The sequence below is a fragment of the Corapipo altera genome, unplaced genomic scaffold (genome assembly GCF_003945725.1).
Source record: "Corapipo altera isolate COAL_440 unplaced genomic scaffold, ASM394572v1 0, whole genome shotgun sequence".
Lineage (NCBI taxonomy): Eukaryota > Metazoa > Chordata > Aves > Passeriformes > Pipridae > Corapipo > Corapipo altera.
Window position 1 is genome coordinate 87,929,982 of NW_020884872.1, and position 288,358 is coordinate 88,218,339.

The window sequence follows — 288,358 nt, forward strand, 5'->3', positions numbered from 1 at the left end:
ATGCTTGTTTTTCTGAGGTACAGCTTAGTCTGGGGCTTCCAGTATGGAGGAGGAAATCAGGGGAGAGTCTGGAATAGGTACCTATAACCACAGCATCACTTTCTTTCTGGGTTGGTGGGATGAGATTAATGACAAGAGCAGGAGTTTATCATCCTACAGACTAGTTTGCATAAGTGCCTCGTTGTGACAGGGAGCAGGAACATCATGATTTGGGGAGGTCATCTACACCACCACACCCCCCCTTCTGCACTTCATCTGCTTGTAAAACATCTGATCTGGATATTTTACTCTGAAGCCTGAGAGACCCAACCCAATGCTGAGAGGACTTTCTGAGGTTATCTAAGGAATGTGGGGGTGAGGAGCAGCAAGAAGCCCTGCCAAGCTGCGTGCTGAGCCAGGTTTTAGAGAAGGCACTGGGAGAAAAGGGAACACCTTGAACAGGGAACTCAACCAACTAGAATAAGATAATTCATGTTACTTCATTAAAATCTCCTCTGCCCAGAACAGATTCTGGAGCTGAAAACTGCTTTCCAACAGCTCTTTTTTCAGGAAAGCCAGCAGAGAGAACCATCTGGCTGGTTTTTGCAAAGATGAGGGGCCCCATTTCTTGAGCAAGATAGATATTGAAGCCAAACTGTCTGGGATTTTGGGTGATTCTTTGCCATGTAGTAGCATCCCACATTGGATGTCCTTGTCCCATTAGATGAAGGAAATCTAACTGAGCTGTCACCACCTCCCCTTCATAGAAACATGGAATGGTTTGGATTGGAAGGACCAATCTAGTTGGTCCTAGACATCATCTAGTTCCAACTCCCTGCCATGGGCAAGGTACCTTCCACTAGACTAGGTTGCTCAAAGCCTCATCCAATTTGCCTTGAACACTTGCAGGGATTCTCTGGGCAACTTATGCCTGTGCTTTTTGCCTAATATCCAGTCTAAACCTGCTCTCTGTCAAATTGAAGCCATGGCCCCTTGTCCTGTCACTCCATGCCCTTGTCCAATTTCCCTCTCCAGCTCTCTTGTAGCTCCTTTAGGTACTGGAAGGTGCTCTAAGGTCTCCATGGAGTCCTCTCTTCTCCAGGCTGAACAACCCCTCTTCCTCCAAAGCTTCACGAAACAGAGTACAAGGCAAACTTTGCTCCTAGTAATGTACCCCCCAAAGTGCCCCTAAAAATACTACTGCACTGGTGTCTGGTGGCTCTACCTCCTGCCCCATGGAGAGGGCACAGACTGTTTCTAAATAGCTACCATTTTCCATGATTTCTGGGGAGAATTTTCTGTTCTGGAGGCTTCTTCCCTTGAGATGAACTTGGCTGAGCTGCTCAGCAGTTGATGGGGTGGTGTTGGAGAATGAATGATGTCAAGGCTTTAACAAATGGTTGGCACTGATTTTAGTGAAGTATAACTTGTCTGAGGGCTCTTCAGAGCTAAGACAACTTTTCTTGTAGGTGAATTCATAACCAAATTTAAAAATAAATAATTAGTGAAGGCTTATTGGATAGATAAATAGTTTTTAATTTTGGAGTCAGATAAATAAGTCTGAAGATGTACACAAGGTGATGAGGCCCTGTGTTAGACCAGCTGATCTACAGACAGGGGAGCAGGGGAGGAAAGACAGGAAAAAGCTTTGGGGAACACACAGCTTCAGGTCTGAGCCAGACACAGCAAACTGGCAGCTAAATCCTAGTGGGAGCAGTTATTCTGTCTGTAACTGCAGGATATTAGTTTATTTGGGAATGAAGTGGAGGAATTAGCAGTAGAAGCAATACACTTGTAGGTACGACAGAGAAGAGGTGCTCTTTATTACATGCTGCAGGGAAAACTGCAGCTCCTCACACAGAGGAGATTTTGCCTGGGTCCCTCATTTTCAGCAGCACCCGGAAGACATCGGAGTTTTGGTTCTGAAGCTCATTTTGAGGAGGATCTGTCTGTAGCTTGAACACGGTAAGCAGGGAGCTTGCCTGGCCTTGCCTGATCCTTCCCCATTCCCAGGGCTTTGCTGCCCCCTCTCGGCACTGAAGATTCCTTTCCTTTTATGTATCTCATTTTCCATGAGCAACACAAAAAGAAACTTATGTTTCTTTTGGAGGATGAACGCCGGAGGCAGCTGGGGCACATCAGCATGGATGAGGAGATTGTCCTGACATGGAATTTGGTGTGCCAGTATGCCTGTTCCCCTGTGATCACCCCAACTCCAGCTTTGCTCCTCTTGCATTTTGATGTTATTATCTACACTTACAGGTTTCAGCAGCCTCGTAAGGCAAATGTGTCCCCCTGCCAAGGCCATGAGTTACGTGTGAACCATCAGGGACAAGCCCTCTGCTCCCATCCCAGCACAGGTCCCTAATGCTGGGTCCTCTGTGTACATCAACAGGGAGGGTGTCTGCCAACACCCTCATGCTTCCTCAGGTCTGGTGGAACTTTCTGGTGGGCCAGGGCTGCACTGACATACCAGTTAAGCCTGGTAAGGGAGAAGGGGCACATCACCACTGTGCCACGATGGCTGGCAGGGTTGAGAGAGGCTGTGAGGTGCTGCTGAGCAGAGGCTTGTCCCCTCTGAATGCAACTGGGGTGAAGTGAACAGGACTTGTCCCTCATCCCACACCTTGTGCCCTAAAACCACTAACCTGCACAAATCTGGGGCTAACAGATCTTCTGGTAGTCAAGGTCAGGCTCCTTCTGGCCACATGTGCAGCTGTAATGATGTCCAAGGCTCAGTAGTGCCTGGATCATGCCCTTGAGGGCAGTGTGCAGGTAACAGCCCTCTCTTTTCTCACCAGTGGAGAGCGATATGCACGAAGGGGGGAGGGGAGGGAATCTTGTCTGGCACAAGAGGGCAGTGAATAGGGAGGCAAACTGCTTCCCCCAGCCCCACTCCCTCTCATTCCCCAACCTCATGGCTGGATGAATGGTGAGTCCACTACCTTCTTCTACTCTTCACACTTCCTAATCACATTAGGCTTTAACCCCACCTCTCACTCAAAGTCTTTGTGTTTTGTAGTCACTCTCAAGCACTCCAGGCTTTGGGAATAGCCCAGCTCAGGGATCGACACATAAGTTGTCCCATTTCTTTTGCCACCACGAAGAGTCCATTAGGTAGGTCCCAGCCCAGGAAGGACTGGCAAGAGATCAGTGGTAACACTGGGGCAGAGAGAGATGGTGGCGTCCCCACAGCAGGCACCATCCAGCTCAGGTGTCACCTTGTACCGGGCAGGGTGGGCTGGGTGCTCCCAGGCATGTGCAAGAGCTTTGGCAATGTCACCACTGGCACTGGTGTGCTGGGGAAGGGAGGTCTCATTGATAGTTGCTCCCACTGACAAACCTGGCTCTGCTTGCCTGTGCTACCCACCCATGTGAAGGATAAGAAGCACCCCCTGAGGTCTCTGGGCTCATCCTGGTGATGACAAGTGTCACTCAAGAGGCTCCACAGTGACAAAGCCACAGTACAAGCAGCATGGCCTAGGCTAGGAAACATGGAACACAGGAGAGTTTTAAGAGCCTGAGTGGTGGGAAACATTGTTGATTGTCCTAAATGGGACACTGGCTCTGTGTCCCCACAAAACTCATTGGGGCTCAGGGGCTCACAGGCTGCTCAGTTCCCTGAAGGGTGGTTTATAACCCTGGGACAGTGGGGGACTTTGCTGCAACATCCCCACTGAGGAGCAGCAGGTGTTCTCACCACTGGTGAAGAGAACCATCAGGGAAGTGGCTAACATGGGCCTCGAGATTCACCCACAAAAGAGGGGGATGAGGTAGGAGGGGGAAGCACAGAGCAGCTGCCTGTGTGCTCATGAAACAAAACTCTGATGTGTTTCACTCCCAAGATCTGTCACGGTCCTCCAGCACTGTTTGCCACATTATGTTTCTTGAACACAGAAACCTTTTACCAAGGGATGTTTTATCACACCCTCCTCTTCCTCACTGGTCCTTGCATCTGATTTACCCTTCTGGAGAAGTGATGGTGAAGGAGATGTCCCAGAATGCAGGAGCAGGGTCAGGCCCTGTTTTCTGTGGAGGTTTGCCAGCATTTTGCAAAACCTGCTGCTCCCCATTTGCATGGTGCCTCTGCTTTACCCTGAGTCTCCCCACATCAACACTTTGCAGGAGCTGATGGTCTCCCTGTTTTTTGATGTGTCAGAGCTGTATGTCAAAGGGTTCAGGCTGGGAGATGGCAAGAGAGACACCTCCCCCTTCCCCCGCAGCCTTATCCTCTGGGGCTCGGTGTGAAGTTGATTGTCAACATCTTCATACTTGGACATGCTGCTCGTTGCGGATCTGGAGGCGTCTCTGCTCTCTTGTGATGGGGCTTGGAACTGCCCAGGGTCCCTTTCCCCCCCAGCCCATCCTCTGTGCCTCCAGTGACTGACATTTCTACTTTTTGGTGGGATACCACTTGCTGCAAATGGCAGATGCTGCTTGCCCATGGCTGTGGGGGTCTGTGCCAGCACACCTGTGTCTGCTGTCCACTGGGAGAATGAGGCCTGAAGCTTGGATCAGTTCAGGTCACCTCCTTCTCCCTCCACCTCCCTTATCATTCCTGTAAATGCCATAAACAGTGCCATTTCTGTCATTAATCTCATGGGGATGTTGTTATCTGCATGAGTCACCTGCTCTCAAGGCTCAGCAGCTGTTCTTTGTGCACATGTGCAGTGCAGGGGGGGGACGATGGGGACACATGCTAGACTCTTTATGCTGCCAAGGCAGTGTGTTGGGAGAGGTTAATGTCCTGAACTGGGTAGGATTTAGGGTAGGAGGATGTGAATGTATGTATTTCGCAACAAAAGACTCCATGGTGTGGGGCTGGCAGCTGGGCAAGGAGACCATCCTTGCTCCCTGTTTGTGCTATTTTCCCCCTGGTTTTATCTCCTCCTGACACAAACAGAGGCAAAACTCATCGGGTTCAAGGCTGACCTGCCCTGCTGATATCCTTCGAGTGGGTTCATACAGCACCAGTCCCTTGCAGGCATTTCCTTTATGAGTTCATAAACTCCAAGGCTGGGCTTTCTGGGGGCAGGGCTCCAGCTGATCCCTGCTTGTCCTCAGTCCCATCTTCTGATAGGTCTAGGACATTGGCTGGGACACTGGGTGAGGATTTTGTAGTTGAGATAAGCCAGGGAACTCTGAACTGAAGATACTGAACCCAGAGCAACATCTTCCCAGCTGATTTACTGGGTGTTTGCAGAGCAAACCATGGTGCTGAAGGCTTTGCATCTCTAAACCCAGAAGAAAGCAAAACCACAGCAATATTTTAGGGTAGAGAACAGGGATATTTGGAGTTTCTTTGTTTGTAAGGAGGTAAGGCTATGGTTGTGCCTTTAATAACCTTTTTAATTTTTCAGGGCTCTTCCCTCCACTGTAGGGAGCTTTTTTGTGCTGATGATGTTACTCAACCCCATCCTCTTATCCCCACATACCCCTTAGAGTTCATCCACAGCATGAGGATGCAGCAGTTGGAAGAACAGCAGCCTGGGTAGGGATGATGGTGAAGCCCTTTCAAAAGTTTTTTTGGGGAGTGTTGACCCTACTACTGGCTTCAAAGGCAGAGCAAAGTGCTCATGCCCTCTGGGCTGTCCACTCCTCCTCAAATCTTCCAGGCCATCCCCATGCTGTATTGTCCCTGAGCATGGACCTTCAGGACCTTAGTGTGGCCTCGTGATGAGGCTGAGCTCAACATGGCCACAAATACATAAGAAGAAAAATCCAGTGGATCAACTCAGGAGATTAAAACTGCAGGGTACCTGGAAAAGCTGCTGCTTCCTAAATCTCATTAGTGCCACCAGCCTTCTTAATCTCACCCTTTCCTGCCTTATTTATCAGATTTCCAGCAACTAATATTTCTAGAGGCTGTCAAGGCTGACACACAGTCCTATGCATTTTTACTCCAGCCAGCTAAGTGTTAGCTGGAAAACCAGCAGTAAAACCAGCTCCTTTTACCTCTGTGTCTTGTGGGTCCTGCATTTAATTCCAATTCCAATTCCAATACCAATTCTCCCTATTCTAAAGGGGGAGTGATGTTATTTTAGGACCTAGTGCAAAGTAAGGATTAGCAAGACTGTCTTAAAGGAACTCTTATATGCCTTCTGCTCATCATTAGGTTTCAGAGGGAACCAGGCTGTCATCTCTGTAGCTCATCTTCTAATTAAAAGTTTCTCTTTCTCAAAAACTGCTGGGTCATCATTTCTGTTCTGTTCTTGCTCTCTCTGTTTCCAAGAGCAGTCTGCTGATTTTACTTTAGAGGGACCTCCTGGTCTGTCTTTTCATCTAACAAGAAAAAACTCAATGTGAGAAACCACAGGGATGAAAAAACTGCACCAGTGGTGTTTCAGAGAGTGCTCTGAAGCTGGAGGGAATGTTTTTTTAGCCTTTCATGCAGTGAAGAACTTTTATGGAGCAGGAGGAGTTGCATGAGGTTGTACAGTTTCCTATCCCGAGAAACTTTACAGTGAGATTTTGCCTCTCTGAAAGTCCAGGGTGCATTGGAGGTTACAAAACACAACCTGCTTTTGTTGTACTGACCTATCCCCTCTCCCCCTTCAAAGGAAGTTATAACTCTAATAGGATTTAGATATTAAAGGCCAAAACCATGTAAAAAAATAAGTAAAATAAGCAGGTTTTGCACCGCTGCAGTGGATTCCTGCCTGGGGCTTAGAGCTGTGGAAAATATTTTCATGGAAGAGGTTCAGGAGCTTTAATTCTGAGGGTCAACGATGACACATCTTTCCCAAATATCCTTTGGAATACTTCCTCAAATCCCATCCTTTGGACACCTAATTCTGCCAAGGTGGGATGTGAATACCAGTCTCTCCTGTTCTGGGTGGGTGAGGGATAAATCAGCAAATCCCAGGTTCGTCTCCAAGTCCCTGGCGTTTCCTGGAGCAATGCAGCGAGGAACTGCCTGTGTCCCATGATGAGATTTTAATTTTTCTAGCCTTGGGGACTGAATTTATTAAGCCTCTCATGGCCCCTCCTACCGTGGGAGGGACGGCTCCAGCAGCCTCTCTAATACCGGGTGTCACACAGCGGTGCCACCATTCGAGTCCCGGAGTGTCACAAGCAAAGGACACAGCAATCCATGTGCAGCAGAAAACAAAAATAACCCCTCCATGTGCGTCACGGCAAGGTAAGCTACTTCTCCTCTCCTAACTCTCAAAGATGCTCCTGCCTGCTGAACTTCATCTCTGCCTGCTCTTTCCTGCTTGCCTTGAAAGTTAGCACCGAGGTGGAGGGATTTCTATCACTTTTCCTTTGTTATCTTTGGACTTTTGAGTGCGTTTGTTGGGATGTGGCAGCGGGTGATTGATCCGGCTCTCGCCTGGGTTGCAGTGAGAAACAAAGCCCAGGGAGCTGGAGAATAGGGAGAAACGGTAACAAAAAGGGAGGGAAGGGGGTGATTTGTGAGCAGGGAGGTTTCTGGTGTTTTGCTGCAGGGGAGAAGGTGCTCGGCAGTCCTGCTTCACTTGGGGTCCGTGCTGGATAAGTTGGCTGTGACCTGTTAAGAGGAGAAACGGGAGCTGGGATGAGCCGTGAGCGGTGGGTGGCTGGTGGGGTCGCTGTAGCCGGGGCAGTGAGGAGGGAAATGTCGGCTGAGCATTTGCAATTCTTGGGATAAAGGGCTGTTTCCATAGTAAAAGGGAGAAAGGAGCCTCTCTTTCTTCCTCTGAACTCGCCTAGCGTGTGAACGGGGAGGTTGACTCGATAACAAATAACCCGTGAAAGAGTAACATCTGGGAACAGCTGTAAATAATCAGGACCTGGTTAGAAAGGCTGGAAGCAACACTATGGTCCACCATCTGCCCCGCCACTGCACATCACGCTGAGAGTTGTGATGGGCAACTATTTGGAGAGCAGTTCGGTTCGCAGCTGAAAGCAGGATTTGGCCCTGGCTTTAGTATGCTGTTGTTGTCCAAATGCTTCCACATTATCTGTAGGTGTAACCACAGTTAGCAATGAAACAGGCGAATTTGCACTTCTAGGAAAGAGTGAATTTTAATTCAGCATCAGGCACTCAGCTGATGTGAACCTGGGGACCGGCACTGGGTCAACTTTGAGTTGTGAAGTCCAAACTTTGATTAGCTGGAGGTCCACCCGCTAGTGCACATGACCTTCTCTTCACTTCTGCACTTTCTTTGGGAATCTTGACCTCACAATGTAGCATGTCTCAGGACTTATCCCCTGATAAATCCTAAGAGGTGACACCAGGTAGAAGGACAAGAGAGACCAGAAATAATTTCCTACAGCTGCTTAAGGCTTTTAAGCTGCATTTAACAACAAAAAAAGGCATAATGTACCATGAGACTAGCTGGATTTTAATTAAAAAATGTTCTGAATGTGAAGGGAGCCAAAGCTGTCGCTTCTTTTCTAACTTTGCTATTGAAATGTTTAAAAGGTGTGCAAGATTTTCAGGGCAATTTGAAATCCTTGCAGAGAGTACAAACAGAAAGCTTGTTCTCACGACCAGTCTTGTGACTTCTTTATTCCATGACATTGGACCAAAAAGGTGACCAAATGGTGTCTTTTGAGCTTTATATATCACTTGTAATGAAAATATAGTTTTTTAAATTTGGTGGTTGTAGCTTGTTGTGAGACTGCCTACATCTCAAAAGGTACCTCTCTGAAAGTTGTTGCTGTGCAGCTTTGCTTAGTGTGATAAAGTATCAGCCAAAATAAAAGAGAAAGAGAAAGTTGTTTCAGGTTTTTTGCTTTGTTTTGTTTTGGGTTTTTTTGGGTTTTTTTAGATGCCTGTGGCAGTTTGACAGTGTGCTCTTCGTTTCCTTGCAGTGTGGAAGGCCAGAAGCCCTCCTTCAGGCAAACCTTTCTGAGTTACCACCCATCAGCTGAGACACATGTGCTCCACTCTGGAGCAGATCCTGCTCAGTGGCACAGCCCCAGCTCAGTGGCTTTGCATGGGGGACAGGAGGCTGCAGGAAGCTCTGGGGTGGTTATTCCCTGTAGACTGCAACACCGTGCACATGTGCAGCAATAGCCTGGCTTCGGTCCAAACCTGATTCCATGTCTCGGGATATTTTGCAGGAAGAGATCTGTACCTCATCTTGGAATGATCTCCTATGTTTTGGCTTGTAGAACTGCCCCAGAGACCCCTGTGGTGTGCAACAAAAAGGGGTCTTGGGCTATGTTTTTGATGAGCAGATAGGATAAAAAGTTGGGAAGATCCTTTGGGTTCCAGGTCTTACTGAAAGGAAAGAAAGGAGCTGGTTTGGGTAGAGCAGCATGGGGACATGAGTTGTGATGGACTCTGGACCATGCCTTCATGGCAGGATGAGTCCTGAGGGTACACAGTCTTGGCTCCACATTGCAACCTCTGCTCCAGCTATGGACACAGTGTGTGAGGGAGCTTAGCAGCCTACCTGCAGGTGCTCATCTCTTCATCACCTTGTCCTCATCCTGTTCTTCACTTGCTGGACACTGCTTTTCCAGCAGCATTCAAAGGAGGACCCACAGATGGCTGATTTTTGGTGGCTGAGGGCTTGGCATTTTATAAAATCCCAGTAAATAGAGGCTGTCTGTGGGTCATGTTCCCTGTAATTCTCCTCACCAGCAGGACATTGGCATTTGCTGCACTTTTTGCCTGAGGGAAGAAGAAGAAGCAGTGGAATTTAGTGGATTGAACAGGAAGATGTCCCTGCCCATGGCAGAGGGTTGGAATCAGTTGAACTTGAAGGACCATTCTGTGATTCGTTGATTTTATGAACACACCCATGTCCTGGTCTCATATTGGTCCTATTCTCCTGTCATTGTTTGCCTTGCCAGTCTTTGTGGTGTCCCCAGGGAAGATGGGACATGATGAGAACCTGCTCTCAGGGTCAGGCTTGACTCTCCATCCTCCTGGCCCGGGTCCTTTCTGATGGTTGGGCAGTTGTAGTCTATGTGAATGCATGATGCAGTAGCAAGAGAGAGATGAGAAACCCTGTCCTGGGACTCATCCTCTGTAGGTCTGGTGCTAAGGGAAGCCTCTTGGGGCCACCAAAGTGTACCAGCTCTTTTCTTTCATCAACAGTTGCATGTAAAGGTGACAGAGTAAGAAGTTAACTGTGATGGTGGTGCGCTATAATAGTGGCAGGCAGGGAAATAGGGCAGGGTGGGGTGGGGGAGTGTGTACATGTGTGAATGAGGTTGTGGCTGCTGCACATGGGGGCCGTTTTGACGTCAGCTCCAATGTTGGGTGTAAGAAGAAAGAAGCACATATCTGCAAGCAGGGCACGGGATGGGAGCAGCTCGAAGCATCACTTTATGCCCACACACTCAGGCTGGAGTCTCATTGCTTGTGCAGAAATGCTTTAGAGTCAGTCCTTGCCTTACTCTCCTGCTTCATTTCCTCTGTTCTCCAATGCAACTGTGAGCAATTCCTTGTTTCTCCAGCTTCCATCTGCTCCAATTAGGCTGGAAGCCCCTGGATGGTTTTCAATCCCCGAGACATTTGTACAGCACTGAGCCTCAGTGACAATTACAGGTCCAGTCCTCTCTGCTGCCGCAGCCCCGGCTGCCGCCACCATTCCAGTCTGGTCCTTTCGGCAGCTGCTCTTAATCACTGACCTTACTTTGGAAGGTCTCCAGAGCTGGAGAAATGAAAGACACTTTAGAAAATGGGGAGGGGGGAATTGGCAAAAGCTGTTGCTTTTTAAAAGACTACTTATTTCTTAAGATGTACTTGCTACTGATTAACCTTTGCTCCATGATTGCTTTAATTGATTCATGCCTTAAAGCTGTCAGAGAGGTTCTGTGGGGTCATGGTGCCTCTTAAGTGCTCTCTTTGCCTGCAAAGCTTTTAAGAATGTTTTGGTTGAGCAAAACCCAATTCTTGCAAGAAATGCAGGTGAATTATGTTAATCCTTTTACCTTCTCCATTCCCTAGATTTTCCTGCCCTCATCTTAGTGCTTTATTGTTGTGACCTCTTCCTTCCCTCCCTGCTGCCAGTTGGCAACCTGCTACAAAGCTCATGATGTCCCTTATTCCTCTGCAATTCATCATGAATGCTGTTTGGGGGTGGGAGGGTTGATTTTTTGGCTCTTATGTGAGAAAGAGGCACTGTAGGGTTGGGAACTACTGCCTGTTGGTGTCTTATATGTCTTACAGTCCCATGGGACTGCCCATGGTCTCCATGACTGCTTTATGTCACCCCATGTGCAAAATTTCTGTGGCTGTCTCTTTGTATGATAGCAGGGATAGACCCACAGGAAAGGGGGAGATAACCCCCTGGCAGTTGTGCCCTTCTTCTCTCCATGCAAAGGTGCAGAAGTTCCTTGAAGTTGAGCTGGCAGGGCTGAAATGGGCTTGCTGGGTTTGAGTGGTGAATGGCCTTTTGCTGTGGGCTGGGTTCTTGCCCTGGCACTTTGGAGGTGGTGTAAGGCAATTCATCTGTCCTATTTAGACGTCTGCCCTTGGATGAGCTGAGTTGTGCCATATCTCTTTGCTGGCTGTGCTGGACGATCAGTGTGACCACTCAAAAACAAAGGAGGTGGTGCACAAGGCTGAGGGAGCTGTGGATGTTTAGCCTGGAGAAAAGGAGACTGAGGTGGGACCTTAATGCTCTCTACAACTACCTGAAAGGAAACTGTAATCAGGTGAGGGTGGGTCCCTTCTCCTAAGTAACAGAATGAGAGAAAATGGCATTAAGTTGTATAAGGGGAGGTTTAGATTAGATATTAGGAAAAATTCCTCATGGAAAGGATGGTCAAGCATTGGAACAGAATGCCTAGGGAGGTGATGGAGTCACCTGGAAAAACTGTGTAGCTGTGGCACCTGAGGACATGGTTTAGTGGTAGGCTTGACAGTGCTGGATTAATAGTTGGACTTGGTGATGTCAGAGGACCTACCTATTCCAATCCTAGTGATTCCGTGATTCTCTTCCAGGAAGACCAAAGGAGGAATGAAAACACCCACCCCAAGCTCTGCATCTAAATAAATCACTCCTGTCCTCCAGGATGCTGGGATGTGAGGGCTAATGGGTGCTGATCCAGCAGATCTGACTGGGCTGTGTGACCTAGGCCCTGAGACGGTCCATCAAGGGTCTGCCCATGGGTTGTCTACACTGATCTTCTTGCCTTGCTTAAACAAACTCCATGTTCCACATGGATGAAAATCAAATGTACCACACAATCCTCATCTACTGCTCTTGTTGCACTGTTGGCACAAATCTAAATTGGGAAACTGAGGCTCTGGGTGATGGCTCTGCTGAGCCCATAGTTTGAGTTAGGTCAGGAGATTTGTGTGCCAGACTATCCTTTTGCTCTGAAATGAGTTCCAAACTTTTCTGACATGACTTATGCAGAAATATGGTAGTGTTTAATTAGCGGGAAGGGATTTTTCTCTGGGAACAGCAGACCCACATTCTTATGGCGAAAAAATGGACTGGCCCTTATGCATTTGGATACTGTCAACTAAATGGAAAAATTTCTGGCTGGTGACATGGAAAGCACCCTTTCCTCCGTTTTCTTTTCCTTCTTGCAGGGTGTTTTGCTCCAAGGCTTGAACTTTAACACCCACAGCCTGGGGGAGGGCCAGCGCCGGTGTCTTCATTGCAGTGGCCATCCAGGGCCTCTGTCCTTTTTCCGGGCTGAATAGTGCTCTGCAGAGCTGCTGAGCTGAGTTATGCGATCTGCAAACCTCTTTTCTTTCCCCCTCTTGGCTCAGAGGCAAAGTCTTCCCTCAGATATGATGCTTGTGGTGGTGTGCAGCCCTCGGTGGGGCTATGGGGCCAGAGGGGGTCCCCCACGCTGTGTCCCAATCTCCTCGTCTCTGCTTAACAGCAGAGCACAAAGAGCTGCTTAGGCATTCCCAGGAGCAGAGAGGGACCCAAGCCAGGGCATGCTGAAATGCACAAAGTAGGATTTATCTTCAAAGAAATATTTCCCTCCTTTCTGAGCTCTTTTTATTTTTTTTTCCAAGGGATTTATTCCTCCTCCTCCCCTCCCCAGGCAGGCTTTGAGGCGTGGAAGCACTTTTTGCCTCCCCACAGTGGCTTTTCAATGGTGGGAGAGCGACTTCTTAGAAAGCTGCGGGCCACCCAGGGGCAAAGCCCGGGGCTGAGCACGACTGCACGCCTTGCTGCTGGTGACATTGCACAGCCATGAGCATGGTGAGAAAAAAGCTCTCCCCTTATCCTGTTGACCACGCTGAAGTGCGGGGAGCAGCATTGCACCCCAAAGTCGTCACATTGAGTCTCTGTTTTCAGGCTTGACCTGGAGGTATGAGCTCACCGATGTTCCTAATTCCCTCTTTGTGTAGGAAGGTGAGACCTAGGCACGGATATCTCACTGCGGCCATCTGGGATCAACATCTGGCTGGGTGATGGAAGGTCTGTCTCTGGTCACAGATGGAAGGTCTGTCTGTGGTCACAGATGGAAGGTCTGTCTGCGGTCACAGATGGAAGGTCGCCGTTCCTGATCCTTTTTGGGGCTAATTTCTGCCTCTGCCTACCTGTACTGCCCAGGGGAAGGATGCCAGCTTCCCCAAAAGGCTCTCTCCTTACTGGAGGGGTACCCAACACTGAGATAACAGGTCCTATAACCCAAGCTAATGTGTTATATATGAAGTATATGAAGGACCTCAGGGTCAAAACCAGGGAAGACTCTGCTGAGGGGTCTGGCACCAGGAGGGCCAAAGATACCTGTGTGTCATGCTCATTTCTGCAATGCTGGGAAAGTGCTTATGGACCCAAGAACACCTGGATCAGAATATGCCTGAGTCCAGCCAAAGACACGGCATTTGTGAAAAAAAAATCTTTCTCCACCTTTTCTTTTTCTTCCTTATTTTTTTTAAAGTGACTATTCAGCTTTACTCAAAACACTCATTTTGCAGGCTCCTATTGTAGCACCGTGAGACCCTTTTACAAACACAATTATTTCCCTTTGACTGTTTCCACATGAAGCTGAAAGCATTTGTATAAAACGCATTGTAAATGCTCTGAGGCTTGGCCAATAATTTCCTCAGCACACATTTGTTAATGTATTCTGCAAAGTGCTTTGAAGATGAAGAAAACCAGCTGTGATTTATAAGGATGATGAGTATGATTAAACAAGGTTTCTGCAAGTAGTTGTGGATAATGAGCCATCCCTGGGGACTGGACATTGGGTACAAATATGCGCCAAACACAGAATCATAGAATGGTTTAAGTTGGAAGAAACCTTAAGACTGTCGAGTTCCAACCCCCCTGATATGGGCAGGGACACCTTTCACTAGACCAACAGTAGTGGACTGGTTACAAGATGGAGTCTGCTTCGCCATTGTCTCGAGCATGGAGTTAAAAAGCCTGGATGCCTCAGCTAGGCTGCTGCAGGAGCCGAGCTACTTGCAAAAGCTCCAGGAGGCACCTAGCAAGCAGGCAAAGGCAGGCAGACTAGCAAAAAAAAAAAAGATAAAAAGTTGTTACAATAAAAAAACGTGGCAAGGACTTACTCTCCCAAATAAGGTATTCCAGGCAGATCTTACTTGGAGACTGGGGAACCAGCCAATGGACACTCAGGGCCCGTCTTGGTACCAGGCGAGCTTTGCTGGGGTACTGGTGAACTGGGCAGTGGGCACCCAGGGGCTACCATGAGGAGGGTATTTAGGGCCGTGCCTGGGGACTGCTGGGGGGGTTGTGTGAGGATTGTTGCGGGAGCTGTTGCCACTCTGTTACCCTGCTGGTTGGGCTCATTCCTCAGAGGATACAAGGCGACCAGGGAAGAGGCCCAGCAGAGAGAGATCTATCAGCTTGCAAGCCAGCAGCATTTCATGGTGGTGGTAACTCCTGCCCTGTGCTTTTAACAGTTACCCTTAGCTTTCCCCACTTTTCTATATTCCTTCTTTGTCTCTGCTCTTTTGTGTTAAAAAAAGTTGAATTATCATTTTGGGATCCAGCATCTTGGCCTCATTGTGCCTTAATCTCAAATATGGGAATGTTTTAGAACCTAGTTCCCCTCTGCATCTAAGTGGATTGGAACACCAGGTTGCTCAAAGCCTCATCTAACCTGGCCTTGAACCCTTCCAGGAATGGGGCATCCACAGCTTCTCTGGGCAACCTGTGCCAGTGCTTCACCACCCTCACAGGAAATAATTTCTTCCTAATATCTAATCTAAACCTATGACTGATCAGGACACACCACCAATTTCCAGCACAGCTCCTGCTGCGTGTCCTCTGTGATGGGAATAAGCCCCTGTGCAACTTTAATAGATGCAGGATTTTGGCAGTATTTGTTTGAAAAGGGCTTGATCATTTGTGTCTGTTCAAAGTGTGGTGGGATGTTCCAAAACACAGGACATGAACCTTGGTGGAAACCCCTCCATATCTTTAGAAACCACAGCCACTACAAGTTAGAGGTGTAGTGCAAAAGATGGAGCGGTTATTTCTTGTTAACCCCTCCTACACCTACTGCTGTTCATGGTGCTGTGGAAGAGTCCCAAGGGAAAGGACAGGAAATGATGCCCTACAGAGTGGTGGGATGGCACAAGAAATTTCCAGGCTAAAGAGCTGCAGATGCTGGAGAGGCTCAGCTCAGGCTCAAGGAATCTCCCTAGCATGGGATTCACTTTCTCTCCAAATCCCTTGGAAATAGTGGCATGGGCAAAGTGGGCATCACTCCTTTCTCCTGCTTTCCTACACCATCAAGATTCTCAGGACAAGCTGGCCAAGCAGGTGCATGGTGCAGGTGAAATTACCATCTCCATGTCCCTGACATGACTCCCGTCACCTTTGTAAATTTTTTTTCCCCAACTCTCTTCTTGCAGTGGACTGCAAAATGTGTTTGTAATATCTGGAAAGAGCCTGCATCCAGAATCACAGAATCACAGAATGGGTAAGGTTGGATGAGACCACAGTGGGTCATCTGGTCCAACCTCCCCGCTCAAGCAAGGTCATCCTAGAGCACATTGCACGGAATATCATCCAGATGGTTTTTGAGTATCTCCAGTGAGGGAGACTCCACAACGTACCTGGGCAATCTGTTCCAGTGCGTGGTCACCCGCATGGTAAAGAAGTTTTTCCTCATATTCGTGAAACTTCGGTTTCTGCCAGCTGCCTATTGCTCCACCAAGAAGAGCCTGGATCCATCCTCTTTGCACCCTCCCTGCCCACATTTATACATGAGTTCTGAGGCTGAACCAGCTGCCTGCGCTGCAGTGCCTCAGCTCCCTGCCCGCGCAACTCACCCCCCCCCCCCCCCCCCCCCCCCCCCCCACCCCCCCCCCCACCCCCGGAGCAAACTGCAGCCCCCGCGCACTCCCCGCGCATCCCCCGCGCATCCCCCGCTCGCTGCCCCGGGTCCCTCGCGCTCCCGGCAGCGGTTTAAAACCGCCGCGGCGCTCCCGGCCCCGCCCGCTCCTCGCCCGATCGGCTGCCGTGAAATTCCCGGCCCTGCCGAGGCTCTGGGCTGCTGCTGCTCGGGTGCCCCTGAGCTCGGGAACTCCCCCGTACAGCCTGACCTGACCCTCATCCCCGGACGTACCTCGGTCGCCGCTGCTGCCGCCTCGTCGAGCGTGTCTTACAACTTGCTGCGTTGTAAGATGTTGTGTGGGAGAAACCTGGGTAGATGCCGGGGAAAGGAAAGAAATACTTGAAAGACCCAAGGGAAAAAGCTATAGGGCAATGCAAATTTGGCTGCTGTAGCTGTTTATCCCTTGAAAGATGAATGCTCCAGCCCTAGATCACCCAAAAAGACACGAGATTTTAATCCTTGCTCATGCACTGGCCTCTCAAGCAAGCTCTTCTCTGCAGTGCTTTCAGCGTTCAGGCTGTGTGGCTGAATATGTTTCCTGATTTTTCTCTCCTTCTCCTTCCTCTGTCATCCCCCTCAGCTATTCCCCATGTTTTTCATCACTCTCTGTGAAGCAGTGGGAAAGGAGCAGCTCTGTCTGACTGCCTGCGATTATGGGGACTCTTATCTGCAAGCAAAGTCTCTGTTTGCCAGGGGAAAACCTGAGGTTCCTGGGGTTTATGGAGCAGAAAAACATGTGTTAATGCTTTCATGGCTCACTTGTGAAGGAGTCGTAAACTTTGGTGCCCTACTGATGCATGTTTTCCTGCTTGCTCTTTGCTCCCATGGCTTTCCCAGTGAATGGATTCAAGTTTGCTGTTTCCCTTCTCTGTCTAACTTTTCCTGGTAGAGATGGGCAGGAATTGCAGATGATCTCTAAGTTTTAAGAAAACTGTGCTTCAAATCTAGATGCAAACACTGTGAAACCTCTTGCTAAGTCCTGTCAAGGACTGAACTGTTTCAAATCCTAACCTCCTGTGTTTTGGCCTCTGCATCTGTTTCAGTGTTGTTTGACCCTTAGGTGGTTGTTGGGTCCAGTTACTGGGGTTTTATCTTTCTTAGGATCAGATACTTGTGAATTCAAACTGTGCCAATATTTGATGTGGTCTGAGGCACTGCAAAATCAGCCAGATCTTGGGAGAGATGTTGTTATGGCTGCTGAATGCCTTGTCCCAGCTGTAACAGCAGACTGGTATCTGGTGACCAAGGATCAAACTGTGGAACTGTGGGTCATGGAGAACTTGAAGTGTGGCTGAGGAGTAAGGAGGGAGGTTGTGTTAAATGAAGCACAATTACATGAGAACACAGAGATGGACCCAAGGGCAGGAACCAGGGAAAAGATTTGGTGGTGAAAGAGAAGGAGTAATGTTTGTGTGGAAAGACACAGATAAAGTGAAGAACAGAGTACCTGGATATATGAATAGATTTTGAGTTGAGAAGCACCTTTCTGACTGTCTTTGTGTCTGTCTTTGTCTTCCTTATCTTCAAATGGGACTTGCCATATTTCTCCTGGACTTCTCCTGGAGTTGCCACTGGACTGTTTGCTGATACCAGCAACAGCTCAGTGTAAATGCATCACAGACACATGAATCTTGCAGAGCTGCAGAGGAAGATGAGCTCTTCTTAGGAGTCACTGCCTTCAGAGTGAAGCAGCCAAAATATTTTATGAGTTGTCCCTGGTCTTCCCAATCCCTGTCAACTCTTTTCTTTGCATCTCCACATAAGCATCACCTTTTGTCTAGTGCCTCGAGCATGTCTTGTGCTTCGTTCCTCAGAAGAGACCCAGCAGTCTCCAAAGCTGTGGGGCAGAGTGGCTCAAAGGCTCCCATTTGCTAGATGAGCCCTCTGTATGCCCAGAGGGAGCAGGAGAAGTCTCGGATCAAGTCATGATCTGGGGCTTGGAAGGGTGGTTTCTTCTTTGGATTAGAGCTCACTTATCCCAGTAGATGTGGTATAATGTGTTTAGTGGTCTCTCACTGGTTTCTGGTTGTATTTCTGAATGCATTTTGCAGGTGACTGCAAGGTCTTTTATGCATAGCCGTTTCTCTTTTGAACAGGGGACAACTTCATCCACAGTAGCCCTCATTCCCTAGTCAAACAGAATGACAAAATCAACTAGGTTGGAAAAGATGTCTGAGATCATCAAGTCCAACCTTTGACCTAACACCACCTTGTCTACTAGACCACGGCACTAAGTGTCACATACAGTCTCTTCTTAAATACCTCCAGGGACAGTGAATTCACCACCTCTCCGGGCAGCACATTCCAATCTCTGTAAAAAATTTCTTCCTAATGTCTAACCTAAACCTTCTCTGGCACAGCTTAACACTGTGCCCTCTTGTCCTACTGCTGGTTACCTGGGAGAAAAGACCAACCCCCACCTCGCTACACCCTCCTTTCAGGTAGTTGTAGAGAGTAATGAGGTCTCCCCTGAGCCCCCTTTTCTCCAGGCTAAACAGCCTCAGCTCCGTCAGCCTCTCCTCATAGGTCTTGTACTCCAGTTCCTTCACCAGCCTCATTGCCCTTCCTTAGACTTGCTCCAGCACCTCAATATCCTTCCTAAACTGAGGGGCCTAGAACTGGGCACAGTACTTGAGGTGTGGCCTCACCAGAGCTGAGTACAGGGGAAGAATCACTTCCCTGGTCCTGCTGGCCACACTGTTCCTGATACAAGCCAGGATGCCATTGGCCTTCTTGGCCACCTGGGCACACTGCTGGCTCATGTTCAGCTTCCTGTCAATCCAAACTCCCAGGTCCCTTTCTGCCTGGCTGCTCTCCAGCCACTCTCTTCCCAGCCTGCAGCGCTGCATGGGGTTGTTGTGGCCAAAGTGCAGGACCTGGCACTTGGTCTTGTTAAACATCATACCATTGGCTTCAGCACATTTATCTGGCCTGCACAGGTTTATTGCCTTTGTGGGGTGCTTTGGCCCTTTGCAGGCTTCAGAGGAGCAGCTGGGCGAAGTAGCTCTGTCTGTTGGGGACTGGGAGAGCAGGGAAAAGGTCTCTGGCAGAGAAGAAAGGACAGGGCAGGAGAAGAGGGACAGAGGGATGCTGTGCCAGCAGAAGGGAGAGCCCAAAGCAGAGGGTAAGTTACATCCTTTCAGCCTCTTGATACTGAAAAGTCTTACTGTCATAGTGATACTGCTTGGACAACAGAGCCAATGGGGGTTCAGGAGATACCAGACAGAAAGGTGTTTTGCTCTTCTTTGTCCAGCCTGATGTTTTTGGGAGAGCCAAGGGTTGGTGGAGGGGGTTGTGGACAGGAGGTTGTGTTTGTCTCTCCCTCTTTCCCCAGCCTCCTCTGTGATGGAGGGTCCCTTCCCCAACAACCCCTGGAGTTGGAAAGGGGACTTGTTTGGAAAGACTAAGGCAGGAGTCCATTAAATTCTAATTATAGTGATATTATAAGTACTTTGATGCGTAAATGATGTTCTGATGTTGCCCAGTGAAGCTGTGGCTGCTCCATCTCTGGAAGGGTTTGAGCCCAGGTTGGATGGAGCTTTGAGCAACCTGGTCTAGTGGAAGGTGTCCCTGTCCATGGCAGGAAGGTTGGAACTAGATGATCTTTAAGGTCCTTTCCAACCCAAACCATTTTGTGATTCTATGATGAAACTGAAAACACCTTTTCTTTGCTTCTGGGGTAGAATCCAGGGTGAATTATTTAAGCATTCAGAAGATCAAGGCCAGGTGATGTTTGATACATGAGAGAAACTGGATGCTGCATGTATCAAGTAGCCGGTGCTATGGGTAAACAGGTCTGTCCTGCAGAGACTGTGGGTTCACCACATCCTGTTATGGCTACCATGTACCAAAACCCATGGGAAGTGCAAGGGAAATCCCAAATAGCAGGTGACTGTCTGGGGAGGAAGAAATGTGAACTAAAGGAAACACTAGAAAAGCTGGGATTGTTCAGGCTAGAGAAGGTTTAAGGGGAGGCATTGACATGTGAATACATGAAATATGTAACAGAGGAAAAGTTTAAGCCGTTTGCTATATCCAGCATAAACAGGACATGAAATAACATCCTTAGATTGTACCACAAGAGACCAGATATTGGGGAAAAAACCCTCAGCTTTTAATAGAGAAGCTAGTTAGGACTAGTTTAGCCTGTCTTGAGGGATGGTGGGATCTCCATCACTGGCAATTTTATGAGGGATATAGTAATACCTAGATTTAATAACTGACATGCTGCTGCAGCCAGACAGATGATGTGGGCAAGGATCTCCATAATCTCTTTTGCTGTCAAACCCTGTGTGCTCATAGATAAATATTGATGTGTGAGCCTTGTGCCCACACCCAGGAATGCGAGTAACAAACCTCATGGCCCTCTGACAGCAAAACTAATGGTTTAGTCCAGTGTTCTGAGTTCCTATTGCTGAAGAAAAAGAGCTGAGTGAGATTGGATGCTGTGTTTCGATGATAGGGGAACTCATGTTTTTAGGGATCCTTATAGGAGGTTACAAATACTGCAACCCCGTGGCATGTGACAACCTTCTGGTAAGAGCTCTGAAGGTTCAAATATATTCAGAAGATGTGGCTGTTGTAACTTGGTAATTGCTGGGTTTATGCCAGGTGCACTTTAGGCCAGCTGATGAAACCAGCTGGATCAGCTGTCATCTGCATCACTCACAGATGGCATAATGCCCATACCCCCCCAGCTGTGCTCTGGGAATTCAAGAGCAGGATCACCATCTTGCCACACGAGATCAATTTTTTACGAAGTGGTGACCTACTGGTGCCAGGATCTGGTACTGCTGAGTTTCTAGGGATGGCTTGACCCCATCATATCCAAGAGTGTGTGATTCCCCCTGACTGTCCTGGATGGGGAGACACATCTGTCTGAGGAAGGCATTCAGGACATGGCACACTTAACACTGCTTAATTAGTAGTGGTCCAAACTGAAACACCTTTTTGTTTCATTTTCATCCTCTCTCCTTGCACTCCAGCTACCAATAGGCTAGAGCATTTGGAAGGAGTACCAAGGGTGCGTTGTTTCTGTTTTAACTTGTGTTCCATGTCTCTGATTTATTCATGCCTTCTGCAAATGGGTCAGTTTTTTAGATATGTCATTCTGCAAGGATTTGTCCACTGATTTCTGTAGAGACACACTGGGATCTGAGTTATTTGCAAACACTTTATGTGTGCATTTCATTCATGTGTATAGTGCAGCATACTGTTCATTCTTCTTATTATTATTACGTGAGAAAAATCAGAGAAATTTGGAGTAGTAAGCTGGGACTTTGCAGCAGATGTCCCTGGATTTGAACATGGTTGGTACAGACTCAAGGATGTGATGGCACTTATTAATGCAACAGAAAAACCTCTCTGACTGACTTTGTACTCTAAAGAACTGTATAATGGAGCTTCTTTGCGTGTCCACACAAGACTTTTTTTCTAAATCTTTCCTTGCAGATTTGATAGTGCCCTGCTGAGTGAAACACTCTTCCCTGGCACTATGTGCTATTTGCTTCACTGTAACTACATTTGTTGCTATTTACCACCAAGTTCTTTGTTTAAAATTATGATTACGAGTAGATCTCCCACATGTATATCTTTACAGCTAGTCTTTCTATCCTTGAATACCTGTGCCAGGTAAAGTTATTTCAGCTAGGAAATAATTTTTTCTTAAGGGATCAGTCTCTGCAGTGTTGCAGTTTTGCCAGGATAAGAGAGCTGTGTACCCGAGGGGATTTTAGTGCGTTTTCTATATGAGGTAGTTAAATTGATGGCACGTTTCAAACAGGTCACAGTGATGTTGAATAATTCCCATGGCTAAGCCTAGGCTCAGGTTCATCTGACATAATTTTAAAGTCTGCATGGAATGCTTAAATTAATGAATTCATTTCCCAGAGCTCCCTATATAGCCAAAAGGAGGCAGAGGTTTCCTCAGGGGTGATTCAGAGCATGTAAGTTATAACCAGGAGCACCACTGACTACTGAGGGGATTTGCAATGTCTGTCCTTCTCTGTTAGGCATCTCAGTTTGGTATATAAAATTAGGTGGGGTGTCCTCAGCATTGTTTCTTGCTGGTCTCAGCATCCTCTTGGGGAAACTTCCTCCCTGTTTTCTGGTATGGAAAGGTTACCCAACAGGAAAGGGGGGCTACAGTCTCCCCGTAAAACTTGTGGTCTTGTTTCAGGAGGAAGATGAGATAACACCTCAGATGGAGGCCAGTTCCACCAGCTTCAAAAAGCTTAAGTTTGGGAAGCTGAAGGTGGTACGTCGGCGCTTGCTGCAGAGGTATGAGCACCAGCCCTTCATCTCCTGCCTGGCTGGGTTCTACAGCTGCCGGTGGAAGCGGTACCAGCGCCAAAGGACTGAGCCTGGGAAGTGTTGCTGCAAGATGGTAAATTAGCTCATAACCAGTACAGACATGGATTTCTGTAAAGGGCCAAGGCAGTCCAAGCAGACAAGTGTTGATGTCATGCAATCCCAGCCCAACATCATTTGGAGCCCACTGAGATCTGTCGTGCTGTTAAATTTTGTACTGAGTGCTTCATGAATTTCTGTGTTTCCGTGGCAAGCTTGTTTTATATGTGCCACCATGCAGCTACCAAATGTGTGGTGGCAGGGAAGGACTTTGCACCAAACCCTCCTGTCTAGTGAAACATCTCAGAGCCATGGAATCAATTTAAAGAAGTAACATTAGGGGTGAGTGTGCAGTAAGAATTGCAAAGACAACTGCTGCACAGTACAATTAAAATCCTGTTCATTTGGGAAGTTACGAGTTTTCCCTAAAAACAAGTGCCTCTGAGTACACTTTTGAGGACATTCCCCTGGTCACAAGGGACAGGGAGGGAATTCCTCTCTATATTTACTTCAGTTAGAATTCTAACACCAACCCACATATTTTAGGGACAGCCTAAAAGTACCTGCCATTTGCTCTGATTGCTTTGGGGTAGTCAAGGCTCTGACCACTTGTCCTTCCTCTCCCTCTCCAGCGGGAATGCCTGTTTTTCCCATTGCTCATTGGAGCTTTCTGCTTTTCTCTCATCTTTCTATACACGTGGGGTGAAGGGAAAAATGACTACAACAACTTTGACTGGTAAGTACCTCTTTTCCTCCTCTCCCACCCCTTGGGCAGGTCACCAGGATGACTGGGAAGAGATGAGCACCCTCCCCAGTATCTGTGCTGCAACAGGGCACTTTAGCCATGAAGCAAAGATCTGGCATTTTAAACTCTTGGTTACAGCATCCAAATTTAATGTCCAGAGACTTCAGAGGCTCTGCCTTTTGCTTGGCTACAATTTTTAGGTGTAAGTGTGAATTTGGAAGAAAGGGGAGAATCATCATCCCAAAAATTGTGAGTGAAAGAGACTAAATGACTCTTTCCTTTCCTTCTCTGAGTCCCTTTCTCCCCCGCCCCCTCATTCCACCTGAAGAAATGTAATGGCTGGAATTTGAGGCATTGCACCAGCTAGCTTGCTGGAAGAGAATTCCATGTTCCCAGACTCAAAAGTAAGAAATAATCATCAGAGATTTATGCATGTCCTTTCCTTCTGTATTACGTAGGCAACAGTTATGCAAATCTGCCCTCTAAAACTAAATTAAAGCTGCTCAAATATTATGGGAAGGAAAGGTATAATAAGGTATACTAGTCTGGTGGTTAATGCAATCAGGAATTTTGGGAAGGAGGCTCTGAATCACTTTTGCATGTGACGTGGTAGGTTATCCCTCCCTCTTTCTTTGTTTCATTGCTTTGAAAATTTCAGAATTTCAAGGAACAGGGCTGTCAGTCTCCTCCAGTCCATATGCTAACCACAAACATTATTACAATATTTTATTGCTTTCTAGGTATAACTATGGGAATCTGGGCTTCTGGTTTCTCTGGTCTCTTGTTATCCTTATAGTGGCTTCAATCTTGTTCACATACATCTCACTGTTACTGGTAAGTAGTGCTTGTTGTAAGCTGACCTTGACTTGTAGTCCTAAAAAGTAAACAGACCAAAGCTCAGTCTAGCCCACCATATGATCCTGAGACCATGGATGCCTGGGGAAGATTTGGAACACAGTGATTGTTTATGGTGCTTTCTCCCCATATCCACCTGCAGATGACCTATTTTAGCTCAGGGGTCTCTGAGCCAGTTATAGTTTCTGAGACTTCTTTTGATGATTTGCCTTTGATAAATGTGTCCAATCTTTCCTTGAACACAAGGAAAGCTGAGCCAGCAGTGGCTGGATTTAGATTTAGGGGAAGCTAAAAATTGTTGCTTTGGCAGCAGGGAAGTATGGGGCTCTGAGTCATTGAGTGGTGGTGATACGTCATCACAGCTGAGTTATTCTTCTAATCCTGGGGAAAAGGGTTCTTTAGAGGAAAAAGAATGTTATCACTGAATCTACCTTGACTCACTCTGCTTTGCTGGAGGGTTTTCTCCAGGTAGAGACTATAGACATGGTCACAAAATGCTGCTGAAGTTTATGCTGAAAGAGGTTCCTGAAATCTTCACTGTTCCAAATCCTATTAAATTTTCTCTTCAGTTCTAATCTGCTGTCTGCTTTGTTTACTGAAAACATATCAAACCCAAACTTTCCCTAAAATTTCTATCTACTCATCCCTTTCCTTTGTCCTTTCCCTCATAAGGAATCTCCCAAATAAAGACAGATCTGCACCTGTGTTTCTACCTTCTGCATCCAGAACTATAGGGTAAGAAATCAGTTTAACTCCAGATACTGGAGTCCACATTCAGTCTCATGCCTGCTCCAACTTTTATTTTGAAATGCCAGGTGCTGAGAGTGAGGTTATGGCTTTGTCTCACCTCTGTGACCAAGACAACCACCTTTTATCATTCATTCCTGCTGTTCTTACCCATTCTCTGATGTGTCATCATATAGTCAGTCTGTAAATTGCTCATGACAGGGAATGTCTTTTGGCTTTGTCCATGCAGTGCCTAACACGAATGGTTTCTGGGGTTCTTTGTCCCTACTGAAGTACAAGTAAATAGTGGTTTTATTCTAGTGCTAGCAATAACCCCCCCCAAAGTGATAAATAGGACAGCTGCTTGGCCATGCCCACAGCAATCAATAACATCACAAAAGATGTGGACTAACTGAGCTCTGAGTAGGATAAACAAGAACAATTCCTTACAAGGATTTTGTAACACTCTGGTGGCTCTGGAGCTCAGGGATTATTATTTAGGAAAGCCTACCTGCTTTTCCAGTGGTCATGGAATAGTGTGGGTGGTTTGATGGTTACAATGCTACTTTGGGCGACTTGGAGCTTTGACAGAGATGATCATGTGACAGAGATGCATCTGAGATTGTACCTCAGCAGGTTGTGGATCTGGAGTCAACCTCTGGAACATACCAAACCCCATAGCACTGAAACTGGCTTCACATGATTTCCTGGGCTTGAGTAGCCTGAAGACCCCTGGGGCTGGTGTGTCAACCTGGTCATGTTCTGTCTGGATCCAAACAACAGCCAATGTCTGAGCAGTGGACTTTCTTAGAGGAGTTTCATGTCTTTGTCAGGGTCAATGTGATGACCGCAAACTGTCAGGGCAGGTGATTGGCAAAGTAAAGTCAGAAAGGAAGATGGAAGTTATGAAGTGAAACTAGTGTCCTGCATGGCTTAGGTCAGTCCTGGTCTCACTCTTTATTTTGTAGATATATCCTCTTTCTCTCCTCAAGCCTCTCAGTTCTGTCTAATGCGGCTGACAACATTTGCCTTCCTCAGAAGGGTGAGCATGGATAAACCTGAAAGAATACAAATAGTCTGGATGGTATCAGACAACAGGAGAAACACTTGAAGATGTTTCTCTGCTCTGAGGACAACCTCTGCAGTGAAGTTCCATTTTCTCCTAGATTTCATGAAACTGTTAAGTGATCCAGCCAAAGCTGTTTGGTGTTTCTAAGGGCACTTGCCCTGATCGATTGCATCACCATGCCACCGTGTCTTATGTGGCAAGACTGCTGCATACATCAGTGTTGAGTAGTGGTGTTGGGAGGCATGAGGCTGTTCCTTGAATAGGATTAGGTCTTGAAGGAAAGGGAAATGAGGAAAGTCATCGCTGCCATAATTTATGCTCCCACTGTCTCCAAGCGTGAAGGGTATTGTAGCAGCTGTGGCTGGACAATGCTCGTTGCAGCAGGGCTCTTTTAGAGAAGGACTCTACCAGGAATCCACCCCTCCACCACTGTTTGCAGAGCTTTCCCTTCACTGAAGGCTTTGATGGACCACCCAGCAAAACACTGGGAACCTCACAGGCTAGTAAGTGTAACTCAGCCCTTCCATTTCTAAATAAATCTGTCAGCATGGGCACTATATGATAGCTGGATTGATCTAATATGTTTCAAATAACTGATAGCCAAATAGGTTGCTGCCACAATGAATTATATTCCAAGTTCTGGTTGAACAATGTTGGATGGAGACTATCCCCACACTTGTTGCAGGAGGGACTGGAGACCTTCACCTAGGCAATATTTTCTTGTGGTGTTTTGCATGAGCAGCCTGTCACATCTGAAAACTGAGCACCCTGATGCCTTTGTTGGAGCAGAAAGATTTTATAGCAACCAGTGGCTGGTCTGGTTTTGTTTGTAAACACCATACCCTTTTTCTTAATGATGGCACCCAGCCGCAGCCCAGATGCCTGCTTCCATAACCTTATTGTGAACCTCTGAAGCATATATGCTTCTGACCACCAGCCACAAGTGGCTGAAGAAAGTGCTGCACAAACTAGCACTAGCTGTCTGTACAGAGATGGTCTCCATCCACATGCATCATTGTCATTTTTTCAGACAATCGATTTTAATTAATTCAATTGTTCAATCACTCCCCAAGACAATTTTCTCATCCCCATTAGGGCTAAAAGGTTAAGTTGAGGGGTCTAATTACAGAACCATTCATGCTCAGCAGAGAAGAGAAATCTTTTCTTGTTCAGACTTTCGAACACCAACAGATAGCATTTTCCTCTTTGCAGTTCAACCATGTTTGTTCTAAGGGTGGTGGGGAGGTGACTTGTGAATGTACAAAGTATAGGGGCTCAGATGTGTTGTGGCCTCTCCATTCATAGACTGAGAGAACTCAAATTGACACCGAAATCCAAAAAGTGACTTCAGACTTCCATCCCTCAGAGACTAAGGTACCAGACAAGTTCTGAGTTGCTGTATTTTTTGCCAAAAAGTGAATGTAAGGTCCTGAATCCAGCTGTTGTGAATATCTGAGTGAGCAGCTGTTTCAGGTGAGGCGAGTGTTTAAGTGCCTGCCTCCATGTCCTTGTTCGTCAACAAGGTTCTTCACCGAGAGAGTGGTTGGGCGCTGGAACAGGCTCCCCAGGGAAGTGGTCTCAGCACCAAGCCTGACAGAGTGCCCTGAGTTCAAGAAGTGTCTGGACAATGCTCTCAGGCACACGATGTGATCCTATACGGAGGCAGAATATGGACTTCGATGATCCTTGTGGTCCCTTCAATCTCAGAATATTCTAAGTGTTTGGCTTTTTACTGTACGCAAGGACCAGGTCTTTGTGTAACATTGCTTGCAGAAAAGGAACAAAGGGTCTTTTTTCTTTATTTTTTTCCCCCCGAAATAGCTTATTTAAATAGAGATAACTTAAGATCTCTAGCAGTATTTCAGTTCTCTCTGAACTGCTCCCACTGTTACTCATCATATACTGGGTATAGGATTCCATTAAAGGAACTCAGTGTGTTAGGAATCACTTAAAGGCTGATCTGTACTCATTGCTGAGTTTATCATAGAACCATAAAATGGTCTGGGTTGGAAGGGACCTTCAAGATTATCTAGTTTGCACCCCCCTATCATGAGCAGGAACACCTTCCATTAGACCAGGTTGCTCAAAGCCCCATCCAGCCTGGACTTATATCTTCCTTCAAATCAGCATGATCCTGGAAAGAGAGTGTGTTTGTAGATGGGTGGGAAACAACTTACATTCCTTTGCAGTTACATTTCTGGAGAGAAGATCCTCTTCCCCTAAGTCTATACATCCTGTTTTCATACAATCCCACTATCCTAAGGTCTGGAGCGAGTTGCATCATAAATGATCCTCCTCGATGGAGCACTGATGTCTACTAACTGGTAGTTTTCTTTAAGCCCTGATATCTGGTGATACTGGTCCCCAAATTATCCTTTACAGTGGTCAGGAAGCTCGCCCCAGGCATTCAGACTCCTGAACATAGACCTGTGCATTTTCACAGTAGCAAAGTGCTTCTCCTGGTGAAATTCATGTCCAGGTTCATTGGTTGCTTAGGTCTGGAACAATGTGAAGAAACTCCATCAGAGCCATGGACTGACTTACCTCATCCTTGGCTTCTTGGTGTTCAAGGTATCTTGGGTTGTCCCCTGTCTTGGTTGGGGTTTGCACTATGCATTACAGGAACCCCTCCCAAGGGCTCCAACTTCCCATCAGAGGGAAGGAACATGCCAACTACCAAAAACTGGAGTCATTTAATCTCCAAGATAATTTTCTCTGATCTGAGGTGTGCCTGTCTCTTGCATTCCTTCTGGTTACTGGGGGAGCATTGCCTTGTTTGCTGTCTGCTCTGTATTTTTGTGCTGCTTTGGATGCATTTCTTATTCCCTGGCCTCTCTCTCATGGTTGATATACCTCTAATCACAACCAATGCACAGAAAATAATCAGGGTTAGTGCTGTATTGGTTTATACAATAGCTGTTGACCGTGGACATCATTCCTCTTTCATAGTCTGTACTCACAAAGAAAAATCATTGAAAGTGAGTACCCCAAAGTGCCCAATTATCTGTTAACCATGAAAAAGTCTTTGATACTGCAGGTCAGCCTTGACACGTGCTTAGCCATTTCAGAAGTGTTTTTACTGTAGCAATAAACATTTCTCTGCATGCACCTGTCCTGCATACAGCTTTGACATTGTGCAGGAAGGCCTAGTGTAAAGTAACTTCCCAATGCAAAAATAATTCCAGAAGTACCTCACTGAACACACGTCATCCTCTTCCCCCAGGATGCATACAATTTCTTCTTGATTTCCCAGGTCCTCGCGATGTGTTTGCTTGCAGAAGGTCAGCAGCTGTACCTGCACTGGAGTCACAAGGTGGGGAGAGTCAAGGCTTTCTGGTAACTCGAATCTGCGCTTTAAATTAATTGAGTCTGTGGTATTTCTTAGCATGAAAACCCTCTTATACTATGGAAGAGAAGGAAGTGAGGGAAGAGGTTAATCTTATGAGGATTTAGATGTCCAGAAGAATGATATCTCCACCTGAGCTGATCACTCAAATTCCTTTTTCACTCAGTAGAGGGAAATGAATCCTCTGAGGATGCAATTCATCCAGCTGGTCATAGGCACCTAAATTAAGATGGGATGAATCACGCTCAAAGAATCTTTTTTCCCCACTGACTCTAAAAGGTGCCTGCAGTGACTCATTCAGGTGAAGATGTCTATATTTGAAACATCTACATATGGTAACATGAAGTCAAAAGCGAAGTTTCCAGGAGAAGCACAGCATGATTTTCTGTAGCAGGCCCCAGCAACAGTGAAAAAAGTGTCTGCTCTCTATACAGAAGAGAAATACGTCTTTTCTGAAGCATCCTGGTGCCTCATGCCTTTTGGTCTTTGGATGGTTCCCTGGAAGTGTTCAAGGCCAGGCTGGATGGGGCCTAAGCAATCTGATCTAGTGGGTGGCATCCCTACCATGGTTGGAGCTAGATGATCCAACCCAAACGGTAGAATTCTCTAATTCTCTAATTCTATTCTACGGTTTGGGAAATGCCACCTGGAGTTTTGAAGGCACAAAAATAAATCCTCAGAGATTTGTTCCTGCAAAGTTACATCTTAGAATCATCATCCTTAAGCAATTCTTGGGGCTATGTAAGGCATCCATATCAACTGAGAGAGGCATATTCCATCATACTGCAAGCAGGAATGGATCACCTCTGGAAATTCCTCTTTATCCAATGATTATAGAGGGAGTCCTGAGGGCTGGCTTAGTTGGATAACCAACTCTTGAGATCAGTCTTGCCATACAGAAAAAACAATGATAGCATTGTTGGTCTAGTTTTAGTCCCATTGAATCTCTCTGAACTGGGGAAGTCAATCTCATGCATCCTAAACAATTTACCAAGCTGCTTAAATTAGCCTGTGACTCAGATGGATGGCACACCCTGTGCAGAAATGCTGAAGCTGATTTATGACTCCTTTGTGTCCCCAGATTGGTACATTTCTTGTTCTGGGCTTCTCTATCGCATGCCTCTTTGCATTAGCTGTACTCTGGGGAGATCACTGGAAAACTGTCCGCCTGTCATTCCAGGTAAGAGGAGTTGGGAGGTCTGTTTGAAAGAACAATGTGTGAATAGAAATATTTTGTGAAAATTCATAGAAGATATTCTGTAGGAGATATTCTGGTGGGTGTTTTTCACATTGGTTTTCCTGTCAGGGTATGTGGTTCTGAGTAAACTTTTATTATGACTTAACATTTCCTACTGGGAGAAAGGAAACCAAGACCTGAGGCTGAGTTTCAAGCTATGTGTCTCAGTTTGGGAAGTCATAGCCTTTTTTTTTTATTTTATTTTTTTTAAATTGTTGTTTTTTATTATTTTTGTTTGGTTGTTTGGTTTTGGTTGTTTGTTTGTGGGAGGGGTTGGTTGTTTGTTTTTTACTTTGGTTTGGTTTGGTATTTTTCCCCCCTGTTTCAGCTGTTCAGGGCAGGTAAATCAGACCCCTTTGGCTGGTAGAGTTACTGGAGCAAGAACTTTCTCTCTCATCAGATTCTGCCACTACAGCAGATTTAGCATTAGCACAATTTCAGTCTTTTGTGACTCAGAAGAGCTTCATCTCCTGGGGCAGGACAGCACTGAGCTTTTAGGGAGCAGGTGGAGAGTGCTGGTGTCAGGTGGGACAACGTGCTGGATGCAGGAGGTCAGAGTGCTTGGTTGATGCCTCCACAACTCCCACCAGATCTGAAGATGGAGGCAAGAGCTGCCCAGTGCTGTTCAGTATCTGAACATTCAGGTCCCCACTTGTATTCAGAAGGAAGAAGTACGTAGCCTTTGACTATACAGCTGCTTTGCAGAATCCAAACCACTCTACAATTCTATGATTCCATGTTATTTGGGTCTGTTACCTCTCCCTATGGGGCTTAGTGCTTGTGAAGGCTGGAAGAGCAATGCAAATAGACTGGAAGAGGAACCAAAGATGTGATGTTTGTAGGGTGTGGTTAATTGCACATTCCTGCTCTATAGAGTTTGCTAACCATTGGTCTATGCAGTGGCAAAGGTCATGAGAAACCATCAGCTTCTCCTCCCGCTGACAGACACCAGGGGATGTGGATGAGGAAGAGACATAAGAGCCTTTGGGTTCCCCACAAGTGCTGTTTATTTCAGGTGTCCATGCCCTTTGAGATGGCCTCCAACTGCTGTTCCCAAAGGACATGAAACTCTTGTAGATGCTGTGTCATATCCATTAGCCCTGCAAATCTATCTCATGTATTCTGGACATCTCAGATGGCACCTCTGTTTGTGCAATTGAATCCTGCTTCTGGTTGAGAGCTATTGGTATCAAGTGTCTGAGGCAGACAGTATCGCATGCAATAACATGTCTCAATGACTGATGCTTTTTTCCAACCTTTCCAGCTTAGAGAATCAGCATCAGGACTAAGCAAGAGGAAAGACTTGCATCTAGATAGTTTTTTCCCTAGCACATACCTTAATAGCTTTCAGTTCTAGCTGGAACTTTCACTGCAGGGCTCTGATGAGCATGAGAAAATGAGGGACTGGTTTCTTGCTCAGATATGCCTAGTTTTATGAAAAGTGTCATACCAACAACCATTCAGAGTCTGTACAAAAACTATTGCTGCTTGGTTTCCAACTCTATTCATGCATTCATGATAACCACAGAAGTGATCCTTAGCTTATGATCTTCTTGTTTTATCTTTAGAAGTAAAGAAATCAAATCTAATGACTATATAATATATCTGCTTCTCTTATGCTACAATAGTTAGTTTCATACAAATGTAAATACCACAGTTTATCACTCAGGTTTGTTGACATCAGTTTAACAATTTAACTGCAGTGTGGTGTGGAGATAACTATTACCTGGATGAGATTGGATTGGACTAGTTTAGATTGGGTTAAAATGGAAGATGTTCACAGATTATGGCACAACAGTAATGGCAATCATGTCCTCATGGATGGGGATAGTCGTGTCCCCTTCAGCTGACTTAGAAGAAAGGAAAGCAGTAAGAAGCATTCCTCAGCCTAAGGAGCACTCCCCTCTGGCCTGGCCAGGGCCACAGTCTCTCCTCCAAATTCTGAGTATTTGGTGGATCCAACACAGGTGTGAGAGAGTGGTTGAACTGCTGGTATCTGCAGCAGGAGCCCATCCAGGTGTAGGGCTGTAACTATGCTGGGGTTTGTTTCCATGTGTCTCCACGGTTCATCCTTTGACTAAAATGCTTTTCTCTTCTTGCCAGATCACAGCTCCCTATCTCCACATAGGGGCCATCGCCATCATGGTCCTCCTGTCCTGGCCCGTGGCTGTTCATGCCATCAGAGCAGATAAGAAAGGTAGAGCAGTTCTGCTTCCTGCTCCCTGTATGACCACAAATGTATATCAGCATGGGAAAAGAGGTGTTCAGGAGCCCTTTCCTCCCACACCTGCTCTCCATTGGAGGAGACTTTTAAATTCTGCATATTCCAGGGAAATTAGCAGGGCTGGGGCTTGGGCTGTGCACTGTCCTGTTTCTGTCCCAGTGCATTAATGGTTTGCATACCCCCTTGCACAGTTTTGCCCTATACCGAGGCAATAACCTGTCTTTAGACAGAGGAGATTAGCAGAAGCAGCCATGTTCTGAGTGATGTGTGAAAATCTGTTTAGCCCTCTGCAGGAGAAAGCTGCCAGTGGCAGCTCTCTTGGCTGATTTTTGGTTGCTGTACACAGCTTAGCTGTGTCAGAAGAGATCTCCAGTCCAGTCAGTCAAACCAATTCAGATCAGCATATCTCAGGAGAAGCCAGCTGAGATAGGGGAAAGAGCTTTTTGATCAATTCCTAGCGTTATGGGAAGTTCCTGTCCACCTCTAGGAAGTATGACCATATGTTGTAAGGACAAAGCCAGATGCCAGGAACAACTGCAGAAGAGCCTGACTCTGGGACTGGTTGTTTTTCTCTGATCTTGTCTTTCCATATAGCCAAAACTGTCTACATGATACCCATCTGCAGATGTTATTTGCAATAAAAATCACAGACATAATGGACTGGTGAAAGAATTTTTTCCAGTCCAGTATTTTTATTACTGAACTACAGCTGGGGACAATATGCAGGGATCCTAGACATTACGTAGCATCATGCCTGATGTACTCCTAGCTCAATCATCATCTTAGTGCAAGCTCAGATTCCTTCAGAGCCATTGGCACAAGGTGCAGAGAGGTGGTGGTACCCATTCAGGAAAGACGTGTTGGTGCATAGGTGCTTGTTTGTTGGAGAAACTGTTTTGGTTCCTGAAGTGAAGGGTCTCTGGGACTCTTGGGCAATGTGTTAACAGACTCCAGAGAAGACCATAGGTAATGAATTGGCAAGTTTCTGAGGTGCATCCATGATCTTAGAGTCTGTAGGATTCTCCAGGTCACACACAGGAGGTCACTATCAACAATGTGAATAAACCAGGGAAGTATTTACCATAAGGAGATGTAACATAATTGAAGGAGAAATGTTCCTCCTCTTCTTCAGTATGAATGAAACTTCAATATGGTGCTTGTTCTTATCTGAGCAAGAAAAAAATTAGCATCCTTCTGTTGAGGATTGTTTTTCTAGAGATGGAGGATATTTCACTGCACCACCTCTAAAGAAAAAGAAATTAAGGCCATGTCTTGCTGTAAGGCATAGTGAGATGTAATTAAAGCATAAAACCTGCAGTCCTGACTTAGCCTGTGTCCTTGCTTTGACCAGTTTGTTTTCCTGGTTTGCATTGTTTGGAGAGAAAGTGAAAGTTAGGGGAAGAAGGGATGGAAAAAGGGATGGGACAAATAGCCATTTAGCTGCAGGGTTGTATTAAAAGTCAGGTTGCAAGGCAGACTCATACGTTACCTTGTGTATTAACTCTAGCCTTCCTCCTTCAAATTCTTTCAGTTATTCAGGTGATAATTATTGGTCCATACCTGGCTATCCTTCTCTTTCTTTTCTTGATACCTCTGGGGATGTACTCTCCTTGCATCAGAGAGATGGGAACACTTGGACCAAAGCCAGCCCTCATTGGACACCGTGGAGCACCAATGGTAGGTCTGGAGAAGCTGTTTTTTGTAATTTCTTCCTCCTGTGTCCTGATACCTTCATCATCATCTTCTGTTGTTTGGGTTTTTTTTTCCCGCATGAAATCTGTAGAGGGTGGAAGGGGAGACATGTCTGGCTGGGACTACATACCAAAGGCATCACTCACTGCATGGGTTTGTTTACAAGGATAATGCTGTTCCTGAGGGACACGGCGAGGCTTGATGGGGCCCTGAGCAACCTGGTTTAGTGGGAGGTGTCTCTGCCCATGACGGGGGTTGGAATGGGATGATATTCAAGGTCCCTTCCAACCCAAACCATTCTATGATTCTACAACAAGATGGGTTTGGCTAAAGTGAAGAAAACAAACAGTAGATTAACAATATAATGATGCTCCCTTAATAAAAGCCAGAGGTGTTACAAAAAGACAGATAGTACTTACAGAGTCCTCCAGAGTGTGTTTGAAAATGATCCGCTCACGCACTTTTTTTTTTCAGCTAGCACCAGAAAACACTGAGATGTCATTTCAGAAGACAATTGAGCATGGTGGGGATGGTCTTGAGACAGATGTCACCATTAGGTGAGGGGAAAACATTGCATCTCACAGAACATATGCTGCTTCTTCTAAGAGTTTGCTTTGGAGATAGGCAGCTCCAGGCAATTAGGATTTACTGATGGCTGAGACAGGGCCCTTCAGTTGGCATGTGATGGCAGGGCTGTAGGGTATGGTTGTTATCAGACAAGTCAATAAACTGCGGCTATTGATTTAGCAATCATTATTTCTACAGTATATTTTACATGCTTGACAGAGTATAAAAAGTCCCTACTCTAGTCTGACTTCCAGGTCACAATGGAGGTTGTATCAGGTCTACAAACCAACAGAAAATTGTGTTCAGACTTGTGACAGCATTGTCCTAATTATTAGATCTTTGATTGCCTTTGTTTGGTGGACTCATTGCCATGAACTGCTAACACTCTGTGCATGATGAGCAGTTTCCAGACGCTGAATGGGAAAAACACTGACGCTTAGATGCTGTACCTATCTAGACCTTTCTATAAGAGAAAATTTTGCATTTCCATCACTGTCTACTTAGATTTCAGTCCTCTGAAAACCATAGAAACACTTTGATGTCAACAAAAAGAGATTTCAACCATGAGTCACTATCGATTTTTTGTGGGGGTTGGCTGCCACAAAGCCCAAAGGTCACCATCTCCATGTTGCTCCTAAGGAACTGAGGCACAGACAGGTCACCTAGCAGTATTTAAGCTGAAAATAAACTGGTGTTTTGATCCTCAGCCTTCCTCCCCATCGCACCCTCTGCACTGAGGGAGGCCATACTGCTGCATTCATGGTGGCTCACATATTCTTCTGACCTGGAATGAGTCTGCTCATGCTGTGAACGAAGCTGCACCCCAGGTGACCTGAACTCTTGCTCTTCAACAGCTATGATGGGGTTCCTTTCCTCATGCATGACGACACCTTGAAGAGGACAACTAACATCAAAGAGGTCTACCCTAATGACACTGATCAAAATGCTGCTTTATTCTCCTGGGATACCCTGCAGAAGTTGAATGCTGGAACATGGTTCCTTAAGGTAAGTGTCATAAAGGGCTAGAAACATTCAAGGTCAGGTTGGATTGGGCTCTGAGCAGCCTGATCCAGTTGAAAATGTTGGACTGGATGAGCTCTAAAGGTCTTTTCCAATCCAAACGATACTGTGATTCTATGACTATCGCCAGCTGGATGTAAAAGAGACACCAGATGCCTATTACTTAACAGCATCAGTGTTAAAGGAGGGATGTTTGTTCCAAAACTCAGAGAAGTCAGTAGAAATCCTTCAGTTTGGGTCTCTGCTTTTTCCAGTGTGCCTTTAGGCTTAGGAGACCTACAACAATTGGCTGGTTGGTGTTCTTGTGTCACCTTATCATGGTAGCAGCAGAATTCATGGGCTGAGGGGAGAAGAAAAAAGCTACCTGTGTAATGTGCTGTGCATAATATTAAGAGCTAGCAAGGTGGGACAGAGAAGCATGGTAGAGCTATCTGTGAGCCATGCAATTTAGGTCCCAGAAGCAGTGTCATCACAGCCTGGGTTGATTTCCTCCATTTCTTATGTAGAAGAGATAAGCAAAATAAAATATCCCCACCTGTTGAGGATCGATATCAAACCTTTTCCCTCTTAGAAATATGAGGTTTTTACATACAGCTGAATCCCAGAGCAAACTGCCTGATTGATTTCCTTTTTTTCTGGTATCTCTTTATTTCTAGGACAAACCATTTCCATTCATGGGCTCACTGTCAAAGGCAGATCAAAACCAGGCAATTAATCAGTCCATTTACAAGCTAAGTGATTTCTTGCGCCTTGCAGACAGTCACGATAAACTTGTGATATTTGATCTCTACCGCCCTCCAGAGAAACATCCTTACAGGAACTTGTGGATCAGTAGAACCCTGGAAGTCATTCTCAAGGAGTCAGGGATTAGACCCCATCTGGTAGGGTGACCTCACTCCATATCTCTTTTTCTTGCTCTCCAAATTGGGATCTTGGGGTCATACCTTGCATGACTTCACCTGCATAAAGTTGGCCCCTTGCATTTCTCTTGTTTTAAAAGGCATTATTTGGAGTATATTCCTGCTATTAGCTCCTCATCAGGTACAAAATGGTCTAACTCTCCAGACAGTAAAAGGAAATACGGCAGTTTATATACCAGCTGATGCTGGTATATAGCCCCCAAACAGCACCCTTTCATAATTGTAATAATTGTCAGTCTACTCCCTGTTACCCATGCTTGTTTTATATATTGCATAAAAACTTCTGGCTTAAATTAAAATACAGAATTGGAATTGGGAACCTTTATTGCCTTCATCCTTCTGGCAGTGGATGAATGCTAGACTCATGTGAATCAGGTTACATACCCTTTGATGTCCAGGGAGTTATGCTGATCTGTATCTGCTGAAGATTTTTTCTTCCATGCTGGAAGAATGAAAGAACAGAATATTTTCTGTTGCCTTTTCATAAACCAAAGCTGTCCTTTCATTCATTTCCAACACCGCATCTTTTGTTGGGCTGTGTGAAACGTACTCACTGATTACCAATTGATAAGCAAGGAACACTGGATATTTATTTCTTGATGAAAATATCTTGCAAGTTTTAACCCTGCGTACAAATGTTCTTTCTTTGATCGTTTGGAGAAACATGTCATTTGATAGGCTGGGTTAAGCCCCTTAAGATGTTATCTTTACAGTAGGGAATATTAGGGGCATGAATTCTTCTGCTGAGAGTTCACTGGTTCCTCCTGTTGCCTGCAGGTCCTATGGTTGAATAACAACATGAGGTCCTTTGTTCAATCTGTTGCTCCTGGATTTCAGCACACGATGGGCAGTAAGGCACCAGTTGAAGACCTCTTAAAGAACAACATTGTCAAACTCAATCTGGTCTACACTGATATGTCCGCTGAAGATATTCGGTAGGTTTCAGGCCCAACTATTGTCTTTGGACTGCAGCTGGACTATGTTTACCTCATGCGTGGGGAAATGTCTCCCTCCAGTGACTGGTTCCAGAATCTATAGAATTTTGTAAAGCGGTCCTTTAGGTCGAGTGGCCATCTCTGGTGTATTTTAGGGGTGACAAACTTCTACTGTTGGCTAAGAGGTGGCACATGTAATTACTCCTCTTGCCCTCAATTCCATATTGACCAGGATCTGAGGATCAGTCTCCTAATTTCTTGTCTTTCTGTTCATGCCATCCTCAGTCCCACCAACACTGAATTGTGGAGAATGAACAACTATTCAATCTCCCATGGCTCTTCCACAAACATCAGTGTAAATGCATAATGCTGTGGTGAGAGACCATCAACCTCTTGTTGCTGGCGTTTTGGAGATGTCATTTCTTGTCTCCATTAATACCAGTACTCTGTTGTATGTGAGACACTGAAAATGTCATTTCTACAATTGAAGGCTCTACATTCATTACAGGAGTTTTCAAAATGTTTATCTCACATGGGAAAAAAACACCAGAAATCACCAGAAACCCCCCAGCTTTACCTGTCCAGCTCTGCTTTTCTAAATAGGATTTTTTTTCTCTTTCCAATGCACAGACCCATTGAAAAACAAGTTGGAATGAAGAAGAATCTTCATTACTCTAATCCTTTGGATGAGAGTAAAGTTCATGCTTTCTTGGTTATAATTGGCACAGGATCTAAACCCATAGAATCATGTAATGGTTTGGGTTGGAAGGGACCTTAATCATCTAGTTCCAACCCCTTTGCCATGGGCAGGGACACCTTCCACTAGACCAAGTTACTCAGAGCCCCATCCAGGCCTTGAACACCTCCAGGGATGGAGGTTTCCAGAACCTCTCTGGACAACCTGTTCCAGTGCTTCATCACCCTCACAGTCAAGAATTTCTTCCTAAAGTCTGATCTAAACCTCCTCTCCTTCAGCTTAAAGCCATTCTCCCTTGTCTTGTTACTCCATGCCCTTGCCAAAAGTCCCTTTCCAGCTCTCTTGTAGCCCCTTTAGGTACTAGAGGGCTGTTCTGAGGTCTCCTCAGAGCCTTCTCTTTTCCAGGCTGAAAGGCTGAAAAAAATCCTAGGTAGATCCATTTGGGTAAACTCTGGGTAGATCCTAGGTAGATTTATGAATGCTGGTATTGATGATACATTATTTTACCATTATAGTAAGAATGAACTTACTTCATATTAAGTTTCAATAGCTTATAAGAACTTGAGAAATTATGAGTTCATGCAGCAAACATAACAAACTTGAGTGGCAGCTTCAAGGTGGTTTTGAACACCCTATGGGGAGATTATAGAATAACAGAATAATTTAGATTTAAAAGACCTCTAAGGTCATCGAGGCCACCCATTATCCCAGTATTGCCAAACCCTCCCTAAACCATGTCCCTAGCTGCAACATATACACATTTTTTAAGTAATGGTGATGATTTCACCACTTCCCTGGGCAGCCCATTAGAATGCTTGCTAACCCTTTCCTGATATCTAATCTAAACCTTCCCTGGTGAAGCTTGAGGCCATTTCCTCTATTGCTTGTTACTTAGAAGATGAGACCAACACCAACCTGGCTACAGCCTCCTGTAAAAACACATCATTACACTGATTCATATGGCAGAAGGGTTAGAAAGTTTTGACCTTTTGGGCATTTTATCTGCATTTGTTTACATTTGTTTACAGCAATTCAGCTATTTTGTATCAACCAATTGTTAATGATTAATTATTGGCTGGTTGGCTTTCCTTTATGTTCCTTATCTAGGTCCTAAAGTAAGCATTTCCTATAGAAAATTACAACAATTTCCCGTCATCTTCTTGAATGTCCTTGAGTAAGCCCAAAAGAAGTACTAACCTCCTTGCTTAACGAAGGTTGTTGCCTTTTGGTCTTCTAAAGGAAATACGCCGAGGCAAACATCACAACCAACTTCTATGTGGTCAATGAGCCATGGCTTTTCTCCCTGGCATGGTGCTCGGGGGCACACTCTGTGACCACCAACGCTGTCCACTTGCTGAAGAATCTGAGCCAGCCACTCTTCCTCATGGTAAGTGAAACTCTTCTCTGTCCCGGGAGTGGGAAGTAGGGTTGGGATGTTCATAATCCTTCTTTGCTGGGAGGAATTTTCACATAATTTTTATATTTGTTATTTTGCCTTGGGCAACCTGAAGGACTAGGAAGCACCTGGGCCAGTGGTCTCACCAGAGTCCTTACAGCCTAAGGACTTTGAACTGGCTTCGCACTCCTGAAGTAGATTTTACAGTGCTCCCATCCAGAGAACTGCACCGTTTCAGTCCATTCTAAGGTTGGGTGGAGGTCCAGTTCAAGAATGAATCTTCAGATGCTCTTAGACTTAGAGCAGGAGCCACCCCAGACCCTCTGTGGAGTTCAGGAAAGGGCAGTTTTGCCAGAGAAAATGAGATGTCACCAGTTGATGTTACTGTTGGGGGGAAACAGAGAGAAGTACAGGGCCTGCCTGTACAAACAAGAGGTCCCTGTTATATTCACTGTGATATAGTACCATCTTCTTGGCTACACAATAGACCTGCTTTTATGAAGAATGATGATTTGGCACCAACATCCAGTGGTGAGTGGCCACTTCAAAATGGCACAAAATGCTTTGATCACCCAAGAGGTGTTACTGCACATGCAAACCAATCAGCTGAATGACCATATTTGAGCAGCAGAAAAAGCTTGAATAACTTTCTTTTGCATATCTTATGGTCCTTGGTGCTGGAACACAACCTCTGTTGTTTTCTTCCAGACTCCAAAGCAGTACAACATCATGTGGATCCTGACAGATCTGACCTCTCTGCTCCTCATCTCACTCATCTTTGCTCTGCACTGGTAAGTACTGACCATCCTAAACTGATCTTTTGCTCTAGGTGGAGGTAAGGAGGGATGCTTTCAGTTGACCTGAAGAGTTAAAACTACTCTTGAGAACATTAGCTTTCCCTTCTGGAAATAGGAGAAAGCCCTGAAAGTCCCCCCAAACCTCTCTGCTTCTCCTGCTTGCTCTCATTTTCCCTTTCCATTTTGGTATCTCAGGCATTGTTCCCCCTCAGGATTCAGTGGAGAAGTGGTGGATTTGTGGTAGCAACATGAACCAGTTATCAAAGCTGATGGACTGAGAAAGGAACTGATTATTATTACTAGTTAGACAATATTTCATTGGACTAATTTGCAAGGAAAGCTCTCTGTTAATATTTGAGTGCTCCATGTCTCTCGGTCTGCATATGCCAGAGCCTCTGAGGAAATCCATCCTCCCAGATGAAAATATCTGTGTCACACACACATTTTGTTTCCTTCCACTCTGCCAAAAATAATCAGGAAATCTGGGGTTCATGGAACAGGCTCACTCCAGCAGGTCATGTTGTCCTGCTGGATGTTCTGCTCTGCCACAGTTGTATGAGAAATGTGCCTATGCTCTCATCCCAGTAGTGCCCAAGGAAAGCAGGACATGCTGGGCTCAGCTCTTCAGCTAGCTGGCTGTTGGTGGGTGGAAGGATCAGAGCAGCCAGTCCAGGTGAGCCTTTTTTGCAGGGTGCTGGCAGCACAACTGTGCTCCAGGTGACAGCAAGCAAAAGGTTTGGGAAGCTCCTGCGTGAGCAGTCTGGATTGCTGTTAACTGTGACTTGCTTTGGCACAGGAAAATGTTGGAGTGCTAATATTGCTCTGGATGATGAAGAAATGAATTAGTAGCCGTTTTACAAAGTGATGAACTAGCAGCTGTACAAGCATGTTTGTTGGGCATCCAGGCTTTTTCCTTCCCAAGGCAAAGTGGCTCCCTCCCTTCCTTCCTCTCTTACACTACTCTGTTCTCCTCAGGTCTTGCTTTAGCAGCTTTCACCTTGTTTTCAAGGCTGCACATTGGCTTACCATCACCCCTGTAAAACATCAGCACCACCATTAGACCTTCCCATGCCTGTCTCCTCCAGGCTTGTGTTCATGTTATGTGTGCATTTCCCAGACCCCGTGGATGCTTCTGGTCCAACCAACAAGGCTTGCTAGCCTTGCAGCAAGGGCATTCCCAACCCTGCTGGGACAGAAGGGCCATCAGCAGTGCCTCAGTGCCCTGCATGGTCTCCTTTGTCAAGTTTATGAACACACCAAAATCATGATTTTTAAATTTCCCTGGCTGTTTAACACCCATTGGCTGCAAACATTTCTGGGGCTTTTGAGCTCTTAAATCTTTCTGAGAAAACAGAGTTAATCACAAAATTGCCTTCAAAATGTTGTTGCACCCATGAAGTGTGGATGCTTAGACATCAGTCGTGCACTGGAGTCCTTTCTCGGTAAGGACATGAGAAAATCCAAAAATACCTGCACTCACAAAGTAGGAAAATGGTGTCCACCACAGCAGGGATCTGTGAGGAAAACCACAGCGAGCAGTGGCCTGACCCAGGTGCTTTTCCCCATGCAGGTGGCGAGAGCGGAATTTCTTGTGCTGTGCCCAGGAGAGTAACCCGGTGCTAGAGAGCGGCACCTACAACAAGTTCAGGACAGGTGAGCAGGGCAAGGAAAGCAGTTGCATCCTGCACAGGGTGGTCTCTGTGGGGGCACTGGCATCCTGGTGGTTGGGTTGGTGATACTATGATGAAGGATGCATTCTGGGTTATCTCAGCCTCAGATGTAGGTGGCAGGATTCCGTGTTCAAATCCCTGAGCAGCTCAGTCCAACTGGTCCTGCTTCAAGCAGTGGTTGGGTCATACGCCTCCAGATGTCCCCACCAATACTCATTGCTCTATGCAGCTGTGAAAAGAGACCCTGGAGGCACTCAGCATTCCTGGTTCTGCAAGGCAGGGTGGGATTGGCTGAGGACTCTCCAATGCACCATGTTTCTGCACTCATGGAGCTATCATCCAGGCAAAATGACCCAACCTGGGCTGCACGCATTTTCAGCCAGGTTCTATTTGCTCATGATGGCTGTCAAAGCAAATGCAGTTGTATTGGTAGCTCATTGTGTCCCTTTTTCCAGAGCTCAGTGACATGCCTGCCGTCCTGGCCTGACATGGGCAGAGAGGGGACGTGGACCTGACATCCCAATGAGACTGGGTAGACCAGCTATGGGGGGCTCAGATCTACCTGATGAGGAGGAACCATTTGCCTTCGTGCCTCTGCTGGAGATGAGCACCAGCCCACCTCTCCTACAGCTTTTCTCAGATTCCTGTGCCTGGCAGGGATCCCTGGGGTGTAGGAGAGCACGGATGGAGCTGCAGCCATGAAGAAACTGTGCGCCATGGTGAGATGCAGCAACTACACGGGAGCCACTATTTACCCCTGAGACCACTGGCGTCCCATAGGGCAATCATTCCTGCCGTGTGTAAGCCTTCATTTCCACAGCTGTGTTTAACACATGCTGCAAACATCTGAGCATCCTGCAGTTCTCCTCATTCACAGCTGCTCAGGTTTCTCCTACCAGATCAGCCTCTTCTCCACACACTACCTCCCTCCCTCTCTCCCTCCTTGCAGGTCTCCTCCTCCCCCAAGAGCACACTCGCCCCACCACGATGGTCAGGTGCTGCTGCCTGGGTTAATAATATCTGTACCTTTCTGTAATGCAGGCAGAGGCAGCTTTGGTTTTCCTTTTCCTCATTCTGGCCCTGCCATAGACCCTAACAAGACAGTCTCTTCCCCTTGGCTGTGGGTGAGGGCATAACTTTACCATCGGGCTGAAGGACTTCTTGGTGCCTTGGCCAGGTAGCTACTGAGACTATGACACACCACTTTTGTTCAGAAAGATTGAGCTGCATGTGAACTGGTCCCACCAAGTATCCTGTTTGGTTTTCCTTTGGGAAGGCCTGTATACCTGTACAACACCCCAGGATTTATTTGGATTTTCATTTCTCCCAGGGGCTGCTGCCACACAGTGGGGAGGGGGGTCCATGCCCTGCTCTGTAAGGGGGATGTAAGCATCTCTCAGGTTTAAGCCATAACTTTCTACTTGAACAGATAATAAGGATACATTTTTTGTAAATTGCAAGTGCTGTTTTAAATACATTTTAACTCTCCTATCCTGTTCTGTTCTTATTTTGGCAAACTGGGAAAGAAAATAGTAGTCTTTACTGGATTCAGGCTATAGACAATTTCTCACACATGAGCCTTTTGTTAAATAAAGTTATTACAAGTGAATTGTGACAGGGAAACATTAGGTTTCAGAGTTATCTGTGCTGAGAAGCACTCAAACCTTTCCAAGTTGCAATTTTGGAGTATTTTGGAGGCTAGAAAAGCAAAAAAGAAGCATCTGCCCTTGGAAAAGGGATAAAGGGCTGATGGATTATTGTAGAGCAGCTACAGATCTGTGAAGCATGGAGAAAGGATGGTGTTAAATCCCATTCCCCATGCCCCACATGCATAGCTGGTTCATAACTTTTTGTTGATACCACTTATGTGGAGGTATGTCAGCAGCAAAAATAGGATGGGGGGAGTGTGGGTTGATTGTGGTGTGCATCGTGGGTTCCTCAGCCTGTCCCTTGGTGTTCAAGTGAGGGACTTGGCTGTGGTCCCTCAACTGCTGCTTTTAATATGTATTGGGAAAAGCCACCTCAATGCACTTTGATCCAAGTATCCAGATGCTGCTTGGCCATTATGCAGTGGTAATTCCCTGTACTCACCTTCCTCATCCTCACCAGCCTTGCCCAGGCAGAGCCTGGCCTATTAGACCTGATCTCCTTTAATGGCCTTGCACTGTCACATCTCAGCTACTATTTTTGTTGCTTCACAGCTAGCAGGGTCTGGCAACCTTGTTAGGCACATGGCTGGTAGTCTGATTCCCACACACAAACTTTTCACCCAGCACTTCCTACATCCAGTGATTCAGCTCAAAACTAGTTGGAAGATCCACTGTTTTTACAGAAGATGAGCAATGGAGACTCCCCAGGATTCAGTGGTTTTTACCCTAAAATAAAAGATTTCAACTAGTTTCCAGTCCGGGCACACTGATGGTTTGCTCCTCATTGCTTGATATGTTCACCAGGAGTTCCACTTAGCAAAGAGAAGTCTTCTCCACAAGAAGAATCCAGGAGCCTTGAGCCCACCTTTCCCTGTGGAGATGCCACCAAAACCACACAGTGCAGGACAGCCTCCCAAAAGCCACTTGATGCTTTTTAATTAGAGTATTTCACTTGGACATATGTTTTTCATCTTACATTGCTTGGTGTGAATACAAAGATGCCAGCAGATGCTAATACATATGACACACAGGCACACATATACAGAGTCCTGGCATCCCCCAAAATGGTGGAGTGCACAGGAGGCCAACAGAGCTGTAAGTGGAGGGATGAGGGTGGTGTCAGTGGAAAGATGAGCCAGGACAGCTCTGGAAAACACTGCTGTGATGCATCATCTGCTGCGTGCAATGTGGGAGGTAGGGATGGCTGGAGACTCACAAAGAGCAATGATAGTGGTGGTGATGATGGGTGTGTGTCTAAGGAGAGGTGGGATCCCAGGGACAGCTGAAGAAGGGGGAGAAATATCAGAGATGCATGGTAAGAAGGCAGCTTGGCTCCCACTGTAGCCTTGGCTGGTGTAACTATGCTCCCATTACCAGCGTGCCTTGGGTAGGGGATGGTGGAGGAAGGGGATCTCTCAGCAGCCCTGTCTGGCTGGTGAATGTCTCCATATAGCATCTCATTCACTTTGATGGAGCAACCAAGGTCCTAAGTCACTGCTGCATCCCAGGTGGATGTCACAGTCCTTGAGGGCTGGGAGGCAGCACTGCCAGTTCTGCCTAGCACACCATGGTGTTAGAGAGCTGAGCCCAGCTGAGCTTAACAGAACATGTCCCCACAAGATGGACTTCTGTGAAAGCAGTCAAACTCAGCCCAATGGACAGGACCAAGACAGGTCTCCCACATCGACTGAGATCCACTCAGTGATAGTGACACCAGCACCAGATCTTGGTGGACAATTGTCACCTCTCCTGATGCCCCACACCCAGCCACATGCTCCTTTGAAGCCTGTATTTTGGAAAGGCACTCCCAGGCTTCTTCCCCTGCATCCTCGCAGACATAATGTGGGTTCAGCCTCCTCTCTGCCAGCAGGTCCCATCTCTGCTCCAAAGCAGGCTGGTCTGCACTGAGTGGTGTTGGGTGGAAGATGGGACAAAGAGCCAGCAGCTTAATACAGCGAATTAAAGATAGAGAAAAGCCCACAGAAAAGAAGGGTCTGCCCTTCTGGTTCAGGTTCAACTGGGACTCATAAAGAGCTGCTTTATACAGCAATGCACACAAAATCACAATAAAATCATCAGTTGTTACAAACCCAATGACCAAGTTCATGTTTGAATTACAGTTCAACATAGGCTTGGCCTCAGTCTTCCAAATTTGGAGTCTTCAAAACCTCTATATCCATATTGAAGCTTGCAGTAGAAGTCCTCCTAGGGTTAATTTTTCTGGGCACAGGGGGCAAAAGGAGATAATTCATCTTCCAAGCTTCACTTCCAGCTGAGCCCTTAAGCTGGGAAAGATGTGCCTTACTCAGCCACTGGCAGTTATGGCTCTTGGGGAATCCCTGGGCAAGGGACTGTTCTGCAGGTCACTCTCAGCCCCGAGGCAGAATCCAGATACCGGCACAAAATGCAGGATTATTTTTTTTCCTTTTTAATATTTTAAAAAATAAATAGAAGAAGAAACAAAACTTTAAAATTTGTTCTTTAAATATTTCCAGCATTGCACAGACAGCACTTTAATATTCTAGCCTGTTCAATCAGTAGTTTATTTATTCTGATTCCTAGTTAAAATGTGCTCCTCCCAGCCTGCTTTTTCTTTCTGTCCTTCTTAAGAACACAACATATTCTTTTGTAATGACAAAAAAACCAAGCCCTGCAGTGTTCATTTGACATCTTTCCAGCATGGAGCAGGGCTCTGTTATTCCTCTTCAAACCTGAAGTTCCCAGAACCTTACCAAAAATCTGTTGGCATCCTAATAGCTCTCATATTTAAGAAGAAAACCAAACAAAAACAAAGCAAGCCACACACACACACACAAACACACACAAATCCTCTTCCAAGAGCCTTTGTGATGCCAACCATTGGGTTCAGGCAAACCCTGGAGTGTTTTTGCTCAGTCACTCTCTGAGAGTGGTGGTGTCCCCTGGAAATCTTTGAGATGTAAGATGGAGTCGGGATACAGGGAGAAGAAGGAGAATGGGAGGTCAGAGATAGTCATCTTCGCTGGAAGGGGAGGTGGGATCAGAGCCCTCAAGGTCAGAGTCCAGGGAACTTCCTGATGGTGTTCGGCTCATCTTCCACATCTGAGAGGCAAAGGTTCTCCCCCAGCTGCACGGGTATCCCACAGCCCTCAGCTGGTGAATTAGTGCCATGGCCACCTGCCAGTGGCTTCTTGCAGTTCACTTGCTACCCTTTGCACTCCTCTGTTTGCTCATGGCTGTTAGCATCTGGCTGATGTACGAGGTCAAAAGATCATCCATCTTGTACCCCTGAGGAGGAGAGAGAAGCTGTTACCTGCCTTTAGAGCACAGTTTACAGTCACTTGTCCCTCCTGAATACACTGGCTACCAGTTGTTGACTTTCAAGTTTTCAAGTACATTTTGACTTGTTCTACCATTCTCTTTGGGTGAAATGTCACCACCACAAGAACACTGTCCAAACATAATTTGCAGCATCAAGATAGAGGAACTCACTGTCCCAGCATGCTGCTGAGGCTAAGGACATAGGGAACTTTGGATGGGACATGGATTTTCAAATGGCTAACAAATGCCTCAGATTAATAACAATTAATTCAGTAGGAATTTTTATCCTTCATGCTTTTGTTTCAAGATACTCTAAGAGGAGGTTTGTTGCTGTGACTATTACAAGGGACAAGTTGGGCAAAGGAGCTTGGTAAAAGGGCTCAAGAGTACCCCTTGAGCCCACATCAGCTTTAATGTTTTTTTTTCAGTCCAGTGGCAGGGACTGTCCCCTATGCTCCTGGCACATCAAGCTTGCTCATACACTGGAAGATGAACCAAATGAGAGCCCTGATTCATTGAGCAGTCCAGAAGAAAAAAAACCCAATCAGGTGCTCTTCTGAGAGACCATTTTCAGCCCAGAGAATCCCTAAGGCACAATCTGCTGCCAGTCAGGATTTGGTCTAATCTTTAACACTCCTTACCAGGGAGGTCTCACAGAGCAGCTTGCTTCCTCTCACCAAGTTGCCAATGGTTATATGGAAGTACGTGTTGCCACTGCTCCAGTTGGAGATCTTGGTGAAGGGGTGAGTGATGAGAATATCCTAGCAGGAACACAAAACTGACACTCAACATGCGAGAGCCTCAACTTTCATGAAAGGCTGTGGGGACATCTCATGTCCCTGTTCACTTTCCATCAAAGCAGACCAAGGATGTCTACCAAGGATGTGATGAGACTCATGGGGATGGTAGTGAGATGCAATACTCTGGATCCTCCAGTGCTTGTGAAGGATTACCATAGTAGAATGACCATGAAGATGGGGGAAGGATCTCATTTACTCCAGCTCCTGTGCTAATGTCTGTGAAAGGATTAAGGAAGCAGCGTGTGTCTCCTACAGTTACAGCTGATGCTTCCAATACATCTTCTGTTGAAAAAAGCTGGCTGGCTCTGTGTATCAGTGAATTTCTGCCTCCAGAAACTGTTCTGTCTATCCAGCCTTTCTAACTAGGCTTAATGAGAATTCATTAAATTTTGAACAATATGCTCTTTGGGATGACTTCTCTGAGGGTTTGGGGAATGGGCTCAGGAGCATCTAGTGAAGCCCTCAGTTTTGCTTACCTTGGTTTTGGGATCAATGAGGCTGACTCCATGCTTATTGATGGCAATTAGAAGGATTTCTGGATAATTTGGCTCTGTAGTTTGCTGTTGGAAATGAGATGAACTGGTTAGAGGATGTGTCAAGCAAAATCAAACCCCTTCCTATTTCCTCACTCCCTATCTTCTGACAGCACTTGGTGGCCTATTAACTGCTATCCAGTTTATCCTTTAAAGATAAACCTAGAGCTTATCAAGGTATCAGCAATAGTCAGGACTGTCTAGGTAAGTACAGTTTTCCTAAATGCATGATAACCAGTTGCTGAGCTGCTGACAGCATTAAGTTCCTTGTTCCCTTTGGTGGCTTCCCAAAAGTGAAGCCATCTTGCCACTGGCATGGAAGAGCTGGGACAGGCTGAGCAACTCCAGACATCTCCTTTCCTCTTCCAGTCTGTTTGGGGCTCTGCTCCTCCTTGTGCAGGCTGATGTGGACCTCCAGGCTAAGACTACACTGCTCTGTTCCCTTCTGGTCTTTACACTCAGTTTTGCTCAGTTTGGTCATTGAGAAGAGGAAGTTGCAATAAGGTGTCCAGAGTACCTGGACAGACTTCATGACTACTCGCTTCCTTGATGGAAGTCTAGGGCTGGGGTGAGTGGTCTGGATTCCATTTGTGATGGGTGCAGACAGATCCCTTGGAAAACCACACATTCCCCTTTGCCTTGGCAAAACAGAGAATGGCTCTTGGCTCCTCAGCAGCACAGCTACGAGCAGGGACCCAATGACTGAGACACACTGAAGTTCTACAATGGTTCTGTCTGTGTAAAGAGGCAAGGCAGCAAAAAAGAGTGTATTTGTCCTTTACTGATGAAGAGTCTCACACTCTTTCCCTGTTTCAGCAGGGTTGTCCCAGTTTGGTTCAGATCTGGAATCCCCCTGTGGTACAGGGCTTACGAGCTTGGCTAAAAGCTGTCAGAGAATCCCCAGAGCAGGTACCTTCACTTCAAAGAATGCTGATCCAAATGTAGGCCACTTGAAGATAATCTTTAGAAAGGCAAGCTTGGCTTCTTCTCTTGTTTTGCCTGCGTGCTTGTTGTAGTATGCCACGATGGACTGGAACAGAGAACACAACTGAGATGGAGGGTTTGCACTACCTAGTACCAGGGATGTTTGCAGGGAAGGAGCATCAGTCCTACAATGAGAGATTCATAGAATAGTTTGGGTTGGAATAGACCTTTTTAAGGTCACCTAGTCCAACTTGTCTGCAATGAGCAGGGCCACATTCCAGTAGACCAGATTGCTCTGAGTCCTGTCCAACCTGACCTTTAGGTTTGGTTCTAGTCTCTGTTCCAATGAACACTTCAAAAAAGTGCTGGCTGGTCACTGGAGCAGGGCCTGAAACCAAGGTAGGTCCTTCTTAGATGAGCTGAGCTGGAAACTCCATTAAAGGGATCATAAGTTTTAATCCTCCAATTAATGCAGCAGAGGAGACTTGAGAGACCTTCAATAGAGAGATGCTGATAAGCACATAGGAGACAGAAAGGACTTATAAGACTATTTCTTGGCAGTGAGATGCCTCTGATATATTAAGACTAGACCTGTCTGCACATGTGCCACAGCTCTCCTTGTGTAAAGCAGGGAGAATTACTCCTCCACTCAGTAGTCTGCATTAAATGACAGACCTTTACACAAGACCATCTCTCAGCATGTGTCCATATGGCATTGCATCCACCACCACAGCCACAGTCGCAGGACAAAGAAAACCCAGGGCATGCATGTGTATGCAAACATGAATGTACAATTTCTCCTCTTGGTGATGCCAGGGAGGCTGAAGCTCTTCTATGGCTCAAGAGGGACCATGGGCCACTCATTCTGGCAGTCCAACTTCAACGCTGAATGTCAGATGAGTCAGACAAGAGACTGGGCTTCCCCCAGCCAGTCCTGGCATATGAATCAAGCTGCTGGTTTACCCTTTTCCAGTCATCTGGAGAGAGCTGCCGGATGAGGTCCTGAGGCACCAGCTCCTTCAGGAGCTTGGGGATGCTGGGGAAATAGGACTTGTCATCCTCAAACTTCACCCGGTAGATGAGAGCCGCCAGCTGCAGGACCTCTTCCCGTGTGCACTTGTGGTAGCCGCGCAGGTACTTTGGTAACTCCTGCATGGAGGAAAGAACAAATGAGAGATGGAGGGGATGCCCATGGACCTTCATTGTCAGATGTTTAATGGAGTTTGTGGAGGTATGCAGCCCCTGGTTAAGAGGCTGTGCCTTGGGAACATCTGCAGATGGACAATGTCTTTGCAACCCCTCCTAATCTCTCCCAAGTCTTCACTGGTATTGCAGAGTCCTGGAGTACCTGGTAATAGTGGAAGATTGAGTCTGCCATCGAGTCTTTTCCAGGCATTGTGTTGGTCCACAGTTTTTTCATGAAGAACACTTGGTAGGTGAGGGAAGGCACTATACCTGTTCAAGAGAAGCAGGAATATAGGAGCAATGGTGTGAATACCAGCTGACAATCAGTGTCTGCAAGCCAGAGGTGCCCATGCGCCATCAAAACCTGCAGGGACAGGGGCACTCACAAAGCCAAATGGGCTCTGACCTTGCAGACCAAACCACATCACTGCCATGCAAAGCTTTAATAAAATGGAAAGAACTGCCTGGGTTCACTTGCACTATTGTACTTCAGTGATAGTGCTCAAGCCTAACACAGGACAGAGGAATTGTACCCTGGAGGCACCCATGTCTTGCAGCCACTGAAAAATTCAGCAGAGCTGCAGCCAGTTCCATCATGGATGTGGTCAGTAAGGTGAGGTGAATCCCACCATTAAACCTCCCTGCAGGCAGTTCCTGGAGAGCTGCCTGCCAGCAGGCACTCCTTGCAGGGGCAAGGATTAGCCCTGGAGAAGAGGTTTTGCTGCTCTTGGACGGACCACCTCCCAGGTGATGTCCCCCAGGGATGGTGCAGACAGCACACCCACATCAGTGTGGCCCAACAGATCACAAAATAACAAAATCATTAAGGTTGGAAAAGACCCCTAAAACCATTGAGTCCAGGTGCACCACTAAATCATGTCCCTAAGCACCACATCTACATGTTTTATGAACACTTCCAGGGACAGTGATTCCACCACTTCCCTACCAGTCTATTCCAGTGCTTATGGCAGACTGTATGGTCAATGTGGTCTGGAGGGCAGTAGAAGGGCTGTGTGTGACCCATAATGAAAAAAAGTTACCATCTTTTGCTGGTCTTGCTTTCTTTATCCAGTCTGTCAAGTGTCTCACAAAGTCAAAGAAGAAATCTCCCTCGGGCACGCTGATGACCTGGGAGACACAACACAATGGTCACAAAGGTTGAGAAGGAGAATAACAGAATATCCTGAGCTGGAAGGGACCCATATGGATCATCAAAGTCCAAGTCCTGGCACAGCACAAGACACCCGAAGAATCACACCATGTGCCTGAGAGCATTGTCCAAATATTTCTTGAACTCTGTCAGGCTTGGTGCTGTGACCACTTCCCTGGGGAGCCTGTTCCACTGCCCAGTTACCCTCTGGGTGAAGAACCTTTTCTTATATCCAATCCAAACCTCCCCTGACACAGCTTCACACAATTTCCTCTGGCCCTGTCACTGATCACTAGGCAGAAGAGATCAGTGTCTGCCCCTCCACTTCACCTCGTGAGGAAGCTGTAGACTATGATGAGGTCTCCCTTCAGTCTCCTCTCCTCAGCTGAATGAGCCAAGTGACCTCAGCTGCTCCTCTTATGTCTCCCCCTCTAAACCCTTCACTATCTTTGTAGTTCGCCTTTGGATCCTCTCTAACAGTTTTATGTCCTTCTTATATTGTGGTGCCCAAAACAAGTGGCAAGACATCACAGGCAGGGTTGGCTATTGCCCCATCTCCTGTAGTTGTTGCTCACTGTTTTGTGCTGGTTACACTGATGTATTACAAAGTGCTGATGTGAGAAAGCCACTGCCAGCACTTTGCTTCAGGCTCTGTGTCTAATTTCATACATTACTCCTTATTGCAGCTTCTTGTTTCACCAGAACAATTCCTTTCCCTTCCTGATGACTATCTCCATAGATTTCTCCCAGTTGCCAGAGGCAGCTCTAAGCTGCACATTTTTCTTTAGTCCTTTCTTATAAAACCAACTCAGTAGCAGCCTAGGAGAGTTCTGCCTATCACTGTGTTAAGTCCTTCAGGGAGATTGCTGTAAGTCAGGGCTGTGGGACTCCAAACCTCCCCTGTATCAGGTTGGATCTGACTTAGAAATGCCACACAGCTTGTAGAGAAATGCTTCTCACCAGATAGCTCTGGCTCCAACAATGGGTACTGAGTGGCAGGTGGGTCACTGTGAGTATTTCAGGGCTACTTCAGCCTCTGGGTGGGTCACTCACCTTATCAGAGATTTTGACGAAGAGGCTGAAGCCCTCAGAGGATTTTAGGAGCAGCCTATTGGAGATGTTCTGGCAGAAGTCCTTGGCTTTTGTGCTGGACTCCACTTCAAATGCCTACAAAGAAAGGAAGATCCTCACCACTGCTATCTCAAGATTAATTTTCACTTTATGCTCTCTTTGAGGAGCTCTAGGCACACATGCACAGAGGGATTTAGATGCCCACCACTAATGAAATCAGTGACATTGTGAATTGTGGTTTGGGGCATGGGAAGGGATGCCTGCAGAAGTTCTGTCATGCTACTACTGCACCATTGTGCTTTTTAATGCTTTATTTATATCCTGTGCTGGCTTATCAAGGTCTCCCCAGGCAATGTAAGAGATTTTTCTCATCTAACAGGGAAGACTCAGAGCTATTTTCCTGGGGGGAAGAGGGTGTGGGAAAGAGAGAGTGAGATACCTCCAAGCTGATTTGTCCCAACTGTCTCTCCATTGATGATGAGGAGATCAGATGACCGGGTTAGACTAAATGCCTGGCTTCTAGATAGCTGAATAAAGGGAAAATGACTCCACCTTTATGGATATCTATGGATGGTATATCTAAAATATGGGATATCTAAAGGACTGTCCCACCTCCATGCACATCCCAGTCCTGGTTTTGCCTTTTGAGCTGTGCTCAGCATTTACATTGCCTCAATTTTGCTCTGCCCACTTAGAGAGATTCAGTTCATAGGAATTCAAGCTTCTGACCACCACAAGCACGACTGTGTTAGCCTGAATCACCAAACCACCAGGACTCATGTTCTACATCCCACAAGAGTCCAATCTGGAGCTCAGTGTCCAGCAACACTTCAGTGTAGATGCACATTGCACTGGAATGATGCTAATCTGCCAGGCCACCTGGTGGTTTCCATGGCCAAATGGATCACAGCAAATCCATCCAAGTGCAGAAGTCCCCACTGCTTCCTTCTACTTGCTCTCACACCGATGCATGCGTATAAAGCATGCTCATAGCTGCTCGTGTCAGAAAAAAATACTCAAAATGATGAGAAACCCCAACAGTTCTCTCAACTCTCCATTAGAGATAAACAAGGGCACGCACAGCTGCTGGAGAGGAATCATTCTTTTCCTTCCATGGGTGTGGACTGCTTTACACAAAAACTCACTTGGAAATACAGGAATTTAGTTGTACCCAAAGGCATGAGGGAAGAGAGAGAGATCTGAGCCTCACAGGAAGACTAATCAGTAGCACGAGATAGTAGTATCTGCAAGGACATGCCTATCTGCTCTGGCATCAGTATAAGTAGCTGCCTTATTAGCACATAAGATGCTTAATGAGAGGTTCCTGAGTGCAGGTATGATTTCTGTGTCATCTCAGGTCAGAAGGTATAATTTCAGTCACCTACTTGCCAGTGCTGTAATAGTCTGCCCAGTAGCCAGGGAGCCCCGTCATAGTACCCCACTGGGTATAGCAGGGTGGACAATATATGTTGGTTGAGGCTCCAGATAATTGTTATCCAAGGCTTCTGAACCAATGCAATTGAATGGATGTACCCACCCAGTCTCCTTCGTTCTGAGGTCCTAATGTAAAACCTCCAGTGAACACCAGCCCAGCACCCTATCTTGAAAAACATGAATTGCAGCAAATCAAAATGGACAAAGATGGGTTTTCTTTGTAATGCTTTGGCCCAGAGTCTTCTGGAAAGGCTGAGCTTTTCTGAATTAGAACCAATATTAGCCCTTTCTGAGATTTTAATAAGAAAATTGACAGCCATCCAGACAGAAAAGAAGAATTTCCTCCTCCCCCATTTACCTCATCGGTGTCATCAGGGAAATAAACCTTATGGAAAATTTGGGTGGTTTTGTGTTGAATGGCTTCCACTTCTACCAGATGAGGCGGGTATTTCCTGGATCCATTCCTGCAAAACAGGAGGCAGCGTCACATCATCATCAAAGTAAGAATTACTTGTTTAAATTTTCCATTTTAATACGTATTATTTTTGAGTGACTTCAGCTACTTTCTTAATATTAGGGTGTTTTTCCCCTTAAAAGAAGAAAGAAAAATTTTGACGGGGAAGGTCTATTTGCTTAGATTGTAGATTATTTCAGTGGACCTGGACAAAGTTGATTCATCTTTATTTTTCTACATAGTTTATCAGCAACATTCTCCACTCGATGTCCCTTTCAATCAGATTGGTGGAATACAGAGAGAGGCTGTGTGCTTTCACTGTTCCCCCAGTCACCAAAATATCTCCTAGTTGTATTTTCTCACACATATTTGGATGTTGTAGTACAGTCAGGACTAGGTCTTTCGGTGCCATACCTCAGGGCTTTCTGGAGTCTCTGGATGCAGTCTGTTGCCAAGGGATGATGTTTCCGGGATTGCAGGAACCTCTGGACATGCGGCAGGAGGATGTTACTTGGAGGGAAAAGGCCTGTACACAACCACAATAGCTCCCAGCCTTTCTCTTCACTGTATCTACACAAGGAGAGACCCAGGAGGAAGAACATCACTCATGGCATGGATACTTCATGTCTGCTTTGCCCACCATGGGCTAGTGCCTTTGGGACAAGGGGAACAAAGAACCCATACTTGATGTGGTTGTCCGTGAGCTGCTTGAGGGTCTGGCAGTAGATTTCATCCTTCAGGGGTTCCGCTTTCAAGGCACCTTCAAATATTTGGTCTGTCAGCTCATTGACTGAGCGGGTCCTTTTGGATGGGTAGTCACCCATATACTTCAGCACTGGTGGGGGTAGGAGTCAAGGATCAGCTAACTGGGATGTATGGGGAAGCCCCTCTGCCGATGACGTGGTTAAAAACATCCTAACATGACTACAGAAGTGGCTGCAATTTGGTGGAGGGGGCACAGTGTATGGTAAAGACTTAAACTGCTTTAGAAGATGTCCAGCAAGCTAATTTAAAACACTGATTGTTTTGGAGTTGGGATACGTAGACATAAGAAAGTTGTGTGTGATCATGTGTTACCTGATCACAGGTACAGGCACCACTGTAAGACCAGATTTTCAGCTAGTGTCAGATACCAGTGGAGCTGCAGCAACATAAACCAAATGACAGCCTTCACCATCATGCATATTGCAACTATTCTGCATGAGAAGAGACCACAGTTTTAAAAATTAACATGTATGACACAAAAAGAGGAAAAACACAAAAATGCAAATGTCCCCATTTTCTTTCCTTTTCTTTTAACTTCTCCTATTATTATTTGCTAATAAGAGGAAACCAGTGGTAGCAGCAATAATGTGTAACAAGTTTATACCAACAGAACTATTCAAACCACAAAGTTTGAATCCTAGAGCGAAGTCCCATCAAAAAAATAAAGGCTTCAACAGATTGGATCTATGGTTGCACTTAGCTCTTCTCTCCCATGCTGTGTGCCTTCTGCCAAGTAAGAGATATTCAGACATCAAACTCTGTCCCCAAGGCCATGTGGATGGTCTGCATCCACACTGATTAGGGCTATGGCCTTCCACAGCAGATGCATTTTGCAGAAATTCGGCTGAAGCAAGCCAGAACAGAGCGAGTGTGGACCAGCAGGACTCAGTAACTTGTTCCCTATTCCTCATTTATTAAGAACTAGACACACCTCAGATCTCAGCGATACTTGAGTACAGATCTATGGCTCAGACACATCTCCAAGACTATGATATGGTCCCAAAGCTGTTAAGAGGGACCACAAACCTTTCCATGGGCTTTGCTTGGGGCCTTAAAGAGCTTGATTCACCCTTTGCCCATCAGACCTGTTGCCCAAGGGCTCTCCCAAGCAGAGGAAGGATATCAATGAAGGCCATGCAGGCTTCTTGGGACAGCTCCTCGCTGCCCAGGATCTTCTTCAGCAGTGGCTGTTTGATGGGCTCACGGGTGTAGCACCACAGCTTGTCCTTTCCACGGCTCTTGGTGATCATGACTCGGCTGAGGGTGTGCTTGGGAGGTGGCCTGGCAGGAAATGCAAAGCAAGAAGTGGAGAGATTACAGGGATAAAAGGGACAGCTTGTGGCCAATGTTTCACCCAGGAAGGTTGCTTGCAGCACCTGGCTAATGAACTCTTACACCAAATGGGACTTGACAGTTTAGCAAGTATCCAGCTCCAGTTCTACCCAAAGATAAATATTTGTACTTTCCTAGGGCTCAGGAAAGTCCCTTAAGGACCCTACCCAAGTACTGACACCAAAACAACCTACCCTATCCCAAAGAGCTTCTAACCACAATAAGAAGGATGATGGCAAAGAATCGTCAGGGCAGCCACACTGAAAGAGTATCACAAGCCTACCAGGGGAAAATATTCCACAGAATCTGGTCTGCCTGTTTGGATTGCCAGCCCATTCAAACAGGAGTGGGAGTTTTGGTCAGCTGCATTCAGCAGTGGTGCACATTTACATCTTTGGAGCTGAGATGAAAATGCTGGTACCTAATTTAAGTGCTGGCTATATGGTCTGAGTACATCCTCCCACGTAATATTAAATTTCACACTGTTACATCTCTGCTTAGAAGAAATCCTTCATAAAACCTTATCTGTGAAAAACATGGCTCAAATGCCATGACCTAAACTGGAGGTTGCAGTTATAAAAAGTCACACAATGGGGTATTCAGAGTCTTTTCCAGCAGCAAAATTTTCCTGATTCCTAGGCTACCTGCAGATGGATTCCTATAAATTTTGAGGATAGTTTAAAAAAATCACCTAAAATAATCATAGGAAAATTCCTCCAAGGTATATGGCTTTACTTTCTCTTCACTGTCTGAAATTGCCATCTGAGAGGTTCTGATCACATCTTGTCGTTGGTCAGGGGTCATTGTGACCAGTGCCTGTGGGATGAAAAGTTCTCTGTTACTTGGTATATTTGATATAAAATACATCTGATGTATTCAGAGAGAGGAAGCAGATACAAAACAAAAATGTGAGTGAATAAGAATAATCCATCAATTCAGATAACAGTCAGTAAGAACTGTGCAACTGTCATTTCTCTGTGCCATTCTCAGTTACTAATGCAAGGAATAACAAATGTTTCCCTAATGTGGATCATTTCCTAAAGAAGACAATGTGCTTTGGATCCTACAGCTCCATACGTGAATGCAGTGGTTCCCTCCAACTCCAAATATACCTTTAAGTAATTAGGCCAGCTGGAGTGATTTAGGACGATACATGGATATTCCAAGTCACAAGTTTGTGGTGTTCTAAGTGCCAAGACCAGAAGAAAGGATGAGATCGCTTTTGCTTTGGACAACTTGTCACCTCCCTCATCCACTTTGTTTTCCACCTTATGTTCAGGGAGACTTTGGACAGATCTAAGCACTTCAGGAAGGCTTTGACCTCCTCGAGCATTGTACCAAGTTGTGGAATTCTGTAAGACAGCTTACCACGATCTCCAGTGGAGGCATGGTGACTGTAGGCAAGACATAGACCGAATCAGTTGGGAAATCCCCTCTCTGCTTGGTCCGTTCATTGAGCCCATTAGCCCACCCTGAATTCATCACTTGTTCTCCTGTGTCCTGGTCCAGAACTATGAGGTCTCCTTTGAGGAAGCTGAGGAACCCGGATTCTTCTCCTACTGCAAGAAAACCATCCATTGGTTTGAATTTTTTTCCCAACTCTTTAGGAATAATAAATCTATCTATATGTTTACCACTGAGATGGGCTATTTACTTACCAGGGTTTGGGTTGTCTTGGAGAGTGACCACATACTTGGATCGTTTCCTTAGTCCTTCAAGGAAGGTCACCACCAGGTCCCGGATATCCTCTGCATTGTTAGAGGTGAAAGTGTATTCATCGCCTTTAATGGTAGCCAAAGTGAAACTCTGTCCTTGCAGCTTTCCTCCTCTGGGATATATTTTTATGGGAGACATACATGACACTTAATGACATCAAGAGGCAAAGCTTGGAAAAAGGCTGGTTTATGGTGAGATTGCCAGCGAAGTCTATTCCTCCTTACCTGCTGCTTGACACAGCTGTGATCTCTGGGAAAGAGAGCTCTAAGAGAACCTGCTCCTGTTCATCCACAAAGTACACTCCTGTCCAGTTGACAGCTACGATCACATCATTTTTAGGCAGGCTTGGCCCTGTGTTGAAGACAAGGCATACAATCAGCTTATGAAGGGTCTTAGGATACAGAAAATGCATGCCTTTCAAAGAAGGATTCAATGATAAAAAAAAAAGTGGGTTTTTTGTTTGTTTGTATGTTTTAGGAAGAGAAATAGTATCGGACTCATAGCCTGAGCTGTTGCTAATCAGGATGCACCAAAAAATAACATATCCAAAAAAGACCAGCTAGATTATCTCCTTCTCATCTGTGGAATCCCTCTCTCTCTTTCATTTTGCTTTAGAGCATCCTGTGCTCTGGGGATGTGCTTTACCGACTCACCTGAGAATTTGAAGGCTTCGTAAAACCGGGAAAACAGTAAAGGCCACTTGAAACGTGCAAAATCCACTACCTCTTCCTTGACCTTTTTTGGGTCTGTTCTCTTCTGAGTATAAATTCCCTATAGAAAAAGCAAACCACAAACCAACATGAAGCAAACCCCCACTTAGGGGGTTAGAGAGTAAACAAAATTAATCTATGTAACCTGAAGGTCTTGGAACTAATATTAAAGGAGGTCTCAGTGCATCTAAGGGTCAAACAAAATACTACAGGAACAAGTGATAGTTTGGGCCAAGTCCTGGCATTTGGTTCCCACTTCAGGGAACAATTTGACTTTAATAAATCTGGGCAAGCGTATGGCTGAGATTTGTCTCAGTTGACCTTGGATTTCCCTTTTGGGGCACTTTGGGTCAGCCTTTTGGCTTGACAGTTCTTTAGCTGGAAACTGACACTCAACAGTCCTTAAGCACTTTATGTAGGACATCCTCAGATATTGACACTTCTATACAAAACTGACAGGCCAATGGAGGATGTGGAAGATCCAACTGAATTGTCTCCCTAAGTCTCCATTGACAATTAAGGCAAGGTGAAACTCCTGATACACATGGAGATGTTTACATTTTAGGGATCTTAATCTGAAGGTGGCTCCCGCAGTTAAATGAATGCCAATTATCATGCCAGGATGACCAACCCTATGAATGGTTGCAAGTTATGGGTAACGAGTTATGGAAGGGGTTGCCATGTGACAGTGTTACAAATGTTCTAATTGAAGTCAGGGAGGTTTTATATAATGCCTGGCACAATAAGGTCCCAACATTACCGGAGACATGAAAAATCACTGTAATATAACCATAATCCTGTGCAACAAGAATGTCACCCCAGAGATAGCATTTTGCTTCTCCCACTGAATCTCTGCACGTTGCCTCTTTCTGTCAGATCTTGCCTCAAAACCTGCAGTAAAGCTGAACGTAGCTAGAACAGACTCTGTCCTTTCTCACTGATTTAGCTTCGGGCCAGGCTAAGAGCTGAGCTATGATGTCTGACATGTTTAAAAGACACAGGAAACTACTGAAGCATGCCATGGTGCTCCACTGTCCCCACCTTTTTATGTGCAGCTATAATGAGCTGAGCCCATTTTTCTACAGTTTTTGACGCTGTGATCTCTCTGTCCGGGATGTAGGATGGAATTAGATTTAGCAGCCTTTCCAGTACCATCTCTGACCCATAGTCCACATAGTATTGCTGGGAAGCCAGTTCTGCCAGATCTTCCTCCTATGGGAGCCAAACAAGCCAAGTTAATGCTGTTAGTAGGTCTTCAGAACATCCATCCTCCACCACTCAAGGAGCTCTTTGTGGCAGCTGGATGTACTGCTGTTTCAGTACAAGTTGTGGTGATGCTTCCTTTCAACAGAACTTCAGCAGTGCTTTTTGCACATCAAAAGTCCAGGAGACTGACCACTAAAAGCTATGACTAAGCCTTAACATATTCAGTGACTAGCACCACACAACCTCCTCCTCTGTACTGTGTGGGAACATGTTTGCCCAAGTCTTTCTTTGCAGATCAGTCTGTTTCTGATGCCTGCAGTCAGCAGTGGATGATTTTGCTATGGTAGACAGAGCTTAGTGATTGAAAACTGCATGTATCCATCACTTCCCACATTTGGGAAGCCCAGCAACTGAAGCACCTGTACATAGTGCAGAACTGTAAAATTCCTTTGGTGCAGCTACATTTCAAGCATTGTGGGGTGAAATAATAGAGCTACTGCAATGATAATAGCACAAGAAGACCGGGGCGGGGTGGGGGGGGAGAAAGGACAGGACTTCTGATAAGATAAAAGAACTGCAGTTAATGCAAAAGAGATGTGAAAAGACAATGTAGTTCTCAAGGTGACTGAACTCTACCAGACCACAGAAGAATAATCACATATTTGGGAAGAGAGATGTCTTCAATTTGACACCTGGGTGATCTTAAATACAAGCAAAAAAACCCCCAAACTCCCCTCAAAAATGTGATGGACATTTTCAGAGAATTTTATGTTTCCTTAGATGCTAATTTCAGTGACACTGGAATAATTCTGTAAGCTTGCAGAGCTTATGCCATTATGTTTATGCTGCCAATGTCCCTTCACTGTACGGCAGAATTACTGGGTTTGTATTGCATGGCAGAGGTCTGGGTATCCTGAAAAGCATCTCTTATGTCTAAGACTTGGCAGAATTCACCAAACAGGGTTTTGCTGTGTACTTCTGATGTGGTGATCTGGTTACAGACTACCTATGGCCCTCCAAGCAGAGGCTGATGGATGAAGTGGCTGTTCACTTTTCCATCCAAAAGTCACCAGGCGAGAGTGCTCATGCAGCACCCAAGCCCAGTCAAGAGGATCTGACTGTTGTAGCTATTGTTTTCTAAATGAATACCATAAACCCGCAAGCTAATAGGCATCCAGGGAGGACTATTTGTCATCCCCTTTGTTGGAACATACTTCACCATCTCAAAGATACTTGTTGGACCAGATCAGTAGCTGCTGAGATCACATACCTTGTCACACCGGTACTCCCCAAATTTCACCCCTCGCACGATCTGTTGGTAAATGAGATTGGTAGCCACGTTGTCCTCACTCGGGTTGTGCCAAGGAGTGAAGATCTCCTTCCTGAAGAAGAGCCGCCACGGTGCGTTGCGCTCCTGTGCTCCCTGTTCTTTGGCGTACTGCTCACACTGAGACACAGCATCCATCACATGGTCATTGCCACTCCCCAGCGAGGATACCTAGTCAGGGCAGAGGGAAATGTGCCATTCACCTCTCTAAAAGCTACTCTTTCTAGGTAGAGATATCTGGTTTTGAGTCACTCATTCAGATCTCCTTTATAATAAAAATAAATCAATATATCTATGTCTACTAGCCAGAATGTATCACATCTGTCTTTTCTCTGGCATCTGGCATGAAGCCCTAAAGCACTATATCCCCTCAGACTTAACATCCCTGGATAAATGTCTCCTCAAAAAAGATAAAGAAGACGGAGTATAAACCACTTTCTTCTCCACCTGCAGGCAGAGGTGGCCACATCTGGAGGTGAGAATATACTTCATCCTCTTAGACAGCAACTGTAGGAGTACTTCAGTTTCATTGACTTGGAGCTGTTGTTTCAGCTGAAGTTTTACCCTAGGTCTGTTTTCCTTCTCATTTACACTCACCTTTATTTTAACAGAATTTCTGAAAAATATATGGTTTTAGGCTAAATAAATCAGGTTAAATGCCAATGCAGGTATGACAGTTTGTGTTCTAGCTCATTTTCGAAGCTTAATTTCAACCATTAGCTTTCCAACTAAATGTAGTAGTTCCCCCGCATAAAAATCCACGTTGTTTGTTTTATTGCAAATTCACCTCAAATAAGCATGTCTGAGAGTAAGAATATAGCATCATGTAATTATGTAGGTAGAAAGAAATTTCTGGATGTTTCTGGTCCAGCCCAGTGGTTAGAGCAGGTCCATCTGTGCATTTTCCTGCTAAATTCTGAATATCTCCAAGGAGGGAGATTTTCCGACAACGCTGCTCCAGAGTTTGACTACTCTTATTGTGAAAATCATGCTGACACTTGCACTGTAGAAATGTTCCTTCTGCCTTCTGGAAGTTATGTGACAGCAACTAGAACCTCCCTCTTCTTTCACACAGTTATTCAGGAACAGACCTCAAGATATACCTTGTCAAAAAGTGCAATGTAAAGTGAGAAGCCAAATCGATCCTTCAGGCTGATTTTGTCGGCCAAAGAATTACAGAGCTCTTTAGCAGTTGTTGCAGAGTCAGTCAGCAGTGTTTTGGTTGTCCCATCCATAAATGTGACAGGCAGCATGATAGGTTTCTTGGACTTGGTTGCCTAATGGATGAAAGTCAAACTTTATAAGGTTATGTGTATTTCAATGCTATTTACCTACATACTCTTCTATCCCACTCTGATAACCATTTACTAATTCCTGATCCCACTGACTGGCTGCTTTTGAATACTACCATACCATATTTATCAACAGGAAAATGTATGGTCAGCCACTGGCAGCACTTGGAAGTCACAGATATTTTATTTAACACATTCAGTCCTCAAGGCACCTAATTCAATAAATAGAAGAATGCCTGGAAATGCTCATGGACACTGGAGCACAGATGTATATGCTAGTAAATCAGCAGAGAAAAAGAACAATTTTTGCACAAACTGCCTTTTCCAGCTACGATTATCCCCAGACAAATCCCAGGGACCATTTGCAGGAGGCAGCTTGCCTGCAGCCACCTTCATCTTTAAGACGGTTTTCTAGAATATATGGGGCTTGCTCCATGCCAGCTGGCTTCAAGGTCCAACAGCATTCTTAAGCACACTTAATTTAAAAGTTTTGAGATAGCCAAAGGCATCGATCTGAGAATACCTATCCTGGAGCAAAACCAGGAGGGACAGGGAATGCAATATCTTGGAATTACCTGAAAATTCTTGACAGAAATAGGCATTTTGTCGCCCCACATTCTGCCCTGCCAGAGATGTGGTTCCTGCGACAGTGAAAGGCTTAAACCCTGAGCCTCAGCTGCCTGGGGAGGAGATGGAGGGACTCATACCTGCAGCTCCAACCAGCTAGGTGGCTGTGTCCTTGTCCCATTGGCAAATGTTCGCCTCAGCCTCTCTTCACAATAGGGAGCATAGCCTGGGGGGCCTCCGTTGATAAAGTTCCTTAAATACTGTTGGCAACAGGGAACACATTGGTTAGAACTTTGGCTCTTTAGATCAGGCACTTGCAAAGGTTAAGAAGCAATGTTTTATTGGAGAAAAACCCTCTGGGACTAACGACAGTGATACTACTCAGGCTCAAATGTTCATACATCGCATCACTAGAAGCTGAGAGAGAATACAACGGTCTGCACCCCTGCCTTGTTCTTCTACTGTGCTTTTCTGGCCTTGGAGGAGATAAGATACCAGACTAGACAGAACTTTGATTGAAGCCAGTGCAGCAGCTTTTCGGTTTCTGCTATTGCTGCCACTGACTTCTATCTCTGTATTTTAAAGATGTATTATAAAATGTTATTGAGTGTTGGGCAAAAAGATAGGAGTGAATGAAAAAGATGTGTAAGTAATGATCCAAGGGAATTGTAAGTGCATGCCACTCAGAAAACATAGCTGCCAGCACAAGAGATCTTTCACAGTGACACTAAACAGGCATTTCTTTAGTCAGATTTTAAACTGCATTTTGGAAGATCCTAAACCAGAATTTGAGGTACTTCATTGTATGTTAAAAATACAATCACACTATTGTAGAGAAAATGAAATCCAGTGACTTCTACAGTATTAATGATAATACACTTAAAAATATTACATAAACATCTTGGCCAAAATGTTAGCTAAGACAAATAGTTTTGTAAATCAGATTCTTCTGAGAGACTTTATAGATAGATAAAGACTTCTCTGAATGATAACACACAGCTATTCCTTCAGAAACACAGATAGCTTTATAACACTGTCAACCACAAATAACATGGCTAGAGAGACAGGTATCTCTGTCAACAGTAACTTATAGAGAAAGTATGAAATATCTAGGTAATACAGTCACGTTACATGGATTACAGCTGCTGCAAATGATTGTAAGCAGTTGATGCAAGTAAAAGTGTAGTTTTAATTATGCTATTGTTAATAATGAACTATGTAATTACATGTTTTTCATATTTCTACTTTTTTTGTGGCTGAGCCTTCCCACTAAGCCCATTGTTACTTGAAAGAAAGGTGCAAAGAACAGGAGTGCTAATGTGTCTTGACCTGTGCTTAACATATGATGGAAAAGTGTATAATGGGATCCAAAGCACAACTTGCATATCTGGGAGCTGGAACACATATTGAAAACTGCCTCATTATCAGTACCCTTCTCAAAATGTTCCGTTCTAACTGAGACTTTTGAATGTCACCCAGAGGGATCTGGACAGGCTTGAGAGGTGGGTCTGTGTGAACCTTCTGAAGTTCAACAATGCCAGATGCAAGGTCCTCCACATGGACTGGGGTAATCCCAGAGACAAATACAGGCTGGATGGAGAATGGAGAGCAATCCTGAGGAGAAGAACTTGTTGTTGAGGGACATTGTCTTGGCAATGTGTGCTCACAGCCCAGAAAGTCAACTGTGTCCTGAGCTGCATCAAAAGCAGTGTGACCAGCAGGTCAAGGGAACAGATTCTGCTCTTCTGCTCTGCCCTCACAAGACCTAACCTGGAATACTGTGTCCAGCTCTGTGGCTCCCAACACAAGAAAGACATATACCTGCTGCAGCAAGTCCAGAGGAGGCCACAAAGATGATGAGAGGGCTGGAGCACCTCTGTTATGAAGACAAGCTGAGAGAGTTGGGATTGTTCAGCCTGGGGAAAATAAGGCTCCAAGGAGACCTTAGAGCACGTTCTAGTACCTAAATGGCTGGAGATAAAGGTGCTGGAGATGAGAGAGTTGGAGAAGGACTTTTGACAAGGGCACGGAGTGCTAGCACGCAGAGGAGTTGCTTTAAACTGATAGACAGTAAGTTTAGACTGGATATAAGAAAGAAATTCTTTCCTATGAGGATGGTAAGGCACTGGAACAGGTTGCCCAGAAAAGTTGTGGCTGCCTCAACTCAGGAAATCTTCAAGGCTAGGCTGATGGGGATTTGAGCCATCTGCTCTAGTAGAAAGTGTCCCTGCCCATGGCAGGGCAGTTGAACTAGATGACCTATAACAATCCTTTCCAACCCAAATCATTCTACGACTCTGTAATCCTATGATTCTATGAGTCTATGTCTGAGTCTCCAGAACTGCTCATAAATTATTTCTTATAAGTGCTTCACTACTCTAAACTAATCTTTCGCTATTAAAGATTTAAATCCACATAACTTCCTGTGCCATACTTTCTCAGGTCTCATTTCCACACATAATTTAATTTTCTGCCACTTTCCCAGTGATTTATCTGCTTTATTAGATTTCATTGGCAAGGCTCAGGGATGAAGGAGGGATTTCTGTTCTGGCTTCAGCTCTTTCACTGCCGAAAACCCAGTATCTAATCTGATCATATATGGAAATTAATGGAATACTTTTATTTCCAGTCAGGCACTAGAACAAGCTGCACAGGGAAGTGGTGAAATCACCATCCCTGGAAGTGATCAAAAACCACGTAGATGTGGCACTTGTGGACATGCTTTAGTGGCAGGCTTGGTTATGGTTGGACTTGTTGATCTTAGAGGTCTTTTCCAACCTTAATAATTCAGTGACTCATTTGGAATGCAGACCATTCAAATCTGGGCAACATAATTTTGCCCAGAAAAAAGTTCCAAGAAATTCCTTAAGAACAACCTGATTTTCAAAAGTGTCAGCTGCTTAGCATCCCCCACTGACTTCAGTCGTGCTGATCCACAGTGCTGCTGAAGACAGATTAAATGTCACCTCATGGGGCTGTTTAGAACTGGATATTTTCAATATGACACGTGGTGGGGCATGTACATCACACAGAGAGCACCTATGCAAACATACTTCCAGGTGAATTAAATCCTTCCCTTTCTAAGTGCAAATTTTAAAATATCAATTTATATTTATAATTAGCTGTGTAGTTCTATTCCTTGACAATTGTGCTAGAGTACATGCCTGAGGTCATACTGTCAAAGCCAGTAGATTCTTGAATGAATGCACAGACCTTTGTATATGAGAAATAGGGGAGAAATGTGGGCTCTTCTGGTTGTGCAAATTCCACTTGAAGCTTCCCACAGGGAACTTTCCTGCCAGAAGTCAATAACATCTTCACACATCTACAGTGCAGGAGGTACCATCTAAACTGGTTGCCTGTATTCCCTTTAGAATACAGGAAAGAGAGGGTCAGTTCTCAGGAGTGACTTGTCTGACTCCCATAAGATATGGAACTTGGGATCATGCACACTTTTCTCAGGAACTTTGTCATCTTCATTTCTGGCAAAGACTGAGATTCCTTCTACTGTGAAACCCAAGAGAAAAGCTGGTCCCATGGGTGGAAGAGAAAATGTATTGGCAGATAATTCATGAGACAAATAGCTACATTTTACCTTCACAAACTTCTCAGAAGGAGCAAAGCATCCCACGCAGAGGGACATCAGGATCCAACCCCTGGCATGGCTGCTTTTTGATGGGTTCTGGGTCAGCTGTTTGCAGATTTGACAGTAGATTTCATCCCTGCAACAAGAATTTAAAAAAAAAATTAATTAAAAGTTAAAATTAAACATTAAAAAACATTAGGTGAATTATTTAATTATTCCTATTAATTAACAGGAATTAAAAAAAAACTTTTTAAAAAAACCCAAACACATTAAAAGGTGTTTTTTGACACAATCAGAGAGACAGACTGTCTGCATGTGACTGACAGTCAAAAGTTCATTTAGCATATTAATTTAACTGCCTTAACTGCCTTGATCTCTGCAACATCTCTAAAATGCCATCCATCACCAGTTCTGTAACATCCTCTGAGTTTTGCCCATGTTTCAACTAACATTCCCACAGCTTAGTGACATTGCTTTGAGAAGGAGAGAAATAAAAGGAGTCTCAAGGTTCAGGGAAGCTCAAAGTCACCTCTGGATGATGGAGTTTATTCCACCTCCTTAGAAAGATTTCCCAGAGAGAATATCCTAAAATAACTTGCAGAGACCCATCAGTGGGGAGTCTTTGTTTGCTGGCTATTCCTTGAGATACCTGAATTTGCTTTTTTCAGCAACTATCAGGGTCCAGTGAAGATCAAGGTTTGTCCTGCTCTTGTGTCCAAACAGAAACATACATTGACAGTTGTCTCATTTGGGATTGAATGTCCACTTTGACTTTATCTTTGTTATCTACATGCAAAATGAGGGATAACAGTACTTCCTCATCTACACTGGAGGCCAAAAAAAATGTTAAGCAAGCTGTTACACTGACAAAACCCACGAGAAAGCCCATGGGACACTACCAGGACTGCCTGCAAAGAAGACTTTGTGCAGAAAAATAATGCAAGGATTTCATGGTGAATTGGGAGCATAAAATGAAAGTGAGAGAAGGTGATCATCAGAGGAAGATGCTCACACTGTTCCTGAAGTAAACAGATAAGTGTGAGTGAAAAGAGTGACACTGCACAAGCAAGGACTGTATTATAACACACACACACACACGTGGGCTAAAAAAAAGATGTGCAGTTGGCCTTAATTTGGCACTTTCCAATTTTTAAATAATTATTTTAGCAACTGAAATGAGTTTTTTATTAGCATGCCATCAAAAATTTTCACACAAACAAAAGTGATCTAAATAGTCAAGTGGATAACAAAGAGTAGTAAGGAACAAGAGTGAGTGTTAAAAATCAATCCAGTAGCCAGCAGGACTTTCAGAAGTGTTTGAATCCCTCTGTGTGGTCTTTCCATTGGGCCTGATATGGACATTAAGGAACATGATCCAGTCCAGCCTGCATTATACAACACAACCATAAAAATAATAAAATGAGAGCTTTTCAAAGTTGCACACAATATCAAAATTGTTTAAGTATTGCAAGACAAGCTCAAGGAAGAAGGAATGAAAAGAATGGCATGTTCATGCCTTTGTCTTCATTTCTAACCTTAAGGCTGGCCTGAGGATGCCATTACCAATAATGAAATGGAGCTTCTCTAGGTTGGAGGTGGGTCGGTCTTCGAGCATGCTATTACCCTGGAGCGTAGACTCACCATCGTGAAGTCTCTTTGTCACCTGCCAACCAGACACATTGCTCTTTTTCAGTACAGCCAGTTACTATGTCTCCCCCCACTCCCATCCCAAGTGTGTGGTGCTCCCCCAGGGGGACTTCTCCACCAGCCAGGAGGGGTCTCAGAAGTTCTCCAGTCTAGGACTTTGGCAGCAATGGGAGGGTTTGACTGTGTTGGCTTTAATCATGTATGGGTGAAGTTAAAAATGGTCCTGCCTAGTCACACTTCCACCTGCTTGCTCTTTTCCCAGGATTTCTACAATGGCACCATTGCATCCCAGCTCTGAGCTGGTCTTGCAGATGGGAGAGGGCCACCAAGGATCTTTGGAATAAACCCATCTTATTGCCAAGGAAGATGTGCCCCTTTAATTTATTCCTATTAAAATAACCAGTAAACCACTGACAAAATGGACTCACTCCCCATGCTAGTGATGCAGCCAAAAATGCATAAGCATGGTGCTGTTTGTGAAAGCAGGGATGGAATTAATCTGCCTACCAGTTCTCTGTCTCAGCCAAGCAACTCAGTCTCCATTTAAAGTCACTAGAGAAAGACCAACATTTCTAGAGTATGTGACTCTAGAGGGCGACTATCTTAGGGAGCAATCTTCATGCTCTCAAATAGCTAAAGCCAGGTGAGATGGTGCCTGCTCTGGAAAAGGATGGTCTTTGCATTGTTTTCATCCCCCCCACCCAAAAGATTTATTGCTCCTCACTCTTTTGAGATGGGATTTTTCAAAAGCTCTCAGCTTGGGGCAACTGCTCCCATGAGGAGCTTTGTCCCTGGCACTGGAGCAGAGCAGAGGATGGGTGAATGTAGTTGGAGACTCCAACTCTTCTACCTATGCCACGGTGGAGGGCAGGAAGCTAAAAGCAGGGATAACATTCAGACCATCACAGAGTGGTGAGAGGTATCAGTAGCTGGATGGAGGGCTGTGAAAGAGGGGAGGGAAGGTGCTGGATGGATGGAGAACGGGAGCCGAGGGGAGGCCGGTGCGAGGTGCAGAATGACTCAAGGAGACGGGAAGCCAACCTTTCCCCTTAAACACTCCTTAAATCTTTCAGGCAGAGAGACAGGTAGCGCCAAACCCAGAGGAGGGCTGGTTCTATGTTGTCTAGGGAAAAGCAGAAGAGAGTCAGAGAGGGCTGCAGACAATCCAACGGCACTTGTGCTGCCAGGCGGCCAAGCATCTCCTCTCACCTCCTCTGTCAGTTTGGATTTCTTCTTGAGTGTTAAGGAGACCAGTTTGTGCCGCACACTGTTCTTCTTGTGCCCATCAATGTGAGTACTCTGCAAAGCAAGAAGGGTGGATGCAATGGGTGAGACACAGAACCCTGCCAAGTGCTCTCCCTGTCTCCCATGGACTCCTGCAAAAGACCATTAATCCTGCACAAAGTGTGAGATATTTCAGAGGCTGGTGGGAACCAGAAGTGTGCATCTATATCCTGTACCCCTTGAAACCCCAAATGTGGCTCTGAATTTTGCAGATACTCTCTAAACCATGAGCATCCCTCAAATAAAAATTATATATTGGGGACACCTGAAAAAAGTTATGTTGAATACATGGCTGTCCTAGTCAACCCAGGTCCACCCACTTCTGCTTATGACAGTGCAAACGAGATGAGCCACTTGGAGATCACTCTCTGGGACAAGCCATTTGCACAGGGGGTTTGTAGCTGGAAGCCATCTAGCCAGGAATTCATGGACAGGTGGTTTCATAACTTTTAACCAGTCCTGTGCTCTATCAGATTTCCCAGAAGAATAAATTTGATGTGGAACAGCCCCAGGCACTGACTATATATCATCAAGTTACTGTTGGATTTCTGCTTTTATATCAAACTTTTTGACCCAGTTAAACCCTCCCCATTTTAAACAGCTTTGAAAGGACTATGGTGTCACATACAATCAACACTTTTAGTCCTGCAGATGTGATGGTTTATATCCCTTATAAAGACAAGTTGGTACTGTAAGCCTGGAGTTGCATATCATTTTGCTCAGGGTCAGCTCAGGCATCTTTTGCACTCTGAAGAGATGATGTAACCAAAGAGAAAAAGGACAGCTTAAATTTTCCTTCTCTTCTGTACTATCTGATGTCTCAATTGGCCAAAATATGCCTTTTTGTAAATAAATAAGCAAGAAATGATGGGTAGAAGGAATGAAAGGTGATTCTTGGCGTGTATTTTTACAGAATTACAGTCTGGATGAGGCTACTCTCCTCAGATAATTCACTGAAAGTGTTGAATGGTATAATAATTTCTAAAAACTAGGAGATTTGTTAATTTACTTCTGCAAATGCTGCAGAGGTTTGTCAAGAAAACTTCTTGAAAATTAAACAGTGACATCCAGAAGATGTCAACAGTCGATAATACCTTGTCCTACTGAACGAAGCAATTGCCAAAGATGAAAGTATATCAGTGCTATGGATGTTGATTTACCCAGCACAATGTCCTATCCGGGAAGGATACTAAGATGAAGTCCCCAGTGACATCCCAAAATACACTTAGGATGAAATAGGGATTTTTTTTTTTTAATTTCCACAGTGTAATCTCCTGGTAACTTATTACTTCCTGCTCCAAGATTAAGGGCACATTTTTAATTTAATCTCTTCTGACTCACTGCAGATCAAAAAGAAATCCCCAAATGAGAAACTGATGACATGGGACATTGCATTCCCTCCATGTATTTTAGCCCTGTGGGGTGGGGAGGAGAGAACAAAGCCCATGAGAGGTATCAGGGCACTTCCTTCACTTTATTGCTGGGGGACATTCAGTTATCCCTGTGAAGAAAGGACAGGATTAACAGTTGACACATGGGCAATTCACCCTTTGTAGCATAAGTGCAAATAAAATCAACAAACTGATTGCCTGCAGCAAACCCCACAAGTTGTTTCTTTCCAACATGTCAATATCCAACACCTAATAATAGCATCTCTTCTACAGCCACAGCAGTTACCTCTCCTTCTCCCTGCAGAGCCTGTAGTTCTTTCTTATAAGTCTTCTTGCCAAGAGTCTCATAGATTTTCGTCATAACTGGTATCTTTTCACCACCATCACTCATGGCTGTGTGATATTTCGGCTCAGGGAGATCTCCCATGAAACGGAGGATAGTGATCCATACAGCAAGTGCTGCCTATTTGAAAGGAAAGTTATGTTCCATTAGTTCACACCAGTGCAGTGGAGGGGGTGGTCAAGCCATGCTGAATCTGTCAGAATAACCACTGTGGTCTCTCTGTACGTCTGCAGGAGATCGAACATTTCCCTGTATCACACACAACGGTTTTGCCTGTAGCATACATTCCCCCTGTGCATGCTGGGCAGGCTGGTGGCTGGGTCCACACATTCAGGCTTTTTGCATTTGTGCCATCATGAGTGTATTTGTGCACCCTACAAGGGGTTTGCTATTGGTAGGAGATGCCAACCTTATTGAGGGGCAGTGACTGGCAGCTCCTAACCCCCACTGCAGAGGGGGACGGAGAACACAGTGAGGGCAAGTTCATGGTCAACGTAATGTGCATTATGGCCATGCAGGTTCAATGCATTTCTGCTCTTGTAGTGCTGGCTACAGAACAAGCAGTTCTTCTAGATCTGCACTGGTGTGTTTAACCAGGTAAGAAGTAACTTTTCCATCTCCTCAGAAGCTTTAGAAGTGATATACAAAAATTTTCATTGCCCATGCCCTGAGCCAAGAGCACTTCATTAATTGTCTTAATACAAATATCAAGGAGAAGAACTCACCTCTCTAATGCTACATCCCTCTATTATTTGGTATTGTCTTACCAGCACTAAAAACATGCTGGCAAGACAGTGTCTACTGATACCTGTGCAGCAGATAAGTGTATCCCAAAGGGAAACTGCTGGTACCTTTGGGCTGAATGGTTTCCCAAACTTGCTGCAACCCACCCGGCCCTGCTCAAGATTTTTCATCCCCTGCCTCACCAATTGGTCTCCTTCATCTTCATGGTACAAGAGAGGCTGCTTGAGAGGCCGGCGGATGTATGTGTGTGTCGTTGTGCCCTGGAAATATGTAGCAGCAAACTTGGCAAATTTGTACTCTGAGAGATCTTCTTCCTCTTCCTCAGGGAGAGGCAATGCTGCATCCAGGTCCTCTTCCTCTAGCTCCTTCTGGGCTTGCTCAAGATCCTGTTGTGGAAGGACATGCCAGACACTCAGCATGGCTTTGGATATTGAACTACCCCTTCCCTTTAGGCCTGACTTTTCTCTATGTCTGATTTTCATCCCAAAGGAAAAGTCAGCCAGAGGGAAAACATGGAATATAGCTCTGGAGCCCATGCAAAGCCCAAACTCTGAAGGACATGCTTGTGCCCAGGAATGTCCCCAGAGCAGCACCAGAAGAAACAAGCATGGCCCCACTCACAGCATGGGGAAAGGGTGCCCAAGAGCTAAATGCTGCAAGCTGTGATGAGCCGCAAAGGAAAAGATCTCAAAGGCCACAGGTCCTCAATGATATTGCTCTCCTCCATTCAGTAGCCCCAGAGAAAGCCAACAGGCTGCCTGTGCATCCCCAGCCACAGCATGATAACCCTCTGGGGCCACAGAGAATAGTCTGGCCTTGAAGGAAGCTTTAAGAGACACATTTTTGTAATACTGTACTCTTTGTTGTCTCATTAATATTTTGTTAAAGCCTTCCATGTAATAGTCAGGCACATGTACATCCCCAGTACCTCAAAACCATTGGGTGCCTGTCCTTCCTGGCCAGGCAGGGAGGAGGTTGTCCCCAGGAATCCAAACATTTTGTCCACCATTTCTGAGTCATTCACTGGCTCGTTGCGAGCCTTCTCCATTTTTTCTAAGAGCTCTTTCTTACGACGTGCTTCCTCCTTCTCCTTTACTTCTCTCTCTGCATCTTCCCGTGCCAGCTGGGCCAGGCGTACCTGCAAAAGGACAAGTGCAATGACTGAACTGGCTCCTTTCAAAGAGCTGGAACTAAATTCTGCAGGGCCTGGTTTTAGAAAGGCAGAGACTGCCCAGTGCTTAGTGCACTATACCAGCATCATGACTTGGAGCAAATGAGTGACATGCCTACGTCTCAATTCCTTAACTGCGGAAGGACAAAGCAATAGCATTTTCTGCTTCCTTAGTGCCTGTTTAGGAGTCAGTCCATGTACAGAAACTCCCATTGATCTTATTTTTTTATTTTATACAAAACCCCTGCATGTGCCCACATACAGGGTGTCCCAGTTCCCCCTTCAGCCTTTATACAATAGCAAAAGCAAGTGAATAATAACTATAATCTCTGGCATTCCTGTGCAGCAGATCAGAAATTCTGGAGCAGCTTCAAACTAGTTAGAGCACAGAGTACTCTAGAGAATTAAATACAAACTGCTCAAGCAGGGCAGAAAACTCTTAGATATTTTTGTCATTGCCCCTCAAAGGAGCAAAATGAGTCCCTGGAAAACAGACAGAACCCCAGAAAGAGATCAGTCCTGATGTACTTGGTGCTTCTTTTCTGCTTCCTCTTTGGCTTTCTTGGCACTCATCTCCTTTCGGAGTCGTTCCTCTTCTGCGAGTCGAAGTTTCTCCGCTTCCAGGCGTCGATGATACTGTGGGAATAAACAGAAGAGCCCTCCTGAACAGGCATCTACTTATTTTTGGAAATTTTTTTCGTTTAAAAACAGATCCCAAGAGCACGTGATGTGGAAGCAGGTTTTTCTCCCCTTTCCCCACCTCTGTTGCCCACGACTGACCTCTCCTCTGCAGTACTTACTTCCCCCCGGAGGCGCTTATACAGCCTTCGGGCGATCATGCCCCGGGCGTACGCCTGGACGGTGAGGACAGCCCAGAGGCGATGGCGGAAAGCCCTACGGACCAAGTAGCCCCGGCATCGTGCCTGAAACTCGATGATCCGCCGGCGAGCCATATGGTACTGCTTATGAAGCTTGCGGGATCGGTAGAGGGCCTGCAGCCTCAGGAAGCCAATCCGCATCTGCAAGAGGGAGCAGGATGAAACCACCCCACCACCCAGGGGCTCAGTCATCATAAGCAGACTTCCATTGCTAATCTCCTTCTTGCACGGTTGTAAATAAGAGCCACTGAAATCAGTCCCCACAAGGACAAACCTTCGGGAGGTTCCCCAAGAGGCTGGAGAAACGAAGCCCGTCGGCTGCTGCGTTGATTCAAAGCCCAGAAAGGACAAAGATAGTTTCTTCCTCACTGAGTCCTACAGAGGCCTCAAGACATCTGGTTGGTCATCTCAAGACAGCCACGAGCCATAAGGGTTGCTCCCATAGAGGTCTGGCATCTGCAAACCTCCTGCCTGACAGTCAAGGCGCTGTTTCATGGCAGGAGGCAGCATCCTGACCAGCCTGGAAGAGGCTATTCCTATCAAGTTGCATGCTTGGAGGATGATTTTGAGTTCTTTTAGATCCCAACTCACTTTGCAAATGACTTGCTGTTGGGTCAGAGCCAGCTGAGACAGGAAGAGAAGAGGACTATTGGGTTAGGGACAAACTCAATATGTTCCCACTTGGAGATGGAGTTTGGTTTTTAGAACAAGCTGCTCTTGAGTTTTCAGTCATCTGGAAACTAGGGGAAGACTTATAAAACCTCAAGCGACCAGTTGGTGCAATGGGCATCTAACTCATGGGGAAAAGGACAGCTAGAAGGTTGTCAGGTGCTCTCTCCAATGAGAAGACAAAGCATAAAGAGCAAACTTCCATTCATCGCTCCAGCTGATAAAGGCCAACCTCCCCACTTCCTACATTCAATGGGACATTTTGAACCAGGAAACTCTTACATATGTCCGAGCTGAAAGAGGTAGGAAGGCAGAGGTGTGAGGAAGCACCCCTGTACTTACAGCACCGTAGTTCTTCCTGCAGTTATGTCCACGCCAGTATCTCTGAATCATCAGGACTGAATTTCTCACTTTCAGGAAATTGGACCTGCAAAGGCATTTTAATCACTTGCCTCTGTAGTTTGGCCACAAGTTATCATCATCATCTCCTGGGCCTCATTTCTTGCAGATTTGAACCTGAGCGTCCAGGTGGAGTAAATGCTGCATTTTGGCCTGAAAATGTCTCCTTCCCCAGTTCATCTTGCTTTCATACAAACATCTGTAGGAGCTTCCTCTGATAGGTCTCTGCAGGCAGATTCTGCCAGGTTATGGGAATGGGAAGCAGGAGATGCTGAGAATGGTCCCCTTCTTCCCCCAGCCCTGCACCCTCTTCTCACATCTGAAATCTCTTCGCTATGTGTCCTTCTGACTTCAATCTAGCATCTGAGAATGAATTCAATCTCACCCAAATGATCAAGAGCAAACTTCAACACCATCCTGCTACCCCTATCTGCTCTTCCAATCCTTCTTAGGCTGATCTGACTCTACCTGCAGACACACCTTGGAGATCATTGTGTTGGAAGGGCTTGGGGGTCACGCTAAGATTAGTGTGCGAAAGATTGATGAGTTATTTAGTATGCGCTCTTTCTGCAAAGCACAACCTGAGTCACAGCCATGGTTTGGCAGTCCAAGAGCACAAAGTTCCAAGAACTCTCCCTCCTCCGTGGGTGAAGCTTATCCTTGCCTGTGGTTCCCCATCTTCATCCACAATGGTGCTGTGAGTTCCCCATGGGCTACCTGTCCTCCTCCCATATCTTGCAACTGGGTTGCAAAGAGAAGAGCTCTAAACCCCCTAGGCTTTGGGGAGAGCAATTTCAGTCACAGTGGATGACCCTGTGGTCCCACTGCAGTTTTGTGGGCATCTCCATAGACTGCTTTAGCAGGCTCAGAGTCCTACTGCTGCACTGTCATAGCAAACACCAGATCCTCTGAAGACAGCACTGAACAGGGGCAGAAAATCCTATTCCATCCAGGTTTGAGGCAGATGACACAGTTTTCCTCTTCTATCTCTACTGATTTCCTTCAATACTTGCTGCACCTGAGTGTCAACACATCAGGAGTTCCCTCTGGCCATCGGGCACCAAAGGAGGGATGCAGCCACCAGGAGTCACTTGCTGGAAGAAGCATCCCACACAACCCATCTTCCATTTGGCAGTGAGGCTCATACCTACCTGTCTTTATACCCACGGACGACCTTCTGGATTAGAATGACTTTGTCTGTGATGGCCTTGTCTCTCTCAATCTCCAGCAGCATGTCGTGGTGGTCCTGTGGGAGGAAGCAACACAGCACCAATGTCTCAAGCTCTCCATCTGCCTGACATGTAGCAGGAGGGGGTGGTACAAAGCCCTTCTCCGGGGCACATGTTCAAAATAAACTCCTGGGTCATTTTAAATCCCAAGTATCACCCCATCTACTCACTAGAGAAATCCTAGCATAACCCTAGTGATCTATCATCTTCATTCCCAAATGATCCAGGGCATCTAGAAGCTGCAAATGCAATACTTCATAGTGTGAAAACAACCAAATTACATTGCCCTTCCCATGCAGAGCTCCCTCTCAGTGCTCTCAGTCATGGGAGTAGTTCCTAGCAGCACTGGAGAGGTTTGGAAACAAACTCCAGGTTGCCTGTGTCCCATCGCTTCTTCTCCTTATCCAAAGGAAAAACCAGTTCCTTGAAACACTGAATTTCCTTTGCCCTGAGACTTTCAGTTGCATCAGTCCAAGTTTCATTCTGATTCCTCCCATGCCATGTATGATTCAGCTTTCTGTCCTGGCCATGGTACACTGAGCACTGGGTGCAGTACAGGCAGCTCCACATGTTTCCTGCTTTGCTCAACCTCATGTAGCCCCCTGGGGCCTCCCAGTTTCTCTGTTTCCTGCCCTGACAGCTGCGAGATCTTGATAACAGGCTCTGGAAAGATCAACTAGTAGGAACAAATTCTAGGGAAGAGATGGGGGTGTCTGTGCTGACAATGTGGTTAGGGGTGAATTTAGGTTTACGCAGCTGGGGTTTATTTCTGAGAGTTTTGCTCGAGAGAAGGGTTATCTTCTCTACAGTATAGGAATTGGTTTGTAAGGAAAGATGCATGTGAATGGGGCTGCAGGGGACCTGCAACACTGGACTGCTCTATGTTGCTGGACTGATGCAGGAAAGGAGACTGTGGGCACACACTGAGTTGCACAAGGACGTGCATAAAGCAAAGCAAGCCTATTGTGCTCATGTCCCTCTCTCTGCAGGATTCTGCATGGGCATCCCCCCTGCTGCTATCCTTTTTGGGTGAAGGCAGGAAATGAGGTTGAGCTGTTCAGTCCAGAAGGAAAAACGCTATACACTGTATGTGACTACTTTCATGTCTGTATGGATTTGTGAATGCATCAGTGCTGGCACAGTGTCAAGATCTCCTCCTGCCTTCGGCTCCTAAACTGGCCCCAAATATTCTGCCGTAACCCAGATTCTACCCACTGACCTGCCAGCCCAGAGAACATGGGAAAGGGTCACATCATGTGATGGAAAGGAAATGGTAGGAGACTCCTTCAGAGGCAGGCTCCTCCAAAACAGCAGGGGGAATTGTGGAGAACCACCCACCTTCAGGAATATCTTTGTCTTGCCAATCTGCCAGTCATCATCCTTCCCCAGCACTGCTTCAGCAATACGCTGGCATGTCCCACGCAGGTCGCCCTGGTAGAAAGGGTATTGGTATTCCCCAGGACCAGACTCATCCATTGCTCCTCCCAAACCCAGTGTGGACCCTTCCTGGTCCCAAATCTTGCAGTTTTCTGCTAAGGAGGTTCCTAGGGCTTTAACTGTCACCACATTTAAGACAAGTGAGAGGAACAGAGTGGATATGGCTAGCTGCCCCTGCCAGCCCTGTAACCATTTTTCCTTCACTTGGAAAGCCCAGAGCACCCCTGTGACATCTGGGGATCAAATACTGCATAATTGCTTTTGGAGAGGATGCACATCCCATAAATATCTCTGGAGAGTCCAGCAGAGAGCATTTGTTACCTGCAGAAGAAGGTAACATACCTGCTTGTATGCTGGCTTCACCCCAGGCATGAGCACCCGGTACCGGTCCACAAACTCCACAAACGTGTAGCGGATGGGGTATCCGGCTCGGCGGATGCGGATGGTCTCCATCATCCCTGAGTATCTCAGCTGACGGACACACAGCTCCCGATCAAACAGCTGGGGAGGTTACAGTACACTGAGGTTTGACTGCAAATCTTGGCCTGGATTGGCCATAAGAAATTGGGGACTCTGAAGATGTATGGGGCAAACAAGTCAAGCATCCACCCAAATCCTTCTCTTGGTAGACCCAAGGCTGTAGGAGTGTTGGTTGTCTTGGGCCTGATCCTGTAGACTGCTGACTGTGACTCACCCCATTTTTCTCATTCCCACTTGCAAAACTGGATGTGTCCTACACAATGGACTGAGTGGTGAAATGGAGAGCACAATACAATGGTGAACATCACCTCGGGAAAATGGGCAGTGATGTAAACTAAAAGCAGACATGGTGTGGTGTTGGCAACCACAAAAAGTCGGGACAGTAAATCCCAGCTGGGGCCAAAGAGTTACTGCCAGGGCATTATTCATCTGCCCTCCCTTCAGCTAAGATGTGAGTGTCTGTGCAGGTACAGATACCAGCATCTGAAATGTGAGCCACCTGGGCTCTCCCTGAAGCGAGCAAGGAAAGTAAGTATGTGCCTATCTCGCAGATATCCATCCCTGTATCTCAGCTGTATATCCTGGGACAGGAGGATCTGCACTATGTGAGGATATGTGAGCAGTTGTGGTCTTGCAAATAACCCTCTGGAGTTTGTAGGGCTAGTTCATTTTATGTGTGGGCAACTATGTACTCCTGGCATAAGGGTCTGATGAGGCACAGACTGCTGAAGACAGTTTTGACTTTATTTGCATGGTTTGCTATCTAATTCATCCCACACATTTCTCTTGGACTAACACGAGCAATACTCAGAAGCAATGGCTTGGGGTGATGTACAGACCCAGAGAATTCCAGCCAGCATCCGATACAAACAATTTTTTTTCCCTCCTAAAGCACATTTTGGAAGGAAGTAAAAGTTTTAAAATAACATAAAGTAACCAACAGTCAGGACTTTCCACTGACCTTTCACTTCTGGTATCCCATTTCCTATCACTATCAGTATGTTTTGCTTCAAAGGCAGGGACAGAAAATGACCTCCCAGAAAATGTTCTCTTTGCAGTCACTCTGCAGTTCTCTGTGTACTTTTATCTAGGATTTCTTTTCCGTTGGATTATTAAACCAAGGCCAAAAATAAATTTAGCAATAAATCACATTTCATATCGCACTACCGTCTCTGTTAGCTCTGTTAGCTCAACCACTCAGTTCTTTAATGGGGAAATTAATTTCTCTTTGTCTGAATTTTTCAAACTTGGAGCTGTTTTAATGTCCACTGAAAGTTTTGTAGACAAATAGGTTGAACAGAGACTTCTGCCTTAGCACTTGCAAGAACTGATGAAATACAGACTTCTTATGCAGGATACAAAATACCAGACTGAATTCCAGACATCCATGTGTAAAAACAGCTCAAAGTCAGGGTACTGGCAATAATTTATTAACATCAGTTCAGGATGTACATCTATTTCTCAACATCACCCATGTTCATAAAGAAGGTCTTGTTCTGATCTGTGCTCAGACGATAATCTCAGATCAGACATATTGTTAAATATTAACCCAGCGTATTCCATTAACATGCTATTAGGTGCCTTTTTACTCTCACCAAAAGCAGGTTAAGAGCACAATAAACTGATCTGAAAGAGTCACCAAACCTTTTACCCTGCATCATATTAGGTTCAGTGAACAGCAAAAATAAGTTTCAAATAAACACTGCTTGTGCATAACAGCTCTGAAATTCAGTATTTTATGCTTCTTTGCACTTGGCTGAGCTTTGGTAATGGACACTGACTTTAGATAAAGCTCCAGCTCTGGCTAGATTAGCTTTATTTATTAAATAAAGTTCTTCCTCCCCAAGCAATATCACTATAAAGAGTGGTGAGCAGGTAACAGTGATTGCTCATAGAATCAAGGTCCGATCCTGCAAGGCGCTGAGAGTGGGATTGTGGTATGCGGTACCCGCCTTACTGCCTTTCTTCTGCTGAAAAATTTGGAGTGCTCTACATGAACAGTTTGTGGGCAGGGGGATTTACAGTCCTCTCCTTCCTTTTCATTTGCTCCTAGAATTTTGTCCCCATAGTGTTCATTGCTTTTGAAGCAAATCACTGGGAATTGGAGTAAAATAACTTCTCACATTTCCTCTGTGCTATTTTGCCTCTTTTTTCTTCTGCTTTTAGAATTGTGCTTTTGCAAGTGGTGAAATAAAAAAAAAAGATCAAACAGGATTTAAAATGAGCAAGATACACTGGGAGCAAAGATTTTGAGGAGAACACCCATGGGGAAATTTTTTTTAGAAGACATTGAACCCTGCCATAGAAATTAATCTATGGCTCAACCAAAGTCTCTGGCAGAGAGGTGCCTACCCCCTATGGAAGTTGAAAGGCATTTCCTATAGGATAAAGGGCTGCAGGGTGAATTCCTTGAGATTGTACTAGGGAAGAAAGGCAGGGTCAGAAGCTCCCCTCTGCAAAAAGTTTTGGGGTGCTGTTGGATTGCAAAGCAAGTGCCTGATTTTGCCAACCATTTGGTGACTCCCTTGCTTGCAGAACAGGTTGTGGGTTGGTTTTCTAAGCACTCCACTGATGCCCAAAGGAATTTTGCTGGCAGCTTTAAGGCAGAACAGCCCCATGAGCAGTCTTGTATGAAAAGTAACAAGAAGAGAAAAGCAGGACTTACCATGGGCTTCTTGTACTCATTAGGCTTGATGCAGCGGACAAAAAAGGGCTGGCACACGCTGAGAGTCCTCATCAACAGCTCCAGGGACCGCTTGAACTGGCTGCTGAGCGTTGGTGAGCGCTTCCTCGTCTCTGCTCCCTGCAAAACCACAGCGGAGTGGACTCAGGAAATTAAAGGATAACAGTGCCTTTCCCCTCTGGCTGCGTCCTCAGGAACCTCCCGTGGCAGCCAGGGCTGGAGCGCAGAGTGGGGCCAGAGGTGATTGAAAGTTGTGGCAGGAGAGGGGAAGGGCACAGTCAGCGAACTTGCAACAGCCAGGCTCTGGCAACCTACTCCATATGTGTCTATGCAGGGAGGAAAAGTGCTATAATTTAATTTCTCCTGCTCGAACCTCCCAGTGTGACTGGAAAACCTGTCCTTCCTATGCAGAGCCATGAGGAAGATCTCCCTGGGAGAGCAAACAGCCTCTTCTGGGCCATCAAAATTCTCTGTATTGCAGCTTGGGGCAATGCAGCTGCCCAAGGGTGCTCCTCAGCAATGGCTTGGGTTTCCCTGTCCCCATGTCCTGTAGCATGGTCATGCCAACCCCTCTGCCACAGTTCCCCATGTCAGGCTGAGACCCTCCTGCTCCCTGGGGTGAGGACCAGATGCCCATGTACAGTAAACAACAATCCAGGGGCATGCTTGCTGCAGGGTGATTCTGCAACAGTCCAGAAACTTCTGCTAAGGTCTATATTCCTCAGCCTGTACTACCACAGATTCTAGTTGTGTTTGGAAAAGACTATTAACTAGACCAAATAGTCTAGTTTGGTCTAGGATGATTTTGAGTATTTTGCTTGATTTATCTCCCTTGGTTAAATTAATAACCCTATCTCTATTTTGGGGCAAGTGTTTCTAAATGAGAAACATCAGTCCCTTCTCCCTGCTCTGGAAGAACCTTGTTAAACCACCTCCAAACTAAATGAAGTGCCTAACTCATTTTATGTGTCAGTCACTATTACCTGAGCTCATTACACATCAGTCACAGTGGTGCTGTGTGTCTCGTAGGGTCTGGCGTTCAGGGAGCTATTGTGGGGCAGCAGTTAATGCTGGTGGGTTGAAGGAAGAGCTGGGTACCAGGATGCAACTCCCTCTGAACAAAAAATAGGGTGAACTGTGACATGACCTGTGACGTGACCTGGTGACCAGGAATTCCCAAAGGGAGGATTCTAGCAAGATTTTAACACATTTTTCCTCCAAACATCCTCTTATTTGCAGGTGGTCAAGCCACATGTGGAGTCACAAAATCCCCATCTGCATTGGCTTTGCTGCCATGTTTCGCAACATAGTGAGTTTTGTTTCTATTTTTACTAAAATCTTTACATATGCTTTATCCTATAGTACTAGTAACCTGTCAGATAGCATTCCCATCCCCCAAAACGGAGGAATTTCAGAGAATCACATAATTGTTTGAGTTGGAAGGGACTACAAATACCATCTAGTCCAACACCTTTGCCATAAGCTGGGAGTTTACATAGCTCAGGTTTTATATGATGTTGAGACAAACCCAATCAACACAAACACAAAGTCATCATAGAATTCCAACAAGAGAAAACTCATCTCATGCAAACAACCACAAAACTCTAGCCTGCTTGTCAAGAAGAGCATGGGGGCTACCAGTGATCTTTCCCAGCAAAATCCTCCCCTGAAGGACAAACTGTTAACAAATCTAGGGTAATTAATGATGCAGCTGCTACCTGCAGAGCACTGTAGAGTCTGATGCTCACATTCTGTCACAGATTTTCTAAGGAAAATGCTGTTTCAGCAAGAGTGTTGATTTAGAAGGCTTTGATGGATGTTTTCTTATCGCTTTGTTAATTATGCTCAAGGGGTCACCTCTGTGAGATGTGGAAGGACAGCCATAGGGGTCAGAAGCAGCAACAGATGCAGGAGCAGGGCTGGAAGTTGGAAGCAACTGCATGTTAGCCAGATTTTAGTCAATTTGGGCTTGGCTGGGAGAGATCATTTTTCAGCCATGGTGGTAGGAAGGGAGCAAGGCTTTGTACAGGGATCTACAAGGGAATGCATGAGTGGTTTGCTCCCAGACAGCAAGACATGCCTCTCTAGGTTGCTGATGCCTTGCATTTCTTCCCTGCATGCATCCAGCTCTGGTAAAAAGCAGTGGTGCTGTCTCCATCCTTACATCTGAGAGCTTTTGCTGGGATGGGTTGAAGAGAAGGGACAGTGACCAGAGAGCAGCTTGTCTTCCTATCCAAATAGAGTAGTCTGGGCTCCTCCTGTCAAGATTGCATCATCCCATTCACTCACTTTCAGGGCCTGACATTTGTGCACAGACCTGTCCCACTGGTGGGCACCAGCCCTAATGGCACTATGTGGGCTCTCAGACACACAACGAATAGTCTGGTAAGTGCTTTGCATCAGCTTCGGCCTTCAGGGATGGGTGACACCACTCAAGTCACTGTGGTACCTTCCACCTCATCTCAATACCAGTGTGGCGAGGATCACATCTCTTCCTTTTTTCCAACAAAATGACCCCAAAAAAAGAATTGGAGCACCCTGTCAACACAGCCCAGAAAGGCACTGAAAATGCAGGATTTACTGCAGAGGAGGAGCATTTTTTTAGCTAAAACCAGACCCAGTCTCCACAGCCTGAAGGAGAAAGGACTGATACATTCTGCTTTTCTTCTTAGAAAAGGTACATCTTAGCTTTCAAACTTTGAGACTGTGATGTCTTTGGGACTCAGACCATCTCTCCACTGGTGTCCACACAGAGCCTATCACAAGAGAGGATGAGAGCTATGCGTCGTGGGGAAGGATGAGCAGGATTCACAAGTGCTGCAGCCCAGACTGGAGCACTGAGGTATCACTCAGTCTGTGCTCAACAACAAAGGACGAAAAAAAAAAAGCAGAAGAGAAAAAGAAGAAAAAGAAGAGAATTAGATGATTTACAGAGAAGCATCATCAAGAAGAGAGTTCAGAAAGATCTACAGACCAGCATGACATTTGGACATGCTTCAGTGCCACTTCTTTCTGCCACCTCAAGCTAGCCTGAATTTTGGAGGTGCAAACATGTATGTGGCTGTTTGTAGTAACATCAAGGCAAAAGTCAAGGCAGAATACATCACCAGGACACAATAGGATGCTCCCCAGCATGGGCGTCTTAGATCCTCAGTGGTATAGCTGGAGCATCAGGACATTCCCCGGCATCTCTGTGAAGCTGTAAAATCTCCAGGGATCTATTCAAACTCCTTTCTTTGGTGTCTTGGACATATTTAGGTAGTTATCTGTCCAATGCTGAGAAAACAATTCATCCTATCTGTACTTTATAGGTTTAGTGAATTAAAGTGGACACCAAGTTATGTTAGGTATGATGGCCTTAATACAGACCCAGAGTGCCAGCCAGGGTAATCACCAGTTCTTTTCCTTTGTAATATTCAAACCAAGTAAACAGAAGAATGGCAGGTACAAGGAAAAATGTCACTGAGCCAGAAATGGTAGAAGTTATTCCTTGATGCCCCTCTGCACGTTCTCCTCCTTGAAGGAGAAGGCTGCATGGCGCACCAGAAACACTGTGCTCGGCAGAGGGTCTGCCAGGGAGATGGCAACCTGCTTCAGTGGAAATGTAGAAAGTTGAAATACTTGAGGTGAGTTAGGGAAAGAGAGCAAAGCATGTACCACCAGCAATACTTTGGGGAAAGGTTCTGGACAAAGGATCATCCTCCCATCTCTTTAGGATTATAAGGTCACTAAATTGGGCTATGTCAATGGGACATGCTGTTTCTCAGCCTGTTTTTCTGAAGTCCGAGAAAAATAATGCTTTTTGTTTGTTATGTCTTCATATGCAATGTCACTGGTTTGGCCTCCAGGTGAAAACTGTAAGCTGAGGCCACCTCAGAGCAGATTCTGCAGTGACATTATAGTGAAGAGACAGTCTCTCTCCTAAAGGCTGTGCAGTCTGGGAAGTGCCTTCAGGTGCAAAGTTGATGTGGGCTATATAACAGTGCCAAGTATCACTATTTTGAACTACACCCCCATTTTTATAAAGCTTACTGATGTGCACATATACATATATATGAAAAATATTTTTTATCTTGACTGTGCCACTCTTACCTCAGTGCCTATCACATATGAACATATTCACTAGAAAACCTAGAAAACATGAGGTTTTGTTATAAGAACAACTGTGACAACAACAAAACTCATAGAAATCATCAGTATAATGTCTCCCATTTCTCTGTATTTCCTGTTGGTGTTTTCAAAGAAAAAACTGGCCTAAATATTTCTGAGAGATTTTTCACAATTCTCTCCTGGATTTAATCTCATACAATCACAGAATCATAGAATGGTTTGGGTTGGAAGGGACTTAAGGATCATGTAGTTCCAAACCTCTGCCATAAGCAGGGACCCTTTCCACTAGACCAGGTTGCTCAGAGCCCCATTCACCTTGGCCTTGAACACTTCCAGGGATGAGGTAGCCACAGCTTCTCTGGGAAACCTGTGCCAGTGATTCACCACCCTCACAGTAAAGAATTTCTTTCTAATATCTAGTCTAAACCTACCCTCTTTCAGTTCAAAGTCACTCCCCATTGTCCTATCACTTCATGCTCTTGTCCAAAGTCCATCTCCAACTCTCTTGTATCCTGACTCAGGAAGGACTTTTTTTGGGGGGGGGGGGGGGGGCATTGCTACAACTCTAGAGTAAGGTCAAATGATATGTTCCAATCCAAACAGTTTTAATCATGATACAGAGGGGAAGGAGTCCACCTCTGGAAAGGATGGCTTTGTGTCATTTTGGGTCATATCCTCCTCACTGGAATTCCAAGTCCAAACATCCGAGATACTGCAGAGGTAAGAAGGGATGAAATTCAGCCCCATGCAAGGATCTGAATTTTGAAAGTCAGGTCTATCTCCAACATAATCCTCTGGCTATCAAAGGGTTGTTGTGGAAATGTGAGCAGGGTCACAAAGCTTATATCACAAAAGCTTTAGCACACAACATGCTACTTATGGCCAAATACCTAGCAAGCAAGGTTTGGGAAGCTATCAGAACCAGTCAGCAGAGGAGATGCAACAGGAAAGACCTAACAAAGGTGCCAAAAGCCTGTTTTGATGATCATGGCAAAATTCCATATTATCTGTGTCTTTGAAGACTTGGATGTGAGATCTCACCTGAACAAGAACTAACCCTCCTCAAGAATGACTGCATTTCCAAGCAACCAGAAATGCAATCCAGGAGTCTCTCTTCACACATGAACTGTCATCTTCTTGCCCCCAAAAGTGCAAAACAAGGACTGATTTGCAGTTGCATGGAAGAATAAAGCCCCACTGAAGCCAATGGTGGCACCATGCTAAAAAACAGCCAAATCCCACAGATGATTCATTTGAAGTTAATTAAAATTATTCAAATATCAGAAAAAAAAAATCCTCAAAACTTTGGCTCAGCCTGGTTCTGATTTTATCCAAACCAAATTCCCATCATTAAAAAGCTCTTCTGAGTTAAATCCTAGAAATAAATGACATATCATACACCTGTATCTATTCAACAAGGTGTAAAAATGCTCTCCAACACATTGGTCACTTGAAATGGATCCTCTATAGATAGTGCAGGAAGAGGAATAAACCAACAGCAGCAAAGCACAATCCTTGCCAAAGAGAAGTGAATATACAACAGAAGAACTCATGTATTCAGTTTACCTTTGGTGTGGGTGTGGGCGACTGGCCAAATGTGCTGGATGCATAGCCACAGAGAAACTACATGAAGCACAGGTAAAAAAAACAAAACACAAAACAGAGACAGAGAAGAGCAAATAGTGAAAAGAAGGAATAACTGAAATGGGAGCCTCACATTTTTAGTCTTGGAGGTCCATCTGTAATATATCTTATGATCATAATGCATTAATTCTTAGATTTTTGTCTAACCCCCTCCTAGCTTTTCCTCTTTGTCTCCATATTTGCATTCCTGAAGCTGAGGGAACTGCCACTGTCCAGCTCTTGCTTCTTGGAAACAATTCTTGTATGACTTTTAACCTCACTCGTTATCCATCCAAATTCAGCCATGCCCACTCTTCTCCCTCACACATCTCTGCTGTCAATACACAATGATTGGGAAGGTATCAGGGACAAAACAATTTTCCACAAAAATTTTAAAGAAATCCCTTCCTTCCCCCCTAATTTTAATCCAACAAATCAGGTATTTTCAATAGAATTTAAATTTTTGCCAAGGGGAAAGCTCCAGATTTCCTTTTTTCCCCCCCCTTTATGGGGTTCCATCCTCCACTGCTTATTCTACCTATTCCTTGAACAAGCAGTGCTGCCACACCATACCAACTAGTTTCTCAGAGGAATGGTATTTAGGGAATTAGTGCTCTCCAGGTTCACACTAACACATGCATGACATGGGGAGCTGGTACACAATATTTTCTCCTCTTCCAGTTCCATGACAGTGAGGTTAAAAATCTCTCATTCAGAAAAGGAAAACAGAGACCATTAAAGTATCAAAACACAGAGACCACCACTTGGGACAGATTCTGAAGATATCTAATGGAATTATATAAAAAAAAAAGTGCTCTGATGCTTCAAAAGGTCTCAGTTCTCGGGTCCTAGACAACATCCAGGTGAACATCTCAACTTGGTTATTATATACTTCCAGTATCTTTTAAAGATGCTTGGGTAGGTGTTGTCGTGAAGAAGTCTGCATGACTGTGTAAACCCTCTCATTGATTCCCCAGAGTACATCTCTGCTCTGCCCAAAAAAGCAAGAAATCATTTCCAAGGTGAACTGCAAAGCTCGCACCAAAAATTAAAAGCAGAGAGGAATAAGCAATAAAAAGCAAAGTAAGCAGCAGCACTGATGCTAAGGGAGTTAGTGTCTACTTCCACAGGCGTATCCACATTTGAGGATAGCTCTGAACCCACCAGGAGTGTCATGCCAATTGGTAGTTTAATCGGGGCTGATAAATGCTATCTTATTCCTAATGAAGTCAAAAAGATAAAGATCATTCATTTCAATAGGAACAAAACTGAATGGCTAAAGATTGCAAACAAGGCTTGCAAAAGAGCATGTAGCATATTTAAAGAAATGTCTTGGGAATGTAAACATTTCTTTCCCTTAACAGGTAAAGGAATTCAGCACTTAAAACTGTTTGGCACTCCTGAAAGTCCCTAAGTCCCTTGGTCCATCAGTGGCATTGGTTGGCATTTGGAAATGGGACTCTGACTTCTAAAAAATGTTGTTGCTTTGAAAAATGTCATGCCCACACCCTCTGTAGTCCCATGGCTTTAACTAGGGAAAGACTGGGGGATTTCGCCATAGTGACTTATCTGTGTAGACATTCAGATTCTGCAAGGCTGATATTTTAAACAGTTTATACTTTAATTTTGGGAGCAGCAATGATGATGTTTCTGTGGGGAGATGTAGACGTTCAACTTACTCAAGAAAACATCATATATTTATGTTATTAATGGTGAAATAGCCACTAATCTCAACATTTAAGCTGGTACCCCAGTAATAAATGCTGAAATGGGGTGGGAAGGGTTAAAACAATAACTGTACCTTTCTCTAAAGCTTCAGCCCACACAGTCTTTTCTCATACTGAGCATGGAGTAAGAACCAACCCTCCTGGAGATCTGGGATGGGGAAAGGGGTGCTTTAAAGTTCGCCTTTCATAAACGGTGTTCCACCTCTCTGCTGTTGTAACAGTAAAACACAACTTTTGACTGGTCTCTCCCAGTCCTATTGCGGTACTTAATGGTCAGCAAGATTATCCCTTTGTTCTGCTCTGCTTTACAAGTATTTGGTTTTTACTTAGAATCACAGAATTATTTGGGTTGGAAGGGATCTGAAAGACCATCTAGTTCCAAGGCCCCATTCCACTAGACCAGGTTTCTAAGAACCCCATCCAACCTGGCCTTGAATTCTTCCAAGGGTGGAGCAGCCACAGCTTCTCTGGGCAACCTGTGTCAGTATATAATAACCATCCCAGGAAAGAATGTCTTCCTAATACCTAATCTAAACCTGACCTCTTTCAGTTTACTTCTCACTCTATTGTATACAGATCTGGATGACTCAGCTTGAAGGGACATCTCTTTTTCTCTAAGATTTCTACAATCACAAACCTAATTGTTCCAATCCCTACACAATTAAGAGAGGAGCAATCACAGCAAAATAGTAATATCTGACGAACTGAATGCAGTGAACTGGGGGTGTGAGCATGGATGTACCCATGGCACTGCATTTACACTTTCTGATGGTTGGCTCACACTAACAGGTTTGAAAGACCTCAGGCAGCATCAGAGCTATATGACTCTGCAAATGTTCCACCCCTTCCAGGAATACCCCTCCTTGTGAATAAAGATCTTCTCCTGCCTGCATTACCATTGCCACATCTGCTTGGAAGATCTGCTTGATGAATTTGTTTTTTGAGGAATGCACCAGCTGAATGATGTCTCCATGCAGCGTGTCCCTGTTTTTCTCCAAGAAACCTAGGGAAATAATGGGACAACATATAGATGACACAGTGCAACATGGGTAGTATGTGAGCTGCAAGCAGCTTCTGCATTGTTGGACTACTGGATGTTCTCGGTGAGTTAATGGGAGCAATGTGTGGGCAGAGAGAGAGGGACCATGACAAGGAAGACAGAGGCGCATCTTGAGACTGGATCAAAGATGCATGTGGTGCAAAGCACTGCCATTCTGTCACAAACAAACATGAATGAAACAGGACCAAACTCTGCAGCTCATGGACACAGCTGGAGGGTCAAGTCATTGCAGCCAGAAAAGGAATACACTGACTATGGACTACAACCCCTGCTCCAACACAGCAGCAGCTCATCTGCCCCTGAGCATCCCCTTGTAACCTGCAGCGCACCAGGAACTGCCTCGTACCTTTTGTTTCGTAGTAAACAATTCCAGCAAAGTGGTTAATGCCAAACTGGGTTTCATAGTTATTCTTCGGAGGAATATAGTTGGTGTTAAGTTTGTGCTGGGAGTTCAGCTTGTGTAACATGGTGGCATCTGTACCCTGTGCATGCAGGAAAAGATGTGACATTAACCAAGGTTATTCCCATTAAAATAATTTTCCAATCAATAGCCCTTTTCTTTTTTGTCTCTGGTTACAATGTGTATTTATTTTGAGAAAAGATGTATTGGAGAGGGTATCTCAGGTGCAGAAATTACAGAAATTGATGAAATACCACTCGTAAGTTGTGCTATTTTCAAGATAGTGCTCGAAAAGGAGTATATTTAACATTATTTTCTCTTAAGCATTGTTAACAGACATTCTTGAGCCTCTTGCAGGTACTTTTTTCCATCAGAAACACTTCTTTTAGCATGGTTGTGATACTCATGGAAGAAATTTTAAGAGTGCAATAAAAACTATAAATAGGCAACCCACTGGTGAATGTGTGTTTGGGGATGAGCAGATCTCTTGTAGGGTGCCAGCATGCATGTACAAAGGGGATAAAAAACAGAGAGTCATTGGCAGCAAGGTTGAGACCAAAACACACCTTGGGGAACTTGCTCTCCTCATCAATGAGGGAGATGATGTTCATGGGCTTGATGGCAATCATGTCCAAGGCATCCTGGTTATCAGTGAACTCGATGTGTTGCCAGTTGATGTTCTCAAGGTTGTACTCCTCCTGCTCTAGTTTGAAGACGTGGCGCACAAAGAACTGCTGCAGGTTTTCATTTGCAAAGTTAATGCACAGCTGCTCAAAACTGTGAAGGAAAGGTCAAGAAAAGGACACTTTAGATCCACCATGATTTATTTTTCTGCATTTCTCCCCATGCTTGAAGCAACCCTCACACCTTGTCGACCACTCAGTAAGTGCTTTTGGCTTAGAATTCCCTTATTGGTTCAGACAATCAGTTTTTCTCCCCCAAAACAATGTTATAGCCATTATATGTGTGTAGTCTAAACCAGTTTAGGAAATACACTATCTGCTGCAATGGCTCTGATAATTTCTCATATAGGAAAAGGCTTGGTCCAGCTCAGTCCAGTTCACTTCAGGAGAGGTGAAAGGACTGCAAGACCTTGAGCTTGGGGTGGCGAAGGAGGGTTAAGACCTGGTTCTCCTTTTGCAGGCTTCATACCTGTTCACAGTGAAGTTCTCAAAACCAAAGATGTCAAGAAGGCCAATGGATCTCCTGATACTTTTGAGTTCCTGGGAAGGAGGTCTGTAAATTGCAGCGTTGATCTTCTCCACAATCCACACAAAAAGTCGCCCATAAATTCCCTGCAACATCCCAAGGATGGAGTTCACTGAGACAATTCAGCAGTTTGCCCTGCTAATCTGTGGCACCACTTCACCCATGACGGCACAGGTTCCCCTAAAGCATGGCCAACAACTGGACAGTCCCTGAGGACATGCTCACCAGATTTGTGCCAGACTGTTGGCATGGTTTAAAGCTTCAAAAACCATTATGTAGATCAAGGAAAACAGACTTGAAAGCCTAGATAAAAGACAGTTGTCTTACAGTTTTAAGCAAAAGCACAAATTTGGATAGTTGAAAATTTTGGATCTATGGGGTCTCTGTGAGGTCAGACAGTACTTTCCTCGGTTTCTACACATATCTCTCTACAGATCAGCAGAGCCATGTGACACTGCCAGCCAAGCCAAGGATGTCTTGCCTGGACAAGGTGCTCACTGAAACACTGAGCACTGGCTGAACAGTCTGATGATTTAACTAAACAGCTATTGCTGCTTCAGTAATTCCAGAACTCCATGTTTAAACTTGTACTAATTACTACTGTATAAGCTATAGCAGTGCTACCATGAGGCGAGCCTGATTCAAAGGCCCATCACCACTAGAGAAGTCAATGCCAGGATTTGCAGACTAATTAGCTATCAAACCAGCTAGCTTGATCTACCAATTCCCCACAGATAGAGTGGGTACCCAAGCTGGTCAAAGCATGCCACCAATGCTTGTCTTGCAGTTTTACATGAGGCTGTAAACAGCACAGCAGTGATGCACACCCACCCCATCAAAGTTCATCACTCCAAAGCCTCAGGTGATGCTCTAAGTGCTCTGATGGCTGCTGAACTGCTCTATCCCTGTTCCCGTGACATTCAGCTTTTTTGCTGCTGCTGACAAGCCAAAATCCTGAAATTCAGGTGTGGGAGCTGCTCTGATTTATAGCAGCTGGACCCTGTGGGTCCAGCTCTGAAGTTTTCCTGAAGCTGAGTGAAGTCATTTCAGAATGCTGGCTCCTTCTGCAGGTCACCGTTGAGTATAGACAATCTCAAGTCCAGATTGCAAATTTGTTGAAGACCAGGCTACCTAGTCTCCTACCATTTCAACTCTTTGTGCATCCCAATTAGAACATGGTTTCAAGGCAATCTGCTGATCTGAGCTCACACCAGCACCAAGTGAGACACTTCTCCTATGCAGTGGGTGTTCCAGTCTCAAAAGTGGCAGATTTCTTCAGCTTATCAACAGAGGCATAAGGGAATTCCCTAAGATTTACCTTTACAAAAGCGTCCCTCACATCCAGTGCTTGTTCCATGCTGAGAGGGGTGGAGACGGTCTCCCCCCTGGTGATTATAGTCCGGCTGGTAAGGCAGTTCATCACATCCTGAGGTTCAACCTGACAGTGACAACATCAGACAGAGCTGCTGACTTTATGACACAAGGCATCCTTACAATGGCCTGGACTACTGTCCTGATTATGCATGTCCAGAGAGGAACAGTGCAGTCCCCCACAGCTGGAGGTATGAGTGTTCTTAGCTGTACAGAGGAAGTATCTCAAATGATTACACGGACATTTTCAGAGAGAATAATTAACATTTTTATACTGTATTTTAATATGAAAAGTGTTCTCATGATTTGTTTTGAGATATTAATGAGGTGTGGGAAGAGAAGATGAGAAAGCAAAGCCTGGAAAGCTGTATGCTATCAGTATGGTTGCAGCTTTGCATCCCCTTGACCCTTTTCATACTGCTCAGATGAAGTTAGGGAAATGTCCACTCTGTAAGGTACATGAAAACAGCCTGCAGAGAGCTGTGGATCATACTCTGGGACCAGCAGTGCATACGGAGATGAGATGATGTCCCTGAGGCAGCCCTGTTACCTCTTGGGGAGGTTGCTGAAGAAGGCTCCAACCACTGCATGGGTGGTTTGACTGAAGGTCATCTCACCTCACTTCAGATACACAGAGTATAAATGATATCTCTGTCTCAGCTACTGTTATGAGCTTTCTTTACGTCAGTGAGGTAAACACTCTATTTTATGGACTGAGGTATTTCGGATGTCCTTTTAAGAATGATGTGCCACCAGGGGGTCTTTTTCTTTCCATTGTCATGAAGGGGAGCTCAGATCATAGAATAATGGAAGCATAGGATAGTTTGGGTTGTAAGGACCTTTAAAGATCATCTAGTTCCAAACACCCCGCCATGAGCAGGAACACATTCCACTAGACCAGGTTGATCAAAGCACCACCCAGTGTGATCCTGAACATTTCCAGGGACTGGGCACCCACAAATTCTCTGGGCAATCTCTTCCAGTGCCTCATCGCCCTCACAGTCAAAAATTTCTTCTCAATATCTAATTTAAACCTGCCCTTCTTCAGCTTAAAGCCATTCTCCCTTGTCCTGTCACTCCATGCCCTTGTCAAAAGTCCCTCTCCAGCTCTCTTGTAGCTCCTTTAGGTACTGGAAGGGGCTCTAAGGTCTCCCAGGAACCTTCTCTCGTCCAGACTGAATAGCTCCAATTCTCTCAGCCTGTCTCCATAGAAGAGGTGCTCCAGCCCTCTGAGCATCTTTGTGGCCTCCTCTGGATGCTCAGCTCAGATGGAGACATCCATCTTCACTGCTGCCAGTGCAAGGCACTGTATGGCTTACCCAGGCCTCTTCAGCCTCGTGGTGCAAGGAGAGGTTGGCTCAGATGAAGCTTTGCCACAATATTAGAAACATGGGATCAAGTCAGAAAGGGGATAGCAGCACTGCAAGCCACTGACCTCCAGCAACGATGCCGCAGTGATTAGCGATGCTGACTGAACAACCTCGCAGGCATCCAGGTTGTCATAGGTCCGAGCTGGTGAAAGAAAGGCACAGGGAAGGCCATCAGCAAGGGACATGTCTCTGCAGAAGGCGGATGGGGTGAGGGAAAGGGTCTTTCTCCACTGTGGCATGTCCAGGCAAAATCTGGCCTTCAGAAGGGAGAGGAAAGTTCACACAGCTGCTGTAGTCCTGCTGCTGGCAGGACCTGTACTCTGTTCTGCCAGACACCCTAAATGACTGATTGGGTAGAAATGTTTCTAGCATCTTGATGCTTTAGGCTTCTGTCTTTCAAAGAGGCTTTTTAAATGACTATGTCATTTCTGACAGCAGAGCTGTTTGGTACCTTTACAAAGGCATATCCAATCACACAGGAACATGTCAAACACTTCATTAGTCTCTCCTTGTAAAACCTGAGTCTAGTGAAAGGCCTGTGGCCATATTCAATCTCAATACATTCAAAAAAGGTGGATGTCACTGAGCATACTGCAGCCTGGCAGCCCGGCTGTGGGCAGGTGGAACTATTCCTCCTTTCTTTTCCTTACACACCACAATAAGCACCTGAGTCACTGGCATGGCACCATGGCAGGTGTTCTGGATACAGCCCTCATCTCTAAGCTTGGCTCCCTCTCAGCATGCAGAATATAAACAGCAGCGGTGCGCTGGACCATGTCCCTGTATTTTGTCCTTTTACCTTCATACTGCAGGTTGCCCATGTGCAGGATGGCAGCCAGCAGCTTGGAGATCTCCCAGTTCTCTGTGTCCGTGAACATGAGGACTTTCATAGCGGAGCGAATGTTGGCATACTCCTTGCTATCATCTCTGCCATCACATGTTGTGCAGTTACCCTTGGGAGGCAAAGAGGGCACGCAGTGTATGAGCCAAAGCAAGAGAACATCAGGGTGTAACTCTAAGCTATTCAGGTCTCCCCCATAAACCAGCAGATATTTTGTTTAGGGCGTGATGTTGAACTTGTGGGTCTGACTCAGCCCTTTGGTCTTCTCTATGATTCAGTGCTCAGTCTCATGACCTACACTTACCCTGTTGTCCCCAGCTACCCTCAGCAATCAGCAGAGGAGAAAAAGCTTGCTTAGATGGGGATAAAGAGCTGGAGGCTCCCACCAACCCAACTAGAAAGCTGTGTTCCAGCCTTGCTGCTGATGTGCCTTAATTACACCTGCTTCTATCAGCTTCTCTGGACATCAACACTGGTATATAGGGAATGGGGCTGGAGATCACTGGCTCAGTTGGACACTTGGAGCACATACAGCTCAGCCCCATATGCTGCTGAGAATGTGTCATCCAGCCAGGCACTCCTCCCTGTCCATCACTGCTGTAGGAGCATCAGGTCATATCTAACACCCTGGTTATTTCCAAACAAGTGGCCTGGGCACCATACACCAAAACCATCCAAGTTTGTGTCCTGCTCCACAGGAAATGCAGAAATAGCCAGGTCTAGACACAGAGGTTAAGAGTTTGCACTAAGACTGCAAGGACTGTGGTGGCAGGACAAAGAAGTCCCTCAAACCCTGTGGCTAAGTCTCAGGAAGGTCATAACCAGCAAAGCAGCTCTTGGTTTCAGAAGCACCTCTCTTCTTTCTCCCTTGCTAACAACCTTTTACCACATCACGCCACTGAACCTCTGTTTCGCTGTGCTCTCACCATTGCAAGGTAGTTGTAGTCTGTGGCTTTCCCAAGACCCAGCTTCTTCTTCTGCTCCATCGACATTCCCCTCAGCATGCAGTAGAACACGTGGTAATTCCTCTCATCCTGGGCCTGCAGTGGAAGAGCAAGAGTCAGCTCGATGAGGAGAACAGCATCACAAAGGTTGGCTGAAAGAGTGACAGCCCTGCACCTTGGAGGTGTATCACCTTACCTGTCTGCAGACCCGGGACTTCTCCAGCAGGTACTGCTCAATCTTTGCCCCCTCAATGGCTCCTCTCTTGTTGAAGTGGATGTCGATGTACTTCCCAAATCGGCTGGAATTGTCATTACGGATGGTCTTTGCATTCCCAAAAGCTGCAAGGAAGAATTATGGTGGGTTAGAGAGGATCTGACGCAGGAAGGATCATGGATGTGGTCTAATGGGAAAAAAAAAATCAAAAGAGTGAGTCTGAGAAGGTAAAAAACAGTCCCAAAGCTTTCCCTTAAGTTTCGCTGGATCGATTTCATCTTGGTGTGGGGAAACAAGGAATATCTCAGATGACTGTCCTCAGAAATACAGAGAGGGGCACAGAGAAGGATGCTTTGGAATGGGGTGACTTTATCCAGGAAGAAGGGCTAGGCAGCAGGATTTTGGCAGTAGCTGATGAAATACAAGAGAGTTGAGCAAAACCGGCTTCAGCGCGCAAGGTGATGCTGTGCAGGAAATGACAGAGCTGCTAGTGAGTGATTTGGTGACTGAGAGAGAAAGAAAACAGTTCATCCAAAAGGGAAACACAGAGGACTAAGCTGACCTCCAGCTGGGGACCTCTCCCTGTAAACAGACTGTACACTGAAAGGGTCCATCCTCTGTTGGATTTGGATGAGTGCCCTGGCCAGCACATCCCAGAGTTTATGCTCCAGGACTTCTGGCAGGTGATGGAGGTGCATTTGAAATACAGAGCTTCTCTTCCCTGAATCCTAGCAGTGACTAAGTGCATATTCGAAAATGCTGTGTGCATGTCGTGCACCACGACGCTTTCCCACACTAGTGGTCAGACAGCCCTGTAGTGCCCTTGAGAGCATTGTTGCATCTTGATTCCATGACTGACGGAAGCTCCAATAGACTATATAGGAGGGAAACTCAATCTGCTTGTCTGCTGTGCTAACATTATGCATGGAAAGCTGCTTGAATATTCACATTTCTGTTAATTCCTAGAGGGTTATTTACCAAGCAGTGGAGGTAAAAATGGTTTGGGGTTGGAAGGGACCTTCAAGATCATCTAGTTCCGATCCCTCTGCCATGGGCAGGAATGCCTTCCACTAGACAAGGTTGATCAAACTCCTATCCTTAAAGAACAACACCAATGTTATTCTTTAAGGAAAATGTGATTTTTCTGTATAAGTGCAAAAGGTCCATCTGGCATCATGCTGGGGCAAGAGGGTCAGATCACCTATTTAATTTACAGACATCCAATTAAAATAGTGGGGTTGATCACAGTAACAGCTTGCCAGTGATCCTATTAAGGCCACAAGCTGATTCTCATTATCTGGTTCTTTCTTGAACTGCCTCTATTTCTTTTTCTGCCTTATGCTGCCATTCACTGATCTTGGACGAGAAAGGTGGAGTTTGCTATTGTGTATAGCCAACACAAGGTGTTGTGCAGCTCTGGTCCTATAAAACTGATGTTTTATGGAACCATCAAAGAATAGGAATAGGATTTTTGCAACTACAGCCAAAGAAAGCAAGTCATTAGTTAGTTGAATGCAGCAGTGACACAATATTGGTGCTCTGCATGCAGTAATTCCAGAAACAGAAGAGGTGATAAGATTTTTCAAAAGAGCTTTGACTGAACATCAGATACTCAGAAAAGTATTGATCAGCATTTTTGAAATCTAGACTACACAGAGATTTGGGTAGAATTCAGGTTTTTGTTTTGAATTCTTTTAAGGAAAAGGTACTGTTTTAAGTGGGAAAAACACTCCTTTATTCAATTTTAAGTAATAAAACAATTGAAAAAACCAATTCTGGTCAGCTGAAATGCTTCGCTTTCAACAACAGTTGTCAAAAATATTAATGGAAAATTTGACAGCCCAAATCAGAGAATATTAATCTTGTGAAAAATAAATTCAGATGGAAAGAAACTGAATATATTGTTTATCAAAAGCATACAGTATTGATTTTGACTTTTAAAATTTTTAGTTTTATCACTTTTTGAACTCCAAGTATGACATAAGTGACTTACATTTGGTCACATTTTGTGTTTCCTGAATCTGTTTTGTTTTGTTTTCTTTTCTTTTTTCCAGCAAAAGAATACCTCCATTATCTGAGGCCTCACCTTCCAATATGGGATTTGCCTCCAGGACCTGCTGCTCAATCCAGGAGTGTTGACCACTGATTGCCGCCAGGAACTGCAGAATCAGTTTTGTGCTTTCTGTCTTCCCTGCTCCGGATTCACCACTGCAAAGACAACAGGAGTGGAGGTCAGTGAAAGCCATGCTGCATCCCTGCCAGTGTCTCTCTCTGTCTCCAAAGGGACTGCTGTCTCTGTGTCTCTTCTGTTAGCAGAGGCAGGATGAGACCACTAAGGATGTGTTTCCAGCACCCCAAGGACCGGTTGTATGACAAAGGTTACGACATGGTACTGGACAGCTTCCAGCCAAGATCCATATTTGCTTTCTGTTCCATTTGGCCCAAGCTGTTGCTTGGGTTTGGGTCTCCCCAGCAAATGAAATCATTCAATCAGCACTAAGAAGGTCATAAAGCAACTTTCAGGCAGTGCTTTTCCAGGTATGATCACCAGACCCTGACCCTGTCTGTGATCCGTGGTCTAGCTGTTCCCATGAGACATCGTCAAAATAAGATGTCAAAATAAGGCAGACTGTGAAATAAAGCCTTTTAACAGCAGGAGCTTCCACAGGTCCCTGAGGCTTGTTCCAACAAGGAGAAGGTAGGAGAGAAGAAGCTTATGAGACAGGAAGCAGGAGTTATTCCTCAAAGCTTTCTCTTTGCTGAAAGATAACTTCAGTTATCTTGTGATAATACAAGAAGAAGGAACTGGTCAGAAATCTTTTGGTGTGAGTCTCTGACCTGTATGATATATGGAGTAGCCAAAATAAGTGACTGAAATAGACCTTCCTGATGTTGTGTATCCAGCCCTGGCCCCATGGGTGAATTGCCTCACTTCTCAGGCCACTGGCACATTGCATTGACTCTCCTCTGGGCCCCACATGATGCTTTTTTAGACCTGCAAAATAATCCTTATGTAATGGCCTTTTCAGACTTATGTACGTGAAATACTGCTGTGGGATGTTCCAGAGTCATGTTTTCTTATGCAATGAAACTTAGGGTAGGCATGCCTTAGAAAGATGGGGTGCCAAAAAGCATAAAGACTGCCTGTGGGTTCAGAATTTGATAGTATATTGTTGAAGGGCTGAGAACATCAAATCTGGTTTATACCATCATTTGGGGCAGATACTGGAGAGAACTGTATCTGTAACTGTGACTACACATTTGTTGGTGCCCAAGGTTGATTAGTCCAGAATGGAGCCGAGCATGGAGACACCAGCTCATCAGCACCTTGAATAACCACAGGTCCAGTGATCAACCTTGTCCCTGTCCCTTCCTTGTGCAAAAGGTATAAATCTCTGCATCTTTGAAGCCTGCAGGAGTATTGAATTTAAATTTAAAAGGGGAGGTTAAAGATGAATATGAGATCTATTGGATTGTAACAGTAAATATAAGGATTGATAAAGTACCTTTACTAGGAACAGAATGACTGCAAACAGAGACCACCTCAGCACTGGAAATACGTGGACAGACGATCTAATTCAGTTTCTGATTCTATCTGATAAGCTGTTCCGAATCACCCACACTGCATCTGCTCAGCATCTGTTTTCAGGATATGGCCCATTTGGAAAGTCACCAACTCACCTTATGATACAACACTGGTCCTTGTTGTTGCGCTGCATGTTGAAATAGCAGTTGTCAGCAATTGCGAAGATGTGTGGTGGCATCTCACCGATCTTTTTGTTGGTGTACAGGCGTATCTGCTCAGGTGAGTAGATGGGTAGAAGCTGGTAGGGGTTTACTGCCACCAGTATAGAACCAGTGTATGTCTGGAGGAGAAGCACATGAAGGTTTATGCGGACAGTGAGGTGTAGCTGAGAGACTTTGGTAGCTTGGATGGAGCGTGGATGGTGGCCAGAAAAATAAAGGCTTTTCAAAAGCTGGATGAAAGATGATGTTCAAGTCAGAGCTGACTGCGGGGTGGAGCCTGGAGCAAAACAGGAGCAAAAGTCCCAAACTATCTGAATCAGTTCATACTCAGCTCTGCTCATGCACAGCATGGACTCAAACCTTAATTCATGTTTTGGATGATCCTCAGCTAAGATTCAGAGTTTCAAGTCAAGCTCATATTTACAGAAATATTGCTAGAGCCAGCACATATCCATGCACATCTACTGCAGTGCACAAATAATGAGAAACTAGAGATGAAAGAAACCTGAGGACCCTTCCCATATCTCAAAGCAGGACCAGCTGGATCCAAACCATTCTGACAGATGTCTGTCTAACCTTCTTTTATCAATCCACAACAGCTGCTAGACTTCCCCCTGCAATACATTCTTCTCTACCATCATTGCCTAATCAAACCTCTCCATGCTTCAGGTTAAACCCTGTTCTGTGCACATAGGTAGAGCTTACAAATTCCTAACATATCCCTTCTCAGCTATTTCTGAAATTTTGGAAATGGCTTTTGGTCCATCCCATGCTCTCTGTGGCACTCGAATGAGCAAAGCTGTCCTGAGCCTTGGGCAGTAAAATCCTTTGTAGTACCTTAATCTTTAATTTTTGCCTTTCCAGAAGCCATTTCTCTCAAGCCTCTCACCAAAGGACTTGTGACTTCTGTTATCCTGCTCAGAAGGTTAGGAGGTTTGGCCACATCCCAAGCTCAAGGCAGAGAATAAGGATCTCCTTCCCCTATTTCATCTATCTAAAAAGTTAATGTCTAGAGCAGGTGAGTCAACAGGCCTCCACCTTGGGCTAACCAAGGGCCATGAAATGAAGGCTACTTTCACTCTGTGACTTCAGAGGAGCCAAGTCATCTTCTCTAGGTTAATTTTTCGCAACTAAAGCTACAAGACTAATCCTACCTTCCTTTCCTGGTGGAAACAGCTGTGAAAGTGCTCTCAGTGCTGCATACATTTTTTCAGGAAAAAAAAAAGTAATTTCAACACTAAAATAATCCTTATGGGTTTTTATCTGCATGGCCTAAAACCAGTTAGACTCTGGCACAAGGCAGCAAAGTGGCACAGGCAAGGATGTGTGTGAAAGAGAAAAAATTATTTGTTTGCCAACATCTACTGAACCAGCTCGCCACCAGCTCAGGCTTCCTGAAGGTAGCCAGTAGATGGCAATTGTGTCCCATAGTAGGGATGTCGAAAGCCATTAGGGACTCCTCACCTTCTAGTCTCACGCCAAAACAAGAGAGCAACTTCCTGTTAAGTCCCGGGTGAGGTTTGACTGTACAGTGGTGACTGAGAAAGGCACGTTACTCTTCTCTGTAGTAGGGGTTACACGCCAGTAAGGGAAAAGAGCACTTGGAGCTCAAGAACAATATTGGCACAGATCCAATGGGTAGAAATTGGCTGTGAAATCATGCAGACTGGACTTTAGAAGAAGACATCACCGAAAAAAGGGAGCAGAGAAGTCCCAGAGAAGCCTTCAAAGGGGACAGAGCAGGTAACCTTAGTGCTCAGAGAAGGTGTGAGCTCAATTTCTGAGTGGGATTATGATTCCAAGATCCCTGATGAAGATTCCCTTGAGTCCTGGCTGAGATACATGGAAGACTGGTTTTTTCTTCATAATTAATTACCAGGTTAATTTCAGGGACATTTCTCATCTTCCTTGAGCCTCTTTTCATAAAAGAATAACTCCTTGCAGAGGTCTCTGAAATCCCTGCATTTCAGTCACACTGGTCTGCCCTGCTCCGAATGCAGTCAGGGAGACTTTTAAAGGTGTTAACCATTAGTGACAGGAATGTTTTCTGGATGCTCTCACTGACCTTTCCCTTGTGATCCACAAAACACTTTGTCAGCATGAACTCTTGTACTATTGCTTGTTTTTGTAGGTCATTCCTAGTTGATAAATACTTGCAATTTGCCCAGTTCTCACAACTAACAGAATGCAAAACTTTGCCCACTCTGCTGATGTGGGGCTAAAGGGCACTTCCAAGGAAATATTATCTCCCTCGTTTCTATTGCTGGGGGATGGCAAAGCCCCTCTCTATTGGGAAAATAAAGCTTTACTGATAGCAGGGACTCTGCCATAACTGACCAGAGGAACCACATCCCAGAGCAAATTCATTACTGCCTGCATGACCTACATTTTAATTAGCCCCAAACAAATCCTTTCTGAGCCTGCTTCCCTCACTACCCAGAACACCATGGCTGTCTTCATCTGGATTGTTATGGGGTTAAAGCTCTACCAAACATTGCTGCATTAGAGAGAAGCAGCAGGCATTGGTTTCATCTCCAGATAAAGAGATTTAACCTTACTCATGAGTCCAAACTCCCCACCAGACTCTCTTGCTATTCAGCATAGTTCTCTTAGTGTATACAAGCCAAATTGAAGGCAACAAGCCCTTTTTGAAGTTTTTCTTATTTTGCTGCAGAAGTTTCTTTCCTTCAAGTTAAGGTCATTACTGAGAAGCTCTTAAAGCTTTAACCACATTCACGTGCTGGGGACCTTCCAGCTCTGAGAAGGTGTCACAACTTCGCCATGAGGGTCAAGCTCTGCACCAAAGTGGATGATGCTATCAGTGCATTTGTGAAGCAGCAGCAATGGTGGTGCAAAGTAAATGAGAAGGCCACGGTGGTGAATAGAAAAAAGTGGAAGGCATGACAGTGATTGCAAATGACAGTGCCAAGAGTCATACTTACCCTCCCGCCGCAGTTTGTCTTATGAGTAAAATGTGAGGGAGGAGAAAAAGGGAAATTATATTTTATTAAACAAAAACTACATCCTCCACAAAGCTAAGGACATGAGGAAACTAGAGGAACTGGAGTCCTACTGGAAAAGTCACCCTTTACTCAGTAGGCTCAGAAATCCTCTCAAGCAGTGAAACTTCACCATATTTAAGACAGAGAAAACTATACCACAGATTCAAACACCTCAGAAGACTGAGTATTCCTTACCCACTGGCATCTATATGGTACTTTGCAAAACTGCCATCAATATTTACCACATCCAACACATACCTACTCCTCCTAGTGCCATCACTCTTAACAGGTGAGAGCTAAAGTTGGGTTCCTGAGCCTCCAACTACACACACATAGACAGAGGAGATTTACGTGCCTTTCTATCAGAATAGATACAGAACTCTGTAATTTTGAGAGTGTTATTCTGATTTTGAGATTTGCACTAATTGCTGTGCTGTGCCCAGGTTCTTGTGCTGGCACTCTAAAGCCATTAGTGGTGTGGAGCAATCATAGTACAGTAACCCGGAACCTCTGTGATGCAAATGTGGGATGTGGTCATCCCTTAGGCAGTAGCTCTGCAGGACACAGGACACTGTCACTACGAGACCAGAAGAACTTGTAAAGAAACCGACATGCTTACTGAGTCACTTCAGCCCAAATCACCACCCACGCTTGCCTCCAGATTAGAAGCTGCCCTTTGCATCAGCCCTTATTAGTACGATGTTACCAAACAACGCTTTGCCTGGGGCATATTTGTGCTCATAATCTCCCTGTATGCCGGTGAATAGCTTGGTGAGGAAGCTCAGAGACAGAGTTTTTATGAAGGAGTTCAATGTATTCACAGGCAATATGATATAGCACACATGAGATTATATCTGAGTATCTCTGGTCACTTGCACTTGCCAGATGGCATGGGGACACCAGGAGAGACACATGGACACCACTGAATAAATAGCCAACATGATCCAAACTTCCTCAGAGAGAGTGGTAGGAATCCACTTTGTGCCACTGCAGGGTGCCCACAAGCAGCAGAAAAAAGTGCAATGCTCAATGGATAAATACATGTTTCCTGAATGAGCCAATCAGCTATAAATTATTGGCCATCTGTACTTCTTGGGTGAAATTCAGGTTGCTTGAATTCAGTTATCCACAAAAGTACTACACTTAACTTTGAAGATGGATGTGCTTGGAGCTGGAGGAAGTTGGACTGTAGATCTCCAACCTAAACTTTCCTTCCAACATAAACTTTCCTATGATATCCAAGCTCCAGACATCTGTAAAGCAACCACTTAATCTGACAGGCACTTCTGTTCACGTAGCTGAAAGGCAGACTTGTCTCTGTTTGCTCCATTGATATCTCTGGTGACTGCCATGGATGCTCAGTGCACACAGAGACAATACCTCAAGTATGAATTTGGGCTGCTAACTTGCTATTTTATCATTATAAATGGCTCTATCTCCCTAAAAACAGCTCCAGGGAGAAACTTAGTAAATCTAATGTGTGAATAATTTTCTGGTCATGCTTCTTTTTTTCTAAACTGACAATATAGGAGACTTAGATGTCATGCACAACAAATAAGGTGCCTGAGTGAGAGACAAATTTGGGGATCTCTGTTCTCCTCCAAGCTTTGGGGACTTAGGGGTGCTTTTTCAGCAGCTATGTCCTCTTCCTCTAGGATTTGACTCCATCTCTGAGGAGAGAGGAGTGTTTTCCAGAGTTGGGACAAGAAGCTCCTGATCATATGAACAGCCTGTGTAACCGTGGTGTCTTCTCCATTACTGCCCAGCTTAATCCAAAACCATCCTATCAAAAGGCACTGGGAATCAAGCAGAATAAGCAGACTCAATAAATAAAATCCTGGCCATGCTGTGTTAGCTTCTGCTACCTGGGAAGTCTGACTGTCTTGCATTTCCCTCTGGCCTGAAAATCTAGTAGTCTCTAGAGCCTTTTAAAAATTAGATACCCAGATGGTTTTGAAAAAACCTTCAAAGTAACAGCAGGCACTTACCTGAATATCTGAAAACTGTAGGATTTAAAAGCAATACCAAATTTTCCATATTTGCATAGGCTGTTTGAGTACATTAGCTAGCAGCAAACACAGCACACACTCCGAATTTCTGTCCAAAAAATGTGCGCAAGACAACACAGCATACAGCACACTGGTAAAACCAGCACAGAGACTTGAATGTTGATTCCTGTCCTGTTGGGGAGGTGGTCTTTGCAATGCTATCACAGAAAAGAGATGCAGTTCTGACTGGCTTCCTGTAAAACCCTCAATTTATGAATGTCTGGCTGGGTTGGCAAGGCTGCACTGGGTTCACCAGGCATGACATGACTGAGCTGACCTAAGGAAGGACACTGCTGTCCCCAGAGATCAGCTGTCCGGATCCCAGGCAACCCAGAGCAACAAGTCATAAACACGGATTGGAAAGATTTTTTAGAGCTGTTTTGGGAGTTTGCTTACTCGCTTGTTCCCAGTTATTTCAGGCATGCACCTCCTCAACCTTCTTCCACCTCTTCCACCTCCAGAAATAGTTGTCTTCACCCACTTAGGCTGAATGAGTTAATGGTTCCAGGGGAAAAGGCCTCAGTTGAACTGGCTATTCTATGTGCAGAAAGTTAATACACATCCCCAAAACTTCTACAGGGGCTGTACAGCCAGGTAACAGGGACTTTGCCCATTACCTAACCCATGCGGTCTTTCACTGGGGCATCCACAAGCTCTGCAATGTGTCCTCTAAAGTCAGAATCCCTCCACCACTTGCAACAAAGAGAATATAGAAACCCAGATGCTCAGTTCAATCAGAGTTTCTCCCTCATGGGTTCCCCAGTGCTAAGGAGAGCAGGGGGTGGAGTGCAGAACAAAAGGTGGACACTCACATAGATGAGGTGCTCCCGATAGCGGATCAGCAGGTTCCTGAGAATTCCTGCTTCATTCAGGTCCCCCAGGCGGATCATGTCCTCCACTCCATGGATGGAGGTGGGATGCATGGGTTTGATGTGGCTGGCATTCTGTGGGGAAATCCAGTGCTCCTGGGAAGAGAGCAAGGACAGAGAGAGATAAGTCAAATGAGAGACCACTGGGAAACAGCCCACCCCAAACAGAAGGACCAGATGGAAGAACATACATGGGAGAGCATCAGCACACATGCCACAGGTTCTATTCCTGGGGCAAGGCAGTCATTAGTTTGAAAGATTCATAACAGAAGAAGGAAAACATCTTTATATTGGAGTTTTATTGGAGCAGCAAGAGACATGAGACATGAGCCATCCTGGCAGGAGCCTCCTCCAGGGCAGTACGGTCATCCAGCACATTAGGGGAGTTTATAACAAATAGCAGATTTGTTTTTCCCTTCACAACTACATTTTCACATCACTTTGCCACAAAATACTGTCGAGAAGAGAGAAGATGATTTAGAAAAGGAGAGGGGGATGGTCAGGGGTGGTAAAATCACACTTTTATTGACAGAGTGTTGTTTAGACTAACCACTTCTAAAGGGCTTCAAAAGCCACTCCAAATTGTACACAAGGACCCTGCTAAACCAAATCTCTTTCTATTATCCTTGAAGGCAATGACAGCAGTTAAAATTATCTCAGTCAGAAAAAAACTAAAATTATGAAGGACAGAGAGCCACCTTCTGCTTGTGATATAGACCTTGCTCTAAAACAGCTACCATTGCAGAAAAATAGAGGTGAGAAATTGAAAGAAAACCAGTGTTTGGGCACATGTGGTATTGGTAGGAGGTTAGGAAGGACTGGATAACAGCACAAGAACAGCAGGTTGAGGTGGGTTTGTTCAAAGCACTATCTAAATGTATTTTGGGGGTTTCTGTTACCACTGTACTCTAGAAGCTTCTCAACATTGCACTCCCAGTACAGCCATAAAAGTAGGGACACAACACTACCTTGTTTTTACAAATAGAAAACTATGGCACAGGTGGCTTGGTAGGACACGTGATAAATCCATAACAAAGCCAATCAACACGGCCCTATGACCCCTGGCCTAGCCAGGCCATAGAGCTGTAGAAGAGTCATCATAACCCCTTGTACGTACATTGCCTTCGTCATCCACAACCTGGATCTGTCCAGAGTCACACAGTTTAACCACCGCTCCAATGGGAACATCGAATTCCCGTCCAGTTTTGAGGTCCATCCACACATAATCCCCCTGGAATCAAAGAGAAGATAGTTACACTCAGGGCTGGAGAAAGTTCAGCATCCCTTGGGATAGAAGTTGCTGACATTTGGTACTCAAATCATTAGTACAAGTCAAATTACTTGCTTTGCAAACCACAAACCACCCCTTTTCACATGTGCTCAGGAAAGCAGATGCTTTGGATGTGCCACTTGGGGCTATGGCTTAGTGGTGAACCCTGTGGTGCTGGGTTAATGGTTGGACTGATGATCTCAGAGGTCTTCTCCAACTTTTATGATTCTATGAAACGCACTACAAGGTATCAGCAGCAGGCCATGTCCACACAGCATACACCCCCTGCACTCTTTCTCTGTTTCTCAAGCTTCTGAGTGGTTATTGGTCATAGAATGCATCCAGCAGAAACAGGTTACAGGGCAGCGATACAGGCAGAAAAACGCACCCAGACAGAGGTTTTCCTCTGCGTAACATACAAACCTAAAAGTTCACATTTAGGAGATGGTTCTGAGCTCTGCTAAGCCCTATCTAGAGGCTTGTAGCACAATTCTTCCTTGCAGATAACCACTGTCAAATATACCTTGGAGACTGCTGAAAAGGGAATTACTAAAGATGAGTGAAGAACATAACCAGAGAGGCAGATATATGTACTCCTTCAGGAGTTCTCCCAGCTACAGTGATGTGTAGGTGGGATGTTTGCATTTAACACTTTTCAGTGGATTTTATCTACTGTGAGCATGTCCACTTGAGTCCTGAAGCTCTGCAAAGTTTCAGCATCCATAATCCCAAAGGAAGAATTTAGCTACAAAAAGTTGTGTCCTTTTACATGTTTCAAATGTTTCACCTCTTTCAGTTGAGACCTCTGTGTTTTCATTTTGGAAGACATAGCAAGCAGTTAACCCCTATCCACTTACCATGTCACTGGTGATCCTACAGACCTCTGTCAGTCCTGCTGGGCAGGGACTATCTGCTTATCAGCTCTGTGGAGATTAAATTACTCAAATGCAAAAAAAGCTTTTAAAGAAGCTGTTTTCCTCAATACAATAGCAAATTCTAAAATAACTCCAAACTAAAGCCCCAAGAAGGACCCACACTGAAACAAAGCAGAATTATTTTCCACCCCTATTCTCAATGTGAAGATGTACTAAAATTGGGAGCAATCTAGTTGCCAGGTGTGTTTGCATTCATGCAGCTGATCTTAATGTGTGAAGTTGTAGCCCCACTTAACACCACATTCCTGGGGACCAGCTCCACTTGTACCTATTAAGCACAATGCAAAATTTACCTTTTGAAGTCCTGAAAAACTGCTGGGAGAAGGAGAAGGGAAAACCAGGAGGTATCACTTTGCATGTGCTCTGATATAACCCCTTCCTGAGCATCCACTATCAATCATTTCTGTGGACAGACTATATTTATAGATTTGGTTTGACCCAAGGCTGCTGAACAACCTTCATCTTCACGCTGGGCAGTGGGAACTGGAGACATCACCATCCAAGTCATCATTCACTAAGACTTCTGAGAGATACTAACCTGTGAGTGCCACCAGGATGTAAGGTTACACTCAGGGACTCACACATGGAGAAACACTACACACTGGGCATCCCTAACCATTTTGTGGTAGACTCCACCCTGGTTTCCAGTAGGATATCAATACAGTCATCCTGCTTACATGGAGCTCAGGATCCAGTCCTTAGTTTGAGTTTTCATTTCGTTGGAGGGTTGTGCTACAGCTCTGTTATAAGTATCTTTATCCAGCTCATAAAAATATCATATTCATATCTTTTTCTCATTAGCTGTCTTATCTTCACTTCTCATAACTCAGTTAAAATGGGGAAAAGAAACAACTAATGAATGCACTGTCAGGAGTAGATACATTATAAATCCATTTATATTAATATTTATTTCTTAGCTTCTTTGATCCAACACTCTCAAACATTTCAGAGTGTTCAGCACTGTCATCCTCTCTGCATCACCGGGCAAATTCATGCACAGGGCGGGTAACTTGATCAAGGTGTCAGCAAGAGAAGAGCCGGGCTGCTCAGTCCCTGCTCATTAGAAAACCTTTCTGACACCTCAGCAGGTCTGTAAAAATTGCTCTTAATCAAGAAAACGTTAATTGTAATGCTGTTTTTTTAGAAAAAAAAATCTCTAATATTGAATATCTGTAAAAGCAGTCTACTTCGTATGTTCTGTTACCACACAGCTGAGATAAAAGGCACTCTGCTCTACCCAAGGTAAATTGATACTCTACCACTAAGACAACTTCTGTGCTTTGTCTACCTAATACACAGAACACCCGTCCCCACAAACTGCTTCGTTCTAAATCCATTAAAGTGCAGTTCTTAATACTGGTGAAAAAAGTCTTATGGGATGGGCTAAGCTGGTAAGGTCAGGAAGGTTGGGGGGGGTTAAAAAATAACATCACTTACTGAGAGTGCCGACCTATTTCCTTTTCTGACTTTAATCAATTTGACATAAACCCCATGGATGTCAGTTATATTCCTTCTCCTGATGCAATCACCTTCAGATCAGCTCCCTAAACAGCAGATATATAGGGGATTTCAGGGTAAATCAGGGTGATTCATGCATTTACCAGCTGGGGCAGACTGGCTTGTCAGTTGCATAACTTGTCTCATGCCTCAGTTATTTTTCAATACACATGACAGATTACTGGAGAAGTGAGAATACCAGCAGACCCTTTACAGTATCAACATGGTCCAACTCTTCCTCCTCAACTCGGCCACTGGATGCAAGTGCCCTTCCAAATGCTCTGGGGCAGACCCTCACGACCTCACAAGCTATGGGCAGTGACAACCAAATAGCAGCACAAGAGGAGGATACACCACCATGATGGGTGCACACACAGACCCACACAATTCACAAAGAGGATCTTTAGGAGGAACTTCCAAATGTGAAGAGGAAGAAGGTTCACTGCTGGGGAGCTACAATGCTTGATGGGGAGAAAGGAGACAGGTGAGAGAAGCTGGTGTAAGAAGTATAAGGATCCCATCAATAGCAAGACAGGTTTCAAAGTAGCCTGAAAGCTCCCAGCCATGCTCAGGGCTCAGGACCCCCTATCTTACCGCTAAAATGGTCGTGGGCTTCAGGACCTGGTTGACATTGCGGAGTAGTGTCCATTTGCCCTGGTCTTTCTCCTGATCTTCCACCACCTCAGGGCATGGCTGCATGAAAACGACTTTCTTCTTCTTCAACATCTCCAAAACTTAGCAGTGGTGTTTGTCCCTCTCTCTGCTTTCTACGTGTATTCCACCATGAATGCCAGAATCCTGTGGCTGGTTTGCTTTAGACCTGCAACATGACTATGCCTGCTGCTTGTGTGAATCACACCCTCTGATCTGATTCACAATATGGCTCTTGGTAAAGATCTTCTCCTAGGAGAAAAATTTCCACACGCCAGCCATGGTCCTCCACTGGCCAGCTGACATGCTCACTGTATATGAACAGCACTGCAGGAGTCTCAAAGCAAACTGAACAACTTTGCTTCTCTTCACTTAAATTCTTCCAGTCTCTCCAGTAAGGACTGATATTTGGTCAAGGACCTGAAGGACACTGCAACAACCCATTCTGGAAAAATGACTGCAGGATTAACAGGAAACTTCTTCCTTTCCTCGTGACTTGTCTCTGTTACCTTCCTTTCCTAGTGAAATAACCGTCTGCCAGCTTGAGGACTTTCAGCACAGAACACACTGGGATACTTATTAATCCACAAATGCAGTCAGTCCCCATGCAACACATGGCATTTAATTAACCTAATACCTTTACATACCAAATTAACCAAAGCACAGCGGGAACTCAAAACCAGAGGCCATCTGCATTTTCTCTAAACTGATCGCCTTGAGTAGATCCATAGCAACTGAATTTTAAATAATTCAGTGGAAGGTGTTCAGCACAGCACAGCCTCTGTGCCTATAGGTGAGAGATGTGGATGAGAACGGGCTGAACACAATGATCGTAAATATAATGAGTTCACACTGACTCTACACCAGGCTGCTCCACAGACCCACTTCTGCAATCTCTCCTTCTTTACAGGGTGACTGTTCTACTTGGGGCTAATCAGGACTGCTGGCCCAACCAGAACAGCACAAAGCATTTTACAGTCACCCCAGATTTTCTTTTTTCTTGTCCTATGTTAGATACAATTGAGATTTCTCATTTTTATCTAGGAAAGGCTTTTCTGCTCATTTAGAGAATTTCAGACCACTATAGCTGGGCCCTGATTTCTTCCATAAAACTTTTGAATCTAAATTGTTGTCATTTATACAGACCAGAGCAATGTAAGACTAGATAACGGTTCAGCTGCTAAGACATTCTCATTTATCAGTGTTTTAATGCAAAATTCTACTGATGACTTGATGACATGGGGTTTTGAATCCATTTGTCCAGGAAGAAGAGGACATAGGGACAGGGTTTATTGGTGGACCTGGCAGTGTTAGGTTAATGGTTGGGCTCAATGGTCTTAGATGTCTTTTCTAACCTTAATGATTGGATGTGGACTCCATATAGAATTCTGTGATTCCATATAATTGTAGGAAAGCTTTCTAGATGAAGGAAGGCTTCATAGGTCCCCTTGATGGGACACAATCACCAAGGACAACAGTAGATGATGGGTACATCGAACTCATACTGAGCTACTTCTGCTCATTCATGAACAGCAGTGACAACAGTGAGGAAATCCTTGCCCAAAGGGCAGGTGACGTTGTAGGTTTAAGCTGTATGACAAAGCCCTGAAAGAAAAAAGGTTATCATTCTTGTAGCTGTGCAGGTGAAGTAAGGAAGAGATCCAGTCTCATGGATAAGAAGCCAGGCAAAAGATTATCAAGATGGGTGCCTACCAAAGGAGCAAGAAAAATGTACATGAGATGTGATAGTAATGCAGGGAGAAGGAGACATAGAGTGAATGTAGCATGGGAGATGTCTACCTCCAGCATGCTGTAAATGACTGCAATTTTGCTCCCCTAGAAAGTAGAAGATAGTTGTCAAATCAAAGTTAAAAAACAATGGGAGGATGCATGTGGAAGGAAGGACTGAACAAATACATATAAAGGGACCCGTAGGATGGGGTCTTTATATTTGAGTGGGGTCCTATGGATGCTCTTTGCTCACCAGCACACACCTTCTCACTGCTGTGCCATGGAAATTGGAACACTGTGGGAGCAGCAGATCTGAGAGAGAGTAGCTGGAGTATTTATCTCACCTTGCACTGGAGCAGACAATACAATCATTGCTCAGCTACACCTTATGCCACATTTCTGAGGCTGTGTATCCCTGTATGCTGCCAAAGAGTAAGCTAAGGAACAGAGTCCTGGAATGTTTTACTCTAGGTTATCCTTGGAATAGGACCCAAAGAAGTGAGATGGGAGCCTGGAGGGCTGAATCTAGCCTCTGCAGTCCTATTACACAGGTGTGCTTATTTTTTACCTGACACTGGTAATTTGAAGATTTGAAGATCTGTAATTTCACACATTTCCACTACGTATTTTGTGCATTGCTCCTCTGCTAGCAGGAGATTTTCTGGGGACTCTTAGACAGAATCACACGTGTCAGCCAGAGACAGATAGCATTTGCAGTGAGGTCTGTCTGAATAGTCTGAGTGTGCTGCCTTCTGGAAACGGGAAACCTCATTCCTTGGAACCGATGATCCAGCTTGGAAAACAGTCTCTCTTCTCTATACATCAAGGGGCAGAGCAACAGCATTAAGCGTCCTATCAGCCTGCTTTTTCTGAGGGAACGTGCTATGCCTTATGCGGGAAACAAATAAACACACTTAGTACAATAAGGGGAGGGAGATGGTGGAGGAAAATAAACCTTTAGCTGGCTGTCAGCCCATCAGCAATACCATCCGGTTTAGATTACAGCTCCCTGGGGTAACATTAGACTCTTCACTGCAGAGATAGAAGTATGAGCCAGAAGAGCCATGCTGGACCCTGCTTTGATGATTTACTCACCTCTGCAGCAGCAGCCACAGCTGAGATCAAGGTCCTGCTGTGACACATCTTGTGCATATGCATAGTACCAGGGGTAAATGTTTATCCTAAGGAACTGAGGTGACGCAGGCAATAGGTTTATGCTGCTACTGAGACCCGAGCTCCCATTAAATGCTATCACAGTGGCATGGACCTCACTGCTGGAGAAAGAAGGGAGATTCCACCTGCAGGAAGTACCCTCACAGCAGGTGAACCACCTAATTTCATGAAAGCTTACTTTTCTTTACCCCAGTCTGTTTTTCAGTCCCAAAGAAAATACATCAGATACTGCCAGGGCTGAAGGAGTGTTCTTGAACCAGTTATTTTGCAGCTAGCACCGGAGAGCTAGGTTATTCAGTGAAACAAGTCAGGTGGGACTCAACTTGACCAGTGCCTGTGTTCACCTCTGAGCTAGACATGCAGACCTTTGCTAGATGATCATCCCTTTTAAATGAAATATCCTATCCTATCCTATATTCAAGGGAAAAAAAAGAGACACCTCTGCATAAAGAAGGTAATCAAACTAGGTCAGATGATGCTAACCTAAAAGAGTGTGTGAAGAGGACAGTTTGGAGGTACAAAACCGCAGCACATATGTCCAAAGCTAGCTAAGGTGGCTCCTACCCTTTGCATGGATACTGAAAGACTCTAAGGGTTGATACTCAGGTAAATTGCTGAAGGATATGTAAAAATTGGTGGTTAGCAGAGGCTGCCTGTGGACTCAGGCCAGCAGTGCTCCACTGATTACTCCCTGCAGTGCTAAACTTACTTTTCTAAAATAAGAAGGATGGTACCCCGCAGAATTGATGCAGTGCATTGATGCACAGTGTGTGCTAAATATTATCTGTGGGCCATATCTCTGATAAGTGACGTAAAATAATCTAACCCGTTCAGGCATTTTTGGTTTTTTTTTTTTTTTTTTTCTTATAGAAACAGGTACAATCACATGTCCAGGTCTCCAGAGCTTAGTCCTTTACTCCCTTACTGCTCGTTTTTGAAGCAGAAGATCCTTAGTGCACACAGACACCAGTGCAAACATTGGCATTCCCCCAGCTCCAAGATTCAACGTGATTTGGAGAGCAGACTGCAGCTTATTATGCCAGTTCAGACTTTCAACGGCTACCTGAATCCTTCAGGCAGTAGAATGTCTGTGCTCTACTAAAAACACATATCATCACCTCTAGGTATCACCTTTCTGATTCAGTTCAGCTCTCAATTACATGGATGTACCCTACTCAGTTTAATGGAGCTTCTCCTGGATTCACATCTGCACAACTCAAGGGAGAATCAGGACTGCTCATCTCTATTCTTTGCACACATCTTTGGTTGTGCATTTGACACCATCATCATGAAAAGGTGAAAAAGGAAGAAAAAGCTTGAATCTCTACTTAATAACAAATAATAACATAGAGGAGAAGCACACATGCTGGTAGATGGTAATCCTAATAATTTTTCTGTTCTATAAATAAATAAGATTCTTTTCATAATTTCTTATAGCACATCAGGCAGCAGCTGTCAGCCATGGTAACATGCTACACACAAAAGCTTCCTGAAGCAAAGGAAGAGATGCAAGAGGAGTTGTTAAATAATTCAATAATCAATGCACCACTCACTCACCCTGTAACTTTGATACTGATAGTAGGGAAAAAAATCTCCCACAAACGTGGCACATGTCCCAACATTTTCTCATTTAGTGCTGAGAGATAGTCAAAGACTCTGTGAGAAAAAATGATGGATTTAATCAGATTTACAGGGGCACAATCCAGTGGTGTAACAAGGCTCAGCTCGCACTGAAGCCTGACCTCTTCCCTGGCCTTTGGCAAGGAGCCTGTTGTTGACTGTTTGGGACCTCTTGGCTCAGGAGTGGATTTTAAGCATGCAGACAAACATGGAAATAGAAGATTTAATCTGTGACTCCTATGGCATTACTGTCATGGGTGAAGTGGAGAATCCAGTAATCTGTTGATGCTACAAGCAGATTAGGCTGTCTCTGGGTGTCACCCACCCAAATGCCGTGCCAGAGCCCTGCATATCAGGTCTCACACAAAAAGCTGATGGACACTGCGGGAGATGTGATTGAAAAATCTTCTAAAATGCAGAAGTGGAACAGGAAATGAAGACTGAGCCTTTTAGCCCTGTGGCTCGGTCCTGTCCTAAATGCAGAGGGAAGAAATCCAAAGGAGGATAATAGAGCAATCATAAGAAGTACAAATCTGGAAAACCAGATTGAGGGAAAATAAAGCCAGGAGGAATCGGGGGGGAGCGCTTTAGGATGGGAGCATGTAATTCCATACTATTAGATCAAGATATATTCCTTCAGGCCCTAGGAGTAGAGAGGTTGCCCTGGTATCACACTGGGAGCTTGCAGATCTGCTCTAAATCTGCCAGCAACAGTCACCCCTTCTCCCCAGACAAACAAGGATTCAGCTAAAGGCTCCGAAGTTTGCAATGGCAGGTACGATGGAAACCCCTTGCCCTTACACACCCAGAATTAAAGATTTTGGACATTTTCCTATAAATGAACGTTGCTCTGTATTGCAAGCTTTAGGAAGAGAGGACTAAGGGAACGCCATCTCCTTCTCTAAGCATTGTTTGGGAGGGATGCTGGCTCCAACAGGTCTCTGTGGTTGGACAATACAGCTCAGCTGTCTGTTCCCATCCCTTTGATGATACCAAACTCTGTTGTGTGCCTTAAGGACAGCATGTTATCCAGAGGGACCTGGACAAGCTCAAGGAGTGGGCCCAAGAGAACTTCATGAGGTTCAACAAGGCCGAGTGCAAGGTCCTGCACCTGGGTCAGGGTAAGCCCCAGTGCCCATATATGCTGGGGGATAAAAGGATTGAAAGCAACCCTGAGGATAAAGACATGGTGGATGAAAATCTGGACATGAGTGGGTGATGTGTGCTGGCAGCCCAGAAAGTCAACTGTACCCCAGGCTGCATCACCAGCAGTGTGGTCAGCAGGCTGAGGGAGAGGATTCTGTCCCCCCATGTCCTCTCTGGTGAGACCCCATCTGCTCTGGGGCTCCCAGTATAAGAAAGACCTGTAGGAGCGAACCCCGAGGAGGCCATGAAGATGCTCAGAGCACTTGAGCACCTCTACTGTGAAGACAGGCTGAGAGAGTTGGGGTTGTTCAGCCTGGAGAAGAAAAGGTTCTGGGAAGACCTTAGAGTCCCTTCCAGCACCTAAAGAGGATCCAAGGGAAAGCTGGAAAGGGACTTTTGACAATGGCATGTAGTGACAGGACAAGGGGAACACCTTCAAGCTGAAGTAGGGTTGATTTAGGTTACAAGACAGCTGGGGACAAACTTTTTTGCAGGAAAAAGGGATAATGGTTATAAACTAAATGAGTTTTAGATTAGATATTAGGAAGAAGTTTTTTTATGATGAGAGTGATGAAACACTGGCACAGGTTGCCCAGAGAGATAGTAGGTGCTTCATCCCTGGAAACACTCAAGATCAGGTTCTGAGCAACCTGATCCAGTTGAAGATGTCCCTGCTCATTGCAGGGGGATTGGACCTGGTGGTCTTTAAAGGATCTGTGATTCTTTCTTTGATTTGATCCTCTGGTGAACTAGCTCAGGGAATTAACACAGCAGCAACATTTTCACGTGTTTCTGCAAAGTGTTTTACTGGCTTAGTCCCTCAACTGGCTTACAATGTAAACAGCAAAGCCCCAGTGCTGGAGCAGGGAGAGCAGCAAGAACACTAAGACAGGTTGTCCTCAGGACAACTGGCCTCCAGAGCTGGTAGACAGAGAGAGGAACACAGCAGTGTTGGATCAAGGGTTGGACTTGATGATCTCAGAGGTCTTTTCTGACTCAGCTTATTCTATGATTCTATGATTCTGTGATTCTATGAACACAGAGCTGGCAACATGCCCAGGGGAGTGGAGTTGCTGCCTGCACAGGTATCTGCTGTGGCATCACTGAGTGGAGCTGATGGAGGCTCTGCCTCACTTACGGATGAGCTTTATTCCCTGGGTGAAGGCAAAGAACTGTTTGATTTCATTCATGAAAGCAGAATCCCAGCTGATGAGCACGAGAGCTACAGAACTAGGTAACGGAGGCAAATAGGTACATCTACCCAATATTTTTCTGCCTCTGAAGCAAACAGTGTTTTCAAGATCACAATGGTTCACAGAAAGGACACAGTTTGAATTATACTGTACAGTACTGATGAAGGGGAAAAATGGAAAAAAAAAAAAGACGATACACAGAAATGTAAATTGGAAGGGATGTTTGTCATCCTGGCTCATGCAGGCTGTTGAAAGAAGACTAAAAACCACCACAAGAATTCAACTGTTTTAGCTAATTTTATTCCTTGGGAAACAAAGAGTCTTTTTCCACTATCTGCGATAAAAGCATCTTTTATTTTTTGCATGCAACCTGTCAGATTCTCTTTCAGAGTTCAGCTTCATCTTCCATGCTCTGGAAAGATGCTTGCTACTTAATTTCTTTATTTTTGGTTCTTCTTCCCTCCTCCCTGACTTTTTACATACTCACTGAGACCTAATCTGCAATTAGTTCCTGTGTACTAAATAGAGGTGGGACTATTGCAATCTACACAGCTATTCCTGCATAAACAGAGATGTAGACTTAGTGCAAAGAAGTGCTTAATCCTAGTACAAATATATTATTTTCCCATGTAGTAGTAGTCTTACTCATGTAAATGCAATTTTCCCAGCAGAAGTATGTCTGTGCTAAGAGTCTGCATTAGCCAAAGTCACACTGACATGTCTAGACAAGTCCCACTACTTAAAAAGCATGTCTCATCTTTGAAAATATTGAATGAAAGGGGAGTAATGCTGTTTTTCCTACTGCCACATCAGATTGGAGCAGATCTGCCCTTTTTACATACTACCTTTGTGTATACACTGAGAGTTATGTGGGTTACTGAGGAGAGTGAGGGAGTCTGGAGGAAGGTCAGTTTGCAGCTCAGTCAACAGCATCTTGAGGGCGTTTGTGATATGACTGCTGAAGGGAGAAGTGGACTTCTTCAGAGATGTGTTTGAAAAGCCATCCCCAAGAGGAATGGATGGCAGGAGAAAGCATAATTGAAAATAAACAAATCATACTGGCTATTCGTGACGCAATTCAAAACATGTCAGTATTGGTTTCTGTTCCTTAGGTACTAGCCACAAGGGTGCAGAGATGCTGCAATGCAAGTAGCATCCTTCTGAAAGGAGAAAAGATACTCCAAGATGTAAAAAACCTTGGATTTGGGATTGTTCAGTCTTTCAGTATCTAAAGGGGCTACAAGAGAGCTGGAAAGGGACTTTTGACAAGGGAATGTAGGGATAGAACAAAGGGGAATGGCTTTAAACCAACAGAGGGCAGGTTTAGATTAGGTATTAGGCAGAAATTCTTGACTGTGAGGATGATGAGGAACTAGAACAGGTTGCCCAGAGAAGTTGTGGCTCCCCCATCACCAGAATTGCTCACAGCCAGGTTGGATGGGGCTTTGGGCAACCTGAGCTAGTGGAAATTGTCCCTGCCCATGACAGGGGGGCTGGAATGAGGTAATCTTTATGGTCCCCTTCCAACACAAACCATTCTATGATATTATGATTCTGTGAAAAAAATTGAAGAAAACTAAACACATGGATGTTTTTCATCATGAAATGAATAACAAAAAGAATCATATTAGTTTTATTAAAACCCAGAAAAATAATCTATATTTCATTGCTTGCTTCATGGTTTTGAAGATTCCAAAGCTGGATCCATACAAGACCACCTCGAAATGGAAACTCATATCAGGTTGCTAATTGCAACCATTTGCCTGGATTCTTCAAGCCCTTCTGCCTTGGGAAAACTTTGGAAAACTTCCCAAATTGCTGGTGGTGGGTCCCTCTGAGGGAGAAGGTAGACCAGCTGCAGAGCTGCGCAGCACAATACCAGCCCCATCTGCTGTAACTCTCTGGAATTACCAAATGCACCGAGAGATTTGTTTCCAATGATTTCGCCATGGGTTTTAAGTAAACTTTGATGCTAACAGTATGTGAAATTCCAGAAGGCTTTGGAATAACATAGGGACAACAGACGACAACCACGTTAATTAAGGACCTGAAGGAACCAGGCGGCAAGTCCAGTTAGACAAACCCTAACCTAGAGGTTGCAGATGGAGGTAGAGTTTTTAGGTTGGCATAAGATGACAGCGATTGGGACAACCATCACTGTTCAAATCACAGCTGCACTTGACAGATGTAGCCAAGACAGCTGACTTGTTGAATCAGGACACATACAGATGTGCACTGTGGATTCCTTCAAACTTGGGACAGCTTTACAGTTAATGGTTTCCAGCTTGCTGGGCATACAATGAAGAGACCCAGCTTTTAGAAAGGGATCATGAACCAGATCCTGAACATCAGTCCTTTTTAGACACACAAACCCAGAAACCTGTTTCAAAATCCAAGTCCCACCAAGTAATCAACAGCCATTGCAAACAAAGCAAAAGTCACAGATCGGAAAATGAAGTTGGACCTATTTCTTACATGAAATGATCAAGGAATTGTGGCTGGTAAGATTGCCAGTGGGATAAGGCTTTCATGTGGATGTCCTGAACTCTAGTAGCCAGAAGAATAAAACCATAAGACAAATACTCTCTGCATGATTATGGCACAGCAAATAATTCCTGTATTTTTGGTACTTTTTATATTCTTCATGGATATTTTATTACATGGACAGTCCATTCTGCATACACTGCACAACAGGAATATGGCCTCCAAAGGGGTTTGGTCACACATTTTACCCAGTTTGAGAAGGGTTGCATTACAAATACAACCACAATTTTGGAGCCAAAATTTTGGTTTGTTGGAGGGTTTTCAGGGTGCCTAACATGGCAGAGATGCTTGTTCAGCAGCAGCCAGCTAATTGGTGCTCATGTGCAAACCCAAATCATGTTAAAGGGAAATAAATTCATGTGAAGAATACTCATCAATTTTATATAGTTGTTTTGAGAAACTCAATAATTGCCCTATAGCCTTAATTTTGAGACTGTAAGAGTATTATATAGATATATTAATTAAGCCTATGTTTCTGTAAGGAATGGGCTGATAGTATCAACATGGAAATACAGTTAATGCCTCCATTGCATTTTGCTGGATGCAGATGTTGCTTAATTCCAAGCATCTACCTAATGGGAAAGGCTGCCTGTCTGTCTCGCACTGAATCTAGCAATTTTATGGGGTTAGGGGGCAGTAAAACGCCCTCACAAAGTGATTTGCAGATCATGAAAATGCAGTATGTGACCTTAAGAGTCATTTGCCAGCAATGGTGCTGGCAATAAAACGCCTGGCTGGGTGGTAGGAGATGCACATAAACTGCTCACATTGCATTTGCACTATCTGCACAAAAGGCTTCTGAGTCATGGCAGATAAATCACTGTCCCAGATAGGTGTTTTTCCTAATCTCAAAAACAAGCAGCACTTGGTTCTTTCTTCTTTAGCATGCAAAATAAGCCAACATCTTTTTCTCCTGGGTTCCACTAAAGTGGCTCTGGGCTAAGGATGGAGGACACCTGCTTCTTACTTGAAGAGTTGGAAGGGAGCAATACTATCAGGATGCAAGTGGAATTGCCTCAGGCAGTACATGAAAATGGGTCTGCAAGGTTAAGACACACCACAGAACCATCTATGGTAGCATCCTGTTGTCACTAGCGGCCCACATGGATGGCTAGGGCAGTACGGGACGAGGCTGTAGAGATACTTCTTTAAAATACTCTTCCAGTCCAAAAATAAGGGCATATCAACCTAAGTCAGTGGAGACTAGGTCCAGTAAAAAGCCATGGAGGTAGATAGGACATCTAGAGAAGTAAGGAAGCAGGACAGGTGCTTGGGAGATTCATTAGGGACTACTAACTAAATAAATCACTTCAGGCTTGGGAAATGACCAGGCTGAAAGTTCCTAAGTGGAGGCCAGGAAATTAGCTGAAGGATAGGAACATATTTTGAAGAAATAACACTGTATGCTTACTCATCCCTTGGTGTTCACCAACAGTCATTTTGGATACAGAATGCCAGGTGGGACAGACCTGCATCTGAACAAATCTGGACATTCAATATATATTCCCAACCTCAGCCCACTGTAACTCCATTCAGAATTTTATAATAGTTTCTGTTCAGGAACAGAAGTCCTCATAACTTACAGCTGGTGAAGTTTTCTCTATTCACAAAATTGCCTAAAGGAGGATGAAATCCTTGTAAACTTCTAAGATTGACCTTTGCCAAGTGCAAGAAAGCAGATGACTTTCCTCTGCCAATGCCACCTCCTTTGTGAAGAGAGAAGCCAGAGCTGAATTGTGAAGGAGAGGAGGACTGATCCACCATATCACCTTCCCATGTTTGTAAAACTCAGATCCATGTGGATGAGGCCAACCAGGAAAAGGCAATTCCCTTACATTGCAACACTGATACACAACCCTTGCATGAGCTGGTCAGTGCTGCTGACCACTAGAGTAATATCTGCAAATATACCCAGCAGTGGTAAAATGGAAATGCTAAAGTGGCACCATACAAATTTCCAAGTCCCAGTCCACAGTTACTCATCTCATTTCCCCATTGTTGAAAGCCCCAGTAGAAGTATCTAAAGTGGCAGCTGGCTCACTGGTATATCTCAGGTTAATTCACTCCCAGTATTGAATTTTCTTTACTCTTTAAGACATTTTTAGTTGTTTTTTTTTTTTTTTTCAGAACAGTCTCCTTATGTGTATTCAAGCAAACATCTAAATCCTCCTCCTGTTTTGGTTACATTTATAAACCAATTAATAATGGATTTACTCTTCTAAAGTTCTTACTGTAAATTTTTCTTAGAGAATGCCATTTCACCAAGACCTGAAATGCAACAGGAAAAACATATTAACAAACCTTTTAATGAAAACACTTTAGTTTGGCTAAAGGCTGACATGGAAAGTATCGTTTTGATGTCCTTATTGGAAATCTCCAATATTCAGCTTTTAATTCCAATGAAATGATTTTATTTATTGACCAGGCAATGACATCTCGATAGATATTCTCTATACTCCCAGCTCAACTTTCTCCTGAGAAAGAAATGCCATTTTTCAATTTGTGCTACTGAAAAGGTCTGTTATTGCTTTTCTTCCCCTGGGCTCCAGGAGCTGTGCTCAGCTTCTTAAACCTGACTGCAGAAAGCCAGAGCTAAGTGTGTTTCTTTAGGAAAATTGCTGTCAGATCTATACTGTGCTAGCAAATGATGCTGTACCTTGAAAAGGGAATGAATTTTATGCCATAAAAGCCAAATCTTTCACTAGTATACATCAGGGTCATTCTACAGAAGTGCCTGTAACCCAAAAATCCATGAAATGTTGAGGGTTCTCTTTTTAATGCCTTGCTGTTGAATATTTTCCAGTTTTGCAAGAGGAATTTGATGAAGACAAAGGTCACCTCGTACAGGGAGAGCTGTCTGCCTGCAGAATAGCCATTTGTACAAGGAGCAAATGACAAGCTTGGTCCCACGCTCCATTGAGGATGTCATATCACAAACGTTCCTTACAGCTGCCATGTTGGCTTAAATGTCTACCTTTTACCTAAATCCCTCCAACTGTCAGTCCCTATATCCCATCTGAGAACTGACCCGAGTAAAAATAACAGGAAAAAAAAAATAATAAACTATGTTCAAGTTTTTTTAACGTACATGTGAGCCATATGATTTTGATAAAATTATTGACAAGGTGGTCCAGCTAATAGCTGTATCACTCAGCTGGGATGAGTGGAGGGCAGTTAGAAGCAGGTGGGTATGTGGGCATGGGTATGGGATGGAACAGGAACTCCTTTGCTCTGCTCTTTTTGCACAGCTGGGATGAAGATGCTTCCTCCCATTAAGAACAGTAATCAGAGGCTCAATGGCTGGAATGACAGCCAAGGGAAATCAACCTTTGTGTTGATCCCTAGCAGCAGGATAAGTTATGAGGTGGGTGGAAACGAAAAATTTCTAATTTCCCTCCCCAAACATCTCTCCTGCAAAAGGGATTTCTAGATGGGCCATCAGTCCCCAGCTCTACCAGCTGTAAGATTCATTACAAGCTTTCTTTTTACAGAAAGTGAGACTTCTTCAGAGTCAGCTTACAGAATCACAGAACAACAGAGTCATCATTTAGGTTGGAAAGGTCCCCTAGGATCATCAAGTCCAACAATTAACCTAATACTCTAAACTATGTCCCCAAGTGCCACATCTACATGTCTTTTAAATGCCTCCACCACTGCCCTGGACAGCCTATTCCAATGCCTGACCATCCTTTTGGTGAAGAAATTTTTCCTAATATCCAATCCAAATTCCATGATGAGTTGGAGGGTTTAGGAGAGAGAGACAGTTTGAGAAGCTGAATTTCTCTCTTCTTGCTCCAGACGTCAGGTCTCAAGCAAGCTAAGTGCATCTTTAAGGGCTCTGACAGACGGAGAAGTTACCATCAAGCAGGACAAGATAGATAACATGTGAGCTGCTCTGCAAGAGCTGTCCCTGGAGACGTAGATTTTCCCTGGGGAAACATATGGTCCCAAGAGTAAGTCGAGGTAAATTTTGTTATTGAGTCCTTTGAAGTTTCCTATATCTTCAAATAAACGTCCAATTGGCTGGGTATTTTGTTACTGCCTCCTTAAAAAGCAAAACTAAACTCAGCCACACATATAACAACTCTCACGTAAAGCCTTTTCTGTCTTGAATTCAAAAAGATTAAGGTTTCAGTGCATACACTTCAGAGAAGATGGATCCTGGAGGCTTGTCTGAGGTATCAAGAAGCAGGAACAAATGCATTTTAGACAGGCTCTCCAAGATGGTATTTCCACACCCCAGCTGAGATTGCTCACTCTACCTTTATTTGACATCACATAATTTATATTCCACAGCCCTAGCACTGCAAGAAAATCTCCCTAGCCTGCAGCTTCATTTTCTGCACACAGCAACTCCAGCACTTTAATTGTCCCATAAACGTGATGGAAAGGATTTGATGCAAAGAGCTGTTAAAATGCCAAATGTCTTGAGCACTGCAACTACTGAATGGCTCCCAACGATTCATGTTTCAATCTATATGCAAATGTGCCCTTTGGTTGGCTTGTGCTGGACTTTTCATTGCTGCATTACAGCTATCCAGGGAAGCTTCAGACTCATAGATCAGAGAGATATAAGGCATAAATGGGAGAAGACTTAAATTATTCAGTGTTTATGAGAAAGAGAATTCAAACAGTGGAGTTACATTTTGCTTTTTATAATAACATGATTACAGATCAGCCCTGAGAAGACCTACAATAACGTTGTTTTTCTCCCTCCCCTTCCTCCTTGCTAACAAAATATGTAGCACAATGAAACACTTGGCAAAGCCAAATGTGTATGACCAATAACACTCAAAATGGTATATGTCAGATCCAGGTAAAGCCAGTGCTCACAGAGCTCAGCTGGGAGATGTCTGTGAGTGGACTGAAAGATTTCAAAAGCTGGTCTCTGCTGTTCTTAATCTCAGCACAGGAAAACATCTCCTCGGAGCATCAAACCGAGACTCTGAAAACACCAGCAGTCACAAAATCTATTCCCGCTCATTAACAAATTGCACAAATCTCCTTCACCTGAGTGCAATGTGTAATTCTGGTCTTAAGAAGAAGAAATTACCTAGACTAGTGAAAAAAGGGCTGCCATCATCACAAGAGGGCTGTAGAACTTGTTTCACAAGAGGGACAATAAGGTTTTATAGGATTTTGGTTAGTTCCAAGAGTAGGAAAATGATATCAAACACTTGAGAAATGGCAAGAAGGGGAAAGGACATGGTTAGCTAAAGGCCAGTCTGGCACAAGAGCAAGAAGCCACAAATACATTCAGAAAACAGAGACATGAACATATCAAGGACAGTCTTATTCATGTAGGACTTGTTTTGTGGGGTTTTAAAGCTGAAGCTGTACTGGGGACTTTATGTTCAAAGAAATGCCAGAGGTGGCATGGACTTTGCAGAATGGATGGCTGCAAGGAAACTGTGAAGTTTTGGCATTGCACCCAAGAATCACCTCCCTAGGAGCTCTGCTGAGTCAGGAAAGCAGAGCTGAAGTCTCTGATCAAGTCTTGGCTCTTGCAAAGTTTCAGAATAGCTGGAACACCTTCCTTTCTTTGGAAGAGCTTTATAGAGTGAGGTATCCACAATGCTTGATCCCTCAGGACCTTAATTTCTGGTTGGGCTTTGCTTTCCTTTATCTGTTTGGATTAGGTCTCCACTGTCTCTTTTTTAACTCCTACTTCTCTCTCTATAACCCCAGGAGCAGGCTGGGGGGCCAGTAAGGAATGGGAGAAACCTTCAAAAGCAGTAATGCTCCTCACGTGATCTGGACATGGTCAGGAGACCACAGTAATACAGATAAAATCTTCTGCAAAGTCTAGTATAGTGGATGAGATTTGTGGGCTCATAGAATATCCTGAGTTGGAAGAGGCCCAGAAGGATCAAGTCCAACTCCTGATGCTGAACTTGGTCCTATATGAAATACTTATATTTTGCAAGTATGTTTTATTCCCCAGTTGATAAGAAGGTTTTATTTTTGTTGGGCTGGCCCAACAACAGCAAATTTGCAGCACTGTGATACCGTAGATTTAAGACTGGTTTATATAATGGTTGTCTACATGAGCAAGAAGATGGAGTTGGCAAAAAGAGCCATGTGGCAAGCAGCAGTCATTTGCCATTTGCCACCAGGAAAGCCCTCTCCCTGGCCAGGCTGGATGGCCAGGACCACCACACCCTCCTGGTCTCCACTCCAGCTCCAAAACCATTTCTGCTTTAAATAACAGACAGAACATGCACAAACAAGCTGCTGCTGTGTTGGAAAGCCAAACAAACTTGTCAGGCTGCCAAGTCAGGAATTCAGGAAGGCCCTCCTTTTCCATCTTCCCTTTCTTTGTGCACTGAAATGGACTTGCCATGAGTAATTTGCTAGTTACTAAAGCTGATAAGTTTGGCTCCCTTCAGGCGCCTGCTGGGGAACAATATTGGCTTTTCTTTCAGATTACTGGGTGGAAGACACAGGGCAGGAGCTCTGTGTGTTTTCCCCTCCTTGCTGGAGCCATGTGCTGCCATTGGGACTCAGTTCTCCCTAAGGGAGATCCTGATATGCACTGTTTTGATGGAAGAATGGAAGAAGAGCAATGCCATGGGCTCATCTTCAAAATTCCTGAATTTATAGCTAGGTAACGACAGGGAAAACAAGCTGTAAGGGCCAAAAGCTCTGGGTCCATCTATTGCAGGTGATGATTTGGTGTTTCGTTTGATCTTGTTGGAGAAAGTTTTCAGGGGAAAAGGGGTGGGAGGGCAGAACCATAACCATGTTGTGCACATTCAAGAATGAGCAAAAAAAAAAAAGACAGAGAAAGCTCCTTGGAAAGTAATAAAGATCAGGAACATCATAGATGGATTTCCAAAGTCTTACAGCAAAACTTAAGGAAGCAAAATACATATACTGCTGCTACTGGCAATTAAACATCACATAAACAGCAGACTTTTGGGCCACAGAGAGCAAAGTGGTTCAAATGTGACTCAGACCGGACCTTTAGATGGGGCAAACTGGTATAAAGTGACCTCAGAAAGGGCCTGTATCTGGTAACAACTGGGTGACTTTATTTCATTACAGAGGGGTACTTGTTAACCTTATCCACACTGCAGAAAGATGTCTGCAGTAAGCAAAAAGTTCAATACAAACCTATTTCCCTGATACTTGTCAACAACTGCTTGGCATCTGAACCCACAGGGAGAGTGCCCAGAATTACTTCAGAAGCATGCTGCCTCCTTGCCCAGACAAGACACCTGGTTTTTAGATAACAAGGAAGAGGCTCTATTTGATCGAAGCTCTGTAAAGGGTGAATTCAGACCAACACAGAAGACTTATGAACCACAGAGGGGTACCCACTGACAGAGATATGACAGGCAGCCTGGAGCGATACCATCCTAGACAGAGTTGTTACAGGGTATTTTTCAATGGCTATTCACACCTTTTAACCTACCTTGCTTTAATTTCCACACTCATTTTCCTTGGCATTCCAAACTGCATCAGTTTGTGCACGAGGCAAATGCCTTGGAGCCTTTGGAAGGGGGACCAAGCTCCTATCCATCCCTACCAAAGTGTGGCCTGTTTTTGTCGGGCTCGGGTCCTGGCAGGTTGGGGTAACACTATAAAGAGAAGTTCAGTTGCTTCATGAGATCCCTGGCATTCCTTCCACCAAAAGCTATCCTCAGTTGTTTATGTCACTGGTATAAACTGAAATTGTTAGAGTTCCTTCAAAGGTCCAAAAAAACCTGGGCAAAAGCAGGCAAAAGCATATTTACCAAGGGGGAGACAGAGTTGAATCAAAATTGTTGGGTAGATTTGCCATTTCCCCTTGTCTTATTGCTGCATGCCCATGTAAAAGTTGCTGTCCTTCTTCTTTACAAGCCCTATGTGGGTACTGGAAGGTGCTATAACGTTTCCCTGGAGACTTCTCCAGGCTGAACAAACCCAGCTCTCTCAGACTTCCTCCACATCAGAGTTGCTCCATCCCTCAATCAAAAAGATTCCATTTTTACACAACCAAAGCAACAGTGTTCCTGGAAATTGAAAGTCAATTTTTGACCAGATCCTTTTTCAAGTCACACAATAAGTTGATTTATTTTTCTGCATATCCAGGACTCATGTGCAGCTTCTGAACCATCCCAGATAAGAAAATAGAAGTGGAACATTGCATGAGGTTAATCTGGACTACACACACAGAGCAATGATTTCCTCTAAGCCAATCAAGGATTAAGGCTAATGAGTATCTCTGCATCTTGTAACAGTCCTTTTAGGGAAATAAGATAGAACAAAAATAACCTGGCTTGACCCTTCCCCTCCAAAAAAAATATTTTTATTAGTGCCTGTGGTGATGGAATAAAACCAGAGAAGCTGAAGACAGGAATGTTTTACTTACCTGTCGTAGAATGACCATGGTTCCTGTATAAACACATCAGCAATCACCAGGAATGGACCTAAATCAAAAGAAATCAGCAATTAATGAATTGCCCCCCTGACTCAGAGTCCCCAGTTTAGGGACTCTTTCGACCCTGAATGGTTTCCACAGCCCTAAGTGTGACAAGGGCTAGAAACACTGAAACTCCCAAGGCTTTCATAATATTAATTCCAGACAGTGAGAGACAATCCTCTAATACATCCAGATTAATGCTGGCACCATGGTGAATGAGAGTGGGACTGGAGGTTGCTTATGCAAGTAATATTTTGTAAACTGAGTCCTGGAAAGTTATCAGAGGATTAACCTAGCAAACACACTGATACATGTGTCTTTGGATTCCATAGTATGAATTAAAGCACATCAAAAAGGGGAGTCTTGTCCTTAATGGCCAACAAGCCTGGATGGATTTTCATCTTTCCAGCAAAACTGATTTCAGGAGAGGAAAAGAAAATGGTATTTTCCAATAACATACCAAGTCCTCTGACACAGCCTGCAACTAAGACCTGGATTGGATGGAGCATCTCCACTCTCTGCTCCTGCTGTCGGGTAAATTGTATCTTTGTGGGATTTACATGGGAAAGTCCCATGCTGCTCCTGAGTTTATGCTTGCTGCTGTGTAATGTCACCTCATGACACTCCCATAGTTAAATGGGTTCAGTGTGTATGAGTGAAAAACACTTTCAAAGAATTGAATTTCTGCAGCTTTTAATCTCTGAGCCATCCTTGGTACATGGTAATCAATAATCGTTGTATTTATGATGTGAAAGTTTTCCAGTATAGTAAAAATACTCATGCCTTAAAAAGCAGAGAAAAAGGCACTCAGTCTCAGACACACAACTCTTACAGGACACTGAGGGCGTGAAGGTTGATGAAGAATGATCTTGCAGGACACAAGACATTTCCCTTCACAGTGACAAAGTGGTCCAGACTCATCATAAAATCCTAGATATTTTGTTTCAGGTTTTAACTATAATTTTCCTTTTTAATGCTTTCCCCACCAAAAGGCAAACATTTCTTGGGGAGATGGGAGGGAACAGTCTTTCCCCTCTCCCCTCAATCATCTCCAGGTGCTGTGTCCCAAAAAGACAGCCTCAATCTTGAAAAAAAAAAAGGAGTGATAATTCACTGTGCCAATGTCCCTACACGCATTCCTCATGGCAAGGACAGTGATCTCTCTTCCCCACTAGCAGCAACTGCTCGCATCCCATTCAGCAATGTAGGACTTAGTCTTTGGTGCTGATTCTGCCAACTGAATTTTTTGTAGCTTCTCACCTGCAGTGGGAAACACAGATGTTCCCAACCTAGACAGAAAGGCAGGATTTATCTCTATTAGTTCCTGCAGAGACTGTAAAGGCTTAACAGAATTTCCAGTTATTCCCCTTTTCCTGACCAGGCGTCCTGCACCGCCTCTACATTTTTACCGACCACATATTTGAAGGCAGATAACTATCCTCACATTTGTCATCTGAATGCCTTCACCACCTTAATGAAAATATCTACCCGCTAAAACCATCTACATGATCCCTCTGCATTGCTCAGAAAAGGAACTGGTGTCCTAAGAGCAGCCAAGGTATCACTGTTCATTAGTAAATACTCAGTAGACAAATTCTGGCCACAGGCCATATTCAATGAATTAATTTTACTTTTTCTAGAAAGTAGATGACTGGTGGAAAATCACATGTCCACTTTAATAACTGAAAGGCTGTGAGGCAATTTTCCTAATTCTAAGTTTGAACCTTCTCTGTAGCACATTAAATTATTCCTATTCTCTTTAATTCATATGGCTTGAAAATAGCTTTCTAACCCTGCCAAGTAGTGAGTCCTGAGGCAGACTGCCTAGGGATGCTGAAGAGTCTACTCCACTGGGAATAGTCGGTGAAATATTGGTTTGGCTCAGAACAGGCACTGGGGAAGGTTCTCCAGAGGTCTGTAACATGATGATCATAGGGGGAGTGTTGGACACTGGGTTGGGTACTAGTTTATCTTCCCTGGCCTAAGGAGATCTGCTACGGACAAGTCATCTTATAGTTCCTTTCCTCAGTTTCCTTCTCTGAAAAACAAAGATCTCGCCCAATAGGGGAGCTCCTAAGTATCTTAGTCGTTTTTATGCTAACCAGCCAAATGACCTAGGTAAGACTTGCCTTGTTGGGTGTCCATGTTGCAAAAGCCATGCATAGGACATCTATTCCCACAAGTTGGTCTAACACCACATGTTCAGTCTCAGAACTGCTCCTTCAGTTTTTTGTCCCTCTGCTGCTGAAGCAAAGCACCGTCCTATGGTTACCCTGGTTTCCAGCACTAAAACTATCTGGTATGCAAGCACCCTGCTTAACATGGCCTGTGGTGATGCTGAATAGGTGTTGTGCCAGGTTTGGAAGGGTATTTGTGTACCCAGTCCACTCTGGTTTTAAACAGGACTTTGGTGCCCTGAGTCTTTTGGGGTTTTTTATTTTTACTTTTGTGGGGTTTTTATTTTTGCTTTCTGAAAGTCTAGCCTTCAGCCTAAGCCAGCAGGCTTGCTCTTGTTCTATGCTTTGTCAGTCCCCTCATGAAGCCTTTGCAAGGGAGTTTGCAAGTGCACAGTGTTTCTGTACACAACAGAAAGTCAGCTTTCCCCATGGATTGCTCAGCTGGGAACACCCCAAAAGGGAAGAGCAGGTGAAGGAGCAGACTCGCCTCCCTGTTCTTCCCACAGGGATCAGTAAGAAGGATTGGGCTTGTCTGAGCACCAGGGAGATCAGCTGCCTACTAATTCATGGGGGTCCTAGTGGAACAAAACAGCCATCTGGACCCCGTGACCCTTGCTGGCAGGTGTGTAGGGCACTGGAATTCCACCTTCATCTCCTGTGTGAAGCTCTACAGATGGCATGGGAAACGAGCTGGGCTAAACAAAATGTACCTAGCATCTCTCCCAAATCACACACATAACACAAAGGCACAAAGACAACCCTCTGGAAAGTTTTGTAAATTTGGTTCATTTTGCAGTTTTCTGGCCATCACTAGTTAAACATTATCTGAACAGAACATCTGAAGGAGGCAGTGGGGTGAGGCTGAAGGGGCTTTAATCTACTTCTGGATGCAGAGTGATATATGACATGGAACTATACACATCACTTGCTTGCAAGCTGTGGTCACCAGTCAAGTCGAGGAGTGCTTCAGTATGGGGTCTCCATCACGATGACCTCTACCATGGCTTTCCTGGTTCTGAAAAGATCCTAAATACAAGAGGAATCTGACAGAGCTTGACTTTGGAGGAGAAGGTCTGAGGAACAAAGCCATTGTCCTGCAATTGCAAAGAAGGGTGTTGCTACTCTAATCTCTTTAACTGGCATTTCTGTGCTCCTTGTTGGCACTTCAGGACGGGAGTCCAACCACATGACTGGCCATACTTCCGGGGGGATCACTCCACAGTGCTAATCCTCCAGAGCACATGCTCATTAAGCATTTGTTAGAATAAATTCAGGTATTTCTTTCTAAATGTAAAATCTATTCCTTTCTCCTGAAGTTCCACATACCATACGATTTTCCTGAATGCAAATGCAATGAAGAAAATGAATAATTAATTTATGGGGTGCACGCATTCACATTCCATGCCTGTCCCAATCTGCACCCAGCTTGGTGGAGAGCCTGCCTTTTGGAGAACACCCTGTGAACTTAACAGTGTGAAAAAAACTGGGAGAACTTCATTCGCCTTCTGTCTGTGTCACTTGACTGGCAGAAATGTGTCAACCTAGCTGACCAAAGAGATTTAATACACCAACGCTCTCTGCACACTACTGCTTTCACCTTCTGCCCTCCAGCAAGGGAGCTGAGAAGGATTAAGGATTTTTCAGTGTATTTCACTGTTTGTCTGAGAAATGGTGAATAAAAAGGTCAGACCTACACCCTCAGAGACAAGCGCCTTTGTCTTTACCAAAAGCAGGATTCAGATCAGGAAGAAAAACAGTGGCTTTTGAATAAGGTTAAACCAACAAAACTCCCAGTCTTTTGGATCTCTAACCATTGACTGTGTATGATAGTGAGCAGAGATGAAGAAGACAATGTCACTACATACCACTCCTAGTCTTTGTCCATCTATAAGTTTTCATGTTTGGGAAGATATGACAGTCTGTATTTTTGCATTCTTCCTAGAGCCCCAAATGAGAACCAGAGCTTTCAGGTCAGAAGACATTAGTCAGAATATGGCAGCCATCCATCTTCTTCTTGCCTAATAAGTTATCGTCCCTTGATCAACAAGCAAGCTCTCGACAGAGACAACCTTCTCTAGGTAATTAGCTCCAAAGCTCAAATCATTCTTAGTATTTAAAACGATGCAAGTATCTTCTCCTCCTCTGTATTTATCCTCAGTTTCCCAACTGAGGTCAGTCGTACCTTGCCAACCACAACTGACTACACAGATGGACCCACAAGGCAGTGTTTTACACCACTGCTGCACCTGCACTTCCCTCATGCCACTGTCTCATCCACCACTTGACTTGGAGTGACAACCAGGGTATGGAGTGGAGGGAAGCCAGGATGATCCATCATGTCTGGAAGACTCTTTACTAGAGGCATGTACCCTCACTTTAGTAACAGACTGAGCCCTTTCCATGGTATGACCTGTGTCAACTGGTTTGTCAGATATTCAGTGCCTGGTATCTGCTGACTGTGAAGGGCCTCACAGTCTACTCCCATGATTTCTCACTTTGCTTTTCAATGAACCAGATACTCAGGCTCTCACAGTAAGAACTTCACACCACCTGTCATGGTTTCTGGGCCCATCTTGGGTAAATCTCAGATAAGTCTGATCCTCTGCCATTCATTGCTGCCTGGGATATCCCTGTCTCCTTGGGCTGTAGCATCCCATTTTGCTTTCTTTTTGCATAAAAAAGAAAGTTCTCCCCTTTGGTCAGGTTTTCCTTCAAAGCATATGTGAAGGTTGGGCATTCAGGACTTGCTGAGAGGTGGGTAATGAGCTAAACCACCACCTTGGTGGAGGAGAGCCCTGACTTTGAGTCTTGCTTAAAGATGGGTGCTTCAGCTACCAGGATGCTGCTTAAAATGAGGGATGGAGAGGGACTTTCGGCACAGGCATGCAAAGGCAGAACAAGGGGGAATGGCTTTAAACTGAAAGAAGGCAGGTTTAGATTAGATATTATGAGGAAATAATTCCCTGTGAGGGTGCTGAGGTACTGGATGGGGCTTGGAGTAACCAGGTCTAGTGAAAGGTGTCCTTACCCATAACAGAGGGATTGGAACTAGATAATCTTGAAGGTCCCTTTCAACCCAAATCATTCCATGATTCTATGATGTCCTTCATTTCCCCTATCTGAGCTTTGGACTGAAATGTTCATGGTAATGACCATTCACTTAACACCTTCCCTTCCCATGGTATCTTCATCCTTGCAAGAAGAAATGATCATTTCCAACTCCTCCAGAAAAGTAAAATCCATTTTCCTGGTTCTGTTTCCTGTTCTCTCTTTTAATGTAGAGAAAAGATGCATTCCCATGAAACGCAACAGTATTGCCCTGAATTCAATGGCAACAGGAATTTACCCAGAGTATTTGTTGTTTTTTTTTTCTACACAGGGGAGCACACCCTGAGTTTTTACTAGTGAGCAAACAGTATGATACTCTCATGGCAGGGATGTGGGGACACAGCAAGAACCACCTGGCCACATGCTGCCTGCCACCGTGCTGAGAAAGTTCCCTTGTTTATGTCTTAATTGCCGCCTCCGCACAGAAGGATCATCTTGAGGTCATGCTGACAAATGATGTGAGGAATGTGAGGAAGCTCTAACCTCAGCAAGGCAGGTCACAATTGCAGTAAGCTTCAGGAAACATTGGAATTACCATTTCTCATGTGACCAGTGCATCCATGACACAGCTTGTCTGTGGGCTCTGCATACACTGTGAAGCGATCAGCACAGAGCATGTTTTCCTGGAAAAACTCTGACCCAAGCTAACTGAAGGTCATGAAAAGCCTTTCCTACAGCCTTTGGATCAGACCTTTTGTGGCCACCAGATTTGCAGAGACTGCTGGTAGCAGGAGAACAAGAGGTGTATTTTGTTTTAAAGAATGGCCTCCCCACCAGCAGCAGGTGGGGACAACTTCCTGGACAACTGAGGGAAAAAGAGAGACTCAAGTATAGCTGAAAGCTGAGATGTAGAGGTATATGTGATAGCAGGGGGATAAAGATCCATTGGGAAGCCCTGGATTTTCAGAAGGACTCCTTGGTGTGCAACACTGTGCAACTAAACAATAGCCTGCAAGTTTGCAGATTTTTCTCTAGCTATTCCTGTAACACTCAGCCTTACAGTGATGAAAGACACAGCATTAGGTACTAATTAGATTACAGGGTACTCCCGCCAGGCTTTTCCTTCTGGTGGGCGGATGCTGTTCCCAGGGAAGACCTGCTAGTCTGTTACTGTGGGGTTTTTTGGTTTGTTTGTTTGTGTTGGGGTTTTTTTGTTGCTACAAAAAGGGATGCAGATCTGCAAACTCCAAACCCAGAAAATTCAAGCTGCTTGAAGTACAGAGAACCTTTCCTACACAAAAGAACACAGACAACCTGCTAATTGATTAGCCAAATAACTACAGGGTGAAAAGACTGCAGGCACCACCGTGGCTTTTTGTAATAAAACAGCCCAATGTAAGACACAGATGCATTACATATGCATTACATACACAGATACTTTGTACTTCTGTACATTGCGGGTTTTTTTTCCTTGCAGGTAGCTCAGGAAAGAAAGTGCAGTGCTAATGCACACTGCAGTCTGTCATTCTGCAAGTGCAACTGAAACCGAGGGAAATGAGGCTCGTAACTGAAACCACCAACAAATAGGGTGTAATCTACTCAACATGAGTGACAGAGCAGTGTCAGGGGCTGTGCAGTACACAGAGTTTCCAGCCAAAGACTTCAGTGGCCAAAATCAGAGACTAATTTTCAAAAGACATCAGGCAGAGCTGAAAAATATGAAAAATCTGGTTCCTCCCTGAAAATTAAACACTTAAACCACATGCTGAGCTCTTCTCATTGGTCAGGTTGACTGTGGATCAGCTAAAAGTGCAAACATTTTTGACCCAGCTAAAAATCTCAATGACCAGACCCCCAGCAGTATGAAACAATTGAGATAAACTGACTTTGGTAAAAATGTGCTGATTTCCACCAGCTGTACCCCATGAAATGCTGAGGTGGTCTCTCCTGAGACTGGGTGTAAAGAGTTTTAAAAGACAGTGAGGGAAAGGAATGTGATACTCTGTGTCTTCCTCTGCCATGAGCTGCATCAATTAATCACAGCCCCCTATGACAGCTGCAGGCTGTGCCATCCTGTTTGCCTTTGCAAAGCATTGCAATGGTCAGTGAAAGGACCATGAAGACTCAACTCCAGATGCAGAATCTCACAGCTTGTTTAGAATAATAGAATAGTTTGAGTTGGAAGGGCCCTTTTAAAGGTCATCTGGTCCAACTCTCCCTCCCGTGGGCAGGGACACTTTCCATTAGATCAGGTTGCTCAAAGCCCCATCCAACCTGACTTGGAATGTTTCCAGGGATGGGGCATCCACAGCTTCTTGGGGCAACCTCTTCCAGTGCCTCACCACTCTCACAGTGAAGAATTTATTCCTATCTAATCTAACTCCACGCTCTTTCAGTTTGAAACCACTCCCCCTTGTCCTATCACTCCCTTGTTAAAAGTCCCTCTCCAACTCTCTTGCAGTCCCTTTAGGTACTGGAAGGTGCTCTAAGGTGTCCTCAGAACCTTTTCCTCTCCAGGATGAACAATCCCAACTCTCTCAGCCTGTCTTCATAGGAGAAGTGCTCCAGCCCTATGAGCACTTTCATTGCTCTCTGTGGTTCATTTATTCCTCTGCTTTGTCAGTACCAGTCTCCTAACAAAGTTACCCAAACTCTTTTATATTTCAGATTAGGACAAGACAGACAGTTCCCCAGAGGGGCTGACACCACATATGTGTTTAGCTATACTGATGGGAGCATGCAACACTGAGTTCACACCATGTCTTCATAGGTGAAAAACTAATTAACATAAAAGCTAACCCTAAAACACTGCGGACCTCAGGATGTGACTTTAAACAGAGATCAAGACAGAAGCAAAAGCTTCCACAAAGGCAAGAACCCATTTGGTGATGCACTTACTACCTAGGAATGGTGCAAAGCAATGCCTGAACATTTCCTTTCCTCCTGGCCATGTCACAGATCACAGCAGTATTGGGTTAAGGGTTGGACTCAATGATCGTAGAGGTCTTTTCCAACCCAAATCATTCTATGATTCTCTAAGATCACCTCCAGGGCTATGGGGACAAACTAATGCTTCCAAGGCATGATTCATTCCATCTGTTGTAAAAGTCAGCATTATTTCTGTCCATAGGTTATAGAAGAAGCCTGAGGTGACTGGTTTCAGTTCCCTGTCCCCTCCTTATTCTCATCCCTGAGCAGCTGTGAATATGTCAAAAGACTGCTCGGCTGACTCTGAGGGTTTGGTCCCCAAACCTCTCTTTGGAGGGTTTTGGTAGGAGTGCCATGGAAAGAGACATCTCAACTGAATGAGCCAAAAAGGTTACATTAAAGCAAGAAACCACAGAAAACTCCCTCCTCTGGAAAGTTAGAGAATCGATGTGTAGCCTCTGTTCACCTGAGAGTGGTCAGGAAATGGGCATCAATTTTTTAAGCCTTCAGTAGGAAGTTCAATAGATTTGCCCTTCATTTGATCTCCCTGAAAAGCCCAGTAGGTAGAGAAGCTGAACAAAAGACCTGACCTTTTCTCCCTTACTGTGCTTTCAAGTAGTTAAAGCAGAACAATGGACCACGGTGGCATCCGATCCCAACTCTCTGCAGAGTGCTCAACACAGCCTCCCGATGAGGGCAATTTCCTTTTGTGCACCAGCCTCTACCAGTGATGGAGTATTTTTCAACAGTCACAATAATTAATCAAATAAAGTATCCTTTTGCAAGGAGGTCAGGTGTAATTTCATCATAATCCAGATCCAGCAGGCTGAGCTGATCTAGAAAAAATGCTGCACTTACAGGTTGGCCAAACAGTCTTTGCAACTGTTTTAATCTCTTCTTTACCTGTAGATGAACTTCCAAGACTTACTAGAGTCTACATAGAGGGCCTGGCACATGACACAAACAAATTATGAGTAAAGCCTATGTTTGAAATTGGGGGTGATATGAGAGATGAACATGCTTTCAAGACTATTCTCCTTGGAGTAGCACAGTGATGGGTTGTACTGGAAGTCCTCTTGCTGGTCCTGAGCAAACTGGGACGTCCACACAGCACTGTGCCAAGATCAGAACTCAGATCCCGCCTACTTATGCCCACAGAGCCTCAACAAGCCTGGGCTGAACAGACTAGCCACAGTTGGTAGGGTCACCATGGACCTGCTCCTTCATGAGCTGGTTGATCCCTGGCATTTACAGAGCAAGGGATACACACAGCCTTCAGCCTGATGTGTTTTACATTGAATACATGGATTTGGGAGGAGACTCATGTGTGGAACATCCTGTTTTGGGCCAGGTTCAAAAATCCTTTGAGGTATCCACAGGTAGCAGCCTTCTGAGCCACATAGGCTCTGCCAGCCCTGCAGTGGAACCACAGACATTAGCCCTTAGCTTAGTTGCAGGTGTAGTCCTTCGGCACCTTTGTAGGTGCCTTTGCTTAGGCACCTACAAAGACTGTCTGTTATCTGAGATAAACTCCATAAATATCATAGAATCGTAGTATGACTTGAGTTGTAAGGGACCTTAAAGATAATCTTGTTTCAACGCCTCTACCATGGGCATGGAACCTTACCACTAGACCAGGTTGCTCAAAGCCCCATCCAAGAAGGGTGGGGCAAGCACAGTTTCTCTGGGCAACCTGTTCCAAAGGTTTGGGAGCCAGAAATCTAAAGGAAGATTTCTACATACATCTATCTAATCTATCTATCTATCTAAATATTTTTAAATATATTTTTATTTATACACACACTCTCTATATAGAAGGATATATATATCCCCTAGATGTACACTGTGGCCAATCCTACATTCCTGCCTCCATTTAGGAATAACTGGACCATGCAGTGAAGGAGCTTGAACTGGATCATCTCCTTGGCTGTCCAAGTTTTCTGTCTCATGACCCTACAAGACCACAGGCCTTACTACAAGACAGAGGGCAAGAGAAGGAGCACTGATTCTATTGCAGACTGGGATCAGGGTCCCAAAACAAAATTTATGGGGCATCAGGTGATTTGTCTTGTGGCACACTGGAACTTGCTGTTCAAGTGGTTTTGGAGGGATTTATGTATTTGGATTCTTTCTAAGTCCCATGAAGTGCTCCCTTTTAAAACAGTCTGTAGATAACCTTCCACCATCCAGATAACGTATAGCAGAGGTAAGATCTGAACTAATCTCAAACCAATAAATTAATCACTAACCTACTGTTGCTTTTTTGCTATAGAAATGTTTGTTAAAGGGAGTCTTTACTCCAGCCACTGTTTTAGCAACCACCCCAGTGAGATATTATGCTGCGTTATTCCTTCATGAATCCCAGCCTATTTATGTAGGAGGGGACAATGCTATCCTCATTTCACACAGAGGGAAACTGAGACATGAAGGGAGGATGTCACTTTCCCCAAGGTCATGCAGGAGAACCAGGACACCCAAGTCTGTGCCTATGACTCCAGATCAAAATGTCTTTAATAAAAGCAGCTCCTCTGCTCTTCTCTATCCTTAAATTGTCCTAATAAGCAGCTGCCTCACCCTATACTCTTGCTGGTCCCTACTGGTCTGGCCTTGGTTGTGTGGTCTCTCTCCTTTTGGTACTATTAATGCTGGCTGGAGTGGGACTTCTGCAAGCTGTTATAATCCTGTGATGGTTTTTTTCTCACCAGGAACCCCTTGGGGGGGATTTTTAGTGAAATCCTTCTTCCACCTGCCCTGACACTATCCTCTTATCTCTCATGATCCTGGAGAAATTCAAGGTGGCCCTTCAAAAGGCTGGGGTCAGCCTCCAAATCCAAGGACTGTTAGGATTAAGTGAGTTCAAATCAGAAGATACCAGCCCTGTTTTATCTGATGAGACTTCTGTTGACTCCAGAGGTTGTTTTGCTTGAATGGTAACTGTAAAATTAAGTAGAGACTCTGCTCTGCCCTTCCAGGGTGCCTTTGGTGCAATCACCATTAGATGCCTCAGGGCAGCATCAGGAAGTGCTGGGAGACATTAGCCCTGTAATAGCCCGGATGAGAGGGGGACAGACACTCCCTGACTCATTGGCTGCACATGCAAAATGTTATATTAATTTTTTCAGCTGGGGAAGCTGAGTCACAGGGGCTGTTTGCTGCTCCATCTACTGCTCTTCTCTTTTTAGTGGCATATGGAGTTCCTGTGTGTTATTCAATGCATGGGATGCTCTGTGCTCTAAAGGGCATCATCTGTCTAAACTGGTCATGCCTACAGGTCTTTGCCAAAGCAGAGTTAGACTAAAGGGCACATAAAAGGGTAGATTTACATTAGATATAGGAGGAAACACTTTATTGTGAGGGTAGTAAAACACTGGCACAGGTTGCCCAGAGAAGCTATGGATATCCCATCCCTGGAAGTGTTCAAGGTCAGGTTGGATGAGGCTTTGAGCAACCTGGCCTGGTGGAGGATGTCTCAGCTCATGGCAGGGGGGTTGGAATGAGATAGCCTCTAAGGTCCCTTCCAGCACAAACCATTCTATGATTCTGTGATATGCTAGGTGTTGCACAGACATAAAGTAAAAGTCATTGCATCCCAAAACAGCCTGGATGGACAAAAGAACTGGAGTCTCCAGGAGGTGAAGAGACTTCACTCCATGCCAAGTTCCCACCTGGTAAATAGCAGAGCTAGAAACAGACAGAATTTCCTCTGCAAGGAGCAGCACTAACAAAAGCCTAATTTACAATGACAAAATTCCAAATAATAAGATTTCTAGATGGTCAGTAAGACATAGCCCCCCTAAGAAGCCTTTCCTGCAGGTGGGACATCCTGAACAGCTTTCTCACCACACCTGGGATTTCTGGTGTCCAACAGGAGATCATTGTGCCTCAGGGCACTAGATTTCTTGCATGCTTACACATGTCTTTTCAGGAAGTGTCTAGGAACTTTGTTACCTTGCTACAGCTCTGTCAAATTTAAAGTGAACTTGGTCATCAAACTACTGCGATTAGGTGACACATCTAAAGAGATGGGCAGAGTGGCCACACAAGCCTTGTTTCCTGTGGAAATCAGACTAGATGAGCAAGCCAGCTTTAATCAGGTCCTTATTGCAGTTTTAACAAGCTTCTCTGTTCCTACCTTCTTTGCAGTACTTTGAGATACCCCCACGAAGAAAGGGGTGACTTGATGTTTGCGATTTACTCTTAGCTACACATAAAAAATTGGTATTTTCTGGAGACCTCCCTTGGCTGAGGGACATCACAGCTGCACCCGAAAAGCTTGACTTTTGTTAACAGCCCTTTTTACTTAATATCTTCCCTGACTGCTGAGCTCAGAGCTGGGAGGACAGGACCTGCTTTGCTACTCCAGAGAGTAGTCTGTTCTGAGACAAAAAACCAGATATAACAGGGCACTGGGGGAGAACCAGAGGGTTATTTCTAAGAGCAATAAGGTTGCCCTAACAGCTTTTACCCTCTGTTACCCATCAACCTAATCTGTACTGGTATAATTAACCTGAATTAACCGCAGTCCTGATTTACTCCATCATTTGGCCAAGATCACTGCATGCTCTCTTGTCTCCTCTCTGATGTTCTAAGTGCAGCCATGACATTTAGCAATGGAGAAAGCAACATCCCAGTGCCTTTCTGAAGTACCAAAATTGCGCTTTCAGAAACTCTCATTCCCATAAAGAAAACATGTAGATTTGGTGCTTAGGGATGTGGTTTAGCAGTGGTCTTGGTAGTGCTGGGTTAATAGTCGGACCTGATGATCTTAGAGGTCTTTTTCCAGCCTTAATGATTCTATGATTCTATGATAAGGACCTGCTTCATCACCCACAAGCACTGGTGGCATCACCAGGCAAAGCTTCCCTTGTCTTGTGCTGGAGAAGAGAAATACTTCCCGTGGGAGGGATGGTGTCCTTGCGGAATACCTGCTCTGACAGACCTCTCTGGCATGACAACATATTGGGCTGACCTGTTCATTAATTGTTTACAAGTCTCTGTGTACTGCTTTACTGAATTACACAAAAGATCTAAGAGTTCCTGCTGGGGCTCCTGATCCCTGTGTCTTGGCACCTCAAGTACTCTGAAAGAGCTGGTAGCTCTCAGAGCCTGCAGAAATGAAAGGAAATCCTAAAGGACTGGTGGAGACTGTTGTCCCTGCTTTTTTTTTGGATCAGGGATGCAGTTGTACCAGCAGCCCAGCCTGGGGGTGTGTTTGGGATGTGTATTGGTAACACCACTGAGAGCTCATGGGGGCTTTCAGTAACTCCACCAATACAATGTCTTCTCATGTCTACGGCAAAGGCTACACCAGGCTCTTGCAGTTCTCTAACATACAAAGAAAAAAACCCCAAAAATACATAAAGACAGTTATGTTTATCTTTTCCTGGACATTACTTCCAAAAAAACAGACTACAGAAATTCGGGTTCTCCTGGCTCTAATGTTCCATCTGAACTAAAGACAGCCAAGAAGCTGAGCAGAGGAGCTGAAGAGCAAATGACAATCATCTTCCCTGCTCTGTCAGCCTTGTGCATGCAGATTCTTCATGGGCTTGAGGAAGGTCCTTACACAGAAGTTATGGATGAAATAACTACCCTTTTGTTTCTCCAGACCGAAACTCTGTGGACTGTAGGAGAGAGAAAGCCAGCGTGTGTGTGTGGTTTCTGGAGTTCATCTCAGCCCAGGGTAAATCTGCTGGCCTTGATGGCGCTGATCCAGCAAAGCTGAGGGATGAGAGGAAGCAGGACAGAAATAGCTGGGGTAGCACGATGTAATGGCAACCTCCACTGATGCTGGAAAACACCCAAAGGTTCAGACGTGGGAGGCAGCAGTTTGATGTGCTGTAGATGGGCTTGAAGGGCTCCTTCCAACTCACTACAACATGCACATGCTGTACCTCTGTCCCCCCAGCCTCAGGCAGGGAAGAGGACCCTACCTGTGGTTTGTGGATGCTCCCTTCCCTTTCAGACCCACTGTCATTGTGAAGCTCTTAGAACCCACTGAGCTCAGTGGGAACTTTGCCCAGACTGGGAACTCAGTACCACCAAGAGGCAAAGCATTTTCTTCTCCTGTCATCAACTCCTGTACACCAACACACTGGGCACATGAAAAATGACTTGCAGAGCAAGCCTCACACCAACAAGAGCATGGGTCAGCTCTGGAAATCACAGGAATCCACATGCAAACCCCAGCCTTTCTAGCAGAGATCTAGCTGATCGCTATCTTTGTGGCATTTCTCTACTAGCATAAAGGAAATCTGATACAGAACCTTCAAGAAATCCCATTAAGATCCTCTCTGTATTTGCTGGCACCAAGATATTTTCAGTGAAAAAACAAGGGAATAAGTTTTGTTTTATTTTCCTCAACCCACATAATACATCGCACTGTTACTAATGTGATGAGCTGACATCTTATCTTCTCCAAGAAAACTAAGAAGTGCAGTGAGGCTACCTCAGAAGAATTGTTTCAAGGAGGACTCAGGGAATGAGTAACTTTTTGGTGAGTTGAACTCCACACAAAATAGCCCACACTGGATCCAGCCTGTGGGTTCCCCATCCATTGTACTTCTCTGCCAGAGGATGCCTAAGGAGCAATACAAAAGCAGGGTGAAGATGTAGTGGCATTACTCTGTAATATTCCCACAGACGCTAATAATTTGCAGCTCAAGAAATCCTAGAGCCAAAAAAGGGTAGGGTTTTTTTCCCTTTAATATATATTTATTTTATAGTTTTTGAGAGGCTTTCTATAAATGAACTTGTGCTTTTTTAACCCATCAACACCTTTAGGATCACCAGGATCCTGACATAAGGAGTACCACAGATGCCAGGTTGTGTGAACTCTTTTTTTTCTTTGAGCCTGCTCCCTATAATCTTTATTAGATGCTCCCTAGTTTTTGTATTTCCAAGGAAAATTATGGAAAGTCCTCCTTTTGAATTCACCATGCAAACATAATCTTCCAGGATCTCTAACTTGCATTCTTTCCATCTCTTTTAAGCTGAAGTCTTTGTCTGCCTCCTGTGGAAAGTGTTCCAAACCTCTGACCATCTCTCCTTTCTCAGAATTCTACCCAGATGAACTTTTTTTAATTAGATTTACTAGATTTATCTTGATTGAAATAAGTCAGCAGAAAAATGGAATTTGCTCTCTGGACAATTACAGATATGAGCAGGAACAAAGAAGGGCTTGGTCCTTATAGATGGGTCCTGGTCCCAATCTAGCACATCCAAGGTCACCTCAGAGCACCCTCAAAGCACCTTTTCCCTGTATCTCAGTGTGTTGGGCAGGTGAATCCTGCTCAGCCTTTCCAAAGCCCTCTTAGGTGGAAGGTGTTTCACAGCTGCAACCTGCAAGCCCAATGAGACTAAATCATACAGATGGTAAGGCACTGGAACAGGTTGCCTGGAGAAGCTGTGGATGCCCCATCTCTGGAAATGTTCAAAGTCACCCTGGATGGGGCTTTAAGCAACCTGGTCTAGTGGAAGGTATCCCTGCCCAAGGCAAGGTGGGTGGGAACGAGTTGATCTTTAAGGTCACTTCCAACCCAAACCAAAAATGATTCTATAATATTCCTAAAGTCTTTACATTACATGAAGACATCCAGGCACTGTAGATACCTGCCATTTTCTATTTATCCTCCCTTGCCAACCTTCATGTTGTCCCCATCCTCTCTCCAGCTCCGCCATGATCCCAGATTTATCTTCCCATTTCCAAAGTCAGGAACAGCTGCAGAGAGTGGCTTTGTCTGTTGGGGTGAAGCCCTCCTCCAGGCATAACTCTCACCATACAAGCCAGTGTCAGATGGGAAAAGAGGTCAAAACCAGGATTCACAGTCTCAATTCTCCCAAGACTCAGCATAACTTTGGGCATGTCCTCTTGCAAGTCTTCCTTCCTCCACACATCATAAACGTGCTGACTGTGCAGCAACAACTGCAATGAAATCTCTACCCAACCTCAGGCACCTGTCAGTCTACAATATAAGTCTGAACTCCTTTCATGCATGTGAAACTGCTTTCAGGTCACCCGCGCCCCAGGCAAGCACTGGGTTATTACAACAGGTTAAATGCAGGAAAAGGGATGGCAGCAGCTGAACCAACATGTCATGAAAGGTACTTTCTGGGACTGAGGTCCAAGAAGAGCTCAGTGATTTTCTGTGACTGCTCTGAGGCTGACAATGGGACCAAGCATGCAGTTTTCAAATCCCAGCTGGGCTGAGGTTGAAGTTGCTCCATAGCTGCTCAGGCTGGGCAGGTCTGGGGAGAACTCACCCAATGGTGCCCAGAAATGAAGGGGTTCACAGGGATTTTTTGCTTTGGATTTTGAACTTTTATATTTTTATTTGGTACTCAGTCTACTTCAAATGCCTATTTTTCACTGGATTTCTATATTTTGCACTCCCCTTGTGAAGTAGGCACAGCTGCACTCTGCTCTCTCCTAGTTTCCTGACTGCAAGAACTTTATACTGGATATTAGGAAAAATTCTTCACAGAAAGGCTGGTCAAGCACTTGAGGTATTTAAAAAGACATGTAGATGTGTCACTTGGGGACATGGTTTAGTGGTGGGCTTGGCAGTGCTGGGTTAACAGTTGGACTTCATGATCTCAGAGGGCTTTTCCAACCGTAATGATTCTGTGATTCTACGACTCAGAGCAGGGGCTCAGTGCACAGCTCCAGGTGCAGTGGGGTTTGGTGGGGTCTACCTGGGGTTGGATGGACAGCATAAACATGGACACTGATGGGGCAGTTCTGTCCTGATAAGCTTTCTGGTTCTACCTAGCACTTTGCTGGGGAGCCAGAAAGTCACAAACACATCAGCTCATCCCATATCAGGTTCTCCTTGCATGTTGCCTAGCAGAGAGGAGGGTTTCACAGTGCAAAGCTCCCTTACACACTGTCTCCACATCCTGCCAGACTCCTGGTACAGTGACACTTGTCCTAGTCTGCTTTGGGAGCCACAAAAATCTAGCTCTGCCCCAAGAGAACAATAAAAGCCCCTGTTCCTCCTGTCATCCTCAAAAGGGACTGGTAGAGCTGATGTGGCACTGAGTGGAGGCAGCAACTGCTACCTGACAGCACTGTCTTGGTGCAGACAACCAAAAATGTGCCCAGGACTGAGTGCCTGAAGCTGCCTCTCCTGTCAGCCTCTTTCCACCAGGCTTGGAAGCTGTTCTCTGCAGCTCCAGGATAGGCTTTGAAAAAAACTATGAGCTGACAATGCCTTCATTAATCACAGCATAATCCTTTCCATGGCAACCCAAGGATTGCGAAGTCACAAGTTAGCAAGCGTAAGACAGAAATACTGTACAGCAGCCCTTGGTCCATGAAAACTTAATAGTGAGCAAGATGAATTGGCTGCTCTGAGAAGGGGAAATGAGTTAGAAATAATATTACTTTGTGAAAGAGGTTCATCCCTGGGCAGGATTCAGATCTCACAGATATTGGTATCAGTGGGGAGATACTGTAACTTAATGAAGTTACTCCAGTTCCGCCCCAAAAAGCCCAAGAAGAGACTTTGGTCCTACATCTTAGTTTTACAGAAGCTCAAAGCTTGCTGTCACCAGGTCATCACAAAAACTTAAATGTTAAACACAATTTAGACACATGTATTTGGAAACTGTCAGGGCTCAGAGATTGCAAAACCACAGGTCAAAACCATTTTGGCAATCAACAAACAGAAGGGAAGTGCTGTCCTGGTTTTTGCTCTGTTTGCCCTTTAGTTATCTCTGGGACAGTTTAGGCATAGGGTAGGGGGGAGACTTCACAGGGTCTCACAGGGATGCAGGTTTTGACTGAAGCATTGGCAAAGAGTCCAAAGCTGCAAAACCATCCCACACCTTCACACTACCAGTGCTGGGACCTTGTGATCCCTCATCTCATGGGAAGAGAGATAGGACCCACAGAATCCTATAGTGGAGGAGGTGTGAGTAGTCAGCTTGGAACACAAGCTATGTCCTTGACATCTTGATGTAATGCACAGGTTAACCCCATAGGGTTGGTTGTTGGACATCCTTTTGTCCAGACTATGGAGAGAAGCACTCTCACACCAACTGCCTGGGGCTGTAAGAAGATCCTCTAGCTCCTGCCAGTTCCTTTTACAGGGGAAATTTAGCATCCCGGGGGGCAAACAGACCATGTTAGACTCACTGGCCTGTTGCATTTCAAACTCTCCCTCCATGTTGCCTACATGATAGGTCTTCCACCATACATCCCAGTCTTCCCAGAGATGCTAAGAGATGCCAGTTCCACTTTCCTTAGGATAATGTAAATGTAACTATCCTAGGAAAGTCTGTACCTTTCTTTGGTACAGAGCTCAGCTGGTCCAGCACAACCCATGTACAAAACACCATACTCCAAAAGCAGGCAGCAAAATGCAAATTGGTTTGTGGGAATTGCCTATCCCATTTCAGTCCCTGTCCAAGGATGGTCCTAATAATTTAAACAGCCTGGGAAAGTCCTGGGATCTGCTTACCAACACCAGTGTGACCTAGGGGACAGGCCACCGAAACCAGCACGGACACATGCTGTGCTACACTGAAGCCAGAGAAAACTCCTGCCTGAGAAAGGCTGTTATCCATTTAAATGATGTGTTTGGCGCCGGGTGAGAGCAGGGAGAAGGTGAGGTAGATTGGGAGGACACCGGGAGTCCTGTGCCATCGCTAGTACAGCAACAGCCTCTCCCCATCCTCAAGCACTTCCAGAGGTATCCCTGAATATGGAAGGGCTGTGGAGCAAAGTGTGGGGGGGTAGGGGGCTGCACAGCGCAGTACAGGAGGACAATGCCCTCCGCCCTTCACTCCAGCTCACTGCTCGGTGATCCCAGCCAAATTAAGCAGCAGCTAGAAATTACCGAGCCGGTAATCCGTGCTGCAGGAGCCGAGCTGGCTCGGGGCTGCTGGTCAATGCTGGCAAGTCTCTGGTCGAGTCGTCTCCCCCCTCCCATCGAGCCCAGCCTCTTCCCCGGGTTTGATCCGACCCGCTGCTCGCAGCCCCGGCGGGGGCACTCCCCGTCCATCCCACCCACCGCGCCTCACCGCTCCCCACCGCATCGCACCGCACCCCATCACACCCCCGCTGCACCCATTGCACCCCACCCAGAGCATTCCAAGCCCCCAGCCTGGCTCCCCCGGGTGCCGCCTGCCCCTTTTTCGCCTTACCTTAGCAGGGCATGGCCAGGGACGGCGTGGGGGACGGAGCGCTTGTGCCCGACGCGGAGCCGCGCTACCTCCGGCACCGAGCGAGGGCAGCGCCTGCCCTGGCTGAGCCTCTTAGCGGGGGAGGAGCCGGGATACAGCCAGCCCCCGGTGTGGGTGTGGGTGTGCGAGTGTGTGTGAGTGTGTGTGTGGTACCTCCAGCCCGGTGACACCGCAAGTGCCGCGCTCCCCCAACGTCCCCACGCCACAAAGATGCGTCCTCCTGCACCCCTGGGGTCTGCCCCAGACCATGACACTGTAGAATCATAGAATGGCCTGGGTTATAAGGGACCTTAAAGATCATCTGTTTGCAAACCCCCTGCCATGAGCAGGGACATCTTCCACTAGACCAGGTTTCTCCAAACCCCATCCAACCTGTCCTTGAACACTTCCAGGGATGGGCATCCATAGCTTCTCTGGGCAACATATTCCAGTGCTTCATCGCCCTCACGGTAAAGAATTTCCTCCTAATAGCTAATATAAATCTGCCTTCTTTAAGTTTAAAACCATACCCTCTTGTTCTATCAGTATTTGCCCATGTAAAATGTTTTCATGGTACTCATGAAGATCTCTGCTACAAGTTAAGCTGCAGTTTCAAGTCCTCGTTGTGCAGAGCCCTGATGACTTCTTGGGCAAAGGGGTGGCTGGAAGGATCCTCCTGCTCTGTGCAAAGTGTTCCCTGGGATGTGCAAGGAACTGTATTGAGGTCCTGTGGGGTGAGGCCAGGAGCTGAAAGGTGTTCTGGTTTGAATGCACCAGCGTGCATTTGTAAATGCGAAAACTCAGGCAAGAACACACTCAAGGACCAGGAAACTCAGAGCTGAGGTTTTGCCTAGAAGCTTAACTCTGACCTGGTAACTCCCTGCCTGAATCTGGGCTACTGTCTTTTTTCCTTCCTGCTAAGAAAGGTGGGGTTGGATTTTAATGCTATGAAACATTACCAAGGCTCTTACTTAGGTATAAATCATGTCATTTTAGCTCTTGAATGCTGCAAAACACACCTTTTTATTTGCACTGTTATCACACAAGATGGTTCTAAGCTCCAGTCTAGAATGAAGGGGCCTGAAACCCTCTGTGGACCTGGGTGACTGAAATTTTTTGGTGATACTGCAGAAGTAAAGAGCAATAAAAGGGAGCCTCCTTCCTTCAAAGTCAACCAGGAACTCTGCTCAAAATACAGGAGAAGTCATGGTACAGTCACCTTCTAAGTGGTGTCTGTCCTTCTTGTCCTGACTTTAAGCTCAAGACAGGTGATTTGTGATCACCTGGGGCCATGCCCAGCTTCACTCAAGCCCTACTCCCTGTGTCAATATACTTGGTGTGGATGCAAGGGCAGATAATGGCTGTGCCCAGGCTTTACTCTGGACTGCATCTGTTGTGCCTGGAAAGGGTCTAGGCTTGGGCAGCCTTTCCTTGTGCCAAACATGACCCACGGGTTTGTGGAAAGGCAGTGAGGGAGGCTCTTCCAGGAACATAGAGCTAGACGTGCTCCTCTGCCTGCACCACTGGGTTTGGAGGTGGGATTTGAAGAGTGCAAGGAGCATTTGGACAACTGCTCAGAACAGACTCTAATGGCTGCGGGTCATGGAATAATCCCTGGTATTTAACACCTGGGGTATTGGCCAAGGATGTGGTAGCACCTGAACAGCTCTAAGGGACAGAAAATGAACCCATCCCCTTGTTGAAGCCCTACTACCTCTGTAGCCCTTCTTGCTGGAAATCGCTCACCCTTTTGAGCAGCAGGAGGTTCATAGCCATATGGGGGGAATGTACAGGGGCATTAGGGTGGGAAGCTGCAGGCTATAGAGGATCCAGCTGCAAGAAGAAATATTCCAGCAACATCTTTCAACCTTGTCTGTTTCTTCATGAAGATGCTCTTTCAGGTGAAAAGGAGTCTCTGAATTGCAAATTTATCACAGAATCACACGATCACAGAATGGTTTGGGTTGGAAGGGACCTTCAAGATAATCTAATTCCAAACCCTCTGACATGGGCAAGGACACCTTCCATTAGACTTGGTTGCTCAAAGCCTCATCCAACCTAGTCATGGACAGTCTCAGGAGTGGGGCATCCACAGCTGCTCTGGGCAACTTGTGCCAGTGCTTCACCACCTTCACAGTGAAGAAAATCTTCCTAATACCTAACCTAACTCTGCTCTCTTTCATTTTAGTGCCATGCCCCCTAGTTCTATCACTACACGTCCTTAGAAAAATCCTTATTAAAAATCCCTTATAAAAACTATACATAATTTAACATTTGTGAGCAGAAATCCCTGGCAAATGGCAATACTGGAGAGTATAGAGATGCTTCAGGACCATTGATGAGCCTGGGCTGGATCCTGCCTGGAGCTGTGCACTACTCTAATGCTTGCTGCTGGTCTCCATACATGCACAATCTCCCCACATCTCCACACTGATGTCCTGGGGTCCTACATCAATTCCAACATCCCTGCTTGCCATGTTGGTGTGCCCTACCAGCACAGGGACAGGCAGGGCTGCAATGCAACCTCCATTTTTAAGCCCACTGCCACAGTACCAACAAAACTGAGACGGATGCTGCTGGGGAAGCATGACCTCTATGCCTACAGGATGATCTGTGGCTTTTCCAGGCTTGCATGCACCTTTTTTTTTATAATGTACACAAAGGAAGGCTCAGTAAAGCCACTTGGTCTGTCCAGCAACAAGTATCACAGCCCCATAGGTGCCTAGACAAGTCTACTGCTCAGAACACCCACCAGGAGAGTATCAGGATGTTTTGGGGGTATAGATGTTTGTGAGGCTTTCCCCTGAGGAAAGATCCTTGAAAGCAGTTTCAGTGGTGGAGGCAAAGGAGTAAGATGCTCCTTTCTCCATCTTGCATTTGGTGACATACTTTGTCCCAGAGGATGATCCCAGGAGCTGGAGAATCTGGGAAGGTGCCCCCACCCCACAATAAAAGTGCTTTTTTCATACGTCTGCTCCAGGCTCTTGAGGGTGGGCTGCAGAAGTGCACAGCTCCTCCACACTGCAAAGACCCTGAGCACAGTCAGCTGGTGGTGCTGGAAGCTGAGATGGAAGCAAGAGCCCGCTTTGGGTCTGTGTGTTATAACAGCAAGACTGGAGACTCCCATGGGCAGGGCCACACTTTTCAAATGCTCCCCATGTGCCAGGTGCAGGTTTGTTCTCTGAGGGAAAGCCATCCAAACCCCACTTCTTCCTTCTGCTTTGCCCATAAACTCTCCCCCCTCCTTTTATTTTTTTAGCAATCTGCAGAGCTTTTTCCACATCAGATGAGGCTCAAAAAAACCAAGTTCCTTGCACGGTGGTGACTCCAGGGCAGAGATGCAAAGGTTTACAGTCAGAGGAAGTTACTGGTTACCTATCCTCTCTGTGGATTTTCTCAGTGAATGAGAATGTAACCTTGTGTGAAAACCTCATGCAGATTACCTTGCCTCAGTCTCAAAGTCCACAGAGAAAATAATTTGAATGGAGTTTAGTGAATCAAGCAAATACAAAAGGCTCTTCAGGGCCACCTTGTGCCCATCAAAAGCGTTCTGGAAGAATACAGCAGTTTAAAGGCAGGAAGTCTGAATAAAATATACACAATTTATTTATTTATAGAGGTTTACAGCTGTACAATGTTGGCTTTCTGTTTGGACCACTCTCTGTTCTTGTGCAGCGTGACACATCAGTGCCTTTGGAGATGAAGACAAGTCACAGCCTGTTCTAATATGCAGATGTGATGTCAAAAAGAAATGGATTTCATGGAGTGTAATGGCAGGCTGCTTGCAACCATTGAAATGATTAAAAAAAGAAATATAAAATAAATCAGAGACATGTCCTACACCACCTGGGAGGGACTGGAAAGTGCTTATCAGACTCCTCTCAGACAAAAAATTCCTGAATACTTTTGTCTACTTCATTTGAAAAGGCATCAACAGTTGGAATGGCATTTCAATATCTGCTCCACAAACATGACAAAAAAAAGAGTAACAAAGGTAACTTTTGTTATTCCATTGGAAATGTAGGGGAAGAAGGCTTCTGCTCCAACTTTTCCAAAGCTTTGGAAAAAAAAAGGACAAATATTATTGATATTAAGACATTTTGGTCCTGATATAGTGTGATGATTTTTTTTTTTAAGAAGCTGTTTAAAAGCTGCCTTTCCTCTCATTATGGCTTGATTCTTTGTAGGAAGGAAGGAGTCTGCCCATGGGTACCAGGGCACCATTACTCCTTGTTAAGCTTCGGCACTGCTCCTTGGGGATCATGGTGAGATTTGGCACATGGCAGGGCACTCCTGACCAAATGGCTCTCCTTTGCTGAAGCTATCCATAGCCTGATTTCCTGAGAAAACAAGGCTAATGCCGGCAGGCTGGATACCTCCATCTACTTATGATGGTGCAAAGCTCCTCTCGTGTTCCTGTGATGCCAAACAGCTCATCTCTCTGCCAGGTGAGGTATCATTGGGCATCACAGTCCATCTCATATGTCACTCTGAACATAAGCCTGTAGACCCAAATGATACCTTCTTGCCCTACAATGCCGCTTCCATTTATTTTCAGTGATGAGTCCCATAAACAAAACCAGAATAAAGCCAAAATACCTTTGTATCAGTCTGCCCAAATTCAAGGATTTGCTTTGACGTTGGGATCAAAATGTCACTTGACCTACCTAGAAGCATTTAAGTAAATTCTGCAAGATGCTGAACTTAACTTGGTCCCTGTGATGGCACTTGGAGTTGGAGGGTTCTCAGTGCAAACCTGAAATGATTTTGTCCATAACCGCAGGAGGTAAACTCTGAAGATGTGGAAAGGAGAAAAACAGCCTGCAAAAATTGATGCAGTTGTACTGTCTGCTTCTGGATGCACCAAGAACTGAGCTGATAGGTGATGTGAATTTGGAAACAGTTTAATACATTATAGACTTAAAAGATCTTTAGGGACTTAAAAAAAATACAGCCTTGCAGCACAAACATGGGTGTTGACTAGGACAAGCAGAAACCCTACTTGCTATGGCAAAAGAAGGCTTTCCTGTTCACTTGTTCTTGCAGGTAAAGGACTCTGCCCAGGCCAAAATTTGCCAAGATTAGAAGATTTTATCATATGTATTAATTTCCACTTGCACGCAGCAGGTGAGTGAAAAAGATTTGCTTGTTAGAAAATCTGACAGAAAAATCCCTTAATTTGCACCATTTTAAAGGCACATGAATAAAAACCTCCAAACAACAGGAGAAAAAAAATGGTTTGAAACCCGCCCTGATCAGCTGCTCAAAGGCCAGACAACGGGTTGTTGTTTGGCTTATCTGGGATGGTTTATAAGAAGCCAGATTCTGCCACCCAGTGGAATAAGGAAGATTAACCCAGTTTTCATGGAAATCAGGAGCAAACCGTGGCCCCAGACATGTCCCCAAGGATGCATTTGGGTTGTGCTCATGAGACCGGCTCTAGCACTGTGCAACTCCTCCTCCAAGACAGGAGACTGGAAATGAAAGGTGAGAGATGGACACTGGTATGAATTAAATATTCCCAGCATTTTCAGGCTGCACTGGGAGCAGCGCTCCTCTAGCACAAGCTAAAATCCCACTATTTTTTAAAAGAATTTGGGAAAGCGAGGCACTGAGAAATGATGCACTGTATGCAGAAGTAAAGATGTATTCCATGGAGCAAAGCTCCCCATCCCTTGCACCTGACAATTTGGCCTTCAGAGGAATCGATCTCCTCTTAAACACTGAATGGCTCCAGCAGACAAGCCACCCCCGCTCCTGAGATGAGCTCTTGGGATGGGGATGGCATGAAGACATGGAGACAGCAGGCACCACGGCAGTTGAAGAGGCACATGCAGGAGCCGAGTCCAGACCAATTCAAAAGCCTGACCCTAGAGAACAGCTGTCCCACATAGTTGTTGACATTTTTGTATACTTCAGAGTTGCATGGGGTTGAACAAGACTTGGGTGGACACAGCTTGTCCCTAAAATGACAGAGCCTTTGGTCTTGATGCCCCTGTGAATTTGGGATTTGGGCTGCCTTGGTGCATTTTCTTTCCAGTTGCAGTATGCAAACTCATACCCAAAAAACGCACAGAAGGCTCCAATCCGTTTTTCCACTTTTTTGCTGTGGTGCCTCCATAGATAAGCGATTAAATGGCAATTTCAAGGGAGACAACTCCATGCACACTACTCTTAACACCAGCAGACACATCAAAGATGCGTTGAAGCAGCTGGTGGGATCGCAGTGGCCACACGTGTGCATGGCAGCACGTGGGTGTGCCAGCCTGTGTAAACAAACAGCATCAGGGCATCGTGCTCTGGCTGTCAGGACACACAGTGTGCTCACAGCGATCCCACAGGACACATGGCAATGAGGGGGGCTGCAGAGGATGCCAGCAGAAGGATCATTGTGGTTCCCCAAAAAAAAGGCACCATTTTTGAACATTGAAAACACAAGATTGGCTCCTTTGAGTGGAATGCGTGCATGGTTCATATACACTTTGCAGATGGTAGGTAGGCTCTGTGTGTGTCTCTATATATCTGTATGTATGTGTGCAGGTTTATATTCACATATGTGGCACCAGAAGAGTCATCTTTGAGTACTCAGACGTTAGTGAGGATGTTACTGCTGAGCAGCATCACAGCAATGGTTCCAGGGAGATCGTTTGACCTCCTGTTCCCCTTGTCCTGGAGGTGCAGTGTGTGCACTGACTGCCGGTCATTGGGATCCCCCGTCAGTACCACTTGGCCCAAGAACTCGTCACTTATTAAGTTGTGGTTCCAGATCTGTGGAAATAAAACAGGGATAAGGGCAGCTCCTTCAGGAATGCAGCCAACCTTCATGCACTGAAGAGAAGAAGTGATTACTGGGGATTTGCTCTGAGCTGGAGCCTGGGAGGTGATGAGGTGTGGGGGTGTCACTCTGCAAGTGAGAGAGATGAAGGACATGCTTTTAACAGATGTCACCATGGTGATGAGAGGTTGAGCTGCACAAGTTAGTTATGCTCAGCCTTGGGTACAGATCTGCTGTGAACAGTGTGAGGAGAGGGCTGGGGTGGTCCAAGTGAGAGAGGGTTTCCATCCCTCAACTCACTGCTCGCCTCCCAGGTACCTGAATAATGATGGGTTGTCCTGGCTTCTTCCGGTAGAAGAGCCCTTTCACATCAAATTCTGGGGATACTGTGTTCTTCTTCACTGGAGAGCGAACTTTTTGTCCTTCGCACTTTATGATCACATAAGGATCGGCTCCTGGGGAGAGAAAAGGGAATTTTTTTGTTGTGAAGTTGAAAATTGGCTCTTAAAAGAAACCTCTAAGATTCAACTTGTGAGTTTGAGCAGATAGCATTCTTTTACTTATGACATTGGATGCACACGAGATTAGATTCTCCAAAAGGCGTGCATCCATGAGTTACAGAAACCTCATGCCTTTATTTAGTTACCTAATTAACAATTCAAGTATTACCTAATCCTATTTCACCCCTTTCCCAGAATTATTCCTCCCCTTGACATGCCTCCTGTTTTGAGTCAGTGGTCCCTTTGGGTCATTCGTCGTCCTTTTTATGCTGTCTTTTTCTTGAACTCTCACTTTTGGCACACTGTCACGTCTTTTGGAACAGTGTCCATGCCCTTTGTACAACCATGAGGACAGTTTTGTCTAGTTAGTTAGCTTTATGTTCTTTTATCAGTTCTGTTTCAGAACCTCCTGTCTCCCAAGAAATTCCTTTCTGCTGAGACTGCCAACTTTCAATGATAAGCTACATGGTTTTACTACATAGTTTTAAGCTACATTCATTATTTTATATGGCTATAGATTCCCCCTTTAGAGACTTTAGCTTCTGTAATTCCTTAGAGTCCTTTTCCAGGGGTGTCATGCAGCACTTTGCCTCCATATTCCACCAGAGGACGTGGGTATCTGCTAAAGAACTCATCACAGCCCAGATGACATTTATGAAGCTCAGCTGTTGGGCTCACGCTTAATTCTATTAGGTGACATTGTCTCTGGGCAGCAGGCGGTGATGGACTGCTATGAAGTTGGTGAAGGGCTTGGAACACAAGTCTGATGAGGAGCAGCTGAGGGAGCTGAGGGTGTTCAGCTCAGAGAAAAGGAGGCTCAGGGGAGACCTTATCACTCTCAACAGCTACATGACAGGAGGTTGTAGCCAGGTGGGTTGGTCTCTTTTCCCAGGTAACAAGTGACAGAACAAGAAGAAATGGCCTCAAGTTGTGCCAGGGGAGGTTTAGACTGGATATCAGGAAAAATTTATTCCCCAAAAGGGTTGTCAAACACTGGAAGAGCCTGCCCAAGGCAGCAGTGGAGTCACCATCCCTAGAGGGATTTAAAAGATGTGGCACTTGGGGACATGGTTTAGTGGTAGGCTTGGCAGGCTGGGTTAAGGGCTGGACTTGATGACCTTAAAAGGCTTTTCCAAGATAAACAATTCTATGATTCTGTGATTCTATGAAATGGTCCCCTCTCTTTTGGCCCTATATTCTACATAAACACTCCTCCATCACTCTAAATCCTCCTGACCATTGTAATAAATCTTCCACGGTAGACACCATCCTTTCAGGATTTGCTGTCCTGAAGGTAGGCAGAAATAAAACAATGGAGAAGAGAAAGAGGGTCACACAAGGAAACAGCAGATGGAGAATAAAGTTACCGAGTTCACAGACTACAGCCCACAGCTAGATGGCACCTGAGCTTCCAGGAGAAGGAAACAGTCCCTCATTAGTGAATACTTTCCTCTTATGAAACAAGTGCTCGCTTTGGGAATTTCATTAGAGAATCAACTATTGCTATGGAAATTTAATTGCCAGAATGCATTTTCTTACCATGAGCTTCAGTGACTATGATGGAAACACACACCAGCTGGATGAGTTTTTGTGCCCCAAGGAAATGTGGAAACGAAGAGGAACAAACCAGCCCCTTCTGAGGGTCAGAGATTTAAGAACTACATCTTTGACTGCCAGACTACGTCCTTGCTAGCTTTCTGTTTGCAAGGACCTGGCTCCCCTGGTGAGACACAGCTGCTGGATTTCACAGCTGCTTTTCTAAACCAGTCTTGTCTTTTGGGATGTCCCATTAAATCCTCATATTCCATCAGCCAGAGCCAAATTCCTATCTGTAAATCACTATTTCCAATATGAGAACACCTGGACTGGGATGTACAAGAGATGCCGTTGCACTGGGAAGAACAAAAAATGCTGTTGTTGGTGGGAGCTGAACAGCTGGGAAACAGCTGGAAGAAAGCAATTCCCAAGGGCCTCTTGTGGAAAAAAATGTGGAAAGATAAACCTCCTTGTTTCTGTGAATATTCAGAGACCTTTGGCTACAGACTTCCCTGCATTGCTACAGATACTCTGAGCTATTGCGAATCACCCAAGAAAAAACAACCTGTCAAAGGTAAAATTCCCTCCCCAAATCCCAGACAGGGTAAAAGGACTCCCTTTGTGGCATGTGATAAATAAGCAGACTTGGCTAGTCCTTGCTTAGAAAAGATTCTGCTCCTTACTCTTGACACTCTATTGATAGACATTTATCCAGCCTCCAGTGATGAACACTACGCATCAGCCTGTTCCATTGTTTATCTGTCCTTCCTACTAAAAGCCCTTAAACAGAATTCCTGACTTTTACAGCTGCTCATACTCAGGAGGAAAGCCTGCATTGTTAAAGGACCACTGTTAAGAGCTTTGGGGAAGTTTTGGGAGGATCTCAGACAACAGCCTAAATATAACACCTCCCAGATCATGTCCACAGCAAGAAGTGAGTTTGATTCTCCATGGACTTTCTCTTCCTGTAGTGTCCCAATCAGGCATGTTCACTGAAAAAAATATCTGAGGACATAAATCCCAGCAACGTCCCACTTCATAAAACCACCTCCCCCTTTCTCCACTGAAGAAACCACCTCCCAAGTCCTCCAGGGTTAGAAAACAGGTAGGGTGAGACCAATACCTCCTTGGGAGTCCTGATTCTTGAGCCCAGCTGCAGCAAGGACATGAATCTGAGATACTACTTGCGGGTAACCACACATCCCACTCCAGCAGGTGTGTGGTGGCTCATCCAGTGTCAGCTCTCTGAAAGGAAAAACACGTGGCCTTTGAGAGGTGCCCAGCCTTAACCCAGAGAGTTTGCTCTGGTACAGTGGAAAGACTATGCACTGTCCACTGTCAGACTCTGCTCCCCAGTCCAATCTCCTCAACCTGCGTTTGGGATGCTTAGAAACAGAGTGGGAGCTTCTCTGCATGTTTTGTGGCGAGACCTGTAAAGATGCCATCTCTTGACCACACGTGAAAGGAAGCCAAACGCCAGCTCCCTGTAAGGCTATGACTGCTCAGGAAAACCATTAGTCAAACGCAAAGGGCTGTCTCCAAATAGCCAGTTCCTCCCCATCACTGCTCGTGCTCCTTACCGGCAATCTGAAGGCACATCTGTGAAAACCCTGAGAAGGAACTCGCCTTCATGACCAGGGTCAAAAGTGGTGGGGATGATGACGTAGCGGCCTTCCTTCAGATCTGTCCTCAGGAAGACGCTGCGGGAGTTGATGTAGATGGAGCTGGCCACCTTCTGCTGCAGGGTGTGCATCCGGTAGTTCCTATTCAACTCCACCTGGGCAGAGAGCACAGCAGGACTGTCAGCAGACTGTGACTGTCTGACAGTGTACTGGTATCCACCATGGGGGCCCAGACTGCAAGGACTGAGCCCACAGTGCTGGGAGACCTGGAGCTAAGAGATACAGCAAAATGGTCCCACCTGTGCTGCATGGAATACAAGTGTGGATGGGGCTTTCCCAACTCTGTTGGCTCAGAGACTTGTCTCTTGCATCCCAGCTTAACACTGGGGGCCCAGCAAGCAACACATAAGGATTAATCTAGAAGATTTCAACATTTGGAGAGAACAGACTAATCATTGCTTTTAGCAAGGAGAACTACACAGAATCAAATGGTTTGGATTGGATGGGACCTTAAAGATTACCTAGCTCAAACTCCCCTGCCATAGGCAGGGACACCTTCAACTAGACCAGATTACTCACAGTCCCATCCACCCTGGCCTTGAACATTTCCAGGGATGGAACATCCATAGCTTCTCTGGGCCACCTGTTGTCCATGCTGTCACTGTACACCTCTGAAATCCCTCTTCATCTCTAGAGTGAGGCAAGCTGTGCTGAAGGCACTCCAGAAGCACCCAGATAATGCTTAAACGAACAATATGGCCATTCAGGACTGATGTACTACTCCACCACTAATAAATTTAGGGTAGCATTCAGGCCAACATGCAGGAAACTCCAGTGTACCTTATGGATATCAAAGCCTATGGCCAAGTTCTCTCCTTTGCCCTCTTTGCGACTGGTTCTTTTTGGCTTCTGCTGGATAGAGATCAGCACTTCATCTTCTGCCTTCTTCACATCGAACACATACTAGAAGCAAAGGGAGTTATTACGACAGGATCACTGGACATGAGTAGGGTGCACACACAGTACATTTAACCTCAGTTTCGCCTCACCCGCCTTCCTGCAGGGACAGTACCCATACTGAGAACCCACACCCCCTACTCTTGGGAACTGTCATCATCTTGCCAAGCCAGAGACCTTTTTGGCTCATCTTAGAGAAAGACTGTGAAATCCAGTCTTTGAATTGCTTGGCAGAATCCAAAGAGTCTAGATGCAGTCTCATACCAGAGACTTCTACCACTTGAAGTCTGCCACAAGTCCTACTATAAGGCATGGAAGGAGGAACTATGTTCACAGACACCTAAGATGAAGGCTAATACAGAGCTAGAAGATGGAAACAACTCTCCCATGTCTTTGATGACAACTCTTGCAATGGACCAGACCATCCTTCATCTGCTTGTTAGATGGAAGGATTCATAAGGACCTGGCTCATGATACTGTGAACAACAGTTCAGAGCAGGACAAGATAATCATAGAATAATTTAGGTTGGAAAAGACCTCTAAGATCATTGAGATTAGCCCTTAACCCAGCACTGCCAAATCCAGCGCTAAACCATCTCGCCAAATGTCACATCTACATGCCTTTTGAACACTTCCAGAAATGCCGATTTCACCACTGCTCTGGGCAGCCTCTTCTAATGCTTCATTCTTCCAGTGAAGAAATTTTCCCTATTATCCAATCTGAACCTCTCCTGTCACAACCTGAAGCTTTTTCCTCTTCTCCTATCACTTGTCACCTGGGAGAAGAGACCGACTCCCACCTGGCTACAACCTCCTTTCAAGTAGTTGTAAAGAGCAATAAGGTCCCCCTCAGCCTCCTTTTCTCCAGAAGAGTTTGTTCCAGGAGATTAACTTCAAGCTAGAAGGAAATGGCCCTATAGACTACACCTGTCCTGGTAAATTTAACAGTGCCAAAATTTGGGGAACAGAACTGGAATTTCATCATTCAGATATCCAAATTGTTGGAAATGAGTCCTGGCCTTGTTTGACTGGAACCAGCCAACACTGCTACCCTGTGGCACAGTTTGCTATTTGCTTGTGTCAAGATGGTCTACACCAGGCACTTGGATGCAGTCTCCCTGATAAGAGGGACAAGGTTAATAGAGTTGGCCTGGATGGTGGTCATGCTGTACCAGGAGGCTTAGCCAGAGAATGGTAATAAACACAATTAACCTATTAGAGGTCTGCAAGCCATTTTGGTCTTCTAGGTCCCTGTAGGAGATTTACACATCTGGAAGCACATGTGAAGGGCCCAGAAGGCCCTCTGCTCCATATTCACCTGGGGGTTCTGCAAAAAGGTGTCCTTGTGGTTGATGCAGCCTCCAGAGCGGTTTTTCAAGGGGTCATTGCTTCTGGTCCACACCCCATGTAGCACTGCCTCTTCCCAGGTCTTGTGGATGCTCAGGTAGGATGTATTGATCAGACGGCACTTGATGATGTCCGTGAAGTATTTGCAGAAATCTTCAAAGGTCATCCTAAGTCAGAAAAGGGCAGAGCTGGATTATACTGCTTCATTCCCTGGAAAACTACACTGAAGGAGTTTTCTTGATCCCCTGTTAGAGACTGAGGGTTGTCTCTGATGGCTGATAAATAAGAAAAGTTATTCATCAAATATCCCCAAAAGAGATGGTGATACCTTTATCTATACATGCAGTACGTACTTCATTTTAAAAAACAGAGCTATGTGTTTTGGAGTAGGAGAAGCAGCATAGTGCCCCTTTCTCCACACAAGGGCACATGTACTGAAACGTACCCAGTGAGGCTGTTAAGTTCAGCCCTCTTATACCAGGTTCTCACTATCCTGGTGAAATGGTTTGGCCCCAGTATGCTTGCAATCCTAGGATCATGGCCATCCAAAGATAACCCCTCATGGACTCAAAGAGGGGGCTTGGAAGTCTGTTTTCCCTGGACTGCTGTATACATGGAAATGACGCACATGCTCCATGGGGTTAGAGGATGCTGTGGACATGGCCCGTGGTGACAGGAGGGACTCACCAGAACTCTCCATCATCTTCCACTGTCATACCCATCTTCTCTCTCTCACTTTTACTCACTTTCTGCCACTCCTCAGAGCTGTGGGAACAGAACAGGATCATTACTCAGAGGCAAGGGGACACACAAGAATTCAAGAGGCAAAAGGAGTGTATAAAGCTCCAGCTCAGTCCCCATGCTGTTCTGATCAGATCATCTTCCAAACACGGAGGAAGTCCAGCATGGTTTGGAACTTCAACTTCTGTCCTGACCAGTGGAGTTGAATGTAGCCTGGCAAGATTTTATTTGGCCACTAAAATCAAAGCCCTATCAGTGAAGATAACAAAATTTACTTTGGCCAAAGGCTCTGGTTACACTGGCCCTTGGTCTATCATCTCATCTCATCCACAGACATCACAGCAATCAGTGGTGGCAGAGATTGATTCTGTTGGGGTGCTCATTTTGCTGGAACAAGACTGGGAGTGGAAAAGTGAGCTATACACAAGCTTCATTAGTGTGAACATAGAATCATAGAATCACAGAATGGTTTTGGTTGGAAAGGACTTTAAATATCAGCTCATTCCAACCCCTCTGCCATGTGTGGGGACACCTCCCACTAGACCAGGTTGCTCAAAGCCCCATCCAACTTCACCCTGAATGCTTCCAGGACTGGGACATCCACAGCTTCTCTGGGCAACCTGTACCAGTGCCTCACCACCTCACAGTAAAAAATTTCTTCCTAATACCTAATCTAAACATGCTGGCAACTTCACCACAACATCCACCAGAGCCTTAATGGGAAGGTCTGCCAAGCTCAGACACCTCTATCCCAAATGAAACAGCAGATTTAGGACACAGGTTGAAGCAGCATCCCAGAGCTACCCACACAGTGTTAACTTATGGGTATGGATGTAGTCAGATTGTCTCATGTCTCAAGGCTTGAGACACCCAGCCTTTCCCATCAAAACAAGCTGTCCATCCCAACTCACGTGTCACTCCAAGGGCCATTCCACTCCCGCTCGCCCCACGGGTTGCGCATGCGGATCATGTCCAGCTTCTCTGACTTGAAGAAGGACAGAAGGCCATGGCCCAGGCGGACCTTCCGCACGTCTGTCACCGCGTACGCGTGGCCCTTCACCAGGCCGCAGGCCAGGCGAGCCTCCATGTCAGCTGCTGACGTGGCCTGGGCAGGGGACACAGATAGTGCTCAGATCAGAGTGATGTGACTGCTTTTGCATGGACTGGGAAAGAAAGGCGCTTAGATTTCCCCACAGGTTTCTTTACGCCAAAAAGAAGAGCATCAATGGTCAGGGAGAGAGCCAGCTGGCAGATGTCTCAGATGCCATTTTATGTGGTAGATCCCTTCTGTTCTTCATCTGTTCCATGAGGGCTCTGAGCTCCCATAATGACAACAAATAAAGCTCATTCTACTGCATATACTAGGAGGTCTGACACACAGCATTTGTAGAGATTTCTGCATGCAGACACCAAAACACCTTTCTCTGGAGTGAATTCCCTCCTAATGTTTAAAAGGTGGTGGGATGAATCTGGGCTCTTGGACACAGAAATGAGGAATAAAGAAGGCTGGCATCCAGGATTCACCGCTTTTGCTGTCCACTAGAAGTCAAAACCCTTGGCCACAATTTATCTCATCCAATTTTGAAGTTTACAATCATGTAAGATAACTGCATCCTAAAATACCTATTCCCATGGGACTGTGACCATGCTGGTAACATTGCTTACTTTAATGGAGCAGCTGATGAGGCCTCCCCGGTTGTGCACCTTCAACACGCGCTCAAAGAGGAGGTTTCGCTTAGCTTCATCAGTGATGTAGTCCCCTTCAGTCAGGTCGATAGGTTCAGAGACACCACCAGTAAAATCTACCAGGGCATCAGCTGTGTTGCCTCCATCCAGGGCCTCATAACAGCCTGACAACCTGAAAGAGGGTGACAGGGATGGCACAACAACTTTGGTTTGACATTTTAAGGGGTCTGGGACAATTCTTGGGGAAGCCTGGCGAATGGAGATTTGTAATAAAACTTAAAGTGGGTGAGGACAGCCAGCAGGGTGAAAAAACAGGACCTGTGTTCCTTGCAGCACTCTTGCTGTCATAGGACTAAAGTAAAAGAAACCTGAAATCTCTAGGACAGGTGTTGCTTAAAGAAACATTAAAGGATATTTTGCTTTGAGGATACATTAAGGCTAGAGAAGGTGGTTTTTTTCTTGGTTTTTGTCTGTTTGAGATATGTACTACTACTCCCCAGGAAAGCTGTTGTTTCCACTGCTGCAAACCAACTGATGAATGAATAGAGAGGAAAAACAGAGTGCTCATGTCCCAGTTTGTCCTGCAACTGCCTCAGTACCTACTTGGCATAAGCTTTCTCCACCAAGGCACACCAGAATTCGTTCCTGGAGTTGGAGTGGCAGTAGATGAGCTGATTGTGGAGTGTGGGCAGGCGGTCATCAATCACCACATCCAGCCACTGACCAAAACGCCAGAACTGGAAGTGGAAGATCCCCGCATAGCTCTCAGGTTTCTCGGGGTTCCACTCCTGCTCCTTCCAGTCTGGGATGACCTATGAGAGATGAGGCACATGCACCTAAATTATTCACTTTTTTCTGGGAATAACTCTCATCCTTGAACTAATGTAGATAATATTAAAGACAAGGAAAAATATTAGAGGAATGGATTTGCTTTCAGCCTGCTAGGGCCAGATTTTGGACCTGGTTCCTCCAACACAGACCAGATGAATGAATGTGTACTGGCATAGCTTAGACTCCCTGGAATTTGGAGTCCCTTGGAAGATGGAGTTAAAGATCCTCATCCTCTTTCTTGAATAACACTACCCTGGGCATCGGCTGCCATCTACTTCTGTAGACAGGCTATTGGAGCAGAAGCATCCTTAGTCTGAGCAGGGATGATTACTTTTGTTCCTATTAGTGTCAGTAGGGTACCACTATGAGAGCACACCTTCCTTGTTTCTCCTACTTGATTCTGGTGTGACTTGACTGGCACAAGAGCAAGTGTTGTATTCATCTATCTGATGCCAATGAACAGGCAGCAGACACTGAATGCATCTACTCTGTTAAATAAAACTGGGAAAAGCAAGATCCCCACTCCCTTATGGTCTCCATTCTTCCCTGTCAACACCTACCATGCTCATCCAAGCAAGCATGGCAAGGTGACTTGTTGAAAGAAGGAAAAGAAGGCCTGGGTTGAAAGAAACCCTGTAGCAGCTGAGGGGCTGAGGGTGCACAGGTTTGGTGTCACTGCCATCGGGACAGGCACATGAGAAGGTAAAGTCCATTCACGGCTGCAGGCACCACCAGCTTTTCTTTGAATGGAAAATTTGCCCAATAGCTGGGACAGAAATGAGTACAGCTAGGTACAGATGCTACATGTGGGAGGATCTGCATTTTACTTAGAACCAGGATCCAGAGGCCCACAGCAAGAAACTACGCCACTGCAGCTTAGCTTTTGTTGAGGGTGAAGGCAATGTGGTTTTACTCCATGGCTAGGGCAGGCTGTGAGGCCACACATAGTAATGTAGTTGATAGTTGACAAGTACTGACTGATTCAGCTGCAGTAATGTGACTGACTGTCCGTCCACACCTTTGCTTCTTTACTTACTTGCTCCCAAAGCATCATGACCTCAGCGAGGAGAAGCCCCAAGGTGCTCATGGGAGCATGTATTATGTTCCAGTACACGAAATAATCACTGCTCTGTGGAGACAGCTGTGAGCGTCAGGGTGGGATAGGAGATGACACAGCTACATTGCATGGAAAGAGGCACTTCAGGAAGTCTAGGGACATGGTGAGACCACCTGTACTGTGCTTTGGCCCTTGTCCAGCTGCCAGAGCCTCCTGCCTTTTGTTCTGTCTGCTGTCACAAAGCAGTAATTGTGCAGAGAGCATTCTCTCTGAAGAGCACCCTGACATCTTAGTTACCAGCAACGACCCAAACCAGACCTCTTATTGCTCCTACACTGAAATATTAATCATGCCATCAGCCCTGCAAGCTCACTGGCACTGTGAGTTGTCTGGATCAATAGAAGCATAGAAGACAAAGCCATGAAAAAAAGCCACTTTTGGAGGGTTTGGTGTTTTCCAGGAATGCTAACAGCAATGTCCCAGGGTCCTTCTTGGACAGTGCCAGGAAAGATCAGACAGTCCTCCATCAATGCCCATCAATTCCCTCCTGACTGGAGCTGATCCTAATGAATAGTCATAGAGGACCATCATGCTAATCAACTTGCTATTAATGTGGGCTTAGAAATGATCACAGCATTGATTAGAGGCAGCTTGTCAGCCAGAGTGGGTAGCAATAGCTTCCAGCTGGCTGGTTCTGAGACTTGCTGCTGCTGTCAGTGGTGGCAGGAGATACTGGTCCCCACCATCTTCCTCCATCCCTTCACCTGGAGACAGTGCTGAGAACACCCTCCACCACTGAAGGTAGCAAAAGATGTCAGCTTTCATCCAGAGCAGGATGCAGGAGTAAGGACTGGTCATGTTTCTGCGCTGACCCAAGAGGAAATGAGAAGAGTATGATCTCCAGAGATGCTCCATGCTTGGAGAGCGTGCTGTGGACCGCTCATCTCAGGATCACATTGAGTCCTGGATTCAACTTGGTTGTGTGACACTGGGGCAGTGGAGGAGACCATGTCTCCTCATTCACCCAACTGTGCTGCTTTTTGCTCAGGTGCTCCCAAAATCTGGAGTTTCAACACGCTTTAGTGGGACAAATTTGCAGTGAAAGGGCTCAGAGACGGGTAAATTGGGAGCTCAGAAACACCAGGCTCATTTCCCAAAGCTGATTTAGGGCTTTACTCAATTTTCTTAAGAGTGGCTAATTAAAAGAAAAGGTACTTGTGACCCTGAAAAAATGTTCTGATTAGAAGGAGGAATCAGTAGATGGCAAATGCTCCAAGCCTTCTGCTGGGAACTTGCCAGCTCAGGATGAGGAGGGAGGCACTCAGCTGTACCAATCTGTTGAACCATGGTACAAACTGGGATGAAATTCGCCTGGGAGATGGGACAAGGCAGTGTTTCTGAAAGCCTTTATGGGATGCTGATACTGTACAGGGAAAATTTCAACGACTAGTAAAAAGAGGCTCATCTTCCCTGCAGCAGAGATCACATTGCCTCCCTCACCTCCCACCCCAGCTCTAAAAGAAAGCAGGATCCACCTATGAATCATTTCCTCTTCTCTGCTCAGCTTCAAACTCCTCCGCTAACCACACAAAACTGTTCAACACTCCATGAAGCCTTTCATGCAAAGAGAGAAGAATGTAAATACTCATTTTACATTTAACAGGAGATAAAAAAGAGGCTCAAAAATACCAACAGGGAGTAAAATTTGGTGGGTGCTGCTTTATTGCATGTAGGATTAGGGCAGCTTCCAAAAAGAGCATGAAGAAGACCCACAAGGCCTCAATCCTTAAGAGGAAACTCATTGGCTAGGCTTTTATTTACCGTGGTACATCAATACCCAGCGAGGAATCTGCAGCAAGAACTCTACTCCAGCAACATAACAATGGCATATTGTCAGACCTGGCATGCAAAAATCCCTTTAGATGTTGCCAGTGGCTCCTGTTATTTGGTCAAAAGTGGTTTGTAGCCAGGAGCTCTGCTCTGGGATGCACAAGGAGAGGTCCTCCTATGGGAAAGTCTGCCAGGACCCTAGAAGTGGGGTTGGCCAACAGTAGGTTCATGCTGTGGCCAAGCAGAGATGCATCTACTTTTCTCTCTACTCATTGAGTCCATCATTTCTTGGGGTCTAAACAAAGATATCAGCTTCTACAGCAATGTCCATGGCATGGCTGTATGATCTGAGTAGTTGCTGAGCTTTGGTTGTTTTCAAAACTCCAAGCTCCCACCATCTCTCCAGCCAGTATCTGATCCTCCTGCTTTCCTTCTCCTGTCTGCTTGGCATAGCTTGTGCATATCATGTTGTACACTATTGTTGGGCTGGGGAGGGCATGGAGTTGCATCTCTGGAGGCTTTGAAGAAGAGGTTGGACTCTTTTGGGGCTGGTCTGCACAAGTCAGCAAGCCACAAGTACAAAGTCCCCTTGTTCTGGCCTTCCCATCACTGCTCCCTCCTTAGTTATCTTGGGAAAATCTCAGGCCAAATCTCGAGGAGCACTCACCTCCAGTTGAGTGCAATCTGAGCAAAGGACCAATTGTAATAATATTTAACTCTTTCAAGAGACTTTTCTATCTGTGTGTCTCAAGAAGCATCATTCCACTTTTTGATGGAAGAAATGTCCAAAGTCAGTAGTTTATTCACAGTCGTGGGACAAGCCAGGTACAAAATGCCCTCCTGCCCCAATACTTATAAAGGCACCACTACCCTCTGCTCTCATACATGGCCACCCACAGACCACCCTGTGTTGTAGAGGGTAGGAGACACTGCTTCTCAGGGACAGCAAAAGCAGGTTCCTGCTCTGTGGTTTGCAAAGTGCTCTGCAACCTCATGGCTCTCTATTGACACTTCAGAGTAAATATATTCATAGGTGCTTTAAGGACAGTACAATGTGCAAATTGGTTTTGCTCACTGCTGGCTCAGACCTGAGACTCTGCACACACACACACACACACCTGCTCCAATCCATCTTGGGAGCAACAAACTCCAGGCAGTACAAGGCGTGCTGGAGAATCCCTCCCCGCAGTGACCCCCAGCAAGAAATGGTGGTGACGGTCAGAAAAGGGCTGGTCCAACCTCCCAGTTTGTCCAGTAGGTTTGCAATTTGCAGAATACAGCGTGTCTGAATGTATTTCAGCTTCACAGCAAGGTGGATTCTCCACAGGACCGGTCTTTGGAGACACCAGGCAGCCGCAGCCGCAGCAGGAGTCACTGCAGCCTGAAAGCACTCAGAATCCTTACTAGGAGTAGAAATCTATTGCAAATAAGTCTTCCATTTTTAATGGCTAGGATGGAAACTGGAAGGTAGGGCTCTCTCCAGAGGTCTCTCCTGTTTCTAGTATGGCAAATATTTATTTTTCCACCAGGTTTTTGGTTACACAGCTGCCACATTTTGAGGGCTTAGGGCAGCGTCATATTTCCAAGCCAGCAAAACCCTCCACCAGTCAGACCTGGTGAATCCCTGATGAATTCAGAAGCACACAGTCTTATACTCCAGGCAATGTTGCAGCAAGCTCATGGCCCCCTCCTCCCCATCATTCAGACAGAGGACAGCATGTTTGGGAACGTTTCTGGGCTGAAGTGCTCCAGAAGCACCGAGCTGTTCTCCACTTTATCACAAAGCCATTCCTCATTAAAAAAAAACCCACAACAAACCCATGTGAAAACTGAAGCAAGAACTGAGCTTAGAGAAGAAAAATTAAGACCGAAGCACAGCTGGAGCGAGGCTGATCAAGAGAGTGTCAGGCTTTAAAAACAATGGAGCCCTTCAGCTGAGCTGGTTCGAGATCATCAGTGAAAGCGAGGAGGAAATACATCACTTTGCGGATCTGGGCTAATTCTGCTATTCGTTCCCCAAATTCCTGGGCATCTGCCTCATTGCACTCTACCTCCTTGGCCCCTGGCTTCTTCCAGAAGATTCCTACCGGCTCCAGCAGCTGCCGGTTCATAAGGTGGGTGAGATCAGGAGTCCAGTGCTGGGAGGTGCCAGTCACTGTGACCTTTCCAGGTCTCTCCAGCTGGATGTCCCAGTGGAGGAAGCGCAGTTTGTGCTGCCGGATGAAATCCACTCGGTAGATGTGTTCATTGGGACGCAGCAGCTTCTCACCATCCTGGGGCCTCATGTTTTTTTGTTGCAGGCTCTGGAATCGTAGCCGCATGCGCTGGGTGAGCTGTTCATCGCAGATGAAGGGCAGCTCAATCATCTTTGCTTCAGCTGCCATCACCTTGGCTACTCCTCTGCTACGTTCTCAGCAATGTGTGGTTCTCAAACAGGACACACAGGTGGAAAAATCTGACAAGCTCCTGGAGCTGGTGCCTCCTCTCCACGGTCTCAGCAGTGCTAGGCAACCCGGGCCAGTGACGCAAAATACCCTCCGGTTCTTCCTCTGGGTGCCCTTCCGACTTGTTTGCAGATTCTAACTGATGGTACTGCTGTGCTGTGCTGCATAATCTATAGGGAACGGATGTCTGATGTCAGCCTCCCTGGCAACCTCCCTGACAACCATGGCTCCTTATCCCAAAACAAAGGCGTGCAGCCAGGGATGCCACCTTGACAGGTCTGGGTGGCAGTAGCTTTCTCTGAGCGTAGGTTCATGGTATAATTCAGGTTGGAAGAGACTGTGGAGGGGTCTAGTCCAACCTGCAGCTCAAAACAGGACTTTCTTCAGGTAAGTCGCTTTGGGGCTTTGTCCAGTCCCTCTTCAAGTATCTCCATGGACAGAGTTCCCACAGCCTCTCAGGGCCCCTCTTCCAGAATCTGACCGTGCTCATGCTGAAGATAAGCTGCAGCTTGTGCTGTTGTCTTTTGTCCCCTGATCCCTGACCATGCATCCCCAGCCAGAGTTTGGCTCCATCTTGTCCACACTCTCCTATCCAGGCTGGATGGGGCTCTGAGCAGCCTGGTCTAGTGGAAGGTGTCACTGCCCATGGCAGGTGGGTTGGAACTAGATGATATTGAAGGTCCCTTCCAAGCCAAGCCTTTCTATGATCCTATGATTAAGTAGCTACACTCGGCAATAAGGCCCCCCTTCATCTTCCCTCCTCCTGGATGCACAAATCCACTTCCCTCCAGACCATTTTGGTGGCTTGCATGAGGCTGTGCCATCCAGAAAAGGACATAGGGGTCCTGAGGGACGAATTGACTATCAAATGAGTACCAAACTAACATGACCCTTGTGTCCTTTTCTGGATGGTACAGCTGGCAGGAGTCAGGCTCCGCGCTGCTCCTGCAGCAGCAGGTAGGCAGCAGCACCCCAGTGTTGTTCTGCCTGCCTGGCCTGGCACAAAGTTGGAGAGGGTGCTCAAAAGTGGGTTTCCCCTTTGTGTGCCCAGTAAAGGGGAAATCAGGCATAGTCTGTGCCTTAATGCTTGTCTCTGTGGTCCAGGTAGAGAAGTGGGTCCAAGACACAAGCAACCCAAACAACCTCTTTCCAAGCTCTGATGCTCTGAACCCACCTGAGTACCAGCAAGACCATCATGCTCAACCTGGAACCACCCATTCCTCAGCAATTGCTGGGCATGCCTGGACACCATCCTGTGGAACCTGCTCTGGGTGAACCTGCTTTAGCAGGATGGTTGGACTTACCACAGATAACCTTCCTGGGATTCTGGGAAATCCAGAACACAGTACTGTGCTAGTGGATGGGATACAGGGGGATAGTGGTGAATGCATTTCTCTTTGCAGGGTGCTGGGTAGCTCCAGGAGGCTGTGCATCCTGAAGAGAGATGTCACGCCAAGCCAAGTTCCCCTCTGCTAAGTGTCTCCATTAATGAATAAACCACAGACAGGTTTTGGGTGTGCCACAGAAAAGACATGACTCCTGCAAGCATGCTGTGGTATCTTTGGGGTATAGTGGCTGCTTTGGACTTGGAGAGCACAGGGTTTCAGCACAAAGCTTTAGACATGTTGTAGAGTCAAAGTCATTTGGGTTCTCTCTGTCCTATCTGTGATTCAGGTTGGCTTCTGCAACATGACTTATTTGCAGGGCAATTTGGGAGCTCAAACAGGGTTAAGTGAACTCCATGAAACAGTTTTTTCTATGATATTTTTACAAAAGGCTGTGCCAGTATTTGAACTGTCACACTTGACTCATGAACACCCACTATCACTCCAGGGGCAATCACTGTGACTTCAAGAAGAAGTCCCAAAAAAGACTACCAGAAGCTGGCCTTGGCCAGACAAGCCACAGACAACAGGGACCCAAGGTGGGTCATTTTTCTAGGAATTGTCCTTCGATCACCATTCTGCTGTTACTCCTGAAGACCTTGAGGATAGAGTCCAGAAAGCTAAGAGCTACACAGCCCCATCTGAAAGGACAAATGACCCTTCTGGTTGTTCTCTGAGCTCTTGCCTCACTTGTTTACTGGCTTTAAAAGCTTTACTTAGCAAAAGCTGTTGATCCTTGGGTTTTAAAAGTTAAAAACGCCTTCAGTTATCTCTGGAGACCTTTTTGAGCTGAGCTAAATGTAACAATGTCATATGGATCTTGCTTGGACGGTCTTGTGTCTTTTACCCCCATATGTGGTAGCAGCAGAGGAAGCAATAACCTTGTACATGGTGATGAACACACTGCAGTGGGGGTTCAGCTTCCAGGCACCATGTGACGTTCCTTCTCGGTCTTGATGAGGTGCAAGATCAGCCTTCAGGGAGAAACAATAACTAACCACAGGTTGTAAAAGACCTACACAAAATGGACTTTGGGAGGTCAGTGTCCTCAGAGCCATCTGCTTGTCGTGCCCCAGCCAAGACTGCCCGGCACTCTGGAAGCCACTAAGGGGGAAGAAGACCAGATCGGGTGATGGAAATGCAGGGGTGTCTGAACTACTTGGCTTCAAAGCCTGGTCCCTGTCCTTTGTTGAGCAATCCCTGTCCTTTGTTTGTCCTATTTGTTGAGCAATACCAATGCAACCTATGGGAACACACGTAAAGATCCAGACAAACCTTTAGGACAAAGTGCTGCTGGAAACTATTTAAATCCCCTCATTTTAAGGTCTTCATTTCTTTTCATAAGAGCTAGACACCTCTGAAGGTTCAAAGAAAGGGTGTCATGGAGCCAGATCACACCTAAAGACATGTAGGGTCAGCTAGGACGCAGGAATTTAGAAAATAGCTCTAAATTAAATTCCAGTACCCCGTTCCTACTCAGTGACTCACACCACACAGACATAATAGGAAACAGGGACATGGAGAGAGCAAGGTGGAAGAAAGTGCGTGAATAAAATCATCTGGAATACATACAGATGTGCTGGTCTGTCCTATTTCCTTGAATGTATTCCCTCTCCCCACACTCGAGAGAGACAGTTTCAGTGCACGAAGTGGAGCAAGGGACACTCAGAGCCTACGTTACATCCTGGTGTAGATCAGGAATACATTTCCTAGTAGCAGTGGGATACCTGGACCAAGATCCCTGGACTGACATTTCAGAGATTCTAAAGCCTGCATCAGCATCTTTCAGCTCTTCCCAGACCATTCAGCTCTTCCCAGAACATTTTGATGTTCAGGAACAGTATCACAATTGCATGTGCAACCATACCAAGGACCAAGGGGCCCATTATTTCTGTCTCCAAGATCTCCATTAAGTAAGAAATTCTTTACTGTGAGGGTGGTGAGACCCAGGTTTCCCAGAGAAATTGTGGATGCCCCATCCCTGGGAAGTGTTCAAGGCCAGGTTGGAGAAGACTTTGAGCAACCTGATCTAATGGAAGGTGTCCCTGCCTACAGAAGGGAGGTTGGAACTAAATGGTTATTAAGGTCTCTTCCAACCCATATAATTCTATGATTCTATAAAACAAACTTTTCTGAAAGAAAAGAGGAGACAGGTAAAAAAGAGCCTCTGAGAGTTAAGGACATGGAAAATGAGAAGTCACAAACACCCACAGCAAAACTGTCCTGGGAGGAAAAGCAATGCCATTGGCAAACTGAAATAATGAGGTGTCCAAAGGGACCCCGCAACTGTATGCCTGGCATTTCCCAGGGCAGAGCTGGAAGTGAATGGTGAGGAGGGAGGACAACTTGCCTGCTCACCCTTGGGAGACGTCGATGCCGAAGAACAAGCTAAACAACCCTGTGCACCACCCCTCTAATGACAGCCCCAACAGCCACTACAGCCACCATGTGAGGAAGCCTTATGGGTTATCCAGAAGCTAAAACAGCTATCCTGTTCCTGTATAAAGAAAAACCTAGACTCTAACAGAAAGTGGGGATGCTACAAGAAATTCCTGAGTCTGGAATCCATGATCATCACAGGAAGTAGAGACTGGAAGTACCACAGCACACAGAGCAGATGCAAAGGTGTAGGGTGGAAGGAACTCTCTCAGGTCTGTGGCAGTAGGAGGCTGTGGGTGAAGCAGGTGGTGCTGTCTGCACTCACTGGCTGCCTTTTGCAGTAAAATCTAGGAAAAGGTGCTTGGGACTTCCTGGTTTCTTGCCCTACAATGAAGCACGCCTGTACCAGAGTGTGAAGTCCCCTTGCCTTGGCTTTAACAGGGCTGACATCTTCTGTAGGTGAGGACATAGTGGAGATGAGCACAGACCTTCCAAGGATGTGGTACTGAGCACCTCTTTCCTCCAATATCTCCCTGGTTGCTCCCCAGGTCTGCAGCCCCTCACTCTGGTGCAGCTCCTTGGTGGTTTTCTGGCCCACAATACATTCCCGTTGGATCCCATACGTGAAAGAACACTTACCTTCTGCCACAGAGACTCCCGGGATGCCAGGGAGGAGCAGGCAGCCACGAACCAGCAGTTCCCAACCTGGCCCTGGTGTAAGTCATGGGAGCTGATCCCGTCCACAAAGAGATGTGGATCATTGCAGATTTCCTGTAGGACAGAAGAAAAACAGACACACTAGCTAAGTGAGCAGACAGGGGAATCAGGAGCAGGGTTTCTTGTCAAAGGAAAATCACCCTCTCTCTTCCTCAGACTCTAGGTAAACATGACCTGCAGATTTCTACTGCCTTCGTTCATCATGCTGGTAGCAGAAGGACACTAACCTGCCTTCTGCTGTCACCAGGACATGGGCAGCATCACTGCTCAAGGGACATCAGACCTGCTTCCAATTCTGTATCAGCATCAGCACAGCTTTAATTATCCCTGGTGATAATGGGACACTTTCACACCATTTCAGCCCTATGCCCCATCCCCTCTTCTAAGTCACCTCTTTCAGATCTCTCTACTCCGTGACTGCTTTACAAGCTTCTTCCTCTCTTATTTTGCTGAGGAGAGCATGAGAACATGACCCAAAAACACTGCCTCCAATACTGAAACCTGTGGATCCATCCAAAAATAAAACCCTGCAGGAACAGGGCAGAGACAGGCATTTAATGATGAATTACAGTGCCTAAATCAGACAGTTCCCCTAGGAAAGCTCAACTCAGATTGAGGTCTCAGCCATGGCTGCAAAAAGACTAGTGTCCTTACCCAGGAGGTCTGTCCTTCCAGATCCTAGCATAGTAGATGAAAAAAATTTGATGCCAAAAGCTTTGCAGCTGGGCCAGGAGGATAAAATGCTCATTCTGCCACCAAAACCAGGATGGTGGATTGTGCACATGCACCATGAATGGAAAAACGTGGGTAGGAGGCAGCTAGGAGGTGAGCTCATGCCTCCAAGCACTCAGGCACTAAGCACATCAGCTTTCCTCTGCCCAACTCCTGCCAGGCTGCCCTCCCTGCTTCGCACTGCCTCTTAGAGCCTGGCCAAGAAAGCACTTAAATAACAGAGGGTGTTAAGCAAGCTTCAGGTGACACACTACTCTTTTTTTAAAATATATTTTCTCCTGATCAATCCTGCTTGGAAGGTCATGTCCAGCTGGAGGCTGAGAGCAGATGGGACAGACAAAGAGCTGAAAGAATCTTTTCCCCTCTGTTACTATGTTTAATTTGAAGAGGAAAAAGGAAAAGCAGATTATCTTTCTTCCCCCATATCTCCCAGTTTTTTTCAGGTTGGTTGCACCCAGAAAAGTATGTTCCCCCACAGACTTTGTATGTGAGGTCTTTTATTGCCTCTGCCCATAGAATCATAGAATGGTTTGGGTTGGAATGAATCTTAAAGATCATCTAGTTCCAGTCCCTCTACTGTGGGCAGAGACACCTTCCAGTAGATCAGGTTGCCCAGGGCCTCATCACAGAGAGGAAGAGGAATCAAAAGCACCTCTGGCTATTCTCACCTAGCTCAGCCAGCACTGTACACCTCAAAAATAAGCCAAGGTCCATCCATAAACAAACTGAGTAGGGTCAAACCCAAGGGAGAGGTCTAATCCCCTAATGTTGTCGTTGCAGGAGGTTGGGATAAGCGCTAGGGGGAGACAAGCTGCCACCATCAAAGGCAGGAACCACCTGAGCTTCTCAGCATCACTGAGCGCAGATAGGGGTGGAACAGGAGCAGTGGGGTTTAGCTTCTGTTTCATACCACCAGGGAAGCACCCAGCAGCTGGGAATGTGTCTGTCCCGCCTGTTAGTGATGGGGATGTGTGCAAGGTCAGTTCTTTGTGATCCTGCTCTGGGGTGCAGAAACACCATGTTTGCCTCGTTTGAGGAATGCACCTGCCTCTTCTGCCCCTGGGTGAATCTGCAGATTACAATAAAGGAGTCACTTGGTATTACACAGACAGGTAAGAACATAAAGCATAAGAAACACTGAACAGTTTGGGTTGGAAGGGACCTTTAAAAGGCCATCTAGTCCAACCCCCTGCAATGAGTGGGAACATCAACTGGATCAGGTTGCTCAGAGCCCTGTCCAACTTGACCTTGAATGTTTGTTTGGGATGGGCTATTGACCACGTCTCTGGACAACTAGTACCACTGTTTCGTTACTCTCACTGTGAAAACCTTCTTCCTTATATCTAGTCTAAATCAACCCTCCTTCAGTTTAAAACCATTGCTCCTTGTCCTGTCGCAACAGACCCTGATAAAAAGTTTGTCCTCATCTTTCTTATAAGCCCCCTTTAAGTGCTGAAAGGTTGCAGTAAGGTCTACCCTGAAAGGCAGAGAGGGGCTGCCACGCTTACCTGCAGAAGGACCACACAGCACACTCAAGACCTAGGACCGAGCTTGGTCCCAGTGGACTCCCAGCAATCCTAAGCATAGAATCACCAAATCAATGCAGTTATAAGGAACATCTGGATATCATCCAGTCCACCTCCCCCTATTCAAAGCAGAGTTGCCCAGAACCGCAGGTTGTACAGCAGGTTGCCCAGGACTGTGTTCAGTCAGGTTTTGAATATCTCCAGGAATGGCGACTTCACAACTTCTCCAGAGTGAAGATTCATAGAGCCATTAAGCTTGGGAAAGACCTCTAAGATCATGGAATCCAGACGTTAACCCAGCACTGCCAAATCTACCACTAAACCATGTTTCTGAGCACCATATCTATACTTTTTTTGAACACTTCTAGGTATGTGATTCCACAGCTTCCATGAGCAGCCTATTTCAATGCTTGACCATCCTTTCAGAGAAGAAACTTTTCTTAATGTCCCGTCCTTGCACAGGGGAAGGCAGCATTGCCTTCTTGTTCTAAGGCTGCAGAGCTGATTCCATCAGGGTAAGTCTCATCTGTGGGTCAGTCTCCCCAGCAAAACCTCCTGAGAAGGTTTGCCATAGTCCTTAGACTGGAGTGTCCCAATATTAAATTACTTGGATTCTTCAGACCCCACTCAAGCTCCTAGGCTTCCACTCACACATTTTGGCCCTGGTCTAGACTGAGTGGCCCTCAATCCCCAGGGATGACATTCCCTGTGTGCTCTGTCTGTACTGAGGTGGGAGCAAAGGACCAAGGCACTGCTTCAGCAAGGCTGCAATTCTTCCTGGATTCCATGGAGCACAGTGGGGTGCTGGTGTGTGATGTAAAGCCCACTCAGAGCCATGGAGCACCATGCCCACATGCAGAGGTGGGTGATGAAGATGAGATCAGTGAGAACTAGGTCAAAAAGCCAAGAAAAGCTTTGGAACATTTAGTGTTTCTTTCCAAGGAGCTTGTTCTGCAGCTCGATGCAATTGCAGGGCCTGGGGTTTTTACGTGCAGAGGGAGGACAGAAGCAGAGATGCTCTGATCAGAGAAGGTCATGACCATGGCTTCCTCCCCTCCCTCCCACGCAACAGACAGAAACCAGGTGAGCAATAACATTTACCCAGGTGGGCACTTGTCCAAAAAACAAACATCACGTCATCCTCCCAGCACCACGACCCTGAGAGAAGAGGGCAGCACACCCACATGCGCACCCACACACACCCTGGGGGCCTTTTGGGTTCGAGCATCAGCCACCACAGACCCAGCTCAAACTGCCTCGTGGCACTTGAGGCTTCACCAAACAGTGGGTCCATCCCATTCCTTCATCTCATTACAGCCAGATTCTGTGTCCTGGCTGCTCCCAGTCTGGACACAGATGGAGAACAGCAAGGAACAGTGCAGGGAAAGCCAAAAAGCTATGGCTGCAGGGAGGCTATGGCTTTGATGTGTTGCTCTTAACTCTTCCTTGGCCAAGAGAGTCATTTATGTCTCTTTGCCCTCCGGGAGAACCTGTCTTAGAGAATCCCAAGAATAATAGAATAATTTACGTTGAAGTGACCTCTAAGATCGTCAAGTTCAACCATTAACCCAGCACTTCCATGTTCACCACTAGACCACGTCCCCAAGTGCCATATCCACATGTTTTTTGAATGTTTCCAGGGATGGTTACTCCTAAGCACCATCAGAGATGATCTGCCCTCCCTAAAAGTGCCTGCTGAAATGGCTGCTGTGCTCCAGGCAGCAAAATACAACTTAGAGAAAGCCTGTGCGGATGGTTCTACGGAAACATACAGCCTGATAACACAGGGAGGGCCAAAATAGTGATTCAAAGATCTGATGATTCATATCCTTCCTTCTGCAAGGGATGTGGGACAGAGGTGGAAATCAGGGCTGGGAGAGGACTTTGAGGTCCCTGTCGATGAGAGGCTGATTGCAGAGGTCTGGCTTATGGGAGCTCAGATCAGGCCAGTCTGTTCCCTGCAGGTTCAGGGACTTACACCAGCACTTGCTGGTGTAATTTTGCTTCCCACCAAAAAGCACATGGGATTTCCCTTTGCTCTCCCCAATGCACACAATTTTCTTGCAAATGCATTTAAATCAGAAAATATCTTTCTTATCTTCTCCAGCTAGACCAATTCCACACAGACTAGTAAGAAGAAAATCACCCTCTAATTGGCATTATAATTGGTGACTGTCTTATCATAAATGTTTCCCAGTTCAGGTTTCTGAGATTTAGATTCATTGGGGATCTGGATCGCGTCAAGCCAGCTGTGGGGAGAGAAAAAACTATGAAGGAGGAATAACCATGGGAGATACAACATCTGCTGCATGCCAGGACCATTTTTTGCTAACAAGATTTTGCAAGGAGCAGACTAGTCTAATTGCATTGCAGAGCCTGGCTGTTTCAGAACAATGCCTTCACTTAGACTTGCAAAATCAGCAAAATAATCTATTAGCATGGCTGTGCTTCCTCCCTCCCAGGCAACAGGGAACTGAGAGGATCCTGTCTTAAATGCACTCACACAGACAAGACAGCAAGAAGCACCCAAGCATGGCGAGTAACGATGACACAGTTGACACAAAGGTCCCCATGCTGCCCTGCTGCAGGTACCTGAACTGGGAGGTTATTTTGTAAAAAGAGGAATTAAAAAAATTTGCACCAGAGTGACAGAGGGAAGGGAAATGGGGTGAGTCTCAAATACCAGGAGGTCTGTGTTTTCAGAGGGATTATTACAGAATCACAGAATCATGGAAGGGCTTGGGTTGAAAGGGACCTTGAAGATCATCTAGTTCCGACCCCCTCTGCCATGGGCAGGAACCTTCTACTAGACCAAATTGCTCAGAGCCCCATCCAGCCTGGCCCTGAAAACTTACAAGGATGCAGTAGCCACAACATCTCTGGGAAACCTGTGACAGTGTCTCACCACCCTCACTGTAAAAAATTGTGTCCTTATATCTATTATGAATCCATCCTTTTTCAGCTTAAAACCATTTCGCTTGTCCTGTTGCTACAGACTCTACTAAAAATTATATCTTTGGTAGCTCAGCTTCACACATGTGAAAGGGTAGGTTTGGTTGGGAATATCTACACCCTACAGAACTCTTTGTGGGGGTTTGTACTGCCTCAGTCAGGCATCCCTAATGTTAATCCACCCACAGTATCTCAGTGTACACACATTTGTATTGTTATCAGTTTCCATGCCGTGCACAGGGGGACACTCCACCCACAGCAAACAGGACTTGCTTGTAAAGGAAGGCATCAAAAAACCACACTCCCACAAACAACTTGATTCATCTTGTATACCACAGCATCATGCCGTGCCATTTGTTTTGGCACCAGGAAGAGCAGGAATGGTGGCAAACGAGATCTAAAGGTCAATCTGCAGGATGTTGACAAGTCTCTCTGCAGTTTTATCTTCCGGGTATCCAAAGTACAAAGGTTACTGAAGAGGTCTCAGATAAAGCAGTGAGAGGTGGAAAGACACAAGGTGCTGTGAGAGTACTGCACCTCCCCATGAGCAGATGGAGAGGGATAGGAAGGAAACTGACACAAGTGCAGAGATCCCAGACCCACCATTCCTGTTCCTCCCACACACACGCTCAAGTAATGCACTCACCATTGCTCAGCCAGGACTTCTTCAGTCCCTGTCCAGCCAAGACTGATGCAGAGGCTAACAGAGCCTGGCTTTTAGCATCACCACACATCCAGACACAGCTCTCCCCCGACCACCTCTCCCACAGTGAGTAGTTTTTATGTGTCGGGTTGCAGAGCCACTAAGAAAAAAATTACTCCCTGAATCCCAAAAGCTCTGAGACCTGCAGATCTCAGCGCCAAAGCAGGAAAGTCTTCAAATGCCTCACTAACAAACCAGAGTGTGGGATGCTCACAGCATTGAGATGATGTGCCAAAGGTTACCCCATCCAGAAGCAGAAGTAGTCCCTCTTGGCCTCAAGTCCCAGCAGCCTGGTCACCACATGAGCCATCCTTCCTTTAGAAATGATGTCACCTGGCTCCTTTTCATGCTGCATCCCCTGAGCCAGCCTGACCCTTACGAGTCACACAACTACAGACTTGAGAAGTGGAGAGGACACTGAGCAAATGCAGCTTTCAGAGATGGCTCCATGTGGATCTCCTTCCCTTAAATGCCATGTAGGCATGGACTTTAGTGAGCTACACCAGAGAGGTGGAGGAGGAGAAAAAAAATAAGCTTCCATGGCTGTTTTAACTTTAACACCCTATGACAAACCTCTTTGATTCACCACAGTGTGGCTGGCCACCTTCTCCCAAGTCCCGCCACTCTCCATCATATCCCAGTCTTGAGCTCTCCTACAGGTCTCCTTTGAACAGCCTCCCTTGGGACAGTGCTAACGACTTGCAGGGGGAAGAACAACCCTGGTTTGGCAGCATCGTGGGCTAAAAATACACCCATGCTCCAAAGCCTGTCCTCTCACCGTGGCCTACTGTGCTCTCAGTTGCTGCAATGCTTCTAGTTGTGGGGTTTAACATCAACCAGAGGAACTGCTTTGGCTTGAAACTATATGCACCGGGCCCCAAACTTGGAGGTTCAGTCATGTCGGTACAAGTGAGCAACCATGACCCACAGGCATGAGCCATGAGGATGTTCCCCATGTTGTACCAGTTTTGAGCCATCAGTCCTCACCCTGAATGACATGCTGGTGGGTATGTACTGGTGGAAAGGGAGGAACCTATTCAAGTAAGCCCTGCTGTGAGAAACCCCGGTATTTTGGAAGGAATGGTCCAAACCCACCCGTTCACCATAGAACTAATATGAAATCCTGGAGCAAGCTTATGTGGCCATGAGCTCAGCTGCACCATATCTGCCTCCAAGTAATATAATTTAGCAGCTGAATACTGCCCTGCCTGAATCCCAAATCCTGTGATTCACTGAAAGATAATCTTCTAAAACAGGATTTAGGAATCTTAATTGTACAGGAGTATTTTGTTGGTTTTGTTTGTTTGTTTTTAATTATCATAAGAGTCAAGTTATTGATGGGAAAAGAAAGAAAATGAAGCTGCAAAGGAAAACTACCTCCACACTCCACTGTGCCACTCAGATCAAAACCTCCTAACCACTTTTTCACGGGGACACCTCCCACACCCCTTTGAGCCATACTGTCCCAGGATGAGGAACTACCCTTTGGTTTGTGATTGTGTCACATTCAGAGCAGAGCAGCACCTCCCTCTAAGAACAGGACTTGACCCCACCACAATCTAAATTAATCCCTGACTATGCAATGATGATGAAGAATGAGGTTATCATGAGTTTAAGCCATTTAAAGAAGTGCCTTCCAACCCACGCCTATTCTGGTTATTCGTACACTGGGTGTAGCCTTACAAACAGAGAAACCTCTTTATGAGAAAACCACCCTCTAAAAATGTGGAGTCATGATCTTCTGTTAACTGGGAGAAGGGACATTAATTCCTATGTAACTCTGTCAGTAGCATTTGCAGCAGATCACAGTCAATATTGAAACATCCATGATCATTCTCCATTAAGGTTTTTTGTTCACCCTTTTCCTTGTTGGTGGGGAACTGCGAGGAATGCATCACCGAGCAGTGGTTTCTTCCCTAAGACCCAGAAATATTAAAGATGTGGGATGCCTTGTTTTGTCTCTCTGTGAACACACAGACCACCTTCCGAGCTGCAGTTTCTTGCCTTGTTGGTCAACACAGCTCCTGCTGGCCCCAGCTATCCAGGCCCTTCACTAGGACACAGACACTGAGGTGCTGGAGTGTGCCCAGAGAAAGGCAACAGAGCTGGCGAATGGTCTGGAGCACAGGCCAGATGAGGAGCAGCTGAGGAAGCTCAGGGTGTTCAGCCTGGAGAAAAGCAAGCTCAGGGGGACCTTACCACTCTCTGCAACTACCTGCAAGGAGGTTGTAGCCAGGTGGGGGTTGGTCTCTTCTCCCAAGTAACAAGTGATAGGAAAAGAGGAAATTGCTTCAGGATGCACTGGGGGAGGTGTAGATTGACTATTATGAAAATTTTTTCCCCCCAAAGGGTGCCCAGGGAAGTGGTGGAGTCCCCATCCCTGGAAGAATTCAAAAGACATGTAGATGGGGCACTTGGAGACATGGCTTAGGGGTAGACCTGGCAGTGTTAGGTTAATCGTTGGACTTGATGATCCTAGAGGACTTTTCCAACCTAAACGATTCTATGATTCTATCACCCAAATGGGACAGATGCTTCAGCTCACCCTTGCTGACCTGATTTCCTTTTGTGAGAATCTGAGCAAGCCACCACCAGCCTCAAGGAGTCATGCTGGCTTCTCCCTGTCCCCCAGGGCCTGGTAACAGTGGCTGAAGCACCAATGTCCTCTGGGGCACCTAGGAATCCAGACCCAAAAGGAGGGTGAAGCCAGAGCTCTTGGCAAACTCCTGTGAGAGCACCACCCTGGGGTGCTTGTTTTGCCTGTACTTTCTATGACAAAGGACAGTCTGAAAGGAACATGTTGGTGGGTTTTCATAGGACATAAACATCCAGATGAGGATGTAAAGGGGTCAACAGATCACACAGCTTGGCCCTGTGCTGTGCAGGTTTGGTCCTAGCGAGCTCAACTACCAAGCACCTGTGCTGGGTGCCAGGGCAGTGCCAACAACTCGAAGTTCTGTCCTTTCTCAAGGATGCTTTGCACTTCCCTCCACTTCTTCCAGTGCCCCAGTTCAAGACTGTCTTGTCCATAGGGGTGCTTGGGGCAGAGCAGGGAGCTCAGCCCTGTGTCCCTACAACTGCACACGGCAGCGGGACAGGATGCACGCTGGGGACAGACGGCCATGAGCATGGGTAGTACAGTTGAGCAGGGCAGCACCATCCCGAGGAATTAATTCCCCCATCACACAGTGTTTGAGCAAACACAGGTCTAAATGATTGCATTGGGTTAAGTACCTTCACTTAGGACAGAAATCCCACCTTACCGTGCTCCCCTGCTCGGCACATTTCAGTCTGCCTCTAAACAGGTTTGTAATCTTTGCAGGGCTTTTGGGGCAGTATTTGCACAGTCTCTGTGTATATATCATATATATCAGAGGAGAAACAATGCCATTCTGCTCACTGCCAAATTGCATTGGGGGTTTTATTTAAAAAAGGGACGACTTAGAGAATTTTAATGTTCTGTACAAATAATTCAGATGGTGTCAAGTTGTTTGGCAGCAAGAGAAGGACAAGCCCTGGGGTGTTTGCAAAGACAGACGCTCACTGCATTTATTCATCCACAGTCAACCCATTGATACTCCTGGACTGGACAGGAGTCCAGGCTGTGCTGAGCAAGGCAAGAAGGAAAGGTGATGGAGAGAGAAGTGGCACCTGTTTCTCTACAGGTGTAGGTATCCCTCTGCCCCAACCACATGTGCATTGCAGGGTTACTATAGAGAATAATAGAATCACAGAAAAAAATTGAGTTGGAAAGGACTTTTAAAGATCATCTAGTCCAATCACCCTGAAATGAGCAGGGACATCTCCAACTAGATACATTTAAAGAGATTGGAAATACAGAGGCAAGAGAGTATGCCCAAAGTTTCAAGGGGTGTATGTTGAAGCTAAGTAATTCAATCCCCCCCAAAAAATTGCAAATCCTAAGGTGGGGACTGGACTTTAGAGCAAGTGATCCATAGCCACAGTGGATTTTCCTCTCCTGGAAAAACAAAACTAGATCATGCTTAGAGGAAGCAAGTCAAGTTTAGTTCAATGGGGAGTTAATTCAAGGAAGTGCTGTGAACTCGTTACACAGAAATCAGACAATGCATGGTGAAGTGTTCCTTCTGGTTTCAGATTTGACAGACCAAGGAAATGGCTCCATTTCTGCTCCACAGGCAGGGTCAGTCCGGCTGTCATTCTCCCACCAGCACTTCCTCCTATTTGCTTTTTTCTTTAACCCCTTCTTGCAGCAGCTGGACTCGGCCCTCAGTTTTACATGCACTTCATGTTTTATTTTCCTTCTGCAAGAGGCAGCACCATGCCTGATGGAGTCTCTGCAAGGGCATGGGCAAAAGACACTTCCTCCAGCAGGACTGAGCTTGCCCTTAACACAGGCAAATCACCCCAAAATCCCATCCTCTCTCAGAGCCCAAAAATTAGAGTTCATAGGTAGTGCAGAAACTCCCAGCTCACACCAAGATTAAAAGCTTTGGCTGATCCAGGGTGTCAGTTGAGCTCTGGGGCCACTAACGTAAGAAGGACATGGACTTGATGGAGCAAGTCCAGAACATAAAGATGATCAGAGGGCTGGAGCACCTTTGCTATGGAGATAGACTGAGAGAGCTGGGGTTGTTCAGCCTGGAGAAGAGAAGGTTCTGGGGAGACCTTAGAGCTCCTTCCAGTGCCTAAAGAAGATCCAAGAGAGATGGAGACAGACTTTTACAAGGGTGTGGAGTGACAGGACAAGGGGGAATGGCTTTAAACTTAAAGAGATCAGGTTTAGGTTTGATACTAGAAAGAAGCTCTTTCCTGCAAAGGTGGTGATGCACTGGCACAGGTTACGGGGGATGCCTCATCCCCAGGCCAGGTTTGATAGGGCTTTGAGTCTTGAGGAATACAGTCAGTGCAGTAGCTCAGGGTGCAGCTGCAGTGCAAGGTACAGGTTGAGCTCTAGGCGGTTATCAGAGGTGAACAGCTGACTTTGTGCATAACAAAGGGCCCGGGGACCTGCAGCCCAGACAGATGAAAGGGCAGGAGCCAAGGACTCCAGACTTTCAACCCCTTAGACTGTGAGGGTATAAAAACACAGGGTTTCCTTTGTTCAGGGTACCTCCTTGGAGGCACCCACCTTGAGGCATTATTCTATTACTGCACCATGATTAAATTATTTTAAGGATCCAGATGTCTGAGATAGTCTCTGCTACGGGAAACCTGCAGTGGAGGCAGTAAGGAAACCTGGTCTGACTGTGTGAGTGTGGTGAATGCAGGGAGTCAAGCAGGGCACCCGTTGGCTCATTATAGCCACCCGCTAAGAAAGGATTTCAGTCCCAGCTCAGGTGTTTCAAGTGTGACTGACAGAGTGGCTGCTGGATAGTCAGACAGGAAAGTTTCCTTAACATTGAGCAACCAGGTCTAGTGGAAGGTGTCTCTGCCCACAGCAGAGAAGTTGGACTGAGGGGATCTTGAAAGCAAACGATTCTGTGATTCCATGATAACTAGCTCTGCCTGTAGAATGTGCCCCTCCAGCACCCCAGAGCCCATTCTGGGAGGATTTGCACCATTCCCTCCCAAGGAGCTCAGAAGGCAGTGGATGGATCCTATGGGCTCCTTTCTGTAACACCCTCTGCTATTGTTCTGCTCTTCCCCATTACCAATACAGTAATTTCTTGACAATGACACGCAGTTGCACTTAGAAGCACACAATGAATCTAATCTATGTTAGATTCTGTTTACTGTTGCTTTTGCTTTTAAGGCCATGCCCTTCTGATGCCAAGGACAGAGCAGACTGGCTGGCAATTTCTTATCAAAGGCTGCAATGAGCCACACTCAATGTCGGGCAGCTTATCAACCCCTGTCTTCACTGGGACTAAGGGGAGAGTGTGTTTGCCTGGCATTATGGGGCCGTGGCCCTGGGAGGATCCACCAAGTCCTGCTGGAATGCAGCCAGGGGTCAGCAGCACATCTAATGAGAGTAGAGACCCTTTAAAATAAGAAAAATAATAACAATAAATTTCTTGTTCATCTTGAGGGATGGGGAGGAGTCTACAAATGGCTTAAAAATGTAAAAACAAGGTCAATTCCGAGATTGCATTAAATGATGACCAAATCCCTTCCTGGCAAGGAGCAACCAGACTGGCAATCAGCTCCAGTTTTACTGAAAACAGCAGATAAATTAACAGGCAAGTGGCTTATAAATTCTTAAGCTGAGAAATGCAAAAATCTGGAAGGATTTCAACTCCTGTGATGGACCACAGACAGATGAAAGATTATTCAGAGGAGATGATCCCTCAGTCAATCCAGCAGCACAGAGGAGCCCCAGCATCAATGCTAACCCCAAGCATTTTTTGGGCAGGACCAAAACTGAGACAGGCCAAGGCACTGCAAAAAGCTGAGCAAAGACATCCCTGGAGTGCAGAGGTTAGTATTTTAGTCTTTCTGCTGGAAAACCTCCAAATGGGACACCAGAAGGTTTTTGCACCCAATGACCATTGCCAGTTTAATTGCCTCCACGGTGAGCTTCAAGTGAGCTCTCAGAGCAAAGAAGTGCAAGAACTTATCCTCTGTCTTCCCCATTATCTTTACTATTGTGTTTTTGCCAGCTTCCCAGCCTGTACTATCCTCTGGGGAAAAGACCTTTTAATGCAGAAACTTGAGGGCAGGGAAGTGCTGGTCCTGCTTTTAGTGAATTAGTTCATTGACTCCTTTCCCCTTCCAGGAAATCCTCATGGGGATTGATTGTATAATCCTCATTCAGCAAGCAAAAAGAGCTAAGTGCTTAATAAAGTAAAGAAAAGTAGAGCTAAGAGATACGCTCCCTTCCTGCAGCACCTCCTCCAAACACAACAGCATCTAATTCAGGATACAATGGACATAATGCATCCTGCATGATAGGATAAGGGGGAATGGCTTTAAGCTGAATGAGGACAGATTTAGATTGGATATTAGGAAGAAATTCTTTATTGTGATGGTGGTGAGGCACTGGAACAGGCTGCACTGAGAAGCTGTGGCTGCCCCATCCCTGGAAGTGTTCAAGGCCAGATTAGATGGGGCTCTGAGCAAACTGGTCTAGTGGAAGATGTCCATGCCCATGACAGTGTGGGTTGGGACTAGAGGATATTTAAGATCCCTTCCAACCCAAACCATTCTGTGATTCTATGAATTAACAAAGGCCCTATACACAAGTCAGGACAGATACATGCCAGGACAGCAGGGAAACGGCTATTAAAAAGTCCTATTTTCTTGGTTTCTAAAGATTCTTCTTGTCTGTCTGTAAAAAAGCCCCAGGGCTGTGACTGAGAACATCTCTCCCCAGTGTCACAGTAGGGCTGAAAATGACATGGCCCTACTGCCCTAAGTCCTCCTGCTTCCCACAACCATCCCCAAAATACCTGGGCTGTCTGTCTCCCCCAAAACTCTGCTGACTCTAAGGTTTTCCCCTCCAAATGACACTGCCTTCATCCAGATAAAATAATATTACCCTTTAGCAAGAATGCACCTTTATGCTCTTTAATCAGTGACAACTTCCCTTGACAATTAATTCCTGCAGAGATAATCTGGTGCTTACAAGCAAATATTGGAGACAGATAAAAATACTGAGAAACAGGTATGGAGGGCAAAACGCTTCCCCTGAAGAGGGGAGGGTGTAGACTTCATCCAAGAGTTTCTCTGGTGGTTACAGTCAGCCAGGTTTGAACTCACAGTGCAGAGATTCAGGTCAGGTTCAACCATCACCACACCTCACCTTGAGCCACCCAGTCACTGTGACAACAGCCTGCCTGGAAACCCTCGTGCTTTGTCACAGCTTCTCTTTACAGCATCTTTGGCACAGCTTGATGCTGAGTTCCCACCTGGTCCCCTCCAAGTGTTTTTGGGATCTCATGTCACAACCACTCAGCATCTTAGGGATGACCATAAGGTGCTTCTGCAAGGTCCTGCAGCACACTGCTGTGGACAGGAATACACTCAGCACACAGCAGCCCACCCGCCTCCCAGAACACAGAGGAAACAAATTTCTCCAGATTCAACCTTGCTCCCTGGCATGCAGAAGTGTGGTTCAACATCACACTTGTGCCTGGGGTAAGCCTCCCACCAGGCTTCAGTTGCTTCCCACAGGTGCACAGTGATGCCCAAATTTGTCCTGGCTGGTGACCAGTCCCAGCAGTAGGTCATAGCTTGATGGGCTGAACCTGAACCAAGTGTCCCTCCTTGATGCAGAGAGAAAACAAGCCCTGGATAAGGCCCAGGGGTACTAAAGACCCTAAATGAACTCTGTACCAATCTCATGGCAACACTGGAAGCATCCTGTATCCAAGGAGAGAGTTTGGGACAGTGATGATTAGAAGAGATTAACTCTTTTCCCACTGGGTGGATGAGTCTCTTCCACACCTTAGACCATCACTGATTTTTCCACAGGGGATCAGCAGACACAGCAGGTGCTCCAGATCTCCCTTATTTCAGCCACCATTGTGCATCTCATCCAGCCCCATCTCCTCGTATCCATGCCACCCCTCTCTATTTACCCACCTTCCAAACACCCAGACCAGCTGACTCAATGTACAGACCAAACCTCCTGCTCCCAACGGTGCACTGCCAGCATTCCTGTCCCAAACAGGGAAGGTAAAACTCTGAGTTTGAGGATCAGGTTGAGATTTCCACTGGGAGTGGTACTACTTGCCTGAATACAGATCTCCCTCTCCTTCCCATAGCAGCAGGTAGAGCACGAGGGAAAGGAGTTTCAAGCAAGGTGTTGGGATTTGGGCTTAGTCCAAAAAGCTCTTTTTCATTTCTAATGCAATAGCTGAGTGCTGCTGCCAAAAGGAGCCGCTGATGCTGACTTAGTGAGCTCCAAAATCTGTTTTGGCTCAGCAACCAGCAGCCACTCTTGTTTTTAAGTGGATTCACTAAAACAAGGCTCTTCGGGACCCCCTTCCCAGCTCAGGCTGATACTGTGGCTTCCTTCCCTCCAAAACACCCCAGTAATTAGCTTTCTGGCTTCACTGTGTTGCATCACGGAGACGTCCAGCAAACAACCACCAAAGCCAAAACCTGATTAGAGGGCTCAAACAGCTGCTCCCTCTGCAAAGATCTGGCATCCAGAGCAGGGCTGGAGGCCAGAGAAAGCAGGGAGGGAGGGAGGACACCCCACTGGAAAGAATAAGGCTGAGCCCATTCCAGGAAAGGCTGCAGTGCCGGACGCAGGAAGAAGTTGAAGCAAAACAGCCTGATCAGGGAAGGGATCAGAGCTGTTCCTCAGCCTCCTCTTTTCCCCTCTACCCAGGAAAACCTCAAACAAAAGGAAGAGCACTGAAGAGATAGGGAGTTTTTTTGGTTTATTGGGTTTTTTTCACCAAAGCAGCCTCAGGCTTTGGGAGTACATGGAGGAGCAGAAAGGATGAGGGAAGGATGGTTTGGAAGAAAGGGATGCACACACAAGGGATGGACTGTTTAGATCCATACTAGTTCCATGTAAGTATATGGAAATGACATCCTGCCTATGCCAAAGCACATTCCCAGCAGCCCAGTGAGTTCACTACAATTACTTTTCACATGGAAGCCTGAAAAATCATAGAATGGTTTGGGTTGGAAAGGATCTTAAAGATCATCTAGTTCCAATGTCCCTGTTGTAGGCAGGGACGCCTTCCAGTAGACCAGGTTGCTCAAAGCCCCATCCAGCCCGACCTTGAACACTTCCAGGGATGGGGCAGCCACAACTTCTCTGGGCAAAACTTATCTCCTATGTCTCACTTCTTTCTACAGATCACAAGTGACAACTTTTCCAAGAAAGCAAGTGGTTGTTTTTAATAGCTGACAGCTTTTATTTCCACTCTCCACCCACTCTGTTCTCACAGCAAAGCCAGAGACACGATGAGCTCTTATGTTTTAGCAGACAGTTTGTGCTGAAACTCTCCAAAACAAGCTATGACCATGGCCTTGAGAGATAAAAGTGTGTACACACCATCCTCTCCCTGCAGACAGTCTCCCTGGGACTGGAGACTCCATTTCTGGGTCAGAAAATCCCCAAAACAGTGTGTGCCAAATGCAGGGAGTATCACTGCTTGTTTTTTTCTGAACAAGAATTTACCATGATTGCCTAAAGGAAGATTTGCTGGTTGTAATAGAAAGCAGATGCTGTAGGGACTTAGTGAAGTTTAATAACTGCATTGTGCCCTTAGCACACAAGCAGAACAGTTGATTTGAACTTCATGGACATTTTGGACCCTACTGAATCCTGCATTAAATTGGAAAAGCTGATGGTGCTTCCTAGCTTTCTTGCAGACAGAAAATTGGTGAGATATCAAGATTCCTGATACCCAGAGGTACTATTTTGCTTTCCTGCAGAAGATGCTGGGACTTTTTTCTGGGCTCTCTCCCTTAGAGAACCAGTATGAATTCAGGTACGATTGGGTTCAGCAACTAAAAATGTCACTTTGCATTGTCTGGCTGGCAGAAAGCAGTTCTCCTGTGAAATTCAGTTACTTTTGCTGAGATGAAAAGCTGAGAGAAAAAACCTGGAGAAATGCTTTAGAGAAAGAGGCTTCTGGGAAACTTCAGCAGTATGAGCTTAATTTCTTTTTTTTTTAATGGTGATTTTGTGGTCAAGACAGCTGGGCAGGTCTGATCAAACAATCCTACCAAAGAGCATCATCAATGAGTCTGCTACTGCTCAGCATGTATGCCTTCTGGTGCCAAAATCACTGGCAAAGTTCCCTTTGTCTGGTGCAGAGGCAGCAAAATGGGGATCACCTACATGTCTAGTTATGCACACAGGACCTTGCTGGCATGTGGGATCCACTACCAGCCTCTGTTCCCACTGCCAGCCCATGCCAGAAAGAGCCCCTGCTCAACCATCCTCTGCTGATTGCTTTAACTTTAAGGGTCCTTTCCTACCCAAACTGTTCTATGATCCTATGAAACTGTAGAGCTGAGTGGTTGCAAAAAGCTCGAATTCATTCCGTGCTTCAGCAGGGATGGGTTTGGACTAGGTGAGCACGACACCTTACAGGTGAAGACCATAAGGTCCATAAAGCTTTCTTGGAAAGACCTCATGCTCTACGGAGCAAGGCAGCAAAGGACGATACCTGACTGAAGACCAAGAGCTACAAGTGAGATGAAAGCCAGAAAAGCAGATAAAGAAAAGCTCTGAGATGCTCAGCAGAAGACAAGCGAAGTTTGACCCTCTACAACTGGATCCAACCATCTGTCATTACACATAGGAGTGAACTAATGTATGTGTCCCTGAATGTAAACCAATTCATGTCACAAATACATCCCTACCTTTTAGTCCCAGAGAAAATTATTTAGAAATTCTGAGGCATCACCTGTCTGCTGTGTAAATGGGATGTGCAAGGCATGTTCATGTTCCTCGCAGCGAGACCAAACCATGGTGAGCCCTGACTTCAGAAGCCAGCTGTGCACAGAGCATCTTTCTCCTCCAGCAGACAAGGGGAATAAACTAAAACACACACAGGGCTTCCCACAAACTCTGTGACCAGGCAGAGCTGGTGTGGAAGAGCCAAAGGCAGAGCAGAGGGAAGTGAGATCTCCTTCCACAAGGAGTCCAGTGGGATGCTGGGGGGCTCAGCCCCTCTGGCCACATAGAAAGAGTCAGTTCAGCTCCATTCCTCCCTTCACACAAAGCCTTTCTGTTCACACCCCCCCAAGACTGCCCTGGCCCAGACAGACACAGCTCTGTCTTGCTGAAGGCCAGCTGATTTTCCAGGCTGTCAGCGGGGGCGAAGATGATGACGGCAGCTCAGGCAACCCTACAATGCTGAAATGCCACCAAGCTGTGTGTGGAACAGCATGGGCTGGGCAGAGAGGGCTGCTTCTCCCCACAGGCAAGGAAGGAAACCCAGATGTGTTAGATGCTGGGCTACTGCCACTCCCCAACCAGTTATTGTTGCTCCCTGTGATTCCTTGTACTTCATGGCAGTCAGAGCACTGGTCTCATTGTCAACCCCAAGGAGAATACCATACAAGGACATAAAAATTCCCCACAGTGTCCTTAAGTCCTGATCTGCATCCTTTGGGCAGGCACTGAGGATAACAGAAAAGGGACTGGCAATCTTAGTCCCAGCCTCCCACAACCTGCCTCCATGATAGATACAGTAGCATGGAGGAGATGCAGAGTGCTTTTTCCAGAGGATGTGGGTTTTGAACATGAGTGGAAGGATGGGTATGACCACCCACTTCCCCAAAGACCCCCAAACCACCTCACCTACCCAAAGCTTATCTTCTTTTGTCTTTCCAAATGGACCACCAAGAGTATTCTAATGGAAGGTATCCCTGCCCATGGCAGGAGGGTTTGAACTAGATGATTTTTAAGATACCTTTCAACGCAAATCATTCTGTGATTCAGAGATAACACTTTGTCTTGCTGGACCCACCAGCCTTCACAGGAGTACCCAATACCAACCTGGCTGCAAACCATCTCTCTGGTTTATGCATGTGGCAACTGAGTCACCGAGAAGCCTCCTTTGCTCTTAGACCTCAATGTGGGCAGAAAAGCCTGGACCTGAGTTTGGCAGGTCTCTCTGGCACCCCAGAGGCTCACCATATCAGGTCTGGGCAAACAAACCCAGCTGTGGAGAAATGTTGACTGGGGCTTGATGCATTGGCAAAGGATGCACGGTGCATTTTTAGGAATGCCTGAGAGCAGAGGTGGTAGAAAGCAGTGTTGAGGGGCAAGGGGATGGATGCACTTACTTTTGGTCGCTTCCACTGGATGCCCTGAATCCTTGACTTGTAGAAGAGTGAGTCGTCATTGGCAGGGAAAAGTGGGTCCTCAAAGAGCTGCTTCCGCCGCTGACACTCCTTCTTCAGGGAGGCGTAGCGCTGGTTCTCGTATGGCTTCACCGAGGAAAACATTCTTCCCCACCAGCTCTGGAGGACAGGCAGAGCAGGAATGAGATGGGGTAGGGTCTGACCAGGAACACTCTGTCCTTTTCTGAAGAATCTGAGTGGCAGGACCAAGACACTGTGGGTGAAGACAACCACCTCTAAGCCCAAGTGTACCTTGCTGACACCCTGGACATGGGACTACCATTTCTCACAGAATCACAGAATATTCTGAGTTGGAAGGGACCCACATGGATCATCAAGTCCACCTCTTAACAGAATGGCCCATACGGGGATCAAAGCCATGACCTTGACATTTAATCACCACCATGTTCTAACGAACTGAGTTAATGTCCCCCAAGTTGGCCAAATACCACCAACACAGGCATAGCAGTAGATCTTAACTGGTGTCCTTCTTCTTGTTGAATTTATAACTCTTCTGGGAAAAACACAGCTCTCAGAGGCCAAGGAGGAAAAGACACCCCCTGTAAGATGGGTGTGCACAGGTTTATGGGGGCTGAGCCCTAGCCGGAGCTCCCCCACCACGCAGCCTTGAATCACAGACGTGTGTTTCATAATTTTGTCAGAGACACAAATTTCTCAGTAGACTTTATCAGATCTGATTTTAATTAAAAAAAGGCCTCCTAGCAGAGCACCACGTGTTTCTGGATTAATTATTCTTTCTTGACAAGAGCCTTGCTTCCAGGGCAGAGACACGAATTTAGCAATCCACACGACAGCAGGAAACCACTGCCCAAACGTCCCCCAGTGACAGAGCAGCACCTCTCCATCACTGCTCCACCACCTCTGCTCTTTGGGCACTAGGTATCAGCCCCCAGCTTCTCATCTCTCCACCCCATAGTGCGAGTCACCTTGTCCCCATGGCAGCAGGCACAAGGAAAAGGGGAGTTCTTCATTGTCCCTCTACTCGATTACAGACTTTTTCCAAAGCTCCTTCCTTAAACTTTATCTGTATTTATAACAGCCATGTACAATCCTTACCTATCCCCAAAATGGGATGTTCTCTTTCAAATGTTGACCACTAGTGACCTTAGTCTGGAAACATCTAGTATGGTTTCCAAAAGAAATGGGAATTTATGTGCCACATAACCATAGAATTACAGAATTGTTTAGGTTGGAAGAGACCTTTAAGGTACCTAGTCCACTTGTTAATCCAGCCCTGCCAAGTCCACCACTAAACCATGTCCCTAAATGACATAAACCCAACTGTAGTCTCCAACATGGTAAAACTCAGGGTGCCCCATCCAGTGGGTGGATGCATCCAGCAAGCTGATCTCTCATTATTCCTAGTGAGACATACAGAAACCATATGTTTATTGTGGTATTATCACTTGTGGTGGGATAATGAAGTTGTGATAACGGCTAATTGGAAGCAGCTAATTTGTAAAGAGTCAAAATCCCAGGAATTATATAATCACGTACTGTTGGGCATCAATTTAGGATGCCAGCATCCCTAAATTGATCCCTTGCTAATGAATCACTAGGATTAGCTGAAGAAAAGTAGGTATTTGAGAGCTAAACTAATGCTTATTCTGATCATAGCAGTGCTCCAAGAGCATCACCCACCCAGCCAGGCTTCTCTCCTCTGGGAGAGACAAAACCACATCACTTCTGCAAAGCTGAAGAGTAAAACACAGGTTTTAATTGACAGCATTTATCAGCCTGATTACCAGCACAAGTGCTTATCACTCAGAGCTTAAGTGAACCCAAAATAATCCCCTTGTTTGCTGCTCCACAGGTCTCTGCTACTGAGGATCAGTTGCTAAAGCAGCTTGGGGGGTGCTTTGTGCCAGTCAACCACCTTTCTCCAAATCACCCAGCACGTCCCAGCCTCAGGCCATGAGATGCAGCCACTGCAAATAACTGTAAAAAGGGGTAATTAAGCCTTTAATTAAAAATAATCTGAACTGCAAGAGAAGCACCACTGCACAGGATGGGCTGGGGCAACAGGTAGAGGCACCTCCCAGGAGGAGATCATAGACACTGGATGGCCAACAAACCACCTACCCCAAGAACATAGTGAACATTTAGTGATGATCCTCCAAGATTGTTGATTTGAGATTAATAGTTTATAATATCTTAGCTTGCAGGCCAGAGACAGGGAGAGCAGCTCTGTCTCCAGCACAAGTGCTCTCTTTGGAAACCAAGGCTAGGACCTGGCCTGCATAGGGTCAGTTACACAGGTATTAATTCACACAGGAGCCTCTGAAGGTAGCTCAGTGATGCACTGAGGTGCTGTGGTATAAAGGGTTTATAGTGATGCTCCTGGTATTTTCTCCTTGGCATCAGCACCAGATGCTTTTTAGCATCTCAGATGCTACAAAGAGACCCACATGCATCATCTGCCCTCAGAAAAGGCTTTAAAACAAATGGCCTCATATCAAAACCTGAATAATAAACTAGATTTACTCCTTGTAGAAAAGCTGACAGCCTCATTGAGCAGTCAGGGAAGGCACCCAGTAGTCCAATCCACCTTGCTAAGAGAGCCAGGGAAGGAGTTGGCCTTCAGATCTTCAGCAGAGGAAAGGGTGAAGGACAAGGGACATATACCCCCAGGGAGGTCATGGGGACATCTTGGCACTGACCAAGCTATTTTTGAGTAACAATCAGGCAGGACTTTCACAGTGACAGTGGTTCACTGCTACAGAGAGACACAGAGAAAGCAGCAGTGCTGGGAAAGGATGGTTGGCAACTGCCTTCTGCAGGAATACAACAGGCTGAGAGAGTAGAAGGATGCTGTTAGCTGACATGCAAGATGAATTGCTTGGATGGGTGCATGAGCTGGGCTGACATATGGGAAAGGATATTTCCATTGGAAGTTGTGCAGAAAGAACCAGTGAGTTTTAGGAAGTGAGCCTGGAAAGGAGGGGAGGAGGGAGGTTTGGTGCCTTTGTGAAAGCCATGCTCAAGTTAAGGCAGGAGTTTTGGGTTTGATGTAGGAGATGCTGGATGCTGCTCTGCAGCCTGTACCATGGCCAAGGGCTGACACTTGGCTACTCATTCATAAAATTACTGCTACACCCTGCAGCTTGGAGCTGTGCTTTCCAGTGATCCGTGCAACACTGACTTTCACAAGACACCCTCAGCAGCGTCCGTCCCTATGAGAACAAGACTGTGGTCATCTCAGCCAAGGAGTTCAGTTCTTCTGGTGCCCAGATTTGCCTGAATTCTGCCCTGCTATCCCACTCCACAGCAACTTTCGCCTCACCAGCCATCTGTCCTCACTGCAGGGCTGCTCTCACATGATGGTGTGTAGATGGATTTAAGTTGCAAAGGAAACGCCGAGCAGAAGGCAAAGGGATACTGTTCAAGATAATTAAAAAAAAACCCAAACAACAATAAAACCACCTTGCAAAATAATTAAAAGGAAGGTGTGAGGAGAATGTTCTTAGGGCAGTGTTAAAATTCATTACTCTCCCTAATTTGCAGCATTACATGCTTACTAGAATGTCAGCTCTGCCACATTAAAATGCCCAAGGGCTGACTAATTACTCTTTGCTTTCTTGCCTTCTTGCAGCAAGATCAGATGCTCCAGGGGCACAAGAACTGGGCATTTTTACACTTGGTTTGAATTAACAACCCTACACTTGGACATGCACATGTTTGTATGTCAGCACGGAGGGGAATCTGCACTCACCACTCTTAGCAGAGCTGAATTTTTGGAAACAGTGGTCTGATCCAAACCTCAGTCCTGGCATGAAGGAGTTAAAGAGGAAATTATTTTGTTGGAAGACTGAGCCAGACATGACTCAGGGGTGTTGTGGACTTCCCTTTTCACCTCCAGTATCATCCAGGTGTTCCCGCTTCTGCCAGCTGGTAACAACCAAGGCTCTAAGCGCTGCAACAGGGAGAAGGATTGAAAGTGCTTGCATTGGCCAGGTCCACATACTTGCTGAAAGGCTCTTCCTTCCTCTGCCACAAAACTCTTCCTCTCCTTCTCTTCCAGCTCAGAGGCTCCTTTACCACTGGTAGCTGGCATGGGCTCACCACACTTGTGTTACTGCAAGGCTGCACCCCAGCCAGGAGCAAATGGCTCCTTGCTTGTAGATCCTACAGCTGTCTGCCTCTAGGTCAGACAAAACACTTTATTCTTAGAGGACAGAATCTGCTGCCCTTGTTCTCCAGCTTGGTTGTCACTAAACAGGAGATAGCTTTGATATCACATTGCAAAGGCATCGAGTCAGCCAAGGAGAAGATGAAGCAGACACCAGGCACGTGGTTGCCCAATCCTCAACAAGGTGCAGTATTATGGGGGCAACCTACAACCCTGCAGCTCAATAGTGGGGTGTTCAGAGCAGCCAGGCATTTTCTAAAAATGTTACCTAAATAATTTTTTCCAGCCTCTTTGGGTGTTTCTATTGACAGGCATGGGGTAACACCAAGGTTATCCTTCTACCAACCAACACAGAAGTCCAGCTCAGGAGAGGAAATGCTGTTAACGCAAGAAGAGCTTTATACACCTTTTCTCCAGGACCCAGGAAAGAAGCAGCTGAACCGTCACTCACTGTCTAAACTGAAGACAAGCACTCCACACCCCTTAGCCAACAACTCTATGCCAACAATGAACAAAAAAAGCCTTAAGTCATCTTAGAATCATAGAATGGTTTGGGTTGGAAGGGACCATCAAGATCATCTAGTTCCAATCCCCCTGCCACAGCTTCTCTGGGCAACCTGTGCCAGTGCCTCATCATCCTCAAAGTGACATCAGGACCAGCAGCACATCATCCACAGCAGGTCTGAGCTGTGTTCCCAAAGCCCTTTCCCACTCCCAGCTGTACATGTACTATAGCTTCGCTTTGGACTCCAAGTGCTGTGGCCCAGAGCCAGCAGCACAGTGCAGCATCCTGCATTAGCAGTGTCCACAAGGAGTGGAAGCTGAAGCCACGCTGATGGAAATTAGAAAACAAGATATCATTTCTTATCAAATTGACTAAGGTTAACCAGGGAAGCCAATTCCTATGGGAAATTATAGGTAGCTCATCTCCAGACGTTTCTGAGCTCAGTCGGACATCTTTCCAGAGGAGATTCTTTATCCAAATATTTGCACTGAAACAAAACTGTTGAAGAACAGAAGACTAAATGTCCCCTTCTGGCCTTTATCTCTTCCCTTCATTGGGTCATACCTCTGTTCTCATTTAAGAGCTAAAAACTCCACTAAGCTAAAAGTGAAATTATCATTTTTACTCTCAATTATATTTATTCAAGTTCTGATTTTGATCAGTGATTTGCTGCAGCATAGATGGCATCCAAATCAGGATACCTGAACACGGCACCTTTCAGCCAGAGGGTTAATCTTGCATGAGCACACATGGGGACAAGCTGTCTCCCCTTGGAAACTGGAAACTCAGGGTAGTGGAATTAGCCTCAAAAATATCCTGATGGGGTTAGGAGCTGTTTGTTCTGAGCAAGTAAACCCTCTGCATCGACATGGCTTTTTGAAAGCACATAAATACAACAAATGTCCCCTGATGAATCCTGCTCCTCTATGGAGCAGGAAAAAACACTTACCCTCTGCAGTGATCCTGGTCCCTTCTGCAAAGCACTGCAGGACCTACAAAGGAAGGTATCACTAAACAGGTGGCTATTACTAAAAAAAAAAACCTAAAAAAAATGTCCTTTTGACAAGGGCTTGTAGTGATAGGACAATGGGGAATGGCTTTAAACTGAGAGTAGATTTAGATTAGGTATTAGAAAGAAATTCTTCCTTGTGAGGGTGGTGAGGCACTGGCACAGGTTACCCAGAGAAGTTGTGGCTGCCGCATCCCTGGAAGTGTTCAAGGCCAGGCTGGAAGGGGCTTTGAGCAAGCTAGCCCACTCAAAGGTGTCCCTTCCCGTGGTAAAGTGGCTGGAACTAGATGGTCTTAAAGTTACTTCCAACCCAAACCATTCTATGGTTCTATGAAACAAAAAAGTAATCTTTCATTAAAAAGTGCATTAGCAGCACGGCCAGGGAAAGGACAGGGTCATGCCTCCTAAGAGAAAGCTACTGCGAGTGACTCCGCATCACCAAAATGAGCCTGGCTGGCAACATCTGCACAAAATCAACTGATGATAAGATCTTCTCACATTTGGAGGCTGTTTCCAGCAGTGCACAGTAATTTTTATCATGCTTGCTTTATTTCCTCTGGTTTTTTTTTTTTTCCTCCAGAACATTGCTCCTTTGTTGCTTTACAGCAAGCTGACAGAATGGTGAGAGGCATAGCCAGCCAGCAGGTTTGCATGCAGTGCAGCATTCAGATATGTTTTTTCCTGGGAAGACCAGGGTTAACAGGAGGGTCTGGGCATCCTTGAATACCCATTTCCTGCAGGAGCCAGCTGGGTGTGATGACCAGGAGCTACCTTTCTGCTTGGATAACTCACACTGGAACAGTGGCCTTTGGCTCTGGAGTTCCTCATTCCATGCAGATATGAGTCACCCTTTGCAAACACAGTCAGATGTTGGAGCTGCCAGAAGAAAAGGCAGCCCCACATGGTGAACAGTCTCATAACCTTTCCTTGGTGGTGAGCTCTGCCTGGCAAGAGCTTTGGACACAAACTGGGCTTAGGGTACTAGCCTGACTGGCCCTTCTGTTCAGATGTTAAGGTCAGACGGGACCAGGACAGATGCCTGAAGGCATCCTGGCAGAGGCAGGAGTAATAAGCTCAAAGCAAAGCTAGCAGCACTATCTCCCACTGGACTGGCAAATGAAAGAGGCTGGAGGGACACAGCAATCACAGGAAGAGGGATAGAACAACAGCAAAACATGGTGGCAGAAAGACGTACCCAGAAACAGTGGAAAGAGGAAGGCAGTAACAAGTTATCAGGAAGTCAGCACTGGCTGAGAAAAAGTAGAGAGATGCTGAAAATATTCACCACTCTGGGTAAAACTCATCCCAATCCACTCATGGTTTGGGGAGAACAGAGAACCTCAGTTTTGGATACCCCCACATGCTGTTTGATCTCTGAGCTGCCCTTGCTGGTTGTGTTATGTTAGGCTTGTCCCCCAAGTCACAGCAGGGTTAAAAACCCTTGGAGATCAGCAGGAGTTGCAGGGTAAGCAACAAAAGGTGAATTAAAGGGCTTTGCCAATGCCCAGTCCCTGGAGACAAACACCATTTCAGTAACCCCTCATGCCCCAGCACACTGTGACCCTGGTTAATAATTATAAGGAGCAGCAGAGAGCACCAGCAACAACAAAGCACTCCCAAGCTCACTTAGGAGCCATGGAGCCTCCAAAAAAACCCCTTTGTGTTGGAGAAGGCAAGAACCTTCTCCAGCACATGATATTGCTCACACAGAGCAGGTTTTCAGGCATCAGAAAAATACAACCTAGGAAGAGCAGACTCACACATGCAGAATTAAGCCACTTCCATCTGTGGTCATCCAGCCACATGGCTCTTGCTTACCCTGAGGGCTGTTATCCGACACGAGGATCACACTGAACACAGACCACCCACACCATGATGTTACAGAGGTGCTGTGCCCTTCTCAGCGTCCATTTTGATCACCATTGTGGAAAAGAAAAGGGGGGAAAGGAGGGAAAGGAGTGAAGGGGGGAGAAGGAGAAGAAAGGATGCTATCTTTGCAGGAGTGGACTGAGCATGTATTTTTATTATTTATTCAGTGTTTCTAATTGAACATCTAGACCAGCTACTTTTAAATCTGGTCACACTGACTCCACTGGAAGCCTTGCATCACACAAATAAACTCAGACTGGTTTTCTTGCCAAGTGGGAAAAAAAATTATGGTCTAAAGGCAGACTTGTATTTTCTTGAGGTGGACAGAGGGAAGGACAGAACAGTCACAGGGCATTGCTTGAGGTAGCAGGAGAGCATTTTTCTTGGACCTTATGGGTCAAAGAGGTGCTTATTTAAGAGGTTGGGTAAGTGGAAAATTCATTCAGAAAACTCATCAGTAGTGTAGATAAAATGCAGCATGTTTCCATGCAAATGCTCTGCCTTCAATATCTTCCGCAGCCTCTGGGATGATTAAAGCAATTGAACTTCAAAAGATGCACAGAGACCAGTGCAGGAGGAACAGCAGAGATAACAGGGCTGCAGCCACTCTGTAGCAGAGCCAGTGGAGGCAGCTGGATCCTGCAAGATCATCCCTCCCAGACTAGCTGTGATGTTTGTCCCTCTGGCTGATCCAGAGCATCCCTCCTGCAGTTTCAGGCCTGTTCACATCATAACATGCCCCGTCCCTGGAAGTGTTCAAAGCAAGCAAGCTAGTCTAATGGATGGTGTCCCTGCCCATGGCAGGGGGGTTGGAATCACAAGGTCTTCAAGGACCCTTCCAACCCAAACCATTCTGTGATTCTATAACACTGTTCCCAAGGCTATGGGTTTCTTCTCTCTCCCTGAACTTCACCCCTTCCTGCAGGTAGAGTCCAAAACTCTGTCCCCTCGGAGGTCTGGAGGTACAACCAAGTCCTTCAGGTCTCCTCTTGAGAGGCTCCTGGCCATATCAGAAATGTATTCCTTGACCTGTTCCACTTAAAACCAAGTGGGATCCAAACACCTCCTGCAATTTCAGCTGATGAGGGCACCCCATTGCCTCTGACGATGGGCTTTGCCCCAACCCTACGGCTCCTAGCCCCAAGTCAGGATTCAAACCTTTGCCAAGACTCCCAGCTTTGGCTAATAAACCATTTTAGTATTTTCTCTTTGCCTGACCCAAACCTGAATAGAAGCACCAAGGCACCTGCTCCTTGTCCTTTTCCAGCTTGGGTCCTCCATGTTCAGTTTGCTCTTTGATAGGCCCTTAAGCCCCTTGCAAGCCTCTTTCCTATAAATTCCATAGCCACAACAGCAAATAACCAGACCAGACGTGGGTGCTGACTGATAAGAGCATTCTCTTATCTGCAAAACCTTTGGGATGGCCCAGCAATATCTGGTTTTTTTTTTAATTTTACCTCCTTTTCTCTCACTGTCTTTAATAAGTTTTCTTTCTGTAACTATCTAAAGCATCAGGAGTACAAAAGTTATAGCTAAAGGCTTGTAGCAACTGATGGTGGTAGCACTTCTGAAGAGGGAAGCCTCTCTTAGTTATATTGGACTACCTCAAATTTGTGAGATTTCTTAGAAATCCTTGTTACTGGATTCACCTGGCTCTTGCCAAGTTGAAAGGTCTGAACCTAAGTTCCCACAGCCTTAATCTGAGCTCTCTTAGGTGGCTTTTACCTCTTCATGCATAGCAGAAATACTCTAGGAGGGATTTAGGTTTAGATCAGAAATTAGGAAGAAATTCGCCCTGTGAGGGCAGTGAGGCACTGGAACAAGTTGCCCAGAGAAGTTATGGATGCCCCACCCTGGAAGTGTTCAAGGCCAGGTTGGATGGGGCTTTGAGCAACCTGGTCTAGTGGAAGGTGTCCCTGTCCATGGCAGGGGGGTTGGAATGAGATGATCTTTAAGGTCACTTCCAAACCATTCTGTGATTCTATGATTTATCTGTTTTACAAGGGACAGTTACCTCCAGAAAGCATACAAAGTCTCCATGTACCAACAAAACATCACCTTAGGTGGGGGGGCGTCACATTCTGGTGGAGCACCCACCTTTGCTTTTGCTTCCCAGAACTTCTGTAACAGGACAAGCCATCAGGATGCATCTGTTCCATGCAGTCCAGAGGGAAAGGTTGGACCTCTGCACCCACAGGCTCCACATGGTCTTCTGAAGCCCTTCCTTTGGTAACCCAGAAGACAACCCTGATCTTTGCTAGCCCTTCATTAACATCCCAATCTGTGCCCTCAGGCAGGTTCCCCAGGTGAAACTAACTCACTACCAAGTCACAACCATGAACAGTGAGCCCAAAACCCCGCCCCTCATGCTGCAACTCCAAGCTCATGTTTGGGGGCAAAATCCAAAAATCCCTGCTCCTCTGAGAGCATTTACTGCCCTCTGGCACTCACCCTCCTGAGGCTGCCCAGGGACATCCCCCTAAGGGACATTCCCCTGAGGCTGGGATCACAGAAACCACCATCAGAGATAAAAAGCAGCCATCCACCCAGCTCAAATTTCTTTCAGATCATGGAATGGTTTGGGTTGGAAGGGACCTTAAAGATCATCTAGTCCAACCCCTCTCTTCCACGGCCTTCCAACCTTTCAGATGAGGATTCCTCCTCTTTTGAAGATGTATTGCTTTGTTGCAGCCCAGGATGGCTGGTGCTTGCTCCTGCAACCATGGCTAGCAGCTGGATCTTCCATCCCTGCTCTCACTTGAACAAAAATGCCCATCACTGCTCTGATGCATGCCTGGATTCTCTGCACAAAGCTGGAGTGGGGACTGTCTTCTTGGCAGGAGGTGGCTCTGGTCATGTTACTACTGCATGGTGAACAGCAAGCAGGAGACGGTGGGCTGAGCACAGCGCTCTGGGATGGGGGATTAAGCTCCTGCCTCCTCTCCAAGACTTTATCCTGCTGGAAGTCCTCGTTCTGTATCTCTTTAGACACCCTCTGAGCTGAAGCAGCAAGCCTCAGGGCACATATGAGATGTACCCTGTGACACAGGGAAGAGTTTCACTTCCCTGCATGGGACAGGAACCTGACGCAGCCCCGTGTTAGATGTAATAAATCACTGCTCTCCTGCTCCTGCATGAAGACCTGCCAGGAAGCCAAAGGGAATACTTGCTGGGCAAGGAGCCAGTGGCCACCATCCCTATACCCATCCTCATCCCCATCCTGTGTTCATGTAGCAGCAGTCACCCGGCTCTGAGAAAGCAGAGTTTGTAGCTGCAGCTTTTACAATTTCAAGGCTTCCCTTTTGCTCAGCAGAGAAATCACCCCTCCTTAATCACCCCTAGGCAATCCTCACAGTATTTACACATGTTCAGACAACTGGTAGGACCAGCTCTTCAAGGCTTTGGGAGCAGCAAGTCTGCAAACACTTCATAGGAAGCTCTTGATTACCAGGGTGTACCTTGAAAAAATAAAACAAACCAACCCCAAACCCTGAGCAGCAAGCAGACATGCATCCTTCTTCTTTATTTGGGACTGGAGGCAATGGTAGAACAGCTCAGGATGGGCTGTGAAGGGATGGAGTCAACAAGAGCCACCTGAGTCCTGCACCATGGAGTCAGGGAAGCTCAGATAAGTCAAAATATGATGCAAGCTGGGACAGAGGGTGCTTGCTGCAAGGGAGGGATATGTTTTGTCACTTACGGAAATCACTGTATGGATTATCTGGAGATGTAACAAAAAAAACCAACAACAACCACAAAAACACAGTGGGGGAAAAGCATCACGGTTTAATGGAAGGCCAGGCAGGAGTAGAACTGGAGCCATGCCCTTTTCACCTGGACATCAGAGAGACCTGCTGCTTGTCATGCTGTAGCTACACAGAAAGCAATATTCCATGTCCCTTTCCCTGATGGTAAAAGCATAACGCTGGCCTGGGCTGCTGCAACCTTGTTTGCGCACTAAGGGCCAGATTACAGGATAAACCTTGGTGGAATGAACCAGGGCTACAGCCTTCCTCACCTGAGGATGAGCTGCAGCCAGCCAAGGAGACAATTTCATAGAATCATAGAATGGTTTGGGTTGGAAGAGACTTAAAGATTATCTAATTCCAATCCCTCTTCCATGAGATACCTTCCACTAGACCAGGCTGCTCAAAGCCCCATCCAACATGACCTAACAATTGCAAGGATTGGGCAGCTATAGCTTCTTGGGGCAATCTGTTCCAGTGCCTCACCACCCTCACAGGGAAGAATTTCTTCCAAACATCTAATTTAAACTGGCCCTCTGTCAGTTTGAAGGCATTACCCCTTGTCCTACCTCTCTTTGCCTTTGTAAAAAGTTTCAGCTCTCTCGTAGCCCCTTTATGTACTGGAAGGGGCTCTAAGGTCTTCTTGGAGCCTTCTCTTCTCCAAGCTGAACAATCTCAACTCTCTCAGCCTGTCCCCATAGCAGAGGTTCTCCAGCCCTCTAAGCATCTTCATCCCTCTTTTGGTGTCATTCCAACATGTTCATGTCTCTCTTCTGTTGGGGGCCCCAATAAGCTGAGAAAGTCCCTGCATCATGAGGAGAAGGAGCCCTCTCCCATGTATCATTTCAGAGCTCCCCATTAAGGTTTTCAGCCTCCCAGCATGGGGCAGGGTTAAAGTGGTTGGTATGCTTTATAGTTCCCTTTGCCTTTAACCTTCATTCTCAACAGATTGAAGTCACAGGACAGGAGGAAACAGTGATGATGCTCAGATGGATGGTGGAAGGACTAAAACTGGTCATTTTTGCACAAGGGCAAATCAAGGGGCAGGGAGAGCTTTTCTCTGCCAGAAGAGTATTTTAAGATAAAAATGCATCAAAGTGTTATTGAACTGGGACAAAAAAGCTGCAGGCAGGGGCTGAGGAGCTCAGTCCAGCCCCTCTGAAGGGCTGGATCAGGCCCAAAGGAGCCAGCCTCTGACCTAGATGCTGCAAACCCCACGGGTTCCCAGCACGGCTTTGCAGGGGTATCATCTGTCACATCTCCAGTCCAGGAAGATCCCCAAAGCATGAGGATCTGCAATATTGGCTGAAAACTAATGCATCATGCAGAAAATCAAAAGCTATAAAGTCTCCGTGGCCACAGAGTGTAGAGTAGAAAGGACTTTTTCCCAGAGACAGTGAAAAACTCAATGGCAACGATTCCTATTTCCCCATGACCTCAAGAAGTTACCCCCCTATTGAGTCACCAGAATTAGGGTGCCTTCTGCAGTGCAAGACAATTTAGTAGGAATAAGCTAGAGATGAAAAGACTCCACGATGTGAAGGGGAGAGCTCAGGGCAGGTTAAGGGTTAATGCCGCAGCCAGACAGATGCTCGACTGGTGAAAAATGTAGCTTCCATGAAGCCACTGGGTCTCTGTCCATTTTCTGCAGTGCCCAGAGCCTGGCCCTTTCTCCCTGGGTAATCAGCTGGAAGTGAGCAGAGTTGGAGTAATCACTGCACCTCATTCCCCATCCGCGACACTGCCCGCAGGGCCAGGAGATGGAGGAGCACCGTCTGGCCCAAAGCAGGTCAGTGCAAGCCTGTTGTTGAGTCTTTGTGTTCCACAGCTGTTCAAAAGAACAGGTGAAGGCAAAGGCATGAAGACATAAGTAAATATATGCTACCCGAGTGTTCCCCCTATCACCACAGCATGAACAAAGGATGACAGACACCTCTCTATGGGCTGAAGAGGCTTTCAACTCTGGACATCTGCAGACAAAGGAGTTGACACCTCTAGACACTAGCGAGGAGGAGGAGAGAGTGCCTGATCCCAACCCTCAAGGCACAGCTGCATCCTTGTCCTTCCCTGTATTAACCTGCTGCTGCCCTGCTTGGAGAAAGAATTAGGAGAGGAATCTTGGCATTTCTGGACCAGCCAAAAATATCCAATAATTAATGCACAAGCATGAGCAGATTTAGAGGATGTACCCATTCTTCGTATCATCATACCCCAGAACGAACACTGTTTAAATCTCCTCTTGGGATCAGAGCCAAACCTTTCTTTAAAGCATGGATGCTTTGTTATTAATCCGTGCAGCAACCAGGGAAGGGGGAGATGAATTTTTTTTTTATTTTTGAGGCATAATCAAAGATGAAAAATTATCTCTGTGACATTGCTGGGCTTCATCTGTTTCATGTCTGGTCTCATCCCACATCAAGATGGTGAGACCTGCTTGGCTAACACAGCCCTTCCCAAAGGAGACACCTGGACAGGGTGTCTTGACCAGAGAGTCCTGGCCTCCTACACCAACAAACCCTAAATCCTCCTTATATCATGGTCAAGTACCTTGTAAGAGGGGTGATATGCCCTAATTCACACTCTCCTACCATCCTCTGATGTGATACAGTTGTGGAGCCTCTAGATAAGCCTTCCAATATAAACTGAATAAATTCACAACCCAACACCAACACTGTCCCTCAGTTCAAATAGCTCTTCTGCCTCCCTAAAGGTTCACCCCTTGGATGCATTTACTGACAGCAAGTACAGCCCCTCTCTGCCTTTATAAAAGCCCGGTGTATAATAGCTCTCCATCCCTCTGAGCAGCCTCAGAGCCCTTTTCCCTGCACCTGCTTCAGGCTGAGTTAATCCCTCTCAAGCACCAGATCTCAGAGCCTGGTCCTTCCACGTTAACTCTTCCATACCCTCATCCCACAAATACCCTTTCCCTGTTTCCCATTGCCTTTCTGCAGTGCTCCCAGGGGTATCCAGGACCAAAACAGCCCCAAACCTCCAGTCTCGACTATCCCCATATGATTCAATCTCCAAACATAGCACAAAGCCCAGGCATACAGTGCCCCACTGTATCAGCTGATATACGTCCTAGGGGACACACCCACACCCTGCAACTCATTCTTGAGGTCAGCCGTTTCCCTCTGGCTGAGCATCTTGTCCACCTCCTAGGAATGGTGCCTCTCAGTTTGGCTTCGCAGGCGAATCTCAGTATGAATAATGAGAATGAACTCAGATCCTCCCTTAAAGGCTTTAAGAAGATTTAAGCTCTGCTGCGTGGGCTTAATCTGTCCAGCAGCGCCCTTTGTCACCTCCCCCAGCAAAAGTCTTCTCCACTGACATACTCCCACATGCACTGTGTAAAGCCCTGGCATGTTCAGATAAAGAAGGCCTGGAGCATCTCCTTTCCCTAAAAATGAGAGCAAAGCTACAGGTCAGTCCCCTTCAGTAACAGCCCTGGGTTTCCATCTTCCTCCACCCCAGGGGCTTGAGGATGCCCACAGCAGTTGTTCATCACGAGCTAAAAGAACTCCCTTGAACAAACTATGCTGTGGAGAACACACCAGCCAAGCAGGGATTTTCCTGGGTTTGTGGCCATGTCAAAGCCTCACATAAAGTCATTTCATGCAAGGATGGGGGTGCTGGTGGCAGAAAGCAGGGTGGACTTGACTCCATCACAAACCTCCTGAGTGCCTTGGTCACGACACTTTGCCCCTGTTTTATATGTCATGGCTTTGCAGATGGGATTATTCCTTCTGTGTGTCACCCACCATGTCCTTAGGACATGACAAAGGGCCTTGATTTCTATTCTGAGCAAGGACTGCTACAGCAAGTCCTGCTGCCTTCCTCAAAACCTGCTTTTCCTTTCACTCGTGCCTTGATCCTTAACTCTGCTGCACACGAGAAAGTTTTTCCCAACCAATTCTGCTGCATGGCTGCTGGCAAGCACCAGCCACTGAGTGAGCCAGCCTCCTTGCACACAGCAGCATCTGTACAAACACACCCATTGCAGGGGGAGTTTGGATCTCACATCCTGCTCCCAGGGGTGGTAGGTCTCAAAGAGCATCCATCAGTCTGCCTTGGGTTTTACAACTCTGCTGCCTGGCTCATGCTCTGGAGCTGAGCCCCAGGTGATTCACATTAAAGAATTACCTAAATAAGTAGGAGGCAGCTGAGGTTCCGGTAAGGGCAGAGGGAAATAGATCACACCAGGACACATGTGCCTGTAGCAAGATGTTGCACCGAGCAGGAGCTAAGTTGTGAGCACCTGGATCAGGCTCTGTGCCTCCATCCATGCCTGACTCTGCTGCTTTTCCCCCTCTCTGGTCCTTGCTACCCCAAGGATGCTCCCAACAGGTGATACCTGTTCTCGCCTGTGTCCATAAGTTTGTCCCTCCTCAATTCACTGTTACCTTGAGCAGCACACCCAGCCAGGCTCTCTGCACCTGTCTTGAGCTACCCACCACCTGCATGCAGAGTGTGGGGTCAGAGATGCAGCTGCAAGGACCCTATGTTGCCTTCACTCCAGTATAACACCAGTTCAGCACACTTGGAATCCAGGCTGACCCTGGCCAGAGAATCGAGGCCCTTTAAGATGTGAGATGGGATGGAGAGGAAAGGCATCCTGGGGAAAGCCTGCAGCATGGTCCTTGCTGGATGCAGCAAGAAAAGCAGCTCAGGATTTAAGATCATCCTCCACGACTCTTGCTGCTCTGCTTCCAGCTCCATTTGCCATGGCTGCGCTCCTCACCAAGCTCAGAGCTAATGCAGCATCCAGGCAGAAAGGTAATGGTAATTGGTAACAAATAACTGGTAATAAACCCAAGCATCACACAAGGGTGGATCTCCAGAGCCGAGCGAGCAGCCCATGCTCACCTGGCAGTGACTAGACTGGAATGTGAGTGATAAAAGACCAGAGACATTTCCGATGGGACACCCTCCACTAGAAAGCATCAGGCTGGTGTCTCAGGTCAAAAATAAGTTTTTCAGGGCAGGAAGAAAGAGGTGATGCCTCCCCCCCCCCGAGATATGGGAAATCAGGGTTTATATCTCTGCTTGGAAAGCCCAAAAGCCATCAGTCTCCTGGACCCCAGCAGCGATCTGGCAGGGGCAGGAGCTCTCTCTCGCCTTAACTTTCCATAAGACTTTGGATTTGTCCCAAAAAAATGGAACAAAGAACAATATGAAACCCCAGGATTTTTTCCCAGTGCAGAAATCCTGCTCTCTAGCCAGTGCTGAGGCCTCGCTGCTCAAAGTTTCAGTCCAGCTTGGTTTCACCAGCAGAAACAAGCATGACTGGGAGCTGCTGCGAGGTTTTGAACCATCCGGGGTGCAACTTTCAAACGCACCAGCCCCAAGCACCCCGACTTCCACGACCCCCAAACACCAGCGCTTGCTGAAAGCAAGGGGAGCAGCGTGCTCCGCACGGGGCGGGGGAGAGGATGCTTGCTATAGGCTTCCCCCTCCCCCCCGAAATCTTATACACATACATACACACATACACACACGCACACACCCCCCCCCCCCTCCTCTCCCCTCCCCGGAACGCAGCCGAACCCCTGTTCCCAAAGCCACAGGTGCTCCGAGCATCCCCCGAGGACGAGGTGGGACCTCCGGGCGGGACGCGGAGCCGCCCCCGCGGACGGAGCAGCGGTGGGGGCGCAGGGACGAGCCACCCCCTCCCGGGGCCGGGGGTCGCCTTACCTGCCCAGGGCTGGTGCCGGTGCCCGCTGCCCGTGCCGGTGCCGCCGCTCCGGGCGCGCCGCTCCCGCAGCGCTTCGCTTCTCGCAAGCACCGCCCCGACGGGGCGGGCAGGGACCGCCGCCGCGCCTGCGCCCGGGACCGCGCCGGCAGGGAACGGGAGTGGGAATGGAGCCGGCGCTGGGGACTTGGAATAGGGAACAGGACTGGGAACTGAGGCTGGGAACGGGACCTGAAAGGAGAACTGGGAACGGGGATGGGAACCGGGAGCGGGATCGGGAACCGGCACCAGGAATGGGAACCAGCACTGGGAACCGGGAATGGGACCGGGAACTGGCACCAGGAACCGACTCCGGGAATGCGAACCGGGACCGGAAACCGACGCTCCCCACTGCTGAAAGCTGGAGTCACTACTGGGAATGGGGAATGGCACCACCCGGTAGTGTGAAATGGGAATGGCACTGCCTGGCGCCGGTCCAGGAGCTGTGACCCAGTCTGGTGTACTGGGACCCCTGCTGGAAACCGGGATCTGGGTCCAACATTGTCCAGGCTCTAAGACCTGGGATCACCTAGGAAATGGGCCCATCAGTGGGAACAGTGGCTGGCACCACCTGGATAGAGAAGGGGAATGGGGAACAGGGGCTGACCTGGCACCAGCACCACCAGCTGGGAACTGGAACTGGGACCAGCATCTGCACACCTGGATACTGACACTAGCCACTAGGACCTCCCAGGCAATGGCATGTGGACCAGCGTTGCCTTGGCACTCATTAAGAGGACAAGGCTCCGCTGGCTCTGCCTGGGACCTTGCACTGGGAGTTGGAACTGGGCAAACTGGAGCACCATGCGCCGCCATCAGCTGGGCCATGAAGACACCAGGCAGCTGGGGGGCATTGGGACATAACCCATGGAGGATGCAGGGGAGAGTCATCAAGGGTTGCAGGATTTGGGTGCAAAGGGACATTCCCCAGTAAGGAATGGTGTGGGGCATGATCACAGGGGTTGAAGGAGATGTGTTTTCCTGCCCAAGACCAAAGTTAATCCCCTTTTCTCTTTTGTAATAGGGAGAGTGAGGCACTGGGAAGGGGAAAAGGGGGGGTCCAAAGGCTGGGCATGTCCTTGGCCCAGCTCCACATCCACAGAGGTTGATGCGCAATGGGCATCATGGCGCAGGCAGTGGGGCCAAGGTGGCCAGACTGGTGGAAAACGTGCTTTCCCAGCTCACAAATACACATTCAAGAGAGGAAAACCAATCATGACCCTCAGAAAAGTGCATACCCCTTGGCAGGAAGGAGCCAGTGAGGTTTTACAGACCCTCTGTCAGGGGCAGCTCTGATCTGATGTGCTGACTTGACACACAAGCTTTATTGGTACTATTCATAGCTTATCATAAATCAAGCCAAAAGTAGATGGCAAGGGAAGAACAATTAAAGAAAACATTCAGAAATGACAGGAATAAACTGTTCAAAATCATAGTGCCCAGACTCTTTCAGACAACAAAAGAAAGAGGGCTAAGGTTTAGCTGCTGCCTGCCAGCAACAGAGTGAACGCTTAAGGACATCTGCTTGTCGTATTTGTGGTAATGCAGTGAAATTTTGGTGATAAAATTAGAAAGGAGGCTGTGCCCGGAGCAGCGTTGGCCTGGCACGGGCTCTTGTTCCCATCAAGGTGTCACCTGCAACTGTACGTGGTCACCACAAATCATGTCCTCTAGGACCAGGCTTTTCCTCCAGTTTCTCATTATCTGAAACCCTCCTGGACTTTCCATATTAAGGTTCTTAGTATTTTCCTGTTAATTTTATAATTTCATTACTTATTCAATTCATGCAATATTTGTGTTACAATTATTTTAATTCATTTATTAGTTACAGGAATAGGAAAGCCAAAAATCTGTAGTTCCACGAAGGCTTCCTTTGGCAGCAAAAGCTGTTTTCTAATGTCTTCCTTCTCCTTGTTTGTTTTCCCCTCTCCCCCATGGATCTCGATGCTACTCAAAACCAGGTGTTTCATACACTTCTTTTCTCTCCACTCACAAAAAAAAATAAAAGACAAACCCTCAGTCTCTGAAGATTTGGAAGGGGGAAGAGTAAACCCTAAACAGATCTTCAACTCCAAAATCTTATTAATAGCCCTAAATCCAGCTGCCATGCAGACTAGGGCGGGGATGGATGGTACTGCTTCTGCTCCCTGTGAGGAGATGGAAAGTGTAGAGTCTGTTTTGATTTGCAATGCGTTTAAATTGAGAGATGCTCCATCAGTGTTAATTAATTACTATGATCATCCATCATTCCTCTCACCAGTACAGATACCTCCTGCCCAGTTAGGCACTGTGGGCTTGCTTTAACAGCGATGGAGGAAAATAGGTAATTTCCTACTGAACTGTTTCACCTATTTTACCCTAAAGCTGCTAAGGGGGAACATCTCACTGCTGGAGACATGGGGACAGATGGGCACAGGGGGGAGTTTGTCACCCACAGGGGTGATGGGTGATGCTGTGCAGTGCCAGATGAAGGGATTAAAAAGAGGAAAAAAAGAAAAAAAAGAGAAAATGGACTCACCCTTGAGACAAATCAGCAGCAGAAGCCTGGCTTTTATTTTCTTAATAGGCTGGAAAGCATTAGGGGAAAACGTTAGGGAAAAGCTCCTCACTGCTGAATTAAGGCAGTGAGTGGGTCCCCAGACATTCCTACGGCCCCAAAGGGACGTGAAGCCCCAGCCTGTGCTCGTGGCAGGCCCAGATCTTGCTGATTAACTTAGTTGCATTTTCGATTTCAGCCTCAGCAGGGGAAGAAAAATTATGTAAATACCATTTATAACAACGCTTCCTTGCTCCTCAGCATGATGCAAATGAGGCCATGGTGGTGACAGGGCTGGCACAAGGGCTGTGCAGGGGGAAAGAAGAAATAGTGATGCTTTAAAACCAGAACCCAAAAATAAGTAGGAATAAGGTAAAAGGCAAAGTGGAGGAGAAAAATTGCAGCTGGTGCTTCCTCCAACATAGAATTTCATTATTCATTCTGGGATTTCAAAGCAGATCACTTGGTGAGTGTTTCCTCCCTCCCCAGAATATTTGTTGTTCTTACTCATGAAGGGGACCCCCAAGGTGAGGTTTGGTCCTGGGGTGGTTCAAGGTGATTACCTGCCTGCCCAAAGCACTGGGAGTTGAAGAAGTGCCCACTCCTGACATCCCTACTCCTATGAGGGCAGCTCTCCCCTCCTGAGGGCATATGTGGGGGATAAAAATGAAACAATGACTGTAGGTGGGGAGCTGGTGCCCATACCCTCACTTTCATGGCATGGAGATACAGGGAGCAACCTCCAACAGCCCCCTCCCCAAGGCAGGAGCTGCTTGATGAGAGTTCTAAGCACTGGTGATCCCATCGAGTTGCGGTCTTCTGCTCCTCTTTGAAGATACCACAAAATGAGCCTCTGGTCATCCATCTGCACTTGAATTAAACTTCATTGTTCTGAATTCTCCAAAGTTGTTCACCCCCGAGTTGCAGCCTCTGGAATACCAGTAATGTATTCTCTCCTTTCCCTCTCCACATGATTGCAGCATAATCTCCTACTCGCTTGATTTATTTAAGCAGGCCTTCAGATGCTCCAGTAATGGGAGTCATTTAGGTCCCTCTGCAGATATGTATTTATTTATTGCTGTTCATTTAAACTGCAGAGCCAGTTGGCAGGAGAGATGCAAGACTGGGGTCACAAGGATGTTAAATTATTCCCTGTCAAAAATAGCTGGTTGAGAAAGTTAAATTAAGCAAGGTCATTCGAGGTCATAGACAATCACTGGTGGGAGGAGAAGGGCGTTAATTAGCTCTTTTATTTATGGGGGTCATCGTGACCGAAGGACCAGCAGTTGTAACAAAAAGGCAAACTATAGCAACTCCTCTTGTTTTTTGGCAGAAGCCAAATTGCTGTCCTTGACTATGATGGAGAAGTTGAGGCTATTGAAAGGCAACATTGTGATGTTCAGCAAGATCCTGTGGAGCCCCACAAAGCATGGGCCAGAGAGTTCCCACTTCCTTGTCTCAGGGGTGAACTCAGCAACAAAAAGCCTTGGGCAGACACTGGGGAGGTGCTTAGCAGCGAGGTAGGTCTCAGAGGGCACCTGAGATACTTTGGTCACTCATGCAGACAGCCTTGAGATTTTGCCACCTCTCTTGGCAGACAGTTCAGGAGCTGCATATCCCTTCTGTTAACACTTGTATTTCATTTCCACTTTGAACTTCATCAGCATCCTCTTGCAGCTGTTAGGCCTTGGTAGTAAAGTATCCTTTTCCTCCTAGTACAAGAGCTCCCTAAAATCAGGCCTTTCCTCCCTTCTCATTCTCCTCTACTGTGCACTACTAGGGGCAGGGTTTAGTGGTGGGTTGGCAGTGCTGGGTTAATGGTTGGGCTCAATGACCTTAGAGAACTTTGCCAACTTAAGTAATACTATGACCAGGGTATAACCTGGGGTCACTGGGAGCCAAGAGATCCACACCTTGTAGCTTACTGCATAACCATCACAGTAGAACAGCGTAATCAGGGCAGCCAGGTATTTAACGACAGCAATGCCTGGCCAGAAGAGACATCTCTACTGAAAGATCCATTTTTTCCCTGTTTCTGCATAAAATGCAAGGTGGAAACCATAAGCCCTGATGAAAGCCACCCTTTGCCTTGCTGAATGCATCAGCCACCATTCAGGATGCACCCGCTGTGATCTGCACCGCGACCGGCTGACAAACAGCTCGCACTAATTGATAACTCTGCTGGGAAATCCATACCATTAAATTCTCCCCTTAATTGTCTGTACAAGCGCTTACTTCTGCACAGCCACAAATCAAGCAGCTCTTTAATGGGCTGTCTGCTATTAAGCAATATGAAAGTCAAACAGCAAGAAGCTTGCTTGAAGAGGAATGAAGTCGTGGCATTGGGGTTTGTACTGGAGGAGTGAATTGGTGGTGTAGCTGAGATCACGGTGGGCGCTATGGCCCAGAGAGATGCTGAGATTGGCCTTTCTCTGAAAATCTAGCAAGCTAAATCAGCAGAGGAAATCACAGGAATCTGTGATTATATCTATAGAAGGTAACTCAGGTATCACAAATGAAGCTCTGGCAGAATGTGGCTTCTTAGGCGTTTTCTCTATCCTGAATCCTCCTTGAATCATTCACCTTAGGAGTGACACCAGGTGATACAAGTGTGGGAAAAGGGGCTGAGGTCCCTAGTCCCACAGCAATGAGAGCATCATTTTTTTCAGTAAGGTATAACTAGAGAAGAGCTGGACTTACTCTAACATCTTTCCTATACCACATTGATCCGATCTCCTATGTGAGTACTTCATAGAATCACACAATGGTTTGGGTTGGAAGGAACCTTCAAGATCATCTAATTACAACCCCTCTGCCATGGGCAGGAACACCTTCCACTAGACCAGGTTGCTCCAAGCCCCATCCAACCTAACCTTGAACACTTCCAGGGATGGGTAGCACGTCTGTTATGGAGGCCGCTGAGAGAGTTGGGGTTGTTCAGGAGAAGAGAAGGCTCTGGGGAGACCTTAAAGCACATCCCGGTACCTAAAGAGGGCTACAAGAGAGCTGGAGAGGGACTTTTGGAAAGGCATGGAGTGATAGGCTTCAGACTGACAGAGGGAAGGTTTAGATTAGATATTAACAAGAAATTCTTCCCAGTGAGGCTGGTGAGGCACTGGCACGAGTTGCCCAGAGAAACTGGGGCTGCCCCATCCCTGCAAGTGTTCAAGGCCAGGTTGGACAGGGCTTTTAGCAATCTGGTCGAGTGAAAGGTGTGCCTGCCCATGGCAGGGGCGTTGGAATGAGATGATTTTTGAGGTCCCTTCAAACACAAACAATTCTATGATTTCTGGCCACAAATCCTTCAGGACTTTGGTCATTGTTCAGCCATGACCACCCAGCTGGAGGGGACCAGGGCTCAGCTACTTTGGCAGGAGTGCACCTCTGCTTAGAAGCAGACAGTGTTGTAGAAGTTCAGCCAATGACCTTGATTTTTCCATAGGATTTTCCACAGTGAGAAGCAAGACTGTGTGGAAAACATGCAGGTTGCCACCAATCTCCCATTTCCTGTAGTGGAGAGGAATGAAAGAAGCAATTGGCACCACTGTCTTCTCAGCTGCTCTTTATTTATGACAGGTCAGAAGCCACCCTAAGAAATGCTGACTCCAAACAGTCCTGACAAGCACTTTTTAGAAAATTGTCCTGCTGATCCTCTTCTTCCCAAAAAGAAAGAAAAACAGGGGGGGTTTCCCCCTTCTGTCACCATCTCTGCCTTCAGCTCCCAGCAGAGAGACATCTGAAGCTCCCATTTCTAGCACCTCCCAAGACCTGGGCAAGGCAGAACTGCACATCAAGGCTCTTCCACACAACTCTTCTTGCAGATAAGTAGCTTGTTGTAATATTACAACAAATCCCGATCTCAGCTTCACAAGCCTAAATCAACACTGGGATCAGTGGAATTACTTTGGATTTACACTGGTGTAACGGAGACAGAGTTTTGCTTGATAAAATCTTCCCTCTCCTTCCAGTCATGCTTGCTATGGAAAAGCAGTGGCTTGTTTCTGAAGGACTCACAAAAAGGCAGGATTTGCTTTTCCTAATCAAATTTTGGAATACTCTGCTGAGTTTTGAGTTTTTCCTTGTTTCCCAGTTGCCTAACAGTATCGCGCATTTATAACGTGTAGATACATCAAAGCACCGCCTGGTTCCTGTGGCAGAAGAGACTTTGACCTTCCAGGCAGTGATCCTCAGATGTTACTTTTGGATTGCCCTCCTTGGCTTTTGGAGTGGCCATATCTGGGGAGGAGGAGCAAGCACACATCAAACCTCACGGGACCACCTTGACCAAATCCTTGCTACCACTTATGTAGAGCAAAGCTCCCAGAAGACAAAGGTGACTCAGATAGTTCACTATAAGATGAGAAAGATGAGTAGATAATGAACCTGAAAGGACAAATCTCCCCTAGGATTTATTAATTTTGTGCAATATATTTCTTATTGAGCTACCTCCAACATTCACCAGGACCCATGGGTTGGCCACTCACATCCATTCAAGGAAATGGAGTTTTTGGAGTGGCTAAGGATAAGTGGCTAAGTGCCATGATGTCCATGTGTCCCAACAGTCCCTTCTTCCCCCTGCACCAGGGACCATGCACCCATGTTTTCATCACTATCACCCCATGAGAACTTGACATTTGTAATTTCCCCACCATTTCCGAGGCAGATATTTTCACTCTACACCCTTCTCTCCTTCAGCAAGGAACATCTCTAGGACATGTCCCACAGGCTTCTAGGGTACTTCCTTCTATGTATCGCTTATCAGCCTAACCTTGACCTAACATCAGCATGCAGCAACTCCAGAACTTCTGCTGAGTCCTGCATTTGATGAGGAAACCAACTCCAAACTCTGCTCCCAGATGTCTCCAATTACAGAGTTCGGGAGAAGTTGCTTGGGTAATGATTAGAGAGGTCACCTCTACATCTCAGCTTCATCCAGGCTTAGCTTCAAACACTAGGCAAGCATAAAACCATCAGTGCAATCAAGATTTATTTGTTGCAGTATGGACTGGCTGGAAAGGTGGAGCCAAGGGTGTGGGAAAAAAAACAATGCAATGTAATTCTCTGTATAAACCCCAGGATCAAGGCACTTCTCAACATCCTTGTCTAACCCCTGAACCGTAACTCAGATGCTGTGTTTGGAGAGCCTTGACTTGGGTACAGCCCCTCAATACAGCCTCAGAAATGATCCTTGTTTCTTGCAGTGTCTAGTGATTGGCTTCTACCCCTTCTTCCTCTGTAAGTTTTATATTAAAGGGGAAAAACACTGTACTGTAGCCAAAAAAAAGAGTGTAGGAGAAGGAGATGTCCCCAAATGTACTTTTTCAAAGAGATCTTTGACACCAGTAATTTTTCATTGCGTAGTTTGTGAAACAAACTCAAGCATCATTTTAAAAGCTCTGGATACACTTCTTTAACATGTACCGGGAAAAGCAGCAACTGTCCAGCACTGCTGATGAGAGTGGTAGCTACCAGCAGATATTTCCCTCACACATCAGTAAGCTAGATGATAATGAAACCAATGGCATTTCATATGCCTTGATTCTCCTCTTTTTCAAAGTTTTAGAGAACGGGAATGTTTCAGAGGAGAACATGACACTAACATTTGCTCAGAGAAGCTGTAGCTGCCCCCTCCCTGAAAGTATTCAAGGCCAGGTTGGACAGGGCTTCAAGCAACCTGGTCTAGAGTGGAAGGTGTCCCTGCCCATGGCAGGGGGGTTGGAACTAGATGATCCTGAAGGTCCCTTCCACCCAAACCATTCTGAGATTCCAATTTTAAATGCTCCGTATTGCCAGTGCAGGATAAGGCAGTGCAGAAATGGTGATAAGGCCCCCTAAATCTTCAGAGCGTTCCTGGAAATGCTTCTCCACAAACCCCAAAACTACGATATGTCCAAGGTCCACCTAAGCTTCAGCAAACTCTGCTGAATTAGCTAGTTTTTTTATTTCAAACCTCCTTTACTTGGCCCTCCAAATAGCTTTCTTCCATTTTTTTTGCACAACTGCATCACTCAAGTAAACAAATAATGATACCATTTCTGAGCAGGCCTGTGGTAATGCCAAGAAGCTGTTGCCTCATTTAATCTGTGTCATATCTACTTTCACTCATGCAAGGATGCATGTCTTGGCTGCTGGACAGTGCTCACGGGTTGAGAATTTGGGCTTTTTTTTGTGTGTGTGTTTCAGATTCGCAGTGGTTTTTTTAAAGGAGTCAGTGTTGCACCGCCTGTGGAAAGAGCAACAGCAAAGGAGCCAGGAACTCTCTGATCTTGTAAAAAAGTAAACATAAATCCGTCTTCTAGAGAAAATTATACCCAGCTCACAGTTAGTATTTTCTGCTTTGCAATGTGTAAGGAAGCAGAGTTACTCCAATTCCCTCCCAACTCTGCAACCGTACCTGCTTGTGGTGCAGTTACTGATCTCATTAACAAAGCACTGCCAGACCTGGCTGGGATTTGGAGAGGAGATCTAGGGAAAAGATAGGTTGCAAGAAGAGGCAAGGCTGATTCACAGCTTGGCTATCTTCCCTCTGAATCAGCAGGAAAATAATTAATATCCAGGCTAGCAATCAGGGACAGCAGCCAACAGTCCTCCTTACAACCTGAGGTCCTCCTTATTTTATAGTAACTCAAGTCACCTCCCTTATTTGTCAGTTGCAAAGAAAAGGCTGTATTAATTAGAAAACAAGTGCATTGTGTGAAGCATTTGTAAAGGAAAAGCAAACTCAAAATGATTAGTTTTTCCTTAAACCCTCAGTGGAGCTTCTTGTTTCACCTGGGTGAGTGATTGTAGCCTAAATCCAGCCCTCAGACTTGCTGTGGTGCTTTCAGAGGACCTCAGGTAGTCTGGGCTGTGGAATGAGATTCTTGCTGCTGTATGGGGCCAGTGGGATGGGTTTGGGATGCCTTACCCAGGTGTTGCATCTTTTGAGAGCCTCTGATCTTGCTCAAGGGGTTCCTAGGGGGATGGCATTGTCTCATATGTGTATCCCTGCATTTTAAAGGGGAAAAAGAGAGAGAAAACCAGACCCAGCAGTAGTCATATAGCACAAAAAGACCAATCATCATGTATGAGGCTGGGAAGTCTTACTGCCCAAAGATATAAGTCCATCCCAAAGCATCCAGATTGCTTCACCTTTGCATATGGTATTTTAATGGCTGATGATACACACAGCCAGTGAAAATATCTTTTCATTGCTACGTGTCTTTGCCAAAAAGAAGGCATTGAAGCCAAAAAGGGATAGAGGAAATACAGTTTCAAAAGTTTCTATTTGAACTCTGAAGACTGAAAAATCTTTTCTAAAAAGTCCAGTTTAGTGATATCAATAATTTAAAGAAAAAAAGGAAGATGAACATTCCCTTCACACTCAGCTTCTTACAAGATGAAAAGCCCAAAGGAGGGCTTCTATCTAATCAAGAGATTAGGGAAAACTTTCCAAGTCTGGCTTTGGAGTGGGCAGGCAGGGGAGGCTGAAGTATCCCTGTCGCCAGAGATTTCGAACAGGCTGTGCTGTGCTAGAGCGTGGCAGCTGTAGGGGTGGAGCATCGTGCTGGCCCTAATGGGCTCACCCCACTTCCCCCATTAGCAAGGGGAAGCAGGATAACCCCCAGGCACAAACACCCCTGTGCTTTTGGGTACAGCTCCCACTGCCACAGCATGGCTATGTGCCAGTTTTTATCTGGGGGTGAGTAAATCAGTGAAACAGTTCAGCCAAAGACATGGGGCATTGTACCTTCTTCCAGGCACCTTAATTGAGGAGGTGTTGCTCCAGTCGTACCCACAGAATAATGTTGTCACCCTGAGGTCTCTGTTAGGAGAAACCCCACAGCCTCGTATCTGGGTCAGTGCAAGCGACTGCAGAAATCACATCAGTCACTTGTATAAAACCAAATGGGCTACTTCTCATTAGCCAGGCTGAGAAAAAAAAGGAACGAGGCCTTTAATGCAAGTGCAATAGTTTTAGTTTTCACATAGACATGGACCGTACCTTCACAGCTCATATGCAGCTTTCCAAGACCAATGTCTGAGACTTAAAACTACTGTCACATCTTAAAGGGTAAGACTGGAGACTCTCTGCCCTCCTTAATTTGCTGACTTATAACTTCAAGCTGCAGGAGCCATGTCTGATATTATCAGATTATATATATACACACTTGAACTATAGCTCTCTAAGCAGAGGCAGCCAAGCATGGATTTCATAGACCTCACCAGGGTTTCATTTGGAATCTCTCTACCTCCAGCCTTCTCACCTGAGGCTATTCCCACTCCAGATACTCATCACCACCTGTATTAGAGGTAAGTGCTTCCAGAACCCTGTTTAGCACTGTTAAAACTACTTAAGGCAAGAATGGCCAGTTTTTATTTTGATTTGGGGTTCTGTCCTTAAAACACATATGTTTAAACACTTGTAGCTGTATAGAGAAATGAATATAGCTTAAAACTTAAAGCTATACAGTAAAACCATGTAGGTTAACCCATATAGCTTATCATTACAGGTCAGGCAGTCTCATCAGAACAGAATTTCTTAAGAGACAAAGTTTCTTTATTGTGAAGCAAAGCTGATAAAGCTGATGAACTAGACGAAACTGTCCTTGTGGTTGTACAAAGTGCACAGACACTGATTGCAAGAGCATGAAGATGTCCCAGAAATAAGAGCTCAAAAAAAAGACAATGCAAGGAAGACTATGGAACAAACAAGAATGACCACTCTGAAGGACGACCGACTCCAAATGGGAGGCGTGTCTAGGAGAGGAACAATTCTGGGAAAGCGGTGGAACAGTATTAGCTAATGCTTTGAATTGTTAATGAGGTAACTAAATAAAAGCAAGAGACTTTTGTAACTCATGCATTCATGTTTTTTGGAGAATCTAACATGTTGTGCATCTGAGGTTGTAAATAAAGGAATGCTGCCTGCTAAAACTCATAACTTGAGTCTTAGGGGTTTTCTTTTAAGAGCTGATTTTAGGCATCACACTGGTTTCCCCTGAAGCCTGATCATCATGAGTTTGGTCTGGAGTTGTTGCTGTCATGGTTGTACAAACCTGACACGGGGCTGGTGATGTGCCCTGTGATGCTTACTGGAGAAGAAGGGGTCTCTATAGGCTATAACATGGATTATGGTATGGGAAAAAGGCCTTTTACTCCATCCCGGACATGAGCACCACGTGATGCAAGCATATGGACAAAACCACTTAGTATCAGATGTCCTGGGCGTTCCTGAAGAGCCACAACTACTCCGGAGGGATGTGCATGAGTGCATCAGATGCAAAGCAAATTGATAGCCAACTGTCAAATCCAGAGGGAAGTGGCAGAGAGATTTTCAGCAGAAACAAGTCCACAACATTAATCAGCCCTCCTGCTTCAATTAATGTCAGCAGCAAGAAAACAGCTGTAGTTTGTTTACTTTTCAGATAACCTGTATAAAAATATCCCTTCTGTAACAGCTCTGTTTTCACGCTGTGCCTTTCAGGTTCACTGCTGGTTTTCATCTTGCATCTAGCACTTAATCTTGTTCTCATTCCAGCTGAGGTAGGATGTTAAAAATGAGATGATTAAAGAAAAAACCCCAAACAAAGAGAAGAAAAAAAAAAAAACAACCCACAACAAACCAACCCTCAGAGGACTCCAAATGAACAAAACCCTGTTAAGCAATAAAACCCTTTTAAGCAATGACTCACAAGTGCCTGGACAGGTTTGCCTGGCTGCAGAGTGGATTTAGCTGTTCTGTTCATCAATTCTCTTACCTGAGAAGTTGGATTTGTCCCCAGGCTTCTACAATACTGCAATATTTTAACAAATGTACTCAGTTCTGCTGTTGAGCTCTGAGTCAACACACCAGCTATGAGCAAAAAGCAGTGCTAAGGTTAGACATCCACATAAATCACGGCAGCTCTGATGCTGAGCCAGCCTATAAATATTAGGGGTTTGACATCAGTTTACATCAGCAGAATAACTTATTTAATTCAATTTCTGTGGGATCATGTAAGCTGCTGTTCATTAGCATTCACCTACCTGATGTCAATGCTGAGGAATCAGAGCCAGAACCCTCAGTGTCTCAAGGTGCCACTGGGTGCTGTGCCGTGGGCACGTGGTCCATGGGAGCTGCACATCTCAAGCTCCAGCTGGTCCCCGTGCTGGCTCTACATGTGTGTCAGTGCCATTAATTACTGCTAATTTCATTAAGTTGGCTTGTGCCTCTTGCATGCTAATTACAAAGTCAGTCTCAGAAAAGGTGATTAATGAGGTTGAATGTTTTTCAGTGGGTATTTGTATTGCTGTAGCAGCTGGAAAGTGTCATTCACTGAGACCTTTGGGTATTGCATGTGAGCAAGGTGAGATATCCAGCTTGTGGGTGTCTCACCTTGGTAAGGAATTTAGGAGCCAGGATGCTGAATTAACCATAGTGATTGCAAAATAGGTCTAAAAGAAGTCTGGAAAGTGTCTGCTTGTAGGTTGGGATGTCTTATCCATTACACACAGTGCTCCACACATTAGATCTATCTTGGCAAATACAAGGTCCCCTCACATGTAGAAGGTGATTGAGGACATCATCCCAGCTCTGTTCCTGCTCAGGGTCCAGGGGACCTCTCCTTCAGCTCACCACATTATCCCGTCTTGCGTGTCTGAGCCTGAATCCAGATATTTGTCCTTGTTCCGCCTCTGTTGATCCTTCCTCCCATGCCAGCACAACCATGGTGGAGTTGACTATCTGTCTTGTCCCCATGGGGACCCATCAGAGGAGCCCGGCTGAGCCCCAAACTGGTGTTGGTCCTACCCCTTCAGGCAACCCAAGTTTGTCCTCAGCTGTTGGAAAAGGGGCAGTTTGGGGAGGCAGCAACAGGGCAGATAGCACTGAAGATACTCTCTGAGGACAGAGAGATATCCCGGTTAGTGCCAAATCACCAACATCACCTTCGCCCAGTTCAAGTCTTGTTTTCCACAAAGCCAGGAAATAACATAAGCATGTTCAACAGAAGCATGTTGAGTGCTTGGGTAAGAGCCAAGCCAAAGTCATTTGGGCTCCTCGAGGTACATTCACAGCAAAAATGAATCACCCATTGACCCACAGAGTAGACAGACCCACCACAGCTCCATTAATGACTCCATTATCTCCTCCATCTCTATGCACTTAGCAACAAAGATCCAGGCTGGATAGCCAGCTCCTATCCCAATTGGCAGCAACTGTCTCTGTACAGCACCATGAACAGCCAGATCTCTGATTAGAGCCACTGGGATTTAAGTGTTGCAAATCTAGAGCTTCACTTTCAGCCCTTTAGCAGACTGAATAAAGGAAAAACAAGGGGGAAGTTGGGAGGTGGGGGGAAGAGAGAAATTAATAAAGCTGCAAATAAATTAGCAGTCTTGAAAGGGAATTGTCAAGCTCAAAATTGAATTTTCTGGTTGGGAGGAGGGCTTTGACGGAACCACAATGTTTTTATCTCTAGGGAAATTCCAAAGTATTACTCAGTTCTAGGCCAGCCGCAAGCTTGGTATGCAAAGCTGGATTTCACCCAGCCCAGAATTCTGGCAATGCTTGTCTGAGGAGTTAGGATGTGCCTTTGCGTGCAGCACCACGGAGGGGAGGTGGCACTGCTTCCCCCAGCCATTTACACCACTGGCTCTGAGGTTTCCTGCCCTGTGGCTTGGCCCCCAAATAGTTAATTCAAGGTTGTCCCTGCAGAGACACAGCTTTGAGAGAGATGAGCAGGAGAAAACAGGGTCTCTGAGGACCTGGGAAAGCAGCCAGAAGTGAAGAAAATACCTGATGGTCACTACCAAGCCCTGGTGAGACTTGCTGGGTTAATGCCTAGTGGTCCATGATTTCTGCCTGGATAGGTTCTGCCCTGCAGTGATTATCCTCCTCTTTCACTGAAAGAAACAGGAAAAGGGTGAAGCTGAGGCAGGGCAAACTGCACACTCCAAGCTAAATGCACACTCACCTGACTCCTAACTTTTCTTCTCCCACCTGTGTCACACACCTGAATTCCCTTCTAACTGGTATGTGCTGTGGAAGACCTTGGAGGCGAGATGTTCCTGCACTATTTGCAGTCAACACCACACCTCTGAGCAAGGTCCAGTGCTCAAAGGGCTCCAGCACAAGGCAGAAAGATTGGGGAACCCTACTGACATGTAGGCTTAGCTGGTCGTAGTTGCAGGCAGGCAGCTTCCCCATCAGTGAAGGATACAAAAATCCTGCTGTTCTACTTGCACATCACTGGCCAAGACATAAAATCACCCTTCTACTGAATAGCATCAAGATAAACCACCCATCCCCGTGCAACACAAAAGCCAAGAAACACCTGGGAAAAGTTGTATTTAAAACAAAATTCTTTAATAATTTGTACTATAAAGACACAAATTAGTGCTTGACTGCAGCATGAATAACCAACAAAATACATTAAATATTTCAAAGCTATTGTGCTTTGCAAAACAAGATATGCTGATACATATAAGCCTAATGTTAGTTACCAGCTGGTTTGGTACGAAGAGTCAGTTCAGTGTATCAAAATTGTCAATAAGCATTGCTCAACACAGCTGTGTTTTACAAGTCAACTGCTACTCATCTGTCACAGTGTTGTTATCTATCTGCAACAATATACTGAATTTCAGAAAGAAAAATCACACGTTAGAACTAATAGTGTCAACGTTAGAAAGTTTGGTCACATAATGCATGGGGGATTTCGTATCCACTGCAGGTGGACAGATGTTATTTGATCAGACAATGACATCACTGGTGCATTAAGCTGAGATCAACAGTCAGCATGAAACAGTCAACATCAATTTGGAAAATCAAGAAAAAAAATGAGTTCTTGTTCAGTCTAAGGAGTAACTACAGCTTACGCTGATCGAAACTCTCTTCCAAAATCCAGGGAGCAATATTATACACAACTAAAGTTCTTCCACAGCGACTGACCAAGGCTCTAATGTAGAAAACATTTTGGCACATAATTTGCTATGAGCACGTGTGAAAGTCCATTCTACTCAACATGATCTTTGGAGAAACATATATATGTTCCAGAGCTTTGGGGAAAGAATGATGAATCTGAGATTGTGCTTACAGCTATTCCTGTGGACAAATAAGCAAAAGACCCTTTACCTTTGCATTTTTAAAAATCCTGACAATCTGCTCTTAAACATCAGGCAGATTCAATTTGTGTGAAATATGTGCAAAAAAAAATTGCAGGCACTGGTTTAGGGTCTTGCATTAACTGTACTCTGAACTTGATTCTTCTTAAATCTACAATTACACACGTAATCAAACCTAAACACTTTCAACAAGTAATATAGGAGAGTTCTAATGTAAAATAAGAGGTTCAAGCATCAAACCTGTCCCCATTATACATATGAATCCCCATATCCCCAACCCTGTTTGAAGCATCTGCCTGGGAGCTCCAGTAGTGGGGTTCTGCATAAAGTGCTTGCTCAACTGCTGCATCCTCACACTGCCTGTCATTGAACTACACAACCCAAAATAAACACCAGCTGTAAGGCTAAATCCCTCAAACAGCTCTCAAAGCCCGGAAAGATGCAACAGCATCAGGGATGTGGGGTAGTCAGGCTCACATTTGAGCCAGAGGCAGCCATATACTGGATAACTAACTGGAAAACCACTAAAAATAGCACTGTGATTCCCGTAGAAGGAGAATTTTTAACAAAAACTGACCCCACCTACCAAAGACTTTGTGTTACAGACCCCAGTGGAAAACAGAGCCCCAGCTCTCAGAAAAGCCTTGAGACAGAGAGATCAGGCACTTGGCAGCTGTAGGCAGTTGTGCGTGAGAAACTGAACAAAGAAACCTAAAACCAATCTTAACAGTTATACAGGACGTTCTCTATAGATTACAGACTCTGAAACAAAGCTGGCAGAGGACATTCCAGATGGATAAGAAATGTATTCATTCATGTATGAAACAATCCGTGTCACGTTCCATCCTCATAAAACAGCCGCTAAGTAATCTACAATGAACTGGATGTAACAGAGATCACATCACTCCTATGGTGAAGAGTGTAGAGTCAACACAGAAAGCTAAATGTATAAATAGCAAAACATTCAAATAGTTAAAGTGCAGCTACCAGGAGGGCTGATGTAGTACTATGGGATTCTGTGCTTAATCTTTGTTATTCTCTTTTTATGTAAGATTTCTTAATCTCCTTCTGGCTTTGCTCTGCTCATGGGTAATAAAGACTCCATCATTTATCCCTCTTCATGATAAAGTCTCACAGTCAAACAGCACTTCACAGTTAAAGTGCAAATGGGGTTTAAAGTAAACCAAAAGTTTTACCTGAATATGTTAAATTATGAGGAGCACAATTCCACCAAAATGGAAGTGTGTTCCTGAATTCTGATGTCTACTAAAGAAAATAGCAGTGCTGCTTCGTTACAGCTCATCTTTGTCTGAGAAGTGTTGTATTGAATTTTTTCACCACCTGCTATTGAATGTCATAATATATCCACAAAAAGAAACAGGTTTAAAAAAAAAAAGGTATTACTGAAATTTTTGAATGCAGATTAAACAAGGTGGGAGCAATTGTGAGATACACCAATGGTATTGGGAGGATTTTCTGTTGCCAAGAGTTCCACATGGAAGAGTTTGCTGAAAAAGACGTTCAGGTGCTCAAAACCAAATGCTGGGAGCAAATCAACTACAGTCAAAAGAATCAACTGCATTTCAAACCATACAATTTAGCTTCAGCCAAACAAGACAGCCCCAGGGATAAACATAGTACAAAACTGGATTAGAAGAGAATTAAAACTAATTATAAAGCACTGTTTTCCATCGCATTCCTCTTAAAACACTTCACTACACCTGTCTGAAGTCCTCCTACTTGAATCTCTTTCCAAAGCAGACAGACTTACACACAGATGAACAGCAGACTGAGCACAAGCTGTAAGTGACAGACACCAAACAAATCAGGATGTTTACAGGGAGTGAATAGAGTCAGTCACAAATCAATATAATACTGTTGCCACTCTCAGGGACTGCATGGTGTAAGTCAGGCTGCTCTAATATCCAAGCATGCAGACAAATGTAATTAAGGGCACAGGTATTGTACAATACATGACAGAGGTAGATTGGCCAGTGATAGACTGCATATTCCAACTCTGACTATGGGGTAGGCTTCTAAACACTCATGAGCAGCACATCATCCCTGTGCTAACACAAAAAGCATTACGATGAAGTCTGGAGATGACTAATACTGCTAGCCAACAACACTGCCCTCAGAATATGGGTGAGATTCCTCCTCACATCTTCTCTGCAGTTCTGGATAACGCATGTCTTGAGCTGTATCCAAAAAATCTAGATTCCCAGAATAAAGTATAGTTTTGATCTGTACTGTGAGAATAATTTTGAGGTTTTCCTCTTATTTCCAAGAAAGAATTTTTCAGCTCATGTTCTGCAGAACTACTTGCTGCTCATCTGTGTCAAACTGTAGTTTGTAAAGTATGGCAGATTTCCTGGTTCTTCGTAGATGTTAAAGAATAGAAGAGTTCATTGCTATCAAGTCCGTCCAACACATTCTGAAAGATTCATATTAAATTACATGTTACTTCTCTTTAACGCAGCTGCTGTTTGAATCCTACTCAAAAAATAGTATCAAATGTGACCTTATAAGATGTAGTGCAAGAAAAGTTTGGGATATGCTGCTCTAAGGTCTGTAGAAAAAAAAAAAAGATCAGCATTGTCATACAAGTGATATAAATAGAAAGCAATTTAACAGACATTTAACACATTACAGGAGTAAGGATGTATGTCTTTCCAGGCACTAGAAAAGGCAGTCTGGATTTCAGTAACATGTAGTTAAAACTGGCTTGTCATTTTCAATATCACTCACAAGATCAGTAAGGCAGTCAAACCAAAGCACCCATGATTTTAGATTATTTATGCTTAGAAGGATACAAAGGAAAATTACATTCTTCAAGGTCTAATATAACCTGTTGAAAGAAAGGTTGCTGGCAGGGTGGTAAGAGGTGTGTGTGTTTTTGGTCATTTGGAATGAAGGAAAAAGCCAATTTGCATAATTTTTTTAAAGATAAAAACATCAATGACAAATGATACGTGAATGAAAAACTATCAGCAGCATAAAATTAAAATAAGAGCTTTTCCAACTTTTTTTTTTTTGCTAAATCCTGACAATTCAATTCAACACAGTCTGAAAAAAACCTCCATCATACACTCCCTAGTTGCAAATGTGCTGGAGAATCAACAAATTCTTTAAAATATACCATTGTAGAGATGTCTGATCAATAAGAAAGTAGCTTTTCAGGATGCTCTGGTTCTTGCAATTACAGGGAAACTAAACAGAGCCCTAAGATCCTTCAGTATCAAAACTAAGGCCACTAAAATAAAGGTTTTGTTCATTTTCATAAAAATAATACCAGTGCCTAGCAGATGTCACAAGTGACTGTTGATATGTCTTTTTGCTGCATTGCTCCTCTTATGGGATTCTTTTCCTAACTAACAAAAACATGCAAACATACTAAATAAGAAAACTGGATACAGTGTGCAGAAGAATGCTTGAGAGAGCCTGGAGGTGAACAGGCAGGCACTTATATTCAAGCTACATTTTTAAAACAGTTCTCAAATCTCTTTACAAAAAATATGCCATCTGGATAATTAAAGACACTTGATCCACAACAGCATTTTCCTACCTCTATGCTAATTATTCTATTTTTTTTCAAACTGAAAAGCGCTCAAATTTATCAACACAGATGCTGACCTTGACTATGGAACTGGAGCCTACTGACACCAAATCTGCTCTAAAATTAACCCTCAGGTGCCTTTATAGTGGTTTACAAGTTGAAATGCGCTGCTATCAGCATGTCAGAGTGCTCACTGAACTCACTCAAGGTTAAGTATCTTTTCCCAGCCCCAAGTCTGGGACTATTTGATCCCAAGAGTCCAGGGTCAGTCACATAACAAAAGCCATAGTTTTATCTGGAGAGTCACATCAGTAGGAGTGTTACTGATGGATATGAAAGATGCAGATAAACTGCAAACAGAGAAAAAGACACTAAAGGAAGGAGACCATTTTAGCCACGCTGATTGTACAACAGTCAGGACTTTGAGATCTGGGAGACAGCTTTACAGCTACATTACCGTGCCTTGCTGCTGTGGGCACATTTCAAATCAATATAGAATGGGATTTCCCATCAGTCCGAGCATTTCCCTTTTTTAAATCCCTCAGAGCATCAAAAGCAGACAAAAATTGCATAGCAGGGCAGCAAGTAGGCACAGACTATGTTAGTTGCCCCAAAACCAAGACAATCAAAATCACAGCCTTCATATGAGGTATATTTTGAAAAACTGTGTTAGTTTAATGTTTTCTTTACATTTACTTCTTAACTTTCACCAGCTAGGTAAATAAAAATTGCAGAAAACAGAGGGTTTGTCCCCCCCATTAATCCCTAAAGTTTGGTTTTAGAAAGGTGGTCAACTTTCCACAGAGTAATCATGTGACAGACAGAATAAAAGCAAGCCAAGTGCTGCCACTTATATTTGGGGTATCCTCAACCTCAACCTTGTTCTTTACTCCTTCTTCAACTTTTCTGAATAAGAAGATGCTTCTGAAAGTCAGACCAATATTTAAGACTTGTAAAATACAGGGAAGGTGAATTCAGAGCTGAACTAGCACTCCTCTAAGGTGTTTGTCAATCTGTATGAATGGAAAATGGGAAGTAAAAAGCAGGGATAGAAAAAGAGGTATGTAAGTAATAATTATAAAAAAAATAAAAAAGAGTGTTTCTTATGTTTCTACGGTCACTCTACAGTTTCCTGATGAATCACTGGTCAAACAAATTAGGAATTCAGTTTCCAGACACAAAAAAGAACCCCTATAAGGCTTCACCATTTCAGTGTCTTCAGCTGGTCACACCCTGGAACATCCTCCATGATGAACCTCTCAGTCAGACTAAAGAGAAAATAGAAGCTTGGTACAAAATGAACTAAATGGCACAGGTATCACAACCATTTTGCTTAAAATATAAATTGTAAAGAGGCTGTGGAAAAGCAAGATAGAATAAAGCCCTAAATCAACCATTACATACTTCATTAATTGTATAAAAGTGCAAGAGTAAAGTAGTTCAGATTAAGCATTCAGTTCACTATAGGCCACACAAATGCTTAGCTTGGTCATCAATGGCCTAGTTTTGTCATTCAGTTATTAATATTAGTTTAAACCACAGAAAGAACAAAAACTGAATGAAAAAACGTATGCGATCCACTTCGAAAATGGTTAGATTTCTGTGACCAGCACGAAATATCATCAGCTATACAATATATACATAAAAATATTGTGTCTTAATCTTTGTTTTAACAACTTAGAATAAAGCTGTACTAAGCTCTATTTCCCTAGTGTGCCAACTCTTTGCTCTGTTCTGGCCGACTGGCCCAGTAATACAGAGAAGTCCTTTTATAGCAATGGTACTTGGATTGATCCACAATTTTGACACTTCAGCCATAGTAACTGTTGAAATGCTTTATTCAGCCAGGCTAGGTGATCTCATGCGACTGCCCAGGGCTCAGTCAAAGCTTCTTGGGTGGCTCCACAAGAAGAACAGGCCATATTCCAAAAACAAACTGTTAAAAGAAAAATAGGAAGAGGGGAAAGATTCCTTTGAATATTATGTTTCTCGGATCAAAAAGCAAACACTATTAAACTTAATGTAATGAAAAGGACAAAGGGGTAATGGCTCCAAAATGAAAAACTGTAGATACAGATTTGATATTAGGAAGAAATTCTTCCCTGTGAGGGTAGTGTGGCGATGAAACAGGTTGCCCAAAGAAGCTATGGATGCTCCATCCCTGGAAGTGTTCATGGCCAGGATGGAGCTCTGAGTAACCTGGTGTAGTGGAAGATGTCCCAGCCCATGGCAGAGAGGATGAAATTAGATGATCATTAAGGTGCCTTTCAATACAAACCATTCTGCGATTCTCTGAAAATTTCAACCGCATTTTCTGGGATGTAAGTAGAAGTCAAAACCACTACCCTAACAGCATAATTATTGATCCCCAACACAAGTTCAAAGCACAAGATATCCAAATGCACATTAATGAACACAAAATAATTCTTGCTTACCTTCACCTTTGGTCTGTGTTTCAGGAAAAGTGTCCTTGTGTATAAACTGAGGAGAAGGAAAAAAGCATGCTTAAAATTTCATGTATAAGACAGCATATAAAATAATGATGTACTAATCCCAGTTTTATTTTCCAGCTAGAAAGGAATGGTTTCTGTAATTGCAGGGCTACCCACTCTGCCTAGATTTATTCATAACAGGAGACATTAACTTACAGTAAATCCCTCTGTACTAGATTCTGATCAGCAAATTAATTTACCCTATCACCTATGTGGGGAGAAAGAAAGAAACCCAGAGGGGTGAAAAACAATTAAACTGGAACTAGAGTTGGTCATTTTAGAAGGATGAAATATAGCAGATGTATCAGAAGGGAAAAGAGCATAACTTGATTCTTTCTCTCATTTTTGTTCTTAGACACTTTCTCCTCTTAGTAAATCTTCTCCTGTGTATGATCTCACTTTTTTAAAGGGGACATAGATGATGCCACCGTGTGGCTAAGAAAATACTCAGGAAACTACTTCAGGGAAAGCTTACAGTCCACTGAGGTAAGACAGACAAATCAGGCATCTGCACATTCCCCAAGGGATAGAGGATGCAAACCCAAATTATTTATGTGCTGCATGTTGGAAAAAACCTTGCCTATGCTTGATTCCTGTATAGAATTTTCTTAAAAATATTATCTTTAGGGTAGCAGACAACCTGTCAGCCAAAATGGAGTAACTGTTTTCAATATACCTTGACGTATTTTTTAATACATATATAAAAAGGTACATATATATATATATACACACATCTACACATGTATAGATACATAAATACTTGTACATATGTGTGCATATATATATATATATACATGCATAAATATAAAACAAAAGCTAACAGATCAGCTGTTGGAACTGTACTTATTTTCCTTGCATTTTCCTTTTACTAGGTATTTTAGCATCTGACCAAAAAGAAGAATACCATGCTAGATGTAGGAAAATTGATATGTAATCAGGTTTCCTGAACTACATAGACTGTATCTGTAAAGGAGACATTCTCTTAAGTTATGGTTAAGTGGTAAAATATTATTTCATTATAAGATGAACAAACTGCAGAAATTTTTCACAGACTTCAGCTTAAATTCTATTCCAGTCCCTGATTCCACTAGATGGTGGCATACAGTAAAAACGAGACAAACATCTTCTGGCTCCAGATTTGCTAACTTACATTCTGGTTTAAATCTTCTCCTAAAACTACTATCCTGCCCTTCTGGGAATAGCTTTACTACAACTACTTCAGCCATCACCCTTCTGCACTACTGTATGATGCCTGCTAGTTTTTAGGAGTGACAGTGCCTATCAAAAAGATTAGTTGTGCTCTGAAATTTAAACATGTTAAAGTACTTTAGGACTGCTGGTCAAGAACAGACAGGTATTAATGGCTTACATTCTGAAATTAATATACTGTCAAATAGTTTTCCAGTTTAACTGCCAAAGGGTTCTCGTTTCTGAATTACATTTTCTTGAAGAACCATGACTATTTAAAGATTAGTGATTACATTTTGAAGAATACAAAATAATTGTAGAGAGTTTTTAGATCAGTGCAAAGAGGAAAGGAAACCTTGCACCGGTGTAATAAGCCATTTTCCTGCACTTCTGGATGATACAACATTCTGAAGTACATCTGAACCTGGGAAAACTCCTAAGATCTCTTTATGGACATCCAGTTTAGAAAACATTTCCTACCTTAGCAGGATATGAAGGTAAGAACCCAGGCCTGTGAGAATATGCCACCATGCATGAAACTGTGTCACAGCTCCCACCACAGGAGGCATCTTCTCTCGTAGTGCTCTGAAAGAAAGAAGCTCCACACAATGGGATATTTTTTTCCAAGCTAGGCAATCTCAAATCACAATGTTTGGCTGTCGGATCACACATTATTGTTTCCATATCTCAGATATGTGCTTAATGGTTAAGGTTTCACATGATCAGGCTTTCAGCAGATGAGGAGCAGCAGTTATACTGCCAGTACAGAAAGATATCGGCATGCTGACTTTCTTACACACTTAAAGAAAGCACACACTTCCTCATAAAATGAGTGATCAGATATGTCTGGACTCAAATTCCAGGGGGATATATTTACAGCATCTCACAGGCCCAAATGAATTCTACCATCCTCCTCATCAAAACTCTGTGAACTCTGTCCACAGGATGAAACACTGAGTTTAGGGTCTGAGAGAGGAAATGGGATCTATCAGATATCAGCACTTTACATGTGGTAATCACACCGCCTATTCTCCCAGTCCATGGGACCTTAACTTGCCTTTCTCTGTTGGACTCTAAATCAGGGACAAAATGGGTGTTTAGTGAGGAAACAATGAAAGTACTCTGCCAAGATGCTTTGTATTTTGCAGTTATGGGATGTGAGCTACAGTTAAGGGATGGAGGTAGAGAAATGAAGGAAAGGAGTTACATTGCTCTGATTTCTCCTGCTCACTAAGCTTCTGCAGATATTGCCTATTTTGGTTGATGGTGGAGCAAATGTTTGCACCTGCTTGTCTTTTTTCACTTTCATTTCAGTCAAAACAAAAAAGGGAAAACAATTGCATATGTTAAGGAAGAAAAATCTGTAGCTTCTTACTTACTGCTTGAAGTTATAGTACTTAGTCCCCCCGACTAAATCCTGAGCTATTGCTTAGTTTTCAGAGCTTCTCAGTCACAAATATTAGCACAGAGCTTCAATTCAACCAGCCCAGCAATGACACAGTGGAACACACTGGATGTGCTGTCAGCCTGGCACAACCTCTGAGCCTTTGGATGGCAGGAAATTTCAAAGCCCGTATGCAAAAGTGCATGGTTCCAGCCAGGGAAACTGAGTGCTATAGATTTTGTTATTTTGATTTTTTACAAAAATTTTAAAAATAAACTGCAGATTTAATGAAATATGGAAAAATAAAACACGAACCAAAACCCAATTTTGAACTTGAAAACCAGAGCAGGTAGGTGGATGATTCACAAGTTAGAGCTTTAGAGACCAAAAGATTTCAAGGCATTGAAATGGATTTTCTCCAAAGGTTCAAATTATAATGCCCTTGATAGAAATCCAAGGCTCTGCAGATGTCTGATTAAAGCTAGTAAACAAGCATTTTTTTTTTTTTTTCAGCACCATAACCAAACAAGTATCACAGGAAGTATACTAGCATTTTTCCCTTTACAAAATGAGGATGGAAAAAAGTGCCTCAGCAGCTGGGGTAATTTTTGGGCCTAGGAACCAGCTCAAAAGACCCATGGACCCACAGCAGCTCAGCAAGCTTGGTGAATCGGGGGTTACAATCTCACCAGTGAGGTGAGGCAGCTGCAAAAATCAACCCTGATGCCAATATTTGCAAAGTAACTGCATACCCTACCACTTGTGTTGGCAAATAACTTTTCTATCCCATCTGTATCAAGTGCTTCTAGGGATGAGGCACCATCTATTATATTAATTATTTTTTAAAAAAAGCTTCAAGAATACTCTCTTGGAGTTAACTTTCAGTTGGCCTAACCTAGTCCAGGAACTACAGAGCCAAAAGGGACAGATGGAAAACTCAGACTTCTTAACAGCACACTATTATTTGGCCCTGACAAAGCAACCTACTGGGACAATTCTGTACACCACAGATTCAGTGGCATAACAGTGTTTCAAATTGCCAAGACTGTATTTTTCAGGATGCTGGAATCAACCTTTCCATCTCCTCCAGCTTCTGGCAGAACACATGCATCACAACTGGGTGTTGTCTATTGGTAACATATATATTGTAATAGGTATTTCTTTTATGTTTATTGGTAACATATATTGAAATTGGTATTTCTGTAATGTGCAGAACTACTGGTTTTGATATTTTGCTGGAAAATGGCAAGAGCAGAAATAAAAAAAACCCAAAAAAACAAACCAACAAACCAGCACGATAAAAACACATTCAGATGAAATTAAGTGTAAATAGCAGGCTTTAATAAGCTAGAGATCCTCCAAATTACTTCAGTGAAATAACTTTTATCAATTTAATTTCAAGTTAGAGATATATGTAAAAAAATAAATTTATTAATGGATAAAAAACATTAAAGTAAAAAAAAATCTGTTAGGTGCTTAATCTAGTTATGAGCAAACTGGATAAAACCCTCATGGATGTTTTGTAGGCAGCATACCACATGTAACATGAGATGGACTTGAATATACACCACAGAAACAATCAAATCTTTATACTAAAAGACTATTTAGAGTTATCCAGACTAAGAGAAAAAAACTCACCTCAATTTATCACAGAAAATGTTGTCCACATTCCAGAGAAAAAATCCCATTAAAAATACAGTTAAAGACGTATAGCCTAGACCTCTAAGCCATGGGTATACCCTAGAGAGAGAGAAATAATGCAAAGTTTAGTTCAGAATGCTTTAAAGGCAGTGTGTGACATACACAAATACTATTACATATTAAAAAATGCTTTATCAATTTGGTTTTTTCCCCAAAAGAAAAAAATATTAACTTTAAATTTCATCTATTTAAATATCTTATTTTACTTCTCCTCTCTCCTGACTTCACATTCTCTGAGACAGTTCTTTTAAATGTTTCACTTCTATATATCTAATTGTTTCCCTAAATACTGTACTCTCCTAATGAAACAAGGAAGTGAGAAAACTGATATTGGCTAAAAGGCACTAATTCTTTAGTTCCACATATAATCTTTCATTAAAAAAAAACAAAACAAGAAACCATGTTACAAATTAGGACTCTCTCAAAAGAAGAAGCTCTTTTTGAATAGATATCCCTATACTAGGGAACTTGTTTAAATACAGTGTTTCAAAATTACTTTTGTGAACACAGACCACCATGACCAACAACTAACCAAATCAATGGTATTAGAAAACAGTAACCTCATGTGTATTTTAGACTTAAGTGCTGCTGGAGATAGAAAAAAATCAATTTAATTCTGGGAGAAAAAAAATCCTGTTTAAGGTATGGGAAACACACTGAAGAATCAGATGCAAAGAAGTGCATCATCAATAAACTTAGTTTCCCTATCTACATTCAGGTTGCACCATGGAATTGTAAACTTGCTACATGGAAGGCTCCTTTCCCACTAATAAGTCAAGTCCAAAAGCAAAACCAAATCCAACCCTAAAAGGCTGCCACGAAATACTGTTCAAGTTATTTTTAAGTGTTATGAGTGCACCGTTGAAATTCTGGGTTAAATTGCATTCCTGAGCTGCTTTTCCCTCCACTGTGTGTGCTACACACAGCACATGTTTCAGAGCTGTGAGCACTGGGAACAAAAACATGCAAAACATAACAGGTAGAGCTTCTTCCACAGGGCAAGCTAACCAGATACAAGCTGTATATGTTAACAAATGCACTGCTAATATAAACTATCAAAACTATTACTTGTTTATCTAATAAATGTGTGGAGCATCATGCAGCACACAGTAGAAACTACACTGTAATACTCCCAACTCAGTGCTCCAGGGACATAAGCAAGACCAAGACATTAAGGAGCACTAAATGGTACGTTAGACATGCTGGTAAGTAGATAATTATAGATAGAATTGTTCAGGGAATAAAAGGTGGTGTTTTGTGAAGGAATGAGAAAGAGACTGGCATCATTTATTAATAGGGAACATGCTTTGTGAACAGAGAATAACATTTGCCCAGTTGTCATGTTGTCAAGGAAGCAGACTAAGAAAGAGATTAAAAGTGTGGGGGAAACAGGCAGGACAAGGAACAAATAACGAGGACAGGATGCAATAGTAGCCTGTAAGGAATAACATGCTGTTATTTGGGATTTTCACTCCAAAGTCAGAGTGACTTTAAGCCCCACACCAAGAAATATGATAGGAAGTGAAGTAAAAAACAAAATAAACAGAAATCAGGGTCAATATTTAAACTGAAACAGGCTTGGACAAGTGCTAGCACTACTGATGGAAATACAGGAATACGTTCTAGCAGTGCAGAGAAAGTAAATCCAAAAGTGTGCTTGGAGATGAATTTTAGAGAAAAGAAAGGGTACCTTCAGGCTGGCACAGCTTCTCTAGCAGAACTAATTCAAAATTAGCAGTAGTTTAGTTAAAAAGTAGTTTAAACCTACTTCTCTCCCCATCCCAACTTTTTAACCAGTTTGCATAATATAACCAAAGGGGGGAAGCAAGTCATTGTAGGGCCCTGTTGCAATGAAGTGATCAAGCTAATTAAGAATATACACTCCAAACCCCTAAAACTGAAGCAAAAAGTAGGTGGAACTTCAGAGACAGACTTTGCTGGAGGAAAACAATGAATTATACTCTGCAAGAGAGAATGGTGATGTTATTGATAAAGACAGAAGACTAAGATATGCGTCAGAAACAATGGGAATGCACAGCTGTGTGTAATTTGCAGAACTAAACAAATAGCAGGCCCAAGAGTTTGTCTATACAGACAGAAAGAAATTTAATTTAAGCGACTAGAACTGTGCTAAATCCTTGAATAAGAACAAAATTAAAATGACTTGAACTTGATTCAATTTAGTTACCCTGAAAGCGAATTAATGTAATATCACTTCAGACCTTTAGGTTAGGATTAAAACTTCTAGTTCATGGGTTTGAAAAGTGCCTTTAAACTGATGGTTGTTTCTAAAGCTGCAACACACTATTAGCTTGTTATTTTTGCTTAATAAAACTCTGTGAACATTTTCACTTGGTCTGTCAGAATTTCTTGAGGAAAGCCAAACCACATGAACTGAAATTGCAATTGGAAGGTGATTCAATGCATGTACTTGATCCTTGTGGGTCCCTTCCAATTCAGGATATTTAATGATTCTATGAAACTTCAAATTCACACCTTCTGTTAAATTTTTCCTTGTGCTCCTGAACAGATATGTGTGTAACTCAAAACAAAGTTTAACAGAAAGCACACTTAGAATGATGACAGTAGAAAGAAATAAGCCATTTTCAGGAGCAGTTCCCAAATACACAAGAACACCAACAATTCACATGGCATAGACAGAAATGGACACCCAACTGAGTTCCTGAGAGCTAAAAGTATGTGTTTACTACAACACTCATTCAATTCTACTTTCTTCCCTTTTACCTACCAAATCTGTGCTCTGATGATTCTAATGCTTCTCATGTCTCCTAACACTTCTAATACCTTTTGTTTGTTACAGTTTTTATTTCAATTTCCATAACATATACCTAACTTTACCCAGCCAAAACTATAAGAAAAAATATCATTTTACATCTTTTACATTTGAATTTTAAATACTAGAGCAGGGAAGAAGAAGAATGGAAATTACTAAGTGATGGTTCTGCTCTGCAGTCTTACTCTTACCACTCTCCAGGTATCATCATTATTTTGAACACTAGAAATAGATTTTGCATTACCCAGCAATATGAAGACAAAAACTCCATTCCCCTTGAAGTCCCAGACTAACAGCTGAAGCCACCAGCAGGACACTTGGCAGTGAACATTGATCGTAAATGAAGAAATCTCAGTTTAGTTTATTGTTATCCCAGTGGCTTCAAAAAGTGTAAGGTGATGAGCCATTCCCTATGAACCAAGCAGAGCCCATGAGCTAGCATTACGTACCTAGTCAAAGAAATTCTGCCACTGCCAATTTCTTACGTTAAGCCCACCAAAAAAAAGATGCAAATGTCATGTTATAATATTGAATTAAATGGTTACTTACCATAATACTATATAAACAGATCGTAGAACTATAATAGAAACTAGCGTTCCATACATGACCTGGGGAAAAAAAAAAAAGGAGATAAAATTCAGCATTTGGATTCGAGAGACCTTATAAAACACTACAGGAGTAAAAAAATTTTGAAGCCTCTATTGTTTTTTTGATTTCTTAGTCTCAAGAAAACAGCATTCCTTCTAACTTCCTCTCAAGAAAGCCTTCCATTAAAGTTTCAAATAAAAGTATGATTCCAAACCATGGCCTTTATGCAATAACAGGAAAAGTCAGTTGTGTAAAACCAGTTTCACTGTTTTGAATCAGAAAGCAAACACTAGATGGCACTCGTAAACCACCCTGAAATCAAAAATGGTAACTAACTCCTATCATCTCTTCTTTGTCTCTGCATTTTAGCTCAGGATTCTGTAAGAATCAGCTAAAACCACTTTTGAAAGCTGTACTTCTTTCACTGATATCTAATAATATTTTTTCCTGAAAGCAAACACCTGAATAGACTTTGCAGTATGCCCACACTGAACATCAATATGGAAGAAACTTTCCAGGAAGCATTTCAAACAACTATTACAGATTGTTGGGATTCAATTTAATTATACAGTGGGAAGGCTGTATGCTCTGAAGATCCATGAGGAAAATCTGGCTCACTGCAGGCTTGATGAACTTGCATGCAATTGCCTGACATATATAAAAAGTCAAAGTAATTGTTTATTTTCTGCCTCGTGATCTTTAAATCACTGGTTTTTATTCACAAACTTAGGATCCATGTAACACCATCTCCAGGATGTAAAGACTAAAGGAAAGGAAAAATGTGGTCAGTCATGCCTAGGAATTGATGCAGAAGCCAGTGCAGCAGGCAGGATTTTTAGACACTAATGACATTCAATTACTCTCTATACTTTTTATTCTGAACACTGGTTTCCTCCTGCCAAAAGGCAGTTTGTTCCAAGCAGCTGTGCCTTGCTCTTTGCCTCTCTCCAGTGGCCCACAAGCCCCTTGCTATTTTTTTTCTTACTTGTTCCCTGACTTAACCTTTCCCGTTTTGCTCCTAGTTAACTCCTATCTAATGCTGCATGAAAGACAAAAATGACAAAGCTTTGCTGTCTATTTTGAAAAGCCACTAAACCTCACAGATATGTGTCTACAAACCAGTGTCCTTACCATGTTCTACTGACCTCCTGACACCCTTTCTTCTTTTAAACTATGTTGCCTTTGAGACAAGGACTGGCTCTTACTTTGCTGTAACTGGGGCAGTCAGATACTACTCTCCTGTAAGCATATGCACGCATCTAGTCATCTGACATAAAATAGTTAGCTGTAATACTGCAAAGTGAAACCTGCCTTTCAAAAGTCTATAAAGGCAAATTTGCCAACTCCTTTTAGCTTTAAGGATGAGGTTAGTAGGACACACCATATGTGCATATGTATCAAACAAAACAAACAACAAAGCCCTTCCATTTGACAACAGGTAAAAGTAAGCTCCAATATTGACTATTCAAAGTTATTCAGTACAGCAGCTCTTCATATGCATTCAGAGGGAGATTGAATTACTTCAGTAAATAAATTACTATTACTGTGTGTTCTGCTCTGTGGGCTAATTGGTTCTGGCTCGTACTTTATACAAAACTGTTAATTCCATTCCCCTTGCTGGGGTACGGCACATAAATCAGGAAATAAAGAAAACCAACAAAACCTGCTAGACACAGCCCAAGTATCAAGTTCCTATCAGTCCCAAGCTAAAGGTAGAAAGGAGAGTGCTCAGGTGAGCTAGGTACTGCATGATGGTACAATTCTTTATTGCTGATATTTGGCCTAAAAAGACCCCACCATATAACAAATACAGACTAAATGTAAAACGTTAACCACATTTACTTTACCAGCCTCATGTAAAACAGCCTGTTTCTTTTTTTTCTAATCAAATCCAGTAATTTATTCTAAGAGAGGGATGGCACATAGGAAGATGGTAGTCGTAGAAAGGCTCCTCTAGAATTCAGATTACAGTTTGATGCCCTTTCTTTGCTGATCTCCTCCTTCTTACAATTTTCATTGCTAACACACCCTGGGAAAAATCTATCCATGAAGAGAAATTTCTGTCATACACATTAGGGGTGTGACCCCCTTTATGCTTGTACCCAAATTGTTCTTGGATTCTTTGTACAAGGAGTTAAACAGTGTCAGATTGTGCCCAGAGAAACAGATCTTACAAGCAGCCCAAAGTCCAGGTAAAATGCTATTTTTTTAGCAGTTGTTAAAAGTGGGAAAGAGGAAAAGCTAAGAAAAGCTTTCTTTGTAGAGCTTCTGGCTTGGTATTTCCTACTGAACTGCTTAATGGCTTGCAGAAGAGGACAGTCTTAATGGAGAGAGGAAGGAAAAAAAATAAAAAGAACTTTGCAGTGACTGATGAAAAATATGCCCACAGCTGACAGTTCAATTTCTTGTCTTTTCCGCTCCCCCACCCAACCAGGTTGTTAGCAGTAAAACACATTTGTGTTTAAAAGCCTGTGAAAGACTGGAACAACAAACTGTTCTGCTCTGCACGCTCCAATCCTCCATGCTGAAGGTGAGCACTGAGAGGGTGTTGCTGTGATATGCAGAGGCTGTAGCTGCACTTTTTGCTACAGCTCTTTCTTACTAGACGGCTATACACCAAGCTGCATAATTCAGTTTGTACTCCAGGGAGCAGTGCTTACTTTATCTCCTTTACCAACTCTGGATTTACTATTTTTATCATGGTAAAAATTTGTTAGGTATAATCCATCCACCCAAAGAAGGATAAAGTACAATATTAAAAAAAAATAAATCTACCTTAATCAAGTTAACTCAAATTTTTCCATTCCATTACCTCCCTTTGTTCTTCTTCTTTAACACATCACTTAAGTGACAGATGAAAACCCAAGCAAGTTTTCTGCTCTTTTATCTCACAGTGTCTTTAAACCGTAAGCCAAAGAACATTCTTGCACTGCAATTGAAACAAAAGGAAACAGCAGAATCTTATCACCTTTTGTTATCACTAGACAGTTCCTTCTTTGCTGTTTCAGATGCAAATAAACCTGCATATATTTCAGCTTTGAAGCCCTTATCTTTGCAGCTGGGGAAAAACCCAAAGTTTGGATTACCTGAAAAGAAGGCCAAACATGAAGAACATCCTTCTAATTCACAAATGGGAAGTAGGCACTTCAGGGCTCTATGTCTGGCAGCACTTTTGATGTGGAGGCAGTTAAGCAAATCATATAGATTCACTTATGGAAGTCAGAAGCAAAGTTGGTACTCCACACTGAGAGGGGGGAGCACACAAAACTGGTTCTTCATCTACCCTTCTAGTACAGAAAGCAGAAATAGCCTGCTATTTCCACTTCTCTGTTTCCTCTGCTCCTGGCCTTCTGCCCATCCTTGGTTAATAAATTCAATTTATCAGCCTCAAATATTAGTATACACATTGGGAACAGCACTGATAGATTCTAGGTTCTTGGCAACCACTAATTATCTATTAATACACCAACCAGCTATCAAAAGATAGTTAGCCTAAGTACTTGAACTCGGAAACTGTATTTGCAATTTGCAACAAAGAAAACTGACTTCTACATGGTTTTGGATTTCTGGAAAAGAAATTTGAGCCAAGAGAAACAGAAGGACCATCCCCAAGATGATGCTGAAACATTGAGTAACTCAGCACAGTTACATGCTGCCTTGACAGGTCCTAAATGAACTAATTCAGATTCACTTGGTTGGGCCCTGTTCAGATGCATGATCATCATCATGGTTGGGCTTCACAAACGAAGATTTGGGAAGGGCTCTACCCAAGCGCGTTGGTGGCTAAAAAGGCCAATACGAGATAGACAAGACCAGTTGCAAAAGGCACAGCAGAAACACTGCTTAGGTGGTGTGTTCTGCAAGACACAATTCCTTCTGCGTTGTCTTTTCTCCTCAAGATTGATCCTGCGTGCTTTCTCAAAAGCATCAGCAGCGTTATAGATGGTGTGTCTCCAGACCTTCCGATTGGAGGCCAGAGTAGACCAGTTATGATGATCAATATGGCCGAGGCTGAGATGTTGTTTCAGGGAGTCCTTGTATCTTCTCTTCGGGGCTCCTCTCATGCGGCAGCCGGTGGTAAGTTCACCATAAAGCAAGATCTTAGGGAGGTGGTGGTCCTTCATCCTTGAGACGTGCCCTGCCCAGCGCAGCTGCGTTCTCAGCAACATGGCCTCAATACTTGTGACTGCTGCTTGTTCTAGAACAGATGTATTGGTCACATAATCTGACCAGTGGCTGTTTAGGATTGTATGGAGACAGTGTTGATGGAAGCGTTCTAGGAATCACAGGTTCTAGGAATCACAGTGTTGATGGAAGCGTTCTAGGAATCACAGGTTCTAGGAATCACAGTGTTGATGGAAGCGTTCTAGGAATCACACCCATGATTCGGATCCATATGAAAGAGTCTCTCTCTCCTCTACTCTACTACTCAGATGCATGAACATGATGGCCAAATGACACACAAGTCAGAAGACACTGCTGTAGAGCTTCTGGGACACTGCCTGTCACAGTGAACCAAGCTTCCCCTTCAATGACTTGCAGAACTGAACCTTTGGAGAGTTAGAATATCCTTCCTCATTCCCTAAGCTACTGTGCAGGTAAAAGCACTAGCCAGAATGAAAGATGTACTCACTTTCTGGAAGACATCTGCAAATGGTCTGTGTAACAGTGAAATATCACTCAAGTCAGTTTTATAAGTGGTCTTCAACAGGACAACAACAAAACAGAAAAAGCTCTGTGGTGAAGACATGCCTGAAAAGGTCATTTTTATCAGATGCTTGGCAACCTGAACATACAGAAAGTAAGAACACATTCCCTTAAAAGGCACAATACATTTAGTCACAAGCCTACAACTAACTGTTGCCTTTGCAGCCAGAAGGACTCTGGAGAGCTGGAAGACATTGGGTGTGTACACACAGATTCCCCAGAATGGGGAGTCCTGTAAGTCTGAACAAGTTGTGTCCTGACATAACATACTCTTCGCGCAGTTTCAATCTCCCCTATGTACTTCTACAGACATATTTCATTGTGATTTCACTTTTTTCTTTGAACTTGTGTATTTAAAACACTCATAGAGAAAAATGTTATTAATTTTTTTACCAAGGCAAATGAAGTACCTTTTCCTGCTTTAGTCTCTCTCTCTCTTACTCAGTCACCTTAATTGGTAAATCTAATACTTGTATTTTACTTCTATCAAAAGTAAAAAAATTCACTGTTCATGTTATTGTGCTGTGATCAGTAAACATCCAGGCACTCCCTCTCCTCCTTTGGTAATCTGTCGAGCAGTTTAGAAGAAGTATGGTTGGTATTTGTCAAACAGCACATCTCTTCAATTTTGAACCAGCTGTCATCCTAGTCCTCAAGTCTGCCGGCTATCTCTTCATCTCCTCCCCTGTACTCAGTGATGCCTCTGTATCATCACAAATACCATCAATACACTACTCTTTTTCCTGCTATGGGTTGTTAAAAAAAACTCCCAAAACAGTCCCACTACTTATCCTAAGAAAATCCAGGCTTTTCATCATCTCCTTTAATTATTTTTCACTAGTCACTCCCTTACCCTATTCGCAATTCTCATAATAATCTACTCCTCCAGTTTTCTTAGTTTCTCATGGGACACCACAACTACATTCTGAAATGTCTATTTTTTCATCACATTTCCTAACGTAGAAGAAACAGCTATTTAATCTGATTTTCCATTTACCTTTTAATTATTTGTTTGCAAAAATTTGCTTCAAACTCTTGCAGCAGACGACTATGCAAATAAAATAGGTTTTTAGATCTATTTTATTATTCATGTGACTTGGCTCACTAGCTGAATGAGGTTTTTCACTGCTACAAGTGCAAACGCATAGTCAGCATATGATATGCGGCAAGCAAACAAATTAGGATGGAAGACAATGCTTTGTAGGTGACAGCTTTCTAGACCTCATCATATTAGAAAGAAGGCTACTTACTGTAAGATTTGACTTGAAAAGTTTAACTGTCAAGGTAATTTTGTCTGCTTCCAGGGCTGTCTTATATTTGTGTGTCTATGGATCACTCTATACTAGCAGCTGGTCTTCCCCAACCCCTCTTCTTGTATAAGCACTAATCTACACGTGGTAAACAGGCATGAACAACTAATCTGATTTAAAACTAATTCCGAGGAGAATTAGTTGTTGATTTGAACCTGAACCTCCAGTCAAATTGCCATCAGAGAGTAAATTTGTGTGCCAGATGGAAAAGAGGGGATAGGCACAGCTGTTTCCTGTGACAATGATGCTGGCTTAAAAACAACTAGGCAACTGCGATGTAGGGTTGTTTAGCACCTTGAAAATTAGGTAATAATAGTGCTCTAGCCTGAGCAATTTGAACATAAACAAGACAATATACACTGGTAAAGGCCATGGGTATCTTTCATTTAATTGATGAGGTGGCAAAAAAAGCTAGTTCAGTTGTCAGGCAGGAAGATGTTTACTTCCTTCTAATAATGTGCTGCCTCCAACTGCCCAAAACATGCATCTCATCACTCCCATGGTTAAAGCACTAAGACCCTTAAAGATCTCCAATATGTGGATGGAGAAAAAGAAATTGGTCTATGTTGCCATGTGCCATGGATAACAAACTGAAATCACCATTGTGCCTTGCTGGCAGTCAGCAACTTATGAGCCTAAGTTGAGAAGACAAGTAGAAAGTAATATGCGGAAAATTGAGGCTTGGATCCTGGTTGCTAAATATAATACGATCCTTTTCCATTCTTACTGCTTTTCTTTCAGGGAAAAAAGCACCCAAACTGAAACAATGAACAACATTAGGTTGTCCATGCAGTTATTCCCCTTTTTGCAAGCCTGACAAATTATGATAATCACAGACAAACACTTAGAGGAATCAAATGTTGCTTTATCTCCTGATGCTGCTTTCTAACACAGTTAGGGACCAAGACTGTGATTTAAACAATGATTGCATGAGCATATTTAACTGTACTTCAAGTCCATGTGACCCATTCAGTTGGAAAATGCTTACTGAATTGACTTTACTTTTTTTTAATGCACTCTAAAGTAATGGACAAGTATTAAGAAAATAACTTTGCTTTGTTGTGCAGTCAGAGAAACATTTCCTCAGGATTTACAACATATTTGGCAAAAACTGTGAAAAAATGAGTACAGTACTTGAACATTTGGAATTTGGCCATAACTGTATGTTCTCCATAAAAATCAATTTGCAAAAAATTGTTGTAAAATGTCCAGCACTTTTATTGGCCCAAATATTTTCTACATGGATTCCTTGTGTATAAATTATAACAAAGAATTCATACTTTGAACCTAAGAAAAATCAGATGCAAAAAAATTAATGGTCTGGGGCAACAGTTTAAAGTTTCCATATTTCCTTCTTTCCCAACAAGTCACAATATCTATTGTCTTAGTATTTGTGACATGGGACAATATCTATGCCAAAAGCATCAAACTGGAATACAGTGAGGCTGTGACATATTTATTGCAATAAATGTAGGTTGGGAAAATAAATGATTAAAGAGATAGAAGTTCATAATAAATAAATAAGTGAATATTAAACAAAATTAGTCTAAGTCACTTCCTTCAAAACCAGTTATGATTAGCTGAGTAAAAACACCAGAAATTGCTACTTTCATCCCAGTCAGTACCTTCCTGCTGGAAATGTAAGTAGGGGGAAAAATGACAAAGATTTAATTAACATTATAAAAAAAACCCACCCTGCAAGTTTCTCTTTTATTTTCAGGTAGAGCAACAATTCATGTTTCTAGGAGAGATTATCTGGAGCAGCTGAGAATGTATTCTGTTGATCAGCGCCTCACTAATCCAGCAACAGGAGCCACGTATCATTTTTACAACTGCTGATGCAGCAGGCACATTTTGACAAGCAATGGCACTACCAATTTTAAAAATTAAGGCTTTAAAGCTCTGTCCTGCAAAGAGCTCAGTGCTTTTTGCTTGGCAATTTTTCAACTGTTACTCCTAATCAAAAAATCACAAATGAGGGAAAACTACCCGTGGCATACAGAAACGAGCATCTTTTCTAACCTCCTGTGAAGAGGAAAGCGATACAGTCCAATCCCCACAAAGGAGCCTGTACCAAACATGCCATTAAGCCTGTACAAACCAGTCTGCTAAATAACCCTAGAAGGCATTCTGTATTTAAATTCACCTTGAATTTACATTAAGTAAAGTCAAGTAGTTAAAAAACCCAATCAACTAATATGTTAAAGCAGTGAGAAGAACATAGTTCTAAGTCACACAGGCCATGTTATGATGTAAGGTCATAGATTCAAAGCAGCTACTAAAGAAAAAAGCAGAAAAGGATTTCTTAAGCTCTGCCTCTCACACACACCTTAGGGACACCTTGTTATGTTTGCCTCTGATGAAAACCAACAGAAATATTAGATCAAATGCTAAAACAGAACACGCATTAAACCATTCAACTTTTTCAGCTCATTATGTGAGAGGATGGCAACATGACAGACAGCAACATATTCAAAGAAAAAGCAAAAGGCAAACCGTTCTTCCCTTTCATCTTCCTTCCAGTTATAAAATACTATAAAACATTCCACTAAAACATCATAGTTAAAAAACAAGATTAGCTACTCCAACAAAGCAAGATTTACCTGATGGAATACAGGCTCTTTCAAATTTAAGTAAACCTGGAAAGATTAAAAAAAGAGAAATAATTTGCAACGCAGAACGACTGTAACATTATTTATCTAAATATTGCCAAGACTTGTTCTGTTAGAATCAAGCCATAAGTGTCTATCCATGCACCATTAAAGTTGATTAAACATTCAAAGTTTCCTCTGGCAACACCTGAGGTTTTAATTGTGGAATTATTTTAAATTAAGAAGCATAAATAGAAACATTAACACCTAACATTAGGCTTCTCATTTAACAGAGTTGCAGCACATACAAAACCAATTAAGAATCTGAAATTACCAGAAATGTTCTCAACATGCATTGCAAGAAGAAAAAGTACTCTATTTTGATTTGCTATTACTAATGTTTTAGATAATAATTTAACATTTCAATTCATTTTACAAAAAGCTAGTAGTTCTTTCTTTTGTTAATTAAGGTAATTTAATTTATGCTCTTAAATAGAGAAGGGCACTGGACCTTAGGCATAACATGCCACAGGTGTAAAAAATTGTAGGAGAAACAGAAGAGAACAGGGTAGAATTTGACAGCTGAAGATGACTTACAATATTATTTATTTTCTTTAAGAAATGGCTATCAACAAAAATTACGAAGGAAATTTCATCTGTGGTTGACAGTCAGCACAAAACTAAGTTTATTCATGCTGTGTTTTGAGGTGTGACACAGAAAATATCAGAATTTTAACTAACAGCTAAATTCTTTTCTTATTCTGTCTGTTTTAAAACACCAGTCAATATCCTGGACTGAGTATCACAGTTCACTTTTTGAAGCCTGTCGAACAGGATGATTCTTATTTCTATAGATGAATTCCAGTGAGAGAAGGTGAGGAATGCAGCTTGTCCAAGGCCTCATAACAAATCAACAGTGACTATTTTTCTCACATTCCTATTCTAGCAACTGGATTATTGCTTTTCCCCTTCATTTATTCTATAAAGTGGTTTAGATAGAAAGGTGGCCAGCACATCATTTTCCCAACAAAAGAATAATTTGTCTTTCTTGACTGGAAGTGACAGAGATTCAGTATTGCCTCTATAAATGTTCCTTTGCTAGCAGGAAAATTGTCAACCTACAGGTGAAAATGCCATATTAGAAAAAGTTACTTACTATGCTGACTACAAAGCTGTATGTTATTAAAAAGAAAAGCAGCGGATAATTGACTGTGTTCTTGTACTTGAAACATTCATACCTGGAAGAGAACATAAAGGAGAGTAATAACATTAATCACTTACCATATAAAGGATGCATTTTTCAAGGTATATTATCACAAAACTTGGGAGCAAATTGATCCTAATGGGTCTTAGACCCTTCAAGAAATTGTAACTCTTCCAATAAAGATGTATTAATAGAAAAATTCATACTTCTACCAATAAATGTTTTTTTTAAAAAACATTTATAGTGCAAAAAACCCCCAACACCAATAAGCATATACAAAAAAAAGTAACGCCCTCTAAGAAAAGAGATTGTAAAACAAAAGTGTTTTCAGAAGGTGCTTAAAGGGTGATAATGGATGTCAAATTAGAAGTCAGTTTGAAATGCAATACAGCCATCAAAAAACATTACATCTGTGAGCTAAAGGCAGTGGAAAAAGGACTGCCTTGCAAAACAGTGAACTCCAGAGATATGTTAAAATGCAGATTGTTTATGCCTTCACTACAGTCACAGTACAGTAAATTTGCTAGATTGAGTACTGGTAGAAGTGGAAGGTAACTAGCTAACTGCTCCCAGTATGTAAAACAATCAATTAAAATCAGCTTCACAATCTCTGAACTGTGCCTCAGTCTCCCTTGTGATGGAAATACACACACATTGCAGACCACACATCCATCAGAAATAAAGGTCCAAAATATCTGAACAAAGATGAACTTTGAGAAGCCCATCATCATTAGGGCTGGAGGAAGTTGTCTATAGAACTCCAAGTCACATCTGTCTAGTTTATTTGTTTATAAACTTTGAGAAACAGACACATTCATGAATGAACAAAAGGAAACAAATTAAAAACATATCTGGGGAAAAAATCTAAAGGCAGCACAACATGCTACATTGCAAAATGGCTTGCTGAAGTAATTACACAGCTTAAGAGTCAGCGGGACTGAATGACGTATAAGGAAATGTCCTGTGCAGAACCACCTGCAATCTGCCTTCAAGAAAACCAAAATGATTATTAAAAGCCTCCTAAACTACACATTAGCTCATTCTTTTGAACATTTTAATTGCTACCAAGCTTATATATACAGAATCTTATTAGAGCTATAAATGCAGTGACAGGCTTCAGCGCTTTTGAAGATAATATAGTAACCACTGCACACACAAAAAAAATATATTTTTTCAGACAGATTTTTATAGCCACTTCTCATGCTTTTTCCCAATCACATTCAAATCAGGCAAAATAAATGCAAAGGCAGTTTCAAGGAGATAGGGAACTACAATGGAAATATTTCCGCTAAGAGAGGCATTAGGATTCTGGTCCTGAGTTTGTACAAATCATACTAATGTATGAATCACAAATTGAGGGTTATTTCCACAGACAGAGGTTTAGTCCTTGAGCACCCCAACTCCATTGCAAACTGCTGGTAATCTTTACCAAAGACATTACAATTTTAACAGCTGAATATTTGATATTTTCAAAAGCAAAAAGATTTTTTTCCTCTCTTTTTGTCTGCAACAAGTTGATTTATCATTTACATTATCCAAGTGACAGAATAAATCATGTTAAATCCAGGCCTTGCAGCAACAGGCAAGTAAAAGCCAACTTAGGGTATCTTCACAGTTGTCAAATGTTATGTTGCTCCCAAAATTAAATGGCTGAAAACATCCTGGCATTGCATTAAGCTGTCACACATGTTCCAAAACACTCTCCACAAAATATGCATTTAACTCTTCATAAAAGCTTTTCTTTAATTTTCCAGCTGAGTGGAAAGCAGGTTTAGCCAGAAACCTGAAGTGTTTTGAGTCAGACTACATCATAGAAGTCCATCTCCAATAAATTATAATGTTGCTAATTTTGTAGGTGTTACTGAACTTGATTTTATTATGTCTGCTGTTTTTATACCAAGTAGCACTGAGCTCTGATTGTACACTATACTAAATCTTTAATAAAAGTGGGTTTTTTTCCTGCTAAAAAACACCAGTAAAATATATCTAAGTTAGCAAAAACCAGGACTAATGGCAGCCTACTGCTCCAATGTCATAGTGTTGTGCAAAACCAGACCTCACCAAAAGCAGTAGAAGCTTCATCTCACTATACACTAAATTTGGCTTCAGAGACTGCACATTTCAAAAGTTAACATTTCATAAATATTCGGGGGAAAAGAAATTAGCAAATACTTACAGGCAGTAGACAAACACACAACAACTGTATATCATTGGCAGTTCATCCAACAGCTATAAAAAGCAAAGACATTAAAATATGAAAACTACTTTTAAATCACAAGCTTGTGTAAGTTAATTAAGGAGAGGTAAGTCTTCAGTAAACATGAGTTTTTAAGTCACTTGGATATCCACCTTCTTGACTGTACTTTAAGATGTAGCAGTGTCAAACCCTATTCAACTACCAAAAGCTGCTGTGCTAACCAGTTATTACTCTGAATCTTTTGAATATTACTTTTCATAAAAGCCCACATCTTCAAAGAATCTTGCTATATGCTGTTCATAAATTTTAAAAATTTTGTAAGAATTAGTTTTGAAAAGTCAGATTGAATATGACCATCCCATCTACAGCCTTACAGTCAGTAGCATCTTCTTCACAGAGAAACTGAATTTTTTTCACAGCATAAAATACAACTTTAGCTCATTAGGATAGGCAATGTGCTTGCATGTTTACTTCCTAATTTTAGAAATTTCTTACATTGTTTTAATTCAGAGACAGAAATTTTTGTTTGTTTGATGTGGGGTTCTTGTTCTTTTTGTTGTGAGGTTCTTGTGGTGTGTTTTGTTGGGTTTCCTTCCCCCTCCCAGATTACAACTGCATATAAAGTTTTATTGCCTTAATTTTTATACTTTGGGAGAAGACTCTCATGTTACAGCTAAATCAGTTATTTTTCTGAGAACTTGCCACATTAATAGAATGGAATTAAAATAGTAATCACAAGATACTTGATTTCTCAAGAACCAGTACACTCAAAATTGTCATTTATCATTAGAAGGAAAAAAAATCATAGTACCATTTTCTTCTAAAACTTTTCTCATCAAAGAACTTTAATGAATTTTTGCTTGTAAATATATAGCTAAACTTACCTCCTCTTATGAAGGACTGAAAATCACGAAAATGAAAAAGCACACAAATGGATCAATGAAGATCCACAGCCTCTGATTTATAATATGTTAAGCAAACATTAATAGTTATGTCTTTTAGAACTTGATTCATTCCCAAGAAAAACAAGAACTAGATGCAAAAAAGATTTTGATCTTTCTCCATCATCACTCTGAAAATTCTTGATGGTTATGCCTGTACAGAAATTGCTTTCCTACTACTGGTAAAGGGTCCCTGACAAGCTTAAAACCATGTTTTTCTGAATAATGAGACACATTAAGAGCAATAGCAGCTTATGCAAACCCTGTTATAAAGCCAGCCTGATTCTGCTTGGTTTGGGATAATTTTTCTAACTGTGCAGTCAAAAATGATATTTTAGTTTTGAAATTTCATACTGGGTTAAATCTAATTCTTTACAGAAGGAGAGAGATGTATTATCCTAAGTGCTTGCTGTGGTTTCGGTCACAGAAAGTTCAGGAAATGTTTCACAATGCTGCTAAACATTTCTGCTGACCAGGTGCTACTGAAAGGGCAAGCCTTGCTTCTTCACCCACACTCCTGCTGCTTCTCTCCAGTGAGCCAGGTCCAACATCTGAGCCAGCACGCAACTAACCTTGTAGAAGAAGGTTTAAATCCCTGCACCTGTGCATTATAGGGTCAGGGACCACAACAGGTAGCACAAAGACAATATCAGGAACACTGACAGCAGCTGAAGCTAACAGGTGCGTTAGGCGGCACTTTACCATCACATTAGTCTATCTGTGCTGTGATGCCTTGGAGGGGAAAAAATAGAAGAAATAGCTGAATTCAGCTTTATAGTAATAGTATTTTATAAAATTGGTGATGTGCTTTTTCAAGCCTGGCAGGAATTAGCTGCACGATTAATTCACGTGGCTGTTAAAGACTGTGAGTCATTTAACACCTCATAAAAGATAAAAGTGGGGGAAGAACAAGAAATACAACATGGAAAATTTTTCAAATTTGGATGGCTGATTACACTTTTAAGTTCATATGCTGGCAACATCTCAGAGAAATTACAGTAAGAACAAAGAGCTTCTCAAAAGATCTTAGTTAGAATTTGCATGCAGAAGACAATGGCTTCTGTATCCAAAGGAATTAATGCTTCTAGAATGTCAAAGGCATGTCTGGACAATGAAGAACCACAGAAAGAAGGAAACTCGGTGAGTTGATTTCACTGCCTGAATACGCATTTCGGATTCCTGAGGAATGCACAATCATGCAGCTCCCATAAAAACAAGAGAAAAAGGGGTGATTGCTTTAGAACTATTCTGAACAATTGCTTTCAAGAACAGAGGCTTTCACATTTCTCTTACTTAAGCAAACTGATGTACTGTATTAAGACTGCAAAACAAATGTAAAAAAAAAAACATCTTTGAACAGCTATCAATGCTGTTAAGAGATAAAGTGAACGAGAAAAGGTTATTTATTGGTTGAACTGTTTCCTCTGTGGTGATCCACGAGCTAGCAACTGGAGTAATTATGGGCCACTTGCGGATTTCACTTGGCTGCCAAAAAAAGTGTACTTTCTCTGCCTCACACGAAGCCTTTTACATCAGTTGGAAAGATGATGCAAGACATTGCTGCTTCCCTCTTATCTGCTTCTGCCCACACTTTACTTACCACAGTTCATAGGCCCTTTAGTTGATCTGATGCAACATGGCAAGTAGCACACACAGAAAAATAAAATAAAATAAAATCCAAAAACTCCATGTAAGAATGTTTTAAGTCTGTATCATTCTAATGATTGAGTTTCATGGTGCCTTTGCTCACCTCTGCATCAGTGTAAGAAAGAGGATTTGAAATACTGGCCATGTTAGGAATAAGTAGCTTGGGGAAGACATATGAAAAAGGTTGAAATTCAAGGCAATTTCACCACAGAAGTGAATATAGGTAAATCATACTTTAATTTGGGAGGAAGTGGTGAAATGGCTCTACAAACTGCCTTTTTCATGCAAGAAAAGGACCAAATATTCTTACATGGTGGCAACTATATGCTTTGTGGAAGCTGGCAGTCTCCAGCACATGCCAGAGATATCAAACAGAGCATTATGGAGACAAACTTCAAACAATTGGCAATATGTAGGTCCCACTGAGACCAGTAGAAATCCAGGACTCAATCTGGCTGCCGCAATATAGTTGCCTAATGCCATCTGAGATGCTCTGTCACATCCAATACACCCACCCAAGACTAGCAGATGTGACAGGGGAGTCTAAGAAACCTGTACCTCTGTGGCATGGCAGCTGGATGCCTGCCAGCATACTCACAGGGTTTAAAATAACACTAAACACCTATATGCAGACAAATGAATCTTTTCTGAGTGAGGGCTGCCAATGGAGTCTGGAGAATGATTCAGCCCAGCTGACTGCCTCCCTAAATTCCACTGACTTAACTGTATTTCCACTGACTATGGCGAGAGCACAGACCTCCAGCACAGACTTTTAAATGTAGATGTCTTTATTTTGAACTGAATCCCACTTCATCTTGCCTTTGATTCAAAGATGAATTTCCTTAATCTTCGAAGACCTAAAAGAGGACAACAGGACAAGACTTCCTGCATCCCTGTAAAAAAACAGGAAATACCAGGACTAAATCCCTATGCCCTGTGATTTGTTCTAGAATGCCTTCTACTTGAAAATAAGAGAGAAGACAACTCAACTACTGCTACTCAAAAGATGCTGACTTCACTATTAATGCTAGAGGTACCTCTAGATAAATAGAAATCATAATAGAAAACAAAGATGTAAAAGATAAAATAAACAACAGTAACTCCTGTCTATACTGCTTGTTATTAAGCCAAAACTGTAGTAAATTTAAAACAACAACTTGTATAAAAAGATAGCATGATTTTTCAAAGGATAAAGTGTCCTCCACCAACATAAGCAATTGATTACTTCTCTTATTGTAGATGCAAGTATATATTCCTGTATGTCTATCAGTGGAAAATACCTAATGAAACAAGACCTAAATTACTCTCTTGTTGAGAGTAGGAGTCATGTACAATGATACTTAAGGCAGATTAATTAATTTTATATGAGTTTCATCTAGTCAAGAAATGGCAACATGACTGTATAAGTGAGATACACACATAAAATAATTCACAGTTACTTATCAGTACTCACCTGCATTTCATACTTCAGGGTCATGTGGAAGCACCAAGATCCCAATCCCACAGCTGAAAACAAATCAAAACTATGGTCAACATAAGAGTCTAAATGTAAAATTTTCAAGTATATTAACTTAAATGCATGAATTTTACAGTGAAAAGAATTCAGCAGAACATCAGCATATTCCACTGTAGGGACAAATCTCCAATTTTCTACAGCCTTCTACTTTATACATTAGTCACCAGTGATGTCCCTGAATTTCTGGGTTTTTGGGTTGAGTGTCTTCTTTCCCTCCTCTCAATACTGTCTCCTATGAACTGGTGTAATCTCAAAGAGGACAGGAACAGAGAAAATCCAGAATGAATGGAGTATTATAATTCAATATATCTTTTTTTCTTTTAATTTTAAGTACATTAAGAGTTATCTGTTTCAACCCTTCTATAATGAAAAGCAACATTTATCAACATTTCTGCTTATTGTCCAGTTTTAAAACTTACATTTTACAAAGAGCTTTTTATTGTCTCTATAAGCAGAAATGAATTGCTACTAGAACTCAGAACTTGAACTTCAAGGTAAACAAACCAATCCCACACAGTATGTATTCCTTTTGCGAAATGAGATCACCATTTCCTGGCCTTCTACAGAGAAAGACAAGCTTCCAAGAAATTAATTATATTTATCTGAAGTACCCTATTTTCAAACTCTGAATTTACTTCTGAAATTACTTTATGAGATATACACTTTGCCTATGCACAGCTTTTTCACTTAGACATGGATAATGTTTCTTAGATTCCATTGTTTAGAGCAAAGTTGGTACAGTATTTAATGCATCATTCATTACTTTGAAATGTTATCAGTAAAACACTCTCATCAAGCACCAGATCATTTTTATTTTGCAAGAACAATAATGTGATGTCTTGTCTTCCTGAAGAGAAGAAATTATGTTTTACCTCAGACTAGCTTCAGGGACAGCCAAGTAATTTGCACTTGAGCCTTGATCACCGGGCGGTGCTGCTATGTTTTGCTGCAAGAGCATCACCTTGTCTACACATGACAGTCAGGTTTCACTGATGCTTAAACAAGACCTGTATCTCTGCCTTCTGTAAAGGATTCCCAAGAGAGTCGACAGACATGTCTGGAGATGCTTCTTCAGATGTTATTAAACTAGAATTGTGATTATTACACGTACTCAATGAAACTAAATACCTAAGCATGTAACTTTACTGAAACCTGAAACTGTAATACAGCAACATTAAAAAATGTATAGCCAAAACTTCAACGTCATTAATTCTCTGGGAAAACTGAGCACAGCTCTCTACGACACTATAAACAACCATATGCACTTCTGTAAGCTCTGATTACATTGGTTTGCTTCTGAAAGATCTTTCCAAACAAAAAACAACAGCTGCTTTCACCTTCATTGAGATTCTAATGAGAAATTCTCATAGTCATTTTTCTATGTATACAGAATATATGACAACTACTATTCATTCTGTAGAAAAAAACCATTAAGATCATAATTAAAACAATACTATCCATTATCCTGGTTGTCACAGGATACAAACTCCTACAATTTGTAACAAATGTAATTTTCAAATATGGGCAAAATGATTGCATAAGAAATTTCAACTGATTTTAAATTAACAAAACACGTCATTGTGTTGTGGGGTTTTCTGTTTGTTTTTCTTAATGTTATTTGGGTTAATAAATCTTAACAGTCAGCTACTGAACTCTTCTTCCTCCTACATGATTAGAAGCACTTACTTTTATCTTAATTTTTCCTTTCTAGTCTTTCAAAAAATCAAGAATGCAGCAGATATTACTGTTTCAGCTCATGAAATCCTAGACCACAATTAATTTCTAAAATTAATTAAACCCTTCTTGTTACTGCATAATGATCACATTTAGAGTTTCCCTGATTATCAAATTTTAATATGCATTGCAGAATGATATTTTAGCTATATTATGTAGCAATAAAGCAGATATTTGAAACAAGAAAAGTTTACAGGGACTTGATCACATGATCCTTCCTAAAATAAAAACCTCTAATGGAAATGGCTGCAATACTGCTTGCTGCAATCATAACAGAGCTCATGAGCATGGTCAAGTCTGTCTGGTATACATGCATTCAGCAGATAACCCAGAATGTTACGTGACTAAAAATTATATGACCTTTTTGTCACACTTTATGTCTAACTTATAAACTTAGACTTGTCTCCAGTAAGCAGTGGTTTAATACTTAGGCTAAAATGCTTTCACATGTGGCTTCTATCTGAAGATCTACAGGAATGCAGCTATCTTGAGGTATACTTCTCATCATCTAACTTCAGGCCCAAAGTATTTCTAAGAAATATCTACTTCACAAAAGCCATCACTGTAATGAGGCAATCTGCCAGCTTTGTAGTTTTCAAAATAGGATTGATCACGACCACTGTGATTACACCAGTTTTTAAGAGAAGCAACTTTCCTGTACAGCCACGGACACTCTGAGCAATAATTTGCTCCTTATCTTGTAAGCAGGGGTTGCAGTTTTTAATTTAGGTGTTTCCTTTTGCAAAGGAGCTTAAGTCACTAAAAGCTCCCTATTGGTAGGGAAGTTTTTACGCCATCTGAAGCAATACCATTTCCTCCTTAACTATGGTAGCTCACTTTTCATAGATACTGCAAGTCACTTGACATTTTTACATCAAGGAACCTCTCAAGTTACATGGGTTATATAAAATTATGTCTTAAACATAGAACAGACATTAAGTTACAATATTATGAGATCAGAATAGCACTTTAAAAGGCTGGACATGCAAAGTCAGGTTAGCTGCTATATGTAGACTAATACAGTCTTTTTTTGTCCTGCAACAAACACAAAGTGTAGTTACTGCCAGTTTATAAAACAATTGTGTTAGTGATGACGTAAAAGCAATGCATCTGCAAACTTTACTTCATATACAGTTATTCCACTGTCAAAAAACTTGAGGGCAGTAACTATACTGGAAATAATCTAACATTATTCAGAAGATCCAGCTCTACATACAAACCATATAAGCTCTCAGAATTTGAACCCTAGAGGGATTTTTTCCAAGTTTTAGGAAGCATCAGAAGTAATATGTAATCAGTGATAATTCAGTTTGACATAACTATCTATCAGCATTCAAAATTCTCACCGTAAGCTTAAATCCTTTAGAGAAATAGGAGTTTATTAGGATTTCGGAAAGGCATTGAATTTAAACTCAATTTTAATTTAAATTTAGGGTTTCAGAAAGGGTTTAAATTTGAACTTTGTACAGGTGCTGTATGAAAATATCCTGAATGAAGGATGCTCCAGATGCAAACACCTTTATTTAGGTATCTACACATGAACTAGGTGTCACAGCTTCCACTAAGAAAATGGCATTACTGAGAGTAATTCAGCTGGTCAAACAGGCATTTTAGAATGAGTCAAATGATCCTCGTGGCTTTACTGACTGCAATGGTAGACAGAACCCTCTGCACAGGTAGACTTGTATGTTTAGGTGTTTTAATTCGGAGGTGAATTCCATCTTATTTTTTTGTTTACAGTGACAGAACTGAATTAAAGATAAACAACAACATACTGCATTATAAACAGTCAAAGAACGAAACAATGAAAAAGTAGAATCCAATTAAACTATTTTTAATTAATTATTTTGTTTTGCAAAGGTTTCCCTCCACAGTGTAAGAGACAGGAGAGACCTTGGATACTCCAAGGTTACAGCTCTACAAGTAATAAAGACACTATAATACAACTGTCTGCATTAGTGAGTTGTCAGAACAGTCTGCACTGTGAATCTGGGCTACTCCAACTAGCACTTTCCCCAGGCAGCTTTCAGGCACTGCCCAGCAGCCAGAAGAGTCCGGGGCCTGTGCTCAGCAGGGAATTTGTGTGCAGTCACCTTGTTTTGGAGGCTAAGATGAACAGACATGGGCTGTTCCATCCTACTTGGCTTCAGCACTCAGGAATGTTCCCAGCCACATTTGATGTACTAACACCGACACAGCCCTAGGAGCTTCTCTATGGGTGTTAGGTAAGAATAGGGGAATTAATTTTGACTGAAGAGTTTCAAAGTATTTTCACAGAGTTTCACTGGAAATAAAGTTTAGTTAAAGTTGCTTACAAGTTCCTATGGCTATGCCTAATACAGAAAACTTTTTGTATCCTTTTTTTTCCTCCACTTTGGCACAGCTTGAATGACTGGGTCCTATTAAACAGGACAAAGAAATACAAACCAGAGCAATCCTTCCAATTTTCAAGTAAAGTATCTAATAAAGTACATTACTTCATTTTTCTTATCTTCCTATGTCCAGAACAGTTACACTCTCTTTTTTCTTAATACATACCTATAGTTTTTTTTAAATTGAGACTCTTCTAGAATATGAATCATTTCAGAATCAGTTTCCCAGGATGCATGAGGAGAGGACATATGGTACAACCTGATACAATATCCCAGTATCATAAGGAACCACTCAAAACAAACTGCTTATTCTTTGAGGTAGTGACAGTCTGATGATTTGTTCCACGTAATTCAGGAGGTGCAACATGCTAACGTAATTGTTTAAGATTATTCTTCATAATTTATAGGTTGATCAAATGGTTCTCTAAAACTTAAAATCCACATCCAGTTCCTACTGAGTTAATTGACAACATGCTTTTTGTGCTGAAAGGCAGCAGAAGAAAGGTCTAAGAACAGTGTGCTGTATCTCAAAGAACTTGCTGAAAAGTGCAACTCAGTCTGGGCACCAGCATGAACAAGAAATTTATTTGAACAATTATTTAGGAATACACCTTATTGTCCTGCCAAGATCTTAGCATGTATGTGAAACAAACAGTGCTTCCATAATTCAAAATGCATTTGGTTCTAAAAGGAAATAAATGTCAACCAAAGAAATTGTGTGTATAAAAGTGAAGCACTCAACAGGGTGTGGTAAAACACAAAGGAACTGACAATCAGCTAAATGTCTGGAAGCATCTAAAAAAAGCAGCTGATTTGGATCAAAATAATGTCTAGAAACAACACTTCTTACATTCTCAAATGCTAACAGAATTTTAACGTCCTCTTTGACAGCTGTCTTTTCATGTGTTGTAAAATCCCAGTAATTATTCCAAGTTTTTAAAACCTAACTGAAGTGCCCTCCCTTCCACCTCCATCTTCACAGAAGAATTGTTAAAGCATTTCTACTTTGACAAAACAACCCTCAGACACTACTAGCTAGGTAGAAGCACTGCTATATGATCTTTAATGAAGCATGGTGCCTGAAGGAAATCAGAAGTTTGCATTAAATTCACTATCCCTTCAGAGAGTAAGTCTCTACTGTTTTGTTACAGCTTAAATAAGTAGAATGAAATCTGTTAATAAATAAAATTCCTGTGAGGGAAAGAACTCACTGGTACTTTCTTACAAAAAGGAATTTCTGTACACTTACTATCTCCAGTATGCAGCTCATTCAGTCACATGCACAGAAAGAATGCCAGTGTTCCTGGTACATTTCAACTATATTTAAAATTCTGTTTATGTTTTCATTTGCTGCTTTTATTCTGTAGTAGAGCAAATGTTAAGAGGATTGTCATTCCAAATCAGCCTGTTCCTGTTTTTCACTGAGAAACTATAAAGTCTTCTACATTCCTTTACATCTTTCAACTGCTGGAAAACAGTCCAGCCTTATGAATACTGAAGCAGAGACAAAACAGAAGGGAAATGCTTTTGGGAGTGACCTTTAATGTTAGGTTCCAACATATGAGATAAAAATCAAGTTGTGCAAGCATTTATCACTTTAGACAGGAGTCAAAGCCATCCCAGTCACAGATGAGCAGGGCCCAGCTGGAACTCAGGACTGCCCTCCAGCACTGCTGTTGAATATGCAGGATGAGCTTCCCTTCATCACAAAGAGTACAAAACTGAAGTCCATGGTATTTATTAAGATCAAAGACAGATGACTTTTTTAAGCATTTTAAAAATTAAATGGGATATGAGAAATGCCTAGCTAGTGTGGCAGCCTGACATTCTGTTCCGAGAGTGGCACACTTTGTCCATCATAAAGTGTCACTGACAGAGCCACAAATTACAGTGAAGACAGTCTCAAACAGAGTTTTAATTTAATTCAATTTTTTTAGTTTAAATTTTTTTAGTTTAAAAAGAATGGTAGTATAGGATACTTTGATTCAAGAACACGCAAAGTCAACTTAAGCAAATGCTTACACACCATTTCTTTCCTTGTCTTTTTAGAAGTAAACCCTGACCTTCAAGAATTCTGTTTCATACTGAGACAAAAATAATTAATTACTCAAAACCATAAAAAGTCTACAAATGGCTATTTGGAAAGTGTTCAGACAACATGCAAAGCTGTGCATTGTTGCTGCCCACCTTCCACATAGATCAGCAAAGCTGATGTTACTGAATACTCACCAAGTTGCACCTAGTATATGTTACAGTTTAACCGGCATCAAGGATACATCATTTAGCATATGGATATGTGTTTTTCAACAATGTTTGCCTAAATACAGAATATGCCAATACTAAAAGTAACATATATCAATCCCTTACCACTGTGAAGACTGAGAAAGATCTCCACAGAATTGGGAGCTATAGCAAACACAGATACCTGTGAAACACAGAAATTCTGTGAAATCTGGTTTGAGACCCAACAGCCAAATGTGAACCATCTTCAAGCATCTTTTTTCATAAGGAGTATGACTTCTATTTGCATGATTAATGTTTCAAAGGAAGTTGGTTCTTTTCTGGATTTTGTTATCACAGAGAAAACAGACTGCCCTTAAGTAGATCTAAATATGAACATCATGTTGTTCTTCCATCCTTACAAAACCTCCCACTTACTATGGCATTTAGATTGTTGGGTGATATATGCCAAAGACGAATTGAAAACAAATTCAAACTCACGAAAGAACACCTTTCCAGTTCCCTCAAGATCTTAGTCATTTCTTGTATTACTGTTCCATACAAATGTAACAAAAATATTAATATAATGTGAAAGCGTCTTTTAAGTAGAACACACAAGACATCTTCTGTAAATCATCATAAAAGTAAAGAGATGCACCAAGCAGAACCTAAAGCCAGAAACAGATCAATCTCACTTAGTTATTTACTGAATTCTAACTTCATGTCCTTCCAACAAATACCAATTTTCTGTACACATTAACAACTATAACAAATTGACGTTTACTTTTCACACACACAGTATTTAGATTTAACTACTTGGTTTATTAATATTTAGATATATTGTTCATTGCACATCTGAGCTCTCTTTATAACCACAGAGCAAATGAAGTTTTACACATACCTGTAAGACACAAATACGCAGCTAAATACCGTTTTTCAAGGCCATCTTTATAGGTCTGAATCGCACCATAGATTGGAGGTAGAATGAAAATCAGGTTACTCACTGTGTTCCCTGTAGGACAGAAACCAAAAGCAGAGATTTAGAATTGGGTACTAAGCACTTTTAACTAAATATAACCACATTTAACTAAACAAAACTGCATTAACTCATTAAAGACAGATTCCAACAGTTTTCATCCAGAAAGCTACACCTTTTTGAAAGTTGTCTTCTGCTTTTGCACATAATACAAAGTTAAATTTTTATAACACACAGTTAACTACACAAAGGCAAAGAACATTTTAACTCTTTTGTCTTTTTTCACATGTAGATAGTAATAAAATACTAATTTAACTAACAGTTTGACTTAGATGGTGCTTACTTTCTTATCAGAAGGGAGAAAGATAGGATTACCTTAACGACACAGATTATGAATCAAAACCTGATTCCTTGAAGAGATATAAGCCCCAAATAGTTCAAACCTGGTATTTTAAGACTGTTTGTTTGTTTTTTCTTTTCTAAAGCCGATTCTTGAAACTCATCAAGTGACTCATTCCCAAATGAAACCAGTTCAATTTTTACTCTGAGTGTGCTAGTCACTTTGGGCACACAGAACAAGCCAGATGGGATGCTACATCACAGATTATAATCTAAGACAGTACAATAAGGAATAATAAAATGTCGGAAGCTGCTACTGATCAGCATGATGGACAAACGTCAAAGCTTATTGAGAGCCTGAACTTCAGCAACACACCACTGCTCTCCATCCCTCCTGTTGATTCTAGCATGCTATAAGGTCTCCAGGAAGACCTTATACCAGTCTTCCAGTACCTAAGTGGGACCTACAAGAAGGCTGTAGAGGGACTTTTCACAAGGGCCTGTAGTGATAGGATTGAGGGAATGGCCTTAAGCAGAAGGAGGGCAAGTTTAGATTAGATACTGGGAAGAAGTTATTTACTGTGAGGCTGGTGAGGCACTGGCACAGGTTGCCCAGAAAAGTTGTGGATGCCCCATCCCTGTAAGTGTTCAAGGCCAGGTTGGATGGGGCTTTGAGCAACCTGGTCTTGTGGAAGGTGTCCCTGCCTATGACAGGAGAGTTTGGAATGAGATGATCTTTATGGTCCCTTCCAACCCAAACCATTCTGTCATTCTGTGATACATGCTATGCAACACAAAGAGATGACACGTTGCAAAAACCAGAGAAAGCAAGAACAAGCAAAGAGCTCAGCTCTTGTACCAGGGGGCAATCTGATTTAGATGCGGGGGTTTTTTTCAAACTGTGCTGGCCTATGGAAAATTACAATGAAATACTGCAACTTTAGGTGATGCATAAAGAAATGTTACATCTCTCAGCAGAAGGGATGCAGATTCAGCTTTTTAGCTTAACCACAAATCATAATTTTGAGAATAAAGGTTATGTTACGGGAATTAAATGCTATGCAATTTGGGAAAATGAGCAAATCTGTTAAAAAAGGCAGAATGTTGCTTATATAAAACTGCACACTTTCACACATCATCAGTTAAATATATATAAAACTGAAACTCTAATTTCCTTATATCCCAATGAAAAATACAATGTATGAGGCTATGGAGACACCAAAAACACTCCCTATTTTGCTCTTTTTTATTCAGCAGAAAATATCAGAAGCATTTCACATTCTAAAACAAAGAACAAGAGTGAGTGGGTCCTGTCTGAATTACACCCCTAATTTAAGCACTTATTTTTCAAGAGTCCTACTTGCCAGGATTCCTTCCAAAGAAAACCAAAACCTACCAAACTATGTTCATATAACCTAAAGTATTACAGCCCCCCTGAAAAAAAATTCATACTTTACAGTTTTAAAGAAAATTCAGACCCAAATGGAAAAAAAAAGTTCATTTCAGAACACATGAAGCAGAAGTATCTGACTACTTTTAACAAGGTAGTTCTTCTAAATTCTCACCAAGTAGATACAAATCTCATTTTGAGACAGTCTTCTCAACCAAACAAAAATCTCATCTGATTTTAATCACATTTTCTTTAAATCACTTCCTTAATGATTTAACACCATCTCGTGCACAACCACGAATTTCACCAATTTATACCAGGCTAAACAGAGATGTGCCAGAGATCTTACTCTTCTAGTCAGTTCTGTGGTAAGTTCCTCCACATAAAAGAAAGCCCAAGTGAAATCAAAACAGCTTCTGAAAGACATACAAGTTTATACCAATTTAAAAGGCCTTTTTCATGTTTAAATTCTTTAGGGAATCACTAACCTTTCACCACACTCCCTTAGTGTTGCAATGGGTAGCGATTCACTTTCAGTGGAGACTAGGTTTAGAAGAAATTCCCTAAAACTCCGCTGTGAGGCACGCTGACCATTCCCACGTTCTCCCATAAATCATGCAAAGATGTCATTCAGCCTCGAAAAGTAGTCTGGATTAGTGAATCTTCTGCTTTCTAAAGCAGTCCTCAACTATGCCCATTTTCAAGAGAAGTTATTAGATGTTATATAAATGTCACTGTTTAAGGTCGCTTAGTTATGAAACTGTCATAAACCTGGCAGAAATTCAAATATGAATATGGCAAACAAAAGAAATATCATGATGTTCATCCGCAACTGGGAAGGCACGTGACTGCAGAAGGGAGTTGCAGTAGGATAACAAACTGCAGATGGATGTAAGAACGCAGAAAACAGAATCTTCTGTAGGAAAGGGAAGGTTTCAACACTTCCTGTAAAGCTATAATTATGTTAAATTATCAAAAATTTATGAGCATTTAATCTAGGACCATCTTGCTGAGAAAGGAAATACCGTAGACCTAATCTAGCTGCAAATTCCTGCCACTCCTTCTCTGCACTATTTGGCCCATATTATTCAGAACACTTGCAGCATGGATTAGGCAAGCCTATCTGCAAATATACTTATCGAAAGTTGCACAATTTTTTTTAATAGGGGAAGTAGGGGCAGGGGAACAATACAGTCTTCTGGCATGGTGCTAGGAAAATTACTTCTTTCAAGAACAAAAACTGCAAGGTCTCTTGCAAACCCAAGGTCCCTAGGACTGTATATTTCATAAAAGTCTAGTTAGTCTTTACAAGATTATCCTCACACAGAATAGCTTATAAATTCATTAAAAGGGATATGTACAGATATTAGCAAAGAATACAAGAAAGAAGAAAAAGGTGATGCAAGTACAGACCCACAACTATAAAGTTAATTAACAAGCAAGGGAGTGAAACAAGCATTGAAGGGAATAGACAAGGAAGTTAAAAATGGGAAAATAGTCCAAACTGTCAAAAAAAAAAAAAAATCTTTTTCACTAAATTTCCTCTCTAAAAAAAGGGGGAAAAATAATGCAGTAGACCTCCATGGGGAAACCAGAGATCGGAGAAATTGCAACTAAGGCAAGAGGTAGAAGATATGCAAAATAATTAAAGAAGAGATTATTGGTTATGCCTATAGGAAATACAATATATCAAAAATTTGATGAATGTGCATGGATGGACCTGGGCTTAACTTTGTACAGTGCTGTTATATTTCAGTATATGGATTCCTTGGACACTGGTCCAGAGAGTGACCTGATTTTTCTTTAGTGACCAAAGACTGCTTCTCAGCATTTTACTTTCAGCTTTTCTGTCAACAGAAAGGAAGATCATATTATCTGAGGAAGAAATGAATGAACTTGCAGACTGAAATGACAGGAATAGGATTAAATACAATGGCCAAGAACACATCTTTTAATGTGAATATGAATCCTTATTCCAAATGTAGAATTAATCTATTTGAAGAGGCAGAAAAGTGAATTTAGATTGCATGGTAAGTGACCATAAGCCATCACTGTAGGCACCAAACTCCCTAAATTTATTTCCAGTATAGGAAGGGAAAATAGTAGTCTTCATGCAAGTCAGTAGCAGAATACACTGTTCTCTAGCTATTGATAAAAGAAGAGAGAAAGTACATCATGTACAGAGAAGCACCACTCATATGGGAGTGATGAATGGGAGCCTACAATTTCAGAAAGGACAAAAATTGCTCAGCTCAGTTCCTGAACAAAACAGCTGGATGGATTAAAACTGCACTCTGTAAATACATCATGGGTCAGTGCCAAAGACAAGAGGGAGCTATCTGAATGAGAGGATAACACTGACAAAGACTAAATAGATATAAACTAACCCTAAATAGATGTGGGCTAGAATAAAGAGGAAAACTTCCCACTAAAGTGGAAATATTTACAACTGGTTCCCAACAGAAATTGGCAGCATGATGAACCTGCTTTCAGGGTGAAGCTCAGTAAGCTCCACAATCAGATGGCATGATGTGGTGGTCTGTCACAGTACTAAAACAGACCATGTCCACAAAGATTATACGTAGTACTAGGTACAGGGCTAAATTAATGTCTAATCATGATAAATGCAGACTGTGTGACTGATTGCACAAAGTTTTACAGAAGTCTTCAAGACTGTTTTAATGCAAACCATTGTTTCAAAGTACTGTTTTATTCATTGAGCAAATGCCATATGGTACCAGAACAAAATCAAATTTATGCAAAACATCGTTTCAACAAGCCTCTGTCTGTAGGAAGGAGAACAGTATAAGTGTTAAACCACATCTGCACCCTGTTCTATAAATACAGCAGCAAAACCTGACAAGTCTTTTTTATGATGGATATACATTCAGAGTCATCTTCAGGCCCTAGAAAGTGTCATCTTCAGGCCCTAGAAAGTGTGTATATATATATATATATATATATATATATATATATATAATAAATGCACAAATATCTGTACAAAGACTGACCTCAAATACAAAGAATATTAACTTAAAAGGGGAAATAGTATCTACAGGCAAACACAGGCACAATATACAGCTTACTGTCATTACAGACATTATACAGACAAATAAGGTACACAAATTTGAAGTACCTTACTTTCATAAAGTTTCCATTTTTAAATTCCACACTATAAAGTAACTTCTACAAAAAATTTGGATGAGGAGTCAAAAGGAAAAAAAACATGTAAAGTTGTAAATAAGTTGAAACAGAACATGGTCATAAAAAAATAATAAACAGGATGTAAAAACATCAGGAACAATACTGGGAGTTATAATACAGATGTTGGTTTTGGTGAGGGAGGAAAAGTGCTATTATAAAAAAGAAGCAAAAATTATCATTTTCAGTTTTTGACATGGTGTTCAACATGATTTATCCTGTGTTAAGAGATGCTTTCTTTTATGTTTGTGCACAGAATGACTGCAAGATTTACCAACCAACAACAAGGATCTTTTGAGATTTTAAAAAGTTCTTTCTCTCTCTGTCAAACAAATGAAGACTTTTCATTCTCTTATGGTTTCTACAAGACAAAACCAACAGAATTAAATGTTACCCTCAGAGAGGAAAGAAGAAAATGTTTGCAGTTTAAAACATTGACTACACATAAAAAGCTCATTTAAAATCAGGACTAACAAACACAGCATTCACTACAGGAAGATTTTTCAGCCTCTCCTTAAGGACAACGGCATCTCACTGAAACAGGGAAGTAGCTGTTGCTTTCTAAAATAGATACCTAAGTTGCAATAAAGTCAAAGTATCCTTTTAAGTAAAAAACACAAGCAAACAAACAAACAAGACTTTAAGGTTGAAAACATCCATTTCATTGTCTGGATATCACTGGGCTCTGCACAGTCAATTTTAGTGCACTTCCTGGATCATGTAGCTTTATCTTTTTCCATCACTGCAGGAAGACATTAAAAATATTGTAAAAAACCAACGCCTGTCAGAAGCCATCATGCAGAAATTGATTCATCCTGCTAGCTGCTTTCAGTTATAAGGAATTCTACTTCATGGCTTTTGTTTCTGGAATCACCTCACGCAGTTCTGGTATGAAGTCATTTGGTAATGTCTGGTATTTCAGCTCATTATAAGAGAGTTTACCATGTTTAAAGAAATTGCAAAGCAATGCAATTTAAGGCACATTTGAGAGCTAAACCATTACCATTAGGTATCCCCTCTTGTAAAGAAAACTCTTTTCCTTTCCTTGGAAGGAACTCCATAGATATGAAACCAAAGACAAACACAAAAAGAGAATGACAGTGAAAGAAAAGTGAGTCCTGTGGCCCAGCAGCACCAGATAAGGTGAAACAGTGAAAGATAAAAAAGGTATTTGGAAATTAGATATGAACTGGAGGAGTAGATAGTCTAACAGCCTAAAGACTGAGGAGGAATCTAGAGTATCTCCTTATAAGAAACTTATTCAAATCTAATATGGGAGTTTTTGCTAAGATATAAGCACTTCATAGCTTGCCTACCACAACATTCAAAGTGTCAGACCAATTAATGTGAATAAAACACAACAAGTTGCCATACAGTAGATGCTATATACTATCAGTCAATAATAAGTAACCCAGAGCCCAGAGGAGGTTTGTATCACTGATTTTTGAAAATAAGAGCATTTCACGATTGTTCAGAAGAACCAACTACACAGAATTGGCTGGTTTAGCCCCTAACTCCAATCTCGCACTGTTTTCGTTTACGGCTTATCACCAGGAGGGCAGTGCAGCAATTAGATTTTCACTTCCACCAGCCAGTTTTAATATCTTCCACTTCAAAGTCTACAATAACTGCACTTCGGAGTGTCAGGAAATGAAAACTCCTGTTTCCATTTGATATTTCAGAAGGACCTCAAGGGGAGAAAACCGAGTCATCCTGACAGGAATTTTGCCAATATGTAATTACTGAACTCCCTACTTGCTAATGTCCATGAAGGAGCAATATAAACTTCCTGTTACTCAGTGAAATACAACACAGCATTACTCCAGGCTGAAGCACAAGACCAGTGCTGGCTTAGAAAATAGAATTACACAATAAAAATAAAAAAATGTGAGCAGGGAGGTGTTTAGAGTGTTTATTTTTAAGTGACAAGATCAATTTTTCACCTTGTGTAATTCTCGTTTCCAAATAGTAAGCAAGTTTTGATTTTGTTTACCAGGGAATTAACTGAAGTTACAACTTCAGCAATTCAGCTGCAACTTGTATTGGTCACCACATATCTAGTAACAAAATAGGAAAAACACCAAAGGAAACAAATACTGAAGGAATTACTGAACTGTACAAGCTATGTATGCAAGCTTCCTTAAGAACAATAAAAGCAGGTAAAGATAATCAACAATTAAAATGTATTATTAGAGAGGCTATTAGATCTCCCTATGTCTTTACAATAAAATCAGAAATCTAGAGGGCAAGTTCATACAGATCATGGGAATCATAAAATTAAAAGACATAAAACAGCATAGAAAGATGTGATGAACTGAGTACATTACAAAGCAATATGCATTCATCTAGCTCTGTATAGATGTTGTCATCCTATTATGAGAGAAACTGTAAGGAACAAATGGGAGGGAGGGAGCAGATACAGCAACTAGGAGTACTACAAAGGAAAATAATGATTTACAAAGGAAAAGAACAGCTTCCTAAATCTTAGCCAGGCAGTAGCTACAAGAAAGCAACATGGAATCCAACAGATTTAGATGGGGGAAGGACTGAAAAAAAATATTATTTGCATTACTAATGAAGAGCATTCTGATCAGCACTAACACACTGACACAAAGAAAAGGGAAGTTCCGGTAGAACATCTAGAAACCAAGCTTATTTGGCAGCAGAAACGTCTCCCAGAAGAAGCCATGAATCCTGGAAGAGTTTCAAACAAAATGGACAACCCATGGCAAGATATACAAAGAAAACAAGGCACTGTGGGCAAAGAAAGGCAGCAAGTGAGGCAGGAACGCAGGCTCCTCAATGTCAGCACAGACGCATACCACTCGTGTGAGCACGCTGCGTTCCAGTCTCACGCGTCTCAGCCCCAGCAGAGCACTGCTCCCAGTAAGTCCAAGTGCTGGGACAAGGCCAAGAAAACTGAAGGCAGCATTGCTGCTGCAGAGCTGGTGGCCAACTGGAAGGTTTTAGTGTCTAAATTCAGCATGCAGGGCAGCTCTTCTACATCTTCTAGGCTGCCTCTCCCTTGCTGGGCCTCGATTTCTCCAGGATATGTAAATGTACACTGATATCCTTCTGAAGAGGTAAACCATTTCAGTGATTTACTGGGTTGGGGAGGGGTAATGAGGTAATTTTAGAAAAAAAAAAATTATTCATAACACAATTTGATTTTTATTCCCAGTGTGCATAGTGGTTCTGACATACTATATCAACTGATATGTTCTCATTATGGCCTTACACACTTTATATTCCAGCTGCAGAATTAATTCCCTTGACATTCATCATACCAGTTCAGCTAATATTTTTGTAGATTGTTTGACTCTGATTACAGTATTTCATATTACATTTGTGTTCTTCAAAACAATCAAAAGGTAATTAGAAGGAAAAAGCTCTTGACATTGCTGACTAACAAAGCACACGCAAGTAAGCTCAGTTCAAACCCGTAGAGTGTGGGTGTTTTCTTATGCACAAGCCTCTTTGGTATGTATGTCTTACAAAAGCACTTATAATAAACTGCTTCTGAATTGCTCTAGGTTACAATTAAGCTATCCTTTCCCTTACCCTCCTCTCTGCAAAGTGCTTTGCTACTGTGTAGTAAAGACACTTGAAAATTAGAATCTAACAGGAGACTTTACTAATATTGACCTTGCTTCTTGTGTATATTATACTGATAAATGAGTGAAAGCTAATACTACACAAATTCACATTTTAAAGCTCTACTTGTTTCTTCATAAGAAAGGGATACCTTTGAAGACACCCTTGCAATCCCAGAAACGCAATATTCGTGTTTATCATGCAGATTAAAATTTAGATGGTGAAACATTTATTGCTGAGCTAAAGAAGTTTTTGCTCTTTCCCTTCAAACCCAAAACACATTGGTTACCTATTCAGTCTCCTTTACTGAAGGATCTAAGCAACCACAGCCTTCTGTGTACTACCTCTCAATATCCTTGCAAGGAGAGGACAGGCTAGATGAGGGTGCCCAAGTCACAAAGAAACCTGCATAAAACTGAAACCAGGACTTGCAAACACTAAAGTGTTCCTCTAGCTACTAGACTTTCCTTACCTGCCACAATAAAAATGAATGAGTTCACCACACCACCTCATAAATAAAGCTTCAAAGTAGAAAGGACATGAGATTAAGAGCTGAGTACTTTCCAGAAGAAATGTTTTTGTTACCAGTTCTCATTTTTAGCATAATGAGTCCTCCTTCGCCTCCTCCTGGAATTCTTAAAGGCTATTGCAAATGAAGAAAAAGCATCTAAAGACCCAGAACTTGTATTGATGGGTTTTTTTGAGAAAGAATAACTGCTAATTTTTTTTTCAAAGGGATCTGTCTTAAAGCCTTTCATGAGTGAAGTCTGAGATCAGCATGAGCTGCCGTTCCCCAGAAGAGCATTAAAAGGGCAGATTAAAAATGGAGGACCAACTGTGAAATTTAACAGGCAATTATGAAAGCAATTGCAAGGAAAATATTCCGAGGTGACAGGCCAGAATAAAGATAGCTACAACACGTAAGTTAAAAAGCCGTGTTCCTCCCTTTTGAAGCCAATTATCTTACTGTAGCCCTAACTATGTTTATCACACCTATGCCTGGCACGAGTGCAGGGCATTCTGAGGTATTAATAACTGGGTTATGCATTTTGAAGGGAGCATTACATGAAAAATAACAGTATTTAGGGATGTAACAAAAATGCTAACAGTGGCCATTTTTTTGAGACTGCAGGAAGCAGCCTGGGAAAATGTGATAGTACACAGCTTCTTTCCAGGACATTTTATTCTCAATTCAAGATATCCACAATTACAAGAAATAAACTTGCATTACAACTAGCTGATATGTCATCCTGTAATATTTTAATATTTCTTTCCTAGAGTATGGGAAGCCATGTGGAAAAGAGAGCATCATTTCCCTAATAAACATGCATCTAAGATGATAGTAAACAGACCAATTACTTTCAAGTATACCTGGAAGGATTTTGAAAGTAAATTTAAAGTAAAAACAGTTGACATAGGCAGATCATTTGAAATACCAATCTAGAAAGCTTGCTAAAAGCAAGTGCTTACAGCTGGAAAATGCAATCAAAGTCTAAAGAGATTAGGTTGAGATGATGTAAAGTTAGAATATTACAAGCAATAAGCTTGTTGCTGAAGGGCAGATTTTCTTCCATTATAGCCTTTACTGGAAAACAAAATAAAACATATTTTATATGTTATTTTAAGGCAGATTGATGATGTCAGACTGGAAGGAAACAACTGAGATGACAAAACTTACTCTTCAGCCCCTGCTAAAACTAAGCAGTGACCAATATGATGTTACAGTGATCATCTATTTGATTTTCATCATTCTTAATTCCTTCCAACCTTTCTTCTTCTGTGCTGGTGCCAGTGTCCTGGCTTCATGTTAGTGTCTGCACCAAGTCCTTTAAGTCTAAAGGCCTGTCCAGAGCAGAAAGCACAGCTTTTGGTAGCAGGCAGCTTTGAGCTACCAAGTACATCTGCCCAGAACCTGTCGGTCCTCCCTACAGAGACTCCGATTTGAGGCACAGAAGCTGTGGATATCAGCTCAGAGGCTTTGCTGGGGCTCCTACAAGTACTATGCAGTGACATATGAGCTGAGCCTGAGGGGAGCCCATTATGCTCACTGGATGGTGAACAGCAGAGAATAATGCATGCCAGTGCTCTTGTCCAGGTATCTGTAGCTTTAACTTGAGTACCCTTTCTTCAAAATCCAAAACCTCTAGCTTTCCTCCTTTTCTTGCTATCACTGTGGATTTCCCCTCGGTGTCCAGAACAATTAAAGCCTCTCCTGCTAATGACTCATGTCATTCTTTTGCATTTTGCCCTACTTGGATGGTAGGAAATCAAAGGCGAGATGCTACGTGACAAATGTAGAAAAACACATGGGGATAACGAAACCAGTCAGCAACCACAGCATGATTCAGATATACAGCAACCACTCAAATACTGATTGGTGACATTCCCCCTTCTATCAGCAGTATTAATAAAAAAATCCCTTCTGTAACTAACTATCTTTTTTTTGCAGGGCTGCCTTAAATGAAAAGTCCCAAGGCTACATGGAACACGTGATAAAACAAAGGCAACTGATCTCAGAAATGCCTTGGAGTCATCTTCTTTGCTCCTAAATACCTAACTTTATCTCTTTTACTAGGTATTTCTTTTCTCTAAAGTCTTCATAACCTTTTCCAGTTAATATAACAACCTCTGGCAAGAACTTTCAACAGTACCCAATTAATTCACTAACCCAAGACCCAAAGGTTTTCACTCCTAATTCATAACTTCTAAATCCAACTGTACTCTTTAGTCACTGTCCAATCGTAATTTCAAGATAAGTTTCTTGTTCTTGTTTGAAAAATGAAAAGAAAAAAAAAATTGGCAGTTGTCTATCCGCCCACAAACCTTGGCAAAAGCCATCTATCTGGAGGGGAAAATGAAGCTTCTTCTCCACAAAGACAGTAAGATCAAAGTCCATACCTTAAGTATCTCACAACCCAAAACAAACAGAGGAAGAGATATAAAAACACGTGGAAGGTTCAAGTTTTAAACACTGTCTTTTTGTGGTAACTTAATACAGTATCTATACAGTAACAGTTCATAAGGTGGGTGGTGAGCATTTGGGCAGAAGTCAGTTTTACCGAATAATGATACAACATAGTTGAACACCATATACAAATTAACCAAGTTCTCAGCACAAATAGTGGCCCAAAGACTGGCAGAGGAAAACTTTCAGAGGAAACATTTGAGACAAACGTAAAAAAAAAAATAATGATGCAAAAAACAAGCGGAAATCAGCACGGAAGAGTTAAAAAGCAGGAAAAAAACCAGAGGAGCTTGGAAGGAAATGCGTTTAAGAAACGGAAATAGCTTTAAGATATTTCTCCACAGCCCAGAGTAGATTCAAAAAAAAAAAAGGGGACACAAAAAATTAAACTGTGATGGATTCAAGAGTTTTAGCATTTGAGTACTGTGCTGATATTAGATATTGTGTTGAAGAAAATATTCTGAGGAGTCTTGCAGAAATATAAAACTTGGGCCTTGAAAGATTTAACAGCCACCAAACCTCTGAGTGAAAAGCAACTGTGATATCACAGATCACAAAGCCATAGCAGTTTGTTTAAGTGAACGAAAACAACATCTGCTGTATGATTTCACTACCACAGTGCACTTCTATGCTGCTTTCCACAGCATTGACACAATTCAATTGAACTGATTCTTATTAGGGACACTGCATTCACCAGCTCGAAAGAGGTACAAATGACACGAACCAGCGACGATCCTCTGGTTTTCACTCTGCTACTTCTAAAGCCACAAATTTCCACAATTGCTGCTAGTGCAGCTTTATAGAGATGGCACTAAATTGTGCCCATCTGCAGGTACAGGGTGCTATGAAAAGAACTGCATTGCCAACCTTATTTCTAAATTTCTGGTGCTAAATTGAAAAAAAATAAAGCAAAAAGTTTTGCTTCTCCAATTGACCAGGCAGCTTACTCACACACTGGTCAGCACACTGTGTACGTTAGTTCTCTCTGCTTATTTGGGTCATTTCCAAAAGTGTGAAAAAGACTTGGGAAGGGGAAAAAAAAAAAAAAAGAAAACATAAAAGAAAACATCAATTTTCATTCATGAACAAAATATTACCTGGAACAACTCTGAGTTTATATATTTGTGGGTTTTTTTCTTAAGTCTGTTAGATTTAAAACCTAAAAAAATAAATAAATCTATACCCTGTAGGAGGAATGCAGGAATATTTGTAGAAATACACCCTGCAGCTCTCCTCCTGAGTGCAATAACCCCCAGAGCAGCTTGTCTGCTGTGGTCTGGGGCCAGCACCAGACTAGAAAGTCTTTGGCAGGAGAACAGCACTGGAAATGCCCTCCAAGAACAATCAAGTCTGTAATGAGAATCACACAACATAAGAAGGTTTGCTGTGTAAGAAAGGGCACGTACTCGTAGAGGAAAAATACACCAATTTTACCTAGGAGAAATGTGAATTCCACTCTGTGGTTAAAAAAAAAAAAAAATCAGTTCTGTTGGTCATTTTAGCTCCCTGTTGTAGATGACCCATTTGATATCAGAGAAAGCCAGATCTGCAGATCCTTTCTCAAAGACATGCAAGTAATTTTACTTTTTCAGTTATCCTCATTGTAAGCTTTAAATACCCACTAGAGGGGATCACGATAGCTAGCATGCCTCCCAGTCGGGAAGCAGGTCTTTGCCTGAACAAACGGTGTTGTTGACTAGGGAAGATGAAAAAAACCTGATGAACAAATGATGGATCTAATACAGAAATACTCTGTCCCAAGATTGACAGTGTACAGACTAATTTTAATGCTCAGTGCTCCACAAGACTTCTTTGAGCTAGTACTACATCTGATTCCTAGATGCCAGTTCTTGTCCAAATGAAAATCCTTATCTAACTGGAATTAACAATTATTAAAAATCCAGCCTATAGAGTAGTGGTATCTTGAGCTTCCACTGCAAATAATGAGCTCAATAAAGCACTGTATAAATCAGAGAGCTTCTAGGGTCATGTTTTATGACCATAAAGTTGATACCTTGAAATCCTATTAGTTGGAAACATCCTCTGGTGTCCTGTGCCATATATCCAGGACTCACAGAAAAGCAGATGCGAAGGAGAAATGGAGGAGGAGGCTCAGCTAGTATGAATTATATACAGTGTCCTGGCTTCAGTCACCTCATCCTTTAGGCAGAGGTGGATGTTCAGCTCACACCTAACACTATGTCTTTTCCTAATTCTGCTTGTCTGCTTTTTTGTCTGAAGAAGTCCAAATCTTGCCTTCTCAAACCTAAAAGTCAAGTCCCAAAGTAGCGTTCCAAACCTTGCCCAGCTGAATCAGCCAACACTCTTGCCCCCTTCTCCAGTTCCTCTGGTTAGGGAAGAGAATCAGGACAATGGTACCTGGTTTAGGCCATAAGGGAAAATACCCTTTTGCTCACAAAGCCAGCAGGAGATCCTTCAAGAAACATGCACTCTGCATGTATTATTCCAGGGTCACTCCAAGGACACAAGATTTGGAAAACAAAGGAATGAAGGAATAATGCAAAACTGAATAAAATAAAATAAAGCCCTAGGACACAGCTGGGAAATAGACATGCTGCTGGACACTAATCTCAATTTTGAAATAAAGTTTGGAATTTCCTTCAGGAAAGCTCTGCAATGTCCTGGGCAGGTTGAGTCACCAGTTGCTGGAAAGGCAAGGAACTGAAGAGGAACTTTGTAAGGCTGGGGCTAGCGGGACACAAAGTGTGCATCTCTCCACTGGGATTGGCAGAAAGGATTACTTCTGCCTCCCAAACTCCAGACACACTGAAGCATGTGCTCTGCCAGAGGATGATGGACCTGATCATAAAGGAGATAATGATCCTGCAGATGCTGACTGCATCGATAACTCAGAAATGTCAGTTTTGCAGTCACTGATCGCAGTGCACATGCAGTATATTTCTTCAAGGAAATTCAATTTTATAAACAGAAAAAAAATATCCTCATTAGACACTTGAGAGTTTTGAGCTAGCAAAAAATCTCCAAGTGTTTTATTATTGCATTTTCAAGTGCAGAAAAGGGTCTGTGTCTGAAACCTTAAATCTAAACAGTGCCCAGCAAAATCACTGACATTCTACCCAGAGCTTGCCTATATGGAGATATTTAGATCATTAATGGTAAAAGACTGACACTAAAGAAGTGCTGCTCTGGTTCTTTCTTTTTTCTTCTGGTTGTAACCTCCTCTAGAAGTTTCTTTCTTCCCTCTTTGAAGTACTTCCACAACCACAGAATAATCAAGCACCTTTAATTCATGCAGCAGCTCAGTTTCTCTGCTAATGGACTGAAAAAATGTCCATAATTAATGAGGCAGGTGTAAAGAGCCCTAGAAAAAGCAATCCAAGGAAGGTAGATTTTCCCTGATAACCACTTGTGAGTTCCCTTCTTCCATTATAAACGTCACTTTTGGATACATATTTTGAATTAAAAGGATGCTTTGCATTTTCTTAACCTTTCATGAGCCACAAGCCTTTCCATGATCCTCTTGGACCTTGTCAGAGAAACAGTCAAGTGTGTGAGTACCTGCATGTGTTGCAACATAAAACGACCATATACTGCTGAGACACTTCCCAGAGTTATTTTGAATATTTTTGCAGTGATTATTAAATCTTTCTATTGTTTTAAAAAACATCTTTCCCCATCTGTGAAAGGCTCCAGCAACTATGGAAAGTACATAACAAAAGTATAAGTTTCACACACACACAAAGACACAACATACTCCCTACTAAAGACATTTTTGTCTTTCAATTATGACAAGTTGTTTTTAATCTGTGACTAAAAGCTCATTTAAAGTAATTTAAAAGTCAGCAGTGTTCCCTTACCATCATTTATATTACATTAATCTTCCTATTTCTAACTACAAATATATATTCTGCAAATTCATATCATGCAGTTCATAAACCTCTCTGCCTTAATTTGCACATAAGAAAAATTAAACTGTAAAAATGTCACTGCTCTGTTACCATTTGGAGTGGCAGATGTCCAACTGCCAGCTGTACACGTGCTGAATACGAAGCACTAATTATAGAGTAATCAAACGCTTTGCTAAACCATATTTAAGAATTTTATTGTCACTTAATGACTACACAAGTATTAGCAGATAAACACACATGTGGTCCATTAGTACAGCATCTGCCAAGTGTTAAGCATATCCATAATGTGATGGATAAATGAGAACTGATGACTGGACAAATCAACTTTCCAAGAGCCTTTGACCCTGTCTTTCAATGAAACTCTCGAGAAACAGAAAATTAAGCTGTCATAGAGATAAAAGGTAGAGTTGCATCATGGATTAGAAAGTGTCAAAGAGAAAAAAAAAAAGGAAGAATTAAAAATAATACATAAATCTTTAGTTGTGGCAAAAGGCATCAAAACAGTGCAAAGAGATTATCTTCAGGCTTAAGTCAAGTATATACCTTTACAACCTGGGAAAGGAAATAAATTAATGCAATTTGTATTTGCCATTGACTCAAAAATACTTAAAATCATTAAAAAAATAAGAAAGCATGACAGCAGAGACCATCCATCTGGCTTATGATTTTACTTCTGCTATATTATTCTTTGAAGGAAGGAACCCTTCTTTCAACTTTTTTTGTCTACAGTACAAAAAGCAAGCTACTGTGTTGATCCTAAAATACATTCCACAGCTGGGCACTGTTTCGTACACTCTACTTGACTTTACACTCACCATCAATTAGTTTAATGTTTCCTTTACCTTTGTGCCTGCATTGTCCCCTCAGCTGAGGGAGCTTCCTCAAGGAGCCAGATAAATTTCCAGAGGAAACTTGAGATGTGGCTTCCTCCACTTAGGTCATTAAATTTACAGACTCGAACCCCTTTACATTTTAAAGTCTCTGAACTTGTGACATTGTCTTGCCTTAAATTGCAGTGCAGAACTCATCTGTGTCATGTCATCTTTAAATCATTCAGTCTCAGCCAGGCAGTTGAGCAGATCACACCCAATTAAACATAATGATGTGTCTTTAACCCACCACTTTACTACTGAAAGGACAGGCAGAGCTCTTGAAGGCAGACAGTTAGTTTTATTTTTTTAAACTCACATGGGCAGTACCTAGCCTAACAGTCTCTGCCTGCTTTCCAAAGCCTCTGGTAAAAAAGGAAAAATACAGCAGGCTGCCCAAGAGGAACAAGTGACAGTCCATATGTGGCAGTAAAAATTCAATATTAATGACATTATTCTAAGTTCAAGTAAATTTTGCAAGTTAAGTTCTAAAGGAACAATTCCCATGCAAAACAGAGATCTGTGCATCTTTGGCAGCAGCCTTTTTAGACCAATGCCTAAAAAGAAACAACAGTATTTTTGTGTCACTGTTCACAATGTAGAGAATGCTTGGATGCCAGTCTACACCATCCAAGACGTGACATAATGAGATATGTCACATCTAACAACATAAGTAACAGTCATCTCAATCTCATTTCTTTTCTTAAGCAAAAATTAGAAGGATTTGAGCAAGAGCAGCAAAAATAGCTAGAAATATGGGCAGATTCTCATAATTTGGGGGCGGGGGGGTTCCTAAATAAAGACACCAATAAGGAAAGCCCAGTTACAAGTATTTTCTTACCAGATCTCCAATGAAAACAAAAAGCAATGGATTTAACTCTGGTAGTAATAAAATAATAATAATAAAAAAATATTTTCTTATATGGAGGTATCAGAACATACTGGGAAAAGACCAAAAGCCAAGAAAGAAATTATTTCACCCAATTCCTTGAGAAGTCCAAAACAATAGTCTAGATGCTTGCTGCTGTAAATGCCAGCATAAGGATATACTCTCTCAAAACCAGTCATGTTGTAGATGATGCATATTACTCATGGACAACGATAGCTCAAGGCAGTATTTCACATAACTGGAAACATCACTCAAGTTTGATCCAAACTGAAACACAGCACTCTGTTGATAACAACAACAAATTTACCCCTATGACTCTACTGATTGAGAATTATAAGCCCTCCTGTACCATACGGGGCTCCTTTGAATTTAAAGTATTTGTTTAAATTGATACTACTCTACACGTTTTCAGCAAAGGAAATCTGTGAAGATCAGCTATATTCATTCATTGTATTCTACAACAAAAACTCTTATTACAGGGATGACAGGAATGCAAGAAGGGTAAGGCATGTGTCATATAGACATTGACATCAAAACAGACCCCCAAACCTTAATGCTATGTGAGCTAAACTGAACTGAAACATCAACCTTGTCAAAAAAAAAAAGGAGTAAACTGTAACAATTGAGCACTAAGTGTTAAAGAACAGAACTTACATTTGCCCTTGTTCTGTTTGCTTGGGTGGGAGGATGGTGGGTTTATCCTTTATTATTATTATTTCTCATAATTTAGTGTAATTCAGCATTTGGGTAATTCAGCATTCAAGCACTGGGACCTGGAAAGGATTAGTTGAAAAAAAAAAAAAAAAAAAAAAGGAAAAGAGAGCATCTCTACTACTTGCCCTTTAGCACACAGTAGTCAGTCCAAAAGTCCTGGGAACCCCTGAAAAAGGAATTACTACACCATACAGTAGGTTTGATCAGTATGGGACGTAAGAGTCATTTTAGGGTTTAGCATAGTTAAGCTCACAAAACTATTCTTTTCAACTGGTTTCCCATTTCAATTGGTTTAATATTATACAGAAGGCTGTAGAGCAGTTAGTCATCCACCTCCACAGGGGAGGAAAACTGACTAGAGACAGACTCAGAAAGGTAAGAAAAAGCATTTTTCATTATTAAAAAAATGAACTTCTGAATACAGGTCGTTGTGCTTGGGGTACATCAAGAGAATGCAAACAGGCAGTTCTACAACACCAGCTTACCTCACTTCCACATCTCTGATTACATACAATGGATTAGCTGCCATCACTCAGAGTAGCCCTTTAAGGGCTGAATGGCAAAGAACTGCATGTGGGCTTTTGGAACACAAGTAGCAATGTGTACTAAAAGTAGCATACTAAAAGAAAATCGCTAAATGGCACAAAGATGTAATTAACACAACAACGTTTCAGTTTAGCTCTTCAGTCTTCAACCTAAGGAAAACAATATTTGGTTTGAACACACCAGTATCCTTAAGCTCTGGGCCTCCAACAGTTTCTTGATTTATAACATCTAATGCAAAATTTTTAAATATCATCAGCTTTAACTGAGTAATACCAAGTCAGAAACCGATTTTCACCTTTCTGTAAGGTAGCACTAAAAACAATACAAGCTGATGAGAAATATATTTTTGTACTTTCTGGTTTGTTTACTCACTGAATTTGAATTTTTTTTTGATAGAATATGAAGGCCATAAGGGCACAGCAACTGACAGAAGACCACTTGGCCACACAGACTTCGACTCTCTCAGCTCTTCTTAAAGCAACTAGATTTCAGGGTAAATGATCTTGCAAAGTAGTCAGCTTCACATTAATTGTTTCAGAGAAAGTTGGGAAAGACCCCTTAGTTGTTTTATGAAAGATACATTGTTAACCACTTTAGCTGGCTAAGATTTAAAGGTAGTGGGTTCATATCATGGTAAAAAAACAAACAACAACAAAAACAACCAACCAACCAAACAATTACTTTCCTGGACCCTGAAAGCACTGTTAAGAGAATTACTGCTGAAGAAAATTTAAACCATCTTGACATTTCTACTGAAATTAGCTACTTTTAAGCTAACCCTAAACCCAAGTGGGCTTACTTACTGTTCTGCGTTTTAAACTTAGACCATTTAAATGTTTTAATTTACAGCACAGCCCTTATACAGAGTTTTTTCAGTCCAACTGACAGACCAACAAACTGCAGTCCCAAACACAAAAACCATAAGGAGGGATCAGACCTTCTATAACTACTCCCTTTTTCTTCAGAACACAAGCCTTTCCACCTCCCACCATTAATCTCATCCTCATCTTCCTTATCCTGAATAATCTAGAAGTGGACAAAATGTATCAGTTCACAAGGCCAACAATAAGGGCATTATTTAAAAAATTTACATGCTAGTCAAATTTATTTTTACATGGGTGAAGCAACAGAACTTCCTCTTCCCCATAAGAATTATCCAACAAATTATGCTTTACCATAAGGAAAATAAAAATACACACTCTGCAAAAGTCTCATTCTATTTAAAAACTTCTAGGTTTGTCCCATTTAAGGGTATTTCATTTTGTTCCCTTTTCATCCACCCTGACTCTTCTCACCATAAATCTACACACCAACTTCCTTTTTCCTCTGAGTTTCTATGCTGCCTATGCCACTGTTGTTCATTTCAGATCCTGTTCTCTTTCCCATTCCCACACTCTGAAACCTCTTTCACAACTATTCATTTTGGTTCCTCACCCATGTCAGTGTTTGCAACCAGGAGTCACAGCCTGGCATGGACACGTAGAACCTTCCATCTCCTGCATGCCAAGCTCTTCCAAAGCGCTGCTGAAGCATCCCAGCTATGTGAAAGGCCTCCTCAGATTGCCCGCTCCAAGCACTTCAGGGTAGAAGAGCCTGGCCACTTTAGTACTATTTTCCTAGGGCCCTAGCACTTCAAAAGCAGCCGCCTACCTTATACGTGTGAAAGTTTTTTGTAGTACAGGGCGTCTGTCAGGCAGCAGCACGTAATTATAACTACTACACCCTTTACAAGTCACTATCCAGGATGTAGAAATATTTATTTTTCAACAAAACCTCAGTGACATAGGTCTTAATCCACCGGCCACAATACACCCCCTTCTCAAACACCTGATGGATGGCCCTGTAGTTGAAGCACCTTCTTCTTTCCCTAAATGTGCTTTAATATAGCTAAAATCCCGACTGTTTCTGAATAACAGTTTTGAGGTCAAAACGATGACCTGTTCTCTTGCCACTGCTCTGAGCTATCCTAAAAGATAACCACCTGCAACAGAGCAACTTGACTGATGATGGTCATGACCGACCAAAAACTAGCTGGGGGAAGGTATCTCCCCTGGATGAAGATGTGTCTTCTGTATGAAGATACCTTTTCTCTTCCCGAATAGTTTCACATGGTTTGACTGTCCAGGCTGGGCAGATGCTTCCTTCTCAAGGGGAGCAGAGCTGCAGACCCATGTGGCTTCACAGCATGGCACCCCAAGCACGATTTCAGTGAAATCCCCCCTCTTCACCCATCCATGTGGTGCCACACAACTATCCCAGCTCCCGTGATAATGCTGGGACCCACCTCACCGGCCATCCCATCTCAGCCCTCCCCGCAGGCCCCCGGACACCCCTTCTCCTGCCCTACCATCTCCTCGGACACAGGTCGAAGGGACACACTTGGGACAGGGGCCCAAACAACACGGTGGGGAGAGAGGGGGCTACACCACCCCCTCCTTACGACACGGATTTGTGGTGGAAGGCGGCAGGAAACACCCGTTTCCACCCTGCGGGGCTGGATGAGGGGAAGGGGCGCCGTCATTCCGCAGGAAAGACGGGCCAGGGAGGAGGGGGGATTGCCCCGCTGTGGGGTGAGGGCACGGAGGGGGGCACGGAGGCGGCGGAGGGACGCGGCCCCCGGGGCAGGAGCCGGGGCCGGAGCGGCCACTCACAGAACTCAGCGATGTAGGAGGACACGGCGTAGTTCTCCTCGCACCATTCCAGGGTGGAGGTCGGCGGGCCCCAGTAACCCTCCCGGTCGGCGGCCGGAGCCATCGCGGCGCCCGCTTCAGGCTCGAGCGGAGACGAGGGAAAGGGGAAGCGGAGGGAAGACGGCGCCGGGCCCGGACCGCAGCACCAGCAGCAGCGGCAGCAGAGCAGGGAGGGCGGGCGGGGGCCGGCACTGGGCCCGCCCGGCCGGGGGCGGAGCTGCGGGTCGCCATGGCGACGAGCTGCGGCCTGCTGGGGGGGGAGCGATAGCTAGGGGCAGGGGAAGAGCTTTGTGGGAAATAGGAGGGATTTAGGGAGTCTGTGGGGAAGGAATTAGTGTGGGCCACGTTTGGCTCTTAGGGAGCCCGCGCCATGCCCCCCTGGGGATGAGGCGGGACGGGCAACATCACGGCGCCCTCCTGGCCCTCTTTTCAAGCCAGTTTGGAGGCACTGAGGAGGTTTCCTCTCTCAGCTTTTCTCACTGGTTTTCCTTGCAGACTTCAGGTAGAGCTTGTAGTGTGAGCGGGGCTGCGTGCTGCCTTCGTGTTATTAGAGCAGGATTCGCAGAGTCGTGGGGTGGTTTGGGTTGGAAGGAACTTTAAAGGCCATCTAGTTCCAACCCCCCTGCCATGGGCACACCTTCTAGTGGACTAGGTTGCTCAAAAGCCCCATCCAGCCTGGCCTTGAGCAATTCCCGGGAGGGGGCATCTGCAGCTTCTCTGGGCAACCTGTGTGAGCGCCTCACCACCCTCACAGTGAAGAATTTCTTCCTTAAGGCAATGAAGAAGCAAGTGTTCCTTGTACTCGTGGGCTGAGAGGAGGAAGGTTTTTTATAGCACTGCCTACTACATGGGGGTTTTCCTCTCATCTGATGCCTTATTTAGTTTCCTCAGTGCTTACTACGTGTACTATACTTACACCATAATATGCAAACTGCTTCTCAAGCAGAGTTGGTATCCAGAGGCAAGTAGAATCTAAAAAGGGAAAGACTCAAAACACATGGGAAAAGAAAAAAGTGCACCAGTAAAGGCCTCATAGTACTGTGTGATTTTCATGTTTCAGAAGATGGTCCAAAGATTGGATGAGAAGCTTTGGGGCAGACCTTGGGGGCTGTACACAGTGCTTGCACCCTGCTGGTCAGCAGAATTTATTGTACCCACTTATAAACACATAAACCTCTTTTCCCACATCTTATTTCTCCTCACCTCCCCTTCTGTAAACTATAAAACTCCAATCTAAACACAGACCTTTCCTAGTGTAAATTTCAGAATGTATACATCTATCATGAAGACTAGCCTGCCTTCTGCAGTTTAGTTTATATATCATTGCTTTCAGCATTAGGCAGAGATATATTTAACATATATCACTATTTGTCATAGTGTTATACAGCCTTCAAAGTAAGATTTATTTTAGTGATGGCAATAAGGATACACTTAAATGGTCAAAACAACATCAAATAACTGTGGATTTTTATATGCAGACCTGACTTTATATATTTTTCTGACCTAGATTATCCTTCTGAAATTTAGACTTTCAAAACTGAGGGAAGGAAGAGTACCAGACTGATCCAGATGCAGAAAAGTGGCTATAAGCAATGAAGAGGATTTTGGCCTGTTTGATGCATGTTAGCTTTTTGGACTTTTGAAGGTTCTGTTTATATAGTAAGGAAATTTGTAGGGCTCTAATCAATCTTTTATTATCATGTTAAACTATTTTAAGGTTAAAAGTTCTTAACAGAAAAATAATTCAAAGTTTGAAATTGCAGTTGTTCAGAAACTAAGAAAGAACTATGAAATATCTTAAATATTAGCTAATAAATATTTGGTCACCAAGAATAAAAATGAGAACAATATGGAAAAAAGCAGGCAATTTTTGTAATACTGAATTACAATTGGCTTTAAATAAATAATTTAAAATATTGGTGTTTGTTTCTTTTCTCATCACATGCATGCTGGCCATGAGAAGATTTGTCACCACAACAGAAATAGATGTCAGACATGAAACTGGCTTTATAAATGGGTGAGAAAAATTAATAGAAGATTGTATGGGATAGACAGAAACAACAATGTGGGTTGTCATCCATTCTGATGTCCATAGAAAGACAATAAAAATGCTTAGCTAGCCCCTTAATTTGAATAATTGGGGTATTTTTATTTATTTGGCGTATTTCTGTAGTATTTTCCATCACAGTATGCATTTACTTCTGACTTGTTCTGTGGTTTGATTCTCTGCTGTTGAACTCTGATGAACCTTTCAGTCCTCAGGAGAGTATTGAAGAGGGAGCCTGAAAATATTTTATAGAGGTAAATTCATCTTCCACAACACCAACTTTGACCATCTCAGTTGTTACAATAATACATATCAAAAACATTACTTTTCCTCTGCAACCTTGAGCTATGCATTGTTATGTCCATTACTGCACTGGATAAAATGTGACAGCCTGAAGTTATTTGCATCTAAATGTGGTTTATCTGATTAAAGGGTCAAACCTATCTCTGTCTAGGTGTTGGATTTTCTTTCTCTGATCTGTATGACCTATGGAGGGAATGTCTTGGTTTTGAAATAACAAAAAACAAACATAAAGCTCCTGAAATGCTTATTTTCAGTAACACTAAAAATGTACTTATGCTGATGAAGTAGTTTCCTGTGGCCTCAGTTTGCCTGTGGCTAAGGATCCTCTTTCCACACAGTTTTATGTTGCCCTGAAACCTCATGGCCTGACTGATCAGTGGTTAATTGAGTCATGTCAGTTTACACCACTAGAGGGATATGTCCTATTAATTTAGTGTGTGAATCCAGTAGTATTTTACTTGGGAATGGAAAAGGGCTGCTATTCAGAAATGCCATGTGTTCAGCTTATTTTTGTGATCAGTGAAATTCGGGAAATGACACCTGAAGAACATTTTTGTCTCTCTCTGCTCTATGCAAATACTTTATCATGGCTTGTGCTGCTGATTGTTTCATTTCTGCATAAAATAGGACCCTGCTGAGAAAGCAAAATTTTACACAGACCTGCGCCGCCTTACCCAAAAGGTTCCTGCAGATGATAAGATCATTATCCTTGGTGATTTCAACACCAGAGTAGGAAAGAATTTTGAAGCATGGAAAGGAATATTAGGCAAGCATGGTGTTGGAAACTGCAACAACAATGGTCGACTTCTGCTAGAATTCTGTGCGGAGCAACAGCTCACCATCACTAATACTACCTTTCAGCAGAAAAATAGTCTGAAGACAACCTGGATGCATCCTAGATCTAAGCATTGGCACCTCATCTATTATGTCTTGGTGCGATGGAGAGATGTCCGTGATGTCAACCATACCCGCATGATGCCCAGTGCAGAATGCCAAACAGACCATCAGCTTGTGTGCTGCAAACTTAGCTTCAATCTTAAATTCAAACCTAAAAGGGGCAGTATCCCAAGGAGAAGACTCCAAGTTAACAATCTCCAATCAGCCACAGTGAGAGACAGATTCCAGGCTAATCTTCAAACTAGGTTCAAAAACCATTCCATAGATTCTACAGATGCCTCACCTGAAACACTTTGACACCATATTAAAAACAGCATCCTGCAGTCCTCTGAAGAATCCTTAGGGCTCTCCTTCAAGAAGAACAAGGACTGGTTTGATGAAAACAATCAAGAGATCCAGGAATTGTTGAGGAAGAAGAGAACCGCTCACCAAGCACACCTTGCACTGCCATCCTGTCACGTAAGAAAAACAACCTTTCGTCTCGCATGCAGCAAGCTCCAACAGAAACTCCGTGATATACAGAACAAGTGGTGGACCAATCTAGCTGAGAAAACTCAATTATGCGCAAATACGGGAGATCACAAAGGATTCTATGAGGCCCTGAAAACAGCATACGGGCCTACATACCAGGTCCAAAGGCCTCTACTCAGCGCTGATGGGCAAACACTTCTAACAGATAAAACCTCCATTCTGAATCGATGGTCTGAACACTTTCAGACCCTTTTCAGTACCAACCGTGAAGTCCAAGACTCAGCAATTCAGTCCATCACACAACAACTGGTGAAGTATGAATTGGATACTGCCCCCACTTTAGGAGAAACCCTCAAGGCCATACAGCAGGTGAAAATCGGCAAGGCAGTTGGGGTTGATGGAATTCCATCTGAAGTCTGGGAACATGGGGGCCTTGCACTCCATGCTAAATTTCATGAGTTTGTGGTGCGCTGTTGGGAACTCGGTGAACTACCATCAGACCTCCATGATGCAGTCATCATCACTTTGTATAAGAAGAAAGGAATTAAATCAGACTGTTCAAACTACCGTGGTATTACTCTGCTCTCCATAACTGGCAAAATCCTGGCAAGAATACTCTTGAACAGACTAATACCCACTATAGCAGAAGGAATTCTACCTGAAAGTCAGTGCGGTTTCAGAGCCAACAGGAGTACCACAGACATGGTATTTGTTCTCAGACAATTGAAAGAGAAGTGTAGGGAACAGAACAAAGGTCTCTATGTAACCTTTGTTGACCTCACCAAGGCTTTCAATACAGTGAGCAGAAAAGGTCTTTGGCAGATTTTGGAATGCTTAGGTTGTCCCCCCAAGTTCCTTAAAATGATTATCTCACTCTATGAGGATCAGCACGGCCAAGTCAAATATGGCGACACACTTTCTGAACCCTTTCTAATAAAGAATGGTGTGAAACAAGGCTGCGTTCTCGCACCAACTCTATTCACAATCTTTTTCAGCATGATGCTCCAAAGGGCCACAGAACATCTCGATGATCAGGACGGTATCTACATTCGATACCGCACTGATGGAAGCCTTTTCAGCCTAAGGCGACTGAAGGCCCACACCAAGACCTTAAACCATCTTGTCCAGGAGCTGCTCTATGCTGATGACGCCACCCTTGTTGCCCACACAGAAGCAGCTCTGCAGCGTTTAACATTCTGCTTTGCAGACGCTGCTGAGCTCTTTGGGCTGGAAGTCAGCTTAAAGAAGACAGAAGTTCTCTATCAACCTGCACCTCAGGAAGTCTTCCGTCATCCCCATATCACCATTGGCCAATCAGAGCTCAAATCAGTCCAGCAGTTTAATTACCTAGGCAGCCTCATCTCCTCGGATCATAAGATTGATGGGGAGATAGACAACAGATTAGCAAAGGCATATAGTGCCTTCGGAAAGCTTCATAAAAGAGTTTGGCGAAATAAACAGTTGAAGAAAAGTACAAAGATCAGTGTTTACAAAGCCATAGTGTTGTCTACT

General features: G+C 44.1%; 5 protein-coding genes and 1 long non-coding RNA gene across 11 annotated transcripts; 1 reads left to right on the forward strand and 5 right to left on the reverse strand.

Annotated features, from left to right (window-relative positions):
- Positions 1–6,057: 6,057 nt before the first annotated feature.
- Positions 6,058–16,138, reverse strand: LOC113959559. Its single transcript, XR_003531860.1, has 2 exons — positions 15,929–16,138; positions 6,058–7,489 (listed from the first exon to the last, which is right to left on the reverse strand). It is a non-coding gene; the product is annotated as an uncharacterized LOC113959559 (long non-coding RNA).
- A 135-nt stretch (positions 16,139–16,273) lies between these two features.
- On the forward strand, positions 16,274–43,944 carry GDPD4 (glycerophosphodiester phosphodiesterase domain containing 4). Of its 2 annotated transcripts, XM_027669138.1 has the most exons (16): positions 16,274–16,493; positions 22,388–22,594; positions 23,190–23,293; positions 24,043–24,136; positions 29,206–29,265; positions 30,380–30,478; positions 32,639–32,732; positions 34,291–34,436; positions 34,926–35,008; positions 35,873–36,023; positions 36,695–36,919; positions 37,736–37,893; positions 39,830–39,977; positions 40,695–40,777; positions 42,354–42,436; positions 42,909–43,944. In XM_027669138.1, exons 2-16 carry the CDS (start codon positions 22,412–22,414, stop codon positions 42,938–42,940), a joined length of 1,743 nt encoding a protein of 580 aa, XP_027524939.1. In that variant the 5' UTR covers positions 16,274–16,493; positions 22,388–22,411; the 3' UTR covers positions 42,941–43,944. The 2 variants fall into 2 exon arrangements, with proteins under 2 accessions (XP_027524939.1, XP_027525013.1); XM_027669212.1 differs by lacking the exon at positions 29,206–29,265.
- Positions 43,945–46,626: 2,682 nt separating this feature from the next.
- Positions 46,627–147,906, reverse strand: MYO7A (myosin VIIA). Of its 4 annotated transcripts, XM_027668790.1 has the most exons (51): positions 147,813–147,906; positions 128,461–128,518; positions 107,462–107,575; positions 106,288–106,440; positions 103,368–103,385; positions 100,360–100,544; positions 98,765–98,886; positions 96,661–96,803; positions 96,447–96,560; positions 95,479–95,632; positions 94,745–94,821; positions 93,257–93,376; positions 91,882–92,024; positions 91,296–91,506; positions 90,676–90,811; positions 90,166–90,272; positions 87,486–87,542; positions 81,792–81,929; positions 78,989–79,147; positions 78,548–78,640; positions 77,132–77,226; positions 75,924–76,008; positions 74,835–75,053; positions 74,563–74,670; positions 73,792–74,001; positions 73,046–73,249; positions 72,063–72,239; positions 70,311–70,400; positions 68,990–69,117; positions 67,464–67,590; positions 64,009–64,128; positions 63,113–63,286; positions 61,953–62,180; positions 60,518–60,688; positions 59,420–59,537; positions 58,991–59,117; positions 58,709–58,878; positions 58,419–58,609; positions 57,742–57,866; positions 56,842–56,999; positions 55,638–55,791; positions 55,368–55,523; positions 54,858–54,963; positions 53,048–53,161; positions 51,885–51,972; positions 51,008–51,114; positions 50,623–50,808; positions 49,649–49,765; positions 48,679–48,762; positions 48,044–48,163; positions 46,627–47,369 (listed from the first exon to the last, which is right to left on the reverse strand). In XM_027668790.1, exons 2-51 carry the CDS (start codon positions 128,476–128,478, stop codon positions 47,280–47,282), a joined length of 6,609 nt encoding a protein of 2,202 aa, XP_027524591.1. In that variant the 5' UTR covers positions 128,479–128,518; positions 147,813–147,906; the 3' UTR covers positions 46,627–47,279. The 4 variants fall into 4 exon arrangements, with proteins under 4 accessions (XP_027524591.1, XP_027524669.1, XP_027524745.1 ...); XM_027668868.1 differs by lacking the exon at positions 103,368–103,385; XM_027668944.1 differs by lacking the exon at positions 87,486–87,542.
- A 3,506-nt stretch (positions 147,907–151,412) lies between these two features.
- On the reverse strand, positions 151,413–209,319 carry CAPN5 (calpain 5). Of its 2 annotated transcripts, none has more exons than XM_027669321.1 (13): positions 209,268–209,319; positions 192,238–192,414; positions 173,560–173,691; positions 163,598–163,806; positions 162,974–163,166; positions 162,220–162,413; positions 161,255–161,332; positions 160,539–160,734; positions 159,104–159,226; positions 158,222–158,418; positions 157,765–157,886; positions 154,924–155,060; positions 151,413–154,598 (listed from the first exon to the last, which is right to left on the reverse strand). In XM_027669321.1, exons 2-13 carry the CDS (start codon positions 192,397–192,399, stop codon positions 154,416–154,418), a joined length of 1,926 nt encoding a protein of 641 aa, XP_027525122.1. In that variant the 5' UTR covers positions 192,400–192,414; positions 209,268–209,319; the 3' UTR covers positions 151,413–154,415. The 2 variants fall into 2 exon arrangements, with proteins under 2 accessions (XP_027525122.1, XP_027525195.1); XM_027669394.1 differs by having other exon boundaries at positions 192,238–192,508; positions 209,268–209,313.
- Positions 168,617–170,350, reverse strand: OMP (olfactory marker protein). The gene is given in 3 exon segments (XM_027637190.1): positions 168,617–169,168; positions 169,170–169,326; positions 170,331–170,350. Coding segments are annotated over 3 exon segments (729 nt in total).
- Positions 209,320–224,356: 15,037 nt separating the features above from the next.
- ACER3 (alkaline ceramidase 3) lies at positions 224,357–283,312 on the reverse strand. Its single transcript, XM_027669512.1, has 11 exons — positions 283,090–283,312; positions 261,967–262,077; positions 254,677–254,729; positions 250,615–250,667; positions 248,391–248,472; positions 247,247–247,282; positions 238,588–238,646; positions 235,182–235,283; positions 232,640–232,744; positions 230,915–230,960; positions 224,357–230,415 (listed from the first exon to the last, which is right to left on the reverse strand). The coding sequence occupies exons 1-11, from the start codon at positions 283,190–283,192 to the stop codon at positions 230,362–230,364; spliced, it is 804 nt and encodes a 267-aa protein (XP_027525313.1). The 5' UTR covers positions 283,193–283,312; the 3' UTR covers positions 224,357–230,361.
- Positions 283,313–288,358: the final 5,046 nt, after the last annotated feature.

Coding starts and splice junctions, on each gene's coding strand:
- GDPD4 (XM_027669138.1), top strand. CDS start 22,412: ATGGAGGCCAGTTCCACCAGCTTCAAAAAGCTTAAGTTTGGGAAGCTG. Junction 29,266..30,379: donor ACCTGCACTGGAGTCACAAG/GTGGGGAGAGTC, acceptor TTGTGTCCCCAG/ATTGGTACATTTCTTGTTCT. Junction 30,479..32,638: donor CTGTCCGCCTGTCATTCCAG/GTAAGAGGAGTT, acceptor TCTTCTTGCCAG/ATCACAGCTCCCTATCTCCA.
- MYO7A (XM_027668790.1), bottom strand. Junction 55,792..56,841: donor AGCCTGCATGGCCTTCATTG/ATATCCTTCCTC, acceptor TCCTACCCCCAC/CAGTGCTGAAGTATATGGGT. Junction 48,763..49,648: donor CAGCATTCTTTGAAGTGAAG/GTACCTGCTCTG, acceptor CATTTCCAACAG/CAAACTACAGAGCCAAATTA.
- CAPN5 (XM_027669321.1), bottom strand. CDS start 192,399: ATGTTTTCCTCGGTGAAGCCATACGAGAACCAGCGCTACGCCTCCCTG. Junction 159,227..160,538: donor CCTTTTTGCAGAACCCCCAG/GTGAATATGGAG, acceptor CTTTGCTTCTAG/TATGTGTTCGATGTGAAGAA. Junction 157,887..158,221: donor GATGTGCCTTCAGATTGCCG/GTAAGGAGCACG, acceptor TTTTCCTTTCAG/AGAGCTGACACTGGATGAGC.
- ACER3 (XM_027669512.1), bottom strand. CDS start 283,192: ATGGCTCCGGCCGCCGACCGGGAGGGTTACTGGGGCCCGCCGACCTCC. Junction 254,730..261,966: donor TGCGTATTTGTGTCTTACAG/GTATGTGTAAAA, acceptor ATTTGTTTTCAG/CTGTGGGATTGGGATCTTGG. Junction 230,416..230,914: donor AACACAGACCAAAGGTGAAG/GTAAGCAAGAAT, acceptor TTCTTTTAACAG/TTTGTTTTTGGAATATGGCC.